We start from the raw sequence: 288,358 nt of genomic DNA on the forward strand, positions 1-288,358 counted from the left end.
GACAACTCACTGAAAGTGAGCCCACTGCTTACAGTGAGGACACAGGGCCGCAACAGAAGAAAATGCTTATATCCTAGGTGTACGCATGACCTACGACCAGTTATCACAATCATCAGTCCTCACTTGCACCTAGGTATGCACCTCAACCATTCATGGTAGACAAACACCAATGCCGCATCATCCATGGTGACACATGGCCATTTGTGAAAAGCATCGGTGGTGCCAGTCAGATGGCTGAGGTTCTCTCATGCGCAGCCCTCAGCCACCATTGGCTAAAGCATTGAAGGTTTCTACTGATGGCTTAAACCATCGGCCAACTATGGTACAGAATTCGATGACCTTCACTACTTGCACCTACCCTATATTAGATACAAAAGACACGTGTGGACACCGGCGTATCCTATTCACCCTCAGCAGTGCGCAGCCCACAGTTCCGTCACACACCCTCACTGAACTCTGCCTTTGATAGAACGTCCCAATACAACAAAGGTCATAAGTGTTGGTGCCTCACCACGCATACATCCCAATATCGCCATACTTGTGTGCGTTCTGTTCCAGGGCATACATAGTGTGGACACATGCATGATAGGCTCTGCGAACAGGTGGGTGTGGTATGGAAGGTAGATAGTAACTAGGTCGCCAGTGTCTAGGTCGACCGCTATTGGTCGACAGTAACTAGGTCGACGGTTTAAAAGGTCGACATTAGTTTTTTGTGGGGGGTTGTGTCGTTTTCTTCGTAGAGTGACCGGGAACCCCAATTAGTGCACCGTGTCCCCTAGCATGGCGCGCTTCGCTCGCCATGCTTTGGGCTTCGCTCGGCACAGATTACCGTTCCAATCGTAGTCCACGTGGAAAACTCATGTCAACCTTTTGACCTAGAACATGTCGACCTAGAAACCCTGTCGACCAATAGTGGTCGACCTAGATAGTGTCGACCTAGAGACTGGATCCCGAACAGGCATACAGCAGACTTTGCTTCTGTTCCACAATGGTTAGTATTGTGGTTAGTATTGTTGACTTACAGCACCTGGATTCCACTACTTCCGGAGCCCGATCTGAATTTTGAACTGGTGGTTTAGATAGGGTCTAAGTTAAGTGGTCTAGGAAGTATTATCTTTTTCCGAAGTATTCAAACCTTTACAAATTCTACATAATATATAAGTGTTTGTGAAATTCAAACGGGAAAAGACTGGGGTGGGGGCAGAACATACTCTAATAATGCTACTGAGGTTTAGAGTCTCAAACATGTCCTCACGTGTCTTATAAACCAGAGGACACGGTCCAACATGGAGAAAACCGTCACAGAAGAGAGAGAGATTTATTTTCTGAAGTCTACAATTTGCTAAGCCTCCCAGTTAAAGACACCGCCAACCTGAACAATCAATTATCCAGAATCCTTTTGCAATAATCACCGACAAGGGAGTCATGAAAAGAAGAAATCCATTTGTTTCTAAATATAAATTCCCGACCCAACCTGCTCCAAAGGGAACAAGGGCTGCAGTCTTCACTCCAATTTCTGTATCTCAAAAGAAGTCTGTACCAATTGAAGTCCTATAGTTTCCAATCTTCAGTTAAGTTACATTTGGGAACTGCCTTAGCAAAGATACACTAGTTTAACCTTCACTTAAAAGTCTTTTTCAACATAAAGTCTTAAAATGATTATTTCACCCAAAAACAGAATTTGCATATTTGGGTGGAGTTAATCATTAATCCAGTATATGAGATACTTGGGGACAGATGTATTAACCTGGAGAAGGCATAAGGAAGTGATAAACCAGTGATAAGTGCAAGGTGATAAATGCACCAGCCAATCAGCTCCAATATGTAAATTAACACTTAGGAGCCGATTGGCTGGTGCATTTATTACCTTGCACTTATCACTGGTTGATCACTTCCTTATGCCGTCTCCAGGATTAATACATCTGCCTCTTGGTTTCTGGTGATCCACCTGACCTGGTGGGTGCTCGTATGTCTGCTGCGGTGCAAGGATATTCTCCTCAACCGTGTCATCAGCAGGACGTCGACAGACACTCACTATCTGCATGGAAAACCCCACCACAGCTGAAGTTAGGTTCCATCATTAAACCACAGCATCAAGACACCCCCAGAACGTTTTGAACCCTGGTCTCCAGGAAAGCAATATTTTGGATTAATGTGTGACTTAAGGAATTTTGTATTCAAAGCTCGCTTTTTCCCCCTCTTTTTTCTCTCCCTCCCTCTTTCCGTACTCCCCCTTTTTCTTTTACCAATTTCAGTGTTTTATGTATTTGCGGTTTGTAACGTGTTTTTTGAGGGAAAGTCTATTTCAGATACAAACAGGTCCTCGTGTAACTGCTATTAATGAAATGATGTTTAGATTTCAACAGGTCATCCTGTTTGTGATTTTGTCGCATGTTACATCATTTGTACTGTGTCTATGTGAAAACTGCCCAATAAAATTAGTTGCAAAAAAACAAACACAGCACCCCAGAACTGGTTAACTAATCCTTATTGCAGGCCTGTGGGTAAATGGTGCTTTTCGGTGGTCATTTACCAATGTCTGAGTGATAACAGCCAACAGTCCCAGAATCTGTTCCTGCACAGTGCCTTTTAAACATATATGTTTCAGAATCAGATCACGGGTATCAACTAAGTAGGGGTGGAAGAAACATACAGTACTCTGGGTCCACTGGACGCTTAGCACAGCTTGAACGAATGTAACTTAGTAAAGTCAGGGTCCAGACATCAAACGCAGGATGGACCCATAACGCTGCAGGTTGAGTCCATGTCTGTTCAGCAGTGAAGTCATTATGGTTCTAAGAAGGACTTGTATCAAAATTCCATTATTTAAGCACTAAAGGGCTCTACAGACTCGGCGACCTGCCGCCGAGCTGCCCGACCGCCGATACGGCAGACGGGCGACCAGGCGGTGGGGAGGTGACGGGGGGGGGGGGGGGGGGGGGGGGAGTGAAGTTTCTTCACTCCCCCCGTCATCGGGCTCCAACGATATTGTCCATATTGGCCAGCATGCACAGGCGACGGTGCACCAGTGATGAACGAGCGCGGTGCCGCACATCGTTCATCGCTGGTGCCTACACACTGAAAGATATGAACGGAATCTCGTTCATTAATGAACGAGATCGTTCATATCTTTCACTGGTATCAACCAGTGTGTAGTGGTCTTAAGTCACATCCTACATCTCTATTTATAGCAGCAATGCAGGATTAAGGGGGACATTTACTAAGCGGTAATAAGAGCGGAGAAGTGAGCCAGTGGAGATTTTGCCCAATCAACCAATCCTCAGCTCTGTATAATTTTATAGTATGCAAATTATAGATGTAACTTCAGTGCCGATTGGTTGCCATGGGCAACTTCTCCATTGGCTCACTTCTCCGCTCTTATCACTGCTTAGTAAATGTCCCCCTTAGTTTTAATGGTATTACTTATACAAATGATTACTTTGTGGGGGATCAGTACGAGATCCTGACGGTCGGGAGCCCGGCGGTCAGGAGACTAATGCCGGGAGCCCGACAGCCGGGATCCCAGCGGCGAGCGCAGCGTGTCCCCTCACGGGCTCACTACGCTTCGGGCCCAGTGGCGTTTCTATTCCCCTCCGGGCGGTGGCGTGGACCACCGCCCAAAAGGTGTAACCAGCCGGCGGTCAGGACTCTGACCGCCGGTATTTCAGCTGGTGTCTGGATTCCGGTGTCGGTATCCTGACTGCCTCCCCTTTGTGGTAGTGTTTCTAATATTGGTCACTACTTACAGCGTAAAATTTAAACCATGTAAAGAAATGTAGTGTCCATTCTACCACCCCGCACCTGTCACAACGCGTGCAGTTCACCTTTCCTGCTGGGGTGTCGCGCTCTGCTCTGGTGCTTTTAGCACACTCTGATTTGTATCTAAGTGCTATTCTCTTATCAAATTGGTAGGACATTATATTGCACTACCAGTCATTCATTGTCATGTTTCATCATCTTGCACAAATTAGCAAGTGTGCGCCATTCAACCAGCTGCTACATCAGACATCTGTTACATTGTAGCTATGATGTGTGAGATCAGGAATCTAACATACAGCCTATGAGTCAATGCTTCAAGCGTGGATGTACTTGAAGGACTGAAATAGCTGAATATAACACTTTTTGTAAAAGAGACCCGACTGCGTCACACTGAAAAACAGTTGTTGCACAAAATGACAGTAACCAATCATCATTTGTCCGCATAGTACAAGCCAGACAATGAACACAGTCTCTGATTGGTTGCAGCATTATCACACACCTAAATACCAGAAACGTAAATATTAATGTATAACTGTAAAGTTACAAAGGACGCTACAGTATCAGTACAGTAAGAGAAGGACAGCGCAAGTCCTGAGTGGTGAAACGCCATTGATTCCTCCAGATGTGGTCTGACAGGTCAGATATACAACACAAAGTAACAAATTAAGGCAACGATTTACTCTAATTTAGCGCATAAATATTACGGTGTTCCGATCTACAACTGTTTCCGTCACAGGCACCTTAGGTCTCGTACACACGGGCATAATAAAAAATAAAAAAATCAAGCTCATAGCGTGTTTCCTTCAGGTCACCAAGCCGAGGAACTAGGCCCACGAACACTTACGGGTAAGCGTTTGGTTTACGCCAACTTCAAAATCTGTCTGGTATATCCAAAAGCGGTGCAGCTTATTAAAATACATTGGGAACTGTATGGGAACGCTTGTCATGTACACAGCACATTACGCTGCTGGGAAGCTTTGTGAACGCATATGTATGTGAAAAGGTTTTGTTTACTGACTTCCATTGCCTGAGCATACGAACCCTAAACGATGTCACTCTGTGAGTGACGTCGTCTAGTGTTTCCCCCTCCCAGCCTGGCTGGTCGGCCGTACACACCGAGTGATATGACTGTTCATATCGCTCAGTGACATCATGCTGCGGCCAGGCCATTCATGCAGCTCCTGGACGACAGACCAGATTGAGCATGCATGCACCACCGAAACCAAGGGTCGTTAATGACCCCCGTTGCCGCATATCGGTCGTCGATGCCGGCATACACACTTGCCGAGAGAGTGAACAACGTCACTCAGGAAGGGAGAAAATGAGCGACGTTGTTCATTTTATCGGTAAGTGTGTATGCACCTTAAGACTTTGGGCCTAATTCAGAGTTGATTGCAGCAGCAAATTTGTTAGCAGTTGGGCAAAACCATGTGCACTGCAAGGGGGGGGGGGGGGGCAGATATAACATGTGCAGAGAGAGTTAAATTTGGGTGGGGTGCCCGTTCTCCCGGACTTAACAGGTTGATTTGTCGGGAGAACGGGTATTCTCCGACTTAACTCCCCGGTGCAATGCTGATTCCCGACAGAATCAGCCTTGCGGCAGCACTTTTGTTAGTTTTCCTCTCGCAACCCCCGGGGGTGAGAGAAGAATTCCCGACAATTGAGTGTCACTTGGCGCTGTATAGAATAGCACCGGGAGCAAATTCCCGGCGCTATTCAACTGTCGGAGAATTTAATCGATCCCTATGTCCACTATGAGCAAGAGTGATGAATGCATGGCCTACAGGATTTGTAGCAATCCATTGCAGCAAGAAGCCGAATGCAGACTAGAACGTTGAGCTTTGTGAACACGTTAAACTGCTCCTATTAGATCATAATATTATTAGGCCAAGGGGGAGATTTATCAAATCTTAGGGGTGGGGGATTCAACTGACTACAATGTTGTTCAGTTCCAGGGATGAGTGCCTGGAGCTAATCAAATGTCCTCATTGCGCTAGGGCCAGGCATGTCCAAACTGCGGCCCTCCAGCTGTTGTGAAACTACATATCCCAGCATGCCCTGACACAGTTTTGCTGCCAGAGAATGCTAAAGCTGTGTCAAGGCATGCTGGGATGTGTAGTTACTCAACAGCTGGAGGGCCGCAGTTTGGACATGCCTGCGCTAGGCACTTAAGTCGGGAGATGCAGTTTACCAAGACTAATGTCCGGGGCTTAGATTTAAGTGCTAATGTCCTAGACTTGAGTGCTGGTTGTGATGCTGCTAGTGCACGCAGTAAGCCTGCATGTAACACTGCGGCATCTGAGGAGGGTGTGAGCAGAAATCCCGCAGTCGCAGGTTTACAGCGTGGCCAACTGCATAGCTCCGGCCACTATTTCCCGGAGTTAAACAACATTGCATGCAATTGAATTTGAGATAGATAAAGTGGAGAAGTACCTAGGCAAAGAAATAAGCTTCTGTCATTTTTCTAACACAGCCTGTAATAATGCTTCATCCTTGCTCTTACCAGGCAGCATTAGGAATGTAATAGCTACATAATTATAAAAACACCCAAGAAACAACCACAGCTTCCATCCTAGAACATTAACTACTGGGCAAAAACAGGGCGACATTTGTGTGCTGACCAGTCCGCTTCACAATCCTGTACATTTAACTATAAAGAATGTACGTAACACCAATCGTGTATTATCAAGTAAAAAATAAATAGTAATAAGACGTACTGGATGTATGTTCACAAAACAGCTCATTTGAGCTCATATCAAGCTGTGCAGAATAATAGGATTTGATAGCAAGCTCTTAGTACAGAAATTTCGATATACAAGAAACGTATAAAGGTCATTGGTCTGTGCCACTGACCAATCACACCACATACATCAGAGTTTGACTTGGTGTCAATTATGTCTTGATAGAAAGATCTTGTTTACAATTAGATCAAGGGGTTAAAGCAGTGCGCTGCCGCGATGCCCGGCTGTACACGTATCGGCCCTATATGGTAGTGCCAACATTGCAAGTTTTTCCTCTCACCCCGTAGAGATGCAATGCCAGTGGGCGCCATGTGTCATTCCGACACGGCGCATCTCGTTGAATTGAATTCCCGACTCGGAACGGTTGTGTAAACCTGCTGGGTGATTTCTCCAGTGGGAAAACAGACTGGAAACACAAAATGGGGAGAGAACGGGACATGGGACAGAGGATACGTACCGTTGGCATGTTATATGTGGGTGAGAGGGATACTTTGAGATGTTCCTAGGAATACTGTACAAAACATTTTTAGCAATAGGGGTACAGCACAAGAGCAGATACGAGACTGGGGTCTGGGACTCCAGATCAACAACAAAAAGGTCGACACACCTTAGGTCGACGCCAATTGGTCGACACACCTTAGGTCGACATGGACAAAATGTCGACAGGGACAAAAGGTCGACAGGAGCAAGGTCGACATGGAAAAAGGTCGACATGAGTTTTTTATGTTTTTTTTTGTGTCGTTTTCTTCGTAGAGTGACCAGGAACCCCAATTAGTGCACCGCGTTCGCTCGCCATGCTTCGGGCATGGTGCCTTCGCTCCGCTCCGCTTGGCACACTTTACCGTTCCAATCGTAGTCCACATGGATCATGAAGTATGAAAAAGTTCCAAAAAAAAAACAAAAAACTCATGTCGACCTTTTCCCATGTCGACCTTGTTCCTGTCGACCTTTTGTCCATGTCGACCTAAGGTGTGTCGACCAATTGGCGTCGACCTAAGGTGTGTCGACCTTTTTGTTGTCGACCTGGAGTCCGGATACCACGAGACTGTAGGGTATGTACTAAGCCCTGGCGAGAGATAAAGTGGAGAGAGACAAACTACCAACCAATCAGCTCCTAACTGCCATGTTACAGGATGGGATTGCAAAATGACAGTAAGGAGCTGGTTGACTGGTACTTTATCTCCGTCCAAGGCTTTAGTACATAGACCCCTATGTATGTCTTGACGTACAAAAGATCCAACTGGAAACATGCGTAATTATGTGGATGCGACACAGCGCGCACTTCCGTCGGTATGCCTTCAGAGAACTCTGCCTATGTACAACCAAGCTACGCGCCTTCAGCCGCAATGTGACAATGCCAGGCACCTCTGCATCGCCGGAACTTGCTTGCGCTTGGCTCTGGAACACGTGCAGTGCGAGAACACACAATGGTGGTCATTCCGAGTTGTTCGCTCGCAAGCTGCTTTTAGCAGCTTTGCACACGCTAAGCCGCCGCCTACTGGGAGTGAATCTTAGCTTAGCAAAATTGCGAACGAAAGATTCGCAATATTGCGAAAAGACTTCTCTGTGCAGTTTCTGAGTAGCTCGAGACTTACTCTGCCAGTGCGATCAGTTCAGAGCTTGTCGTTCCTGGTTTGACGTCACAAACACACCCAGCGTTCGCCCAAACACTCCTCCGTTTCTCCAGCCACTCCCGCGTTTTCCCCAGAAACGGTAGCGTTTTTTCACACACTCCCATAAAACGGCCAGTTTCCGCCCAGAAACACCCACTTCCTGTCAATCACATTACGATCACCAGAACGAAGAAAAAACCTCGTAATGCCGTGAGTAAAATACCAAACTGCATAGCAAATTTACTTGGCGCAGTCGCACTGCGGACATTGCGCATGCGCATTAGCGACTAATCGCTCCGTTGCAAGAAAAAAATAACGAGCGAACAACTCAGAATGACCCCCGAGATGCATTCACCAATCCAACTCTGCATCAGCCAAAGGTGCGCAGAGTGTAGGATCAATTTAGACATGAAGGGAGAAATGTAATAGCCAGCACAACTCCGGCGAGATAGTCCTTAGCTCTGATAGCGGCAATTAGTTTAAAGGCAAATGAAACAAATTTTAATCTAGTGAGATGTACTAACTAAGCAGTGAGAAGAGTGGAGAAGTGAGCCAGTGAAGTCACCCATGGCAACCAATCAGCTGCTCTGTATAATTTTATAGTATGCAAATTATACATGTTACTTCAATGCTGACTGGTTGCCATGGACAACTTCTCCACTCTTTTCACTGCTTAGTACTGTACATCTCCCCCTATCATCGCTGGAATCGCACAGGCTCCTGCAAGGCGCTGGCAATTACATTCGGCCCAGAGTCGGTGACTGCAGATATAGTATATGAAACCATGGGTACAGCGGCATAGGATGTCCGGAAAGCAAAATAAAAAAAGCAAAATTTCATAAAACAAATATGTGCGCCAAGCAGCACTAGGAATAACGGTTGGCGGCAATTGTGTGGTGCAAATAAAGGAGTCTGCAAATAGAAGCCACGGTATGTAACGTCACCCTATCCACTCACATCATTACCAGCAATGGGGGCATTGGGTCTTGTGCAGTCCTGTACAGATCACGGGGCAATGTGCTGCAGAAGGACCGCAGCACGCTAGTAACAATCGCACATCAATGTCTTTACTTGTGTTGGTTCTTGCACTGAAAAACGCTAACACTGAGCAAATGGCTACCTGAGGGTGACAGTAACCAACAAGGGGGTAGTACGGTGGCATGCACAGACTGAGTGAGGAGGGTAAGTGGCAGGGACTGCGAGCAGCACTAAGAGAGGGTGGGCTTAGCTAGGAACAGCCACAAGGGTCTATATAAGAGGGGGTATTGTGACGTGTAAGGCAATAGGAGCTGTCACATAACATTAGGGGGAGGAAGTTGTTTCCCTGTTGGGAGGTACAGTACTGAGCCCTGATAATAAGGTGGTGAGGGGGTGCATGCCAGGGGTAGGTGACTAGTGGCAGAGTGGGAATGAGACAAGGGCAGGGGCTATATGACACGGAGCAAGGCATAATGGGCAATGGGAGGTGATGTGAGTGAGGTATGAGGCATGAGGAAATCTGTATATAATGTCAGTGACAGGGCTAGTGTCACTGGTACCAGGTAATAACAGGGTGTAGTGAGCTATGGCAGGGCAGTACTGAGGAGGCAGGTAATAAAGGCAGTCACCAGGAAGGAGTACTTACAGTGACAGGGGGGTAGTAAAGGGTAGAGAGGATGGAGTAACAGAGCCTCAGACTAGGGAAAGGTAATTTACCACAGTCCCCCCCCACCCACCCTCTGTAGTATACTTCCTGCAGCCCCATGCACCAGACTAGCAGCAGCAGCAGCACAAAGGTGAGCAGGGGCACAGTGCTGCATGTGCTCCTGCCGGCGCCCCTCTTACCTCCACCCTGCGCACAGGGCTCCCGGCTGCACACTCACACGGCTCCTCTGCGCATGGGGGGCGCTCACCCTGACCGGGTGAGGGAGTCCCAGCAGCACACAGCCACAGTTGTCATCCAGAGGTAGACGGCACAGCAGCAGCAGCACACAGTGTGGGGAGGGGGAGGCAGGAAGGGCTGTGTGTCACAGAGGAGGGACTGGGGCAGGGGGAGGGGAACCAAGAGAGAGTAATGGGGAGGAGGGAAGGGAGAGAGCAGGGAGGGGCTGGAGGGAGAGAAGGATGCAGCCACTGAGCAGAAGTGACAGAGGAGTCTGTGTACTTTCTACTAAGCCTTGGAGAGAGATAAACTACCAGCCAATCAGATCCTAGCTGCCATGTTACATGCTGTGTTTGATACATGACTGGAGCTGGTTGGTCGGTACTTTAGGGAAGATGTACTAAGCCTTAAAGAGTGATAAATTGGAGAGAGATAATCTACTAACCAAGCAGGTTCTGTCTTTTTCAGACACAGCCTGTAACATGGCATTTAGGAGCTGGTTGGTTGGTACTTTATCTCTCTCCACTTTATCTCCAGGTCGATGCGACCCGGGACCCGTTCACTACAAAGGGAGAGGCGGCGCGGAGATGAGCTCATAAGCGTCGCCTCCGTCCTCAATAACGTTGCAGTCCCCACTCCCGGATAGCAACCCGGCCCGGCATATTGCTAGGTCGGGATGGCAGCATGTAGGGTCCAATGCCGGCTCCCATCCGGGAAGGACCCGTTCCCAATTCCCGGATGGGACCCAGCCTGGCAATCTGAAAGGGACTTATGTAACCCTGATGGAGAACTAGCTAATCAGAAAGACACTGTTGTATAAGGCTGGGTAATACACCTGACCAACACGTTGATGGACCCGCCGATTGAGTGGTAAGTATACAGACCCATCAGCCGCTGGCCCTGTTGGTCCCCCACCCCCCACCGCTGTGCTGCAGGGCCAATGCAATTGCTGACTGACATAGCGAGGGTACACACCAGCACTGTATATTGGCCAGTGGGTACCCAGTTTAAGTGGTATGGAAGGTCGACAGTAACTAGGTCGACCACTATTGGTCGACAGGGTGTCTAGGTCGACAGGGTCTTTAGGTCGACATGTTCTAGGTTGACAGGTCAAAAGGTCGACATGAGTTTTTAATGTTATTTTGGTGTCGTTTTCTTCGTAGAGTGACCGGGAACCCCAATTAGTGCACCGCGTCCCCTTGCATGGCTCGCTTCGCTCGCCATGCTTCGGGCAAGGTGCCTTCGCTTCGCTCGGCACAGAGTTCCGTTCCAATCGTAGTCCACGTGGATCGTTAAGTATGAAAAGGTTCAAAAAAAGAAAAAAAATTGTGAAAAACTCATGTCGACCTTTTGACCTAGAACATGTCGACCTAAAGCCCCTGTCGACCTAGCCACCCTGTCGACCTAGTTACTGTCGACCAATAGTGGTTGACCTAGACATTGTTGACCTAGTTACTTTCGACTTAGAGACCGGATCCCAGTTTAAGCTGTGCGGCAAATTCCCACATAGAAACACTGTATATTCTTCAATGTATCATTCTATTGTGAGACCAATGTATTATTGGCATGTACAGTACCAGTGTCACAGACTGCAGCGTGGTAGGAGGAATAGCACAGATGCTGCCTCACATACCTGGATTGATCACTGTAGGTACAAACATCACGGATAAACCCGTAGAGAAGCCTTTTTACTTATATGAATCCAGCTACTCAAATGAAACTACGCACCGGCGACAGAAAAACCGCCAGTGACAGCGCAGATCATATGCAAACGCACTTGACGCAGGAAGTAGTAACCAGCGTTTGTCATGGAAGACGGGGTATTATAAAGGGAAAATGCTCCATTTATTTTGTATTACCAGCTATTTATATAGCGTGCACAATTTCTGCAGCGCTTTACAGAGAATATTTGCCAACATCCGTCCCTGTTCCAATGGAGCTTACATTCTAGGGGGAGTCAGTCCGAGTTGATCACTAGGTGCTGTTGTTCGCAGTGCAGCGATCAGGCTAAAAATCTGCATTTCTGCGCATGCGTATGGACCACAATGCGCACGCGCGACGTACGGGTACAAAGGCTTTTGTGGTTTTGCACAGGTTCTAGCGACGTTTTCATTCGCACTGTTGGCCGCAAGAAGATTGACAGGAAGGGGGCGTTTCTGGGTGTCAACTGACCGTTTTCAGGGAGTGCTTAGAAAAACGCAGGCGTGCCAGGGAAAATGCAGGCGTGGCTGGGCGAACGCTGGGCAGGTGCGTGACGTCAAAAGCCAACCCTCCAACGTTAGAATCAACGCACACGTAGAGTAACTATAGGGCTGGTCTTGTTTTGCACAAAATGTTTTTGCAGGCGCTCTGCTGCACAGGCGTTCGCACTTCTGCAAAGTGAAAATACACTCCCCGGTGGGCGGCGACTATGTGTTTGCATGGCTGCTAAAAACTGCTTGCGAGCGATCAACTCGGAATTACCCCCCATATTCATTACCGGGTGTAGTATGGTATGCCGGTGGGCGGGCTCCCGGCGATCAGCATACCGGCGCCGGGAACCCGACCGCCGGGATACCGACAGTGTGGACCCCCACGAGGGAGAATAGCTGTCGGTATGCCGGGTGTCGGGATCCCGGCGCCGGTATACTATGCGCCGGGATCCCACCATTCGGCATACTGAAGACCAACCTTCCTTACCACATGGATACATCACATATGTTTTTGGAGTGTGGCTGGAACAACACACAAATACAAGGATTACATACAAACTACACACAGATGTGGCCTCCATGGGAATGAAACCCAAGACTTCAGTGCTATCAGACAGTAATGCAGACCACTATGGAAACCGTGCCACCCCACTGCATTGATCCCAGTGTATTAACTAGAAGTGGACACCAATAGGCTCGACCCAGAAATGCCACCTTACTGCAAACACTCCCCAGCACCAGTGCAAGTGGGTATGAGGTCATTGCCACCAACGGGTTCTGTTTCCATAACCATGTATATGGTTTTACCAGCATGGTAAGATCGTGATCTGTGGCACCAGTGGCTAAGAGGCCTTATCATTAACGCAGCTGTAAGTCCCAGACTTGTTTTGTAGAATTATTCACTGTAAAGTCCTACTTCCTAAAAGGGACTTAACAGGAATTGAGGGGTGTAGTATGGTATGCCGGCTGTCGGGGTCCTGGCGCACAGCATACCGGCACCGGAATCCCGACTGCCGGCATACTGACAGCGCGGCGAGCACAAATGAGCCCCAGGTATTCTCCCTCCAGGGGGGTGTGGACCCCCAAGGTGGAGAAACGGTGTCGGTATGCCAGCTGTCGGGATTCCGACGCCGGTATACTGTGCGCCAGGACCCCGACAGCCGACAAGCTGAAGATCACCCGGAATGGAGAAACCTGTTACCTTGGATTACAGGCATCAGAGCTACGCAATGCTCATAGATTGCTATGGTTTACTGGGCTGTGTTAATGAATAGCCCTCAGTATTGATGGACACACAATGCTTATCTTCCGGAAACCATTCTTTAGCTGGCAAGATGGCAACATGTTAATGTTATAGCCAGGGGACCTTTGCTATTAAAACAGTGCATGTAAGATCTGCGAGCATGACTGCTGACCATGAAACATTGGGGGTCATTCCGAGTTGATCGTAGCTGTGCTAAGTTTAGCACAGCTACGATCGTAAACTCAGACATGCGGGGGGACGCCCAGCACAGGGCTAGTCCGCCCCGCATGTCAGTGCCGGACCCCCCGCACAAATACTAAAGCATCGCACAGCGGCGATGCTTTTGTATTTGTGCTGTAACTCCCGGCCAGCGCAGCTCTTGCGGCTGGCCGGGAGTTACTCGTCGCTCCCGCTGGCCGAAGCGGCTGTGTGACACGTCACGCAGCCGCAGCGGCCCGCCCCTCCAACGGTCTGGCCACGCCTGCGTTGGCCGGACCGCACCCCCTAAACGGAGGCCTTACGCCGCTTTTCAGCCCCCTCCTGCCCAGCGACCGCCTCTGTCTCAGAGGCGATCGCTGGGCACCAACAACTGCCATGCGCCGGCGCACTGCGGCGCATGCGCAGTTCCGACCCGATCGCTGCGCTGCGACAAACTACAGCGATCGGTGGTTAGTGAATGACATACTCTGTTAGCTATATTTTTGCTTTATTTTATCTAGTGTCTGTCAATAAATATTAACTTTTAATGCACAGATGAGTGATTGTTCTATGTGATTCACTTCAAGAGCAACCCCCCATAGGGTCACACATAACCATAATCTCAGTAATTATAATACCAATATATTTATAGAGGTATTATTCAATTTGTAACAACCTATAAGCGTTTCAATGTAAAGGTGTATACACACTTGCCCAGAAAGTGAACAACGTCGCCCATTTTCACCATTCCTGAGCGACGTTGTTTACTTTCTCGGCAAGTGTGTATGCTGGCGACGACGATCGATGTGCGGCCCCTCAGGTCAATAGCGACCCTCGCTGTCGGCCGTGCATGCAGCTCAATTTGGACTGTCGTTCAACAGCTGCCTGCAAAGGCCCAGCCGCAGTGTGACGTCACTTGTCATATGGTCGTCATATCCCGGGGAAACACTAGGCGACATCGCTCATGACCTATTCACTGTGACGTCTTGGTGACCACGTTTTCCACAAGAAGGTATTGCAAATTAGGCTGTAACAGTCACAACACTGTAGAGAGTTCCCTAATTCAAACAGTTGCAATCTTTGAGGCATTTCAATTGTTGTTTGGGTGCCCGCCACTAGGGGGCATCTGCCGGGAACTATTCCGGTTTTCTGCCATTCTGGCGCGATCACTGGCACCATCGGCATTTCTGCTCACAGCTTCCAAAGGTAGCAAGCAGTAATGTGTGAAAAATGGGCACCCAAGTGGGACTGCATTGCAGCCAGGAGTTTAGTCAGGTTTAGCCGCTTTATGCTTTTGGGCACATCAGAAGTAATGGGTGCCCAATCAGAGCAACAGCCGAGTTGCTCCAAGGGGTGCCCATTACTTTGGGCACTTGATAAAATTATCAAATTCCCCCAGATAGTATCTGGTAAATGGGAGAGAGCCATATGAAAGTCCAGTATTTCTTGCTTCCCCAATATACTTACCTGGAATTATAACATTCCTGTATAAATTGCATATTCTGAATTTCCATTGCTTTATCATTTGGGATTTTGGGTTCCCTAATGTTTCATGAGGTATTTTACATCGCAGCAGCCATTTTGTTCCCAAGTGCCATCGATGTACTTTTGTGTCCTATATTCTAATTAGATTGTAAGCTTGCGAGCAGGGCCTTCCTACCTCTGTCTGTCTATTTTTACCCAGTTTTGTTCTATTACTGTTGTTCTAATTGTAAAGCGCAACGGAATATGCTGCGCTATATAAGAAACTGTTAATAACTGTTAATAATAATTAGCCTTCTTTTATACATTGCTACATATCTGATACTCCTGGTTTTTGATCATTTTATGTTTGTGATGTTTTATTAATTTTGTGTCACACGTTATTTTATTAAACTCATTATTTCAATTATTAGAGCGTGTTTTGTCGATTCATCTAATTTTCTGCCATATCACTATACAAGACTTTTTCAGCGCAATCAGGGCCGTAACTTAGGTGTGTGCGGAGTGGGCACCGCACATAGCGCTGCAGGGTAGGGGGCGCTGTAAGTGGCACTTGTCAATTATCTGTTTTAATTACTTTCACTTGCAGCTTCCCCCCTCTTTTTGAAGCCCAGCATCTCCTGACGTGTATGGGTCGTTGGGCCGTCTCAACTTAGGTCGACAGTCATTAGGTCGACGTGCATTAGGTATACAGGGGCAATAGATCGACATGGAAATTAGGTCGACATGTACTAGGTCGACAGGTCAAAAGGTTGACATGGGTTTTTGGACTTTTTATGGTGTCGTTTTCTTCGTAAAGTGACGGGGAACCCCAATTAGTGCACCGTGTCCCCTCGCATGGCTCGCTTCGCTACCGTTCCCAATTGTAGTCCATGTGGATCGTCAAGTATGAAAAAGTAAAAAAAGTGAAGATTTTTTTTTAACTCATGTCGACCTTTTGACCTGTCGACCTAAGCCCTCCTGACCGCCCCTGTCTCCTACCCTGACCCCTTCTGTCGCTAATACCTATACTACATTCATTACACAGCTTGAGATTTCTTTGTTAGTCAGTCACACTGTCCTTTATTACATTTCAAGATGCTGACATACCCGGGATTCAAACCCATTGCCTGTGGCATTGCAGTCAGACAATCTATTCATGGAGCTATCAGCCATTGTATAGAAAGGTAGAAAATTCTGAACTATTTGAAGCTTACCTTGTACTTTGTGATAAAATGATCAGCATTGCAGCTGAGCAGATCTATGTAGTGTGTGGGTGTAAGAGATTGAATGTGTGACTGCACACTTACGGGGGTAATTCCAAGTTGATCGCAGCAGGAAATTTTTTAGCAGTTGGGCAAAACCATGGGGGTCATTCCGAGTTGTTCGCTCTGTATTTTTCTTCGCATCGCAGCGATTTTCCGCTAACTGCGCATGCGCAATGTTCGCACTGCGACTGCGCCAAGTAAATTTGCTATGCAGTTAGGTATTTTACTCACGGCATTACAAGATTTTTTCTTCGTTCTGGTGATCGTAGTGTGATTGACAGGAAGTGGGTGTTTCTGGGCGGAAACAGGCCGTTTTATGGGAGTGTGTGAAAAAACGCTACCGTTTCTGGGAAAAACGCGGGAGTGACTGGAGAAACGGAGGAGTGTCTGGGCGAACGCTGGGTGTGTTTATGACATCAAACCAGGAACGACAAGCACTGAACTGATCGCAGATGCCGAGTAAGTTTGAAGCTACTCAGAAACTGCTAAGAAGTGTCTTTTCGCAATTTTGCTAATCTTTCGTTCGCAATTTTGATATGCTAAGATTCACTCCCAGTAGGCGGCGGCTTAGCGTGTGCAAAGCTGCTAAAAGCAGCTTGCGAGCGAACAACTCGGAATGACCACCCATGTGCACTGCAGGGGAGGCAAATATAACATGGGCAGAAAGAGTTAGATTTGGGTGGGTTATTTTGTTTCTGTGCAGGGTAAATACTGTCTGCTTTATTTTTACACTGCAATTTAGATTGCAGATTGAACACACCACACCCAAATCTATCTCTCTCTGCACATGTTATATCTGCCTCCCCTGCAGTGCACATGGTTTTGCCCAACTGCTAAAAAATTTCCTGCTGCGATCAACTTGGAATTACCCCCTACATACTGAAGATCTGCTCAACTGCAATGCTGATTATGTTTTTACAAAGTACCAGTAACTAGGTTCATATAGTGTTCACAGATTTTATGTAGGACCAAATAGCTCAATGAGTAGGGTGTTTGATTAGAATTCAACAGGTCATAGGTTTGAATCCTGGGTATGGCAGTATATTCAAATATGTTATTTAATAAAGGGTATTTTAACTGAATAACAACGAGCTCTCAAGTGCATGAATGTTGTACAAAGAGGACCTGTGTCTTGCAGTAGTCTATAAATGTGTGTATTATATATATATATATATATATATATATATATATATAATGTGCCTTATGTCCCTATTGGAAAAATGGGGTGGGGGGTGTGTGCAAATTCTCTTTCTGGCACAGGGCACCAAAAAGTCTAGTTACGGCTCTGATCGTAGTTCCACTCACTATATTACACCTCCCCCACACACACTCTTTTTGGTATTGCAGCCTTAATATCTTTTCTCATTTCACTACACTGTGGTTTAGATCTGCACGCAATGCCAACAGTCACGTAGTTGAGCAATTATTAGAAATTGCGCATGCGCAAAAATATCCAAATACCCCTATGGCAAATGGGTTACTAAGTGTACGACAAATGCGCTATTGCGATCGGGTCAGGTGGAATCAAAAATGGGGTGGCAAAGTGACGGGTGTTCCTGGGCGGTAACTGGGAGGCGGATGGAAGTGTACACAAAATATGTCCCTTTCATGGGCGTGCTATGTAGTACCCCTTTCACACCGCAAAAATAACCTGGTATTGACCTGGTATATTGTCGCGTCGACATGGGTCGCTGTGCAGTGTGAAAGGGACCATGGTGGAATCCCTGGGTCGCCATGCTTGCATGCATCCAGCGTAAACAAGGGTAGTTTCAATTCAGCAACAGACCCCGCACTGTTATTTTTTTCATGGAACAGTGAAATTTATTGGGGAGATATCAAGTGTCACAATATTACTATTCGCCATCTGTCTGCAATGTGGCTCGGCGATGTAGCAAGTCTTCAGCGGCAGCCTATCCGAGCAGGAGACTAACCTTGGATCTGGAGAATGAGAGCGGGTTACTGAAAGTTTATCATATGGGAAAAGTTATACAGGGACACTGATAAGATCCTATGCTATAAGCCTATGAGGCGGACAATAATTCTTTCCTCAGTTTCTTGTGTCAGTGTTTCTTACTCCAAATCTTTAGTAGATAATTTCAGCTGACTAGAACTGGGTCCAAACTATTTTTTTTTAAACTAAATTAATTATGAGATGTCTAAGGTGCTGACGGAGAGTCGGCGGTTATTTTTCTCATATGCCGTAGATGGGACAAAGGGGGTAATTCAGAGTTGATTGCAGCAGCAAATTTGTTAGCAGTTGGGCAAAACCATGTGCACTGCAGGTGGGGCAGATATAACATGTGCAGAGAGAGTTAGATTTGGGTGGGGTGTGTTCAAACTAAAATCTAAATTGCAGAGTAAAAATAAAGCAGCCAGTATTTATTTACCCTGCACAGAAACAAAATAACCCACCCAAATCTAACTCTCTCTGCACATGTTATATCTGCTCCACCTGCAGTGCACATGGTTTTGCCCAACTGCTAACAAATTTGCTGCTGCGATCAACTCTGAATTACCCCCAAAATGCCTATTTAAATTTTTTGCACATTTCAGGGGTGGATCCAGGGGATGGAGCATACTTGCCTACTCTCCCGGAATGGCCGGGAGGCTCCCGAAAATTGGGTGACCCTCCCGGCCCCCTGGAAGAGCAGGCAAGTCTCCCGATTTGACGGGGTCCCCCCTGCCCGTCCACCCACTTTGTGTGTAAAGTGGGCGGTCCGGGCAGACGATGACGCGATTCTTGCTGAATCCTAGAAAAATGAGGACTGCCATCATCTATGTGATAGAGGTATGATGAATTAGTAAATTTAGATGTACTTCCGACTTAATATATGGATTGGATATAGAGATTGTGGTTTAATGAGGTGCATTGGCATTTCTATAATGGGTGCGGTGCACACAGGCTCCTAAGACCAGGGGGGGGGGCCCACACCGCACCCATTTTAATATTTACCTTTCCGGAGTCCAGCGTCCGGCACTGCGATCGCGGCGGAAATCAACGCCAAAATGGCCGCCGCACATGCCCAGTAGCCACATTGGTCTCCGGATCATGGCGGGCGCCATGTTTCCGGAGACCTGCGCATGTGCAGTAGACTTAGGCACAATGCCGGAGTCTACAGCGCCCTACAGAGGAGGGGGCCGGTGTGCACCTCCGGGTGGACCCCCTCCTGTTGAAACGCCCCTGATGAGGTGTAACTGTGATAGACAACTTTGCTTGAAGGAGATCTGCAGTAGGAATGGATGGTGTAATGGTTAGCATTGTTACCTCATAGCACTGACATCATGGATTTGAAACCCACCATGGCCCTAACTGTGTAGAGCAGGGGTGCATTAACAGAGGAGGGGCCCATGTGCAGACTGCTGGTGGGCCCCCTTCTCTCCACGATGCAGTCGGCTCTTTCATTGTGCCGGAGTCTACTGTGATGTGCAGGTCTCCGGGAACATGGCATCCACCATGTTCTGGAGACTAATTCTACTATTGAGCATGCGCGGTAGCCATTTTGTCTGCAATTTTTGTCACGGCTGCAGCGCCTGACGCGGGGCTCTGGAAAAGTAATATTTAAAACATGTGTGCAGAGTGCAACACTTCCCCCCCCCCCCCCCCCGCCCCCCAATGGACCCAGGAGCCTATAGAAACGCAAATGGTGTGGAGTTTGTATATTCTCCCTGTACTTACGTGGGTTCCTCTTGGTGCTCGTTTCCTCTCACAATCCAAAAATATACTTGCAGGATAACTGTCACCCAACAAAAATGAACCTTAGTGTGTAAGTATAGATGGGCCAAGTGGTTCTTATCTGCCGTCACATTCTATGTAACTGTACTGGTAATACGACTTCCCCTGAGAACAGGAAAATAACGTAACGTCAATGTACTGTGGTTTACATGTGTTGTATTATTTACATTGCAAGTACTTACAGTCACTTCTCCGCCACCCACCTATCACTATTTGTTTAGGGACTTATTTATCAATTACTGGGTTTTAGATAAGATATTTGTAATTTATCGCCACTATTCATGACAATATGAAATGTATGCCCGTATGTACTAATATACACATGCAGGGACAAGGGCTCCTAATGCGATAATTCCACTCCTCTCTCGGGAACGCACTGCGGTCAGTTGTATGTGTCCTCAGTTTGTAGGGGATTATTATGGTACCATTATATGATCCACCCGGATGGCAATGTTCACAGTGGTGGTAATAGTTAATTCAAGATGTAGAGGTAATTACGTCACAAGAAATCTCCTATGTCATATACATAGAAAAAGCCGCACTCACAATGAATATTCATATCATATGCTGGGGTGCAGTTAATAGGAATACATATCTTCCAAAGATTAATGTCAAATGCTGTCTAGCGCCGCTCATGAACTTATTTTGAGTGTGTTATTATAAATGCACAAATACCTCACTTCTAAATTCAATTTAAGTAGCAAACCGTCCGCCATCAGGTCTCTAGCGGTGGTTGTGTCGCCACCGTCGACGGTATATGCCTGCTGTGAGTCGGCAGTGGCCACATGCAGGGGAACTTGCTCCTGGCTAGCTGGACTAATGTCTCTAGTGCTAATGCTCCTCAGGCTGCAAATTGAAGCAGTCAGTAGGTGCACACGTATTGTGCTGGCTGCACCACCAATGTGATCCCAGTGCAGCGTCTCTCCCAAACCTAGCAATTCTCAGAAAGTGCTACAGTGTAACTGGTGCTGATAGCGGTAGGTCACTGATCTAGATGGGGCCAGCAACGCATTTCGTTAGCATGTAAAAGCGAATGTAGCAGCGTCTATTGTCCAGTATATGCAAGTGCCTTTACAAAGCCAATCTCTAGTGTACATCCGTGTTGGCGAATATACAAGGAATGTGCCCACTATTAGCGCTGTGCAAGCTGTAATACCAAATGGTTTGTTCTTATACACCATTGGTTGGTGTGTCCTTGGTGCACCATCAAAACTTACACCAGTCCAAAGGCAGGTGTGGTTTCTCTATGGCCTCCTATGCCTGTTCATCTGTTAACCAGCTACTTGCATTGACCCGGACACTCCCCCAATACACCCACTGAACGGAACATTTTTGAGGGCACTACTAACCACCTCTCAGTCACTGCCCAGGAATGGGCATGCACAGTTGCAATGAGTATGGGCATTACGTGGGGGTCTGAGTCATTTTGCCCCAAGAGCCCTTAGTCACCCAACAGTTCTGTCACCCTAGTGATGCCGTATGAGCCAACCTCCGGTATGCCAGAATCTTTGTCACATCTTGTCAGAGTGAGGTGAATGAGATTACTGCAGCAGGTTGCTTCTGACCTTTCCTTGCTGAGTAATCTTGTGGATTTGCCCTCTACCAAAGTGGAAGGGAACAGCTGACAGACGCCAACTGCAATGGAGAGGACTGCAGGAGATGGATGGAAAATATTTCTGCTACTGTACGGACTATGGGGGTCATTCCAAGTTGATCGCTCACTAGCAACTTTTTGCAGCGCTGCGATCAGGTTAAATCTCGGCAAAACTGCGCATGCGTATGCACCGTAATGCGCAGGCTCGTCGCACGGGTACAAAGAGGATCGATGCTGGGCGATGGATTTAACGAAGAATCCATTTGCACTGCCGATTGCAAGGTGATCAGATTGACAGAAAGAGGGCGTTTGTGGGTGTCAACTGACCGTTTTCTGGGAGTGTTTGGAAAAACGCAGGCGTGTCCAAGCATTTGCAGGGCGGGTGTCTGACGTCAAACCCGGTTCCAAAAGGACTGAAGTGATCGCAGCGGCTGAGTAAGTCCAGAGCTACTCAGAAACTGCAAAACACTTTTTTGTGCTGTCGGCTGCAAAAGCGTTCGCACACTTGCAAAGCGAAAATACACTCCCCCATAGGCAGCGACTATCTGATTGCAGCGCTGCAAAAAGTTGCTAGTGAGCGATCAACTCGAAATGACCCCCTCTATGCAGCAGGAACAAAGTGTCCTTCTGAGTACTGGAAGAAGCTGGAACTCTGTCCAGTGTAGAACACTCAGGGCCAGATGCATCATCGCCTGGAAAGAGATAAAATGGAGAATGAAAAAGTACCAGCCAATCAGCTCCTAACTGCCATTTTTCAAACACAGCCTGTGACATGATTGGCTGGCACTTTTTATTTGTCCATGTTATCACTCTCCAAGCGATGATGCATCTAGCCCCTAGTCTCTCCCTTTTATTATATGTTCTTCTCCTCACCTACTGCAGATTTGGTGCCGCATAGTCTATTTAGAGCCCCTCTGAGAACAATGGATCACCCATAACTGTAACTAAGGGGTTCAGGTTCCTTGAATTTAACCTGTTCCATTCTTTTGTGATGTCACCAGGCTCCCAGCCATCCACACTTCCTGCAAAAGAGATGGGGTGAGAACCCTGCTTACAGACTTGGTCCTCCTGCCTAGAATATTGAACAATACATGTCAGTGTAGGGAATAACAGTAAATATGCAAATACAATAACCATCACTACATCTAAGTAACCATTAACATAGTAACGTAGTTATGATGCAGAGGCACTTTAAGTAAAAAAAGGGCCTATGTGCAGGCTCCGTGAGGGCCGCCTCCTCTCTGGCAGCGCAGTAGACACTGGCTTTATGCTGATGGCATGCGACTGATCAAAACAGAGCAGGTTTGAAGAGCTTCCTTTTAAAGGCAAGGTGGGAGTGTAATTTGCCTGTCAGTCTGGGAGGGGAGGAGGTGTCTAGGGTATATAAGGTCTGTCTGGGCCATTTGTCTGTGTGACTGACGCTGGAAAATCTGGCTGGTGACAAGGGAGTAGGTCTCTATAGTGAGGTACAGCGCTGTGAACACTGTCTCTGTAATGGTTACTGGACTGCGGTCATCCTGACAGAATAAAACTGTGGTGAAGGAGTCCTCAGTCAGTGTGTGCTTCAACTACACAGCTTCTCTATCACAATACAAACAAGATAGTGACCTCCCAACGTGTCACAGATATAAACCTGGCACAGCTGCAACTATTCAAAACTGGGTAGAAATATGTTCTAACATATATATTTTGGGGGGGGATTTGAGGTTGCAGGACAGTTATTATGACCACTACTTTGTCTGAACCATACTTTCCTACTCTCCCGAATCTCGGTTGGCTCTTCCGGATGCCCGGAAAAGTGGCCAAGTCCGTCCACTGCTGCCAAGTCCCTGTGGAAAGTGGTAGCTTGATGACACAATTCATGCTTAATGAAGTAATCCTGCCCCCCCCCCCCCCCTACACACACACACACACACACACACACTCGTTTGCACTGGAGGAGCAAGTCGTGGGCTACGCACAGACTGCACAGAATGGGAAAAACATTCTATGGTGAGTGTGATGCGAACAGTTTTGCAGCTGTCCGCTGACTGAGGGGAATTTCCACAGCATACATACACATGCAATTGCACACTTGCATGTGGGGGGGATTGCAGCACAGCAATCAGGTCTGAATTAGGCCCTTTGTCTTTGTGTCTAGGTGCAGAAACCACCCACAACACAAAGGTCCATTTCTCCGCATGTCCATTATATGGGCAGCCTGGATCAAATGGGCCATTACCCAGAAACTTGTGTTTGGTTATTGCCTGACTCTGACTGAATCACTAATGCCCAGAATCCTGTGCTCTGCTGAAATGTATACAGCGCTTAGGATGTTTACTTTCTCCCTCGGCCGCCACACCAAGAGTCCTCCCGTGTCTATAAGCCATGAGTACACTTAATAACTCCAGGAGGTGCCAAAAAACTTAGCACATTGATGTGAGATGTAAGGCTCGCACGGACGGGGGGAGGATTGCGGGGGTATGTGTGTGCTGAAGGCACAGGGGCACTCCACAAAACAACCTTCAATTACAAGCGCAGGGCAACCTAGTAACTAGAGTCTGTGTCCAGTGCCTACATGTGAAATGGGTGTGGTTCGTTTTATCGTCAGTGTCTAGGTCGACAATGTTTAGGTCGACCACTATAGGTCGACAGTCACTAGGTCGACATGGATGGAAGGTCGACAGGGTTTCTAGGTCGACATGTGCTAGGTCGACAGGTCTAAAGGTCGACATGAGGATATTTTTTTTTTTTGTCGTTTTCTTTGTAGAGTGACCAGGATCCTAAATTAGTGCACCGCGTCCGGGCATGGTGCCTTCGCTCCGCTACCGCTTCGCTCGGCACACTTTAACGTTCCAATCGTAGTCCACGTGGATCGTTAAGTATGAAAAAATCCCCCCCAAAAAATATGTGAAAAACTCATGTCGACCTTTAGACCTGTCGACCTTTAGACCTGTCGACCTAGAAACCCTGTCGACCTTCCATCCATGTCGACCTAGTGACTGTCGACCTATAGTGGTCGACCTAAACATTGTCGACCTAGACACTGTCGATCTTCAGACCGGATCCCTGTGAAATAGCTGGACAGAGGGAAAAACTATACGGAGTATGCACATTGTTTCACGCTGATAACGCTTACTCTGACATCTGACACTGAAAAAAGAAATAAATGAGATGTTTGATGTTCTTCACAGTGGCCTCTCTATAATGAAGGCAGGGTGTAAGGTGCCTGAGGCCCATGAATCACGGGGGGACCCAAACCTGCCAGTGACACACTCCAATTGTCACTGGGCTGGCGGCACCATCTCTACAGCAATGTCTCCCGATGGCACGGGCGCAGGAGATAGGTGATAGCAAAGGGTTTGGAAGTAAAGATGCCACTGAATTCCTAAAAGGATATATGGCAGTGTGGAAAGTGCCAATACTAATGACGGATGCTGCTGTGTAAACTCATATAAGCATAAGGTTAGATCAGGCTTATCACACAAAAATAGCCACTTTCCACCCGAGAATCAACCCGTTAATGACATTGGTGGTCATTCTGAGTTGATCGCAGCCAGCAACTTTTAGCTGCTGCTGCGATCAATAGTCCACGCCTATGGGGGAGTGTATTTTAGCTTAGCAGGGCTGCGATCGCTTGTGCAGCCCTGCTAAGCTAAAAAAATTTCAAGCAGAAGTAGACTAGCCTGGACATACTTACCCTGTGCGATGGATCCAGCGATGATGGGCCCGGCTTTGACGTCACTCCTCCGCCCTCCGTTGTCCTGGACACACCTGCATTTCACTCACCACTCCCTGAAAACAGCTCCAAACGCTCCGGATCCGCCCATCCACGCCTCCTTCCTGTCAATCTTCTTAGCGGTCGCCTCTGCGATCGCTTCCGTCGTAAGCCACAAGGTAACCCGGCGACCCCTGTCACCGGGCAACGTCGCGCATGCGCACAGCGGCCGCCGTGCATGCGCATTCCGCACCCGTTCACACCACAGCGAAAAACAGCTGCGTGCGAACGGGTCGGAATGACCCCCCATTGTTATATTGTGTACAAATAGGGTAAAGTAACTTGTGCATTCACTACTGTTATTGTTCATCTGCATCACAACACTAACGTTAGCAGAAAGGGTTCTCACTATTGTGCCTGATGGAAATCCTGCTGCAGAAACTGTTGTTTTTGAGTGATAAGTATCTCGAGATAAATCCTATTCAACATACACACTCAAGTGCACCTTTCTGTGTGTACATCTTTATCCGTGCACGCTCAGTGGGGGTAATTCCAAGTTGATCGCAGCAGGATTTTTGTTAGCAGTTGGGCAAAACCATGGCCCTCATTCCGAGTTGATCGGTCGCAAGGCGAATTTAGCAGAGTTACACACGCTAAGCCGCCGCCTACTGGGAGTGAATCTTAGCTTCTTAAAATTGCGACCGATGTATTCGCAATATTGCGATTACTAACTACTTAGCAGTTTCAGAGTAGCTTCAGACTTACTCTGCCTGTGCGATCAGTTCAGTGCTTGTCGTTCCTGGTTGACGTCACAAACACACCCAGCGTTCGCCCAGGCACTCCCACCGTTTCTCCGGCCACTCCTGCGTTTTTTCCGGAAACGGTAGCGTTTTCAGCCACACGCCCCTGAAACGCCGTGTTTCCGCCCAGTAACACCCATTTCCTGTCAATCACATTACGATCGCCGGAGCGATGAAAAAGCCGTGAGTAAAATTACTTTCTACATAGCAAAGTTACTTGGCGCAGTCGCAGTGCGAACATTGCGCATGCGTACTAAGCGGATTTTCATTGCGATGCGATGAAAAATACAGAGCGAACAACTCGGAATGAGGGCCCATGTGCACTGCAGGGGAGACAGATATAACATGTGCAAAGAGAGTTAGATTTGGGTGGGGTGTGTTCAATCTGCAGTCTAATTTGCAGTGTAAAAATAAAGCAGCCAGTATTTACCCTGCACAGAAATAAAATAACCCACCCAAATCTAACTCTTTCTGCACATGTTATATCTGCCCCCCCCCTGCAGTGCACATGGGCCCTCATTCCGAGTTGTTCGCTCGGTATTTTTCATCGCATCGCAATGAAAATCCGCTTAGTACGCATGCGCAATGTTCGCACTGCGACTGCGCCAAGTAACTTTGCTATGTAGAAAGTAATTTTACTCACGGCTTTTTCATCGCTCCGGCGATCGTAATGTGATTGACAGGAAATGGGTGTTATTGGGCGGAAACACGGCGTTTCAGGGGCGTGTGGCTGAAAACGCTACCGTTTCCGGAAAAAACGCAGGAGTGGCCGGAGAAACGGTGGGAGTGCCTGGGCGAACGCTGGGTGTGTTTGTGACGTCAACCAGGAACGACAAGCACTGAACTGATCGCACAGGCAGAGTAAGTCTGAAGCTACTCTGAAACTGCTAAGTAGTTAGTAATCGCAATATTGCGAATACATCGGTCGCAATTTTAAGAAGCTAAGATTCACTCCCAGTAGGCGGCGGCTTAGCGTGTGTAACTCTGCTAAATTCGCCTTGCGACCGATCAACTCGGAATGAGGGCCATGGTTTTGCCCAATTGCTAACAAAAATCCTGCTGCGATGAACTTGGAATTAGCCCCAGTGCTTGGTTTCTGAATGGCAGTTTCTCCGCTGCTCTGCGTAGAGCTGAATGTATGCCGCACGCTGACAGGAGTTGCTGGGGGCAGCTGCTGGAGTCCTGGGATTACCCCCAGTGTGATGATAAATGGGGGGGGGGGGTGATATTCAGCCACGCCCCCAAAATGTCACACATAGGGGGGGTGGCCCAGTGAGCACAAGGCCACACTGTCCCATGTCACATTTTCAGAAAATTGAGAGGTTTGTTTTCTGGGCCTATTTATCAAACGGAGAAAATCCCTAAATCCAACAAAAATGGGTGTTATTGCTGCATGTAGGGATTCTCCCTATTTATCATTACTCGCAGAATGAGATGGCCATCACAAGGTATTGCCAGTGCTGCATACTTACTCTCCCCGTACATTCGGGAGACTCCCGACCACCAAATGGCCCTTTCAGACTCCTGGGAGTTTAGGCAAGTCTCCCGGAAGACTAGGTCAGCCATTAGCTCCCGAGGGAAGTGCGTGGACTGGGCGGTCTGATGATGCGATTCAAGCTGAATCATTAATTGAGAACCTGCCCATTGCTACGCGATGCTGAGAATCGTGACTGTTATAGCAGGGGCCGTGGCCACTGTGTCACAATCGTGGCCATTGCAGGGGCTCTACCGTTATATCTTTCTATATGCTTTCTATTTACTGTATGTTCATGAAGTACAGCGGTGGTTCCTGTTAGAGATGAGCGGGTTCGGTTTCTCTGAATCCGAACCCGCCAGAACTTCATGGTTTTTTTCACGGGTCCGAGCAGACTCGGATCTTCCCGCCTTGCTCGGTTAACCCGAGCGCGCCCGAACGTCATCATGACGCTGTCGGATTCTCGCGAGGCTCGGATTCTATCGCGAGACTCGGATTCTATATAAGGAGCCGCGCGTCGCCGCCATTTTCACACGTGCATTGAGATTGATAGGGAGAGGACGTGGCTGGCGTCCTCTCCATTTAGATTATAAGAGACTGAGAGAGATTTACTGGAGCTGACTAGGAGGAGTACTGTTACTGTAGAAGTGTAGAGACTGAGTGGAGAGAGTTTACTAGTGAGGACAGTGCAGTTTACTTTATAATCCGTTCTCTGCCTGAAAAAAGCGATACACAGCACACAGTGACTCAGTCACATACCATATCTGTGTGCACTGCTCAGGCTCAGGCCAGTGTGCTGCATCATCTATTATCTATATATAATATTATATATATCTGTCTGACTGCTCAGCTCACACAGCTTATAATTGTGGGGGAGACTGGGGAGCACTACTGCAGTGCCAGTTATAGGTTATAGCAGGAGCCAGGAGTACATAATATATTATATAGTGAGTGACCACCAGACACACAGTGCAGTTTATTTAATATATCCGTTCTCTGCCTGAAAAAAGCGATACACACAGTGACTCAGTCAGTCACATACCATATCTGTGTGCACTGCTCAGGCTCAGGCCAGTGTGCTGCATCATCTATATATATTATATATCTGTCTGACTGCTCAGCTCACACAGCTTATAATTGTGGGGGAGACTGGGGAGCACTACTGCAGTGCCAGTTATAGGTTATAGCAGGAGCCAGGAGTACATATTATATTAAAATTAAACAGTGCACACTTTTGCTGCAGGAGTGCCACTGCCAGTGTGACTGACCAGTGACCTGACCACACTGACCACCAGTATAGTTAGTAGTATACTTATATTGTGATTGCCTGAAAAAGTTAAACACTCGTCGTGTGACTTCACTTGTGTGTTTTTTTTTTTTTTATTCTATAAAAATAAAACTCATTCTGCTGACAGACAGTGTCCAGCAGGTCCGTCATTATATAATATATAATATATACCTGTCCGGCTGCAGTAGTGATATATATATATTTTTTATATCATTTATCATCCAGTCGCAGCAGACACAGTACGGTAGTTCACGGCTGTGGCTACCTCTGTGTCTCTGCACTCGGCAGGCAGTCCGTCCATAATTGTAATACCACCTAACCGTGGATTTTTTTCATTCTTCTTTATACATACATAGTTACATAGACATCTTCTCTTTATCAACCAGTCTATATTAGCTGCAGACACAGTACAGTACGGTAGTTCACGGCTGTGGCTACCTCTGTGTCTGCACTCGGCAGGCAGTCCGTCCATAATTGTATACCACCTAACCGTGGTTTTTTTTCATTCTTCTTTATACATACATAGTTACATAGACATCTTCTCTTTATCAACCAGTCTATATTAGCTGCAGACACAGTACAGTACGGTAGTTCACGGCTGTGGCTACCTCTGTGTCTGCACTCGGCAGGCAGTCCGTCCATAATTGTATACCACCTAACCGTGGATTTTTTTCAGTCTTCTTTATACATACATAGTTACATAGACATCTTCTCTTTATCAACCAGTCTATATTAGCTGCAGACACAGTACAGTACGGTAGTTCACGGCTGTGGCTACCTCTGTGTCTGCAGTCGGCAGGCAGTCCATAATTGTATACTAGTATCCATCTCCATTGTTTACCTGAGGTGCCTTTTAGTTGTGCCTATTAAAATATGGAGAACAAAAATGTTGAGGTTCCAAAATTAGGGAAAGATCAAGATCCACTTCCACCTCGTGCTGAAGCTGCTGCCACTAGTCATGGCCGAGACGATGAAATGCCAGCAACGTCGTCTGCCAAGGCCGATGCCCAATGTCATAGTACAGAGCATGTCAAATCCAAAACACCAAATATCAGAAAAAAAAAGGACTCCAAAACCTAAAATAAAATTGTCGGAGGAGAAGCGTAAACTTGCCAATATGCCATTTACCACACGGAGTGGCAAGGAACGGCTGAGGCCCTGGCCTATGTTCATGGCTAGTGGTTCAGCTTCACATGAGGATGGAAGCACTCAGCCTCTCGCTAGAAAAATGAAAAGACTCAAGCTGGCAAAAGCAGCACAGCAAAGAACTGTGCATTCTTCGAAATCCCAAATCCACAAGGAGAGTCCAATTGTGTCGGTTGCGATGCCTGACCTTCCCAACACTGGACGTGAAGAGCATGCGCCTTCCACCATTTGCACGCCCCCTGCAAGTGCTGGAAGGAGCACCCACAGTCCAGTTCCTGATAGTCAGATTGAAGATGTCAGTGTTGAAGTACACCAGGATGAGGAGGATATGGGTGTTGCTGGCGCTGGGGAGGAAATTGACCAGGAGGATTCTGATGGTGAGGTGGTTTGTTTAAGTCAGGCACCCGGGGAGACACCTGTTGTCCGTGGGAGGAATATGGCCGTTGACATGCCAGGTGAAAATACCCAAAAAATCAGCTCTTCGGTGTGGAGGTATTTCACCAGAAATGCGGACAACAGGTGTCAAGCCGTGTGTTCCCTTTGTCAAGCTGTAATAAGTAGGGGTAAGGACGTTAACCACCTCGGAACATCCTCCCTTATACGTCACCTGCAGCGCATTCATAATAAGTCAGTGACAAGTTCAAAAACTTTGGGTGACAGCGGAAGCAGTCCACTGACCAGTAAATCCCTTCCTCTTGTAACCAAGCTCACGCAAACCACCCCACCAACTCCCTCAGTGTCAATTTCCTCCTTCCCCAGGAATGCCAATAGTCCTGCAGGCCATGTCACTGGCAATTCTGACGAGTCCTCTCCTGCCTGGGATTCCTCCGATGCATCCTTGCGTGTAACGCCTACTGCTGCTGGCGCTGCTGTTGTTGCCGCTGGGAGTCGATGGTCATCCCAGAGGGGAAGTCGTAAGCCCACTTGTACTACTTCCAGTAAGCAATTGACTGTTCAACAGTCCTTTGCGAGGAAGATGAAATATCACAGCAGTCATCCTACTGCAAAGCGGATAACTGAGGCCTTGACAACTATGTTGGTGTTAGACGTGCGTCCGGTATCCGCCGTTAGTTCACAGGGAACTAGACAATTTATTGAGGCAGTGTGCCCCCGTTACCAAATACCATCTAGGTTCCACTTCTCTAGGCAGGCGATACCGAGAATGTACACGGACGTCAGAAAAAGACTCACCAGTGTCCTAAAAAATGCAGTTGTACCCAATGTCCACTTAACCACGGACATGTGGACAAGTGGAGCAGGGCAGGGTCAGGACTATATGACTGTGACAGCCCACTGGGTAGATGTATGGACTCCCGCCGCAAGAACAGCAGCGGCGGCACCAGTAGCAGCATCTCGCAAACGCCAACTCTTTCCTAGGCAGGCTACGCTTTGTATCACCGCTTTCCAGAATACGCACACAGCTGAAAACCTCTTACGGCAACTGAGGAAGATCATCGCGGAATGGCTTACCCCAATTGGACTCTCCTGTGGATTTGTGGCATCGGACAACGCCAGCAATATTGTGTGTGCATTAAATATGGGCAAATTCCAGCACGTCCCATGTTTTGCACATACCTTGAATTTGGTGGTGCAGAATTTTTTTAAAAACGACAGGGGCGTGCAAGAGATGCTGTCGGTGGCCAGAAGAATTGCGGGACACTTTCGGCGTACAGGCACCACGTACAGAAGACTGGAGCACCACCAAAAACTACTGAACCTGCCCTGCCATCATCTGAAGCAAGAAGTGGTAACGAGGTGGAATTCAACCCTCTATATGCTTCAGAGGTTGGAGGAGCAGCAAAAGGCCATTCAAGCCTATACAATTGAGCACGATATAGTAGGTGGAATGCACCTGTCTCAAGCGCAGTGGAGAATGATTTCAACGTTGTGCAAGGTTCTGATGCCCTTTGAACTTGCCACACGTGAAGTCAGTTCAGACACTGCCAGCCTGAGTCAGGTCATTCCCCTCATCAGGCTTTTGCAGAAGAAGCTGGAGACATTGAAGGAGGAGCTAACACGGAGCGATTCCGCTAGGCATGTGGGACTTGTGGATGGAGCCCTTAATTCGCTTAACAAGGATTCACGGGTGGTCAATCTGTTGAAATCAGAGCACTACATTTTGGCCACCGTGCTCGATCCTAGATTTAAAGCCTACCTTGGATCTCTCTTTCCGGCAGACACAAGTCTGCTGGGGTTGAAAGACCTGCTGGTGACAAAATTGTCAAGTCAAGCGGAACGCGACCTGTCAACATCTCCTCCTTCACATTCTCCCGCAACTGGGGGTGCGAGGAAAAGGCTCAGAATTCCGAGCCCACCCGCTGGCGGTGATGCAGGGCAGTCTGGAGCGACTGCTGATGCTGACATCTGGTCCGGACTGAAGGACCTGACAACGATTACGGACATGTCGTCTACTGTCACTGCATATGATTCTCTCAACATTGATAGAATGGTGGAGGATTATATGAGTGACCGCATCCAAGTAGGCACGTCACACAGTCCGTACTTATACTGGCAGGAAAAAGAGGCAATTTGGAGGCCCTTGCACAAACTGGCTTTATTCTACCTAAGTTGCCCTCCCACAAGTGTGTACTCCGAAAGAGTGTTTAGTGCCGCCGCTCACCTTGTCAGCAATCGGCGTACGAGGTTACATCCAGAAAATGTGGAGAAGATGATGTTCATTAAAATGAATTATAATCAATTCCTCCGCGGAGACATTGACCAGCAGCAATTGCCTCCACAAAGTACACAGGGAGCTGAGATGGTGGATTCCAGTGGGGACGAATTGATAATCTGTGAGGAGGGGGATGTACACGGTGATATATCGGAGGGTGAAGATGAGGTGGACATCTTGCCTCTGTAGAGCCAGTTTGTGCAAGGAGAGTATATTAGTTGCTTCTTTTTTGGGGGGGGTCCAAACCAACCCGTCATATCAGTCACAGTCGTGTGGCAGACCCTGTCACTGAAATGATGGGTTGGTTAAAGTGTGCATGTCCTGTTTTGTTTATACAACATAAGGGTGGGTGGGAGGGCCCAAGGACAATTCCATCTTGCACCTCTTTTTTCTTTTCTTTTTCTTTGCATCATGTGCTGATTGGGGAGGGTTTTTTGGAAGGGACATCCTGCGTGACACTGCAGTGCCACTCCTAGATGGGCCCGGTGTTTGTGTCGGCCACTAGGGTCGCTAATCTTACTCACACAGTCAGCTACCTCATTGCGCCTCTTTTTTTCTTTGCGTCATGTGCTGTTTGGGGAGGGTTTTTTGGAAGGGACATCCTGCGTGACACTGCAGTGCCACTCCTAGATGGGCCCGGTGTTTGTGTCGGCCACTAGGGTCGCTAATCTTACTCACACAGCTACCTCATTGCGCCTCTTTTTTTCTTTGCGTCATGTGCTGTTTGGGGAGGGTTTTTTGGAAGGGACATCCTGCGTGACACTGCAGTGCCACTCCTAGATGGGCCCGGTGTTTGTGTCGGCCACTAGGGTCGCTAATCTTACTCACACAGCTACCTCATTGCGCCTCTTTTTTTCTTTGCGTCATGTGCTGTTTGGGGAGGGTTTTTTGGAAGGGCCATCCTGCGTGACACTGCAGTGCCACTCCTAGATGGGCCCGGTGTTTGTGTCGGCCACTAGGGTCGCTAATCTTACTCACACAGCTACCTCATTGCGCCTCTTTTTTTCTTTGCGTCATGTGCTGTTTGGGGAGGGTTTTTTGGAAGGGACATCCTGCGTGACACTGCAGTGCCACTCCTAGATGGGCCCGGTGTTTGTGTCGGCCACTAGGGTCGCTTATCTTACTCACACAGCGACCTCGGTGCAAATTTTAGGACTAAAAATAATATTGTGAGGTGTGAGGTATTCAGAATAGACTGAAAATGAGTGTAAATTATGGTTTTTGAGGTTAATAATACTTTGGGATCAAAATGACCCCCAAATTCTATGATTTAAGCTGTTTTTTAGTGTTTTTTGAAAAAAACACCCGAATCCAAAACACACCCGAATCCGACAAAAAAAATTCGGTGAGGTTTTGCCAAAACGCGTTCGAACCCAAAACACGGCCGCGGAACCGAACCCAAAACCAAAACACAAAACCCGAAAAATTTCAGGCGCTCATCTCTAGTTCCTGTACTCTCCTCCTATTCTACAGCTTGTCAGATGCCTGGGTCTCCTCTGTGGTCTGTGATCTATGTCCTCCTCGTCACAAAGTCCAAGTACCCTTGCGGTGACATATGGTGCCAATGAAGGGCCCATTAAAAAATGTGCAGAACTTTGGGGCCACTAACAACCATTATAGGCACAGGTCATCCATTACTTCCCTACTTACACTGAGCCTAATAATAACTACTCTGATAAAACTATAACACCCCAGGGGGCAGATGTACTAAGCCTTGGACTGTGATTACGTGGAGACAAACTACCAACCAATCAGCTCCTAACTGTCACTTTTCAAACACATCCTCTACCATGAGCTGATTGGCTGGAGTGGAACTTTACCCCTCTCCAAGGCTTTAGTACATCTGCCCCGGGTCCTTAAATGAAAAGCCCCCACACCAAAGAATGTCATGTTTTTGCTTCACGATTCCACAGTAGCTGTGAAGCCCAATTGCTGCATAACTAAACCAAGTATCAAGACGTCAAGTGCATTCTTAAGTTCAAACGCGCCCTTTTAGGTAAAGTACCCTTATGCTGCTGAGCACCAAACCAATTACTGGTACATCGGTGTCTGTGGACACACCCTTGGCCTATGGCCAGGCTCCCAATACATGTCCAAAATGTACGTCTAAGGACTGGCAATCCGTCTGTTCCCGGCGATCCCGCCAGTACGGCACTAAATCACAAAGAAAACAGCAGTAGACCTAGGGAGTGTTTTATTCCAGACTAATTATTTTTTCAACAGTCACACTTTCTTGGCAGGCGTTTTGCTGACCCTGCCTGTCCGCACAGTGCCAAGGTGCCAGTCCAGGAAACGCGTGATGGGACTCTGCCACCTACCCCACCTGGATTACGTAAGGTTCTTTATTTTGCTCTGTGTGATGGCTGAACCTTAGCAAGCTGTACCAGCTAAATTACTGTAGCCCCTTCTCATCTATTTTCCCTGAGCTGGATTTAGTCACAGGCTCTGCTGATAAAAGGGGATATTTCTGGATTCTCCAGGGACCCCCGCAGCCTGAAAACAGAAAAAGGAAATGAAGACTGTAACAAGCCATGCTGCGAGGGAAAGACACACAGGGACAGACAGAACGGGGAGAGTGTGCGACAAATATTTCTACAAGTTGTCCTGATGTGAGGGGTGGGGTCTACCCAGAAAAGTGAAATGGGCATCGGGGGTGGGGGATGAGGTAGCATTGATGCAGAGGTCTTACAGCGGGAGGCACTGACCACAGCGGGCAGAGTTGCCCTTCCCTGTGTAGAACAAATGCAGCAAATATGCCTGGATCTCCCCCACTCGAGATTAGAGGGCAGGGGGATGTGCTGAGAACAATTTCACATGACTATTTTTAGCTTACGCCACAATGAAAAACTTCAGTCACTGCACACAGGAATCCACTCACAGTGATGTCCGCACTTAAGGGAGCAGGACAGAAAGGGGGTAAGCCGGCGTGGCACAGTACAAGCACACAGCATTAGGGGGCAAATGTGATGCCGCCATCAGCCACTTCCCGGCGAGTCTGCCCAATGTTTTAAAGGGGCAATAATTTAAAAGGCAAAAAAAAAAAAATATTGGTTACTTTTGTTTTTTAAAATTATTGGCACTTTAAAATAATGACAGTCTCTTTTACATCTGTTTTACACATCAAGTTATCATTCTAATTCAGACCTGATCGCTGTGCCGCAAATTTGCAGAGGTCTGCGATCAGATAGTCGCTGCCCAGGGAGAGTGAAAACTCGCCCCGCGCAAGTGTGTGAATGCATGTGTACGCCGTGTGAAAATTCCACCAGACAGTGGACAGCTGCAAATCCGTTCGCAACTCACTCACCATCAAATGATTTTTCCAGTCTGTGCAGTGTGTGCGTAGCCCAGGGCTTACTCCTACAGTGCGGAAAAAAACGGGCTGATCGGGCCGGAGCTGACATCACACACCCTCCCTGAAAACACTTGGGAGCGCCTGCGTTTTTCCTGACACTCCCAGAAAACGTCCAGTTACCACCTACAAATGTCCGCTTCCTGTCAATCACCTTGCCAGTGCCCGTGCGATCAGAATTTTCGCACCATCGTGTCGTTGTTTGGCACTGCACATTGCAGTACATACACAGTCATTCGATAATCGGCCGATGTGTGATTTCACACAACAGTGATTAGGTCTGAATTAGGCCCCAAGTCCTAAAAGTTGTTCAGCATAATTCCATGTATGATACATAATGGGTGGCGGATGAAAGATCGGCAGTCAATAGGTCAACACCACATGGCCGACAGGTATAAAATGTCTACAGATGAAAGGTAGACAGGTTCAAAAGGTTGACGTGACAATGGCCGACACACATATCTTCAACGCGAGTTTTGTTTTATTTTTTCAACTTTCTCATCATTCACCATGGACGTGGACTACAACCGGGAATAGTATCCTTGGGCAAAGCGTGGCGACCGAGACGAGCCCGCAGGGTTTTCGTTTCCATTAATTTGGCTTAGATTATTTATTTATTAACAGTTTTTTATATAATGCAGCATATTCCGGTGCCCTTTACAATTGGTACAGCAGTAATAGAACAAAACTGGGTAATAACAGACAGACACACAGGTATAAATATGGTTAAACATACAAAATGACACCATAAAAACTTGTGTCAGCCATGTCCATGTTGACCTTTTGTACCTATCTACTGTTAACATGGTGACCTTTGGACCCTGTAAACCTAATTAAGGTCGACCATATGGTGTCGATCAGTGGCGTAAGTTCATCTTCGTCACCCGGAAGGCAAGTTGGTGTTTGGTGCCCACACACCTAAAAAAAAAAAGTGAAAAATAAGATTTTACTTACCGGTAAATCTATTTCTCGTAGTCTGTAGAGGATGCTGGGGACTCCGTAAGGACCATGGGGAATAGACGGGCTCCGCAGGAGATAGGGCACTTTAAGAAAGACTTTAGGATTCTGGGTGTGCACTGGCTCCTCCCTCTATGCCCCTCCTCTAGACCTCAGTTAGGGAAACTGTGCCCAGAGGAGACGGACAGTACGAGGAAAGGATTTTAGTTAACCTAAGGGCAAGATTCATACCAGCCACACCAATCACACCGCATAACCTGTGATAAACTATCCAGTTAACAGCATGAACAACAACATAGACTCGGTTCGAACCGATGAAACTATAACATAACCCTTATGTAAGCAATAACTATATACAAGTCTTGCAGAAGAAGTCCGCACTTGGGACGGGCGCCCAGCATCCTCTACGGACTACGAGAAATAGATTTACCGGTAAGTAAAATCTTATTTTCTCTAACGTCCTAGAGGATGCTGGGGACTCCGTAAGGACCATGGGGATTATACCAAAGCTCCCAAACGGGTGGGAGAGTGCGGATGACTCTGCAGCACCGATTGAGCAAACAGGAGGTCGTCCTCAGCCAGGGTATCAAACTTATAGAACTTTGCAAAGGTGTTTGACCCCGACCAAGTAGCTGCTCAGCACAACTGTAATGCCGAGACCCCTCGGGCAGCCGCCCAAGAAGAGCCCACCTTCCTAGTGGAATGGGCCTTAACCGATTTAGGCAATGGTAATCCTGCCATAGAATGCGCCTGCTGAATCGTGTTACAGATCCAGCAAGCAAAGTCTGCTTTGAAGCAGGAGCGCCAACCTTGTTGGCTGCATACAGAACAAACAGAGCTTCAGTCTTCCTGATCCTAGCTGTTCTGGACACATAAATCTTCAAAGCCCTGACCACATCCAGGGACTCGGAATCCCCCAAGTCCCGCATAGCCACAGGCACGACAATAGGTTGGTTCATATGAAAAGATGAGACCACCTTTGGCAGAAATTGAGGACGAGTCCTCAATTCTGCCCTATCCACATGAAAAACCAGGTAGGGGCTTTTATACGACAAAGCCGCCAATTCCTAAACACGCCTTGCATAACCACTTTCCAAGTGAGATATTTCAATTCCACCGTCTTGAGTGGTTCAAACCAAGGTGACTTGAGGAAACTTAATACCACGTTAAGATCCCAAGGTGCCACCGGAGGTACAAAGGGAGGCTGAATATGCAGTACCCCCTTCACAAATGTCTGTACTTCAGGAAGAGAAGCCAATTCTTTTTGGAAGAAAATGGATAAGGCCGAAATTTGGACCTTTATGGACCCTAATTTTAGGGCAAAATTCACTCCCGTTTGCAGGAAGTGAAGCAGACGGCCCAAATGGAACTCCTCCATAGGAGCAGTTCTGGCCTCACACCAAGACACATATTATCGCCATATACGGTGATAATGTTTCAATGTCACGTCCTTCCTAGCCTTGATCAGGGTAGGAATGACCTCCTCCGGAAAACCTTTTTCCACTAGGATCCGGCGTTCAACCGCCATGCCGTCAAACGCAGCCGCGGTAAGTCTTGGAACAGACAGGGCCCCTGCTGCAGCAGATTCTGCCTTAGGGGAAGAGGCCATGGATCTTCTGTGAGCAACTCTTGCAGATCCGGATACCAAGTCCTTCGTGGCCAATCCGGAACAATGAGGATCGTTCTGACTCCTCTTAGCCTTATTATTCTCAACACCTTGGGTATGAGAGGTAGAGGAGGGAACACATAGACCGATCTGAACACCCAAGGTGTCACTACAGCGTCTACCGCTACCGCCTGAGGGATCTGGCGCAATACCGCTTTAGCTTTTTGTTGAGACGGGACGCCATCATGTCTATCTGAGGCAGTCCCCACCGACCCACGAGCTGTGCGAAGACTTCTGGATGAAGTCCCCACTCTCCCGGATGCAGGTCGTGTCTGCTGAGGAAGCCCGCTTCCCAGTTGTCCACCCCCGGGATGAACACTGCTGATAGGGCGCTTACATGACCTTCCGCCCAGCGAAGAATCCTGGTTGCTTCTGCCATGGCCACTCTGCTCCTTGTGCCGCCTTGGCGGTTTACATGAGCAACTGCCGTGACATTGTCTGACTGAATCAGAACCGGTTTGTCCCGAAGCAATGCCTCCGCTTGGCGTAGGGCATTGTATATGGCCCTCAACTCCAGGACGTTGATGTGGAGACCAGTCTCCAGATTTGACCAGAGACCTTGGAAATTTCTTCCCAGTGTGACCGCTCCCCAACCTCGGAGGCTTGCGTCCATGGTCACCAGGATCCAGTCCTGAATTCCGAACCTGCGGCCTTCTAGGAGGTGAGCACTGTGCAGCCACCACAGGAGAGATACCCTGGCTCTGGGAGACAGGGTGATCCTTTGATGCATTTGTAAATGGGATCCGGACCATTTGTCCAGTAGATCCCATTGAAAGGTCCTCGCATGGAACCTGCCGAAGGGGATGGCCTCGTACGATGCCACCATCTTCCCCAGGACACGTGTGCAATGATGCACTGAAACCGTTTTTAGCTTTAATAGGTTCCTGACCAAGAAAAACCTTTTTCTGGTCTATGTCTAGAATCAGACCCAGAAAGGTCAGGCGCGTTGTAGGGACTAGCTGGGACTTCGGTAAATTGAGAATCCAGCCGTGCCCCTGCAACATCCTCACCAACAGCGACACGCTGTCCAGCAACTTCTCCCGAGATCTCGCCTTTATGAGGAGATCGTCCAAGTATGGGATAATTGTGACCCCTTGCTTGCGCAGGAGCACCATCATTTCCGCCATTACCCTGGTGAAAATTCTCGGGGCTGTGGAAAGCCCAAACGGCAACGTTTGAAATTGGTAATGACAGTCCTGTACTGCAAATCTCAGGAACACCTGATGAGGAGGGAAAATCGGAACATGAAGGTATGCATCCTTTATGTCCAGGTACACCATCCAATCCCCCCCCTCCAGGCTGGCGATGACTGCTCTGAGCGATTCCATCTTGAACTTGAATTTTTTCAAGTACAAGTTCAGGGATTTTAGATTCAAAATGGGCCTGACCGAACCGTCCGGTTTCGGGACCACAAACAGGGTTGAGTAATACCCCTTTCCTTGCTGGAGAAGAGGAACTTTGACTATCACCTGTTGAAGATACAATTTTTTAATTGCAGTCAACACTAACTCCCTCTCTGACGGGGAAGCTGGCAGAGCCGATTTGAAAAACCGGCGAGGAGGCACGTCTTCGAACTCCAGCCTGTATCCTTGAGAAACAATCTCTATAGCCCAGGGATCCACCTGTGAGTGAACCCAGACCTGGCTGAAAAATCGAAGACGCGCCCCCACTTGAGCTGACTCCCCTCTGGAAGCCCCAGCGTCATGCGGTGGACTTTGCAGATGTAGGGGAGGACTTCTGCTCCTGGGAACTAGCTGCATGCAGCTTTTTTCCCTTGCCTTTTCCTCTGGCAAGGAAGGACGATCCCCGTACCTTCTTGCTTTTATTGGAACGAAAGGACTGCATTTGATAATGAGGTGCCTTTTTAGTATGCTGCTGGGGGACATAAGGTAAGAAATTCGATTTACCGGCCGTAGCAGTAGAGACAAGGTCCGAGAGGCCATCTCCAACAACTCCTCCCCCTTGTAAGGCAGCGACTCCATATGCCGCTTTGAGTCGGTATCCCCCGTCCACTGTCGGGTCCACAGGAGTCGCCTAGCAGAAATAGACATAGCATTTATTCTGGAGCTTAGTAAACAAATGTCTCTTTGAGCATCCCTCATATATAAAGCAGCATCTTTGATATGCTCTAGGGTCATTAGAATGGTATCCTTATCTAGGGTGTCAAGTTCCGTAGATAAGGAATCTGTCCATGCTGCGATAGCACTACACACCCAGGCCGATGCCATAGCCGGTCTAACGATAGTACCGGAATGTGTGTAAATGTGCTTCATAGTAACCTCCTGCTTACGATCAGCAGGATCCTTGAGGGAAGCTGTATCCTGAGAAGGCAGTGCCACCTTCTTGGATAAGCGTGTCAGCGCCTTGTCTACCTTCGGCGAAGATTCCCATCGTATCCTGTCCTTTTGTGGAAAGGGATATGCCAGAATCCTTTTGGGAACTTGTAGTCTCCTATCTGGAGATTCCCAAGCCTTTTCGCACAAGTCGCTTAGTTCAAATGAGGACGGAAAAGTGACCTCAGGCTTTTTCCCTTTATACATGTGTACCCTCGTGTCAGGGACAGGGGGTTCCTCAGTGATATGCAAAGCCTCTTTAATGGCCATAATCATGTAACGAATACCTTTCGCCACCTTTGGCTGTAATTTTGCATCCTCATAGTCGACACTAGAGTCAGTCTCTGTGTCGGTATCTGTGTCAGTGATCTGGGATATGGTGCGTTTTTGAGACCCCGAAGGTCCTAGTGCCACATGGACAGGCATGGTCTGACTACCTGACTGATCCCTAGCTTCAGCCTTGTCTAATCGTTTATGCAGTAAATTTACATTTGCATTCAAGACATTCCACATATCCACCCAGTCCGGTGTCGGCGTTGCCGACGGCGACCTGACCATCATGCACTCCCCCTCCTCCTTAGGTGAGCCTTCCTCGTCAAACATGTCGACACACACGTACCGACACACTTCACACACACAGGGAATCTCTTTTCTGAAGACAGGTTCCCCCTGAGGCCCCCTGAGAGGGAGTATGCCAGCACACACACCAGCGCTATATGTCCCTGGAGAAAAACACAGAATGTTTACCCAGTAGCGCTCCTGTAGTGTATAAACGCCAATAATGTGCCCCCCCCTCCCCCTCTACTTTAAAACCCCCTTTCACCGTGTGTCAAGCAGGGGAGAGTCCGGGGAGCTTCCTCTCAGCGGTGCTGTGTAGAGAAAATGGTGCTGGTGAGTGCTGAGGGTGAAGCCCCGCCCCCTCGGGGGCGGGCTTCTATCCCGCTCAAACTTATTAAAAAATGGCGGGGGCTCTTTTATATACATGTACAGTGCCCACCTGTACATGTATATACACTTTTGCCATAGGAGAGGTGTTTTATTGCTGCCCAGGGCGCCCCCCCTGCGCCCTGCACCCTTACAGTGACCGGAGTGTGTGAGGTGTAGCGGAGCAATGACGCACAGCTGCAGTGCTGTGCGTTACCTCTGTGAAGCACCGAAGGCTTCTGCCGCCTGAGACGTCTTCTGTCTTCGTTTCTTCTGGCTCTATGAGGAGAACGGCGGCGCGGCTCTGGGGTGAACGCCCAGGACGAACCTGTGTTCATTCCCTCTGGAGCTAATGGTGTCCAATAGCCGAGGAAGCAGAGCCTAACATTTAAGTAGGTCTTCTCCTCTCTCCCCAGTCCCTCGATGCAGGGAGTCTGTTGCCAGCAGTGCTCCCTGAAAAAGAGAAAAAATCCTAACAAAAATGCTTTCTAAGCAGGAAACTCAGGAGAGTTCCCTGCAGTGCACCCATTTTCCTCTGGGCACAGTCAAAAACTGAGGTCTGGAGGAGGGGCATAGAGGGAGGAGCCAGTGCACACCCAGAATCCTAAAGTCTTTCTTAAAGTGCCCTATCTCCTGCGGAGCCTGTCTATTCCCCATGGTCCTTACGGAGTCCCCAGCATCCTCTAGGACGTTAGAGAAATTATATATAATTTGGGGCAAGACAAAGGTGATAGGACCAGGAGGGACAGTATCAGGACAGGGGTGACATGACCAGTACTGAGATGACAGAGACAGCACGGTGGGGTCAGGACAGACTAAGATAAAGAACAGGACAGGGGTGACAGGGCCAGGACAGAACAGAGGGTACAGGAGAGATGGGTGACAGGACCAGGACAGAGGGGACAGGAGAGAAGGGTATCAGAGACAGGACAAAGATGACAGGGACAATAAAGAGATGACATGGACAGTATAGTGGGGAGGAACAGAAATGACAGGGCCAAGCTAGAGAACCTAGAGAGAGGTGACAGGGACAGGACAAGGACATACAGTAGGTAAAAGGGCCAGGAGAGAGGGGAGAAGACAGGGGTGACAGTGACAGTACAGAGGGGACAGGAGAGAGACAGGTGACAGGGCTAGGACAGAGGTGACAGGAGCAATGATGATGAGCAGCGCTTCACTTACGCAGCAGGAAGGACACAGAATGGGTAGCAGGGGAGGACACAGAGTGGGGAGCTGGAGGATATGGAGCGGCAGCAGGGAACTGGAGAATACGGAGCGGGGGAGAGCTGGAGACAGCAGCGAAGGACATGGCGCAGGGGAGCTGGAGGCAGCAGCAGAGCACACAGATCGGGGAGCTGGAGGATATGTAATGGGTAGCAGAGAGCTGGAGGACACGGAGTGGGGAAGCTGGAGGCAGCAGCGAAGGACACGGAGCTGGAGGCAGCAGGTGAGGACATGGAATGGGCAGCAACGGAGGACACAGAACGGGGACAATAGAGGAAATGCCCCTTTTAGGGCTGGAGCCCGGCGGCAACTGACTCCATTGTCTCTGGCAGTACCACCCCTGTGTCGACCTATTCATTAGCAATCCATTTATCAACACCCACACATAACATGGTTTTTTTTTTCATTCAAAAACAAATTAGCTAAGATGAGGAAGCCGCGCATGACTAAACATACCACATGAACCACCTTTTGCAGAAAAAAAGTCATCATTCTTTGCTTTGGCCTCTTACACAGTAATTTGAGGAATTTTGGCACCGTCCTCCTAACAACACTGTCTCGTGGACTTTAACTTATCTATTCCAAAGCCTTTTTTCTTTTATTTTCCAGCTATTTTTAGTTATAGTTTCTGGTGTGTCTTGTTCAGTTATCAAACAGATTTATTTATTCCTCTAGAACAGTGGTTCTCAAACTGTGTCCTCAGGACCCCAAACAGTTCATGGTGGTCACCTGTGGATCTTTAAAATGTGACAGTTGGTAATACACCTGTGCACCTGATGGGTGACCTGGAAAGTGTGACCTATTAGCAGGGGTGGATTAGGAACTAAAAATGGCCCTGCAAACTTTTGTAGAAGTGGCCCGACATGGGCAGCACAAGAGGTATAACTTACCGTGTAGCCATGGCAGCATCACTAGATGGCAGGGTTGCTGTACTGCAGAGATGGAATAACAGAATGAATGGGGACAATGCAATGTACTGAGGGCCTAATTCAGCATAGGTTGTAGTTGTGCGAAAATTCACACAACTTCAACCCTTTACACTAGCATGGGAGACGCCCAGCACACGATAAGTCCGCCCGCATGCTGGGCCCTCCCCCACCCTACTATCATGTGAACACTTTGTTTAGCAGCGAAGCACTCACATGATAAGGGTAGCTTGCGCAGCCTGTGAAGGCAGATGGCTACCTCCCATCTTCTAGGTCGCAGTGGCTGAGTCAAGGACTTTAGCATTTAGCTGTTTGAATTTTGAGTGGCCCCAACTCAAGGGAAGAGTGACAATTGTCTTCAGTGTTCTCCAACATAAAATATTCCATCTAACTGTAGAACTATGGATTTTAAATTGTATGGAAATGGCTTTATAACCCCTTCCAGACCGATGAATAACCACAGTTGCCTCTCTGAGGGGTAAATTTACTAAAGCTTCTAAAAATGAAAAGTGGTGATGTTGCCTATAACAACCAACCAGATTATTGCTATCTTTTCTCTATTGCATCCTAGAAAATGATAGAAAGAAGCTGATTGGTTGCTATGGACAACATCAACACTTTTCAATGTTTAGCTTTAGTAAATATACCCTTAAAAATAATATTTTTTTCTTGCCTAATGGTAACACAAACCTGACTGCTAGTAACATAGTTAATGAGGTTGAAAAAAGACAAAATGTCCATCGAGGTCAACCTGTATTATAATTCTTACCCTATTCTGTATGCATGGCCGCAACTGGGGGGAAGGAGGGGAGGGGGGGGGGGGGGGGGGGCGCTACATGGAAACGTGACCCGGCCGCCGGATTTGAGTAGGCGCTGAGACCTCTGCCTGGGTCCCTCCACTTGCCGCTCCCTTGACTCTTAGGTGCTCCCATCCCAGATGTTTCTGGGAGGCTCTCCCTGCCTACCATCGCCTGTATTCCGCATAGTTCGGATAGAGAGCCCCTGCACCAGCCCACCACTCACCATAGCTGCACCAGCGGCTCCCTGCCCTGCCTGCACAACCGCTCATTTTTAGCCATCGCTCTGTGCCACTTGTAGCATCCAGTGGTGGCTGCAGTGAACGCTGTCCTCCTAACAAATGCTGTTCCGCTCCTGCTTGTCTCCTTCAGCCGAGACTGCAGAAGAGCCAGAACACTCGGCCAGCCACCATCTTGTCCGTTTGGCTCCTCTCCTCTACTGCCTGCTGGGATCTCCAACCGGACCTGACCAGCTGCAGTTTCTGGACCCTGGCTCCAAGGTTAGTGATCACCCATACTCCTCACCCACCGCCTGCACCCCAAGCAGGGACACGTCTTTATCTGTCTTTTCTCTGCCTCCCCTCTATCCCCCCTCATTTTTTTTTTGTTTGGTGGGGGGCGACTAATTACTGCCTTGCCCCAGGTGACAGGAGTCCTAGTTTCGACCATGCTGTATGTAACCATCCTTTTACTATTATGTCCCAGATGAAGTTATGTTTTAAGTCTAACTAACAACTCTAATTTGTGCTGTATCTAAAATACATTCATTTTAAAGGCTATATCCTTGTATATCTTTTTCAGTCAGAAATTAATCTAATCCATTTTTAAACTTATTGACTGAGTCCACCATTACTACCTTCTCTGCAGAGTATTCCATAGCCTTACTGCCCTTACTGTGAAGAACCCTTTCCTTTGTTCGGTATGACATTTTCTCTCCTCTAATCTCAGTGGATCTCTGCGTGTCCTGTGTAGAGATTTTTCAGTACACAAGTCGCCTGATATCTCCATGTATTGTCCCTTTATATATTTGTAAATAAATTATTACATTGCCTTCTTTATCAGGGGCAGTCAGGTTGTTGCTGTTCCACACATAATTCTTCCTGTCAATAACTTCTCCATGAAATCCTCATTGTGAGCGGGACCACACCCGTACCTTGCCGCATGCACATTGCGATCACCGCACATGCTCAGCCTACCGATAATTGCTCACTTGCGTGAACATCGGCCATAGCATACAAACATGAATTAGGCTCAGAGTTTCCATCACATCCACACAAGCCCTACTCATCAGCTACAGAAGATCACCTCTCCAGCATAGCACAGGTGGGGTGAGCTGCTGGAGAGATACAGGTGGGGTGAGCTGCCGGAGAGATACAGGTGGGGTGAGCTGCCGGACAGATACAGGTGGGGTGAGCTGCTGGAGAGATACAGGTGGGGTGAGCTGCTGGAGAGATACAGGTGTGGTGAGCTGCTGGAGAGATACAGGTGTGGTGAGCTGCTGGAGAGATACAGGTGGGGTGAGCTGCTGGAGAGATACAGGTGGGGTGAGCTGCTGGAGAGATACAGGTGTGGTGAGCTGCTGGAGAGATACAGGTGTGGTGAGCTGCTGGAGAGATACAGGTGTGGTGAGCTGCTGGAGAGATACAGGTGGGGTGAGCTGCTGGAGAGATACAGGTGGGGTGAGCTGCCGGAGAGATACAGGTGGGGTGAGCTGCCAGAGAGATACAGGTGTGGTGAGCTGCCGGAGAGATACAGGTGGGGTGAGCTGCCGGAGAGATACAGGTGGGGTGAGCTGCCGGACAGATACAGGTGGGGTGACCTGCCGGACAGATACAGGTGGGGTGAGCTGCCGGACAGATACAGGTGGGGTGACCTGCCGGACAGATACAGGTGGGGTGAGCTGCCGGACAGATACAGGTGTGGTGACCTGCCGGACAGATACAGGTGGGGTGAGCTGCCGGACAGATACAGGTGGGGTGAGCTGCCGGACAGATACAGGTGGGGTGAGCTGCCGGACAGATACAGGTGGGGTGAGCTGCCGGACAGATACAGGTGGGGTGAGCTGCCGGAGAGATACAGGTGGGGTGAGCTGCTGGAGAGATACAGGTGGGGTGAGCTGCTGGAGAGATACAGGTGGGGTGAGCTGCTGGAGAGATACAGGTGGGGTGAGCTGCTGGAGAGATACAGGTGGGGTGAGCTGCTGGAGAGATACAGGTGGGGTGAGCTGCCGGAGAGATACAGGTGGGGTGAGCTGCCGGAGAGATACAGGTGGGGTGAGCTGCTGGAGAGATACAGGTGGGGTGAGCTGCTGGAGAGATACAGGTGGGGTGAGCTGCTGGAGAGATACAGGTGGAGTGAGCTGCTGGAGAGATACAGGTGGGATGAGCTGCCGGAGAGATACAGGTGGGGTGAGCTGCTGAAGAGATACAGGTGGGGTGAGCTGCTGAGACACAGCAAGATGGTTGTGAAGAGACAAAGGGGCTTGATGTTGGAGACGCAGGGGGATGACAGTGGTGACAAACAAGGGGATGACGCAGGGGGATGACACTGGTGACACACGGGGGATGACACAGGGGGGATGACACTGGTGACACACGGAGGATGACACAGGGGGGATGACACTGGTGACACACGGGGGATGACGCAGGGGGGATGGCGCTGGTGACACGCAGGGGGGTGACACTGGTGACACACAGGGGGATGACACAGGGCGGATGACACTGGTGACACGCAGGGGGGTGACACTGGTGATACACAGCAGGATGATGCAGGGGGGGGGTCGACTCACAGGGGGATAATGCAGGGGGGATGACACTGGTGACACACGGGGGATGACACAGGGGGGATGACACTGGTGACACACGGGGGATGACATAGGGGGGATGACACTGGTGACACACGGGGGATGACACAGGGGGGATGACACTGGTGACACACGGGGATGACGCTGGTGACACACGGGGGATGACACAGGGGGGATGACACTGGTGACACACAGGGGATGACACAGGGGGGATGACGCTGGTGACACACAGGGATGACACTGGTGACACACGGGGGATGACGCAGGGGGGATAGCGCTGGAAAGATGTAGGAGGATGATATGTCTCTGGGATGTTTGATCAGGGAAGTTCACATTTTGCCCCATCCCAAGCTTCTGTTACTATGTATTATCTGCTTGAACCTCTGTTGCTGTGCTTTCACTTGAGGCGTGTAGTACATGGGAATAAGTGGTGTATCTGACAGACAAGTCTGTAAGTACAGTTTGCTGAACTTGTTTTTTTTTTCCTGGACACTAATATATTGTGCCGAACGATGGTTTTCTTGATTCACCTAAAATACTACGTTTAAAATGTTTGTTATAGATGAGGTTGGGACACCTCATAATGGGGGAGATGTACTAAGCCTGAAAAGTGATAAATATCACTGTGATAAAGCACCAGCCAATCGGCTCCTAACTGCCATGTCACAGGCTGTGTTTGAAAAATGACAGGTAGGAGCCGATTGGCTGGTACTTTATCATAGTGATATTTATCACTTTTCAGGCTTAGTACATCTGGCCCAATATAAGATATCCTGTGCTCTAGACCTATTGATTGCTGTAAATCCAATTGTTGCTACACAAAAAGGTGGCTTCCGTACCACATGATCTCCTATAAACAGGTACATACCGAATACCAGCTCAAGACACTACCATGGGACGCTCAATTTCATCAAAAACAACATATAGGTAAGAAAATACTCAAGACAGGGGATACATAGGGGTTGCAAGAAAACCTTGGGGCACCCAAGTGATAAAGACTTTGGGGAACCCATAAAAAAAAACTCAAGAGGGTGTCAGAAAACTAAATAAGAGTGGCACTGATGGCATAGAACTATTTTTTTTCTTCTTTTACGTGTCCTAACATTGTAGTCTCAGCTGGTGGCAGTAATGTTAAAAATTATCATGTATTATTATTATTATCCTTTATTTATATGGCGCCACATGGGATCCACAGCGCCCAATTACAGATTAAATAAGCAAAACATGAAGACAGTGACTTACAGTTCAATACAATGTAGGACACGTATAGGGTATATAAACATAGCTGCGTCAGTAAACAGCACTGAAATAAGTATCAGGGTGGCAGAAAACAGAAGAATTTGGTGCCATGATAGGTTAAGTAAGAGACGTAAAAGCACATAAGGGAAGAGGACCCTGCTCGTGAGAGCTTACATTCTAAAGGGGAGGGGCACACACACAGGGGTGACAGAGATGAGGTAGAAAGTGAGCGTGGGCCACAGAAGGCTTAGGATGAGAGACGGCAGTGTGTCTTAAGAGCCCGTTTTAAGTTTTGTAGAGAGGTGGAGAGTCTGAGGGGGAGAGGTAAAGAATTCCAGAAGTGCAAAATCTTGGTGGTAGGAGTGGGAGGAGGTAATCAGAAGGTAGGAAATTGTGGGAGGTGAAGTTGTGCGGGAGGGTGGGAAGATGATCAGCTCAGTCTTAGACATGTTAAGTGTAAGAAAGTGCTGGGACATCCGAGAAGAGATAGCAGAGAGACAGTTGGATACACAATTAATGTATTTCACACTATCATAACCCCTAAAGCTTCTGGGGGCCTAAGCGCCCCCCCAGACCCCGGGCCATTCACTTTACAATTTCATCCCAGTCATATTGAGGTCTTACCTTGCTCTGACACTTCTTTTATTTGTATTTCTAATGTGTATAGAGATTTATGGTAGACTTACCATGGTTAAATCTCTTTCTGCGAGGTACACTGAGTTCCACAGGGAATACATTGGGGTGTAGAGATGGCTCTTGATCCAGAGGCACCAACAGGCTAAAGCTTTAGACTGTCCCAGAATGCACTGCGGGGCCTCCTCTATAACTGCAGCTCCAGGCACTGTGAGCTCAGTTTTGTTAACCAGTCCAATGCAGAAGCAGGTAAAAGAGAAGGCAGATGTTAGTCACATAGAACCACATTCTCACGAGAGGAGAAGGGACTAGCGGCTAATGCCATACAAACTCAAAGAAGCTAAGTGCGTCAGGGTGGGCACCCTGTGGAACCTTGTGTACCTCACAGAAAGAGATTTACCATAAATCTCCTTTTCTGTAGCAGGGTACACTGTGTTCCACAGGGAATACATCGGGGATGTCCTAAAGCCGTTCCTCAAGGGAGGGGACGCACCTTAGGGGGTATGAGAACCCGGCGTCCACAGGAAGCATCCTGGGAGGCGGAAGTATCAAAGGCATAGAACCTAATGAATGTGTTCACGGAGGACCACGTAGCCGCCTTGCACAATTGTTCTGTGGACGCGCCACGGCGTGCCGCCCAAGAAGGTCCAACAGACAGAGTAGAATGGGCCTTAATAGCAGCAGGAGCCGGGAGCCCAGCCTGCGCACAGGCTTGTGCAATCACCATTCTAATCCATCTGGCCAAGGATTGCTTTTCGCAGGCCTGCCATGTTTGTGTAAACCAAATAGAACGAAAAGGGCATCTGACCTCCTAATAGAGGCAGTCCTCTCCACGTATATATGGAGAGCCCTTACCACATCCAAAGACAACTCTTTGGAGGACAAGTCAAAAGAGATGAAAGCCGGAACCACAATCTCTTGGTTAAAGTGAAAAGATGACAACACCTTAGGTAAATAACCGGGGAGAGTTCGGAGAACTGCTCGGTCACAATGAAATATCAAAAAGGGTGGACGACAGGATAAAGCGCCTTAGTCCGATACCCTTCTGGCAGACAGAGGCAATAGCCAAAAAGAAAAGGACCTTAGCCGTAAGCCATTTAAGGTCCACTGACTCAAGAGGTTCAAATGGAGACTCTTGCAGGGCATTCAGGACAACAGACAAATCCCATGGAGCCACAGGAGGGACATAGGGAGGCTGAATCCGCAGTACGCCCTGAGTGAATGTATGAACGTCAGGCATAGACGTAATTTTTCTCTGAAACCACACTGACAAGGCAGATATGTGAACCTTGAGGGAGGCCAGATGAAGTCCTAAATCCAGGCTTTGTTGCAAAAAAGCCAGAAGTCTGGAAGTATTAAACTTGTAAGCATTGTAATTCTTAGCAGCACACCAGGTGAAATAAGAATTCCAAACCCTATAATAAATCCATGCAGAGGCCGGCTTGCGGGCCTTTAGCATAGTTTGGATAACCGCCTCGGAGAATCCTTTGGCCCTCAGGAGTGAAGCTTCAAGAGCCACGCCATCAAAGCTAGTCTGGCCAGGTCCGGGTAGACACAGGGGCCCTGAACGAGGAGGTCTGGGCGTTGAAGAAGTAGAAGAGGATGCTTTATCGATAGACCCTGCAGGTCTGAGAATCAATGCCGTCTGGGCCACGCTGGAGCGACTAAAAGTAGTATTCCTCCTTCTTGCTTGAACTTCCGTAGTACCCTGGGCAGGTGACACTGGAGGGAACACGTAGGGCAGCTGAAAGTTCCATGGAATTGCCAGTACGTCCACAAACGCTGCTTGAGGATCCCTTGTTCTTGTTCCAAAGACCGTAACTTTGTGATTGTGTCGAGACGCCATTAGATCTACATCTGGTAGACCCCACTTGTCCACTAGGAGTTGAAAGACTTCCTGATGAAGACTCCACTCTCCGGCAAGCACGTCCAGACAACTGAGAAAATCTGCTTCCCAGTTGAGGACTCCCGGAATGAACACTGCCGATATTGCTGGCAGATGGCGTTCCGCCCAACAAAGGATTTTTGACACTTCCATTATTGCCATGCGGCTTCGAGTGCCACCTTGATGGTTTATGTAAGCCACCGTGGTGGCGTTGTCTGATTGTACTTGAACAGGCCTGTTCTGTATTAGAGGCAGGGCAAGAGTCAAAGCGTTGAACACTGCCCGCAATTCCAGAATGTTTATCGGGAGGAGAGATTCCTCCTTGGTCCACCAACCCTGGAGAGAGTGTTGCTCCAGCACCGCGCCCCAATCCCCTCAGACTGGCGTCCGTAGTCAGTAGGACCCAGTTGGGGATCCAGAAGGGATGTCCCCTGCTCAACTGCTGGTCCTGTAGCCACCAGCTAAGTGACAGACGAACCGCCGGAGTCAAGGAGATCATTTGAGACCTGATCCGATGAGGCAGGCCATCCCATTTGGAAAGGATTAACCTCGTAGAGGCAGGAATTAAATGGAGCGTACTCTACCATGTCGAAACCACCATGAGGCCTAGTACTTGCATCGCCGAGTGTAACAACACTCTTGGGCGAGAGAGGAAGTATCTAATGCTGTCCTGAAGTTTCAGGACTTTCTCTGGAGACAGAAACAGTCTTTGGCTGTGTGTGTCCAGCAGTGCCCCCAGGTGCACCATCCGCCGAGCAGGGACCAGCGATGACTTCTTCCAGTTGATGAGCCACCCGTGGGCTTGTAGGAAGCGTTCCATCAGTTGCAGATGACTGAGGAGGACACCTTGGGAGTTCGCCAGGATCAGCAAGTCGTCCAGATACGGCAGGATCCTGATTTTCTAATGACGGAGATGGGCCGTCATCACGGCCATAACCTTGGTGAAAATCCAAGGGGCCGTAGCCAGTCCAAACGGCAGAGCCTGGAACTGATAGTGAAGGTTGCCACTAGCAAACCGCAGATATTGCTGATGCGATATGGCAATAGGTATATGCAGATAAGCATCTTGTATATCCAGGGATACCATATAATCTCTGGGTTCCATGGCCAGTACAATCGAGCGCAGTGTTTCCATACGGAACTTGGACACTCTCACAAATTTGTTCAGTGATTTGAGGTTGAGCATAGGCTGGAAAGACCCACTGGGTATCGGGACTAGAAACAGGGTCGAGTAGTATCTTCCGCCTCTCTGGGACAGGAAAACCGTCACGACCACTCCTGTATCCAGGAGGGAACGCACAACCAGGTGTAGAGCTTGCACCTTCAACGTGCCCGAAGGAATATCCGTTGTGCAGAACAGGAAGGAGTACATCTCCTGAAAGAGGCTGCGTACCCGTGAGAGATGACTTCTTGCACCCATGCGACTGAAGTGGTCTTTAACCAGACCTGGGTGAACTGCAGAAGTTGGCCTCCCACCCTGGGATCCCCCAGGGGGAGGCACGCCCCGTCATGCAGCAGGCTTATCTTGTTTGGAAGCAGGCTGACGGGCAGCCCAGGATTGTTTTGCTTTGGGCTTAGTGGTTTTGGGAGCACGAGCTTGTCTCGGGTATGCCTGACCATTTGCTTTCCCTTGGGGTTGAAAGGAACGAAAAGTGGTACCCTTTGCCTTCTGTGCAGAAGGGTTAGTATTCAGGAGAAAAGCAGTCTTAGTCGCTAAGTCAGTCACAATCTTATTCAGATCTTCCCCAAATAGGATGTCTCCCTTAAAAGGGAGTACCTCCAAGGTCTTTTTGGAGTCCAGGTCCACCTTCCATGACCTCAACCACAGAATTCGGCGAGCCAAGATGGACGTAGTCGATGCCTTAGCCACCATTACACCTGCCTCAGTGGAAACCTCCTGAATATAATGGGAGGCGTGGTAATATGAGACAGATATTGTCTGGCAGTGTCAGATATATCCTGAGGCAGCTCTTCCTCTATTGCCTGAACCCATGCTTCAATTCCTTTTGTGGCCCAGGAGGCTGCTATAGTGGGTCTATGTACAGCACCTGTAAGGGAGTAAATAGACTTCAGGCACCCTTCCACACGCTTATCTGTCGGTTCCTTCAGTGAGGTGACAGTGGTGACAGGTAGAGTAAATGACACCACAAGACAGGTGACATGGGAATCCACCGGTGGTGACTTTTCCCACTTGTTACTCAACTCAGCAGGGAGAGGATAACGAGCTAGCATCTTTTTAGACGGGGAGACTTTCTTTCCTGGAGAAGACCAGGGTTCCAATCCTGACATATGTCTACTAAATGGTCAGAATGCGGTAAGACCACTTTAGCTTCCTTCTGACATTTAAACTTATCAGGTTTCTTAGACGCATTAGTGGGATCTACATCATCATCGATTTGTAGAATCAGCTTAATAGCCTCCACTAGGTCAGGGACATCAACCTGAGTTGTAGTGTCCTCGTCAGAAGCAACTGTATCAGTGTCTGACGGATCAGTATACTCCCCATCCTCATCAGAAGTATCATCTGAGATATTAGTGGAGGGTGAGGAGGAGGAAGCGACCTGCTTAGAAGACCCCTTGACCACAGAGGGATGTGGGGTAGGCTTTTGTCTAACCAAGGATTGATTCAATTGTTGTATCTGGGTAGACAGAGTATCCACCTAGCGCGGATTTACCACAGGGACAATATGTGGCTGCAATGGCACAGGAGGTCCCATAGGGAGCATAAGGCGTGTCACAAGCGTATTAAGCATAGTTGAGAACGCCGCCCAAGGTGGCTCCTGATTGGCTACAGGAGCAGCGGGCTGACCGGGAGATGTATGGCACATATTACACAGACCATCCTTCAAAACTTCCCCCTCAGGCAAATCCTTGGAGCATGCGCTGCATGATACAGGAGCGTCCGCGGGAATTCCCGCCGTTTGTGGTAGACATTATAGTGAATGTAACCATAAAGCGTAAGAGTACAATACAGCCAGACAAATACAATACCTGCAAATAACTCCCCTATTTATGTGACAGTATATACAGGACACAAACAGAGAATAAATGCGGTATGAGGTGATCGAAATACACAGTAGAATACACTTAACTGTAAATACTGCGCAGCACTGTATATTAGACCCTGACGCACCTAGTCCTTTAGGGTACAGAATACAGTGATAGCTATAGCTGTGATACACTGAAAGTGAAATCCACACAGCAGATACAGGCACACACAGTCACAGTAACAATGCAGATAATTATTTCAGTCAGACAATAAAACTGCACTGAATTAATAAATATATATATATATATATATATATATATATATATAACAATGCGCGGTTCCGATCATCAGAATACTGGTACAATATATTCTGGTAGAGGTACACTTGTTCTTAGCTAACACTGTCTTAAAATGACATGTAGAATACTTAAGTGTATGTAAAATCACATCGCTGATAAATCAGGCGGATTTACAGAGGTGACCTTGCCCTGCAGTCCCCGGAGACCAGTCACAGCTACTGTGAGAAGATGGCGCCCAGAGTCTCAGTCAGGGAGTGAGGGACAGTGTGAGGCAGCTCCAGGGTGGGAACACCAGCAGTAGATGGTGCCCGAAGCTGGGGGAGGGGCTACAAGTCAAGCACCTTTTCCCCTTTGCTGGTGCTCACCACCGGGTACTATGGAGCCTTATTAAAGTGGATATTTTACTATCCGACCTGTGCTCCCATGCCCTGGTGGAGATAGTGGGGTCCATGTTCTGTTACAGTGTCCACGCCAGCATCGCGATCAGTCTCCTGGAACCGCAACCGGAACACGATATAATGGCGCCTGGGGGACCCTCTTACCTCCTCCCTTAGTAGCAACCACGCGTTCCAGGAGAGCGTCTGCGGTGGTGTGCCTAGGAATCAGAGCGACTTCGTCATAAGTACCCGGGAACAGAGCCAGCGAGAGTATGCGACGCCGCTGGGGAGGTGATGGAGCCGCAGCACAGCATGTCACAATGACATATGAAGTGCTACAACCCTTGAAGTCTTCTAAAAAGCTTTTTCAGGGCTGCCTAGCGCAGCCCACCTAAGTGACCTGCTTCATGCAGGCACCAACTCTAAAACTGAGCTCACAGTGCCTGGAGACGGGGTTATAGAGGAGGAGCCTCTGGATCAAGATCCATCTCTACACCCCGATGTATTCCCTGAGGAACACAGTGTACCCCGCTGCAGAAAATAATTTTAAAGAGCACTTTTAAAGGGGCAACATTTTTAAAAATCTGCTACCTACTTGCACCTGTGGCAGTAGCAAGGCACCATCTCAGTGTAGTTCTCCCTTATGTCGGGTGGGAGGGTGGATGGGGGACGGGGGGTGGTGGGGGAAATGAGTTCCACCACCTCTCCAGGACCACTTTAAGCCCTAGGAGTAATTATGTTGGGTGAGGTATAGAAGATCTACAATATCTAGGTCAACCCCAGCGCCGTAACTACCTATGTGCCAGGTGTGCCTGGCACACAGCGCAGTTACACTGAGGGCGCACGGCGAGCGGCATGTAATGAGTCAAATTGACTCATTACATGCCGCCTCTGCTGGGTACCGTGCGCCGCGCTGGAGGGAGAGCAGCGCCGGAGGCAGAGAAGGAGGAGGAGGGAGGGGGACTTGAGCCGCAGCAGCGCTATATCATTGATAGCGGCGCCGCTGCAGCACTCCCCTCTCCTTCTGTACTGGCTGCCCGGCGCTGCTGTGAATGCTGGGATGCGGCTGCCCGGGATCTCTGCCAGCACGAGGAGCCTGAGAGATGGTAAGTATATATCTCTCTCTCTCTTTCTTTTTCTCTCTCTCTTTCTTTTTCTCTCTCTCTCTCCCCTTCTGTCTCTCTCTCTTTTTCTCTCTCTCTCTGGTGTCTGTCTGCGCAATGTGTAAAAAGGGGGACTGGCTGCCACAATGTGTAAAAAGGGGGACTGGCTGCCGCAATGTGTAAAAAGGGGGACTGGCTGCCATAATGTGTACAAAATGGGGACGCTGTCTGCCGTAATGTGTAATAAGGGGGACGCTGTCTGCCGTAACGTGTAGTAAGGAGGACGTTGTTTGCCGTAATGTGTCAAAATGGGGATGCCGTCTGCCGTAATGTGTAATAAGGGGGACTGTCTGCCGTAATGTGTAAAAAGGGGGACGCTGTCTGCCGTAATGTGTAATAAGGGGGACGTTGTCTGCCGTAATGTGTAAAAAAGGGGATGCCATCTGCCGTAATGTGTAATAAGGGGGACTGTCTGCCGTAATGTGTAAAAAGGGGGACGCTGTCTGCCCTAATGTGTAATAAGGGGGACGTTGTCTGCCGTAATGTGTAAAAAAGGGGATGCCGTCTGCCGTAATGTGTAATAAGGGGGACTGTCTGCCGTAATGTGTAAAAAGGGGGACGCTGTCTGCCGTAATGTGTAAAAAGGGGGACGCTGTCTGCCGTAATGTGTAAAAAGGCACGCCTTCTGCCGTAATTTGTAAAAAGGGGCTCTACCCTGTGTAGTGGCGCTACTGTGCAGCGTAATTTGAATAATGGAGACTACTATGCACCGTAGTATGAATTGGCATTATTTTGTGGCCACGCCCCTTCCCCATGAAGCCACGCCCCTATATAAATTTTTTGCGCGCCTGCGGGGCGCACTGCTCCTGTCTTGCGTGGGGGAGGGGGGGGGGGGGGCGCCAATGCCATTTCTTGCACACAGCACCAAAATACCTAGTTACGGCACTGGTAAACCCTATATGCTCCACATGCATTACGTCGACACTGACAAAAGGTCGACACATGTAAAGGTTGGCACTAGAAATGGTAGACATAAAAAAGGTGGACACCACATTTTATTTTTTATGGTTATCACCTTCACAGCACAGGGAACCCCAGTTAGTAAACTGCGTCCCCTTGCATGGCTCACGCTGTTGCCAGGTTACTATTCACAATCGTAGTCCACATGGATGATAACCTATGAAAAATGTGTAAAAAAAATGCAAAAAAACTCATAAAAGTTGTGCCCACATGTGTCGACCATTGCCACGTCAACCATTTGAACCTGTTGACCTTTTGTATCTGTCGACCTTTTCAAGTGTTGACATTTCACGGGTCGACCTTTTGCCAAGGTCGACATAATGCATGGTGACCATATGGGGTCGACATATTGACTGTCGAACTATACACTGTCTGTCTATACAGTGGAGCCTAATTATGTTTCATTCTGGAAAAAAATAATTAAGTTTAACCAAATTGCCTCCATCTATATGCTTGAAAGAGTTGTATTACTCTACAAACAGTTCAGTGGGTGGGAGTTCAAGGTCAGATTTATACAGTAGCTTCATCCTGTTGACCAGTCGCTGATCTTCATACCTGACAACATTTCCATCAGGACCCATCCGTCCAGATTTCCATTCCAAAATATTCCCAAATTACCTACGCCATGCCCGTTTCTTGTAAGGCCGCAGACTCGTGGGAAACCTGGATAGAACATGAAGTGTTTTCAAGAGTTCGTCTATAAACTGAAACGTTGACAAGCAAGTCGTATGAATTGGTATTTTTGTGCTCTTTGTGCCGCAGCTATGGAGGAGCTATGGTTCAACTTGTGATGTACCGGGCCTGGTAGTATTATTTAACTGGAGTGCCAGACCTATGGATTTATGGGGGTCATTCCGAGTTGTTCGCTCGTTGCCGATTTTCGCTATATTGCGATTAGTCGCTTACTGCGCATGCGCAAGGTTCGCAGAGCGCATGCGCTTAGTTATTTTACACAAAAGTTAGGTATTTTACTCACGGCATAACGAGGATTTGTCATCGTTCTGGTGATCGTACTGTGATTGACAGGAAGTGGGTGTTTCTGGGCGGAAACTGGCCGTTTTCTGGGCATGTGCGAAAAAACGCTGGCGTTTCTGGGAAAAACGCTGGAGTGTCTGGGCGAACGCTGGGTGTGTTTGTGACGTCAAACCAGGAACGAAACTGACTGAACTGATCGCAATGGCTGAGTAAGTCTGGAGCTACTCAGAAACTGCTAAGAAATTTCTATTCGCAATTCTGCTAATCTTTCGTTCGCAATTCTGCTAAGCTAAGATACACTCCCAGAGGGCGGCGGCTTAGCGTGTGCAATTCTGCTAAAAGCAGCTAGCGAGCGAACAACTCGGAATGAGGGCCAATATACATATATATATATATATATATATACCATACCAGTATCCTTATAGCAAAGGAAAGGCGGAACTCATCCGGTGAAATGATCTCACTCCTAACGCGGCGATGTGGTTGCCTAGCAGCCGCTGCCATTGTCTGGCCAAGCGGCACACCGTTGCTGAGCAACCTATACTCTTTCAATCAGGCAGCCGTCGCACACATGACGTCACACGGCCGGTGCCACCTGGCCGGACAGCGCGAACGAGCACTGCACATGTGAGGTTTAATCCTCCCTATATAAGGTACGTTTCTTGCACTTTACACTTGTTATGCACCTGATGAAAAAGCTTGTTAGCTTTGAAACATTGTGAATAAACATTTCACTCCAAGACCGGATGAGTGCCGCCGCTCCCAAAGTGCCACTTCCATATATATATATTTATTTTTATATTATTATTATTTATATTATTTTTTTATTAATTTGCTAGTTTTCTAATTACTTTACAAGGAGAATAAAATAGTACATAATAATACAGTATATAATATGTTATAAAACATAACAAAATATAAAAATATAACAGCGAATGAGTATTACCTACAAATACAACTTCGGTTGGGTTTAGCCGTTTTCCGCAGCTACACCAGACACTTATGGGCACAATCAGCACAAAATCTGAATATCGCTCCCTGATCTGTCACTACAGACGGGAGAATGAGTGCGATAACACAACTGAATCGCCCCCATAATAAAGTCTTCGCTCTAAAACAATAAGAACTGCTTTGAAATCAGAGAGAGGACAACTGAAAGATGATAATGATTTACTCCAGCACTTACACGCTCAGTGAAGGTGCGTACACACTAGGACAATTGGGGTAATTCTGAGTTGATCGCAGCAGGAATTTAGTTAGCAGTTGGGCAAAACCATGTGCACTGCAGGGGAGGCAGATATAACATGTGCAGATAGAGAGGGGGAATCACCTACCTCGCAGGTATACCGGCGGCGGCATGGTGCAAGTGTCGGGATCCCGGCGTCGGTATTGTGACAGCCGGGATCCTGACGAGCAGTATGCTAACCGCATACCCATCTCACTAATGATTTATGTGCCATTACACTTATGCTTTACAAGTTATTAACTCGTTATGAATTGTCAAATACATTAAGAATGTAATAGTTCCCATCTACAGCTGTGAGACCTTTCTAAGAGAAGCATCGGAAGCGGCATCACTGTACGAATCAGCCTTCAAACAGGCTCCATCAATTGTCTCACTTCCTCTTCCACATTGTGAAGCCAGTTTCATTTCAGCCAGTGTGTCTGTGATGCCCTGCGGTTCCCAGTCATTAGGGGTACAGCTCCGTCTACAGGAAAGAACACTGTGCAAATACTGTAATACAAATATTATACAGTTAAATCCAGAAGACCATTTGTTGTACAGAACATATGAAGAGACATTAATAAAGCTGCAATTATGCGGATAGTAGAATATGACATCATGTGCCTATTGCACAATAGTGCGAGCTTATAAGGCAAAGAGCATGGCTTAGTATATCAGGCCCTATTTTAGTAGGAAAAATGGAAAGTTGTAATTAATTGAAGGTGTCGTCCAAATGTGGTAATAGCATACTTGCCTACTCTCCCAGAATGGGCGGGAGGCTCCCGAAAATTGGGTAACCCTCCCGGCCCCCCGGAAGAGCAGGCAAGTCTCCCGATTTGAGGGGTCCCCCCTGCCCGTCCACCCACTTAGTGTGTAAAGTGGGCGGGCCGGGCAGCCGATGACGCGATTCTTGCTGAATCGCGTCATCATAGCCACGCCCCCTGCAGTGTAATGCCGCTGATCGCGGCATTACAGAGCGGGGTGTGTGGCTTAAAGGAGGTGTCACTGTAACTCCGCCACCATCCCGCCCTTGCCCTGCCCCTATCCCGACTCCGGCCCACCCCCTCCTGACGTCACAGCACTCCCCTGCCCCCCTGCTGTGCCGACCTGGCTGCTCTCTCCCGCAGAGAGCAGCCAGAATGTCGGTAAGTATGGGTAATAGGCAGTACTTCAATGTGCTGCGCAATCGTTCATCGTTGGTGCATACACATTAATGAACGAGACCGTTCATATCTTTCAGTGTTATCGGCCAGTGGGGGTAATTCTGAGTTGATCGCAGCAGCAAGTTTGTTAGCAGTTGGGCAAAACCATGTGCACTGCAGGGGAGGCAGATATAACGTGCAGAGAGAGTTAGATTTGGGTGGGTTATTTTGTTTCTGTGCAGGGTAAATACTGGCTGCTTTATTTTTACACTGCAATTTAGATTTCAGTTTGAATACACCCCACCCAAATCTAACTCTCTCTGCACATTTTATATCTGCCCTCCTGCAGTGCACATGGTTTTGCCCAACTGCTAACAAAGTTGCTGCTGCGATCAACTCAGAATTAGGCCCCGTGTGTAGGGCCTATTAGTCTGTGGATTCCTGCTGCCTCCATTCCACTGTATATATGCTCAGCACACCATTACATTGCAGATAATGCACTCACCTTGCAGGTAAATATAGACAAGGCTGGCTTTGAAAGATAACCTTTGACATACTTTACAAATCTCCTCATTCTAGTTATTATACAAGGAGTAGATTTACGCTGTGCCCCTTACATCTGCTATTTTTAAGAAAACTGTTCCTAGTACACATGATTTTGAAAGAAAAAGTTAGTGCTTCTGCAGCCCCCTCTGGTGGTGATCATATGAAATGACAAGTAGGCCTAGACATATGAGGGTGATGATGTCACCTCATTAGCTGGAATACTTTCCAGCATGACGTGACGTCTCCCACTTGGTACTCATTTTAACAGTGTTTCCAGCTTAATTTCCTATTGCAGTAACCTGTACTGTGCAGTTTGAGGTAACTGGTATAATACAGTGGCAAACGCAGGATTTGCATGGGGGAGGGGGGGGGGGGGGTTTCCAGAACTGGGTGGAGCCAATCACGGGGGTGGGGACTGAGGTGACCCAGTATATGCTGGGTCCGTAAAACTAGTGTGTCTGTGTGTATATATATATATATATATATATATACCGTGTATATAAATATATATACAGTATATATATATATACTAGGTGCTTCATCGCGCCCTACGGGCGCTCTTCACACCGTCGCAAGGGGCTACGCCCCCTTAACCCTTGCATGCCTTTCTGGGGTTCAATATTTGTATTACATAAAGTATTACCTGCATTCCTTTGTTAGTGGTTAAATATTGCACAATGAAAGGGCGTGCGATGGTGAAGGAGGCGCAGCCCCTTGCGACGGCGTGAACAGCACCTGCAGGGCACGATCTACAGAATGTAGCGGGTGCGGGGGGGACTGCGGATGGTGTCTGTAGATGCTGCAGGTGGAGGGGGGGCAAAAGTGGGGGTGGGGCCCGGATGGGGAAGAGTCGGGAGGTGCTGCGGGTGGGGGAGGGGCAGAGGAGTGGGGGATGCAGATTGGGGAGGGGTCCAGAGGCACTGCAGGTGGGGGAGGGGCAGGGGTGCCATGGGTGGGAGAGGGGCAGGTGTGGGGATGTTGTGGATGGGTGAAGGGTTCCGGAGGTGCTGTGGGATGGGAAGGGGCGGGGGTGTCGGGGTGGGGTAGGGGTCCGCAGGCGCCATGGGTAGGGGAGGGGCAGGTACGGGTGGTGCGGTGCATAGGGAAGGAGGTCCGGAGGTGCTGCTGGTGGTGGAGGGGCAGGTGCGGTGGTGCCATTGGTGAGGGAGGGGTGGGGGAGGGGGGGACCGCGGATGGAGGAGGGTGTCTACAGATGCTGTGGGTGGAGGGGGGCAGGTGTGGGGGGGACATATAAAGGGGGTGGATGGTGGAGGGGGCCTGGAGGTGCTGTGGGTGGTGAAGGGGCGGAGGAGTGGGAGCCGCGGGTGGTGTAGGGGGTCTGGAGGCACAGCGTGTGGGGGAGGGGTGGAGTGCCGCATGTGGTGGAGGGGAAGGTGCGGAGGTGTGGTGCATTGGGGAGAGGTCTGGAGGCGCTGCGGGTACTGTACCTGCCAAAAAGGTAGTTGGAGGGTATGCAGTAACAGGGCCAGGACAGGGGTGACAGGGTCAGAACAGGGTTGACGGGGCCAGGACAGGAGTGACAGGGTCAGAAAAGGGGTGACGGGGCCAGGACAGGGGCGACGGGGCCAGGACAGAAATGACAGGGACAGGATAGGGGTGACAGGCCAGGGTAGGGGTGGCAGGAACAGGACAGGGGTGGCAGGGCCAGTATAGGGTTGACAGGGCAAGCACAGGGGTAACAGGGCCAGGATAGGGGTAACAGGGCCAGCATAAGGGTAACAGGGCCAGCATAAGGGTGACAGGGCCAGCATAAGGGTGAAAGGGCCAGGATAAGGGTGACAGGGCCAGGATAAGGGTGAAAGGGCCAGGATAAGGGTAGCAGGGCAAGGCCAGGGACATGACAGAACACAGGGCACGGGAGAGATTGGTATTAGGGACAAAACAGTGGTGACAGACAGATGTGTCTTACCGGAGTCACTGCTGCTGGCTGCTGCTGTTCCACTCCAACCTGTTGGGATCTGCTGCTGGTGGAGACTTGGCATGGCTGACTCTCTTAGGCTGGAGTCCTGCTTCCTCTGCCCATCCGCATCCCTCCCCCCCTCCTCAGTCACACACCGCAGACCTCGCGCAGCTGCCGGGCACTGTGGTAAGGGGAGACTGGGAGTGACTGGTTAGCCCCCAGGAGATGCTGCGGCTGGAGGGAGGAGGGGGTCGGAGCCTGCAAGCAGCTCAGACTTCTGCAGCGTTACCCGCCGGCTAAAGTGTGTGGAGGAGCTGGGCGCACCTCACTGTGGGTGGCAGCGCTGCAGCTAGCGGTGGGGTTGCTGGGGCTGGAGATAACAGAGGCAGTACGGAACCTGCACAGCGGCAGGTGCCCCACAAAACTGCAGCTAAGAAGCGCGGAGTGTGCCAGAAAGTGACGCTCCTCCGCGCCAGAGAGGGGGGGGGGGTCAAGCACACAGTGAGCCGGTGCCCGTCTGTCTGTACGGCATACCCCCTCACACACCCCCATACCTCCCAAATGTCCCGATTTTCGCGGGACAGTCACATTTTTTTGGGTATGTCCCGCTGTCTCACCCGCGGGTCGCAGTGTCCCGCGGTAACGGGGGGGTCAGTTGGAAAGCTCCTGTACTCGCTGTTCTGCTTAGCAGAGCAGCGGTGAATAGTGGAGACAGAGGGAGAGGGGGCATCAGGGAGTATGGATTAAGGGGGGGTTCCAGCAGCAGAGCCGGATTAAGGGGGGGGGGGGCAGGGGGTACGTACCGTTGGCCCCACAGTTTTAGGGGGCCCCCCGGCTCGAGTAGCTCTGTCCCAGCTCAGAAGCTCCTCCCCCCCCCCCCCCCCCCCTGTCCTGCCAGCAACAACGGCGGCATTGTGCTACTGTCAGCACACGCTGCTGGGATGCGGTCAAGATGCCGCCGGCCGGAATCCCGGCGGTCGAAATACCGACGCCGGAATCCCGACCGCCACAATCCCGACATATTCTCCCTCCGTGGGTGTCCACGACACCCATACAGGGAGAATATAATAGTGTGCCCGCAAGGGGCTGCGTTCCGCTCACCACCCCTGTCGGGATTGTGTGGTCGGGATTCCGGCGTCGGTATTTCGACCGCCGGGATTCCGACCGGCGGCATTTAGTACTGATCCCCACGCTGCTGCGTATTGGCAGGTCTGTGGTGTTGCAGGGAGGCAGCAGTCTCCCTGCTTTCTTCTGCCTGTGCGGGTGTGTAGAGGGGAGCGACCACCCCCTCTGGATTTACCCCTAGCTGAGGGGCCAAAATTCCATGTAAAAAACAAACAACCCCCCCCCCCCGGAATTTGCGTAAGGGGGCGTGGCCTCGCGTCCCGCTATTAGGCCACGCCCCCAACCCACAGCAGGCACAGCAATGAGATAGGGCTCCCCTGTCACAAGTGCCCTGGGCCCCCCGGACTCATAATCAGCCCCTGGGGGCATGCCAGCAGCTCACAGAGCACTGGGCATGCCCCCTCATTGACGAAAACGGGGGCCCTCCCGTGAAGCCACGCCCCCTTTTCGCCGAGTGTGTGTCCCTCCTTCTGCCTGAAGAAAGCTCCTGCAGAAAGCTGGGAGGTATGCACCCCTGCCTGTGCCATGCCCATACTATCTGCTTCTGCTCCTAGTCTCCTATAGATTTGGCCAGATCTGTGACTCATTTGACTAACTCCGCCCAGTGTTGTGACTCCGCCCAGCGTTAGCAAATGAATCACAAAGTCACAGATCTGGGCTATTATATAGGAGATATACACACACTCACATACATAAACACATATACATAGCATATTAAACATGCATACATATATATATATATATATATATATATATACATACACATACAGTACACGTATATATACATATGTATATATATCATATGTGTGTGTGTTTATATGTATGTATGTATATACATGTGTATATATGTATGCACATGGATATATATGTGGAGATGTGTCCTGTTTTACAGGACACATTCCAGCTGCGGCAGCCAGGGAGTCTGTGTCCCCTGCGGGACAACGTCTCTGACAGCGCTGGGACAGCTTGTCTGTCCCCAGCGCCTGTCAGTGTGTGGCTGCGGCGGGTGTCCGGTGCAGGGATTACCCTTTTCCCTGCACCGGACCGGAGGCTGCAGAGGCATTCAAATATTGGCGCTCTCCGGGAGCCAATCGCGGCTCCCGGAGCGGCGGCCAATCAGAAGCGGGCGCGGCAAGCCAATCGGCGCTCGCCGCGTCACAGGCCCCGCCCCCGGCGTCTGACGTCAGATGCCGGGCGGGAGCCAGAAGAGAAGACCGCGCGCGGGAGCGCAAAGGAGGAGGAAGACGCCGGGCGGGAGCCGACGACGGAGGGCGCGCGGAAGAGCGCCGAAGAGCTCGGGTGGCCGCGGAAGAGGCCAGAAGACTCCAGTCCTGGGAAAGGAGATGTCCAGCGGCGGCTGGACGCGGCGAGGCGACGGCGGCGCCGCTGGCCAGCGGCCGAAGATTGAAAAGGAGCGCCGGAGAGGTCACCAGGGGTGGAAAGGAAAAGAGCTGACGAAGCTCCCCCCTGGTGCCTCTCCCAGCGGGTCAGGTAGGCCCTTCTCAGGTGCCCCTGTACCCGCTCCTCCCTAGACCACCGGGTGTTCGGGCATTAGGCCCGTGGGCACAGTCAGGCCCTTCCAGCCTGGGGGCACGTAGTCGGGCCCTTCCGGCCCGTGGGCACATAGTCGGGCCTCCTGGCCTGTGGGGGTCATTTAGTCGGGCCCTCCTGGCACGTGGGCACGTGTAGTCGGGGGACCCCCCGGCCCGTGGCCCTGATAGGCAGGCACTAGGCCTGGGGGCACAGTTTGGGCACTATTAGGCCCATAGGAATAGTCAGGCCACAGGCCTGTGGGACAAGCTAGGCGGGCATTAGGCCCGAGGCCAAGCGCAGGCAATAGGCCTGGGGGACATTAGAGGGCATTAGGCCCTAGTCCAGTTGGCGGCCGCTAGGGATACAAGGTGACCCAGGGCATTAGGCCCAGGTCACCCAACGGGCGACGAGTTAGTCGGGCACTAGGCCCGAGGGATAAAGTCAGGCCTCCGGCCTGTGTGCAGTTAGGGGGCGTTAGGCCCAGTAGATAAGCGGTTTCCCCCCCGAAGGTGAATACAGGTGGTACTGGGCACTAGGTCCAGTCCACCCCAGGGTGTTTAGGTAGGCAGGCTCGCTTGGCCTGAGGCCCACATAAGGGAAGGTACAGGAGGTGGGTATGCTGTGCGGCGTCCACCCCCAGAGTGCAGGTAGGGATCTAAAGGAACCGCACCGTTTGATGTTGTACTCTGATATGTGTGTTATTACCGTGCAGGGCAAAGTGTTGTTTAGAGTTTGTGCATTGTTTGTGTTGCACCACCCACACTTGAGCCAGTTTGAGGGCTTTGTTTATGTAGTTAGTGTAGCGGATGCACACTAGGTTAGAGTGAGGCCCTGCACGGCTGTTTCTCTCTTTGCCTCCTTACAGGGACCTGTAAGTGGAGAAGATCGGAGTACAAGACGTAGGACGGTGAGTAACATCGGTCTGTGTGTTCCTTCTGTGTGTCCCTATCTGTCTCCCTTCCTTCAGGGCGAACGGTGAGCCTTGCACGCCGGTGCAAGGTAGAATTTCCACCTGGTGCGAGAGTGCCAATAGGTGAAATTCGGGCTCTGAGGCGGACGCCTGGGATGACCTTCACCTAGCCCGAAAGCACTATTTTCCTCGGCTCTGGAGGGCGTTTCGGTCCACAGTCAGGAGGACGGCACTCAGCAATCTCCTTCCTCCTAGGTCATCGTGTCCGGGTCCGACGGAAGATTGCAGGTCCGTTGAAGATTCCGGAACCTGAAGGTGAGAGAGAGCGGCGCCTGGTGAGTACCGAAGCTACACCTTCTTTAGAGAGTACCGAAGCTACACCTGCACGGCAGCAGGCACCACCACACGCGCAGCCGCACCTCTTACATTTATGTACTGTGATTAAAATAAAGTAAACTTTCTCTATCGTCCTAGTGGATGCTGGGGTTCCTGAAAGGACCATGGGGAATAGCGGCTCCGCAGGAGACAGGGCACAAAAAGTAAAGCTTTAGGATCAGGTGGTGTGCACTGGCTCCTCCCCCTATGACCCTCCTCCAAGCCTCAGTTAGATTTTTGTGCCCGGCCGAGAAGGGTGCAATCTAGGTGGCTCTCCTAAAGAGCTGCTTAGAAAAGTTTAGCTTAGGTTTTTTATTTTACAGTGAGTCCTGCTGGCAACAGGATCACTGCAACGAGGGACTTAGGGGAGAAGAAGTGAACTCACCTGCGTGCAGGATGGATTGGCTTCTTGGCTACTGGACATTAGCTCCAGAGGGACGATCACAGGTACAGCCTGGATGGTCACCGGAGCCTCGCCGCCGGCCCCCTTGCAGATGCTGAAACGAGAAGAGGTCCAGAATCGGCGGCAGAAGACTCCTCAGTCTTCTAAAGGTAGCGCACAGCACTGCAGCTGTGCGCCATTTTCCTCTCAGCACACTTCACACGGCAGTCACTGAGGGTGCAGGGCGCTGGGAGGGGGGCGCCCTGGGAGGCAAATGAAAACCTAATTTGGCTAAAAATACCTCACATATAGCCTCCGGGGGCTATATGGAGATATTTAACCCCTGCCAGAATCCGTTAAGAGCGGGAGACGAGGCCGCCGAAAAAGGGGCGGGGCCTATCTCCTCAGCACACAGCGCCATTTTCCCTCACAGAAAGGCTGGAGGGAAGGCTCCCAGGCTCTCCCCTGCACTGCACTACAGAAACAGGGTTAAAACAGAGAGGGGGGGCACTAATTTGGCGTTAGAAATATATAAAAAAGATGCTATAAGGGAAAACACTTATATAAGGTTGTCCCTATATAATTATAGCGTTTTTGGTGTGTGCTGGCAAACTCTCCCTCTGTCTCTCCAAAGGGCTAGTAGGTCCTGTCCTCTATCAGAGCATTCCCTGTGTGTGTGCTGTGTGTCGGTACGTGTGTGTCGACATGTATGAGGACGATGTTGGTGAGGAGGCGGAGCAATTGCCTGTAATGGTGATGTCACTCTCTAGGGAGTCGACACCGGAATGGATGGCTTATTTAGGGAATTACGTGATAATGTCAACACGCGGCAAGGTCGGTTGACGACATGAGACGGCCGACAAACAATTAGTACCGGTCCAGACGTCTCAAAAACACCGTCAGGGGTTTTTAAAACGCCCGTTTACTTTAGTCGGTCGACACAGACACAGACAGGGACACTGAATCCAGTGTCGACGGTGAATAAACAAACGTATTCCTTATTAGGGCCACACGTTAAGGGCAATGAAGGAGGTGTTACATATTTCTGATACTACAAGTACCACAAAAGAGGGTATTATGTGGGATGTGAAAAAACTACCGTAGTTTTTCCTGAATCAGATAAATTAAATGAAGTGTGTGATGATGCGTGGGTTCCCCCCGATAGAAAATATGGGCGGTATACCCTTTCCCGCCAGAAGTTAGGGCGCGTTGGGAAACACCCCTTAGGGTGGATAAGGCGCTCACACGCTTATCAGAACAAGTGGCGGTACCGTCTATAGATAGGGCCGTCCTCAAGGAGCCAGCTGACAGGAGGCTGGAAAATATCATAAAAAGTATATACACACATACTGGTGTTATACTGCGACCAGCGATCGCCTCAGCCTGGATGTGCAGAGCTGGGGTGGCTTGGTCGGATTCCCTGACTAAAAATATTGATACCCTTGACAGGGACAGTATTTTATTGACTATAGAGCATTTAAAGGATGCATTTCTATATATGCGAGATGCACAGAGGGATATTTGCACTCTGGCATCAAGAGTAAGTGCGATGTCCATATCTGCCAGAAGATGTTTATGGACACGACAGTGGTCAGGTGATGCAGATTCCAAACGGCACAAAGGTGTATTGCCGTATAAAGGAAGAGGAGTTATTTGGGGTCGGTCCATCGGACCTGGTGGCCACGGCAACTGCTGGAAAATCCACCGTTTTTTACCCTAAGTCACATCTCTGCAGAAAAAGACACCGTCTTTTCAGCTTCAGTCCTTTCGTCCCTATAAGAGTCATATCTGCCCAGGGATAGAGGAAAGGGAAGAAGACTGCAGCAGGCAGCCCATTCCCAGGAACAGAAGCGTTCCACCGCTTCTGACAAGCTCTCAGCATGACGCTGAGACCGTACAGGACCCCTGGATCCTACAAGTAGTATCCCAGGGGTACAGATTGGAATGTCGAGACGTTTCCCCTGCGCAGGCTCCTGAAGTCTGCTTTACCAAGGTCTCCCTCCGACAAGGAGGCAGTATGGGAAAAAATTCACGAGCTGTATTCCCAGCAGGTGATAATTAAATTACCCCTCCTACAACAAGAAAAGGGGTATTATTCCACACTATATTGTGGTACTGAAGCCAGAAGGCTAGGTGAGACCTATTCTAAATCTAAAAAAATGTGAACACTTACAAAGGTTCAAATCAAGATGGAGTCACTCAGAGCAGTGATAACGAACCGGGAAGAAGGGGACTATATGGTGTCCCGAGACATCAGGGATGCTTACCTCCATGTCCCAAATTTGCCCTTATCACTAAGGGTACCTCAGGTTCGTGGTACAGAACTGTCACTATCAGTTTCAGACGCTGCCGTTTGGATTGTCCACGGCACCCCGGGTCTTTACCAAGGTAATGGCCGAAATGATGGTTCTTCTTCGAAGAAAAGGCGTCTTAATTATCCCTTACTTGGACGATCTCCTGAGAAGGGCAAAGTCCAGGGAACACTTGGAGGTCGGAGTAGCACTATCTCGGATACTGTTACAACAGCAGGGGTGGATTCTAAATATTCCAAAATCGCAGCTGATCCCGACAACAAGTCTCCTGTGCTTAGGGATGATTCTGGACACAGTCCAGAAAAAGGTGTTTCTCCCGGAAGAGAAAGCCAGGGAGTTATCCGAGCTAGTCAGGAACCTCCTAAAATCAGTGCATCATTGCACAAGGGCCATGGTAAAAAAAATGGTGACTTCCTTCGAAGCAATTCCAGTCGGCAGATTTCATGCAAGAACTTTTCAGTGGGATCTGCTGGACAAATGGTCCGGATCGCATCTTCAGATGCATCAGCGGATAACCCTATATCCAAGGACAAGGGTGTCTCTCCTGTGGTGGTTACAGAGTGCTCATCTTCTAGAGGGCCGCAGATTCGACATTCAGTTTTGGATTTTGGTGACCACGGAGGCCAGCCCGAGAGGCTGGGGAGCAGTCACACAAGGAAAAAATTTCCAGGGAGTGTGATCAAGTCTGGAGACTTTTCTCCACATAAATATAGCTAAGGGTAAATTTATAATGCTCTAAGCTTAGCAAGACCTCTGCTTCAAGGTCAGCCGGTATTGATCCAGTGGGATAAAACATCACGGCAGTCGCCCACGTAAATAGACAGGGCGGCACAAGAAGCAGGAGGGCAGTGGCAAAAACTGCAAGGACTTTTCGCTGGGCGGAAAATCATGTGATAGCACTGTCAGCAGTGTTTCATTCCGGGAATGGAAACTGGGAAGCAGACTTCCTCAGTAGGCACGACCTCCACCCGGCAGAGTGGGAACTTCATGGGGAAGTTTTCCACATGATTGTAAACCGTTGGGAATTACCAAAGGTGGACATGATGGCGTCCCGTCTGAACAAACAACGGGACAGGTATTGCGCCAGGTTAAGAGACCCTCAGGCAATAGCTGTGGACGTTCTGGTAACACCGTGGGTGTACCAGTCGGTGTATGTGTTCCATCCTCTGCTTTTCATACCTAAGGTACTGAGAATTATAAGACGTAGAGGAGTAAGAACTATACTCATGGCTCCGGATTGGCCAAGAAGGACTTGGTACCCGGAACTTCAAGAGATGCTCACAGAGGACTTATGGCCTCTGCCGCTAAGAAGGGACTTGTTTCAGCAAGTACCATGTCTGTTCCAAGACTTACCGCAGCTGCGTTTGACGGCATGGCGGTGGAACGCCGGATCCTAAGGGAAAAGGCATTCAGGAAGAGGTCATTCCTACCCTGGTCAAAGCCAGAAAGGAGGTGACCGCACAACATTATCACCACATGTGGCGAAAATATGTTGCGTGGTGTGAGGCCAGGAAGGCCCCACGAAGAAATTTCAACTCGGTCGATTCCTGCATTTCCTGCAAACAGGAGTGTCTATGGGCCTCAAATTGGGGTCCATTAAGGTTCAAATTTCGGCCCTGTCGATTTTTCTTCCAGAAAGAATTGGCTTCAGTTCCTGAAGTCCAGAAGTTTGTCAAGGGAGTATTGCATATACAACCCCCTTTTGTGCCTCCAGTGGCACTGTGGGATCTCAACGTAGTTCTGGGATTCCTCAAAACACATTGGTTTAAAACCAGTCAAATCTGTGGATTTGAAGCATCTCACATGAAAAGTGAACATGCTCTTGGACCTGGCCTGGACCAGGCGAGTGTCAAATTGGTGGTTTTTTTCTCAAAAAAGCCCATATCGGTTTGTCCATTCGGACAGGGCAGAGCTGCGGACTCGTCCCCAGTTCTCTCCCTAAGGTGGTGTCAGTGTTTCACCTGAACCAGCTTATTGTGGTGTCTTGCGCCTACTAGGGACTTGGAGGACTCCAAGTTGCTAGATGTGGTCAGGGCCCTGAAAATATAGGTTCCAGGACGGCTGGAGTCAGGAAAACTGACTTGCTGTTATCCTGTATGCACCCAACAAACTGGGTGCTCTTGCTTTTAAGCAGACTTTTGCTAGTTGGATGTGTAATACAATTCAGCTTGCACATTCTGTGGCAGGCCTGCCACAGCCAAAATATGTAAATGCCCATTCCACAAGGAAGGTGGGCTCATCTTGGGCGGCTGCCCGAGGGGTCTCGGCTTTACAACTTTGCCGAGCGGCTATTTAGTCAGGGGCAAACACGTTTGTAAAATCCTACAAATTTGATACCCTGGCTAAGGAGGACCTGGAGATCTCTCATTCGGTGCTGCAGAGTCATCCGCACTCTCCCGCCCGTTTGGGAGCTTTGGTATATTCCCCATGGTCCTTTCAGGAACCCCAGCATCCACTAGGACGATAGAGAAAATAAGAATTTACTTACCGATAATTCTATTTCTCGGAGTCCGTAGTGGATGCTGGGCGCCCATCCCAAGTGCGGATTATCTGCATTACTTGTACATAGTTACAAAAATCGGGTTATTATTGTTGTGAGCCATCTTTTCAGAGGCTCCGCTGTTATCATACTGTTAACTGGGTTCAGATCACAGGTTGTACAGTGTGATTGGTGTGGCTGGTATGAGTCTTACCCGGGATTCATAAATCCTTCCTTATTGTGTACGCTCGTCCGGGCACAGTACCTAACTGAGGCTTGGAGGAGGGTCATAGGGGGAGGAGCCAGTGCACACCACCTGATCCTAAAGCTTTACTTTTTGTGCCCTGTCTCCTGCGGAGCCGCTATTCCCCATGGTCCTTTCAGGAACCCCAGCATCCACTACGGACTCCGAGAAATAGAATTATCGGTAAGTAAATTCTTATTTTTACTGCACTTACAAGAGCCACCAGGAAGACAGCAGGCTGCAGAGGACGCTAGACAGCCATTAATAATACTCATGCAGCTAAAAAAAAAAGAAAACATTTTTTTTTTAGTGGAGGGGGGTTTCTGGGTGCTCGGAAACCCCACCTGGGTGCGCCACTGAAATAGTAAGACACCTCTGCAGATAGGTAACACTGAAATGCAAACTGATGTAATTTGGTTTGCCACAAAATGGCCGCTTCCACTGTAATTGATGGCTGCATTTTCGGGGGTCATTCCGAGTTGTTCGCTCTGTAAATTTCTTCGCATCGCAGCGATTTTCCGCTTAGTGCGCATGCGCAATGTTCGCACTGCGACTGCGCCAAGTAAATTTGCTATGCAGTTAGGAATTTTACTCACGGCTTTTTCTTCGTTCTGGTGATCGTAATGTGATTGACAGGAAGTGGGTGTTTCTGGGCGGAAACTGGCCGTTTTATGGGTGTGTGTGAAAAAACGCTACCGTTTCTGGGAAAAACGCGGGAGTGGCTGGAGAAACGGAGGAGTGTCTGGGCGAACGCTGGGTGTGTTTGTGACGTCAAACCAGGAACGACAAGCACTGAACTGATCGCAGATGCCGAGTAAGTTTCGAGTTACTCAGAAACTGCACAGAGATGTCTTATCGCAACATTGCGAATCTTTCGTTCGCAATTTTAAGAAGCTAAGATTCACTCCCAGTAGGCGGCGGCTTAGCGTGTGCAAAGCTGCTAAAAGCAGCTTGCGAGCGAACAACTCGGAATGACCCCCTTCATGTAGACCATCTGCACAATAGTGCATCTCCAGATCTGTATCCTGAATGTACATTCTGACAGTATTTTCCAGGGACACTACTCTTGGACGGTTTGAGAGACTCCTGAATTTGCTGGCAGTCCAGACCTTAAGACTAGGCTGCCCTTCTGCATTCCGCGCACTGCCTAGTGGGTACTATGGGGAGGATAATGCAGCAAATTGCAGGTTTTGGGGGAGGGATCAGAGCCAATAGGATGTGTTTCTTTGAAAATCATCTAATATTGGCCTCGCCCCCTCTAGATTGACTTGCAATTCGCTGCATTACCAGTGAGGGGCAGGGCTTAGTGACACGCAGAGCCAGGCCTTGCCTCACCCCCAAGTAGCAGCATTTGTCCCTTGAGCTTCTCCCAGAGGAGAGTGCAAAAACAGGTATGACGCAAAGTTATTTCCAAATTTAAAAATCACCCCTTCGTGTTTATTCATTTGCAATATTCATACAGGGGGGAAAAACAGAAGTTGGAAATGTCAGGATTGGTGGCATTAATTCCACACATGGGCCTGGACTGCAATGGGTGCGACACAGAGATATGCCTAAAGGTGGGTACACACTGGCCTATATATCAGCCAATCTCTTGAACGGCCGATATATCGCGGGTCCGTTGGCCAGTGTGTACGGGTGATATGTCTGTGAACTCCCGTCGTTCCCAGACGTATCGCGTCGGCCCCGCAGCACAGCCGATGGCCAACATATCTACCGATATATTGGCGCGTCGCTGTGCGTGTATGGGCGGTCGGCCGACCACCCGTACACATGCTGCGGTGGCCGGCGGTGATTGACGTCATGAACTTGGCGGGCGTGCCAGTTCATGACGTCAGTCACCAACGGATCGGGCAGTGTGTATGCTCAACACACTGCCCGATCCGTCCAGAGATATATCTTCCGATCAATTGATCGGCAGATATATCTACCAGTGTGTACCCACCTTTACATGCAACAAAGTATTACAGGAAAAGTTTATTCAATTTCCTGCCGCCAAAACTTACTGGTTGGATGATTGGTTTTTTGACAAAACATGAATCGTAGTGTATGCGTATAAGTGTTAGCAAAAACAGATTGTAAGCTCCATGGGGCAAGGGCTACCACACCCCCAGGGCTGGACTGGCCCACAGCGGTCCAGGGGAAACCCCCGGCGGGCTCTTCACGGCCCAGGCCGACACTGCGCATCCCCTTCTGCAGCCTAACCCTAACCCCCCCGCCCACGCACAGCCTAACCTTAGCACACACCCCAGCCTAACCATAACTTCAGCACTTACCATTAGAATCCAACTGTTGAGATCCCGACTGACAGGATCCTGACCTTATTCCATTGAATGTGTTTATTGTAAATAAAACAGGTGCTTAAAATAGGATTTTGATAACCTACCAGTAAATCCTTTTCTCCTAGTCCGTAGAGGATGTTGGGGACGACATCAAGACCATATGGTATAGACGGGATCCGCAGGCGACATGGGCACTCCAAAGACTTTTCATTGGGTGTGAACTGGCTCCTCCATCTATGCCCCTCCTCCAGACCTCAGTTGTAGGAACTGTGCCCAGGGAGACTGACATTTCGAGGAAAGGAATTACTTAACTAGTGGTGAGATATCTACCAACTCACACCCTCAACCATGCCGCACACATGGCATTCAACATAACACACGCCAACAGGCATGAACTAATTGCAGCAACATGCTGAAACCAAGATAACACAACTTGTGTAACTGTAATAACTAAACTGCAGGTAAAGTACGCACTGCGACGGGCACCCAGCATCCTCTACGGACTAGGAGAAAAGGATTTACTGGTAGGTTATCAAAATCCTATTTTGTCATACATCCTAGAGGATGCTGGGGACGACATCAAGACCATGGGGTCTATACCAAAGCTCCAGTACGGGCGGGAGAGTGCGGATGACCCTGCAGCACCGATTGACCAAACTTTAGGTCCTCATTGGCCAAGGTGTCAAACTTGTAGAATTTAGCAAATGTGTTTGACCCTGACCAAGTAGCTGCTCTGCAAAGTTGTAATGCCGAGACCCCCCGGGCAGCCGCCTAGGACGAGCCCACCTTCCTAGTGGAGTGGGCCTTTACCGACGTCGGTAACGGCAATCCTGCCATAGTATGAGCTTGCGGAATCGTATTTCTAATCCAACGTGCAATAATCTGCTTGGAAGCAGGACAGCCAATCTTGTTGTGATCATACAGGACAAACAGAGCCTCTGTTTTCCGTATACGAGCTGTTCTAGCAACATAGATTTTCAAAGCTCTAACCACATCTAGAGACTTTGAATCAGTGAATGTGTCAGTAACTACTGGCACCACAATAGGTTGGTTTATGTGAAAAGCAGAAACCACCTTTGGAAGAAAATGTTGGCGAGTTCGCAACTCTGCCCTATCTTCACGGAAACTCAGGTAAGGGCTCTTGTGAGACAAGGCCCCCAGTTCCGACACCCGCCTTGCGGATGCCAATGCCAAAAGCATCACCACTTTCCAAGTGAGAAACTTCAACTCTATCTTTTGCAGAGGCTCAAACCAATCCGATTGAAGAAACTGCAATACCACGTTAAGGTCCCATGGTGCCACTGGAGGCACGAATGGAGGTTGGATGTGCAGAACCCCTTTCACGAAGGTCTGGACCTCTGGAAGAGAGGCCAATTGTTTTTGGAAGAACACTGACAAGGCCAAAATCTGGACCTTGATTGATCCCAATCGAAGGCCCGTCTCCACACCATCCTGCAAAAAATGGAGACAACATCCTAAGTGAAACTCTTCCATAGGAGCTTTCTTGGATTCACACCAAGACACATATTTTCTCCAAATACGATGGTAATGTTTTGACGTTACTCCCTTTCTGGCCTGAATAAGGGTGGGGATGACCTCCTTAGGAATACCCTTCCTGGCTAGGATACGGCGCTCAACAGCCATGCCGTCAAACGTAGCCGCGGTAAGTCTTGGTACACACAGGGCCCCTGCTGCAGCAGGTCCTCCCGAGGAGGAAGAGGCCGAGGATCTCCTATGAGTAACTGCTGAAGATCTGGGTACCAATCCCTTCTTGGCCAGTCTGGGGCAATGAAGATTGCTCGAACCCTTGTATTTCTTATGATCCTGAGTACTTTTGGGATCAGCGGAAGTGGAGGGAAAACATACACTGATGGAAACACCCACTGGGTCACCAGTGCATCCACTGCTACTGCTTGAGGGTCTCTCGACTTGGAACAGTATCTCTGAAGCTTCTTGTTGAGACGAGACGCCATCATGTCTATTTGAGGAACTCCCCAAAGACTTGTCACCTCTGCGAAGACTTCTTGGTGGAGGCCCCACTCTCCTGGATGGAGATCGTGTCTGCTGAGGAAGTCTGCTTCCCAGTTGTCTACTCCCGGAATGAATATTGCCGACAGAGCTTGTAGATGTTTTTCTGCCCAGTGGAGGATTTTTGACGCCTCTGCCATTGCCGTTCTGCTTTTCGTTCCGCCCTGCCTGTTTATGTATGCGACTGCTGTTACATTGTCCACCTGGATCTACACGGGACGGTCTTGAAGAAGATGTACTGCTTGTTGAAGGCCGTTGTAAATGGCTCTTAGCTCCAGAACGTTTATGTGAAGGCAGGCTTCCTGTTGTGACCAACGTCCCTGGAAGTTTTCTCCCTGAGAGACTGCTCCCCAGCCTCGGAGACTTGCATCCGTGGTTACTAGGACCCAGTCCTGAATCCCGAACCTGCGTCCCTCTAGCAGGTGAGAGCTGTGCAACCACCACAGGAGCGAAATCCTGGTTTTTGAAGACAGGATTATCTTTCTGTGCATGTGTAGGTGTGACCCCGACCACTTGTCCAACAGGTCCCACTGGAATACTCTGGCATGGAACCTGCCAAACTGTATGGCCTCGTAGGCCGCCACCATCTTCCCCAACAACCGAATGCACTGATGGATCGACACTTGATGGTTTCAATATCTGTTTTACCATTTTCTGGATTTCCAGAGCCTTTTCCAGCGGAAGAAATACTCTCTGAACTTCTGTGTCCAGAATCATCCCGAGGAAAGACAACCTTGTCGTCGGTTCCAACTGTGACTTTGGGTAATTTATGATCCACCCGTTTTGTTGGAGTATTGACAGGGAGAGGGATATGTTTTTGTAATAACTGCTCCCTGGATCTCGCCTTTATCAGGAGGTCATCCAGATAAGGGATTACATTGACTCTTATCTGACGAAGGAGGACCATCATCTCCGCCATCACCTTGGTGAATACCCTCGGCGCCATGGAGAGACCGAAAGGTAACGTCTGGAATTGGTAATGGCAATCCTGAATCGCAAATCTCAGATAAGCCTGGTGAGGAGGATAAATGCATCCTTTATGTTCACCGACACTAAGTAGCAGAGGCGTATCTAGGGTAGGGCGAGTGGGGCACGTGCCCTGGGTGCCTTGGCAGGCCCAGGAGAGGGGGGCGCCTCCGGCGGCCAGGGCATCATGCCCCACTCGCCCCCGTCAACCCTAAATGTGAGGGGAGGAGAGCGCAGCATCTCTCCCTCCCCTCACCGCCGCTGCCACCACTAGCAGCGCTGCTGTGTCCGGTCTCCGGCGTTAGCCAATCAGAGCTTGCGGACCGGCTCCTGATTGGCTGCCGGTCCACGAGCTCTGATTGGCTAGCGAACCGGCGCCAGACACAGCCAGCGGAGACGGGACGGGAGACCTGGACGGAGCGGTAAGGGGAAGGAGAGGCGCTGCGCTGCGCTCTCCTCCCCTCACATAAGCGGCCGGTGAGTGAACGGGGGGGGGGGGGGGCACGGGCACAGTGGGGCATGTATCTGGCACCAAATGGGGCATGTAACTGGCACTGAGTGGGGCCTGGCACTGTAGGGCATTGTATCTGGCACTGTGGGGCAATGTAACTGGCACTGTGGGGCAATGTAATTGGCACTGTGGGGCAATGTAACTGGCACTGTGGGGCATGTATCCGGCATTGTGGGGCAATGTAACTGGCACTGTGGGGCAATGTAACTGGCACTGTGGGGCATGTATCCGGCACTGTGGGGCATGTATCCGGCACTGTGGGGCATTGTATCTGGCACTGTGGGGCAATGTAACTGGCATTGTGGGGCAATGTAATTGGCACTGTGGGGCATGTATCCGGCACTGTGGGGCAATGTAACTGGCACTGTGGGGCAATGTAACTGGCACTATGGGGCATGTATCCGGCACTGTGGAGCATTGTATCTGGCACTGTGGGGCAATGTAACTGGCACTGTGGGCCATTTTCAGTGGCCACACCCCATCTGGAGTGTGGCCACACCCCTTCTGGTGTGTGGTCACGCCCATTTTTTCGGCGCACGCACATGCTTCTTTTTGTGTGCTTTTTTTTTTTGGGGGGGGGGGGGCGCCATTTTACATCTTGCCCTGGGCTCCAAAAACCCTAGCTACGCCTCTGCTAAGTAGAACCCCTCCTCCAGACTGGCAATCACCGCCCAAAGTGATTCCATCTTGAACTTGAACCTTTTCAGGAAGAAATTCAGATCTTTTAGATTTTGGATCGGTCTGACCGAGCCGTCCGGCTTCGGAACAACAAAGAGGCTTGAATAAAAACCCCGCCCTTGTTGTGACAACAGTACCAGGACTATAACCTGGTCTTGACAATTTTTGGATTGCCGCTGTTACTGCTTCTCTCTCTGGCGGAGAAGCTGGCAAGGTCGTTTTGAAAAATCGGCATGGGGGAACGTCTTGAAACTCTAGTTTGTATCCCTGGGATACTATTTGCAACACCCAGGGATCCAGGCCAGACAGAATCCAATCATGGCTGAAGAGTTTGAGACGTGCCCCCACCCGAGCGGCCTCCCGCAAGGGAGTTCCAGCGTCATGCTGGGGATTTGGCAGAATTAGGGGTAGACTTCTGCTCTTGGGAACCTGGAGCCGGTGTGGGCTTCTTTCTCCTTCCCCTACCTGCAAAGAAGGGGGAACCTCTCACCTTTTTTGTATTTATTGGGCCGAAAGGACTGTATTTGCGGGTGATAGGTCTTTTTTGCCGGTGCAGGCGCAGAGGGCAAAAATGTTGACTTACCTGCGGTAGCCGCCGAGACTAACGCATCCAGGCCATCGCCAAATAAGGCCTCACCTTTATATGGGAGAGCCTCCATGTTTCTTTTGGAATCTGCATCCGTGTTCCACTGGCGAATCCATAACGCCCGCCTAGCCGATACTGCCATGGTAGCGGCTTGTGAACTCAAGAGTCCAATATCCTTCATTGCTTCCAGCATGTAGGCGGCAGCGTCCTTGGTATTCCCTAACTTAAGGAGTATCTCATCTTTATCAATCGTGTCAATTTCTGATGACACACTTTCTGACCAGTTTTCAATAGCGCGACTCACCCATGAGCAGGCAATAGTGGGCCTGAGCAGTGTACCATTGGTAACATAAATGGATTTCAATGTCGTTTCCATTTTGCGGTATGCCGGCTCTTTAAGAGAAGCCATGCCAGGAGCAGGGAGAATTACCATCTTTGTCAACCTGGAAAGTGCACTGTCTAACACAGGGGGTGACTCCCATTTTTTCCTGTCTTCAACCGGGAAAGGATAAGTAAGCTATGTGAATCCTTTTGGGAATACGAAATTTTTTATCAGGATTCACCCACATCCCTTCAAACAAAGCATTTAGTTTGTGTGAAGGAGGGAACGTGACTTTGGATTTCTTTTACTTACATAAATAAGCTTTCTCCTGAGGTACAGGAGTGCTTTCTGTAACCTCCAACACGTCCCTTATAGCCACACTCATATATTGTATACTTTTTGCCAATTTATGATCTATCTCTCTGGATTCACTATTGTCGACACAAGAATCAGAATCCGTGTCGGTATCAGTGTTTACAACATTTGCAAATGGTCTCTTATGTGACCCAGAGGGGCCGCCCGCATAAGGAATAACAGCATCCTAAAAAATCACATCTTCCACATATTTTCTCCAGCATGCAGCCTTAGATTCAGACTTATCTAATCTACGGTTAATCAGATGCATACTGTCACGTAGCTCTTTCACCGATGCAGGCTCTTGGTGTGCCGGTAGCGTCACCACATTACAACTCTGTGTCCCTAAAATGGCTTCCTCCGGGGAGGAACTCCCTGCCTCAGACATGCCTCACACGTGTACACCACACTCACAGACACACTGGGACTTATTTTGGGGACAGACCCACAGTAAAATCTGTCAGAGGGACACAGGATAGGAGCAGCCAGTTCACAAACCCAGTGCCAGTATTGCCTGTGAACACAGTATGTCCACAGCCCAAAAGCGCTTTTAAATAGTAATATACACTATCAAATGCACCACAATCGCTTTGTGCCCCCCCCCCCCCCCCCCCCTTTATAGCACCCTGTACTTGTCAGAAGTAGAGGAGCGGACCAGCTTGTTCTCTGCAGTCTGAGGAGAGAAAATGGTGCTGAGTAGTGTGCTGGCTGCCTGAGGAAGAAGCTCCGCCCCTCAGTATCCATGACAATATTTATACTGGCGGGGGTAGGTCTGTGCCAGCGGCATCTTATGCCCCCTTTTAGCCAGTTTGAGGTATTTTTCTTGCTGCCCAGGGCGCCCCCCCGCGCCCTGCACCCTGCAGTGCCTGTGTGCGTGGGCAGCAATGGCGCGTTGCGCTCCCGCCATCCGCGCCGCCCCTCAGCCATCACTTACTTGATTGAAGATCATTCTTCTCATACTCACATGTCTTCTGACTTCTGGCTCTGTGAGGGGGGTGATGGCGTGCTGTGGGAGTGAGCATCTAGACATGGCTAGCGTTCAGTTCCCTTCAGGAGCTAATGGTGTCCTGTCAGCCAGAAACAGAGCCATGAAACTTTGAGGAAGTTGGTTCTGCTTCTGCCCCCTCAGTCCCACGAAGCAGGGAGTCTGATGCCAGCAGATCTCCCTGAAAATAAAAACCTAACATAAGTCTTTTCAGAGAAACTCAGTAGAGCTCCTCAGGGTGCATCCAGTCGACCTGGGCACATTTCTACAACTGAGGTCTGGAGGAGGGGCAATGAAAAGTCTTTGGAGTGCCCATGTCTCCTGCGGATCCCGTCTATACCCCAGGGTCTTGATGTCGTCCCCAGCATCCTCTAGGATGTATGAGAAAACACACTACTGCAAAAGGGATGCAGGAGTGACATATGCATGGCGCATTTGCTACTGTTGCCGACCGACACACAACTTAAGTTGGTGCTTTGAATGTACATTGCACCTGCATCTTGGGGCCCGGTACAGTGATTTATCTGGGGCCCCCTCAGACAGGGCCGGATCTAGGGGGGGGGGGGGGGTGAAGGGGGCGACCGCCCACCAGTCATAGCCACGCCCACTTTTGAGCAGAAGAGAGCTCTCCGGGGAGCCTGAGGCAGAACGATGTGCTGCAGCTTATACCACAGCAGCACAGAGGAGCCAGGAGAGCAAGGGTTACAGAGCATTTGCCCCCACTTGCTGGTGTGTGGGTACTAGGGCTAATAAATACAATTACCCCATAGCACAGTCACATGTACATAGAACAATCACAAAGCTCTATCTCAGTCTCACTAGGATTGCAGATGGGAGGAGTTGGGACTGTAGAAGGAGGAGTCAAGATTAAACAGTAAACCGCCTCCCCTAAAGAAAAGTCTAGATCCGTCCCTGCCCTCAGATTATATATATATATATATATATATATATTAAAAAAACAACGGACTTTGCTATGCTATATAAGAAACTGTTAATAAATAAGTACAATATGCTAACATAGGAGGGCGGGGTGACGCTAGGTGCCCGAAGTGTGCCTCCTTGGATGGTACCTTCTGGCACCTGTTGTGGTCTTGTCAGGTCGTACAAACCTTCTGGCAGGCTGTGATATGGATAATAACTTCTACGGGAGTCCCCTCTGATGTTTTTATTAGAGATGAGCGGGTTCGGTTCCTCGGAATCCGAACCTGCCCGAACTTCATTTTTTTTTACACGGGGCCGAGCGACTCGGATCTTCCCGCCTTGCTCGGTTAACCCGAACGTCATCATCCCGCTGTCGGATTCTCGCGAGGCTCGGATTCTATCGCGAGACTCGGATTCTATATAAGGAGCCGCGCGTCGCCGCCATTTTCACACGTGCATTGAGATTCATAGGGAGAGGACGTGGCTGGCGTCCTCTCCGTTTATAGAGAAGAGAGTGAGACTAGAGTAGAGAGAGACACAGTAGTAATTTTGGGGAGCATTAGGAGGAGTACTAGTAGTTACTTGCTGAAGTGATAGATAGTGTGACTGTATTATCTGACTTGTGGGGGAGACACTGACAGTGGGGAGCAGTTAGAGTCTGAGAGCAGGACTCAGGAGTACATATAACGTACAGTGCACACTTTTGCTGCCAGAGTGCCACACTGCCATTGTGACCACACTGACCACCAGTATAATATATGTTGTGATTGTCTGCTTAGGAGTACTACTTGCAAGTTGCTGATAGTGTGACCAGTGACCTGACCACCAGTTTAATAATCACCACCAGTTTAATATATATATATATATATATATATATATATATATATATATATATATATATATATATATATATAATTGTATATAATATATATATAATATTGTATACCACCTACCCGTGTTTTTTTTTTTTCTTTCTTTTTTATACATACTACTATAGTAGCTTACTGTAGCAGTCTGCGGTGCTGCTGAGCTGACAGTGTCCAGCAGGTCCGTCATCAGTCATTACATAATAAATATATCTACCTGTCCGGCTGCAGTACTAGTGTGATATTATATATATATATATATATATATTGATTTCATCTCATTATCATCCAGTCTATATTAGCAGCAGACACAGTACGGTAGTCCACGGCTGTAGCTACCTCTGTGTCGGCAGTCGCTCGTCCATCCATAATTGTATACCACCTACCCGTGTTTTTTTTTTTTCTTTCTTCTTTATACATACTACTATAGTAGCTTACTGTAGCAGTCTGCGGTGCTGCTGAGCTGACAGTGTCCAGCAGGTCCGTCATCAGTCATTACATAATAAATATATCTACCTGTCCGGCTGCAGTACTAGTGTGATATTATATATATATATATATATATATTGATTTCATCTCATTATCATCCAGTCTATATTAGCAGCAGACACAGTACGGTAGTCCACGGCTGTAGCTACCTCTGTGTCGGCAGTCGCTCGTCCATCCATAATTGTATACCACCTACCCGTGGTTTTTTTTCTTTTCTTTCTTCTTTATACATACTACTATAGTAGGTTACTGTAGCAGTCTGCGGTGCTGCTGAGCTGACAGTGTCCAGCAGGTCCGTCATCAGTCATTACATAATAAATATATCTACCTGTCCGGCTGCAGTACTAGTGTGATATTATATATATATATATTGATTTCATCTCATTATCATCCAGTCTATATTAGCAGCAGACACAGTACGGTAGTCCACGGCTGTAGCTACCTCTGTGTCGGCAGTCGCTCGTCCATCCATAATTGTATACCACCTACCCGTGGTTTTTTTTTTCTTTCTTCTTTATACATACTACTATAGTAGCTTACTGTAGCAGTCTGCGGTGCTGCTGAGCTGACAGTGTCCAGCAGGTCCGTCATCAGTCATTACATAATAAATATATCTACCTGTCCGGCTGCAGTACTAGTGTGATATTATATATATATATATTGATTTCATCTCATTATCATCCAGTCTATATTAGCAGCAGACACAGTATGGTAGTCCACGGCTGTAGCTACCTCTGTGTCGGCAGTCGCTCATCCATCCATAATTGTATACCACCTACCCGTGTTTTTTTTTTCTTTCTTCTTTATACATACTACTATAGTAGCTTACTGTAGCAGTCTGCGGTGCTGCTGAGCTGACAGTGTCCAGCAGGTCCATCATCAGTCATTACATAATAAATATATCTACCTGTCCGGCTGCAGTACTAGTGTGATATTATATATATATATATTGATTTCATCTCATTATCATCCAGTCTATATTAGCAGCAGACACAGTACGGTAGTCCACGGCTGTAGCTACCTCTGTGTCGGCAGTCGCTCGTCCATCCATAATTGTATACCACCTACCCGTGGTTTTTTTTTTCTTTCTTCTTTATACATACTACTATAGTAGCTTACTGTAGCAGTCTGCAGTGCTGCTGAGCTGACAGTGTCCAGCAGGTCCGTCATCAGTCATTACATAATAAATATATCTACCTGTCCGGCTGTAGTACTAGTGTGATATTATATTTATATATATTGATTTCATCTCATTATCATCCAGTCTATATTAGCAGCAGACACAGTACGGTAGTCCACGGCTGTAGCTACCTCTGTGTCGGCAGTCGCTCGTCCATCCATAATTGTATACCACCTACCCGTGTTTTTTTTTTTTTCTTTCTTCTTTATACATACTACTATAGTAGCTTACTGTAGCAGTCTGCGGTGCTGCTGAGCTGACAGTGTCCAGCAGGTCCGTCATCAGTCATTACATAATAAATATATCTACCTGTCCGGCTGCAGTACTAGTGTGATATTATATATATATATATATTGATTTCATCTCATTATCATCCAGTCTATATTAGCAGCAGACACAGTACGGTAGTCCACGGCTGTAGCTACCTCTGTGTCGGCAGTCGCTCGTCCATCCATAATTGTATACCACCTACCCGTGGTTTTTTTTTTCTTTCTTCTTTATACATACTACTATAGTAGCTTACTGTAGCAGTCTGCGGTGCTGCTGAGCTGACAGTGTCCAGCAGGTCCGTCATCAGTCATTACATAATAAATATATCTACCTGTCCGGCTGCAGTACTAGTGTGATATTATATATATATATATTGATTTCATCTCATTATCATCCAGTCTATATTAGCAGCAGACACAGTACGGTAGTCCACGGCTGTAGCTACCTCTGTGTCGGCAGTCGCTCGTCCATCCATAATTGTATACCACCTACCCGTGTTTTTTTTTTCTTCTTTCTTCTTTATACATACTACTATAGTAGCTTACTGTAGCAGTCTGCGGTGCTGCTGAGCTGACAGTGTCCAGCAGGTCCGTCATCAGTCATTACATAATAAATATATCTACCTGTCCGGCTGCAGTACTAGTGTGATATTATATATATATATATATATTGATTTCATCTCATTATCATCCAGTCTATATTAGCAGCAGACACAGTACGGTAGTCCACGGCTGTAGCTACCTCTGTGTCGGCAGTCGCTCGTCCATCCATAATTGTATACCACCTACCCGTGGTTTTTTTTTTCTTTCTTCTTTATACATACTACTATAGTAGCTTACTGTAGCAGTCTGCGGTGCTGCTGAGCTGACAGTGTCCAGCAGGTCCGTCATCAGTCATTACATAATAAATATATCTACCTGTCCGGCTGCAGTACTAGTGTGATATTATATATATATATATATATATTGATTTCATCTCATTATCATCCAGTCTATATTAGCAGCAGACACAGTACGGTAGTCCACGGCTGTAGCTACCTCTGTGTCGGCAGTCGCTCGTCCATCCATAATTGTATACCACCTACCCGTGGTTTTTTTTTCTTTCTTCTTTATACATACTACTATAGTAGCTTACTGTAGCAGTCTGCGGTGCTGCTGAGCTGACAGTGTCCAGCAGGTCCGTCATCAGTCATTACATAATAAATATATCTACCTGTCCGGCTGCAGTACTAGTGATATTATATATATATATATATATATTGATTTCATCTCATTATCATCCAGTCTATATATTAGCAGCAGACACAGTACGGTAGTCCACGGCTGTAGCTACCTCTGTGTCGGCAGTCGCTCGTCCATCCATAAGTATACTAGTATCCATCCATCTCCATTGTTTACCTGAGGTGCCTTTTAGTTGTGCCTATTAAAATATGGAGAACAAAAATGTTGAGGTTCCAAAATTAGGGAAAGATCAAGATCCACTTCCACCTCGTGCTGAAGCTGCTGCCACTAGTCATGGCCGAGACGATGAAATGCCAGCAACGTCGTCTGCCAAGGCCGATGCCCAATGTCATAGTACAGAGCATGTAAAATCCAAAACACCAAATATCAGTAAAAAAAGGACTCCAAAATCTAAAATAAAATTGTCGGAGGAGAAGCGTAAACTTGCCAATATGCCATTTACCACACGGAGTGGCAAGGAACGGCTGAGGCCCTGGCCTATGTTCATGGCTAGTGGTTCAGCTTCACATGAGGATGGAAGCACTCAGCCTCTCGCTAGAAAAATGAAAAGACTCAAGCTGGCAAAAGCACCGCAAAGAACTGTGCGTTCTTCGAAATCCCAAATCCACAAGGAGAGTCCAATTGTGTCGGTTGCGATGCCTGACCTTCCCAACACTGGACGTGAAGAGCATGCGCCTTCCACCATTTGCACGCCCCCTGCAAGTGCTGGAAGGAGCACCCGCAGTCCAGTTCCTGATAGTCAGATTGAAGATGTCAGTGTTGAAGTACACCAGGATGAGGAGGATATGGGTGTTGCTGGCGCTGGGGAGGAAATTGACAAGGAGGATTCTGATGGTGAGGTGGTTTGTTTAAGTCAGGCACCCGGGGAGACACCTGTTGTCCGTGGGAGGAATATGGCCGTTGACATGCCTGGTGAAAATACCAAAAAAATCAGCTCTTCGGTGTGGAAGTATTTCAACAGAAATGCGGACATTTGTCAAGCCGTGTGTTGCCTTTGTCAAGCTGTAATAAGTAGGGGTAAGGACGTTAACCACCTCGGAACATCCTCCCTTATACGTCACCTGCAGCGCATTCATAATAAGTCAGTGACAAGTTCAAAAACTTTGGGCGACAGCGGAAGCAGTCCACTGACCAGTAAATCCCTTCCTCTTGTAACCAAGCTCACGCAAACCACCCCACCAACTCTCTCAGTGTCAATTTCCTCCTTCCCCAGGAATGCCAATAGTCCTGCAGTCCATGTCACTGGCAATTCTGACGATTCCTCTCCTGCCTGGGATTCCTCCGATGCATCCTTGCGTGTAACGCCTACTGCTGCTGGCGCTGCTGTTGTTGCTGCTGGGAGTCGATGGTCATCCCAGAGGGGAAATCGTAAGACCACTTTTACTACTTCCACCAAGCAATTGACTGTCCAACAGTCCTTTGCGAGGAAGATGAAATATCACAGCAGTCATCCTGCTGCAAAGCGGATAACTGAGGCCTTGGCATCCTGGGTGGTGAGAAACGTGGTTCCGGTATCCATCATTACTGCAGAGCCAACTAGAGACTTGTTGGAGGTACTGTGTCCCCGGTACCAAATACCATCTAGGTTCCATTTCTCTAGGCAGGCGATACCGAAAATGTACACAGACCTCAGAAAAAGAGTCACCAGTGTCCTAAAAAATGCAGCTGTACCCAATGTCCACTTAACCACGGACATGTGGACAAGTGGAGCAGGGCAGGGTCAGGACTATATGACTGTGACAGCCCACTGGGTAGATGTATGGACTCCCGCCGCAAGAACAGCAGCGGCGGCACCAGTAGCAGCATCTCGCAAACGCCAACTCTTTCCTAGGCAGGCTACGCTTTGTATCACCGGTTTCCAGAATACGCACACAGCTGAAAACCTCTTACGGCAACTGAGGAAGATCATCGCCGAATGGCTTACCCCAATTGGACTCTCCTGTGGATTTGTGGCATCGGACAACGCCAGCAATATTGTGTGTGCATTAAATCTGGGCAAATTCCAGCACGTCCCATGTTTTGCACATACCTTGAATTTGGTGGTGCAGAATTTTGTAAAAAACGACAGGGGCGTGCAAGAGATGCTGTCGGTGGCCAGAAGAATTGCGGGACACTTTCGGCGTACAGGCACCACGTACAGAAGACTGGAGCAACACCAAAAACGCCTGAACCTGCCCTGCCATCATCTGAAGCAAGAAGTGGTAACGAGGTGGAATTCAACCCTATATATGCTTCAGAGGTTGGAGGAGCAGCAAAAGGCCATTCACGCCTATACAATTCAGCACGATATAGGAGGTGGAATGCACCTGTCTCAAGCGCAGTGGAGAATGATTTCAACGTTGTGCAAGGTTCTGCTGCCCTTTGAACTTGCCACACGTGAAGTCAGTTCAGACACTGCCAGCCTGAGTCAGGTCATTCCCCTCATCAGGCTTTTGCAGAAGAAGCTGGAGACATTGAAGGAGGAGCTAACACGGAGCGATTCCGCTAGGCATGTGGGACTTGTGGATGGAGCCCTTAATTCGCTTAACAAGGATTCACGGGTGGTCAATCTGTTGAAATCAGAGCACTACATTTTGGCCACCGTGCTCGATCCTAGATTTAAAACCTACCTTGGATCTCTCTTTCCGGCAGACACAAGTCTGCTGGGGTTCAAAGACCTGCTGGTGAGAAAATTGTCAAGTCAAGCGGAACGCGACCTGTCAACATCTCCTCCTTCACATTCTCCCGCAACTGGGGGTGCGAGGAAAAGGCTCAGAATTCCGAGCCCACCCGCTGGCGGTGATGCAGGGCAGTCTGGAGCGACTGCTGATGCTGACATCTGGTCCGGACTGAAGGACCTGTCAACGATTACGGACATGTCGTCTACTGTCACTGCATATGATTCTCTCCCCATTGAAAGAATGGTGGAGGATTATATGAGTGACCGCATCCAAGTAGGCACGTCACACAGTCCGTACTTATACTGGCAGGAAAAAGAGGCAATTTGGAGGCCCTTGCACAAACTGGCTTTATTCTACCTAAGTTGCCCTCCCACAAGTGTGTACTCCGAAAGAGTGTTTAGTGCCGCCGCTCACCTTGTCAGCAATCGGCGTACGAGGTTACTTCCAGAAAATGTGGAGAAGATGATGTTCATTAAAATGAATTATAATCAATTCCTCCGTGGAGACATTGACCAGCAGCAATTGCCTCCACAAAGTACACAGGGAGCTGAGATGGTGGATTCCAGTGGGGACGAATTGATAATCTGTGAGGAGGGGGATGTACACGGTGATATATCGGAGGATGATGATGAGGTGGACATCTTGCCTCTGTAGAGCCAGTTTGTGCAAGGAGAGATTAATTGCTTCTTTTTTGGTGGGGGTCCAAACCAACCCGTCATTTCAGTCACAGTCGTGTGGCAGACCCTGTCACTGAAATGATGGGTTGGTTAAAGTGTGCATGTCCTGTTTATACAACATAAGGGTGGGTGGGAGGGCCCAAGGACAATTCCATCTTGCACCTCTTTTTTCTTTAATTTTTCTTTGCGTCATGTGCTGTTTGGGGAGTGTTTTTTGGAAGGGCCATCCTGCGTGACACTGCAGTGCCACTCCTAGATGGGCCAGGTGTTTGTGTCGGCCACTAGGGTCGCTTATCTTACTCACACAGCTACCTCATTGCGCCTCTTTTTTTCTTTGCGTCATGTGCTGTTTGGGGAGTGTTTTTTGGAAGGGCCATCCTGCGTGACACTGCAGTGCCACTCCTAGATGGGCCCGGTGTTTGTGTCGGCCACTAGGGTCGCTTATCTTACTCACACAGCTACCTCATTGCGCCTCTTTTTTTCTTTGCGTCATGTGCTGTTTGGGGAGTGTTTTTTGGAAGGGCCATCCTGCGTGACACTGCAGTGCCACTCCTAGATGGGCCCGGTGTTTGTGTCGGCCACTAGGGTCGCTTATCTTACTCACACAGCTACCTCATTGCGCCTCTTTTTTTCTTTGCGTCATGTGCTGTTTGGGGAGTGTTTTTTGGAAGGGCCATCCTGCGTGACACTGCAGTGCCACTCCTAGATGGGCCCGGTGTTTGTGTCGGCCACTAGGGTCGCTTATCTTACTCACACAGCTACCTCATTGCGCCTCTTTTTTTCTTTGCGTCATGTGCTGTTTGGGGAGTGTTTTTTGGAAGGGCCATCCTGCGTGACACTGCAGTGCCACTCCTAGATGGGCCAGGTGTTTGTGTCGGCCACTAGGGTCGCTTATCTTACTCACACAGCTACCTCATTGCGCCTCTTTTTTTCTTTGCGTCATGTGCTGTTTGGGGAGTGTTTTTTGGAAGGGCCATCCTGCGTGACACTGCAGTGCCACTCCTAGATGGGCCCGGTGTTTGTGTCGGCCACTAGGGTCGCTTATCTTACTCACACAGCTACCTCATTGCGCCTCTTTTTTTCTTTGCGTCATGTGCTGTTTGGGGAGTGTTTTTTGGAAGGGCCATCCTGCGTGACACTGCAGTGCCACTCCTAGATGGGCCCGGTGTTTGTGTCGGCCACTAGGGTCGCTTATCTTACTCACACAGCTACCTCATTGCGCCTCTTTTTTTCTTTGCGTCATGTGCTGTTTGGGGAGTGTTTTTTGGAAGGGCCATCCTGCGTGACACTGCAGTGCCACTCCTAGATGGGCCAGGTGTTTGTGTCGGCCACTAGGGTCGCTTATCTTACTCACACAGCTACCTCATTGCGCCTCTTTTTTTCTTTGCGTCATGTGCTGTTTGGGGAGTGTTTTTTGGAAGGGCCATCCTGCGTGACACTGCAGTGCCACTCCTAGATGGGCCCGGTGTTTGTGTCGGCCACTAGGGTCGCTTATCTTACTCACACAGCTACCTCATTGCGCCTCTTTTTTTCTTTGCATCATGTGCTGTTTGGGGAGTGTTTTTTGGAAGGGCCATCCTGCGTGACACTGCAGTGCCACTCCTAGATGGGCCCGGTGTTTGTGTCGGCCACTTGGGTCGCTTATCTTACTCACACAGCTACCTCATTGCGCCTCTTTTTTTCTTTGCGTCATGTGCTGTTTGGGGAGTGTTTTTTGGAAGGGCCATCCTGCGTGACACTGCAGTGCCACTCCTAGATGGGCCCGGTGTTTGTGTCGGCCACTAGGGTCGCTTATCTTACTCACACAGCTACCTCATTGCGCCTCTTTTTTTCTTTGCATCATGTGCTGTTTGGGGAGTGTTTTTTGGAAGGGCCATCCTGCGTGACACTGCAGTGCCACTCCTAGATGGGCCCGGTGTTTGTGTCGGCCACTAGGGTCGCTTATCTTACTCACACAGCTACCTCATTGCGCCTCTTTTTTTCTTTGCGTCATGTGCTGTTTGGGGAGTGTTTTTTGGAAGGGCCATCCTGCGTGACACTGCAGTGCCACTCCTAGATGGGCCCGGTGTTTGTGTCGGCCACTAGGGTCGCTTATCTTACTCACACAGCTACCTCATTGCGCCTCTTTTTTTCTTTGCATCATGTGCTGTTTGGGGAGTGTTTTTTGGAAGGGCCATCCTGCGTGACACTGCAGTGCCACTCCTAGATGGGCCCGGTGTTTGTGTCGGCCACTAGGGTCGCTTATCTTACTCACACAGCTACCTCATTGCGCCTCTTTTTTTCTTTGCGTCATGTGCTGTTTGGGGAGTGTTTTTTGGAAGGGCCATCCTGCGTGACACTGCAGTGCCACTCCTAGATGGGCCCGGTGTTTGTGTCGGCCACTAGGGTCGCTTATCTTACTCACACAGCTACCTCATTGCGCTCTTTTTTTCTTTGCGTCATGTGCTGTTTGGGGAGTGTTTTTTGGAAGGGCCATCCTGCGTGACACTGCAGTGCCACTCCTAGATGGGCCAGGTGTTTGTGTCGGCCACTAGGGTCGCTTATCTTACTCACACAGCTACCTCATTGCGCCTCTTTTTTTCTTTGCGTCATGTGCTGTTTGGGGAGTGTTTTTTGGAAGGGCCATCCTGCGTGACACTGCAGTGCCACTCCTAGATGGGCCCGGTGTTTGTGTCGGCCACTAGGGTCGCTTAGCTTAGTCATCCAGCGACCTCGGTGCAAATTTTAGGACTAAAAATAATATTGTGAGGTGTGAGGTATTCAGAATAGACTGAAAATGAGTGGAAATTATGGTTTTTGAGGTTAATAATACTTTGGGATCAAAATGACCCCCAAATTCTATGATTTAAGCTGTTTTTTAGTGTTTTTTGAAAAAAACACCCGAATCCAAAACACACCCGAATCCGACAAAAAAAATTCGGTGAGGTTTTGCCAAAACGCGGTCGAACCCAAAACACGGCCGCGGAACCGAACTCAAAACCAAAACACAAAACCCGAAAAATTTCAAGTGCACATCTCTAGTTTTTACCCCCTTGTGTGTATCCTTGCAGTGGTAGATGAGGAGGTACTGGATGTCAATTCTAGACGATATGTCTTTAATCTATGTGCTTTGGCCAAAGTATTGATGGCACGCTCTTGGATGGCAACTACGGGCCCTGATGTTAATCAGTGGATCCCGCTTGTGACTTCAGTTGTATCCCATGAAAAATTTGTTTATATATCTAGAAAGGCTCCGGACAAATTTTATAAAGAATGGGACAGGTGGTTATCTTCACCATTTAATCAGTGTACTCGTGTCTCTGTAACGACTGGTCACTCTTTCTGACATTAATTTATGGGTTCATAATAAGAGATCACACCACTCTACTGTATACTTTATTTTTGTTTGCAATTTCTTCTTTATTGTTCGTTTATGCATACATAATTTGCAACTTATACTCTGTAACAATAGTGCATACATTGTTATTTGTTTGTTTGTCTTGAAAATCAATAAAAATATATTGCATAAAAAATAATAATACAGTATATATATATATATATATATATATATATAATACAGAGATTTATACACATATATAAAATAAGAATTTACTTACCGATAATTCTATTTCTCGGAGTCCGTAGTGGATGCTGGGGTTCCTGAAAGGACCATGGGGAATAGCGGCTCCGCAGGAGACAGGGCACAAAAAGTAAAGCTTTAGGATCAGGTGGTGTGCACTGGCTCCTCCCCCTATGACCCTCCTCCAAGCCTCAGTTAGGTACTGTGCCCGGACGAGCGTACACAATAAGGAAGGATTTATGAATCCCGGGTAAGACTCATACCAGCCACACCAATCACACTGTACAACCTGTGATCTGAACCCAGTTAACAGTATGATAACAGCGGAGCCTCTGAAAAGATGGCTCACAACAATAATAACCCGATTTTTGTAACTATGTACAAGTAATGCAGATAATCCGCATTTGGGATGGGCGCCCAGCATCCACTACGGACTCCGAGAAATAGAATTATCGGTAAGTAAATTCTTATTTTCTCTATCGTCCTAGTGGATGCTGGGGTTCCTGAAAGGACCATGGGGATTATACCAAAGCTCCCAAACGGGCGGGAGAGTGCGGATGACTCTGCAGCACCGAATGAGAGAACTCCAGGTCCTCCTTAGCCAGGGTATCAAATTTGTAGGATTTTACAAACGTGTTTGCCCCTGACTAAATAGCCGCTCGGCAAAGTTGTAAAGCCGAGACCCCTCGGGCAGCCGCCCAAGATGAGCCCACCTTCCTTGTGGAATGGGCATTTACATATTTTGGCTGTGGCAGGCCTGCCACAGAATGTGCAAGCTGAATTGTATTACACATCCAACTAGCAAAAGTCTGCTTAAAAGCAAGAGCACCCAGTTTGTTGGGTGCATACAGGATAACAGCAAGTCAGTTTTCCTGACTCCAGCCGTCCTGGAACCTATATTTTCAGGGCCCTGACCACATCTAGCAACTTGGAGTCCTCCAAGTCCCTAGTAGGCGCAAGACACCACAATAAGCTGGTTCAGGTGAAACACTGACACCACCTTAGGGAGAGAACTGGGGACGAGTCCGCAGCTCTGCCCTGTCCGAAAGGACAAACAGATATGGGCTTTTTTGAGAAAAAAACCACCAATTTGACACTCGCCTGGTCCAGGCCAGGTCCAAGAGCATGTTCACTTTTCATGTGAGATGCTTCAAATCCACAGATTTGACTGGTTTTAAACCAATGTGTTTTGAGGAATCCCAGAACTACGTTGAGATCCCACAGTGCCACTGGAGGCACAAAAGGGGGTTGTATATGCAATACTCCCTTGACAAACTTCTGGACTTCAGGAACTGAAGCCAATTCTTTCTGGAAGAAAAATCGACAGGGCCGAAATTTGAACCTTAATGGACCCCAATTTGAGGCCCATAGACACTCCTGTTTGCAAGAAATGCAGGAATCGACCGAGTTGAAATTTCTTCGTGGGGCCTTCCTGGCCTCACACCACGCAACATATTTTCGCCACATGTGGTGATAATGTTGTGCGGTCACCTCCTTTCTGGCTTTGACCAGGGTAGGAATGACCTCTTCCTGAATGCCTTTTCCCTTAGGATCCGGCGTTCCACCGCCATGCCGTCAAACGCAGCTGCGGTAAGTCTTGGAACAGACATGGTACTTGCTGAAACAAGTCCCTTCTTAGCGGCAGAGGCCATAAGTCCTCTGTGAGCATCTCTTGAAGTTCCGGGTACCAAGTCCTTCTTGGCCAATCCGGAGCCATGAGTATAGTTCTTACTCCTCTACGTCTTATAATTCTCAGTACCTTAGGTATGAAAAGCAGAGGATGGAACACATACACCGACTGGTACACCCACGGTGTTACCAGACCGTCCACAGCTATTGCCTGAGGGTCTCTTAACCTGGCGCAATACCTGTCCCGTTTTTTGTTCAGACGGGACGCCATCATGTCCACCTTTGGTAATTCCCAACGGTTTACAATTATGTGGAAAACTTCCCCATGAAGTTCCCACTCTGCCGGGTGGAGGTCGTGCCTACTGAGGAAGTCTGCTTCCCAGTTTCCATTCCCGGAATGAAACACTGCTGACAGTGCTATCACATGATTTTCCGCCCAGCGAAAAGTCCTTGCAGTTTTTGCCACTGCCCTCCTGCTTCTTGTGCCGCCCTGTCTATTTACGTGGGCGACTGCCGTGATGTTTTATCCCACTGGATCAATACCGGCTGACCTTGAAGCAGAGGTCTTGCTAAGCTTAGAGCATTATAAATTTACCCTTAGCTATATTTATGTGGAGAAAAATCTCCAGACTTGATCACACTCCCTGGAAATTTTTTCCTTGTGTGACTGCTCCCCAGCCTCTCGGGCTGGCCTCCGTGGTCACCAACATCCAAAACTGAATGCCGAATCTGCGGCCCTCTAGAAGATGAGCACTCTGTAACCACCACAGGAGAGACACCCTTGTCCTTGGATATAGGGTTATCCGCTGATGCATCAGAAGATGCGATCCGGACCATTTGTCCAGCAGATCCCACTGAAAAGTTCTTGCATGAAATCTGCCGACTGGAATTGCTTCGAAGGAAGTCACCATTTTTTTTACCATGGCCCTTGTGCAATGATGCACTGATTTTAGGAGGTTCCTGACTAGCTCGGATAACTCCCTGGCTTTCTCTTCCGGGAGAAACACCTTTTTCTGGACTGTGTCCAGAATCATCCCTAAGCACAGGAGACTTGTTGTCGGAATCAGCTGCGATTTTGGAATATTTAGAATCCACCCCTGCTGTTGTAACAGTATCCGAGATAGTGCTACTCCGACCTCCAACTGTTCCCTGGACTTTGCCCTTATCAGGAGATCGTCCAAGTAAGGGATAATTAAGACGCCTTTTCTTCGAAGAAGAACCATCATTTCGGCCATTACCTTGGTAAAGACCCGGGGTGCCGTAGACAATCCAAACGGCAGCGTCTGAAACTGATAGTGACAGTTCTGTACCACGAACCTGAGGTACCCTTAGTGATAAGGGCAAATTTGGGACATGGATCCCGGTTCGTTATCACTGCTCTGAGTGACTCCATCTTGATATGAACCTTTGTAAGTGTTCAAATTTTTTTAGATTTAGAATAAGTCTCACCTAGCCTTCTGGCTTCAGTACCACAATATAGTGTGGAATAATACCCCTTTTCTTGTTGTAGGAGGGGTAATTTAATTATCACCTGCTGGGAATACAGCTCGTGAATTTTTTCCCATACTGCCTCCTTGTCGGAGGGAGACCTTGGTAAAGCAGACTTCAGGAGCCTGCGCAGGGGAAACGTCTCGACATTCCAAACTGTACCCCTGGGATACTACTTGTAGGATCCAGGGGTCCTGTACGGTCTCAGCGTCATGCTGAGAGCTTGTCAGAAGCGGTGGAAACGCTTCTGTTCCTGGGAATGGGCTGCCTGCTGCAGTCTTCTTCCCTTTCCTCTATCCCTGGGCAGATATGACTCTTATAGGGACGAAAGGACTGAAGCTGAAAAGACGGTGTCTTTTTCTGCAGAGATGTGACTTAGGGTAAAAACGGTGGATTTTCTAGCAGTTGCCGTGGCCACCAGGTCCGATGGACCGACCCCAAATAACTCCTCTTCCTTTATACGGCAATACACCTTTGTGCCGTTTGGAATCTGCATCACCTGACCACTGTCGTGTCCATAAACATCTTCTGGTAGATATGGACATCGCACTTACTCTTGATGCCAGAGTGCAAATATCCCTCTGTGCATCTCGCATATATAGAAATACATCCTTTAAATGCTCTATAGTCAATAAAATACTGTCCCTGTCAAGGGTATCAATATTTTTAGTCAGGGAATCCGACCAAGCCACCCCAGCTCTGCACATCCAGGCTGAGGCGATCGCTGGTCGCAGTATAACACCAGTATGTGTGTATATACTTTTTATGATATTTTTCCAGCCTCCTGTCAGCTGGCTCCTTGAGGACGGCCCTATCTATAGACGGTACCGCCACTTGTTCTGATAAGCGTGTGAGCGCCTTATCCACCCTAAGGGGTGTTTCCCAACGCGCCCTAACTTCTGGCGGGAAAGGGTATACCGCCCATATTTTCTATCGGGGGGAACCCACGCATCATCACACACTTCATTTAATTTATCTGATTCAGGAAAAACTACGGTAGTTTTTTCACATCCCACATAATACCCTCTTTTGTGGTACTTGTAGTATCAGAAATATGTAACACCTCCTTCATTGCCCTTAACGTGTGGCCCTAATAAGGAATACGTTTGTCTATTCACCGTCGACACTGGATTCAGTGTCCCTGTCTGTGTCTGTGTCGACCGACTAAAGTAAACGGGCGTTTTAAAACCCCTGACGGTGTTTTTGAGACGTCTGTACCGGTACTAATTGTTTGTCGTCCGTCTCATTTCGTCAACCGACCTTGGCGCGTGTTGACATTATCACGTAATTCCCTAAATAAGCCATCCATTCCGGTGTCGACTCCCTAGAGAGTGACATCACCATTACAGGCAATTGCTCCGCCTCCTCACCAACATCGTCCTCATACATGTCGACACACACGTACCGACACACAGCACACACACAGGGAATGCTCTGATAGAGGACAGGACCTACTAGCCCTTTGGGGAGACAGAGGGAGAGTTTGCCAGCACACACCAAAAACGCTATAATTATATAGGGACAACCTTATATAAGTGTTTTCCCTTATAGCATCTTTTTTATATATTTCTAACGCCAAATTAGTGCCCCCCCCTCTCTGTTTTAACCCTGTTTCTGTAGTGCAGTGCAGGGGAGAGCCTGGGAGCCTTCCCTCCAGCCTTTCTGTGAGGGAAAATGGCGCTGTGTGCTGAGGAGATAGGCCCCGCCCCTTTTTCGGCGGCCTCGTCTCCCGCTCTTAACGGATTCTGGCAGGGGTTAAATATCTCCATATAGCCCCCGGAGGCTATATGTGAGGTATTTTTAGCCAAAAAAGGTTTTCATTTGCCTCCCAGGGCGCCCCCCTCCCAGCGCCCTGCACCCTCAGTGACTGCCGTGTGAAGTGTGCTGAGAGGAAAATGGCGCACAGCTGCAGTGCTGTGCGCTACCTTAAGAAGACTGAGGAGTCTTCTGCCGCCGATTCTGGACCTCTTCTCGTTTCAGCATCTGCAAGGGGGCCGGCGGCGAGGCTCCGGTGACCATCCAGGCTGTACCTGTGATCGTCCCTCTGGAGCTAATGTCCAGTAGCCAAGAAGCCAATCCATCCTGCACGCAGGTGAGTTCACTTCTTCTCCCCTAAGTCCCTCGTTGCAGTGCTCCTGTTGCCAGCAGGACTCACTGTAAAATAAAAAACCTAAGCTAAACTTTTCTAAGCAGCTCTTTAGGAGAGCCACCTAGATTGCACCCTTCTCGGCCGGGCACAAAAATCTAACTGAGGCTTGGAGGAGGGTCATAGGGGGAGGAGCCAGTGCACACCACCTGATCCTAAAGCTTTACTTTTTGTGCCCTGTCTCCTGCGGAGCCGCTATTCCCCATGGTCCTTTCAGGAACCCCAGCATCCACTAGGACGATAGAGAAATATGTATATCTCTCCTTACTCCCCCACACACTCCAGTCTGTGTCTCCCTCTCTCCTTCCTCCCACACACCCCACAGTCTGTCTCTCCCCATAGACTCCATGCTGCATTTCCAGCTCCCCCACCCCATCCCATAGCCTTGTGCCCCCTCACCAATCTACTCTTACCCCGGGGAGAGACTCACCTGCGCTGCATTTCCCAGTATCCATACCTGAACACCGCACAGCAGGCTTCATGTGGCCACTCACACCCCACCAGAAGAGGCCGGCGCAGGGCACCGGAATCCCAACCAACAGCGCTGCTGCTATGAGTGGACGCACAGTCACTGTGTGTGAGGCTCCTGTCACTCTGAGGCTGCTCCCACACCGCCTAAGCTCACTACCCTATTTGGACAACACGGTTTACATCCCCGCCAGTCACAAAGTGGCATATCTTTGGGGCCCCTCTGATCTTGGGGCCCATTTCAGGTGTCCCCTTTGACCCCCCCCCCCCCCCCCCCCACCGTCGCCCGCCCTGGCCTTAACTTAAGTAATCTTTTATATACAGGATGGGCAACACAGGGGCATAGTGGGTAACATTACTACCTCACAGCACTGGGGTCATTAATTAAATTCTTGGTCATGACTATCTGTGTGGAGTTTGTATGTCCTCCATGTGTTTGTATGTGTTATCCAGGTGCTCTAGATTTTTCCCACACTGGTAGGTTAATTGTATTCTGACAAAAAAAAGTTAACCATAGTGTGTATGTGCGTCTGTGTGTTAGGGAATTTAGACTGTGAGCTCCAATAGGCCCAGGGACTGATATGAATGGCCTATTTTGTTTGTATAGTGCTGTGTAAATTGGTGGCACTATATAAATAATTGATAATAATATACTTAAATTATACAAAGAGCAGTTATAGAAGGAGGTATAGTCTCAAGTTTTTGGCAACCAAGCCCTCTTGGGGGAGCGGGCGGATTGCTGGAGGAGCACTCAGCTGTAGGAGGGGTATACGGACTCCAGGTCGACAGCAAAAAGGTCGACACACCTTAGGTCGACGCCAATTGGTCGACACACCTTAGGTCGACATGGACAAAAGGTCGACAGGAACAAGGTCGACATGGAAAAAGGTCGACATGAGTTTTTCACAATTTTTTTCTTTTTTTGAACCTTTTCATACTTAACGATCCACGTGGACTACGATTGGAACGGTAATCTGTGCCGAGCGAAGCGGTAGCGGAGCGAAGGCACCATGCCCGAAGCATGGCGAGCCATGCGAGGGGACGCGGTGCACTAATTCAGGTTCCCGTCACTCTACGAAGAAAACGACACCAAAAAAACATAAAAAAATCCATGTCGACCTTTTTCCATGTCGACCTTGTTCCTGTCGACCTTTTGTCCATGTCGACCTTTTGTCCATGTCGACCTAAGGTGTGTCGACCAATTGACGGCGACCTAAGGTGTGTCGACATTTTTGCTGTCGACCCTCAGTCCCAGACCCGTAGGAGGAATTTCCAGTGCAGTTCCAGGTTCTCTATAGTCTGGGAACTGGCATTCAAATTCCAAGCAAATGTGTTCGGCTGTAAACAATGATTCAAGAACAAAGTAAACACACAAAACCCCACAGCATCTTTGTAACATTTTCTGGAGAAAAACCCACTACACTTGTACAGTATATATAATAAGTCCGTGTTGGATACAGTCTATGTAAAACTCTGTAAACAGCGCGTTAAACTTTATCCTCTTGATTTTAGTGGAAATATTATTTACAAGGAATGTAGTAAAAGCACAGGACTGTGGGCTGTGGGATGTGTAATTTGATGTGTGAGGGTGATGCTACTGTAAATATCTACTTAAGGAACGCTATCTGTTATCCAATCCCTCCTCGCAGCTCATCCTCTACTCAGTTTCAAACTAATCTACATTTTTGAACTCCCCTCCGAGAACTCTTTGACAGTAGATTCAAGTGGTAAGTACAGGAGGCGTGGCGACATGGATTATACCATGATGATCGGATTTGCTACGAATCACGTTGTCATGCCCACACCCTGCCCAAGTCACTAGGGTGTTTAGTAGTATTTCCTGGCACTTGGTGACGCAATTTGCATCATCTCAGCCCTGCCCCACTATGTGCAGTGATGAAAACTGTGGCATCACATAGTGGGGACCCACGGACCACTCACCTCATTGGGGAAGCCGGCAGTATTCTGAGTTGCCAGAAGAATTTGCAGGACCTCAGGAGTCTTCTGGACATTCCGGGACAGTAGGCATATGTGCATCTAAGCCAAACAGTCTTTCACATTCTGCGATATGTTCTGCAATATCTCAATGCTCCTGTAAGGTCTGGGCCACTATAGCTAGTTGGCCACTATGGGTCCAAGGCGTTAAGAACCACTGGTGCGGAGTGAGAAGGAACTCTCAGTGTTGATGGTCTACTTTGCTCAGTAAGTTGGCAGCCTAACAAACTAAGACCATGCTCCCTATTTCAATACAATGGGATCTCCCCTAGCAATCAATGCTAGGTGATTTCCTTCTGTGTCCCAGAATATGCATACCTTGCTCTTATACTCAATACAGTGTTGCTGAATCCTGGTTTCCTATTTGACTACCCATTCTAACTGCTGCTTTGGTGGATTTCTGTGTATCACCAATCAGATTCTACTCATCATTGATCTAGCACCTTCTAGAACATAGGTTCTCAAACTCGGTCCTCAGGACCCCACACGGTGCATGTTTTGCAGGTCTCCTCACAGAATCACAAGTGAAATAATTAGCTGCACCGGTGGGCCTTTTAAAATGTGTCAGTGAGTAATTTATACACCTGTGCACCTGCTGGGTTACCTGCAAAACATGCACTGTGTGGGGTCCTGAGGACCGAGTTTGAGAACCTCTGTTCTAGAAGATAAAAGCTAGAATCTGATTGGTTGCTATCGGCAACATCTCCACTTCCAAAAACCTGCACTATAGTAAATATACAGGACCCCATAGTGTATCAGCCCCTAGACTGCCTGATCTCAATATTCATCATACTACCTATACCCTCCATGCGTGTAGGAGGAGGGTTACGGTATGGGTTAGTTTCTTTTCTTACCAGTCGGGACTTTAGCAGTCAGCATGCCAGGGTTGGTATTCTGACCACCGGTATCCTAGTTGACAGTATCCCGTACCCAACCGCCACAGGAGGGTACCTCTCAGGAGTGGGGGGAAGATTTATTAAGCCTAGTGAAGTGACAAAGTGGAAGGTGATAACGCTCCAGCCAATCAGCTCCTAACTGCTATGTTACAAGCTGGATTTGAAAAATGACAGTTAGGAGCTGATTGGCTGGAGCCTTATCACCTTCCACTTTATCACTTCACCAGGCTTAATAAATTTGCCCCTGAGTTATTTATGCCAAGGATTGGATGAAAAATGAATGTTCACTGATCGTTTAAGGTTTCTTGAGACCTATAGTTTTGTTCCAGAGTTTCTTTTCAATAGTGACAAACCCAGACATTATTAGTAGCTATCCTTTATGGTCACTGAGATTGTCTGTTGTGGTAAAGTCATACACTCTTTCATGTTGCATCTAGTGGTTGACACGGAGCTTTGCCACGGAAGTTCCTGCACAAATAGGGACTCATGAGAGACTGTTACCCAGTGCCTACAGCCAGTGCCGTAACTAGGCATTTTTAGCGCTGTGTGCAAGAAACGACAGTGGCGCCCCCCCATGTAAGATAGGGGGAGTGCGCGCCGTAGGCGCGTGAAAAATATATAGGGGCGTGGCTTCATGGGGAAGGGGCGTGGCCACAAAATAATAGCCATTCATACTACGGTGCATAGTAGTCTACATTATTCAAATTACACTGCACAGTAGCGCCACTACACCAGGTAGAGCCCCTTTTATACATTACAGCAGACAGCGTCCCCCTTTTTACACATTACAGCAGACAGTCTCCCTTTTGACACATTGCGGCAGCCAGTCCCCATTTTTACACATTACGGCAGCCAGGACCCCTTTTTACACATTGCGGCAGCCAGGACCCCTTTTTACACATTACGGCAGCCAGTCCCCCTTTTTACACATTGCGGCAGCCAGGACCCCTTTTTACACATTACGGCAGCCAGTCCCCCTTTTTACACATTACGGCAGCCAGTCCCCCTTTTTACACATTACGGCAGCCAGACCCCCTTTTTACACATTGCGGCAGCCAGTCCCCCTTTTTACACATTGCGGCAGCAGTCCCCTTTTTACACATTGCGGCAGACAGTCCCCCTTTTTACACATTGCGGCAGCCAGTCCCCATTTTTACACATTGCGGCAGCCAGGCCCCCTTTTTACACATTACGGCAGCCAGACCCCCTTTTTACACATTGCGGCAGACAGTCCCCCTTTTTACACATTGCGGCAGCCAGTCCCCCTTTTTACACATTGCGGCAGCCAGGCCCCCTTTTTACACATTATGGCAGACGGTGTCCCCCAGAGAGAGAGAGAGAGAGAGAGAGAGAGAGAGATACATACTTACCATCTCCCCGCTGACAGGCTCCTCGTGCAGCTCCCTCGGTGCAGGCAGGTGAGAAGGAGGAGGAGGGAGGGGGACTGAAGCCGCAGCAGCGCTATTTCATTGGTAGTAAGCGCTGCTGCAGCATCCCCCTCTCCTTCCGTATTGGCTGCCCGGCGCTGCTGTGGATGCTGGGATGGAAGAACCGCATCCCAGCATCCACAGCAGCGCCGGGCAGCCAATACGGAAGGAGAGGGGGATGCTGCAGCGGTGCTTACTACCAATGAAATAGCGCTGCTGCGGCTCCAGTCCCCCTCCCTCCTCCTCCTTCTCCGCTGCCCGGCGCTGCTGACTTCTCCCTCCACAGCGCGGAACACGGCGCAGGCTTCAGAGGCGGCATGTAATGAGTCAATTTGACTCATTACATGCCGCTGGCCGTGCGCCCTCAGGGCAACTGCGCTGTGTGCCAAGCCCACTTGGCACACACGTAGTTACGGCCCTGCACAGGAGGAGAGAGAGAGAATATTATGCACTCACTGAGGTGGGAGGACGTGCAAGGGGGGGGATTCCTGCCCGGCCACCGCACTCAGGCGCCGTGCCGGAGAAGGAACGGCCAGCAGGACGGTGACCAGTAGCCGGGAAGAGGAAAGGAAAATAACGCGCCGGAAGTACATCCCACCCTAAATATAAAAAAAAAAAAACCTTTGAAAGCAACATTTAAAGTACTTTTTTCTCTTTGCTAATAACAGTGAAATATTTACTAACCTTACCAGACAGAGACAGCAGCACACAGGACAGGCTCTTCCACGTTCTAGAGGCACAGTCCAGGGCTCCTCGCTTTGCAGCAGTAGAGTGTGGGCGCAGGACAGTGTGGGAGAGACGTCTGACAGCATCACGTGACGTCTCTCCCGAATTGCAGGGGAGGGGGGCCGGGCTGCCGCTGGGCCATCATCAAACTGTCATCATGTCACAGTGAAGCCGCAGTGCTGTGGGCTTGAAAATCTCTGAACTGAAGTTGAAGCCGCCGCCCGCCCGCCTGTGTCCAGCTGAAGCCGGCGGCATCAGCTAGACACAGGCGGGCGGGCGGACGGCCGCGGCGGCTTCAACTTCAGAGGATGTTGCGGGCGGGCAGCGGCTGCAGAGGGACACGGGCGGGCGGCGGCAACTTGATCAGCAGCATGCAGGCAGCGCTGCCGCCGTCCGCGGGACACAGGCGGCGCCGCCGCCGCCATCAGCAGTCAGTAAGTGAGAGCTAGCAGCGGGTGTGATGGCCGATGGTGCGCCCTCAGTGCATTTGCGCTGTGGGCAAGGCACCATCGGCACACACCTAGTTACGGCTCTGCCTACAGCTACGCTTACCAGGAGGTGAACGCAACATATGTTCTTGTAGTCAATACAATCTGATCACTATGCTATACCCTATTACTGTAATACTTCATACAGGAGAAGGATGCACGGTCACGCTACACAGGGAAAGGGCCCAGTTCACACTGAAGCATGCCACGTCTCTTGGGGACAAGCTCAGTGCTTCCCAGGGCCGTTTCTAGACAATTTGGCTCCCAGTGCGAGATTTCAAAATGCGCCCCCCCCCCATATAGCCGTAAAAAGAAAAAGCATGCGCGCGCTGAAGGCGCGCGCGCTCCCGACAAGGGTGTGTGGCCTGATTAAAATGGGTGTGGTCTCATTAAAGTGGGCGCAGCCTCGTCTGATATCATCACACCCACCACAGGGGAAAAAAAATAAAAAAAGTCCCCTTTTTACACATTACAGCAGGCAAGTGTCCCCATATTACACAGCGCGACAGGCAGGTGTCCCCATTTTACACAGCGCGGCAGGCAAGTGTCCCCATTTTACAAAGTGCGGTAGGCAGGTATCCCCATTTTACACAGTACGGTAGGCAGGTATCCCCATTTTACACAGTACGGTAGGCAGGTATCCCCATTTTACACAGTGCGGCAGGCAGGTGTCCCCATTTTACACAGTCCGGCAGGCAGGTGTCCCCAATTTACACAGTCCGGCAGGCAGGTGTCCCCATTTTACACAGTGCGGCAGGCAGGTGTTCCCATTTTACACAGTGCGGCAGGCAGGTGTCCCCATTTTACACAGTGCAGCAGGCAACCCCATATGCAGGTGTCCCCATTTTATACAGTGCGGCAGGCAGGTATCCCCATAGGCAGGTGTCCCCATTTTACACAGTGCAGCAGGCAACCCCATATGCAGGTGTCCCCATTTTATACAGTGCGGCAGGCAGGTATCCCCATAGGCAGGTGTCCCCATTTTACACAGTGCGGCAGGCAGGTTTCAAGTGGGGGGGAAGGAAGAGGGAGAAAGAGAGAGAGGATACTTACATCTTCCCGCTCTTCGGTCCCGCCGCCTCACGTCCCTCGCGCCGGCCGCCTCCTCCTTCCATGCGTATCTCCTTATCTCCTCTCCCCGAGCGCTCCTGCTCGGGGGGGGGGCGGAGTTTCGCGGAATGACGCGTTTGCGTCGTGACGTCACGACGCAAACGCGTCATTCCGCGAAACTCCGCCCCCCCCCAGCAGGAGCGCTCGGGGAGAGGAGATAAGGAGTCACAAAGTGCCGCGTCGGGCGCCCCGTGTGGTTGCACGGCTCGCCCGCCGCTAGAAACGGCACTGGTGCTTCCAAAGCATTATGTAGCGCCCAAACCCCTGCCCTAAATACTCCACTTCAATGCGACGTGCATTTGTCACTTGAACAGGCAGAATTGAATGGGCCCACCTCCTATTTATTGTGGAAGCAGAACAGAAGTTCTTAACCATGGGACAGACCCCTCAAACTGGGACTCCCCACCTTCTTCAGGACAGGAGGGAGGTACTGTATGGTATGAAAAGCACAGTACCTATACTGACAGCAGCAGTTACTATGAACAATAGATGTAAAAAGCTGTGTCTGTCATTTATCTGGCATGAGGTAACTATGCCCTCACAAGGCAAGCCAGGGGAGTGTGGCATTATAGGTCCCGGAATCTTCTCTCTAGACCACAAATACTATTTAAAATAAGAACTGTAGTGTACCACCACGCCTAGGAAAGCTGTAGTGCTTACTATAACTCCTTTGTGCTTGGAAGTGGTATTTATAGATTGGCAGAGGCAGATGTAAATAGCAAACTATAATTATGAAGAATTCAATATGGGGGTTTCCGTAAATGTTTTTTTTTACTGATTTTCCACAATGACATTAGAAGCTGATGCTGCTTCAAGAGCAAGTTTGTGTGACCTCTAGTGGCAGAAAGGTGCCAGTGCAGCAGTTCATACTAATGGTAGCTTTCATGTGAGCCCCAATCCAGCAAGCACAGAGCAATTTTGCTGGGCAGATTCAATTATTGGGTTTGCCTGCGGCTAACTGCTCTGCACTGAGCTATCCAATTAGTGCAGCTGCCGCGCACTTGAAGATCCAGACGGTGCCCTTAACACAGATCTTTCCACACAGCCTCAGGGAAAAAAATACCGGTTAATGCGTTTACAGCGTGGGGCAACCCATATATTGCAGGCACTTAAAGACTGTAATTTTTGGTTTGAAAGGTGTTAGCCAAGGGTTTACTGCATGGGAAAAATACGGAATAATTGAATAGCTCTGTGCGTTAAACCCGGAACTTTACCCATGGCTATTTGAACCTGTTGCTTTGGGGAATAGTTGTCAAAAAAACATCAGAAAGGATGATTTTCTTTTATTATTCCTGCTCATTGCACTGTTTAAAAAAAAGTTTCATAAAAAAATGTATACGGGCATATTCTAACAACATGCATACTTCTCCTGACATGGTGTTACCAATCAATGTGGTGGTACTGCTGCCATACTTGATAAATATGCCTCCTCTATGTAGTGCTACAGTATCTTTCCTTGGTCTCCTATGATTCATCACTTTATTCTCAGATTTTACAAAAGGTCCATCTCTCTCGTTACATCTGCCCACATGTGCACAGATCTACTGGTGTGTTACTGCAAGAGGCCTGTGTACTCAGATGCATACGTGTTTCCACTGAGGAAATGTTCAGACGGAAACACTGTACCATAGGCAGGTGCAAATGTTGTGATGCACCGATGGTGGACTGTCATCTATAACCGCTTGTTCCACCCAGTCTCCTAATCCGGCACCTGCAACCGCTTCTCCCAGGGTCCTACCACTGCTACCTGGAACTGAATACTTCTGGGTATGCACGGACAATGCTTCTGCAATACCTATGGTCAGATTAACAATGGGGTGAATGAAGCTCCAGCTCCAGGCCTCCACATAAAAACAGGCCCATCGTCATGGCAGCATGATGATCACCAGGGCCAGCTGGTCACACGGTTATCATAAATTATGTCTATTTAAATTGTATTACTCGTTTTTTCTCGGTTTTGATACTTTTTCATATTTATGGAGGGAATATCCATACATATGTCAGCGGATGGAATGCCAGCGGTCATATGACTGACACCGGCATCCCAATGCAGAGAATAATGAGTCGAGTAAGTATGCTTACCCTCCCCCCTAACCCCCCACCTGCAGCCTAACCCTAACCTCTCCCCTCCCCCCCCCTTCACAGCCTAACCCTAACGATCCCTGGGAGTGCCAAACCCAACCCTTCCTTCCCCACAGCCTAAACCTAACCTCCCCCCTCGGCTTACCACTGAGGACTCCCAGCAGAGGTTGATAGAGATTCTGGCATTCGGGATCCTGTCACTGGCATTTCGATCCATCTCAGGATGCCAGCGTCAGTATTCCGAGCAGGGTCAGGATTCTGGCATCTGTATTCCGACTGCCAAAATCCTGAACGTTGGTATCCTGAACGGATCCCTTATGGAGACATTGGTGCTGAAAGTCATGGCCCTCATTCGTTCCTGTCCCCTCACCACCTCCCCACTTGACCCTATCCCCTCCAGCCTCCTCCGCTACCTCTCTCCTTCTGCTTGTTCCCATCTTTCCCACCTTCTCAATCTGTCCCTCTCATCAGGCACTGTCCCCTCTGCCTTCAAGCATGCACTCATCTCTCCTATTCTTAAAAAACCTACACTTGATCCAAACACTCTCTCCAACTACCGACCCATCTCTCTCCTCCCTTTTGCCTCCATACTCCTTGAGCGTATTGTCTACAACCGCCTTACTTCCTTTCTTTCCTCACACTCACTGCTTGACCCATTCCAGTCTGGCTTCCGTCCTCTCCACTCCACTGAAACTGCCCTTACAAAAGTATGCAATGACCTCCATGCTGCTAAATCTAAGGGACACTACTCTATACTTATTCTACTTGATCTCTCTGCTGCTTTTGACACTGTGGACCATCTTCTCCTACTGCAAATTCTTCACTCCATTGGTCTGCGTGACACTGCCCTCTCTTGGCTGTCCTCCTACCTTTCTGACCGTTCTTTCTCTGTCTCCTCTCATGACTCCACCTCCCCCTCACTTCCACTAACTGTAGGGGTACCCCAAGGTTCTGTCCTTGGTCCTCTTCTCTTATCTCTCTATACGTCCTCACTAGGTAAGCTCATTAGTTCTTTTGGTTTCCAATATCATCTCTATGCTGATGACACCCAAATCTATCTTTCCTCTCCAGACCTCTCCCCTGCTCTCCTCACTCGTATCTCCAACTGTCTCTCTGCTACCTCTTCCTGGATGTCCCAGCGCTTTCTAAAACTTAACATGTCTAAGACAGAGCTGATCATCTTTCCTCCCTCCCGCATAACCTCACCTCCTACAATCTCATTATCTATTGATGGCACTACTATCTCCTCTAGCCCCCAAGTGCGCTGTCTTGGAGTAATCCTTGACTCCTCCCTCTCCTTCAAACCACACATTCAGCACCTCTCACAAACCTGCCATTTTCATCTAAAAAATATTTCCAGGATCAGACCCTTTCTGACCCAGGATGCTACTAAGACTCTTATCCACTCACTGGTCATCTCCAGACTGGACTACTGTAATCTGCTCCTGACTGGCATTCCTGACAAATACCTCTCTCCACTCCAATCTATCCTCAATGCTGTTGCCCGGCTCATCTTCCTCACCAAACGCACTACGTCCACCTCTCCTCTCTTACTAGACCTTCACTGGCTCCCCTTCCCTTTCAGAATCCATTTCAAGCTTCTCACACTCGCTTACAAAGTCCTCACCCACTCCTCTCCCATCTACATCTCTGACCTTATCTCCCTTTACACTCCCACCCGTCCTCTTCGCTCTGCTAATGCACGCCGACTCTCCTGCCTACGGATTACTTCCTCCCACTCCTACCTCCAAGATTTTTCACGTGCTGCACCACTTCTTTGGAATTCCCTACCTCTCCCCCTCAGACTCTCCACCTCTCTACAAAACTTCAAACGATCTCTCAAGACCCACTTCTTCACCAAACCCAGCCAAATCTCATCCTACGCTCTCTATGTACCCCATCTGTGTCACCCCTGTCTGTCTACCCCTCCCCTTTAGAATGTAAGCTCTCACGAGCAGGGCCCTCTTCCCTCATGTGCTTATCCTTTCTTACTTTAATAATGTTCAACTGCACCACATCCAGCAGTCTTCTGCCACCTGATACTTATTCCAGTGTCATCTGCTGATGTAGCTATGTTTATTTACCCTGTACTTGTCCTATACTGTCATCAACTGTAAGTTGCTGTTTTCCTGTTTGATTATTTGTTTATGTATTCTGTAATTGGGCGCTGCGGAACCCTTGTGGCGCCATATAATAAAGTGTACGAGGCAGGGACGTGTTAACAGAGGAGAAGGCCCGTGTGTATCCTTCTATGTCTGGGCTCATCCTCTATGACTGGCAGCGCAGTAGAGTCTGAGCACTAGGGGACACAGACTCTAATGCGCATATCTCCTGTAAAATGGTGCGGCAGCTATTTCCCCGGAGATTTCCTTACTGCGCATGCGCAAAACGCCAGGAAAATGGCCGTCGTGCTGCCACCAACGGGGAACTCCACAGAGGTACTGAAAAATGTATTCAGAGTGTGCAGTGTGGGACCCCTAGACTCAGGGGCCCGTGTGCACCGCATACCCTGCACGCATTATAGATGCACCACTGGTAGGAGGTGTACATTGCCACATGGCACTGCCCACACCCACACACCACAGGTCACACCCACATGGCACTGGTCACACCCACACAGCACTGGTCACAGCTCCTCTGCTTCTCATAAATAGGCTCTTTAACATTTTCAGACCCAGGCCCATGTGGCCCTAAATCTGGCCCTGGCAATACCTCCTGGTTGGTGTTGACTAATTCCCACTGATCCCTCACTATGGACCAGTCTTGGAGTGGAGACTCTAGGCTCAAACCAGAACAGCTGGAGAACAGGAATAGCGTTCTGCGCTACCGTCTGTCACAGGATACAAGCATATATAGGCATCTTGGGGAAAAAATAAAAAATAGGTGTTTATTGTTCAAAAGCTTTGTCTTTACTCCACAGCATAACACAGAGCCGGTCATAGGCAAACTAGGCAATTGCCTAGGGCATTTGATGTGCCTAGGGGCATCAGCAGCTTCTGCTGATTAAAATGATATGCGGCATGCCTATATTCTGTGTGCCGCATTTCTTATGCAGATACAGCCACAGTCTCACACAGTATATAGGCATGCTGCATATCATTTTAATCAGCAGAATCTGCTTGTGCATCCTAGCCACATAGCAATGCAAATAAGATGCATTTTCATAAAAAAAAAGGTGCCTGACGTTAGCATTGAGGCAAGATTTAAGAGGACACATCTGTATCCAAGCAGAGGCAGAGGTCACAGTGTTAGTGGCAGTGTGAGTGCTGTGTGCGGGTGGGTTGGTTGTGCAGTAGTGTTCAGAATATGTGTAAGGAGCATTATGTGTGTCATGTAAAAATACATTAATGTGCAACATATGTGTAAGGGGCACTATGTGTGTCATTATGTGTATAAGGGCATTAATAATGTGCGGCATATGTGTAACAGGGTACTACTGTATGTGTGTCATTATGTGTATAGGGGCACTAATAATGTGCAGCAAATGTGTAGGGGGCACTATGTGTGTCATTATGTGTATAAGGGCACTAATAATGTGCGGCATATGTGTAATAGGGTATTACTGTATGTGTGTCATTATGTGTATAGGGGCACTAATAATGTGTAGCAAATGTGTAGGGGGCACTATGTGTGTCATTATGTGTATAAGGGCATTAATAATGTGCGGCATATATGTAAGAGACATTATGTGTAAAAGGGCATTAATAAAGGTTGTCATAATGTGTAAGGCGCATTATGTTTATAAGGACATTAATAATGTGTAAGGGGCATTACTGTGTGGAATTATGTGTATAAATGCATTACTAATGTGTGGCATTATGTGTATAAGGTGCTCTACTATGTGGCGTTGCGTATAGAAAGGGCAATAGGGTGTGGTGTAATGTGAATAAGGAGCAATTCAGTGTGATGTAATGTGAATAAGGGGCTCTACTGTGAGGAGTAATGTTTATAAGGTAAAGTAATAGTACTGTGGGATGTAATATGAATTATGGACACTATCGCATGATCAAATGTGAATAAAGTTGCAGTACTGTGTGGCGTAATTGGAATTGGTGTTACTATTGTGTGGCCATGCCCCTTGCCAGCAAAAACACACCCCTTTGGGCTGTGCGCCAAATGTGCGAACTGTTCCTATTAAAAATATAGGGGGTACAAACACCAAAATAAGGACTGCTATGGGTGAGGGGTGATGGGAAAGAGGTGCACTGTCAGAGGTGGAACCAGCGGTGGTGCTAGGGGGCACCAGCCAAAATCTTGCCTAGGGCATCATATTGGTTAGGGCCGGCTCTGGCATAACAGATACTGCAAAAGTTCTCTCCTCTTAGATAGTCAGAGGATATATCTCCTACAGAGCCATATCAGCCTTTTATATAAGGATACAATACAGCAGATTGTAATCCTGCCCATATACCTCTAAGACTAGTACACAAGCCAGAAAACTGTCTCCCAAAAGTAAATACAAGGTACATTCCACAGGACCTGGTTAACTCCAGTCCTCATTTGCTATGACCCAAATGAAACCATTTTGACCTAAGCACAATCTGATTTACAAAGATGATCCCAAACTCCCAGCTATGGTGGCCAATCCTGGGATCCCGCTGGCCAATCCCGGGATCGGCGGGATCCAGGGCCAAAAACGGCCGGGATTCAATCCCGGAATTGGAAGGTCCAATCCCGGGGATTGAGGGATCAGCGTTGAGCGTCCACAGGACGCTGCCCGGCTTCCTTCTTCTGGCTGCCCCGGCGCAGCATGAAGTCACGCTGTGCCATCAGCTGAGAACTGATGTAGTGCAGGAGGAGATCCCCACCCGCGGTATACGTTTAGTAATGTGCGCGGGGCGAGGGGGCGGCCACACACTTAAAAACCAATCCCGGGTATCCCGGGAATGGCCATATTTCAATCCCGATACCCGGGATTGAAAAAATGGCCCCGGATTGGCATCCCTACTCCCAGCCACCTTTTGCAGATACCATCCCAGTAATGTGTATCCTCTCCTGATGTCTCATGGTTGCTATGTAGGATGTCCATGGTCCTCAAGGCGATTATCAGTTCTAGTTGACTCCACAAAAGACATGGTAGGAAGCATTATAAAGGCTTATCAGTACTTAGTGATCTTAGGGATGAATGATCATGGTCTGAAAGTGACAACGGATGTCGGGGGTGTTGGGGTTGTATCATTCCCCTCCTTACATCATTACACTGCTCCTGTCCTCTGTAAGCCTGTTCCCACCATCATACTTGTGTGATTTAGAGGCTGGCTGCCTCCCATACTGTCACCACACTGATCTCCTGAAATGTGCTGTGCTGCTAGCAAAATCCAAATGATCTGATTGGCAACAAATTGTCTTACCCCGCACCAGCCTCAAAACTTACTCTCAGACTCTGCTCAACCACTTTCTAATGATGTACAGAACACTGACTAAAAATATTATATTGGTTGCTTTGGGACTCCATGAGGCAGATGAGAATCGCGTCAGAGGCTGATCGTTTCTAAGGGTGGCAGAGATAAGATCCTCACCTTGTAAAACAAGCCTGCTCATTTCCACTGCTACAATCCCTCTGCCAGTCACTGTCCATCGGAATCATTGATCGCGCAGTGACACATTCACCAATTACCCGGCTTCCTTCTGAGCTCATTCCATTAGCAGCAGGTAAAGGATCCTTTCCGTTCTCGGTGCCTCAGTCAATGCGCTACTAATACAGTGACTGCAGGAGGGCCGGGTGACTGGCAGAAACGCTGGAAGACAGGATCTTGGGATTCACTTTCATCAAAGGCCGTTCCAACCTGCACACAGTCACTTTTTGACTGTGTGCAGGTCAGTGTCTGTGTTGAACAAAGCAAACTAACTTTCTGGCCGGGAAGTAATGAAGTCCAAGTTCAGCGGCCGTGCAGGATGCCAACCGTACTTGGACGTTTTTTCAAAGGGGCAATTATTTACAAGGTGTGGTTTAGCCATGTAAATGGTTGTCCCTTTAAAAAAACGTCCGAACTTGGACTTTGTCACATCCCACCACATATATTTTGTCCAATTTGAATATTAAGAGAAGCATTTGTTTTTCTTTACTGGTGAACCATGTTATCTATAATTAACTTCTGTAAATTAATTAAACAAATGACATGTTCTGAGGCTAAAATGGCTTTAAATTTACACTAGTTAGTACGGAGGTGGGAGAGGCATGACATTTTTTGTTTATCCAAGCGAGTGGCATCCAAAGTATTTTTGCCATATAAAAAAAAAAATTACTGTGAATGGAGGGCTCAGAGCCAGGGCCGGTGCAAGATTTCTCGGCACTCTAGGCAAAACTTAAGTCTACTCCCCCCCCCTCCTCATTCACGTTACATTACAATAGTGCCTCTTATTGATGTTACATCACACAGTAGTGCCCCTTATTCACGTTAGATCACACAGTAGTGCCTCTTATTCACATTACACCACAGTAGAGCCCATTTACATTACACAGTCCATTCACGTCCTGCCACACAGTAGTAGTGCCCATTATAACACATTATGTCATACAGTAATGCTACTTATAGATTTTGCCACACAGTAATGCCCCTTATACATTTTGCCACACAATAGTAATGCCCTTACACATTATGCCACATTGGCTCGTGGATGGCTCCAGATTTAAAATGATGGTGTTGTTGTCTCTGACATGGCTGTGTGTACTGGCCAGTGCATCACCTGTAAACAGCTGGTGCGTAAAATAAAAAAAGGGGTCCTGTACTGGAGCAAAAATGCTAATATATATATATATATATATATATATATACACATACAACCTTTTTATAATACAGTAAATCTATTTCATGAAAAGTGACTGCCTATTATGTTTCTTTCTTTAGTTGTAGTTGCAAATGCTAGTTACACCCCTTCGTGTGTGTGTATGTGTATACATATATGTATATATATATATATTTATTTATTTATTTGTGTCACGTATCCCCTTTCCTATTTATAGAAATGTTAAAAACATTTTTATATATGTCTGTTGGGGTGATTAACAGAAAATATATAAGGGGGTCCACAAGATGATACTATATATATATATATAAATTATATATGTACATGCTCAAGTTCAGAATCTGGTATTACCATTACATGTCTATGTGGATAGTGAAACCCAGTGTCATAGTGGTCACCCACTGTAGTAGAACCCCTTATACTATCTAGTACTGGTGCCCCTTTCACCTTATAGCACACGGTACGAGCTGAAATTCACATTATAGCACACGTTACGAGCCAAAATTCACATTATAGCACACTGAATGAGCCAAAATTCACATTATAGCACACTAAATGAGCCAAAATTCACATTATAGCACACTGAATGAGCCAAAATTCACATTATAGCACACTGAATGAGCCGAAATTCACATTATAGCACAATTCACATTATAGCACACTGAATGAGCCGAAATTCACATTATAGCACACTGAATGAGCCGAAATTCACATTATAGCACAATTCACATTATAGCACACTGAATGAGCCGAAATTCACATTATAGCACACTGAATGAGCCGAAATTCACATTATAGCACACTGAATGAGCCGAAATTCACATTGTAGCACACTGAATGATCCAAAATTCACATTGTAGCACACTGAATGAGCCGAAAATTCACATTGTAGCACACTGAATGAGCAGAAATTCACATTGTAGCACACTGAATGAGCCGACATTCACATTGTAGCACACTGAATGAGCCGACATTCACACTGTAGCACACTGAATGAGCCGACATTCACATTGTAGCACACTGAATGAGCCGAAATTCACCTTGTAACACACTGAATGAGCCGAAATTCACCTTGTAACACACTGAATGAGCCGAAATTCACCTTGTAGCACACTGAATGAGCCGAAATTCACATTGTAGCACACTGAATGAGCCGAAATTCACATTGTAGCACACTGAATGAGCCGACATTCACATTGTAGCACACTGAATGAGCCGAAATTCACATTGTAGCACACTGAATGAGCCGAAATTCACATTGTAGCACACTGAATGAGCCGACATTCACATTGTAGCACACTGAATGAGCCGACATTCACACTGTAGCACACTGAATGAGCCGAAATTCACATTGTAGCACACTGAATGAGCCGAAATTCACATTATAGCACACTGAATGAGCCGAAATTCACCTTGTAGCACACTGAATGAGCCGAAATTCACATTATAGCACACTGAATGAGCCGACATTCACATTGTAGCACACTGAATGAGCCGAAATTCACATTGTAGCACACTGAATGAGCCGAAATTCACATTGTAGCACACTGAATGAGCCGAAATTCACATTGCAGCACACTGAATGAGCCGAAATTCACATTATAGCACACTGAATGAGCCGAAATTCACCTTGTAGCACACTGAATGAGCCGAAATTCACATTATAGCACACTGAATGAGCCGACATTCACATTGTAGCACACTGAATGAGCCGAAACTCACATTGTAGCACACTGAATGAGCCGAAATTCACATTGTAGCACACTGAATGAGCCGAAATTCACATTGCAGCACACTGAATGAGCTGAAATTCACCTTGTAGAACACTGAATGAGCTGAAATTGTGACAGCAGGGACAGCCAGAGTGACAGCAAGGACAAGAAGAGAGAGAGTGACGACAGGGAGAGAGAGTGATGACAGGGAGAGAGAGTAATGACAGGGAGAGAGAGAATGACGACAGGGAGAGAGAGTGATGACAGTGACAGCAGGGAGAGAGAGAGTGACGACAGTGACAGCAGGAAGAGAGTGACGACAGTGACAGCAGGGAGAGAGAGAGTGACGACAGTGACAGCAGGAAGAGAGAGAGTGACGACAGTGACAGCAGGGAGAGAGAGAGTGAAAGTAGGGACAGTAACGACAGGGAGAGAGGGTGACAGCAGGGGAATATTACCTGACTGTGGTCGGCAGAAGCACCCATGGGCAGCGGCGGTGATAAGGAGGCCTTTGGTGCAGTGAGGTCCCTCTGACCGCCATTTGTTGTGGGTGTGCGGCGGGCGGCTGATGGCTGGCGGTGGTGAGCGGCTGGTGGCTGGCGACAGTGAGCGGTGGACGGCTGGCCAGGGACGTAAGTGGACGGCTGGCCAGATCATATTGCCCCCCCCCCCCCCACACTCGGCCCAGTTCAGGTATACACACAAAGCCACATATACACGCATACACACACTTACATATATAAAAACACACACCCAGCCACATTTACACACAGCCATATACACACACACACACACACACACACACACACATTATAGCACTTATACACACATAGACACACACACATAGCCACATATCTACATACTCAGTCAGACACACGCAGCCACATTTACACACACACACACACACATATGTCCCCACACTGACACTCTCCTCCATCAGTTCCATCTTCTCACCAGTTGACGGGCAGCTGTGGTGTCAGCATGTGGGAGCTGGAAACGGGTAGCTGCGCTGTGTGACGGGAGCCGGCCATCCATGATCCGGAAGACTGAGCTGGGCAGCTGCGCTGTCGGGGGACGGGAGCCGAGCAGCCGTGGGGTGTCATGCGGGAGCCGGGCTGGCGGCAGTGGGCGGCTGTGAGCTAGTACAGCGCTCTACACAGCCGCCGATCAGGGACAGGAGCACAACGTGCAGCAGGATGGCCATTTCCCTCGCCTCCTGCTGCACATTTTCATTTCCAGGTCAGTGGAAGAAGTGGCGGTATACCATACCGCCCCACTTCGACCACTGTGTGTATGTATGTATGTATGTATGTATGTATATATATATATATATACATACACACAGTATATATATAATATATATAATATATATATATATATAAATTTAATATATAGTAGCATTTTGTGAACACCCTTACAGATTTTCTGTCAATCATCCCCACCCCTTATATATGTTGTGCCTACCACCCTGCCCCCCCCCCCCCCTCCTCCTTTATATAAATTATACCCATTAACCCTTATGTAGTTTAAGATCAAGATGCCATACACAATTTTTACATACTTCTTTTGCTGACAGTGGCTGGGACTGTCTTTGCTGTGCGGTTCCACGGCAGCACTGCGTCGCTCCTCTCTATACAATGAACAATCAGGGGCAGGAGGTGAAGCGTGCCCGGGACAGGCAACACACAAGGGAAGGAGCCAGGAGCAGGTGGGCGGCCAGCTGCTGGTGGTAAACGGTGTCCGCTGAGGGAGCATGGAAGGCTAGGGGCAGCGATCAGACCTCCCCGCCTATGGCTGCAGGGGGAGGAGGGAGAGGACGATGTTGCTGCCTGCCCGGACTTTAGGACACAGAAGCATCACGCAGCTTTTCCTGCTTGTTGCCTGGACCGCCAGCAGAGGGGGCGCGGCAGACGTCAGTGGCCGGGGTTGAGGGTGACTGATTGTGGTGGCTGCGGCCGCCTAGACCCGCACTGCAGCCGCCGCTAGCCAGCCCAGCACAATGATTTTTAAATAAAACTAATTCCGGAGGAGCGTGCCGCCCTCCAATGGCTGGCGCCCATAGGCAGCTGCCTAAAGCTGCCTAATGGTAGCGCCGGCCCTGCTCAGAGCACCCCTCCCCCTCATGTCCCTATATGCCAGCCAAAAGCCCCCCCACATTCAAAACTTATATGGCATCCCAGACCCCCTCATATACTGATATACTAGCCTCAAGCCCCCCTTAAGGAACTTACTATATATGAGTCCAGAGCCCCCCCTTATGTATTTAAATGCTCTCTCAGAGCCCCCATCATGTCACTTCAGTGAAAAAGTCCTTCTGTCGACCATATCTGTCTATTGTCTATGTCTGGCTTCTATAGTCTATCTATGGTCCATCCACCACTGCACTGCCACTGACTCCAGTGACCGCTGATACTGTAGGGGCAGGAAGGACTGGCGGTAGAGCTGTTGGGAGGGCCCAGCCTGTCAGTAATATTACTGGGGTTTAACCCGTGGGCTGTAGTTTGGTAGTAAATGCTTGCAAGTAAATGCTTTTTAAAATTTCCGTGTGTCACCTTGTTACCACCTTTTGCAGCAATGTTAATGAAATGATTCCTATACCTAGTGATCAGTCCCACACACATTGGGCTGGAGCAATCACTCTTTATGTGTTTCCATTTTATCCTAAGTAAACATAACTGTACATAATTTCCCACGTGTAATAGCCACATGAAATATGGTATGTTCACATTAATCTCCATTATTTAAGCTGTAGAATGATTGTAAGCATGACTGCTCTGGGACGTGCGATTGGTTAGATACCTAATTTCTACCAAACCATATGCCCTAGGTGCCCTTAAATCACACCATAATAGCATAGACTCCATGTATGATTTTGAGAACCCCTAGCTGTGGTGGAAATATCAATGTTTAGTCAAAAATAGATAAAATATTGTAAACTTTAGATCACTGCCTATTTCCAGTCACACCTAGTGATCAGATGACTGGTTGAATACCCCTCCTGCTATCTTCAGTGCCAGCTAAGCATTCTCAAATAACCTATACGCAGACTTAGTAAAAGATTTTTTACCAATTTCCTTTCCAGGTCATTGGTTTTCCTGCTTACAGACTACAATAAGGGATGCATATTTTAATGAAACTACACCAGCCCCCCCCCCCCCCCCCTCTAGTTTCCTGAGTGTTATAAACTCCTATTGACCTGTGTGGGCAGAATTTTAACAACTCATTAAAAGATCATAACTCCCATTATGCCTTAACTGTCATGTCTAGCAAAGTTTGAGGATCCGGCAGCTGAGATTTGCCCGAGGAGGTAGCAGGCTGTGGATGAACAAGATGAGGGGGTTGGATATAGTTCCTTCGCATGGGACACGGAGCAATGAAGAACGTAGGCGAGGTTTGAGAGTCAATAGAAAGTATTTTTTATGTACAGGGCTGAGGTAGAGAACTGAGGCTGGAGCACGATGGTTAAGGAACGTAATTGCGGATAAAGAACTGCGGGTTGTGGCTTGAGAAACGAGGTTGTGATTAATGAACTGCGTAACTGTAGATAGTGGTTAAAGACGTGGCTGGAGGCGAAGAACTGTGGACTGTGGTTTGAAAGACGAGACTGTAGATGATGAACTGTGGAACTGTGGATGGTGGTTGAAGATGTGGCTGGAGACAAGGACTGTGGACTGTAGTTTGGAAAACGAAGCTGAAGATAATAATCTGCAGGCTGTGGTCGGTGGTAGAAAGGCGTGGCTGGTGAAGGAGATCTGTGGAGTGTGGCTTGAAAGACGAGGCAGAAGACCCGGGGCCGACTGTGCCCAAAGAGTCTTACTGGACCGGGTTTTCCAGGAGCGCTTCCACAGGCAGTAGCAGGCTAGAAACGGCAGGGCTGCAGCAGCAACAGAGAACCGACCAAGCAGGATCAGGAGGAACCAGAATACAGCAGGAATCCTAGGAGCACAGGCTAAAGCACCTAAAGTAACTTGAAGCACTGGCGTCCCTGTCCTAAACCAGCCCCCTTTTATAGGGAGAGCTTCCCCTGGATTGGCTGGAAGAAACAGGAAACAGGAACTATGCTTAAAACTTGGTCTCCAACATGGCGGCGCCCAGTAATGCAGACCTTTTTGCAAAGCCACATTGCTCACTGCCCCTGGTCTCCTAGCAACGGCTCAGCAAGAGCGACCCGCTGTAGCGGCATCCCGCCACGAGCGGACCCCCTCACCGCTGCTACTGCTGCCCACGGATCCGGCGCAGCGGCCCACCTCTGCCACTGCCCGCACATCGCCAAGGAAGCCAGCCCCGCGGCCCCAGCGTACTGGTAAGACTCTGGACGCTGACAGTACCCCCCCTTTGTGGGTGGACTCCGGACACCTATGTGGTTTAGTTGGAAACTTGGCATGAAATGTCCGAAGAAGTCTTGGAGCATGGACATCCTCTGTATCTACCCAAGATCTCTCCTCTGGCCCATACCCCTTCCAATCAACAAGGTACTGGATGCGACCATAACGTCTACGAGAATCGAGGATCTTGTGAATCTTAAATTCGTATCCATGTGCTGATTGGATCTTGGGTGATTTAGGCAGAGCGGCTCTGAACCGATTAAGTACCAATGGTTGTAAGAGAGAAATATGAAAACTTCCGGTTCCGGCTGCAATGAGAACGGCAGCGTGAGGGGAGAGCTCCGTGCTGCCCGCTAATTACAGCATCTTTTACTAGACTTATAGCCTCCACTTACCCTGCAAAGGCCACCCCCGTCAGAGCCGAGACCGCTGTATGGAGCGGTATTTCACGGCCGCCATGCCCAGCAAAAAGAAAGAAGGATAAGCGCCGCGCTGAGCCCAAGATGGCGCCGGAGCTCTGCTGTCTGCTTCCGCTCCCTCACCAGATGCAAACCCACAGGCCTTGCCAGAGGCTCCAGTGTGTCATGCACAGCTGGTCAGTGTCTCTCCAGATATGCCCCCAGGAGATCAGATCCTTTTCACCCCAGCAGCGCCTGTCACATATAGCGACATGGTAGGGGCGATCCGCATTGCAATAGGCCCCCTCCTGCAGGCCCAGACAGCAGATATCAGCAAACAGATAGCACATTTATCACATAGAGTTCTTCAAACTGAACAACGTGCTGGAGAACTGTTTCATGATGTATCTGTGCTCAAGCAGGAAGTGCAGCATGTTACTAAATCACATCATCAGATCTGCAATAAACTCGATGACCTTGAAAATCGATTGCGTAGATCGAATCTCCGTGTAATTGGTCTCCCTGAAACCCTTAAAGGCACCGAGCTGTACACTTTTCTACGTGTTACCCTGCCAGAAATACTCGGCATCGCTGCTGCGTGTCATGATATGGTAATCGAACGTGCACACAGGATAGGGACTCAGAAGACACACGACGGAGCCAGACCCCGGGTAGTGCTTTTTAAATGTCTCAACTTTCTACACAAGGAGGTTATCTGGAGAGCCTCTCGCAAAATACGCAATATTGCCTGATATTTCAGGATTATTCCGCGAAACTCTCTAAAGCGAGGAAAGCCGTTTCTCCTCTCAGTTCCCATCTCATACAACATAATAGAAAGTTTTCTCTACTGTATCCGGCACGGTTACGCATATACTCTGGCACGTCCTTTACTGACTTTCTCTCTGTGGCGGATGCCGAGGCCTTTCTGAAAGAAGATGATGCTGCTGCTGTGTCTGATGACAATGATGAAGATTGACACTGTTTGTCCTCCGACTCCTCTCATTGTGCCTTATTCAGCTGCACACCTCAAGCTGGCGCTACCTCTCCATATCAGGGACATCCACCCCCCCCCCACCCCCCATTACTAGTTGTTGGCGGGATCGGCGAGGTCCCGCTCTGTCCTCAATATGGACGCTGACTGAGCAAATGCACCCCGGATGTCTTGTTGATGTCTCTTTGTTTTGTTTTTGTTCTATGTTGTTTGTCTTATATCTCCCAAGTACCCTGCCGCTAGCCGGAGGGTTACTTTTGTCTTTCCTCCAATGCTGTCTGTATGGTGCAGATAATTCAAACTGTACCACATTACTCCCCCTTTCATCTCTTTCTCCTCTCTTTTTCCCCTCTTTACCTTTCCCAGTTTACCCCCCTCCTAATAGATCGATGCCACCGAACTATGTGTTTAGGATGTACCGAATGCATATTTACCTTGCCTCCTATATCCAATGTCGACTGTTAAATTAGGTTCCTGGAACATTGGTGGGATTAACTCACCACAGAAAAGGAAAAAAAATACTATTATATTTGAATAGAATGAAACTTGATATTGTCTATTTGCAGGAAACACACTTAGTAGCCGCTGAAATGCTAAAGCTTAACGCCTTGAAGTGGAAGGTCCTCGCATCCTCCCCTTTTACTTCCAAGGCCAGAGGGGTAGCGATATTGGTCAGAACTACTGTCCCAATTACACTCACATCTGTGATTGATGACCCTGAAGGTAGATTCATGATTTGCAAAGTGATGCTAGATCGATGTCCATATATATTATGTAATGTATACGCCCCCAATACTAAAATACCACTCTTTTTACGCAAATTAACACGCATTCTTACACCACTTCATGATACCCCACTTCTGTTAGGTGGTGATTTTAACATGGTCACCTCCCTTCACCTGGATAAACAACTGCCATGCCCTAGAGGCGTATCCCTACCAAAACATGGTATATCCTGGTTTGCACAATCCTTACACCTGTTAGACGTCTGGAGATCCTTGAACCCCATAGAAAAAGATTATACATGTCTTTCTGCAGCACACGGAACTTTATCCAGAATAGATTATGTGTTCGCCTCTGAGTCCTTATTACCCCGGGTGCTTAGAGTTATGATCGAACCCATTGTACTCTCTGACCATGCAGTGGTATGGGTGGAATTGAAACTGCGCACTGAGCGGAGCACATTTCGGTCCTGGAGATTCCCTTCATCTCTGTCCCATTCCCTCACCTTTAGGAACAAAATAGAATCTGTTTGGGATTCTTACAGCGACACCAACTCAGAGACCCTTTCGAGCTCGCCTCAAATGTTCTGGAAAGCCTCGAAAGCAGTTCTTAGAGGGGAGATCATCTCCCATACATCCCAAACGTATAAAGCTTTAAATTCTGAATATTTGCAAGCACAATCCACACTAACGGAATCTTTCCAAACCTATAAATCTGCTCCGACCCCTGCTCATAAACTTCTATACAACACAGCCAAACAGGTCTTTGATAGTCTACTCCTTAAAATGGAATCTAGATACTCCTTTAAGAAGGATGCCAGATTCCACCGATTTGGTAATAAATCGGGTAAATTGCTCTCACATTTACTGCAGGGCCAACGCCCCCCGATGCTAATACACCCTCTCCGGACTCCGGAAGGTTCACTTACTTCTACTAACGCCCAGATTGCTCAGGTCATGAACACCTATTATACCTCTCTGTATTCCAAGCCAACCACCTCTCTATCCCCTTTTCAAACACAAAACTTTTGGAAGGACTTGCCTATCCCTCAACTGGCAACTACTCTTGGTGCCACATTGACGGTGGCTATTACTGAAATGGAGGTCTCTAGGACCATAGCTCATCTGAAGAATGGGAAAGCACTGGGACCAGATGGCCTTTCTTCAGAATTTTATAAATTATTAGCCCCCAAATTGACACCTGTATTGACTAGAGTCTTTAATGATATTCTCTCCACTGGAGAATTGCCCTTATATTTCAACTCTGCCACAATCACCATTTTACCTAAACCTGGTAGAGACCTATCTGACCCAGGCTCTTACCGACCTATATCCTTGCTCAATTTAGATTACAAGATGCTGACGAAAATCCTTGCAGAGAGGCTCAAGTTGGTCTTGCCTTCTATTATCCATTGTGATCAGACGGGCTTCATTATGGGCCGATCCTCAACGGTGAACGTCTTGTCAGCAATCCTTACATCCCAGAGTGCCAAATCTACCATTCCCACTGCTATACTATCCTTGGATGCAGAGAAAGCATTTGATATGGTGCTCTGGGATCATCTATTTGACACAATGTCTAGATTTGGCTCCCCCCCCCCCCCCCCCCCCGTTTTGTGGATTACATCAGAATATTGTATAGCAATCCTGTTTCGAGAATCTTCTGTAATGGTTTCCTGTCGCAACCCATCATTATCCAAAGGGGCACCCGTCAGGGATGTCCCCTCTCCCCACTTCTGTTTGCAGTGGCTCTGGAACCATTGGCCATATCAATTAGGGAATCCCCCTTGTATCATGGCATTCGTATAGGTGAGCTTGACCTCCGTCTCTCACTATTTGCAGACGATATGCTGCTACTTATGTCACGGCCTGATGTAACACTGCCAGCTGCCTTTGACCTAATTAATGCCTTTGGCTCATTTTCTGGATACTCTATAAATGTACACAAGTCTGAATTGTTACCAGTGAACGGCCCACCCGTTTATTTGGGCACACAAGGTCCGTATAGCCATATTAGAGTTGTTACTACAGCTATAAAATATTTAGGGGTTCAGATACCGATGAATCTTCAAGATGTTTATAATCTAAACTTTACCCCAATTATTAAATCTATAACTAAAAAACTTGACACTTGGATGACTTTGCCTCTGTCTGTATTGGGCAGAAATGCATTGATTAAGTCGGTGCTTTTCCCCCAATTATCCTACATGATACAAATGCTCCCTATGTGACTGTCAAAGTCAGACATTCAACAGATTGAAACTACATTCAGTAAATTCCTTTGGAAAGGTGGTAAACCACAGATCTCTAGTAGATCTATAAAGTTGCCTAGAGATAAGGGAGGTATATATATTATATATTATATAGGTTACTTTGGTTCGTGCTGATGGGAAGTTGGCCGACTGTAGTTCGAACTGGATTTCGCACTGGTTAAGAAACCCGCGGCATTGTTTTGGATTCCCATCAAATTTACTGGGAGATGGCAAATGCAACCGTGGAAGTGGTACTGGCACAGGCGGAAGCAGAACCGGAGGTGCTAATGTGGGAGCAACTGTAGAAACTTGAGGAGCCGTCATGGCAACACAGAGAGAATCGAGACGTTTGGACATACTCTGCATGAACTGCACGATTTGAGATTGTGTGTCCTCCTGCTTACTTAAGGGAGACCAGATATCTGCAGTTGAATCCCCTCCTGAGGCCTGATCACCCGTCGAATCCATTGGGCCAGTGCTTACTGTCATGTCTAGCAAAGTTTGAGGATCCGGCAGCTGAGATTTGCCCGAGGAGGTAGTAGGCTGTGGATGAACAAGATGAGGGGGTTGGATATAGTTCCTTCGCATGGGACACGGAGCAATGAAGAACGTAGGCGAGGTTTGAGAGTCAATAGAAAGTATTTATTATGTACAGGGCTGAGGTAGAGAACTGAGGCTGGAGCACGATGGTTAAGTAACGTAATTGCGGATAAAGAACTGCGGGTTGTGGCTTGAAAGACGAGGTTGTGATTAATGAACTGCGGAACTGTGGATAGCGGTTAAAGATGTGGCTGGAGGCGAAGAACTGTGGACTGTGGTTTGAAAGACGAGACTGTAGATGATGAACTGTGGAACTGTGGATGGTGGTTGAAGATGTGGCTGGAGACAAGGACTGTGGACTGTAGTTTGGAAAACGAAGCTGAAGATAATAATCTGCAGGCTGTGGTAGGGGTACAAAGGCGTGGCTGGTGAAGGAGATCTGTGGAGTGTGGCTTGAAAGACAAGGCAGAAGACCCAAGGCCGTCTGTGATGCCCAGTAATGCAGACCTTTTTGCAAAGCCCCATTGCTCACTGCCCCTGGTCTTCTAGCAACGGCTCAGCAAGAGCGACCCGCTGTAGCGGCGTCCCGGCGCCACGAGCGGACTCCCTCACCGCCGCTACTGCTGCCCACGGATCCGGCACAGCGGCCCACCTCCGCCACTGCCCGCACATCACCAAGGAAGCCAGCCCCGCGGCCCCAGCATACCGGTAAGACTCCGGACGCTGACCTTAACATGCTCATAATCTCTACACGGTTCTTTAACTGTTTGCATCTTTATTAAAAGTTTTAAAGCCATAACCTGTGGTCTGTTCAGAGCAGCAATATGCATATGCAATACACACATCTACAACATGAGTATATACACATCTACAATGCATATACCCACATCTACAACAAGCATATACACGTTATTAGAAAGTAGATGGTTTGCATATATATCCTGTCTGCTGCTGGATTTTCCAATGCGTTATATATTTCAGGGTATTGGAAACAGAGTTAGGGATTCTGTACGGATACTCAACCTTTTTGCCTGCCATATATACACATCTGCAACATGAATATACTGTTCACACATCTACAATAAGCATGTATACCAAGCTACAACATGCATATACACAAATCTACAAGATTCATAGACACATCTAGTCTCAATTAAGATAATTTGTGTTTAACGAAGGGGTCTGAGTTCGGTAGATGCTAGAATCAAGTGGGCTAAGGGACCTTTTCCGTAAGGGGGAGGAGTTACGACGCAAGGGGGGAGGAGCTAGGCCAGCGAGATAGTTCCTCTACTATCCACGCCACCAACTATTACCTTTAGTAATTAGGTGGTGAGCGAAGCGGAGCGGAGCGAGCCACCGTGCCCGAAGCGTGGCGAGCGAAGCGAGCCCGCGAGGGTACTTTTCGGGTACCCTGTTCGCCCGTAGCTCCTCCCCCTGGTGACGTAGCTCCTCCTCTCAATACGTCACAAGGTCCCTTCAGCCCCTCCGATATAGAACCAACCGTCTGAGTTCACTTTAAAAATTCTTCTTCTTCTGACATATACACACACCATGGGGCAGCTCGGACAGAGCCGGATTAAGGGGGGGTCACAGGGGGTAAGTACCCCGGGCCCCCCCAATCTAAGAGGGACCCCTGCCGCACACCACAGATCAAACCTTAAATACGATCTGCAGTGCCGCAACAGCGCCGCACCTTTTATGTGCTGCTGTGCTTCCACCGGCTCTCTGACTGGCCGCGCGTCTTGAAGGGAGGAGCCGACCCGGGGGGTAGTGGAGGTGTCGGGCAGCCGAGGCACACATTGAGCCGGAAGTGGGGGGCCTAGGGGTCAGTAATCCCGGGTCCTCTGTGTCATGGGGCCCCCCCATTGGAGCTGCTGAACGGGAACGAGCTCCGCTTCTCCAAGCTCTGCTGCAATCAGCAACCCACAGCAGCAGTGCAGCAGTTGTCCACAGCAGCGCAGGGAGCTGCAACGGCGGAGGAGCCCATGAGAGAAGTAATATCGTCCCAGACACCTGCACCTGCCTGTACTTGCTCTCACTCCCCTACTCCAGCGGCACCGATGACAAGCAGACACCGCTGCTGTGCTTCTGAAGGTCGGTGACAGGGAGAGGGAGACTGGACTGACTGACTATGCTGGGATCTAGAGGACTAAACAGAACGCAGCCCACTCCAATCAGCAGCAGTCTGTATCGCTTGATATATTTCATAAAGTGTGGAGGGTGAGAAAATATTTCATATTTAAGGGGGGAAAGATCATTAAAATACATAATGGGTGAAGGGGATCTTCAAATATATAAGAAGCAGAGGTGATGAGTTGCTGCTGAGAGAGGGGAAAGAGGGAAGGAGTTGGGACAGAATCTTTTACTACATATAATAGAGTGGTATATTGATATGCCTAGATAGATCCATCCATATAGATAGATATCTATACACACAGATATCTATCTATCTATCTATCTATCTATCTATCTATCTATCCGACCTGCACTGCTGCCATTCATGGAGGTGCAGGAAGAGGAGGCACACATACAGCGGGTGTCGCAACACCAGGGGGGGGCGGTGCTGATATGAGGGCCCCCTCTCTTAGGTGCCCCGGGCCCCCCCAAAGCATACTTACCTACCATCCCGCATTCAGCGGGAGGCTCCCGTTTTTTAACTGAGCCTCCCGCTGCCCCGCAAACCGTCCCTGTCCTCCCGGTTTTTCACATTTTTTTGTAAATATGGTCTGCGCATGCGCCTGTCCCAAAGTGCCGGTGACGGAGGCGGAGCTTTGATTGGCAGGACCGTAGTGCAAGAACGGGTGCCCCTAGGGTCCGGCTCTGGTGGTGGTTTGTGGAGAGCTGCTGGCGGGTGGAAGGTGCAGTGCCGCTGGCGAGTGGAAGGTGCCAGCGGCTCTGCATTTGCGCTGTCACACGCCGCTGCCCGTCTAAGCAGAGATCGGGCAGCAGCACGCAGGACAGCTCACACAGCTGAGCCTGCAGCGGGAGGAAGCGCCAGGAGCCGGCTAGCAATAATATAAACATGCCGCTCCGTTTGGGCGGCCGGTGGCAGGGCAGCTCATTAGGCTGATATGAGCCAGCAGCAGCAGGGAGCGCCAGAACGGATGCGCGTCTGGCAATAGTAACCTGCCAGCATGCAGAAGGGAGGGGGGAGAAGGAGGAGAGAGGCTGCCTCTAACGCTAACTGGACCAGCTGCTGCCAGTAACAAATCTGGGCTCTGGTCCTGGGTAAAGGCTATATGCCCAGATGCAGCAGCTCCTCCTCCCTTGTGCACTATGCTGTCAGCCAGCCACTGTGTCCCGCCTAGATCCTCCTGCCTATGATCTGGGTCCGACAGCCTCCCTCAGTGACACCCTGCAGCTCACCTCCATGATAATTGCACACAGTGTGGTGAGTAACCTGATAGCCCTGTATGTGACCCCCTACCTGTGTGTGTGACCCCTCTACCCCATACCTGTGTATGTGACCCCCTACCTGTGTGTGAGCCCCTATACCCCATACCTGTGTGTGAGCCCCTATACCCCATACCTGTGTGTGACCCCTCTACCCCCTAGGTGTGTGTGTGTGTGTGTGTGTGTGTGTGTGTGTGTGTGTGTGTGTGTGTGTGTGTGTGTGTGTGTGTGACCTCCTGTACTCCCCTACCCCTGTGTATGTCACCTTGTACCCCCCTAGTCCCCCCAGTGTTTGACACCCTGTATCCGCTACCTTTGTGTGTATGTCACCCTATACCCCCATCCCCCGTGTGTGATACATGGTGTGTGTGTGATACCCTATACTCCCTAACCCTCCCCCCGTGTATGACACACTGTACACCCTCTACCTCTGTGTGTCACCCTGAACCCCCCAACCCATTCTCAGGGGTAATACGGGTGATTATATTTTTGATCTGTGAGAGTTGTTAAATTTGCTTTTTTATTATAGTTTGTCCCCAACCTTCCTCTCCCTACTCATACCTTCTGTCCCTGGTTCCCAGTCAGCAACCCCCAACTCCTCTGTCCCCTGGTCACAGCCAATCACTCCACACCCTTTGCCCCCCAATCAAAGTTCATCACCCCAAAATCTCTGCCTCACAGTCACAGCCCGGCACCCATAATCAAAAATATTGTCACCTCTGTCCCCCAGTCACAGAAACCTCGGCCTCACAGGCACAGCCTGTCACCCCACACCCTCTACCCCTGCTCACATGCTATCACCTCACACAATCTGCCACCCGCTCACAGCCTGTCACCCCACACCCTCTACCCCTGCTCACATGCTATCACCTCACACAATCTGCCACCCGCTCACAGCCTGTCACCCCACACCCTCTACCCCTGCTCACATGCTATCACCTCACACAATCTGCCACCCGCTCACAGCCTGTCACCCCACACCCTCTACCCCTGCTCACATGCTATCACCTCACACACTCTGCCACCCGCTCACAGCCTGTCACCCCACACCCTCTACCCCTGCTCACATGCTATCACCTCACAGAATTTGCCACCCGCTCACAGCCTGTCACCCCACACCCTCTACCCCTGCTCACATGCTATCACCTCACACAATCTGCCACCCGCTCACAGCCTGTCACCCCACACCCTCTACCCCTGCTCACATGCTATCACCTCACAGAATTTGCCACCCGCTCACAGCCTGTCACCCCACACCCTCTACCCCTGCTCACATGCTATCACCTCACACAATCTGCCACCCGCTCACAGCCTGTCACCCCACACCCACTACCCCTGCTCACATGCTATCACCTCACACAATCTGCCACCCGCTCACAGTCTGTCACTCCACACATCTACTTGACACAGTCCATCGCCCCACAACCTGTCCTCTTGTCACAGTCCATCACCCCACAACCTCTGTCCCCCAGCCTGTTACCACATAACCGCTGATACTTTTAAATGTATTTTGTGTGAATCTGGCATTTTAGTGTAGTTTTATGTGGATTTGGCTTTTTTTTTTGGTGTTTTATGTTCATCTGGTATTTTCAGTGGATCTGGATGTTTTCAATGTATTATGTGGATGTGGTATTTTCAATGTATTTTAATTTGGATGTATCTTTTTTTAATGTAGGCCAGAGTTTCACATACTCCGCCATCCAGTCCAGATTTTAAGGATAGCCATGCCTGAGCACAGGTGACTTAGGGCCTAATTCCGACCTGATCACAAAAGCAAAATCTTTCTCTCTCTTATGGGCAAAACCATGTGCACTGCAGGTGGGGCAAATTGTAACATGTGCAGAGAGAGTTAGATTTGGGTGGGTTATAGTGTTTCTGCGCAGGGTAAATATACTGGCTGCTCTATTTTTACACTGCAATTTAGATTTCAGATTGAACACCCCCCACCCAAATCTAACTCTCTCTGCACATGTTACATCTGCACCCCCCCCCCCCCCCCCTGCACTGCACATGGTTTTGCCCATTAGAGAAATTTTTTGCTGTTGCGATCAGGTCTGAATTAGGCCCTTAATTAGTAACTCAGTCAATTGATTTAACTATCTGGACACAAGCATGGAAATCCTGAAAACCTGGACTGTAATGTCAGAGTTTGGGAAACTCTGATGGGACCCATAGTAGCGGTGTCATCAGTTCAAATTAAAGGTGATGAGATCAATCATCACTCTTCAAATCGATGGCGCGCCGCTGTGGCTACATCTCAAGCTATTTTCTGCTGGCTGTGCACAGCATGCTGGAAGGAGGGATGGCATTGTCTGCTAGGGGCACCAACAAAAATCTTGCCTAGGGCATCAAATTGTCTAGGGCCAGCTCTGCGAGTGGGGCTCTGATATACGAGTGACAGCGCTGCTGGGTACGTGAGTTTTTTTTTTTTAACTTGTAGTTCTTCTTTGTGAAAGCCGGAGTGACAGAGAGAGGCGGGAGGAGAAGCAAGACAACCTCTGGGACTCAGGTGAGGGATCTATGAAGGGTGATATAATAGGTATATTATAGTGAGTAGGGTATGCAGGGTGATATAATAGGTATATAGTGAGTAGGGTACAGAGAGTATATACAATATATAGATATTATATCACCCTCTGTACCCTACTCACTATTTACATATTATATAACCCTCTGTACCCTACTCACTATATACATATTATATAACTCTTTGCAGTATGCTGCTCTTCGTACTGTAGTTTTCCCCTGCCACTGCAGGACACAATCCTTAGTGGAAACAGACACGCCCATGGGTGGAGCTAGACACGCCCCTTTGACTGGAACATGACACACCCTCTCAACGGCGCTCCCTCAATCTCCCTGAAACTACTTTTCAAAAGTAGGCAAGTATGCCCCAAAGGCTTAATCCGGCCCTGAGCTCGGATGTGTAGTCTCACACCACTGAAGTCCTGTGTTCAATTACCACTAAAGCCCTCTATGTGCTGAGTTTGTATGTTCTCCTCATGTTCACATGGGATTCCTCCCACAAGCCACAATCAAATGGGTCAATTAAATTAACCATAGTGTAGCGTGTGTCCATGTGGTACGGGAGATTGATCGTTAGCTCCAATATGGCAGAAACTGATGTGATAGAAGTATTCAATCAAGTGCTGTGGAATGTGTATGCACGTTATAAATCGCTGTTAGTTAATAATAATCTGCACTATACACAGGAAGTTCCAGTGACATGTGAGGTACAATACATACCAATGTGTGTTTATATTAGGGTATGCTGCCACCTGCAGCCCTTACTAACAATTGCATCTTTATGGATTTGCCTTATGGAAAGTGTTTTATTTTTAAACTATTGTACATAATAGGAACAATATAAATTCTTAATTCCACACTGTATGTACCTCCTAATAGTACACCCACCATCATACATTTACAATATTTTGTAATCATTAATGGAGGTTGATTGCCAGTTGATTGCACCAACGGAAGCACCATCGAAACTTATGGCAGGTGCGATTTCTCCATCTAACCATGGCCTATGGTGTGAGCAGTTCTGCATCTTTGGACGTAGCCACTCACGGCAACACGTCCGCATCTGCTTAGCTCCCCCCTCCCCCGTTATCTCCCGGGAACGCCGACTGAATTCCACAGACCATGCATCAAAATCTGCGTCTCTGAGCGCTAATAATCAGGACACATGAGCTGTGCATGTGGGACGCATGCGCAGACATCGTCCAACTACGTGCATTACTGACACTATGCGACTTAGTGTGCTTTGAAACAATCATAGGGCCCAGGTCACTAAGGAGCGAGGTGGGCGAATTGCCATAGCGATGACATAGAAACACCAGCAACGGCAGCAGAGCTCGCCCCCACTGGGTCCCGGACCCGTGGATTTTTGTAGACAGCCCTATGGTGCTGCAAACGAACATACACAGATCTGACAGTACCGTCGGTGCAGCACGTAGCTGCACTTACGCATGGGCCCAATATGTTGCGCACAATTTAATTGAGCCCATAAAATCAAAATGCCAATATTAATAGATATTTCACATATTAGCAGAATTTATAATAAAATGTGCATTAAATTCCATACTATGTTTGACAGACAAATCATTTCACCATTTTATGTGTTAACTGCACGAACAGAGCTCCAGATGAACAACTGTTTTAGTGCCCCTGAGAGCAGTAGGTGGTGCCCTGCAGAGTGTGCTGTATATAGGTATTAAAATAAGGAAGGAAACTCAGCCCCAGCTGTTCCACTGTCAAACTGCTAAATCAGACCAAAATTCTGGGCACGATGCAAAAAGTAACGGGTCACTTTTCACTCATTACTACTCGCCAGCCTGGGGGGCAGCGAGCAGAAATGTTTGCGTCAGAACGGAGCGACAATTGAATTGCCCCATCAGGCCCCATCTGGTGGCCGCCGGCATGAATAACAACTGAATTCCTCAATAAGAGTCAAATTCTGGTGATATGTGGGAGCGCCAGTGCCGCCCCCTAAGGCCTTGGCGGCAGCACCGCTCGGCCGCATCTGGCTATGCTAATCACAGTGTATAGAAGCCTTGTCCGACCATTCTTTCTATAAGGTTAGGCAGGAGTGTGGTCTAGTAAGGGTCTGGTTCAAAGTACTGGAAATCAGTATAAGGAGCAGTCGGAGAGAGAGTAATCAGGAGACACAGGCCAAAATCGGTACACAGGGAGAATTCCCAAGTAGCAAGATTTAGAAGCTAGTTAGGGTGGGTGTGGTATTGAAAGTCGACAGTAACTAGGTCGACAATGTCTAGGTCGACCACTATTGGTCGACAGTAACTAGGTCGACAGGGTCTTTAGGTCGACATGTTCTAGGTCGACAGGTCAAAAGGTCGACATGAGTTTTTAATGTTATTTTGGTGTCGTTTTCTTCGTCGAGTGACCGGGAACCCCAATTAGTGCACCGCGTCCCCTCGCATGGCTCGCTTCGCTCGCCATGCTTCGGGCATGGTGCCTTCGCTCCGCTGCCGCTTCGCTCGGCACAGATTACCGTTCCAATCGTAGTCCACGTGGATCGTTAAGTATGAAAAGGTTCAAAAAAAGAAAAAAATTGTGAAAAACTCATGTCGACCTTTTGACCTGTCGACCTAGAACATGTCGACCTAAAGACCCTGTCGACCTAGACACCCTGTCGACCTAGTTACTGTCGACCAATAGTGGTCGACCTAGACATTGTCGACCTAGTTACTGTCGACTTTCAATCCGGATCCCGTTAGGGACACAGCAGTCTTAGTGTGCAGATAGTATTATTAAACAGTATGCTTTTATTGTGTAAGGTGATGATGCGGCTGTTGTCAGTGCTGGTGATGTACTATCACCTGTACCTGTCGGTATAGACGGTAATGTGGTAATTCAGTTCTCACACTGTTGCTCAGACACTGGTTAAAAGGAGGAGCTTTGCTTAAATAACCCCAAGGAAATCACAGGTTTTATGAGTGCCCATGCTGCAGCAGTTTGACTATGGGGATAATTCAGATCTGATTGCTGCTGTGCGTTTTCGCACAGCGAGCGATCAGGTCATAACAGCGCGTGCACCGTATTGCACACGCGCGTCGGACAACAACTGGCATCGCCGGTCAGCGACGGGATGGTGCGAAAAATCTGATCGCACGGGCGTTCGCAGGTTGATTGACAGGAAGAGGCCGTTTGTGGGTGGCAACTGACCATTCACTGGGAGTGTTCAGGAAAATGCAGGCGTTCCCAAGCGTTTCAGGGAGGGTGTCTGACGTCAGCTCTGGCCCCGATCAGCCTCTTCTCATTGCACTGGAGGAGTAAGTTCTGGGTTGTGCACAGACTGCACAAAGTGGATTTTTGCAGCTCAGCAACACATGCGATTGCACACTTACATGGCGAAAATACACTCCCCCTGTAGGTGGCTATCTGATTGCAGGACAGCAAAAAACGCAGCCCAGCCATCAGATCTGAATTAGGTCCTATATTTGCATAACTAGGTGTGGTCTTAAACAAATTCAGCTAATCAGATGTGGCCAGTGGGTGTAATCATCCTGAACTCGCAACTTGCACAAGGAGTCTCCACGTCCCTTAAAAACAGGAGCATAAGTGCTTTTTTGGTGGTCCTTAATTTTATAAGGACCAATAAATCGTGGAGCAAATTTCCTAGAATGTATTTTTAATATTAGTTGTAAAAATTGGGACAGTTGGGAAATATGCCTTAGTCCAGGGCTGTTTCTAGACATTTTGACTCCCACTGCAAACCCTAAAAAAATGCAGCCCAACCACATTAACATATAAAAAATTTTACATTTGCGCGAAGGAGGAGGGGGCTCGCTGTAATGGGCGTGATTTTGCTGCAATGCATATTATGCCTCCACTGTAATGCCCCTACATGCCTCTGTCACCATATTATGCCCCCACTGTAATGCTCTGCTCATTGTCAGGGGATCCCCCCGGCCGCTGCAGCTCTCTGCAGACCCCAGGCACTCTTCATGCCTACTCCCAGTTCAAATTATTAGAAATGATCTTCTTAAAATGTCCGCCACCTCCTCTAGTCTTCTTAAAAACTGTCTTCTATGAGGTGGCGGCCATTTTGGGAGGGACATTTTCAATAATATCCCAGACAACATACTGTACTGTAACATTCAGTTGCCGTGGCGCCCCGTGCGATTGCACTGTTCGCCTGGACCAAGAAACGGCACTGCCTTAGGTTTTAGTTGTGGGGCAGATGTTTCTGACATTCACTGAGGACTATGGCTTCTGACCAGCTGTTTGGTATATTGGTTACAGAAAGAACAGCAGCAATAGCTTCAGATGAAGGCAGAAAAGGAAATCTCAGAAGAGTCATGAATATGAATATTGTAAGAAAACTGAGCTCAAGGTAGGGAAGATGTATCAACCTTCTAAGGAGGACATTCATAAGAAGTTGGATATATAGCTATCATTCATAATGTGCATTCAATAAAATGAGTGGCTGATGCTAAAGAGAATTTTATTTTCAATTTCTTGCTGTAAACTGTCACAATCCTATGAGGTAAATTATTCCTGGATTTCTTCCCTTGACTTATAATATCCTGCCATAAATGTGTGGGACTGCTTGGGTACGAAATCCTAGCAGTCAGGATCCCAACAGCAGAATCTTAATGGACAGGATCCTGATGGATCCAGGTAAGTATTTTAACCCTACCTCTATCGCTACCCCTAACCCACCCCTCCTTCAGCCTAACCCTAACCTTCCCCCATGCAGAATAAGCCTAGCCTCTCCCACCCCCCTAACCTAACCCTAACCCTCCCCCAAGTGCCAAACCCTACTACTGACCGTCCGGATCTTTCTGGATTCTATTCGTCGGGATCCCGACTGCCGGGATATTGGTCGGATCCCATGTGGGACACAGAAGTGACATTGCAACACAAACTGGTGGAATAATCTATTAACCAGTACTGGAATATTTTGCAAAAAGATCCACTGGGGTCTTTGCTTCCAGATAAGCCCAAATATATATACAGAAGAGCCCCTAATATTGGCACGAATCTGGTAAGAAGTGCATTACCACCAACCAAACCCATAACTAGGATTACATCAAAAGGATTCTATCGGTGTGGGTCATGTAATGTAAAGACACCACCTCAAAAAGCACCAATAAAGTTAATGAAATCATAATTAACAATAAGAGAAATGGGAAATGAAACAATTTATTACATGCAACACGAAAAGCGTTGTTTATGCAGTGGAGAGTACATGCGGTCTATTCTACATAGGAAGGACATCCAGGCCGCTCAAAGTCAGAATTGGAGAGCATATTAGCAATATACGCGAAGGTGTGGAAAATCATGCCCTGTCCAACCATTTTAAAAATTAATACATAATTGTGGTACAAGTGCCATTAAACAATTTGTTGGCATCCAATGGGTCAAAGGACATTGGAGGCAAAGAGATGTAGCCAGTCAGTTAGCGAGAGCAGAAATGAAAAGAATTTATGAATTAGGCACCTTGCAACCAGGAGGTCTTAATTCTGACTTTGAAATAAAATGGTTTTTATAGTTTCTGTAGTGGCGGTAGAATATTCCGACTACTTCACTTGTGGTGATGGTGCTGGTCATACTTGTTTTTATTGAAATGGAATGAATTATTAACATTTGTTTTTATTATTGTAACTACATTTCCTATGCAGACCTCATTGTAAGATGCCCCGGATGGTATGAAGCTGGTACTAGAATAAACATACAAGCGGATAATCATGATAGGAGCATAGAACTTATGATCATGAGAATGAACTTTGGAATTCGTTTGGATATACGAAGACGTAAACACTCTCTTTGGAGTTTCTATAGTACCAGGACGCTATTATGACGGGGAACCGGAAACGGTTCCAGCGCAAATGATCATGGGACTAGTAGTCTTTCGTGTTGTCTAGGGATCAAAGCGCAGGGACCAATCAGAGACGGAAGTGGGGGATTTAAGTTGTTTCTGTAGTGTCCGGATTGGCCTTCTCATCTAAGGCCTATCTTAAGAAAGACCCGAGTGAGGGTCAGAACGAGTGGATGCCAACAAGCCTATCCATGTATGCCGCTGGGTGGAGAATATAAAGACGGAGCAGTGTGATCGTCAGGAGAGATCCCGGAACTGCAGTCCGGGGGAGCCCTTTCTAACCCAGCTTATTAAGAACTGTCCGTTGCCAGTTCTTCTCCGACACTGGTAATTTGCCACCCGTTCGATTAAATAAGGATTTGCTGCTTGATGATTAATGCCTGATCGTTTTATTTGGATTTTTATGTGCATTTTTAATGTTTTTGTACTTGTGTAGTGTCATTAAATGTTTTAACGAGCTACACACTATGTATCTCCTTTTCGGTTTTCCCCGAGTTACATTCCTGCACGTGTAGGGGAATGGGAGATCAGCATTGAAGAAAAGGATGATTTTGAATGGCCTACTACAAAGATTACACAGCGCTAATGAAACTGATTTTTTTCCTTTTTATTGTGGATTAATAGCAGATCTGTTGGTGACTGTCACAAAGCTGGGTTTGGACGATCATGGAGTAGGTTTAGGAGTGCTGGAATGCAGGAACCGGGTGAATATAACTCTTTCTCATAGGCCGAGGCTAGAATATGTCTGGTGGAAATTAGGATACTGGTTTTGCTACAATGGCTGAGCTTCGGGTTCTAGACGGGAACTGACTAGGACTGTCTGGAAACGGTTAGGATACAGAACCGGGCTGGAACAGGATATGCTTCCTGGACCGGGCTGGGACCGGCTAAGCTTCTTGGACCGGGTAGGATATAGGATCGGCTGGAACCATTTAGGAGGCTTTTGGGGATACAGGACCAGGATGGAACTGGCAATGCTTCTTAGGCCACTGAAACCTCAGTGTGATGGCTGATGGCTGGGAAAGACCTGGTGTACACTATTACCTGAAGTAGGATTGGAACCATACATCATCAAATCGGGTTAGAGATTCACAGGACCTTAGAAGAGTATGCTGAACACTGAAGTCTGGGAACAGAAATACCGGTTCAGGATTCTGGAACACTGACCGAAAGTAGTCAGGAGCCTAGGGACATGGCTGAATAACTTATATTGCTCTGGCGTCTTGATACTTTCCAGGTAGCCCCTATATACCCTCTGCTAGACTGTGATTGGTGGAATTCACATAAAATGCTGATGGGGAGGCAGCAGAGACAGAGGGGGAATCCAGAGAGAGGACCAGACCACCGCAGAGAAGACCAGTGTGCAAGTAAGTCGAGCATGGCTCCACAGCTGTTGGGACCTGACAGTGGAGCTACATCTATTGTTATAGATTGTGCCGCTTAAATCACCTCCCAATTAACATAAGCTTCCCAACAACACATATATTCCACTGTGGGAACATCACAATAAATTTGTGTTCGGGTTCAGGAAAATATATATAAACATTAATAGAGGTGATAGTAAGTGTACTTGGGACCTAATTCAGACCTGATCGTAGCAGCAAATTTGTTAGCAGGTGGGCAAAACCATGTGCACTGCAGTGGGGGGGAAGGGGGAGGGGGGACGGCGGGGCAGATATAACATGTGCAGAGAAAGTTAGATCTATGCACCGTATCCACAGTGGTGGTATCCCGACGGAGCTTGGTGACCAGTTTCAGAAGGATACATTTTCCTCCATTGACACACATTAATGTCACTAATCGCCGCCTCCATATATTTCCAGCCTCGATCCCTCTTATACTGGCCCTGATTCATCGGTGCATGTGTAGTTGCAATTTCGTTCACAGCGGATTTGCAAAAATATGCTACAGACTCATCCGCTGTCTTGTGCAAAGAGACACCCACCTCCGGCATCTCACATGCAAAGGCCAGAACATCAGCTGCACCATTGACCATCTGAACAACACTAAGCTGTTGCAGAATATGAGTCTAAGCTAAGACGTCTCAACTGCGAACAAATCTGTAGAGGTACACTAGGACACACCCGTAGAACGTTCCTGACATGCCTGAGTTTTGCTACTCCGCCCACCCCCACCCCCCGTTACTTCTGCCGTTTACTGGTTACCTGTCACTCACTTTGAGAATAAATAATCTCTGCATGCACCATTGCTAAGCGATCGTCACCTGTGAGCAGACAGCAAAACAGTGCTCCACTTCATTTGCAATAAAAGCATTGAATCAGTCGCACTGTTTCCTGACATCTTCACTCTTCCAATTACTTCTGCCTCCTAGATCACCTCCTCCTACGCCCAATTCCTGAGTTTCTCCTGTGTTGTGTCTATCCTTTGAAATGCCCTCCCATGATCCATCATACATTCCGCCTAGTCTCCTTACCTTTAAATCTCATATAATTGGCCAGGCCTAATAACCCATACTACTAACTCTCTACAATACCCATCGTAGCCACCCACTTGTGTCAACCTACAGCCCTCTAGACTGTAAACTCTTGCAAACAGGGTCAGCTCTCGTTCTGTATCGCTACATACTTATGCGAACTGCGGATTTAATTATGTATATCTGCAAGTTGTGCCCGTGTATGTAATAACTCTGTCTGTACACCCTTGTACTGTGTACAGCACTGCAGAACCCTTGTGGCGCCTAATACATAAAAGATTGTAATAATAATAGTTAATATCTGCAGATATACAAAAGTACATAAAAGCTAAAGAACATTTGATATAAAGGCTGCTGTATGACCCTTGGCTAGCTTTATGATTTACGTGGCCCCAAAACTTCTCCATTAACCTCTAATAGCATTACATTAGATGGTCAAACTTCACTAACGATTTCATGATAATTTGGGTGACGATGTCCTAATGTGGACGGAAATGTGAACAAAATAGAGTCTCTCCTGTGCACCTACTTATTTTACCATGTATTATCCTATATAATAAAAGGATAACGCTGCTCCTCACCTCTCGGGGATGGGGGGAGGGGGGAATTCAAGTGTTTTGTGTGCCGGTTTCACTGACATTACAGTTATGTTGTTCCGTCAATATAACGGGCTGGTAACTAGTATTTAATCATCAAAGAGGCTCAGTTAAATCAGGTTCTATATCAAAATACTTTAAGGAGTAATATCACCTGGGGATGTCGTGTATATGTTGCTTTAGTCAACCTCAACTCAAAGCCAAACAATGCATTTGTTTTATTGTTTGGTATTGTGCATCTCTGCACTTAAATACTACTTATAGCGGTCCATCACGTTGGGGAAGTGTGGCCTCGTCTAAGACACTTATTTTCACAAAGCTTGATACTTTCTTTGAAGCAGTAGAGCAGATCTCCTCTTCACATCCCCCTCCCTCTAATCAGTCACCCAAGCAGACAACGAGAACCAGAGCAACCAGCCTCAGCCTGGCAGAGGTAACACGGTCCAGAATCCAGTTACTTGTCCTGGTGGAGACCACAGATTATAGAAGCTGCAACTCAACATGCCACCCTTAATGTGGGCTGCATCTGCTATGATAGTCCTGATAGTCCTCCCAGGTGAGTCTTTACTTGAACATAAATGAATGTACATCAGTTACGATAGGTAGTTACTAGTAGACAAATTTTGGGAAGAATGGTGGAGCAAGACTGTTGGGACCTAGACCTGCCTAAAGAACCCACATCGATTCTTTTATCTTCTCTTGTTAATAAGTATCTCTTCTCTGCCTGTAGATTTCATTGTCCATCTGGCATTTATGTTTTTGTGTAGTTTTTGGGTTTATCTTTGCTTTTTTTTTTTATAATGTGTCCTTCATATCTCTTTTCATCCACGGGAGAGACAGTAAGGAATCCAGTGTCATCTCGCTGCTATTTGTACTGTTGCTAATCCAGATGACGGTAGTATGTGGTATTGTGAGTTCCTGACTATCCTCTGACATTGGTCTGGTACTGAACTTAAGATAGAGAAAGTCACTGCTGTCTCTTGTCATAGAAAGAAGAGGATGCACCTGTGATTAGTGTTTATGCATCTAAGTCTCCAGGGAGACTGAATGCTGAGTAGGAAAATAAGTGAGTGGACCTTGAAAACATGCATGGTCGCTTGCTTCACAACACTTAAGCACAACATGGCTGATTTTAAGAATTTTACAAATCTATTACATATGCAAAACAGTCTATTCATGACGGTACAGCAGCTTTAGCTAATATCCTTGCGATGAACCCAAGCTTAAAAGATTTGTCTCCTAGAAGGTTTTTGATTTACCTCTCTATGGCCACATTTTTCAATATTGAGCAACTAGGCAGTACAATACCGTTTAGGCACCTATTTATCAAGCACATGAGCCCTTTAAATCATGCGGAAGCAGCAATTTCCCGGCAATTCCCCCGGGGAACTGATTTGCTGGTTATGTCTTGAAGAACCGTAGCGGTCCTGGGGATCTGGCATTAGGGAGGGGGGGGGGGGGGGTTAGACAATTTTCTGAAGCTGGTTATTTATTACAGATCACTTGTGAGCTTACATTAACATTCAGCAAGCCATTTATTATATGCGGCTGGCCTTGTGGTCCAAGTATGTCCCATTAAATATCAAAAATAGATTGTTGTATACGGCAAGCGTCTAGTCTCAAATTTATTCTCCTATTTGTCGATGTCACTCTTACAGTACTAAGCTTGAGTGGCAAAAGTCTGCCTTCTGCTTACAGGCTAGCCCAATGTCCCTTCATTAAAATCAGCCAATGAATTCAATGTAAACTGGATCTTATAATAATACATGATCTACAAGAGTAACTGGGCACTGGTCTCTTCTGCACTGTCCTGTGGGATGGGGGGTTGCTAGGGAAGGTAATGCATGTCCCGGGGGGGGGTTAGCACACTTCATGTCATGAACCTGCATGCCTATGCATGGGAGGGGTGAGCAGGGCAGTCAAGAGCCGGGTTGGGCCCAGGTACTTTTCAAGGGGCGTGGCCCCCCCTCTCTTGGCACCACTGGGGGTGAGGTCACACTGAACTGCATAAGAGCACACCCGGCCCACAGGGGTACAGAGAAAACACCCAGTGGGCTCCATTGCCTGGGGCCCACCTCCTCTCTATGGATCAGGTTCCAAACTATGCACTTGAGTTATGCATTACTCACACATATGTTACATTATACTGCCCAGGATTATGGTGTATTTTATACAGTGCATTCCTGTTATTAACCTGGTACGTTACCATGCATGCTCTAGCAGTATTTACTATATATATTTATCAAGGGGCCCAGACTATGCACTCTTTAATGGTTAGGCAAACCAATATGGTGTTTGGCCACACTCCCTCTGGAGACTTGCCATATCTCTAAACATGGGCCCCTACAACTGTATTCCCTCGGTGGGCCCTTCATGCCCCAGTCAGACACTGCACCCACCTCTAAAACGTAATGCGCGAATCCCGTAATTTCATGACCCCTGCCCCATTCCCACTTAGTTGGCGGGAGTGGACTGTCTCTCCAATTTCGTGGGAAAGCAGTAAGTGTTTGTTATAAGTGTGTAATAGTCTTTATGTTAGAGTTCTACAGGAGTTTAACAGGAGCGTGAAGAAGGTAAATGCTCTACTGCAAACACTGCAGTGTTATAGGAGGACAATTTCCAACAACATCACAGTCTGTTTCATTATCGGGGGGCTATGTGCACTCTTCATACAGGTCCCCCTCCTCTGACTCTGTCATTGTTCCGGAGTCTACAGCTCATGCACATCTCTTATGTGGGGAATCAAACTGGTGCCATTTTCTCAAGTTCTCTATTATGCTCATATGCTGTGTCTTACTACATCATCCCTCTGTCACTCATATTTTATGATCTGCCCATTTACCACTGCTGTGTATTGTCTAATATAGATACCCTTATCCTATTCCACTACACTCATCCCTCTCCACGTATCACCATCCTTCCCTTTATTTCTTCCCAAGCTAACCCCTTGTCCCCGGCCAATATGGCTTCATGTATTTGTAAGAGGGTGGCGGCGGTGCGTGTAGTGCCTGCTGCCGTGCAGGTTCACCACTTACCAGGCGCCGCACTCTCTCACCTTCAGGTACCGGAACCTTCAACGGACCTGGAATTCTTCAGTCGGACCCGGACACGATGATTCCTTCTCGGAGCTGACGGGCGAACGAGCTGAGGAGAAAATAGTCTACCTTAAGGGGGGGTATCAACCCTTCTTCCACCGGAAAAGGGGATACCCCGGGGGTAACGGCAACCTTCACCGGTTGGGTGAAAGGTCATCACTGGCACAAAGCCTCAGCCACCCAGAATTCACACACTCGCACTCTCGCGCGTAGTGTGATGAAGGGGTCCTCACGTCCGTGAGCAAACCCCCATTCCGGCGCTCGGGGACAGACAAAGGGACAAACGTACACAGATGCTACTCACCGTCAGTTCCGCACTGCGAACGTCTTCTTCTCTTACAGGTCCCTGTAAGGAGGCAAACAAACAAGCAAGCATACAGCCGTGCAGGGCCTAACTCTAACCTAATGTCACACCCCTATACTAACTACAACGGCAGAGCCCTCAAACTAGCTCTGTGGGTGTGGTGCAACAAAACTAAACACAGACTTAACAAGCTCACACTTTGCCCTGCACGGTAACAACATATCCAATCACAATCCACAGCGCAAGCAACTACCACGGTGCTGTCCCTTTAAGTACCTGAATCAGAACACCCGGTAGTGAGGGCCGCACAGCTCACCCACCTCCCATACTCTCTTCTCAGGGGCTCAGGCCGAGCGGGCCTGCCTGCCTAAACACCTTGGGGTGGACTGGGCCTAGTGCCCAGTGCCACCTTTATCCACCTTTGGGGAGGGCCACTTATGGACTGGGCCTAGTGCCCCCTATTTGCGCATGGGCCCGAGGCCCGATATTACCCACGGCCTAGCGCCCGCCTAACTGGTCACCCATTGGATGACCTGGGCCTAGTGCCCAGGGTCACCTCATAGCCCTAACTGCCGACAACCAAACTAGGGCCTAATGCCCTCTATTTGTCCCCCAGGCCTATCGCCTGTTGTTGCCCCTCGGGCCTACTGCCCGCCTACTACGCTGTTTAGGCGGCTTGGGCCTAACGCCCAAACCACCGAATCAGATGGTGACCCCCAAACTCCTATCTGCGCAACAGGCCTAGTGCCTGAACTGTGCCCCGGCCCTATTGCCCGTCCCTGATGGTCTAGGGAGGAAAAGGGGAGGGGGTGAGAGTAGCCTCACTGAGGCCTCACCTGATCCGGGGGTCTCCGGCGCCCTCTTTTGCCGCTGACCCGTTCTGGCCAGCGGCGCCGCCTCCGCTCCTCAGCGTCCAGCCGCCGCTGGACATCTTCCTCCTGCAGGCCGACGTCTTCTGGCCTCTTCAGCGGCCACCGGAGCTCCTCTTCAAACGGCCGTCTTCTTATCCTCGCGGCGTCTTCTCCTGCGCTCTTCCGCGCGCGCGGCCTCTTCGGTTCCCGCCCGGCGTCTGACGTCAGACGCCGGGGGCAGTGCCTGTGACGCGGTGAGCGCCGATTGGCTCGCCGCGCCCGTCTCTGATTGGCCGCCGCTCCGGGAGCCGCGATTGGCTCCCGGAGGGCGCCAACATTTGAATGCCTCCGCAGCTAGAATGTGTCCTGTGAAACAGGACACATCTCCACATATTCTTAACTCAGCAGACTTCTTACTCGCATTCATACACAAACTGGTACTACTCTCTCTTCTACATATCTTCTCCTCAGGACTAATTCCCGGACCCACATAACCTACTGCTCATTTTACTCATTCCACCACATAAAATGTGTTATTAACTACATAATTCCAACTCTTACATCAGTTTTGTCTCTTCACATTCCTTCCTTCCCTTGTATTGTGCACCCTGGCTGCTAGCTTTGTCTGCACAGATTTCAACATCCCCACCGACAACCCTATTATCTCTAAAGTCCCAAAGCTTTCCTCTTGGACCTCATGTTTCTGCATCATCTCCAGCTTCTCTGACTTGGCCTTCCTGCTCTCTTATCTTTACGTCCTTTTCTTTACCTTCCTGCATGCAAACCTGGACTCAACCACTTTGGCTTTGAATCTGCCTCTCACCTCCACCCTTCCCTTCAGTCCTCACTGCTCAAGACTTTGCTGTCTACTATAAAAAGGCAGAATCAACATCTTTTAGGGAATTTTTTCTTCCCAGATCGATAACCAAACACCAACCTTCTCCTACACTCACCTACTGTAACAGTAGGCCGGATCCTGGCTCTCTCCTACTGGGTCTGGCGGTGCCTGTATTGTTGGGAGCCAGGACACCTTCTTGTCAATTGTCCCAAATGTGCGGGAAACGAGAAAAGCCTAAGGATGGTTAGTTTAGGTTCAGTTCAATATACTCTAAAAGAGGATGTCTCTTCAGTTTCATTACGCCTGAATAAGTCTTCAGAGCCACTTATAGCCTTCTTGGATTCCAGAAGGGAGCATCATCACAGTAAAATTGGAATTGTGTCTTTATGTCTCCTCTCAGGATAATTGGAATAAACAGCAGCAAAATTACTACTGCTACTGTTTATTTTCAGACCAGGGTTTTGACCATGCAGGTTGGTGCTCACCATACAGAGCTAATATCCCTCTTCACGCTTCCAACGGCTGTAAGCCTGATTATTTTGGGTCTTCCCTGACTACGCTTACACGCACCCACCCTTGATTGGAGTAAACCCTAAATTCTGTCTTGGGGACCTCGCTGCTATAAGAAGTGCTGGCAGTCAATGGCTTCTCCGTCTCAGATCATTCAAAATACCAAAAGAGATTTTTTGGCAGCTTGCTGTGCTCAGCATAAGATCCTTGGATGTTCATGCCCTCCGTCTTCTGCGCAGGTTTTACAATGGTTCATCCATAAGCCTTTTGTATGTTTTTCGGTTCCCAACCTTAGATGGGGAGAGGTAATGTTACAGCACAAAGGAGCTGGCACCATCTTATAGCGGTGATGGTCACCAGGCGGCAGCTATGAATATGCGGGTGTCAGTCTTCTGCTGTCTGGTGTTCCAGCATCTCCTCTCCCCTGGTTGCTGAGCAGCAGTTTCCGGCTGTATCTCCCCTGGTGGCAGGCATTCCCATAGGGACGTGCATGTTGTTCTTCCCTTTCCTTAAGGCAAAGGCGCACACAAACGTGATGTAACGTTTGACGCTAAATTTGTGTTCTGATCTGGTCCATCTGACGATTCTCCTCACTTACTCCCTGGTACTGCTCTTAGTCATCTCCTGGTTTTGACTTCAGCTTTTCCTCCGACCTGATTCTGCCCATCCCCTCGTTCCACGATACCCGTTTGGTTCTGTCTTGTTTCTGCTGACTACCCTCCAGTACGCATCATGGCAACCAGTCTCATTACCTGCCTCCAGATTTCATTGGGCGTAGCTAAACCTTTACCCCCTTGCGGGGAACCCTGGTGAAGGCCACTGATACGTTAGACTCAGCACCTCTGCTCTGGGTATTAGCAAATCCTACAAATATAGGTAACATCCATACCATTAAAAAGAGTGCTTTATCACACATATACAGAACTACAGATCCCAGCACTTCTTTATAAAGTTACAAAGTCACAACAAACAATAAAATGTTAAATTACACCGTCTACCAACAAAGTCCTTTTTTTATCCGCCGTAGTTCCTTTTCTTCTACTGGCTATGGATTTCCATAAAATCTTCAATATCTCAGATTAACATAAAATAAAGTCCACATATATATTGTTGGTTCCCAACAATAGAGGGTACTCACAATTTTCACTTACCCTTAGGTTCCAGAAATTCTGCTCATATAGGTTTTTTTGTCTTGTTCCTGGATATGGCAGCATCTCATCTCAGTATTATAAAAGTTCTTGGTGGTCCTAGCACTTCATCATACACATGGGCAGATGTATTAAGCCTGGAGAAGTGATAAAACAGTGATAAGTGTAAGCAGGGCCGGCAACAGAAATTTTGGGGCCCGGCACATGTATTTCTCTGGGCCCCCCCATCAACACCTCCCAACACAGTTTCACGTACGTACGTGTATGTGTGTATGTATATATATATATATATATGTATGTATGTGTGTGTGCGTGTGTTATATATGTGGGGGCTGCTGGCTACAGGTGTGGACAATACAGGGGGTAGCTGGAGGCTGACCGCAGGGGAACATACTATGGGGTGGAAAGTTTGGAGGCAGGCTACAGGGGTGAACACTATGGGGAGGGGGATATGGAGGCTGGCTACAGGGGAGAACACTATGGGGAGGGGGGCATAGAGGCTGGCTACAATAGAGCACACTATGGGGAGCGGGGTATGGAGGCAGGCTACAGGGGAGAACACTATGGGGAGGGGGGCATAGAGGCTGGCTACAGAGAACACTATGGGGAGGGGGTATGGAGGCAGACTACAGGGGAGAAAACTATGGGGAGGGGGGCATAGAGGCTGGCTACAATGGAGCACATTATGGGGAGGGGGTATGGAGGCTGGCTACAGGGGGATAAACACACTAAGGGGTGTGGAGGCTTGTGGGCTGGCTGGGAATTGGAGTGCATACTGCAGGCTGGGGTCGGGGAGCTGGAGGCTGGCTACAGTAGCTTATATAAGCTTACCTGCGGGATGTCAGGAGTCAAGGTGAGAAAGGTTCAGAGCAGCACAGACCGTCACCCAGCCAGCCAGGAGCTGCCAAAGCCCCATGGGAAGTCAGCGCTGGAGCGGGGGCGGAGCTACGCGGGAGGACTCGTGGAGGCTGCCTGCACCACAGCTGCAATGTGCTGTACGGGGCAGGAGGGTCAGGTCAGTTAATTGTTTTATTTACATCATTGGCCAGCAGGTAGCCAGAGCGGGATATTAATAGATGCACCTGCACCCGTTTTGTGCCACTATGCCTCGGGGCCCCTCTGAACCACGGGGCCCGGTATAGCTGTCCCCTTTGACCCCCCCTGTCGCCGGGCCTGAGTGTAAGGTGATAATATACCAGCCAATCATCTCCACTATGTAAATTTACAGTTAGGAGCTGATTGGTTGGTGCGTTATCACCTTGCACTTATCACGGCTTTATCACTTCTGCAGGCTTAATACATTAATACATCTGCCCCACATTTCTTGTATGACATACTTGAAGTGTCACCCTTTATCTTATTCTCTACATTGGCAAATATTAGGGCATATGTAATAGGGTCCGAGTTTGCCGAAGGTGCGGGATGCCGGACATACTTGTATGTTTTTTTAAAGCAGCAATCATTTACAAGGCATGGTTTTGTCTCGTAAATGATTGCAGCTTTAAAAAAAAATATCTGGCCGACTTCCCGCACCTTCTTGCAAACTCGGACATTTGCCCCATTGTGTTGATCCACACCAAGCATAGACATTAAAACGGCGACAGTCTCTGAGAGAACTGTGTGTTAGGCCTGCTCAGAACAGCAGAGGGTGTAAGAGGTGCAAAACGATGCAGCACGTGCTATGTGACGATGCTGATTTATGTGATATGATGTGACACTTGTATATCTGTGTGCGTTTGAGTCTCTGCATCTGTTTACGAAGCGCTACACTGCAGCAGCCGCCGCAGCTATTTTCCATGTCACGGTTCATTGTGCTTCATATACAGACTCAGTCACACACAGACATACAAGTGTCGCATATCCAATTAACCAACAGAGTTCTCCCTGTGCGTCCTAGTCTCATCGCATTGTAGACCTGTCAGCTCACTCACTATGCAGATGACAGTACACAAAGCATTGCAGTGACCGCCATACAGTACACCTAGCATCACCGTGACCACCATACACAAAGCATTGCAGTGACCGCCATACAGTACACAAAGCATTGCAGTGACCGCCATACAGTACACCTAGCATCACCGTGACCACCATACACAAAGCATTGCAGTGACCGCCATACAGTACACAAAGCATTGCAGTGACTGCAATACATTACACCTAGCATCACCATGACCACCATACACATAGCATTGCCGTGACTGCCATACAATACAAAGCACATTTTTGTGTCTTCCACACAATAGAGAAGTTTTGACACCATCATAACATATCATATCACAGAGCTGTTTTTTTTTTTGATCATACAGATTTTTATAGAGTATCAATCAAAAGAATAAGCATTGCGACAACAGTAGGCAAAATATACCAAACATCCCAACAAATTCAATGCTGTATACAAAGTTATAACAATGGTAAAATAACAATAAGGCAATAAAACATACGTTAGACAAATGAGGTTCCGAATTAGTATTAGAGTAAAAAACATTAACGGAGAGGCACAGCATCCAAGACCAGGGTCATAGTATTGAAGGTCGAGATTAAAATGAGGGGAAAAAAAGGAAAGAAGGGAAAAGGAAGAGTGAAAAAAAAAAGATTAGGGAGAGATCGTGGAGATGCCCTCCCATTGTGCATGTTTGTATTTATACTGCATATTCAGCGAGTCGGGGACAGGGGTATGGATCTATAACTCTAACGATACTACATCAAACAGAGTATCAGGTTAGGCAGGAATGGGTACGCTGTAATGAGAGTACCAAGGTAGCTATGTAGAATGACATTTTTGAACAGTATTGTGTAGAAGACTGGTTATATATTCCATTATCGCAATAAATCAAATCCTGTTCAAAAGTTCTTTTTTACTGGGAGCAGTCAGGGATTTCCAATTGTGGGCTATTTGGTATTTTGCTGCGCAGGAGATGTGAAGAATTAATTTATTGGTTTCTTTTGGAATGTGTTCAATGGGAGCACAGAGAAGCGGGGAGAGGGGTGTACTAAGAGCAGTTATTTGCATTAATAATTTCTGAACCATGTCCCAGAAAGGGGCGATTAGTAGGCATGTCCACCATGTATGAAAGAATGTGCCAATTTGGCCGCAGTTTCTCCAGCATAAATTGGAGGTATTTGGAAACATTCGATGCAAGCGCTCCGGGGCTAAATACCATCGGTTGTATATCTTGTATGAGTTCTCTCGTACTGCTACGCTAATAGAGCACTTAGAGATGGCCGTACGAATAGCGTCCCAATCGTCCTTATCAAGGTGGATACCAATATCTAGTTCGCACGCCTGCTCGTGGGGCTCAAAGGGAGGAGACTCCAATGCCAATACAGAATTGAACAAGCATGAAATGGTACCTTTATCCGTGGGACTATGCAGAGTCTTTCAAAAGAAGAGGGGAGCCGAGGAAGATGGGAGGGGAATGAAGAGGAGATAAAGTGACGGATTTGTACATATTGGTAGTGAAATGTGTTGAGGAGTCCGTATTTTTGTTGAAGTTTAGCAAATGTCTTGGGGGTGAAGTCCCCTACAATGTGATGGACCCTCGTGATACCCACCGAGGTCCAGGGGTGGTCCAGCATGGGAGAGCTGCCAGGCGGAAAAGCTGGGTTTTCCCACAAAGGGGTAAGACGGGCATACCCAAGACGGGACGGGTGCATGGACAGCTGCAATTTTTATTCAACTTGTCCCACACACTGAGTGCTAAGTCTACAGTGGGAATCATGAGAATGAAGAATGGTGTTTCCGTGAGAGCCATGGTAAGTTGGAAACCGATGATCGTTCCACCAAATCAGTTTCCAGATCAACCCATCTTTTAACTACACAGAGCTGTTTTGAGACCACTATACAATACAGGGAGCATTTGTTTGACTGCAACACAAATGATCCCCTCATTGCTAATTAAGATATAAGGGGAGTGCCTGCAGGGCTGTTTCTAGCCAATTTGGCTCCCAGTGCGAGATTTAAAAATGCGCCCCCCATGACATAAAAAAATGTGCCCCCCCCCCCCCCCACACACACACACACCTAGATAAAAAAAAAAATACTTGCGCACGCACCCGGCAAGGGGCGTGGCCTCATCTAAATGGGTGTGGCCTCATTTAAATGGTCATGGCCTCGTCTGAAAAGACTACATCACAATCCAGTTTTTGACCCTGCTCCAACAGATCACGACCACCACAGGAAAAAAAAATGCTACCATATTAAGCCCCACACAGTAATGCCCCCTGCACCATATTATGCCACACACCGCAATGCCCTTGATACATTAAATTCCCCACACTACGGCAGGCAAGAGTACCCATTTCACACATTACGGCAGGTGTCCCCATTTTACACATTGAGAGAGAGAGAGAGAGAGAATACTTACAAAGGCGATTACCGCTCTTCGGCCCGTCTCACCAGTCGCTCCTCGCGCCGGCCTTTCCCTCTTCCTAACTTGGATCCCCCTCTGTACTCCGCTCGGGGGGGGGAGTTTCGCAGAGTGACGGAGTTGCGTCGTGAGTCGTGACGTAACGACGCAACCGCGTCATTCCGTGAAACTCCGCCCCCCGAGCGGGTTACTCGGGGAGAAATAGGAGGGGGAAGCAGGGAGCCACAGTTAGTGCCGCGACGGGCGCCCAGTGCGGTTGCACTGCTCGCCTGCCCCAAGAAACGGCCCTGAGTGCCTGTTTACTAATTATCCTCTGTGAGACTATATTAAAAGTCCGGCCAGTGGGCATTTACAGTAGAGATGAGCGCCTGAAATTTTTCGGGTTTTGTGTTTTGGTTTTGGGTTCGGTTCCGCGGCCGTGTTTTGGGTTCGAACGCGTTTTGGCAAAACCTCACCGAATTTTTTTTGTCGGATTCGGGTGTGTTTTGGATTCGGGTGTTTTTTTCAAAAAACACTAAAAAACAGCTTAAATCATAGAATTTGGGGGTCATTTTGATCCCAAAGTATTATTAACCTCAAAAACCATAATTTACACTCATTTTCAGTCTATTCTGAATACCTCACACCTCACAATATTATTTTTAGTCCTAAAATTTGCACCGAGGTCGCTGTGTGAGTAAGATAAGCGACCCTAGTGGCCGACACAAACACCGGGCCCATCTAGGAGTGGCACTGCAGTGTCACGCAGGATGTCCCTTCCAAAAAACCCTCCCCAAACAGCACATGACGCAAAGAAAAAAAGAGGCGCAATGAGGTAGCTGTGTGAGTAAGATTAGCGACCCTAGTGGCCGACACAAACACCGGGCCCATCTAGGAGTGGCACTGCAGTGTCACGCAGGATGGCCCTTCCAAAAAACCCTCCCCAAACAGCACATGACGCAAAGAAAAAAAGAGGCGCAATGAGGTAGCTGTGTGAGTAAGATTAGCGACCCTAGTGGCCGACACAAACACCGGGCCCATCTAGGAGTGGCACTGCAGTGTCACGCAGGATGTCCCTTCCAAAAAACCCTCCCCAAACAGCACATGACGCAAAGAAAAAAAGAGGCGCAATGAGGTAGCTGTGTGAGTAAGATTAGCGACCCTAGTGGCCGACACAAACACCGGGCCCATCTAGGAGTGGCACTGCAGTGTCACGCAGGATGTCCCTTCCAAAAAACCCTCCCCAAACAGCACATGACGCAAAGAAAAAAAGAGGCGCAATGAGGTAGCTGACTGTGTGAGTAAGATTAGCGACCCTAGTGGCCGACACAAACACCGGGCCCATCTAGGAGTGGCACTGCAGTGTCACGCAGGATGTCCCTTCCAAAAAACCCTCCCCAATCAGCACATGATGCAAAGAAAAAGAAAAGAAAAAAGAGGTGCAAGATGGAATTGTCCTTGGGCCCTCCCACCCACCCTTATGTTGTATAAACAAAACAGGACATGCACACTTTAACCAACCCATCATTTCAGTGACAGGGTCTGCCACACGACTGTGACTGATATGACGGGTTGGTTTGGACCCCCCCCAAAAAAGAAGCAATTAATCACTCCTTGCACAAACTGGCTCTACAGAGGCAAGATGTCCACCTCATCTTCACCCTCCGATATATCACCGTGTACATCCCCCTCCTCACAGATTATCAATTCGTCCCCACTGGAATCCACCATCTCAGCTCCCTGTGTACTTTGTGGAGGCAATTGCTGCTGGTCAATGTCTCCGCGGAGGAATTGATTATAATTCATTTTAATGAACATCATCTTCTCCACATTTTCTGGATGTAACCTCGTACGCCGATTGCTGACAAGGTGAGCGGCGGCACTAAACACTCTTTCGGAGTACACACTTGTGGGAGGGCAACTTAGGTAGAATAAAGCCAGTTTGTGCAAGGGCCTCCAAATTGCCTCTTTTTCCTGCCAGTATAAGTACGGACTGTGTGACGTGCCTACTTGGATGCGGTCACTCATATAATCCTCCACCATTCTATCAATGTTGAGAGAATCATATGCAGTGACAGTAGACGACATGTCCGTAATCGTTGTCAGGTCCTTCAGTCCGGACCAGATGTCAGCATCAGCAGTCGCTCCAGACTGCCCTGCATCACCGCCAGCGGGTGGGCTCGGAATTCTGAGCCTTTTCCTCGCACCCCCAGTTGCGGGAGAATGTGAAGGAGGAGATGTTGACAGGTCGCGTTCCGCTTGACTTGACAATTTTGTCACCAGCAGGTCTTTCAACCCCAGCAGACCTGTGTCTGCCGGAAAGAGAGATCCAAGGTAGGCTTTAAATCTAGGATCGAGCACGGTGGCCAAAATGTAGTGCTCTGATTTCAACAGATTGACCACCCGTGAATCCTTGTTAAGCGAATTAAGGGCTGCATCCACAAGTCCCACATGCCTAGCGGAATCGCTCCCTTTTAGCTCCTTCTTCAATGCCTCCAGCTTCTTCTGCAAAAGCCTGATGAGGGGAATGACCTGACTCAGGCTGGCAGTGTCTGAACTGACTTCACATGTGGCAAGTTCAAAGGGCATCAGAACCTTGCACAACGTTGAAATCATTCTCCACTGCACTTGAGACAGGTGCATTCCACCTACTATATCGTGCTCAATTGTATAGGCTTGAATGGCCTTTTGCTGCTCCTCCAACCTCTGAAGCATATAGAGGGTTGAATTCCACCTCGTTACCACTTCTTGCTTCAGATGATGGCAGGGCAGGTTCAGTAGTTTTTGGTGGTGTTCCAGTCTTCTGTACGTGGTGCCTGTACGCCGAAAGTGTCCCGCAATTTTTCTGGCCACCGACAGCATCTCTTGCACGCCCCTGTCGTTTTTTAAAAAATTCTGCACCACCAAATTCAAGGTATGTGCAAAACATGGGACGTGCTGGAATTTGCCCATATTTAATGCACACACAATATTGCTGGCGTTGTCCGATGCCACAAATCCACAGGAGAGTCCAATTGGGGTAAGCCATTCCGCGATGATCTTCCTCAGTTGCCGTAAGAGGTTTTCAGCTGTGTGCGTATTCTGGAAAGCGGTGATACAAAGCGTAGCCTGCCTAGGAAAGAGTTGGCGTTTGCGAGATGCTGCTACTGGTGCCGCCGCTGCTGTTCTTGCGGCGGGAGTCCATACATCTACCCAGTGGGCTGTCACAGTCATATAGTCCTGACCCTGCCCTGCTCCACTTGTCCACATGTCCGTGGTTAAGTGGACATTGGGTACAACTGCATTTTTTAGGACACTGGTGAGTCTTTTTCTGACGTCCGTGTACATTCTCGGTATCGCCTGCCTAGAGAAGTGGAACCTAGATGGTATTTGGTAACGGGGGCACACTGCCTCAATAAATCGTCTAGTTCCCTGTGAACTAACGGCGGATACCGGACGCACGTCTAACACCAACATAGTTGTCAAGGACTCAGTTATCCGCTTTGCAGTAGGATGACTGCTGTGATATTTCATCTTCCTCGCAAAGGACTGTTGAACAGTCAATTGCTTACTGGAAGTAGTACAAGTGGGCTTACGACTTCCCCTCTGGGATGACCATCGACTCCCAGCGGCAACAACAGCAGCGCCAGCAGCAGTAGGCGTTACACGCAAGGATGCATCGGAGGAATCCCAGGCAGGAGAGGACTCGTCAGAATTGCCAGTGACATGGCCTGCAGGACTATTGGCATTCCTGGGGAAGGAGGAAATTGACACTGAGGGAGTTGGTGGGGTGGTTTGCGTGAGCTTGGTTACAAGAGGAAGGGATTTACTGGTCAGTGGACTGCTTCCGCTGTCACCCAAAGTTTTTGAACTTGTCACTGACTTATTATGAATGCGCTGCAGGTGACGTATAAGGGAGGATGTTCCGAGGTGGTTAACGTCCTTACCCCTACTTATTACAGCTTGACAAAGGGAACACACGGCTTGACACCTGTTGTCCGCATTTCTGGTGAAATACCTCCACACCGAAGAGCTGATTTTTTTGGTATTTTCACCTGGCATGTCAACGGCCATATTCCTCCCACGGACAACAGGTGTCTCCCCGGGTGCCTGACTTAAACAAACCACCTCACCATCAGAATCCTCCTGGTCAATTTCCTCCCCAGCGCCAGCAACACCCATATCCTCCTCATCCTGGTGTACTTCAACACTGACATCTTCAATCTGACTATCAGGAACTGGACTGCGGGTGCTCCTTCCAGCACTTGCAGGGGGCGTGCAAATGGTGGAAGGCGCATGCTCTTCACGTCCAGTGTTGGGAAGGTCAGGCATCGCAACCGACACAATTGGACTCTCCTTGTGGATTTGGGATTTCGAAGAATGCACAGTTCTTTGCTGTGCTGCTTTTGCCAGCTTGAGTCTTTTCATTTTTCTAGCGAGAGGCTGAGTGCTTCCATCCTCATGTGAACATAGGCCAGGGCCTCAGCCGTTCCTTGCCACTCCGTGTGGTAAATGGCATATTGGCAAGTTTACGCTTCTCCTCCGACAATTTTATTTTAGGTTTTGGAGTCCTTTTTTTACTGATATTTGGTGTTTTGGATTTGACATGCTCTGTACTATGACATTGGGCATCGGCCTTGGCAGACGACGTTGCTGGCATTTCATCGTCTCGGCCATGACTAGTGGCAGCAGCTTCAGCACGAGGTGGAAGTGGATCTTGATCTTTCCCTAATTTTGGAACCTCAACATTTTTGTTCTCCATATTTTAATAGGCACAATTAAAAGGCACCTCAGGTAAACAATGGAGATGGATGGATTGGATACTAGTATACAATTATGGACGGGCTGCCGAGTGCCGACACAGAGGTAGCCACAGCCGTGAACTACCGCACTGTACTGTGTCTGCTGCTAATATAGACTGGTTGATAAAGAGATAGTATACTCGTAACTAGTATGTATGTATAAAGAAAGAAAAAAAAACCACGGTTAGGTGGTATATACAATTATGGACGGGCTGCCGAGTGCCGACACAGAGGTAGCCACAGCCGTGAACTACCGCACTGTACTGTGTCTGCTGCTAATATATAGACTGGTTGATAAAGAGATAGTATACTCGTAACTAGTATGTATGTATAAAGAAAGAAAAAAAAACCACGGTTAGGTGGTATATACAATTATGGACGGGCTGCCGAGTGCCGACACAGAGGTAGCCACAGCCGTGAACTACCGCACTGTACTGTGTCTGCTGCTAATATATAGACTGGTTGATAAAGAGATAGTATACTCGTAACTAGTATGTATGTATAAAGAAAGAAAAAAAAACCACGGTTAGGTGGTATATACAATTATGGACGGGCTGCCGAGTGCCGACACAGAGGTAGCCACAGCCGTGAACTACCGCACTGTACTGTGTCTGCTGCTAATATATAGACTGGTTGATAAAGAGATAGTATACTCGTAACTAGTATGTATGTATAAAGAAAGAAAAAAAAACCACGGTTAGGTGGTATATACAATTATGGACGGGCTGCCGAGTGCCGACACAGAGGTAGCCACAGCCGTGAACTACCGCACTGTACTGTGTCTGCTGCTAATATATAGACTGGTTGATAAAGAGATAGTATACTCGTAACTAGTATGTATGTATAAAGAAAGAAAAAAAAACCACGGTTAGGTGGTATATACAATTATGGACGGGCTGCCGAGTGCCGACACAGAGGTAGCCACAGCCGTGAACTACCGCACTGTACTGTGTCTGCTGCTAATATATAGACTGGTTGATAAAGAGATAGTATACTCGTAACTAGTATGTATGTATAAAGAAAGAAAAAAAAACCACGGTTAGGTGGTATATACAATTATGGACGGGCTGCCGAGTGCCGACACAGAGGTAGCCACAGCCGTGAACTACCGCACTGTACTGTGTCTGCTGCTAATATATAGACTGGTTGATAAAGAGATAGTATACTCGTAACTAGTATGTATGTATAAAGAAAGAAAAAAAAACCACGGTTAGGTGGTATATACAATTATGGACGGGCTGCCGAGTGCCGACACAGAGGTAGCCACAGCCGTGAACTACCGCACTGTACTGTGTCTGCTGCTAATATATAGACTGGTTGATAAAGAGATAGTATACTCGTAACTAGTATGTATGTATAAAGAAAGAAAAAAAAACCACGGTTAGGTGGTATATACAATTATGGACGGGCTGCCGAGTGCCGACACAGAGGTAGCCACAGCCGTGAACTACCGCACTGTACTGTGTCTGCTGCTAATATATAGACTGGTTGATAAAGAGATAGTATACTCGTAACTAGTATGTATGTATAAAGAAAGAAAAAAAAACCACGGTTAGGTGGTATATACAATTATGGACGGGCTGCCGAGTGCCGACACAGAGGTAGCCACAGCCGTGAACTACCGCACTGTACTGTGTCTGCTGCTAATATATAGACTGGTTGATAAAGAGATAGTATACTCGTAACTAGTATGTATGTATAAAGAAAGAAAAAAAAACCACGGTTAGGTGGTATATACAATTATGGACGGGCTGCCGAGTGCCGACACAGAGGTAGCCACAGCCGTGAACTACCGCACTGTACTGTGTCTGCTGCTAATATATAGACTGGTTGATAAAGAGATAGTATACTCGTAACTAGTATGTATGTATAAAGAAAGAAAAAAAAAACACGGTTAGGTGGTATATACAATTATGGACGGGCTACCGAGTGCCGACACAGAGGTAGCCACAGCCGTGAACTACCGCACTGTACTGTGTCTGCTGCTAATATATAGACTGGTTGATAAAGAGATAGTATACTCGTAACTAGTATGTATGTATAAAGAAAGAAAAAAAAACCACGGTTAGGTGGTATATACAATTATGGACGGGCTGCCGAGTGCCGACACAGAGGTAGCCACAGCCGTGAACTACTGCACTGTACTGTGTCTGCTGCTAATATAGACTGGTTGATAAAGAGATAGTATACTACTAATATTATATATACTGGTGGTCAGGTCACTGGTCACTAGTCACACTGGCAGTGGCACTCCTGCAGCAAAAGTGTGCACTGTTTAATTTTAATATAATATTATGTACTCCTGGCTCCTGCTATAACCTATAACTGGCACTGCAGTAGTGCTCCCCAGTCTCCCCCACAATTATAAGCTGTGTGAGCTGAGCAGTCAGACAGATATATAATATATATAGATGATGCAGCACACTGGCCTGAGCCTGAGCAGTGCACACAGATATGGTATGTGACTGACTGAGTCACTGTGTGTATCGCTTTTTTCAGGCAGAGAACGGATATATTAAATAAACTGCACTGTGTGTCTGGTGGTCACTCACTATATAATATATTATGTACTCCTGGCTCCTGCTATAACCTATAACTGGCACTGCAGTAGTGCTCCCCAGTCTCCCCCACAATTATAAGCTGTGTGAGCTGAGCAGTCAGACAGATATATATAATATTATATATAGATAATAGATGATGCAGCACACTGGCCTGAGCCTGAGCAGTGCACACAGATATGGTATGTGACTGAGTCACTGTGTGCTGTGTATCGCTTTTTTCAGGCAGAGAACGGATTATAAATAAAACTGGTGGTCACTGGTCACTATCAGCAAAACTCTGCACTGTACTGAGTACTCCTAATGCTCCCCAAAATTAGTAAATCAAGTGTCTCTCTAATCTATTCTAAACGGAGAGGACGCCAGCCACGTCCTCTCCCTATCAATCTCAATGCACGTGTGAAAATGGCGGCGACGCGCGGCTCCTTATATAGAATCCGAGTCTCGCGATAGAATCCGAGCCTCGCGAGAATCCGACAGCGTCATGATGACGTTCGGGCGCGCTCGGGTTAACCGAGCAAGGCGGGAAGATCCGAGTCGCTCGGACCCGTGAAAAAAAACATGAAGTTCTGGCGGGTTCGGATTCAGAGAAACCGAACCCGCTCATCTCTAATTTACAGTATATACTGTATAAAGTTTATTAGAACCTGGCGATTTAGGTTTCTAATACCTTGCCAGCTATGCCTAACAACTTACCCCTGAGAGGCGCTTATCCAGCGATCGCTCCCCCTGCACCCCCGGCTATGTCACTGCCTCCCATCATGAACCATATATGTGCGTATTCTTTTTGTTTTATGTGTGCTATGTATACTGCATAAGTTGTCATTCTGACTGACCGGTGTTGAACAGTTTTGTGACATCACATAATAAGGAAACTATTGTACTGCATTCTCATATATATTGTTTCTGGCTACAACATGGCTGGCTCCGCAACGTGCAGACATTGTATTTTAAATATGTTGCTTACAAGATTGCTATTTTAACCATAGAAACCATTCTGTTTCCTATATAAATGCTCCAAATTTCCATTGGACGCAAGGTAGTGGTAACAGTAACAGGTAGGTATTGGCACTTGAGCCATAAACCATTTGTAGTTCATATTCTGCATCTGTAACGTATTAGGGGCACAAAATCACACATCTGACTACAACGTTTTCCCTCAGTGACTGTACCTTCGGATGTGGAAATGCTGTGGGTGCCCACCTCTATATCCGTATTCACTGGAATGGACGCCACTATTCAATGCAAATTTCAGAACAAGACTAATGAGAAAGCGACGATTGAATGGCTCTTGATCCAGAGAGTGCTGAGAACCAACAATAAAACATACATAGAGACAGAACAGCAAGATTTACCAGACTACGCTCAAATGAAAGAGCTGAAACTCAGCAATATACAAAAAAGTGACAGAGGACTGTATAAATGCAAAGTGACAGTGAAGGGTAAAACCTATAACTCCTGTGGAACCTACCTGAGAGTAAAAGGTGAGTAGCATTGTTTTACAAAGCCTAGGCAAACAATGGGTAAAAGTAATTAGCACTGTAGTAAATAATATTTACAAATAATGTAATTATTTGCACCAAATAATATATCAGTTAAATGCACCAAAAATAATACAGGGAGGGAATGTTTTATGTAGAGGAAATCACATAAGGTAACATCTAAGGCCCTTAGGTTTGTTTGTAAACCCAAAAAGTTAGCAATTGGGCAAAACCATGTTGCATTGCAGGTGGGGCAGATGTAACTTGTGCAGAAAGATTTACATTTGGGTGGGGTGTATTCAAACTGTAATCTAAACTGCAGAGTAGAAATTAAGCAGCTAGTATTTAACTCGCCCAAATCTAAATCTCTCTGCACGTTACATCTTCCCCTACCTGCAGTGAAACATGGCTTTGCCCAATTGCTAACAAACCTAGATAATCCCCCTAAGTTTGTAATAGGCAGGGAGCATCTTTAGGTGCATATACACGGTGCAATGTAACCTTACGATTTTGACTATATACGCGCTCCCGTGGGGTTAGTATTGCAAGAAAGAAATAGACATTAAAAAATAGACAATAGCAATTTTGACTATGGGTCTAATTCAGAGTTGATCGCAGCAGCAAATGTGTTAGCAGTTGGGCAAAACCATGTGCACTGCAGAGGGGGCAGATGTAACATGTGCAGAGAGAGTTAGATTTGGGTGGGGTGTGTTCAAACTGCAATCTAAATTGCAGTGTAAAAATAAAGCAGCCAGTATTTACTCTGCACAGAAACAAAATAACCCACACAAATCTAACTCTCTCTGCACATGTTACATCTGCCTCCCCTGCAGTGCACATGGTTTTGCCCATTAGCTAACAAATTGGCTGCTGCGATCAACCCTGAATTACCCCCTGTATTGTGTACAATCTAGTACATAGGGGGTCATTCCGAGTTGTTTGCTCAAAAATAACGAGCAGTCGCAAACTGCGCATGCGCAATGTTCGCAGTGCGCCTGCGCCAAATAAATTAGCACAAAAGTTTGGTATTTTACTCACGGCGTAAGAAAGTTTTTTCATCGTTCTGCTGATCGTAGTGTGATTGACAGGAAGTGGGTGTTTCTGAGCGGAAACTGGCCGTTTTCTGGGAGTGTGCGGAAAAACGCAGGCGTTTCAGGGAAAAACGCGGGAGTGTCTGGAGAAACGGGGGAGTGACTGGGCGAACGCAGGGCGTGTTTGACGTCAAACCAGGAACGAAACTGACTGAACTGATCGCTGTTTGTGAGTAGGTCTGGAGCTACTCAGAAACTGCTAAGAAATTTCTATTCGCAATTCTGCTAATCTTTCGTTCACAATTCTGATATGCTAAGATTCACTCCCAGAGGGCGGCGGCTTAGCGTGTGTAATGCTGCTAAAAGCAGCTAGCGAGCGAACAACTCGGAATCACCCCCATAGTATAGTCAAAATTGCACACAGTCAAAATCGAAAGCAAAGATAGTCACTATCAGTGGTTCTGGGCTCCAGGGTGTTAAAGGGAAATTGCAAAGTCTAACACTTAGGGCCTAATTCAGATCTATTCGCAGCAGCAAATTTGTTAGCTAATGGGCAAAACCATGTGAACTGCAGGGGGGGAGGGGGCAGATATAACATGTGCAGAGAGAGTTAGATTTGGGTGGGTTATTTTGTTTCTGTGCAGGGTAAATACTGGCTGCTTTATTTTTACACTGTAATTTAGATTTCAGTTTGAACACATCCCACCCAAATCTAACTCTCTCTGCACATGTTATATCTGCCCCCCCCCCCCTGTAGTGCACATGTGGTGTCATTTCGACCTGATCGCACGCTGAAATTTTTCGCAGCGCAGCGATCAGGTCATTACTGCGCATGTGTATACACCGCAATGCACAGGCGCGTCGTACGGTTACAAAGTGGATCGTTGCTGTGCGATGGACTTAACAAAGAATCCATTCGCACAGCCGATTGCAAGGTGATTGACAGGAAGAGGGCATTTGTGGGCGCCAACTGACCGTTTTCTGGGAGTGGTTGGAAAAAAGCAGACGTGTCCAAGCGTTTGCAGGGCGGGTTTCTGACTTCAATTCCGGGACCGGACAGGCTGAAGTGATCGCAGCGGCTGAGTAAGTCCAGAGCTACTTAGAAACGGCACAAACTGTTTTTGTACTGCTCGGCTGCACATGCGATCGCACACTTGCACAGTAAATATACACGCCCCAGTGGGCGACGACTATGCATTTGCATGGCTGCAAAAAGTAGCTAGTGAGCGATCAACTTGGAATGACCCCCAAGGTTTTGCCCATTACCTAACATATTGGCTGCTGCGATCAGAACTGAATTAGGCCCTTAGTCAATATCTCACCGTATGTATGCACTTTAAGCATACCTCCCAACTGTCCCGATTTTCGCGGGACAGTCCCGTTTTTTGGGGACTGTCCCGCTGTCCCACCCGCGGGCTACAGTGTCCCGCGTTGGGGGAGTCAGTTGGGAGGCTCTGTCAATCGCTGCTCTGCTTAGCAGAGCAGCGGTGAATAGACGCTGTGCGCATGCGCACAGCGTCTATTCAGTGGAGTCAGAGGGAGCATGCCAGCGGCTCACAGAGCGCTGGGCATGCCCCCTCAGTGACGAAATGGGGGCGTGGCTCGCGATCGCGGGTCCTCCCGTGAAGCCACGCCCCATTTTCATAGGCCACGTCCCTTTTTCGGTGTCCCGATCCACAAAGCAACAAAGTTGGGAGGTATGCTTTAAGACTCCCAAACAGACAAGAATTTGGAGGATTTAGGCTGATCTGTTACTATAGACGTTACATTTTAGCAACTACGAACTGCGCAGCATACTGCAAACAGAAGGAACACATTGACGCTCTGGTCTGTGCATTCTTACCAACTATACATATATTTATCCCAGGTTCATTTTCATTTCAAACTCATATACTTTGGTTCTGATCACAAATATATGTCTACTTTATATCTAAATGTATAGGAGTTGGATAGTGTACAGAGGCAGCAAGGTGAAGGTCTGCACCAGTAGCACAGGCTCACGTCGACCATGCATCATATACTCTGGCTCCTGTTATATTACACATTTAATTACTAGCAAACAAAAATAGTGAAAAAAAATGCCGGTATACACAGTAGGTATAACTCTCTGCACACACAATGAAGAAAGAACCATCAGCTTCAGAGATTAATCTGCAATCAGCCAATCAGAAGCAGTTAGAAATCAGCAAATCAGAAGCGGTTAGCAAGTGTTGGTATCGCTATCGTCAGCGCTATGGTGGCCAATCCCGGGATCGGCGGGATCCTGGGATTTAGGGCCAAAAACGTCCGGGATTCAATCCCGGGATTGGAACCTCCAATCTCAGGGATTGAGGGTTCAGCGTTGAGCATCCACAGGACGCTCAGACGTTGCCCAGCTTCCTTCTTCCGGCCCCCCAGCGCATCGTGAGAGGTCATGCTGCGCCGTTACACGCCACTGGGTCATTTTTCAATCCCGATATCTGGGATTGGCTTCCCTAATCAGCGCATATTTGCGGTAATTCCATGACACCAGTAATTGATATGGCTCTGACAGACATACCGTATGAGGATGTCTGTACAGATCTATCCCTGTTCATGTCACCTGGCTGTGTCCATACTACACTTGGACTACAATAGACGAACCCTTTCCTTACCCCATCCCTTCTGCCAGTTACGTACATGTGCACGCAAGTGTCAGAATGAGCACATCTACATACACGCATCTGCCTGCGGACAGTTCTCTGAGCAGTGCAGAACCAATTTCCATATTTTACACTTCACAACCTGACATAACTCTAATAAGCCCTATAACATCAACCAGCAAATACTCAGTAATATGCAGTCATAATCCTAAAGGTTAGGTGGCGCTCTCTCAATGAGATGGCAGCATATACAAGATAGAGTTTAATCAGGTCCAGCACCGCAAAATCACATTATAGTGGTCATGTGAAGTGTGACGTAAATACAACACAGAAGAGAAAAATGCACATGCGCAGTTATATGGACATATGACGCGTATGTACAGGTAAAACTCAGAAAATTAGAATATCGTGCAAAAGTTCATTTATTTCAGGAATTCAACTTAAAAGGTGAAACCAATATCTTATATAGACTCATTACATGCAAAGTGAGATATTTCAAGCCTTTATTTGTTATAATTTTGATGATTGTGGCTTAGTTACAGCTTAAGAAAACCCCAAATCCAAAATCTCAGAAAATTAGATTACTACATAAAATCGATAAAAAAAGGGTTTTAAATACAGAAATGTCGGCCCTCTGAAAAGTAGAATCATGCATATGTACTCAGTACTTGGTCTGGGTCCCTTTTGCGTGAATTACTGCCTCAATGCGGCGTGGCATGGATTCTATCAGCCTGTGGCACTGCTGAGGTGTGATGGAAGACCCGGATGCTTCAATAGTGGCCTTCAGCTCTTCTGCATTGTTCCGTCTCATGTCTAATCTTTCTGTTGGCAATGCCCCATAGATTCTCTATGAGGTTCAGGTCAGGCGAGTTTGCTGGCCAATCCAGCACAGTAATCCCACGGTCATTGAACCAGGTTTTGGTACTTTTGGCAGTGTGGGCAGGTGCCAAGTCCTGCTGGAAAATGAAGTCAGGATCTCGGGATAGTGGGATTCCAAACGCCAGTCACCCGAACCCAACCCATATACCCTACAAATGTCAGTTTTGGGGGGTTTCCGGCAAAATTGCTTTAATAAATTAGCCTCTTAGTATGATGTGTTTAAAATTGTCCAATTAAAAATGAACCACCAATTAAAGGAGGTAATAAGGTACACTTTAGTTACGTATAACTAAAACAGCTTTTTCAGTGGCTATTAAGAAGCTTTGCTAGAACTTATTATACGCAGGGACCTTCAATGGAACTGGACCTACGCAGGGTCTTGAACCAATATCTTCTACATTTCAGAACCTCCTTTTTTCATCTTCTTTAATATTGCGGAGGCAACAAAGAACAGAGTCATCACGGCTGAGGGAGTCATACTGCTGCTTTGTGCTGTCATACCTGGGACCTTCCTACTGTACAGGGTATGTAAATGTTATTAGACTGATCAGCCCTATTCCCCACTGAAGCGTCACCGCAAACTGATTTACCAGTTACCAAAATTTATGCATGTGCTGAGTGCCCTGTGTTTCAGCCAGATATTGAGGAATAGACTGTAATCTGCAACTTTTCTCTATGGGCCCAGAGAGACAGAACCGAGGAACCTTCTCCCCTACACACTGTACACATACACCCCAGACTGAGAGCAGTGGTAGATGGTAGAGGCTGCCACATAGACACTCCCCTAGATCAGGTGCAATCACCAAGCAGCCGTGGGAGCGGTGACGCAACTTCCCGGTGTGGCCTCCTAGAGACCGGAACATGTGAAGAAATGTAACAGCGCTAGATGGTGGGTGCACTAATAAATAAATCTAATATATAAACATTACCATAGAAACACATAATTTGATGGCAGATAAGAACCACTTGTCCCATCTAGTCTGCTCATGCAAGACACACAATTACACACTAGGGTTAATTTTTGTTGGGAGCCAATGAACCTACTAGTATATTTTTGGAATGTGGAACGAAAACGGAGTACCCGGATGAAACCCACGCAAGCACGGGGAGAATATACAAACTCCACACAATGCATAGAAATATAAAACACTCAATGATGCAAATAAACATTTAAATGGCAGGAAGTACTAAAATGACATTTGGTAATTTAATTAACATATAACAATTGTCAAACAATTAGGTAAAATGCAAAAACAAACTTAGCAGCATTCATAGCAACATCAGGGTCCTAATCACAGGCATAGGCGTGCGCAGCACATTTAATTAGGGGGTGCACGATTGGAGGGGCGTGTCTAGCACCGCCTACATGGTGTGTCTAGCACCACCTATTGGGCGTGTCTAGCTCCGCCTATGTTTTTCCCTCTGGCTGGCCTGGCCAAATCCAGTAAGTAACAAAAAAAGAAAAAAAAAAATTAGATCTATGGGTGCAATCCAATCACAATGCCACACACCGTAATGCCCATTGTACAATGCCAAACACCGTAATGCCCATTACACATTATACCATACACCGTAATGCCCATTACACATTATACCATACACCGTAATGCCCATTACACATTATGCCACACACCGTAATGTCTATTACACGTTATGCTACATAATGTAACACCCATTATGCGTTATACCACACACTGTAACACCAATTACATACAGTATTATGCTACACACAGTTATGGCCCTAACACCATTGTATGCCCCATACACAATAATGCCCCTTACAAATGATGCCACACAGTAAGGCTTCTACTTTCTTTTAAATTACCTTCCTGTCAGGGGTCTCATGCTTGTCGCCAAGGGTTTTATGCACGTTGTCAGGGGTTTCATGCTGTGGGTTCCATGCTGGGCAGTGGGCGCAGCGGGAGGGGGTGTGGGGGAAGAACAGTGACAGGATAGCTGGCCGGGCTCGGCGGCATCTTGCAGGCACCACTGTGTGTGGTTATACTGTACTAGTAGGCGTGACGTGTGGGGGGTTCCGGACATTAGGGGGTGCCTGTGTGTACCAGGCACCCCCCGTGCACACACCTATGATCACAAGTAAAGCACAGACCAGTGTAGTGGAGCTGGAACAGTTCTTATTCACGGCTGTCGGACCATGTAGTACAATAGTCACATTATGAAGAATATAAAGATAATTGAAGATGAAAAGCTGAGTTATTATACACGTGAGTATAATCCAGCAATAATATGGGGAATTGTTACCAGTTCCTGACAAGAGGGGGACGGGGGGATCCGTTTAGCCAAAATGTCCTTGGCAGAGTGGTCTCCTCTAGTCCCTGGTATGTGGATGGTCACGTATTGTGTAACCCAGATTAGCTGGTATTGGTAGTGCAAGAAGGATGATTTAAATCCTGCGAGTGCTGGTCTGTGTCCACCCACCATCTAGCGCTGTGTTACATTTCTTCACGTTGCCATGTGGAACGTGTGTCTGGCCTACAGTGTTTCAGCTAAGCCCACTTCCAGGTGTCAATATACAGTATTGGAAAGTTGGAAGAGGAAAGGGATAAACCACCAATTAGCCAGTTTGATCGATGCCAGGCTCCTGTTGAACAGGTGCTGAAAGCTTGTGGTTTTATAGTGTGGCAGAGTAAATGACTTACCACTTACCACACAGCTCTCATTGCTAGCAGGCTGCAGGGTGGAGCTGAAGTCAGACAAGCCAAACAGAGCACATGGGCTAATCAGCATTACACAGGGAAGCAAACAAATGTTAACTCCTCAGGAAACAAATAAAATGACATGGCTTTCCAATTAGCCAATCGGGATAGAGCTTGGGTGGAGTTTATCCTTAAAAAAAAAAAAAAAAAAACTGTTTCCTGTGGGCGGGGTTATAGATCCTGGCCCAGCGGGCTACTCTAATAGACACATACCTCCCAACTTTTGATGTTTTGAAAGAGGGACACATGCGTGGCAAAGCCGCGCGCGCTCCCGAAAAGGGGTCGTGGCCTAAGAAAAGAGGGCGTGGCTTCGCGGGTGGACCCCCATTTTTGTCACTGAGGGGGCATGCCCAGCGCTCTGTGAGCCGCTGGCATGCCCCCTCTCCCTCTGTCTGCACTGAATAGACGCTGTGCGCATGCGCACAGTGTCTATTCACCGCTGCTCTGCTAAGCAGGGCAGCGAGTGACAGAGCCTCCCAACTGCCCTCCCCCCCCCACCGCGGGACACTGCGGCCCGCGGGTGGGACAGCGGGACAGTCCCCAAAATACGGGACTGTCCCGCGAAAATCGGGACAGTTGGGAGGTATGTAGACAGTCAGACTTTTTAGTGCAACAGATCACCAAGAAGAAATTATTTTGTTAATATATTTGCTGTATTAACTGCAACGTCCCCTTAAGGCGTTATTTGACCATATTATGACTGTGAGCAGAGTGACACCAGCTGTCAGTCAGCAGAGCGGTGGAGGGATACAGCACTGGGTCAGTGAAAGCATGGAGTAAAGTTGGCACATTGAAGGACATCAATGTCACCAATGTATTTACCATTGGTCATAAAACACTGATACCACTAGAACACTGGCAGCAAAACATTGATGTTGTCTATCAGTGACCCTTCCCCACCAGCACAGCATGCAGGCACATGTAACATCACAACTGCTGCTTCTCATACCTGGATTACAGGACTATAAGTACAATATCTCTCTCTACACCAAAAAGGGATCTATGCACTAAGATACTCTACTGCAGTGGTGGCAAACTTGCGGCCCTTCCGCATTATTTTGCGGCACGCGGGCAGGGGTCCCTTTGCGGCCCAATGGCAGGTGGTAACAGGGCAGAACTGGGTTCCCGGCGTTCTGCCTCCGTCCACTTATGGTAACGTTGCCCCGCTGCCTGCACCGCCCACCAGCATCCATGCGGTGATGTGAAGCAGCCAGCAGGGAGCCCTGACCGCCAGAGCCCTTAAAGCCGGAGCACTGACCCCTGAAGCAGCATAGCCATGAAGGAGCATCCATGCTGCACAGGGGGATGGGGGTGTAATCGGGGCATTATGTGTATTAGGCACTATACTGAGGGACATTATGTGTAACTGGCACAATACTGGGAGACATTATGTGTAACTGGCACTATACTGGGAGACATTATGTGTAACTGGCACTGTACTGGGAGACATTATGTGTAACTGGCACTATACTGGGAGACATTATGTGTAACTGGCACTGTATTGGGGACATTATGTGTAACTGGCACTATACTGGGAGACATTATGTGTAACTGGCACTATACTGGGAGGCATTATGAGTAACTGGCACTATACTGGGAGACATTATGGGTAACTGGCACTATACTGGGAGGCATTATGTGTAACTGGCACTATACTAGGGGACATTATGTGTAACTGGCACTATACTGGGAGATATGTGTAACTGGCACTATACTGGGAGACATTATGAGTAACTGGCACTATACTGGGAGACATTATGTGTAACTGGCACTATACTGGGAGGCATTATGTGTAACTGGCACTATACTAGGGGACATTATGTGTAACTGGCACTATACTGGGAGGCATTATGTGCAACTGGCACAATACTGGGAGACATTATGTGTAACTGGCACTGTATTGGGGACATTATGTGTAACTGGCAGTATACTGGGAGACATTATGAGTAACTGGCACTATACTGGGAGACATTATGTGTAACTTGCACTATACTGGGAGGCATTATGAGTAACTGGCACTATACTAGGAGACATTATGTGTAACTTGCACTATACTGGGAGGCATTATGAGTAACTGGCACTATACTAGGAGACATTATGTGTAACTTGCACTATACTGGGAGGCATTATGAGTAACTGGCACTATACTGGGGCATTATGTGTAACTGGCACTATAGTGGGGGCATAAAAATATTCGGAAATTCCAAGCATTTTGGATAAGGGATACCCGACGCGTGTGTGTGATATATATAAACTCTTCCAGTTTCTTGCGGAACACACAAGACTTAGACCTTGATAATTCGGCCGAGTTGGGATTTTGAGTTTGACATGCCTGCTCTAGTGTTTACGCAGACCATGTAAAAGGGACATAAAGGAAGGGCTTTCCAGTTGCGGTGTTACATGCTAAGGAACTTGTCAATTACTTCTGTAAGCACAAATGACTCCTAGATGTATCATGTATTTGAGGACACTTGCACTCATTGCCAAAACTGCTCAGATCATTGAAACATGGGAGCATGTACATTGTTCTGCTACAGCCTGGCCATAGAGCTTTATCTCTCCCCACTCTTCCAAGACATAGACAAGTGCATAAAGCCAGCTTCAAATCGTTCTCCGCAAGGTAACTCTCCTCCCTCACATGCCAGGACCCGGCTAATCTCCCATCTCCCTCCCACTCCTCACATTGAATGGAGCCAGAGATTGTTTATGGGTCAGCTCATGGCAACTTTGCATGGAGGAAAAGGGCGGAAGCTTAATGTGTGTTGAAATGTATTGGCGAATGGCAGCTCTTACTGCAGGACTTCTACCCAATCACCAGAGGGATTATGTCAGTCACTAGGTTAGGCTGCATCTTAGCAGAAGCTGAGGCCATGTTAGCTGCACATGCCATAAAGGGATATTTGTTATTTATACGCCCAATCAGAACAAAGACATGAATGAAAGAAGAAAATCAATCGATGGTGAGAAAACAATGCAAACTCACTAGTGATGGTAAAGGAAAAAGAGGCAGCTTACATGAAGATCTAAGTGGAGGCAACTAGGAGTATCACTACCAGAGTGATGGGGACATGGAGCGTAGCTCCGCCCCTGACACATATGAAGCCACACCCCAAGGCCCTGATTGGCCCGTAACTCAATACTAAAGTAGCTGTGAAATCATCGATGGTTCCCTTTCAGACAGTTTCACACCATCGAGGTTATCCATAAATGGTACTACTGATGGATAACCCACCGATGCCCATCCCAATGACAAATAAAGCAGATTGTTACAATCAAAGTACAGTGGGAGCATCATCAAAACCTGTCTCTGCCACACAACACACGTCTACATGATAAACGTTCATAGATCCAACTTGTTTCAAATACTAATAATGGTGTAACCAGCTCTGATACAGTGTTATAGGCCCTACACACTGGCCGATATTCTGAAAGATATGAACGATCTCGTTCATAAATGAACGAGAACTTGTTCATATCTTTCAGTGTGGAGGCTCCAGCGATGAACGATGCGCGGCCCCGCGCTCGTTCATCGCTGATCTCCCGTCGGCTGTGCATGCAGGCCAATATGGACGATCTCGTCCATATTTGCCTGCACTTCAATGCAGCCGGGTGACGGGGGGAGTGAAGAAACTTCACTCCCCCCGTCACTGCCCCCCCCCGCCGCCGGGTTGCTCGTCGGCCGTATCGGCCGTCGGGCACCTCGGCGGCGCATCGCCGAGTGTGTAGGGCCCCTTAGGTACGCCGCTAAATCTCATGCACGCTAACTGCAGACTGTCAGGATGTTTGACGCTTTGTCCTAGAATAAAAGTGCGCTGTGACCTTGGATGTTATCTGTCGTGCATTTATAATCTGCAGTTATTTAATTAAATACAGTATTGTAAGCCTTCTTTTTATTATAGGATAAAAAGGTGTGCTTAACCTGTTCATTATTTTTGTGAGGATAAGAAAGCCATTTAAAATGTTTCCTGTTTTATAGCGACATCAACGCGCTCAAGGGCGCCATCATATTTGGGAAGCTTATTTTCCATCAGGCAAAGCCAGGAATAATGATTACACATCCTTGACCGCTGTAGAGTTGTTGGCAGTCCAAGGGGCACTTCTGGAAACCTAGACCAGCTCAAGAATCTAATAGCAACAATGACGCTTTTCCCAGCATGCCTTTCTCACAAGTCTTACTAACGTCCATTGTGCTAATATAATAAATCCCGGCTGTCGCCACATCTATCCGCAGCCTGGTCTTTGCTTCTCCCTGAGTGACCTATACTTGTAACATATACATGACTACTGAAATAAAGACTGTGTGACATACCACATTGAGTATGACTACATTTGTTTAAGATAACATTAAATGTACAGCACACTCTGATTTACAGGAAAGATATGTACTAAGCAAAAAGTTTCAGGAACTGATTAAAGCCACGTAACACAAAGGGGAACATTAATGAGAATCAGTGTAAAGGACAAAGGTTACGTGATGCCATAGTCGCCAATCAGATTCGAAGGGGTACATTTACCATACTACCGGTTTTGCTTTCAATTGAAAGCCGATGGGCATCGATTGTGGTTATGAGAATCAAAATACAGCATTTACTAAGCATCGGTTTTGAATTTCATTTTGAAACTGCCGTTAATGCCCATCGGTTCCTAAGCCTCTATCCTGCCGCAAACCCACCGAAAAACTGACATAAATCAGCCCTGGTTTACAAGTACTGCACAGATTCCAAGGATCTGCAGAGGCAGATAAATCTTATCAAATGTCAATAAATGCTACATTTAAAAAAAATATGAAGGGTTCCCCCCAACTGATAACCAGCCCTAGGCTGGTAGCGGCGGGGGGGGGGGGGGGGGGGGGGAATGAGTGATGGGACAATGAATAACTGGCCCCCAGACTTTTTACTAATGAGCACAAGGATTGCCCAGCAAGGATTAGAGGAACAATAGAGAGAGACCTGCAGTGTGGGGGTCCCCACACCATATCATCACCAACCCTAGGACAGCTGCTACAAGTGATGGTTTCCTGAGGGAAGTGGGACCCACAAAAAAACAAAAACACGTGCTGGTGTAAATTTGGGATTAGTCCCTCAATATTTCTGCTAGCCTGATACACTTAAGGTATACTTGTCTACTCTCCTGAAATGTCTGGTAGACTCCTGAATTTCATGCAGTCATACTGGACAGTTACTGTATATAGGTGAATGCTGCTGTATTACACCTATCGCATTATCCCAGCCTGACCCCTCTACCCAGCTGTGGGATGACGAGAATCATGTAATTGCTCCCCTGCACCTGCCCGTTGCTCCAAAAATTTGGCAAGAATGATTAGAGGTGAACACTATACCAGTATATGTTGCCTTATTTACTCATTATCTTGCCTATTCCGTCCTTAGAAACGATTGGAAAATATCAATTCACTGTCCCTGAAGGACGCAGAAGGAGAGAATATATATGAGGTAAGAACTTGCTGGGCAGGCACCATCTGGAATATGACTAGTTATGTTTTTGCTGCCCATAAAAAGTATTTGTCACTAACAAAAACTAAGGCTGACACCTGCAGGCTGAGAGGAGGTACTGCACTCGATCATGAAAGAATATAACGACTGATTTGATTGCTATTATTTAGCTGTTAAAGAGCCCAGTGTTGCAGTGTTTATTTATCCATCTTTCCATACCCTTGTCTGTCCCTCCAAACATCTCTCTCTTTCATCTTTGTCTCCTGATTGCCCTCTGGGGGTGGTACCCGTGGGCAGTGGGGCAGGCATGTTTGGGGGAGGTAAAACCATGGGTGGGCGAGTGCTGGCTACTGGCGCTGACTGGAGGGAACACTCTGTCCTCCTTCCTGTCTCTTTAATCTCTGCCCAACCTTCTGTCATTCTCTGTCTCATCTCTGTTCCCCTATGTTTATCTTTCATTTCTGTCTGCCCACTGACTCCAGGGATGGTAGCGAGCAGGGGCAGGGGTGCAGGTGTATTTGGAGGAACCCAAGTAAAGGGTAAAGCTGCATGTGGGAACAGACCTCCATGCATTCATACAGCGCTGCCTGCAGGCTGTGTGACCAAGAGTCGGGCAGCCAGTGAGAGCTCTGAGGGAACAGGGGGTGGGGTACCCCTCCAGCTCTCACTGTGCCTGTAATGGGCCCTACACACTGATAGATCCGCCGCCGAGCTGCCCGACGGCGGATACGGCCGACGGGCGACCCGCTGGCGGGGGGGCAGTGACAGGGGGAGTGAAGTTTCTTCACTCCCCGTCACCCGGTTCCATAGCAGTGCAGGCAAATATGGATGATCTCTAATTGGGGTTCCCCGCCACTTTATGCAGAACACGACACCAAAAAAGTAAAAAAAACTCTCACGTGTCGACCATTTTCATGTGTCGACCATTAGTCCATGTCGACCATATCAATGTTGACCAATAGTGGCCGACCTAATGAGTGTCGACCTTAACATTGTCGACCATTCATACCGGAACCGACAATTACATTATATGTGGGTATTAGAGCAAATATTTGTACCTCATAGTTAACTAATTGCATAGTCACTCCTTAGCCAATCTTTAGCCTGTGGACATGTTTGGGTTGAGTGGGGGTAAAGATTTATTATCACTGCACAGGACACAAAGAAGAATATACACCTGTTTTTTTTATCCCATAAGGCAGGAGCTCAGAGAGGTGTGTGTGTGTGTGTGTGTGTGTGTGTGTGTGTGAGTGTGTGTGTGTGTGTGTGAGTGTGTGTGTGTGTGGGGGGGGGGTTGGTATGGAATACTGTGGCAAGGAATTCTATAGGGCCTGTAAGAAGGAGGAGTAACCATGCTCACAGATGTGCTCTGTGATGGCATCCACCATGCGTACATACTAGATGAGGGGACATGGACGTGCCCCCTCCTGTAGCCATGCTCTCCCTGCACCTGGGCCAGTGGAGATCTCAGCAGCCCTGTGGCTATAGGTAGAACAGGCCTTATATCTTGGAGAATGAATCACTGCAGCAATGTATAATGTGTTTGTTATAACTGTCTCACAGGGTCTAAACCTGGAGGACTGTTCAATGTATGAGGACATTTCTCGCGGCCTGCAAGCCACCTATGAGGATGTGGGCACCATGCGAGCACTTGCCACTGAGCTGGAAAAGCCTTGATCGCTCCTGATGCCAGCGTTAGAAGAATTTGTGCCACCTGGGAGAAAAACCATCAGAAACCGGCGCTGCAGATGTATTATACCGATGGTTTCTGTGTATATCAGCCTACCAGCCAGCTTGCCTCCTCTATGACCAAATATGCTAATCCCCTGCCTCGTTATGCATGACTGTACATAGATCACACAATCCTGCACTGTGCTCTGCAGCGTCTCCTTTGCAGCAACTTGCAATTCAGTCCGTGGTGGATGTAGTTATACAGGGGCTGAATCAAGTTTCACCCAAATCAGCTTCGGGCACGGAACTAAATCTGGAGATTTGCCATATGCAGATCTGTGTGACCGCAGCGCCCCCATACGCACGTTTGTAGAAACAGCTGTCACCATTATCAGTCACCTGTACCAGCCCAATACCTGATGCAGGAAATCCATCTGAAATCAGTCGGAACTCTGCGTATGCAGAACTCTAAAAAGATGGCAGTTCCGCCGACATGCCAATGACAAGTCCTCCCTCGCACTGGCATAGGTGCGAACACCTCGTTTCCACCTAGTTACTCCCATTCAGTCGCAAGAGATCACCCATAATTGCATATGCTGGCTACACACCCTGAACCCGTCACTAACACACTCACACAAGATCCGCCCGGAACACAGGATTCCGTCCAGCTGTGATTCAGCCCCACAATGCAGAATTGCTATTTTCTATTATTATGTTACTAATGCAACATTTAAAGCCTAAGATCAAAGTATATACTGTAGCTCTACTAATAAGTCAGTGAATAAATATCAGCCGCACCGTTATGTAATATCTTCCTTATCTATGTATTTTCTAGACTGCTTATTTAATGATATATTGACCTATAAAAATTATGTTTTATGGTGCTGTAGTTTCTAAGCTAAACGTTGCTGGGAGCAGCTGTAATATCACATATTGTATATAATGTCTATGGCTGTATCCTCTACACAGGCATCACTCCTTATATAGGGACAACAGTGTGACATGTTATACCTACAATAAACCTTCGTACAGTTTGGTAACAATGGATTGTGGGCCTATTTCAGACCTGATTGCAGCAGCAAAAATTTTCTCTAATGGGCAAAACTATGTGCAGTGCAGGTGGGGCAGATGTAACATGTGCAGAGAGAGTTAAATTTGGGTGGGATGTGTTCAAACTGAAATCTAAATAGCAGTGTCAAAAATAAAGCAGCCAGCATATACCCTGCACAGAAACAATATAACTCACCCAATTCTAACTCTCTCTGCACATGTTACATACCCTCCAACATGACCCACCCCACTAGGTACAAAATGCTCTGTTTCTGGACTTCCCTCTTAATTTACTATTGCAATCACCTGTGAAGAAACAGCTTTCTTATCATTTAACTAGTTCAACACAGGTGATGGAAATCATAAATTAAGAGGGAAGTCCAGGAACAGAGCATTTTGTACCTAGTGGGACGGGTCATGTTGGAGGGTCTGATGTTACATCTGCCCCACCGGCAATGCACATGGGGCCTAATTCAAACTTGATCGCAGCAGCAAATTTGTTAGCTAATGGGCAATTGAGCCGCATGTTTGGGGATTGCGGGGATGATGTCACTGAACGCGATCGTAATTAATAAACAAATATAGTCTTATAGGCTGTTATAAATTTACAGTATAATTCTGGTACTTGTTTTTAAGAAAAGAGATTAATAAAAGTAAAATTTCCATATTGATTTAAGGGATAGAGTGCACCCACCCCCAATCCAATTTCTTTCCTCTATTGGTCTAGTGCACAGGTTCTCAAACTCGGTCCTCAGGACCCCACACAGTGCATGTTTTGCAGGTCTCCTCACAGAGGGGCAGATTTATTAAGCTCGGTGAAGTGATAAAGTGGAAGGTGATAAAGGATCAGCCAATCAGATCCTAACTGCCACGTTACAGGCTGGGTTTGAAAAATTACAGTTAGTAGCTGATTGGCTGGTCTTTTATCACCTTCCAATTTATCACTTCACCGAGCTTAATAAATCTGCCTCAGAATCACAAGTGAAATAATTAGCTCCACCTGTGGAGCTTTTAAAATGTGTCAGTAAGTAATGAATACACCTGTGCACCTGCTGGGTTACCTGCAAAACATGCACTGTGTGGGGTCCTGAGGACCGAGTTTGAGAACCACTTGTCTAGTGTGTGTGTATATATATATATATATATATATATATATATATATATATATACATATATAAGGGCATCACCTAATTTAATTGGTCATATATGCATGTAGTCTAGTTAAGGACCTATCTCCCTAGTAATAATAATATTAATTTTGCACGGCTACGATCAGTTACTCAGATCAGCGGGGGGACTCCCAGCATACGGCCAGTCCGCTCCGCATGTCACGCCCTACCCCGCCGCACAAGTACAAAAGCATCGCACAGCGGCGATGCTTTTGTACTTGACAAGTAGCTCCCTACCAGCGCAGCTCCAGCGTGCTGGCAGGGAGCTACTAGTCGCTGTCCAGGTTGCAGCGGCTGCGTGTGATGTCACGCAGCCGCCATGGCCTGCCCCCGTATGGTCCAGGCATGCCTGCGTTGCCTGCATCGCGCCCCTAAAACGGTGGCCAAACGCCGCCCTCCCGCCCAGTGACCGCCTCTGCCTGTCAATCAGGCTGAGGCGATCGCAGAGCTGAGATGGCCATCGACTGTCTGGCATGTGCCGGCGACTGCGGTGATGGCGCATGCACAGTTCAGACCTGATCGGTTGCTGTGCAAAAACGCACAGCAGCGATCAGGTCTGGATTAGCCCCATTCTCTCTTGGTGTGTGAATCTTCCTCCTCTCTTCATGAGCTGTATAATACTAGTTAGCACAAGTACATGATTACATTTTCACTGTAATGGTCAATAAGAAAACAAGGATGGAGAAGACAGCCACCAAATCAGGTACAAATGTGACTATTAACGTTCCCGGTTTCTGTGTGATAACATAAATGTGTAATGATTTTATAAAGGAACACAATGATCTATTCTTTCCTCAGGAAATGAGGGACAATTTCATGTCAGTATAGGAAATGATTCTAGTAACTTGCACCAGGTTGCTGCCCAGAACACGACGCTGTCACACTACAGCCGATTGTGATGTCACCCTACAGACGGTTGTGATGTCACAGACAGTCAGTTGGTATAGGGGACCACTGGCTGCGTGTGGGTCAGTGTGAGTTTGAGCTGCTTGTAGTGAGTTGAGTGTAGAGTTTTCTCTTACTACAACGATTAGAGCAAGTAGATATCACATTATTGCTAGCGAAGTCTCTGCACCTCATAGAGGTGTATGATGACGGCAATGGTTAGCCTTTCTGATTTGGCCAATTTAGCCATCAGTGGCCCAGACGCTCAGTCAGTGAACGTTGGAGCTCTTCATAGCCTTATACATGGCATAATAAACCATCTTAACATCGGCCATGTAAAAGTAGAGCATCATACAGAAGACCGGAGGGTCTTACAACCACCAGCGCAGGTGGTAAAACTGGAGAAGAGGAAGGACCAGGGGACAGCTGCCCACCAAAAGGTCCCAATAATGGAAAGGCCTACTAGACTGCCCCCTATTCCAAACACCCAGGGGCAGACGTCAGGCCGTAAAGGAAGCACTTCTGTGAAGAAGATGAAGAAACATCTGAAGGCCGAGATGAACAGAGTGTGCAGGGTAAGAAATACAGTGTTGTAATAATGATATAATCATCCATCATATGAGCATTTATTGTTAGAAGGCGCTGGTGTGTTAGGCCTACCATGCAATCCCTTTAAACCGGGACACTCATGACTGACACAGGTTCTGTGGCTGGCTGGCTTCAAGCCCTCATGTCACCTGGCTTTAATCAGCTACAGAACCTGTGTGATTCATGAGTGTCTCGGTTTAAAGAGGGGGTACGGTAAGCCTACTTTTACACCCCATGCCCCTTATCCCAACTCCACACATATGTACATCAACTAGGTGTCATTATCCTATAATGGGCAAAGGATGTCCGAAAATGGACATAATAGTAAAAAGATATAGGGGCAGATGTATCAAGCCTTCTATAAAAGTGGAGAAGTTGCCCAAGCAATTAGCTTATTGCTATCATTTTACAGAATAGATTTGATAAATGCTAGTTAGAAGGGAATTAGTTGCTACTGTACTGTATCCGCATGTCCTCTTCTCCACTCTTTACAAGGTCAGATACATTTCCTCCATAATCTTTGTCAGTCTCCCGTATCACGTATCTCCATGGGCGGAATGGGAACTTAAAATGGTTCTGTGGAAATGTCTGGCAGTGGCCTCATGTAGATGGGAGCAAATAAAATGTAGGCAGACCCAACACAAATGTAGGCACGGCTAATAAACAGATAGCCCTAGCCACAATACAATATATAGATCATAGTCATGTGACTGCCACAGAATACTGTTAGTATCCTAGTGACTGTCATATAGTAAAGACATCATACCAGTGACTGCTAAACAATACACAAAGTGTCACAGTGACCACCATCACTACAGTGTGCCAGTGACTGCCATATAGTGCAAATAGTATCCTGGTGATTGCCATACAGTACCGATGCTATGATAGTGACCATCTTAGTAAACAGCATACTAGTGACCACAATGCAATACAGACAGCATCCCAGTGTCTGCAACAGAATACAGAGAGCATTGTAGTGACCTCCATACAATATCAAGAACTTCTCAGTTACTGCCATACATTACACGAACATCCCAGTGACCACAATACAGTACATTGAACAGCCTAATAACCACCACTACAGCTGGGCAAGCACAGGTAGTATTTTAGCTATACATGAGACCATCTTCCTGCTGAGTTCAAGCTTGTCAGTAAAGATCTCTTATTATTATCTGATCCCAGGAGGACCTGCAGTGGATTAATGAGCAGATAAGTGATCTAGACAAGAATACAGCTAGAAGGGAAGATTTGCTCATCCTCCAGACAGCGATGATGGACATCAAGAAGCAGGTGGTAAGTAGACAAATTCTTCCCTCCATGGGATACAATAGAATAAAATGAATTAACAGTTCCTGCAGCAGTTTCCTGAGTTAGAGCAGGAGGGGGCGGGGTTAGGGCAGGAGGGGGCGGGGTTAGGGCAGGAGGGGAGGAGTAAGGGCAGGAGGAAAGAAGCAGAAGGGAAGGAGTTAGGACAGCAGCAGCAGGGAATGATTTAGGACAGGAGAAGGGGAGTTAGATAGTTTAACCAAAGAAAACCCAATAAAGTACAGCTGTCACCTACACAATGCAGCCAGCGATTTTGTGGGCTAATTTTATAGTCATGAGAATGCAGCACATGTAGGGGGTCTGTTTACTATGCAGCTGTGGTAATAAGCATCATGTATCGCTACATATTGCAGGAATATATAATATTGTATCGCTGGTCCCCTCTGGCGGTAGCCACTAATGACATTGTGAGAATACCTGGACCCATACCTCCCAACTGTCCCAATTTTCGCGGGACTGTCCCGCTGTACCACCCACGGCACGCAGTGTCCCACGGTGGGGGGGGGAGTTGGGAGGATCCTGCACTCGCTGCCCTGCTTAGCAGAGCAGCGGTGAATAGACGCTGTGCGCATGCGCACAGCGTCTATTCACTGGAGTCAGAGGGAGAGGGGGCATGCCAGCTGCTCACAGAGCGCTGGACATGCCCCCTCAGTGATGAAAACAGGGCGTGGCTCGTGATCGCGCGTCCTCAGCGAAGCCACACCCCTTTCCTTAGGCCACACTCCTTTTTGGGAGCGCGAGCGGCTTCGCCGCGCGTGTGTCCCTCTTCATAGAAGTTAAAAGTTGGGAGGTATGTGGACCTTCCATGTTAAATTACCCACCCTTTCCTATAGACCAACTTCCCCATATCAGTAAGTGGCGCAAAACAAGTTACCACATTGTGCTAAACTGAGAGAAGCACAGATATGCCAAACCGATGGTGATTTAGTGTATACCCGACCACACCCAAGATCACAGAGCATCTAGAATTCCCAAATAGAAAATCCGGAACAATTATGGTGACACCTCCATCTGCAGAAACATCTCCCAGATCTGTCCACACTGCACCATAATCTGCCTACACCGTGTCTGTTACACTGCCATGCTCTCTCTCCAGCCACATAGTGGGGTCTGTGATGTGTATGCTACACTTACTGTATCACAGGTAAATGGACGACGTATGCTCCAGCTTATAGCTGCCCTTCTCCATGCGTAACCCTAACACTTACAGGAGAGAGAAAACTGGTGCAGTTATGTGTAATGTGCGCTGCAACAGGAGAGTTTACAGATTGTTGGTTAAATACAGAAAGCAAGACGCGGAGGGGTGTGGGAGAGCGCCAGCTAGAGGAGAAATCGGGTAATGCAATACACTAATGGTGGATGATAGGCAGCGCTCAGTCCTAGGAGTGGGAGACTGGGTATGAGAGAGGAAATGCTGGGGGTATAGAGAAGGGGAAGAACAGGAAAGGTAAAATGAATCAGGAGCATAAGATGTAGGTGCATGAGGGGGTAATACAGAAATATGTACCTCTCATTTCATACTGTATAGTACACAGCTCCATCATATATTATACTCATTTACATGGTAACAACATGTACTAACCACTCTTACCTGTCCCATGTATGTTATTGCAGAAGGAAATTGAGGCCAAGCTGGATGCCCTGGTTAAATCCTTGCCAAGACCCCAGGTAAGTAACCTGAAGGGGGAGGAAATTCTCTGACCAGAAATGTCAAGACTTGCAGAATGGGGGCAGATTTGGGGAACACTGAATAAATTATACTGTAGCTGTGGGACAGCCCATAGGGAGCAGCCAGCGAATAACACCAGCTGTGGGACAGCCCATAGGGAGCAGCCAGTGAATAACACCAGCTGTGGGACAGCCCATAGGGAGCAGCCAGCGAATAACACCAGCTGTGGGACAGCCCATAGGGAGCAGCCAGCGAATGACACTACCTGTGGGACAGCCCATAGGGAGCAGCCAGCGAATAACACCAGCTGTGGGACAGCCCATAGGGAGCAGCCAGTGAATAACACCAGCTGTGGGACAGCCCATTGGCAGCAGCTAGTGAATAACACCAGCTGCGGGACAGCCCATAGGGAGCAGCCAGCTAATAACACCGCCTGTGGGACAGCCCATAGGGAGCAGCTAGCGAATAACACCAGCTGTGGGACAGCCCATAGGGAGCAGCCAGCGAATAACATTGACTGTGGGACAGCCCATAGTGAGCAGCCAGCAAATAACACCGGCTGTGGGACAGCCCATAGGGAGCAGCCAGCGAATAACACCAGCTGTGGGACATCCCATAGGGAGCAGCCAGCTAATAACACCAGCTGTATGACAGCCCATCGGGAGCAGCCAGCAAATAACACCAGCTGTGGGACAGCCCATAGGGAGCAGCCAGCGAATAACACCAGCTGTGGAAGAGCCCATAGGGAGCAGCCAGCAAATAACACCAGCTGTGGGACAGCCCATAGGGAGCAGCCAGCAAATAACACCAGCTGTGGGACAGCCCATAGGGAGCAGCCGGCTAATAACACCAGCTGTGGGACAGCCCATAGGGAGCAGCCAGCAAATAACACCAGCTGTGGGACAGCCCATTGGGAGCAGCCAGCTAATAACACCAGCTGTGGGACAGCCCATAGGGAGCAGCCAGTGAATAACACCAGCTGTGGGACAGCGCATAGGGAGCAGCCAGCTAATAACACCAGTTGAGACAACTCATAACTGCCGCTGCTGGCGTCCTGGGGTGCTATACGCGATATTATATTCACAACCAATTGAAAATAATGTAAAAGTGGTTATGTACTAACATTCTGAATAGCAGTTACCATGCTGGTTTTGTTAACCTTTAATATCTGAGAGGTTTTTTGCCTCACCCTATATAATAGTTTGCATCTGATGATTGTGTTACATAGGCTTCTCTGTCTCTTCAACAGGATTCTCATATTGTCCTGGCTGATGAGTCCGGCAGCACAGAACACCGGCAGGGCAGTATTACAGGTAATGTGCCAATAGGGCAATATGGGGGTATGAAGGCACAATTGCATCATCGTGGCCCTGCCCACCATTATACAAAGCCACCAATACCAGCAATGTAAAGTGAGGGGTGGGGCCATGATTATGTAAATCAGCATGAATGTCATCAGCAAGTCGCATGGACCACCCACTGTACTCTGAAAGTAGGTGGCGCCAGGTGGCAGCGGGGGGCTCCGGGACACTTGTCTGCTTTTTCAGGAGTTTACCGAGATTTGGTCATTACACAATTAATAAACCCCGCAGTCATTTCACAATCAGCAATGTGTTTTCTGCCATTATACTAAACACTAGAGTATGGCAGTATTTCACAGACTCCGTCTTCAGGGTATCCTGACAGTGCATGTTTTCAAGATCTCCCCTTGCTGGAGGACCGGTATCTTACTACTAACACATTTTAAAAGATACACATGGAAAACATGCCCTGTTAGGGTGCCCTGAGGGCAGATTTGGGGCACACTGCTATGGGGTATTAGAATGTAAGTGCAGAGGGGTATAGCAGACGGAGACACTTGCTAGGTCTGTAGTGATGTTCGTAAAGCTCCAAGATATAATGTGTTCCTTATTGTAAAGGGCAAATGGGCATACAGTGATATATATACACTTATATTTAATTACTTCCATTATGTAACTGGTCTTTCCTGTGTATAAAATATTAAATAATAATCCCATTGGTCGGGCACTGCACAGCCAGACCACTTGGGTATACTCGGTGCTCTACTTTGGAATTATCCATAAATTACAGAGTAGTGACCACCCAAACCCTCCCAATACATATTAATATTCAGGGGTGTAATGAAGCTGCCTAGTCACGCTACCCTTTTACCCTCATAAATAACGTTCCATGCTACACTGTAACTGAGATAGTATGCATACCCCGAGCAAGTAAAGATGTTCTATAAAATGTATATACCTCTCCTTCCAGCTGTGCCCAGAGTACCAGCGCCACCTGCACAACCCAGAGCAAAGGACACAAAGTAAGTACAGTACAAACATATGTATTTTATTATTTCTCATCACACAGACATGGCTACAAAGCTGTATCTGCTGCGTTACATCCCTGCGTCATTACACCGCACACTCCCATGGTCATACAGACATGGCTACAGAGCTGTACCTGCTGCATTACATTCCTGTGTCATTACACTGCACACTCCCATGGTCATACAGACATGGCTACAGAGCTGTACCTGCTGCATTACATTCCTGTGTCATTACACTGCACACTCCCAGGGTCACACAGACACGGCTACAAAGCTGTATCTGCTGCGTTACATTCCTGTGTCATTACACCGCACACTCCCAGGGTCACACAGACATGGCTACAGAGCTCTACCTGCTGCGTTACATCCCTGCGTCATTACACCACACTACCAGGGTCACACAGACATGGCTACAGAGCTGTACCTGCTGCGTTACAGCCCTGCGTCATTACACCGCACACTCCCAGGGTCACACAGACATGGCTACAGAGCTGTATCTGCTGCATTACATCCCTGCGTCATTACCCTGCACACTCCCAGGGTCACACAGACATGGCTACAAAGCTGTATCTGCTGCGTTACATCCCTGCGTCATTACACCGCACACTCCCAGGGTCACACAGACATGGCTACTGAGCTGTATCTGCTGCGTTACATCCCTGCATCATTACACCGCACACTCCCAGGGTCACACAGACATGGCTACAAAGCTGTATCTGCTGCGTTACATCCCTGCGTCATTACACCGCACACTCCCATGGTCACACAGACATGGCTACTGAGCTGTATCTGCTGCGTTACATCCCTGCATCATTACACCGCACACTCCCAGGGTCACACAGACATGGCTACAAAGCTGTATCTGCTGCGTTACATCCCTGCGTCATTACACCGCACACTCCCAGGGTCACACAGACACGGCTACAGAGCTGTATCTGCTGCGTTACATCCCTGCGTCATTATACCGCACAATCCCAGGGTCACACAGACATGGCTACAGAGCTGTATCTGCTGCGTTACATCCCTGCGTCATTACACCGCACACTCCCAGGGTCACACAGACATGGCTACTGAGCTGTATCTGCTGCGTTACATCCCTGCGTCATTACACCGCACACTCCCAGGGTCACACAGACATGGCTACAGAGCTGTATCTGCTGCGTTACATCCCTGCGTCATTACACCGCACACTCCCAGGGTCACACAGACATGGCTACTGAGCTGTATCTGCTGCGTTACATCCCTGCATCATTACACCGCACACTCCCAGGGTCACACAGACATGGCTACAGAGCTGTATCTGCTGCGTTACATCCCTGCGTCATTACACCGCACACTCCCAGGGTCACACAGACACGGCTACAGAGCTGTATCTGCTGCGTTACATCCCTGCGTCATTATACCGCACAATCCCAGGGTCACACAGACACGGCTACAGAGCTGTATCTGCTGCGTTACATCCCTGCGTCATTATACCGCACAATCCCAGGGTCACACAGACATGGCTACAGAGCTGTACCTGCTGCGTTATATCCCTGTGTCATTACACCGCACACTCCCAGGGTCACACAGACATGGCTACAGAGCTGTATCTGCTGCGTTACATCCCTGCGTCATTACACCGCACTCCCAGGGTCACACAGACATGGCTACAGAGCTGTATCTGCTGCATTACATCCCTGCGTCATTACACCACGTACATGCAGCAGTATGATAGCTTACAGTGTGTGAACAGGCGCTATTAGGAGGACGTCTGTGTGATGTGGGGGCAGCACTTTCATCCTCTTTGTCTTTTTCTTTAGTAATGACCACATTCCTGAGCACGACATAAATATGATCAGCTACAGGCATCGGCGTTACATCCAGCCGCAGCACATTGCCCCAAGTGTCGCTCAGAAGGGGAGTGTGGTGGATGCCCTGAAGGTAAGAGACATGGAACATGAGTGACATCAGAATAGACATGTTACTATAAACTGCGACCTATATACCATCCTGTTACACCCTGATCCCATACTGTCTTATTCCTGTCCCTCTGCCATATTCCTCTATCTTACCATATGTCCTCTCTTATCCTGCTTGTTATGCTTGACATGGAAAAGGTGGACAGTAAAAAAGGGCGACAGGTAGAAAGGTCGACTAGGAAATGATCGACAGAAAAACGGTTGACACAAGTTTTATGTATGTGACCACAATTATTGTAAACATATAAATGTGTGGGCTCGCCAGGCTTCAGACAAGGGTTACTATTCCCATTTTTAGTCCATGTGGATGGTTAATCAAGCAAAAGTAAAAAAAAAGTGAAAACCCCGCAAAAACTTGTCAACCACATGTGTATCAACCATTGTCATGTCGACCCTTTTACCTGTCGACCTTAAGCACTGTCTACCTTTTACCTGTTGACCATATGGTGTCGACCTATTGACCGTCTATTTGGACACCGTCTACCTATAACATTGGAACATATTCTACTCACCTCGCTCTACTGACCACATTTCCCACCAATACAGTTTTCATTTCTTCATATTTTCTAATTCCACCATTTCCTACCAGCAGGGGGAGACAGCGAGAGACCATTCTCCATCTACTCGCATTACCGATGGTGAGTAACAATCTATTCTTCATCATAAAGGGAGAGATAAGAAGGACGGGAAGGTGCAGGAGGGGGAGACATGGCGAGGGGGAATGTGTCTGGTCATTTGTATCACTGTATCTGAGGACTCTCCCTATGATAGGATGGATGTTATGCAGCAATATTTACGGTCATGAAATGTATGGGCTGACGCTGTGTCGTACTGGGGCAAAAAAATGTGCTCGCCACAGGATCTATTCCCACTCTATTGGTGTTGAGGAATAATCCTGTTTTGCTGGGATTCCGGCTGGCGGCATTGTCGGCTGGCGGGATTCCGGCGTCGGTGTCCTGAACGCCAGGATCCCAACAGCTGGCAAATTGAATGGAACCCATTTTAAATATTTTGCATCTAAATGACTAAAGTAAAACAACAATAATATAGTAGTAATAATAATAATAATAATAAATATTATTATTATTATTATGACGTAACATAATGAAGGGTATCCAATTACCTGCGGTCAATGACAGCGGGTAAATGTATAGCAGGGGGTTAACCTATTACCCACGATGCGGAGCACTCCTCCCCTTGATGCCGGCACTTGTTGCGGATTATGCGTCGGATGCCTCATTCACCCCGAAGCGTAATCCGCGATAACTGGGCTGCCGTAACCCCCCGTAACAAATGGGATCGGGGACTTATCCCTGAACCTATTTGTTTTCATGTGATTGCGGGTCCGTTTTCAGCCGATGAAAATGGCCTGTAATATTATACCGCAATTAATTGCGATATCTGGCTGTGTTCATCGGCCACAAACGGATAGGGGGTAATGTGCACTTATCTAGATTAAAGCAAATGTAATTTTTATTTTATTTTCACCTTTTCTGTCTCTGTGCCTCCTCTACTTCCTTTCTCACTCTCCTCTCTAGTCTTACACTATCACCCTAGACTATGACCTCAGGGATGCAACATTTCATATTTAAGGTTTATTGTTCTTTAAAGGTAACTCCCACTTATCATTACTTAGTGTGATTCTTATGTAATTACAGCTACGGTACACTCCCCTGGGACTGGCCAACATTTCAGCCGTGCAGTGATCCGGCTACTCAATGATGCCGCTCGTGGGAACTCCCAAAACACCGATCAGGGAATAAAGGAGCCTTACATCAGACCCTCCTTGCTCCGATACCCGCTCAGAGTCCCCAGAACTGCAATGAAAGAGAAATCTTGAAGCAGAGCTGGATGGAGAGCTTGGGACGCCCGGAGCACAGAAGACATCCATATATCTGTACAGAGCGCCTTCCAGTCAGCAGGCCACAGTGTATTTAATACCATTTTGCAACAGAAAGGAAACCTGGGGGATTAGGGCTACTGGCGACACCCCCCAAAAAAAACGACACTGCGCAGCCGCCTCCTGGGTGTGTTGGAAGAGCTGCTAAGCTGCTAATTATTTTTATAATGTGAGAGCTACATCCAACTTATTGATAACTTAAGAGGTTCAAAGTTTAAACCCGAGCAACGCCGGGTACTTCAGCTAATTACTAATATAACTAATAACTGTCAGTTGTGGCTACTAACGAGTGACTTTTTGTTTTGACTAACATCGGAGAGTATAATTAAGGAAACATTAATAATAAGCCTCATAATCTGCCTGCTTTATGCTTTCTTTGGAATACTATTCTAATACGCTGCCTAGACTTTGTTATATAAGCCAATTACTAACCAATTACATGCTGTGAGATATAGGAGCATGCTGAGACTCTCCATGATGTCACAGAAGATATACAAAACAGGGCTCACAGATCTCTTTTTATCTTAATCCAATACACAATACCGCAGAGGGTAAATCCGCTCTGTACTTTTTACCCAATAAACTTAAGTGCATGTGTGTGGCATGCAAGAAGCAGGAACACCTTTACCATTGTCCCTAATGGACAGTGAGGAGTGGTCACTGCTCTGTGCCTGAGCCCACCTGGCATGACAGTCACCACCCAGTTGCCGGCACATCTAGAGTGGGGGAAAGACCCCTCCGATACTGACTTCCAGCATTCTGCTAAGGGACCCAGCTTACCATGTCTAAACAAAACAGAACTCCAAAGATGGGCAACGAGATCCTCAGACAAGAGTCTCCTGGCCACTGAGCCGATGCCCTTTGGGGCTACCTGCAAACAATTAGCTGCAGACAATTGTGTGAATCAGTTCCCCCTGCACTCTCTCATACCATCTTCAAGGCATGGAAGGCATTCTGTTTGCTTGGAAGGGGGCTGGAGGACCCAGCAGCCCATAGAGAGCGTCAGATTACCCCTAGACCACCAGGGAAAAGGTCAACTTTTTTTTTTTATTTGATCAATTTAAAATACATCTTACATATGTTGTGCCTGGTGCCTGCACTAGGCTTTACACACACTCTGACACCTGGGGTCCTGGCTCAGAGCTGCACATACACTTTTTACACTATTTGTGCAGCTTATTTTAAACACATTTATCCTTTCTACTGTGCCCAGTGCTGGGCTTTTCACAACACAGTCCTGCAGCTTGGTACTGCTGGGGTTTCCTCAAGGGCAAAACACAGGGGGGGTTAACTAACTGCAGTGCTGCACAGATCATACATTTTAAACATGGCACCTAGCGCTGATTGGGGCATTTAAAATTGGTGTCACAGCACTAGCATTCTGTGGCGCCAAGTTTCCAGACCCCATCGGCTCTGTATATCGCACACAGTCCCCCCAGTCTAGGGCACTGGCTGTTAACATGGGGCATCGCCGCACTGGGAACCGGCTGTCCTAGTTTCCCGCCAGACGGCTAGGTGCACCGTGGGTTAAACCTACCAATTGTCTGCCCTCGCCGCTGGGGTCCTCCATGCGCACAGTAACGCAGCTCAACTGCCCTGTACTGTAGTTTTGAGGATCCGGGAGCAGGGCAGGCAACAGTATTCTTGGGGCCCGGTACACCAATATCTCTGGGGCCCCGCAACCCCCCTTAACTTGGCAGAGGGGGGCTTTGAAAAAACGATGTCATAAATTAATCATTTTATGATTAGCAGAGACCAGCACTGGTTTTGCCTATAACATTGACTATAAATAATTTTAATTAGTCCTGGGCCCAGGGCCGGCCCACCCCTTATGCCGACTACGCGGCTCAGTAAGGCGCCACAGTTAGGAGGGCGCTGGGTAGTCACAGACAGACAGCGCCAGTGGACTTTCAAATGCGGCGCCAGCCGCAGCCAATCAGACACCGGTGTCCCTGCCCCCTAGTCTCATGGTCTGTGGGTCCCAACTGAGTCTTCTCCCCAAGCCATGCCTAGTCTCCGCCTCGGATTCCTGGATGCGGCAGCGGCAGCTGGACTCGGGAGAGGTGGTGACTGGCTATAAGGTGAGTGCTGTGCCCGTTGTATCAGAGCCGTCTGTAGCTGCCATGACTCAGGGGGAACCTCTTCGCTCTGCGCACTGATGTCACCAGTAGTGGGATCGCCCAGCAGCCAGTCCCTGAGCCCAGCGCTGTCTGTGACTGTGTGTTGTTGTTCCTGCTGCTGGGTATCTGCTGCTGCTGGCGCCGCCGCTTCATCATCTCCCCGCACCCCGCACTGGATGCATGTCAGACCGCGGTGCCGGATCTCATGACCTCTCCCGGGACAGGTAGGGATGGAGCTGTGGAAGAGCTGTGTGTAGATGCTGGATGTAGAGGTGTGAGGAGCTGAGCCAGTGCGCAAGTGCCTGCAGGGTGTCACTTGTTGCTGCTGTGAGCTCAGTGCCCCCTGCGCTCTCTACACAGCACTATGGGGGAATATGTGGCACTGTGGGGGCATATGTGGCACTGTGGGGGCATATGTGGCACTGTGGGCACATAGCACTGTGGGGGCACATCTGGCACTGTGGGGGCATATCTGGCATTGTGGGCACATGGCACTGTGGGGGCATATCTGTATGTGGCACTGTGGGGGCATATGTGACACTGTGGGGGCATATCCAGCACTGTGGGGGCATATCTAGCACATGGCACTGTGGGGGCATATCTGGCACTGTGGGCACATGGCACTGTGGGGGCATATCTCTATCTGGCACTGTGGGGTCATATGTGGCATTGTGGGGGCATATCTGGCACCGTGGGCACATGGCACTGTGTGGTCATATCTGGCACTGTGGGGGCATATCTGGCACATTGCACTGTGGGGGTATATCTGGCACATGGCACTGTGGGGGCATATCTGGCACTGTGGGGGCTTATCTGCCACTGTGGTGGCATATCTGGCACTGTGGGGGCATATCTGTATCTGGCTCTGTGGGGTCATGTGGCTCTGTGGGGTCATGTGGCTCTGTGGGGTCATGTGGCACTGTGGGGGCATATCTGGCACATTGAACTGTGGGGGCATATCTATATCTGGCACTCTGGGGACATATCTGGCACTATGGGCACATGGCACTGTGGGGGCATATCTGTATCTGGCACTATAGGGTCATATGTGGCACTGTGTGGGCATATATGGCACTGTGTGGGCATATCTGTATCTGGCACTGTGGGGGCATTTCTGGCACTGTGGGGGCATATCTGTATCTGGCACTGTAGGGTCATATGTAGTACTGTGGGGGCATTTCTGGCACTGTGGGCACATGGCACCTACTATCTCCCTGTCACCCACTTTCTCCCTGTGACCCCAGCCTCCTCAGTCACCCACTATCTCCATCACCTCTGCCACGCACTTTCTCCCTGTCACTGACAATCTCCCTGGACTCCTGGGGGTACTATTGTGTGGCTACGCCCCTTCCTTGTGAGACCACACCTCTTTTAAAATTTGATCCCATCAAGGGGTGCTAAATTCTAAATGTGCTTACCAAAAAAAGTAAGCTCTGGCCGGCCCTGCCTGGGCCACCAATCCGAAGCACCCCTGCAACTGTCCTGAGGTACCCCAGGGTGAGTTTGAGAAGCACTGGTCTAGTGTTTACCCAGCTTAATTATTGCAGCTGGCCTGTGCAGCTACCAGCCCCACTTCTGCAAATAAAATGCAACAATGCAATTTGAGTGACAAACTACAGAGATTAACCCTTTCTGTGACTGCTGCTATATATATATATATATATATATATATATATATATATATATATATAGATCGGTGGACAAGGTACTCCAAAAAGCTTGTATGAATCAAGAGCCGGTGCCTCCGTAGAAACAAGATAATAGCAACGGAAAACAACGTGGCACTCACGGCAAGTTTCAATAATCACAACCACAGCATTAGCGTAGAGCAACGTTTCAGTGGCACCCCACTGTCGTCAGGCAATAAAGCCTGACGACAGTGGGGTGCCACTGAAACGTTGCTCTACGCTAATGCTGTGTTTGTGATTATTGAAACTTGCCGTGAGTGCCACGTTGTTTTCCGTTGCTATATATATATATATATATATAAATAGGGAAAATTGGCGCCCAGGGATTAATATGACCCGTCAAATAAAAGGAACCCTATGGGTTTCACAATTATTACTAATCTTAAAACATAAACATGAACTGTTCCTTCATAAAAAATATACAGAAGCAAGATACATGTCCATCATATTACACAGACATTGTGATGTAAATTCTCCTAAAATGATCCATCACTGAAGTTGTAGAGGAATGTAGGCAACTTTATGCAGTATCTTTATTCTTCCTCATAAGATATTCAGAGATAACATCAAGTACAATAACCCAACGCGTTTTGTCTAATAACAAGACTTCATCAGGGGTATGTCTAAAAATTACAAGACAGCTAATCAATAATTATACAATATTACATACAGTAAAACAGTAAAATATAATACATGGAACAGTCCAATAACAAAAAGATGTGCAAGACATGGTGGAACAGAGCAAGGGATGATCATTAGACCATCAATATGATTATAAAAATGAAAAAGAAACAGTAACAGTTGAAATCCGTATGTATCTTAATTGGACACCTGACATACCTTTGATATCAATGCCAATCTAAATGGAATAAATCAAGATGGTCAATCAGAATTGTTCAAAGGATGATTTCAAAGCATCACTAAGGAGTGCTGCTGAAGCTTCGATCCAGCCTAATTAGAACATAATTAATTCTTATTGTAATCTTGTGTGTTACCAACTATTATATGATTCATATGTCTTTAAAATCACATACCTCGTGGGTTCGACTAATTAGAGTTCATATAATTCCTATGTTTATAGCTTTCAAAGGAATGATGGGATCAGCAAATTCATGCCAGAATGGACCTGACGTGTTAATTAATGTTAATTAGTATACATCTGATCTTATTAAGACAGAAAAGGAAGGGGGGGCTATTTTCAACAGCCCTCAATAGTGCCCTCAATTAAGGAAAACACCCGCGTATCTAATATATAGATCACAATGTATCTACCTAACAGATTAGTATATATTAGCAAGCTTTATATAGGGTATCCTAGTAAAAATTCAAACAATACTATGGGACATATCATAAACAACCCTAATGGTAAATGGATACTATGTAAACCAAGCTTTACAGTCACATAAATATACTATCGTTTTTACAAACAAGACTTATAAAAATATCGTAACATACCTCATGGGTCAACTAGAGGCGTGAAATATGGATACGGATAAAGATATCCTTACAGTTTCATACAGATAAGAAACCTAGTGAATCAATTAAATAATATCAGTGAATAACTGAGTATATTGGTAAAGCCAGACAAATGTGCCAAACCCCTAATTAAATCACATAACCTATGTGAGTATATGTGTAATACACCAAAAAAACGGGGGAATTGCTCATTGCTCACAAGTTAACAAGCATGTAGTGGATCATCAATCCAAATAGTGCTGTTTGTCCTCATACGTAGGACACACTACATGTTATAAATAATAATGTGGTTTAAAACCTGAGTACCAATATGGTTAAACATAACAATTGGCAATATATAGGGTTTTGTTTTTTGTTTTTAAATTAAGCACCATTATGCCTATTAATGGAAATATACATACAAAAACATAAATTAAATGAAGCCCTTTTCCATATCATATGGGAGATCCTTACTTTCCAAAGGACAGCCAGTAGTGATCCAGTATCCATGCAATGGAGGATTGGAGCTGGATTCAAATTATATAGGGGAAGACAGATGACATCACTTCCCTAATTGATCTAATTGATACTAAATGTATCTGTGCATATCTCTTATAGATGTATAATTTTTAAATCCTTATTAATAATATATTTAATTAAATGTGTGCCTGAAACTTATAATGTGCTTATATCACTTCTTAACTTAAGCAAATGTGCTATATATACCATAATTGGTCAGTGTGCCCATAATACACTTGTTCTAGTCAGTAATGTGTACACCTGGGCAATTCTGAGTGACAGTGTGCCCGGCCAATAGGAGTAGTAAGGGGCGGGACATATACCATGCAAAGTGATTGATTAAACCGTGGGGCTGAAAGTGACTAATAACAGTGAGGTTGTCTCACAATCTATTTGAAATAGCGCTGTCTGCGGCGCCGCCCCTAGCTCTAAGCTCCTGGCGCCGTGATGCAGGTATTGAACAGTGCATGAAAAGCCGTCCTCATCACGTGATCCGATCACGTGATGCGGAAATGAAGCGGCTTGCGTTCCAGCGCTATGACAACCAGCGCTACACATAGCTGCCTGTGTGTTTCCGTATTAGCTCTGGTCACATGATGCTATTGAGCCAATGGGGAAACAAAAGACTGTGTGGGTTATAATACAGGACTGGGAGTATTAATTACCTTATAAAGTGAACAATACAATTTAAATAGGTTTAACCTTAGGCGTTAACTAAGGTACTATGTGTAATATAGACTGTGATACCTTAAATACCTAATATAAAATAAATGAAACTGCAGATTAAATAATAAAATAAAAATTAAAAATTAAAGCGCTGATGATATTCCAGACAACTGTGTCTTTTTAAACGGCGCATTCCTAGTGAACTATCTATTAGACTGTCATACTATAGATTAGTACTTAATACGTAACTGATGTATTATTCATACCATATTATAAAGAAAAAGGCTCCATTTGTACAAGATGTAGATAATTATAGAATTGGTACAGTATATATATTTACTGTCACAGTATAAACATAGACATTCCATTACGAAGTGTATATATATTCAACCCCCCGACATTATATTAGTCTCAACAACCGCGGTTCTAAAAGTCGTAACTCCTAAACGAGTAGCAAACTTGATAGTAGCATAAAGACCCAGTGCATATACTGTAGTCATACATGAAATGGGGAGGGGGGGGGGGGGATGGGAGGAAAGAATGAAGAGAGAGAGAGAGAGGGCCTGACCCAAGGAAGACATGCCATATCCATGTTCTCATTGAGAGAAAGAAACCTAACCTGCAGAAAACATGCCATATCCATGTTCTCATTGAGTCCATTAGGGATGAGAGTGTTCAGAGTATATATCCAATAGGATTCTCTCTGGGCTAGGTGAAGATCCCTATCACCTCCTCTTTTGTTCTCCATAATATGATCAAGAACTGTAAACGTCAAACCCTGAGTTTCAGAATTATGACATTCCTGAAAATGTCGAGGGAGACTATGATTCTGAACTTTATTCCTGATATTGCGTAAATGTTCCTGAATTCTTGTTTTCAAACATCTCTTGGTTTTACCAATATACGAAAGCTTACAGGGGCAGTCAATTTTATAAATGACATAGTTGGTATTGCATGTTACTATTGTTCTCAGCTTATGTATTCTACTTCTTTCATCTTTCCAGCAGAAACGTTTCTTGTCAACATGTCGACAGCAAATGCATTTGTTGCAAGGGAATAAACGTGTTCTTGACATTATAGGGTGTTTGATAGAGCTATCCCTTTGAGGTTGGCGAGATTGTAATTGGCTTGGGGCCAAAATATTCTTAAGACTGACCAATTATGGTATATATAGCACATTTGCTTAAGTTAAGAAGTGATATAAGCACATTATAAGTTTCAGGCACACATTTAATTAAATATATTATTAATAAGGATTTAAAAATTATACATCTATAAGAGATATGCACAGATACATTTCTAAGAGATATGCACAGATAAATTTAGCATCAATTAGATCAATTAGGGAAGTGATGTCATCTGTCTTCCCCTATATAATTTGAATCCAGCTCCAATGCTCCATTGCATGGATACTGGATCACTACTGGCTGTCCTTTGGAAAGTAAGGATCTCCCATATGATATGGAAAAGGGCTTCGTTTAATTTATGTTTTTGTATGTATATTTCCATTAATAGGCATAATGGTGCTTAATTAAAAAAAATAAGAATTTACTTACCGATAATTCTATTTCTCATAGTCCGTAGTGGATGCTGGGGACTCCGTAAGGACCATGGGGAATAGCGGCTCCGCAGGAGACTGGGCACATCTAAAGAAAGCTTTAGGACTATCTGGTGTGCACTGGCTCCTCCCCCTATGACCCTCCTCCAAGCCTCAGTTAGGATACTGTGCCCGGACGAGCGTACACAATAAGGAAGGATTTTGAATCCCGGGTAAGACTCATACCAGCCACACCAATCACACCGTATAACCTGTGATCTGAACCCAGTTAACAGCATGATAACAGAGGAGCCTCTGAAAGATGGCTCACAACAATAATAACCCGATTTTTGTAACAATAACTATGTACAAGTAATGCAGACAAACCGCACTTGGGATGGGCGCCCAGCATCCACTACGGACTATGAGAAATAGAATTATCGGTAAGTAAATTCTTATTTTCTCTAACGTCCTAAGTGGATGCTGGGGACTCCGTAAGGACCATGGGGATTATACCAAAGCTCCCAAACGGGCGGGAGAGTGCGGATGACTCTGCAGCACCAAATGAGAGAACTCCAGGTCCTCCTCAGCCAGGATATCAATTTTGTAGAATTTTACAAACGTATTTGCTCCTGACCAAGTAGCTGCTCGGCAAAGTTGTAAAGCCGAGACCCCTCGGGCAGCCGCCCAAGATGAGCCCACCTTCCTTGTGGAGTGGGCATTTACAGATTTTTGGCTGTGGCAGGCCTGCCACAGAATGTGCAAGCTGAATTGTACTACAAATCCAACGAGCAATAGTCTGCTTAGAAGCAGGAGCACCCAGCTTGTTGGGTGCATACAGGATAAACAGCGAGTCAGTTTTCCTGACTCCAGCCGTCCTGGAAACATATATTTTCAGGGCACTGACAACGTCTAGCAACTTGGAAGCCTCCAAGTCCCTAGTAGCCGCAGGCACCACCAATAGGTTGGTTCAGGTGAAACGCTGAAACCACCTTGGGGAGAAACTGAGGACGAGTCCTCAATTCCGCCCTGTCCGAATGGAAAATCAGATAAGGGCTTTTTCAGGATAAAGCCGCCAATTCTGACACGCGCCTGGCCCAGGCCAGGGCCAACAGCATGACCACTTTTCATGTGAGATATTTTAACTCCACAGATTTAAGTGGTTCAAACCAATGTGACTTTTGGAACCCAAAACTACATTGAGATCCCAAAGTGCCACTGGAGGCACAAAAGGAGGCTGTATATGCAGTACCCCTTTTACAAACGTCTGAACTTCAGGGACTGAAGCTAGTTCTTTTTGGAAGAAAATTGACAGGGCCGAAATTTGAACCTTAATGGACCCCAATTTCAGGCCCATAGACACTCCTGTTTGCAGGAAATGTAGGAATCGACCCAGTTGAATTTCCTCCGTCGGGCCTTACTGGCCTCGCACCACGCAACATATTTTCGCCAATTGCGGTGATAATGTTTTTTCGGTTACATCCTTCCTGGCTTTGATCAGGATAGGGATGACTTCATCCGGAATGCCTTTTTTCCTTCAGGATCCGGCGTTCAACCGCCATGCCGTCAAACGCAGCCGCGGTAAGTCTTGGAACAGACAGGGTCCTTGCTGGAGCAGGTCCCTTCTTAGAGGTAGAGGCCACGGATCCTCCGTGAGCATCTCTTGAAGTTCCGGTTACCAAGTCCTTCTTGGCCAATCCGGAACCACGAATATAGAGCTTACTCCTCTCCATCTTATCAATCTCAGTACCTTGGGTATGAGAGGCAGAGGAGGGAACACATACCCTGACTGGTACACCCATGGTGTTACCAGAGCGTCTACAGCTTATTGCCTGAGGGTCCCTGGACCTGGCGCAATACCTGTCGAGTTTTTAATCATGTGGAAGACTTCTGGGTGAAGTCCCCACTCTCCCGGGTGGAGGTCGTGCTGAGGAAGTCTGCTTCCCAGTTGTCCACTCCCGGAATGAATACTGCTGACAGTGCTATCACATGATTTTCCGCCCAGCGAAGAATCCTTGCAGCTTCTGCCATTGCCCTCCTGCTTCTTGTGCCACCCTGTCTGTTTACGTGGGTGACTGCCGTGATGTTGTCCGACTGGATCAACACCGGCTGACCTTGAAGCAGAGGTCTTGCTAAGCTTAGAGCATTGTAAATGTCCCTTAGCTTCAGGATATTTATGTGAAGTGATGTCTCCAGGCTTGACCATAAGCCCTGGATATTCCTTCCCTGTGTGACTGCTCCCCAGCCTCGCAGGCTGGCATCCGTGGTCACCAGGACCCAGTCCTGAATGCCTAATCTGCGGCCCTCTAGAAGATGAGCACTCTGCAACCACCACAGGAGGGACACCCTTGTCCTTGGTGACAGGGTTATCCGCTGATGCATCTGATGATGCGACCCGGACCATTTGTCCAGCAGGTCCCACTGGAAAGTTCTTGCGTGGAATCTGTCGAATGGGATTGCTTCGTAGGAAGCCACCATTTTACCCAGAACCCTTGTGCATTGATGCACTGAGACTTGGCTCGGTTTTAGGAGGTTCCTGACTAGCTCGGATAACTCCCTGGCTTTCTCCTCCGGGAGAAACACCTTTTTCTGGACTGTGTCCAGGATCATCCCTAGGAACAGAAGACACGTCGTCGGAACCAGGTGCGATTTTGGAATATTGAGAATCCAATCGTGCTGCCGCAACACTACCTGAGATAGTGCTACACCGACCTCCAACTGTTCCCTGGATCTTACCCTTATCAGGGAATTGTCCAAGTAAGGGATAACTAAAATTCACTTCCTTCGAAGGAATATCATCATTTCGGCCATTACCTTGGTAAAGACCCGGGGTGCCGTGGATCATCCATACGGCAGCGTCTGAACTGATAGTGACAGTTCTGTACCATAAACCTGAGGTACCCTTGGTGAGAAGGGTAAATTTTGACATGAAGGTAAGCATCCTTGATGTCCCGAGACATCATGTAGTCCCCTTCTTCCAGGTTCGCAATCACTGCTCTGAGTGACTCAATCTTGAATTTGAACCTCTGTATGTAAGTGTTCAAAGATTTTAGATTTAGAATCGGTCTCACCGAGCCGCCCTGTCAGAAGGAGACATCGGTAAAGCCGACTTTAGGAAACGGCGAGGGGGAGACGTCTCGAATTCTAATTTGTACCCCTGAGATATCACCTGAAGGATCCAGGGGTCTACTTGCGAGTGAACCCACTGCGCGCTGAAATTCATTGAGACGGGCCCCCCACCGTGCCTGATTCTGCTTGTAAAACCCCAGCGTATACTGAGGGCTTGGCAGAGGCGGGAGAGGGTTTCTGTTCCTGGGAACTGGCTGATTTCTGCAGCCTTTTTCCTCTCCCTCTGTCACGGGGCAGAAATGAGGAACCTTTTGCCCGCTTGTCCACGAAAAGACTGCGCCTGATAATACGGCGTCTTCTCATGTTGAGAGGCGACCTGGGGTACAAAAGTGGAATTCCCAGCTGTTGCCGTGGCCACCAGGTCTGAAAGACCGACCCCAAATAACTCCTCCCCTTAATAAAGCAATACTTCCAAATGCCGTTTGGAATACGCATCACCTGACCACTGACGTGTCCATAACCCTCTACTGGTAGAAATGGACAACGCGCTTAGACTTGATGCCAGTCGGCAAATATTCCGCTGTGCATCACGCATATATAGAAATGCATCTTTTAAATGCTCTATAGGCAAAAATATACTGTCCCTATCTAGGGTATCAATATTTTCAGTCAGGGAATCCGACCACGCCAACCCAGCACTGCACATCCAGGCTGAGGCGATTGCTGGTCGCAGTATAACACCAGTATGTGTGTAAATACCTTTTAGGATACCCTCCTGCTTTCTATCAGCAGGATCCTTAAGGGCGGCCATCTCAGGCGAAGGTAGAGCCCTTACAAGCGTGTGAGCGCTTTATCCACCCTAGGGGGTGTTTCCCAACGCACCCTAACCTCTGGCGGGAAAGGATATAATGCCAATAACATTTTAGAAATTATCAGTTGTTATCGGGGGAAACCCACGCATCATCACACACCTCATTTAATTTCTCAGATTCAGGAAAACTACAGGTAGTTTTTCCTCACCGAACATAATACCCCTTTTTTGGTGGTACTCGTATTATCAGAAATGTGTAAAACATTTTTCATTGCCTCAATCATGTAACGTGTGGCCCTACTGGAAGTCACATTCGTCTCTTCACCGTCGACACTGGAGTCAGTATCCGTGTCGGCGTCTATATCTGCCATCTGAGGTAACGGGAGCTTTAGAGCCCCTGACGGCCTATGAGACGTCTGGACAGGCACAAGCTGAGTAGCCGGCTGTCTCATGTCAACCACTGTCTTTTATACAGAGCTGACACTGTCACGTAATTCCTTCCAACAGTTCATCCACTCAGGTGTCGACCCCCTAGGGGGTGACATCACTATTACAGGCAATCTGCTCCGTCTCCACATCATTTTTCTCCTCATACATGTCAACACAAAAGTACCGACATACAGCACACACACAGGGAATGCTCTGATAGAGGACAGGACCCCACTAGCCCTTTGGGGAGACAGAGGGAGAGTTTGCCAGCACACACCAGAGCGCTATATATATACAGGGATAACCTTATATAAGTGTTTTTCCCCTTATAGCTGCTGTATAGTTAATACTGCGCCTAATTAGTGCCCCCCTCTCTTTTTTAACCCTTTCTGTAGTGTAGTGACTGCAGGGGAGAGCCAGGGAGCTTCCCTCCAACGGAGCTGTGAGGGAAAATGGCGCCAGTGTGCTGAGGAGATAGGCTCCGCCCCCTTATCGGCGGCCTTATCACCCGTTTTTCTATGTATTCTGGCAGGGGTTAAATGCATCCATATAGCCCAGGAGCTATATGTGATGCATTTTTTGCCATCCAAGGTGTTTTTATTGCGTCTCAGGGCGCCCCCCCCAGCGCCCTGCACCCTCAGTGACCGAAGTGTGAAGTGTGCTGAGAGCAATGGCGCACAGCTGCAGTGCTGTGCGCTACCTTGTTGAAGACAGGACGTCTTCTGCCGCCGATTTTCCGGACCTCTTCTGCCTTCTGGCTCTGTAAGGGGGCCGGCGGCGCGGCTCTGGGACCCATCCAAGCTGGGCCTGTGATCGTCCCTCTGGAGCTAATGTCCAGTAGCCTAAGAAGCCCAATCCACTCTGCACGCAGGTGAGTTCGCTTCTTCTCCCCTTAGTCCCTCGATGCAGTGAGCCTGTTGCCAGCAGGTCTCACTGAAAATAAAAAACCTAAACTAAAACTTTCACTAAGAAGCTCAGGAGAGCCCCTAGTGTGCACCCTTCTCGTTCGGGCACAGAGATCTAACTGAGGCTTGGAGGAGGGTCATAGGGGGAGGAGCCAGTGCACACCAGATAGTCCTAAAGCTTTCTTTAGATGTGCCCAGTCTCCTGCGGAGCCGCTATTCCCCATGGTCCTTACGGAGTCCCCAGCATCCACTTAGGACGTTAGAGAAAAAAAAGAAAACCCTATATATTGCCAATTGTTATGTTTAACCATATTGGTATTCAGGTTTTAAACCACATTATTATTTATAACATGTAGTGTGTCCTACGTATGAGGACAAACAGCACTATTTGGACTGATGATCCACTACATGCTTGTTAACTTGTGAGCAATGAGCAATTCCCCCGTTTTTTTGGTGTATTACACATATACTCACATAGGTTATGTGATTTAATTAGGGGTTTGGCACATTTGTCTGGCTTTACCAATATACTCAGTTATTCACTGATATTATTTAATTGATTCTCTAGGTTTCTTATCTGTATGAAACTGTAAGGATATCTTTATCCGTATCCATATTTCACGCCTCTAGTTGACCCATGAGGTATGTTACAATATTTTTATAAGTCTTGTTTGTAAAAACGATAGTATATTTATGTGACTGTAAAGCTTGGTGTACATAGTATCCATTTACCATTAGGGTTGTTTATGATATGTCCCATAGTATTGTTTGAATTTTCACTAGGATACCCTATATAAAGCTTGCTAATATATACTAATCTGTTAGGTAGATACATTGTGATCTATATATTAGATACGCGGGTGTTTTCCTTAATTCAGGGCACTATTGAGGGCTGTTGAAAATAGCCCCCCCCTTTTCTGTCTTAATAAGATCAGATGTATACTAATTAACATTAATTAACTCGTCAGGTCCATTCTGGCATGAATTTGCTGATCCCATCATTCTTTTGAAAGCTATAAACATAGGAATTATATGAACTCTAATTAGTCGAACCCACGAGGTATGTGATTTTTTAGACATATGAATCATGTAATAGTTGGTAACACACAAGATTACAATAAGAATTAATTATGTTCTAATTAGGCTGGATCCGCAGTACCCTGTCTCAGCCTCTTTGCTCAGGGGGCTGGCTCTGCTCTCCGGCTGTCAGTTTAACTACCACTCGTGTTGCTCTGACTCTCACTATCTCACAGAGCCTCCGCTCCCTCTGACTCCATAGACTTTGTCCAGTCCCTCAGCTATGCTGTGTTAATGGCGCACTGTCACTGCCGTGACTGAATGGATAACTTCTATGGGGCTTACTTCCGTCTCCTTTCCTCATCTCCACACATTGCGTTGTAGAATTGCATTGCAGGTTTTACTGGCGTTTCTGTGCCCACAGTGCATCTGCGCTGTGTGCCAGGCACCACTGGCACACACCTAGTTACTGCCCTGGTCACCATACTTGTGTAAGCATTTGTTCAAAGGGCTAAATGTATGTCACGAGCCGCTGCGGCCTGTGACTCCTGCAGCGTCTGGTCGTTGCTAAGCGACCAGGCGCAAGCTTCCGCTCCCTGGCTGCCGCTTCCCTTGCAACCTGGGACGCTTGTAGCTCCCCGGCTGCGGGCTCCCTACCAATCAGGGACGCTGGCGGAAGGGGGGCTTGTGCTTCTGGTGTGCATGTAGTGAGACAGCTGCACGGTGTTGTTAATTAGGGAGGCATTTTGCCTGGCAGTCTATTGGCACGTGTTTCCTATTTATTCTCTCTCTCTCTCCCTGTTGGTCATAGTTTTGGGTTGCAGCCGGAGCCCTTGTCTCTCTGTGTTTCAGTTCTTGGGAAATCCTTCTGTCCTCTATGTAGTGGTTTTCCTACAGCCTTAGTTGTCCAGCTCCGGTGAATCTCAGCTTCCAGTTTGGTAGTCCGAGTTCTAAACATTTTGCATTTTTTCCCCATTCTTGTTTCTGCGTAATTCTCTCTAATTTGTGTTTTGGTTCTCTTAGTAGCTTTCAGTTATATGTTTGTCTATAGCAGGGGTGGGGAAGCTTTGGTTCTTCAGCTGTTGTTGAACTACACATACCAGCATGCCTTTCTACACTTTTGCTATTTGGTCATGCTAAAACTGTTGCAGGGCATGCTGGGATGTGTAGTTCAAGAACAGCTGGAGGGCCGAGGGTTCCCCATCCCTGGTCTATAGTCTTCTGCACTTCTAACTTTAACTCTTCATCCACTCCAATTCGTCCTTGGTATTTCTTTAACTTTAGTCTCTCAGTGTTTTCTTGTATTTGTCTTCTGTCTACTTATCTTCTTGTGCCGTCTCATTACCGGCATTGATCCAGGTCACTCACGGTTTATTTATTTATTACCAGTTATTTATATATAGCACACACATATTTCGCAGCGCTTTACAGGGAGAATATTTGCCCATTCACATCAGTCCCTTACCCCATCTGAGTTTACAATCTATATTCCCCACCACATGTACACGCACACACATTCACACTAGTGTTAATTTTGTTGGGAGCCAATAAACCTACCAGTATATTTTTGACTGTGGGAGGAAACCGGAGTAACCGGATACAACCCACGCAAGTACAGGGAGAATAATATATACAAATTCCACACAGTTAGAGCCATGGCGGAAATCGAACCCATTTCCTCATTGCTGCAAGGCAGTAATGCTAACCATTACACCATCTGTACTGCCCCGTTCAGCTTCCTTTGAGGGTTGAGCTCGTACTACCGCCAGCGGCGTTAGTCCTGGTGGCACCCTAGTACCAGCAGGCACATTTCGCTTTATGGGAAATGTGGCTGTTATAGGGGAAAAGACCCACTGGTGAGTTCTAAGAGTCTCAGCCCTTGGTGTACACGGGTCACTGCGCAGAAGATCCCCAGCAAGCCCGTCCAGTGTGGATGTATTTAGCCGGCCATATCGCTGCTCATCTTGAACGTCTGTCCTGCCGTTATCAAAGGCCGCGCACTAAATCCAAACCTGTTTCTGTGACTTGACGTTATCACCGTACACCTCGACAAGTTGCCGATGAATTTCAGCTGCTGATTTGCCCGTTAGACGCAGAAATCTGATCGCACTACGCACCTCAATGTGTGTCCATGTTTCCACCAGCCCCGCCATCTTACAGCTGATGCTGGGACAGTATGACTGATATGAGGCGCAGTCTGATGGGCGTGAGGGGAAGCAGCGGTCTACCTGCTCTGGCCTGGCGGGAAATTAGAATGTAATAGAGAACATTACGTACGTGAGAGGTCTTGTTACTTACTTATTGAACAACCCTGGTATTTAATTAGCTTTCTTCATTCTCCTTATTAAGGTAGGAAACAATATTAAACAATACACAATATTACACAGTACAGGGGTATCAGTAACAATTACACACACACTATGTTGCTCTTACTTCACACAACCTCTAAGGGGTCTAATTATTGGATTCAGGACCTGATCATTATACATTTCTTACCGCAGCTTATCCCAGCAATAAGAAACTAACACTAGCCCAGATGTATTATATATCACATGCAGGGACAGGAGCTCCCACCCTGCAATGTGTAAAGGTAAAGTCATTACTAGTGTGATTTCTGCTTTGGGAGCCAGCGGTGCTACTGCACATGTGAGGTCATCAGACAGCGCATGTGAGAGCAGCCATTGGCTGGGGTCCTGCGGATAACTCACCTGGTAGTGTTGCGGTGTATGGCGGTCTGAAGATGGTGTTATATTAGGGCTGCCATCATATCCTATTTATCTGGGACACCTATGATTTACACAGGTTCTGTGGCTAATTAATACCAGGTGAAAAGACTTGAATTTAGCCAACCACAGAAACTGTGTAAATCACAGAGGTCCTGGAGTAAAGGGGTATTATGGTAATCCTACATTAGCTGCCAGGGTCTCGCACAGGAATGCTTGTATTTTGAGCTTGATAAGTCTCACCATATAGCAGCCTACACTGAGAACTATGAGGGCTGCTACTCCTGGGATATGGAAATACTCCAGCAGTTATCTGTAGTATACATCCGATAACGCCTACACACATCCTGGGAATGTGTACATTTGGCGTGTATAGCCTAGAAATGTCCGTGTTCGGGGGTGTTTCCTGCAAAATTGCTTTAATAAATAATCCCTTTACTATTATGTTTTTAATGCTGTCCAATAAAAAATGTAGCCACCAATAAGAGGACGTAATAAGGTACACTTTAGTTACGTATAACTAAAACAGCTTTTTCACTGGCTATTAAAAAGCTTTGCTAGAACTTATTTTAGAGATGAGCGCCTGAAATTTTTCGGGTTTTGTGTTTTGGTTTTGGGTTCGGTTCCGCGGCCGTGTTTTGGGTTCGACCGCGTTTTGGCAAAACCTCACCGAATTTTTTTTGTCGGATTCGGGTGTGTTTTGGATTCGGGTGTTTTTTTCAAAAAACCCTAAAAAACAGCTTAAATCATAGAATTTGGGGGTAATTTTGATCCCAAAGTATTATTAACCTCAAAAAACATAATTTACACTCATTTTCAGCCTATTCTGAACACATCACACCTCACAATATTATTTTTAGTCCTAAAATTTGCACCGAGGTCGCTGTGTGAGTAAGATAAGCGACCCTAGTGGCCGACACAAACACCGGGCCCATCTAGGAGTGGCACTGCAGTGTCACGCAGGATGTCCCTTCCAAAAAACCCTCCCCAAACAGCACATGACGCAAAGAAAAAAAGAGGCGCAATGAGGTAGCTGACTGTGTGAGAAAGATAAGCGACCCTAGTGGCCGACACAAACACCGGGCCCATCTAGGAGTGGCACTGCAGTGTCACGCAGGATGTCCCTTCCAAAAAACCCTCCCCAATCAGCACATGATGCAAAGAAAAAGAAAAGAAAAAAGAGGTGCAAGATGGAATTATCCTTGGGCCCTCCCACCCACCCTTATGTTGTATAAACAAAACAGGACATGCACACTTTAACCAACCCATCATTTCAGTGACAGGGTCTGCCACATGACTGTGACTGATATGACGGGTTGGTTTGGACCCCCCCCAAAAAAGAAGCAATTAATCTCTCCTTGCACAAACTGGCTCTACAGAGGCAAGATGTCCACCTCATCTTCACCCTCCGATATATCACCGTGTACATCCCCCTCCTCACAGATTATCAATTCGTCCCCACTGGAATCCACCATCTCAGCTCCCTGTGTACTTTGTGGAGGCAATTGCTGCTGGTCAATGTCTCCGCGGAGGAATTGATTATAATTCATTTTAATGAACATCATCTTCTCCACATTTTCTGGATGTAACCTCGTACGCCGATTGCTGACAAGGTGAGCGGCGGCACTAAACACTCTTTCGGAGTACACACTTGTGGGAGGGCAACTTAGGTAGAATAAAGCCAGTTTGTGCAAGGGCCTCCAAATTGCCTCTTTTTCCTGCCAGTATAAGTACGGACTGTGTGACGTGCCTACTTGGATGCGGTCACTCATATAATCCTCCACCATTCTATCAATGTTGAGAGAATCATATGCAGTGACAGTAGACGACATGTCCGTAATCGTTGTCAGGTCCTTCAGTCCGGACCAGATGTCAGCATCAGCAGTCGCTCCAGACTGCCCTGCATCACCGCCAGCGGGTGGGCTCGGAATTCTGAGCCTTTTCCTCGCACCCCCAGTTGCGGGAGAATGTGAAGGAGGAGATGTTGACAGGTCGCGTTCCGCTTGACTTGACAATTTTGTCACCAGCAGGTCTTTCAACCCCAGCAGACCTGTGTCTGCCGGAAAGAGAGATCCAAGGTAGGCTTTAAATCTAGGATCGAGCACGGTGGCCAAAATGTAGTGCTCTGATTTCAACAGATTGACCACCCGTGAATCCTTGTTAAGCGAATTAAGGGCTGCATCCACAAGTCCCACATGCCTAGCGGAATCGCTCCGTGTTAGCTCCTTCTTCAATGCCTCCAGCTTCTTCTGCAAAAGCCTGATGAGGGGAATGACCTGACTCAGGCTGGCAGTGTCTGAACTGACTTCACGTGTGGCAAGTTCAAAGGGCATCAGAACCTTGCACAACGTTGAAATCATTCTCCACTGCACTTGAGACAGGTGCATTCCATCTCCTATATCGTGCTCAATTGTATAGGCTTGAATGGCCTTTTGCTGCTCCTCCAACCTCTGAAGCATATAGAGGGTTGAATTCCACCTCGTTACCACTTCTTGCTTCAGATGATGGCAGGGCAGGTTCAGTAGTTTTTGGTGGTGCTCCAGTCTTCTGTACGTGGTGCCTGTACGCCGAAAGTGTCCCGCAATTTTTCTGGCCACCGACAGCATCTCTTGCACGCCCCTGTCGTTTTTTAAAAAATTCTGCACCACCAAATTCAAGGTATGTGCAAAACATGGGACGTGCTGGAATTTGCCCATATTTAATGCACACACAATATTGCTGGCGTTGTCCGATGCCACAAATCCACAGGAGAGTCCAATTGGGGTAAGCCATTCCGCGATGATCTTCCTCAGTTGCCGTAAGAGGTTTTCAGCTGTGTGCGTATTCTGGAAAGCGGTGATACAAAGCGTAGCCTGCCTAGGAAAGAGTTGGCGTTTGCGAGATGCTGCTACTGGTGCCGCCGCTGCAGTTCTTGCGGCGGGAGTCCATACATCTACCCAGTGGGCTGTCACAGTCATATAGTCCTGACCCTGCCCTGCTCCACTTGTCCACATGTCCGTGGTTAAGTGGACATTGGGTACAACTGCATTTTTTAGGACACTGGTGAGTCTTTTTCTGACGTCCGTGTACATTCTCGGTATCGCCTGCCTAGAGAAGTGGAACCTAGATGGTATTTGGTAACGGGGGCACACTGCCTCAATAAATTGTCTAGTTCCCTGTGAACTAACGGCGGATACCGGACACACGTCTAACACCAACATAGTTGTCAAGGACTCAGTTATCCGCTTTGCAGTAGGATGACTGCTGTGATATTTCATCTTCCTCGCAAAGGACTGTTGAACAGTCAATTGCTTACTGGAAGTAGTACAAGTGGGCTTACGACTTCCCCTCTGGGATGACCATCGACTCCCAGCGGCAACAACAGCAGCGCCAGCAGCAGTAGGCGTTACACGCAAGGATGCATCGGAGGAATCACAGGCAGGAGAGGACTCGTCAGACTTGCCAGTGACATGGCCTGCAGGACTATTGGCATTCCTGGGGAAGGAGGAAATTGACACTGAGGGAGTTGGTGGGGTGGTTTGCGTGAGCTTGGTTACAAGAGGAAGGGATTTACTGGTCAGTGGACTGCTTCCGCTGTCACCCAAAGTTTTTGAACTTGTCACTGACTTATTATGAATGCGCTGCAGGTGACGTATAAGGGAGGATGTTCCGAGGTGGTTAACGTCCTTACCCCTACTTATTACAGCTTGACAAAGGGAACACACGGCTTGACACCTGTTGTCCGCATTTCTGGTGAAATACCTCCACACCGAAGAGCTGATTTTTTTGGTATTTTCACCTGGCATGTCAACGGCCATATTCCTCCCACGGACAACAGGTGTCTCCCCGGGTGCCTGACTTAAACAAACCACCTCACCATCAGAATCCTCCTGGTCAATTTCCTCCCCAGCGCCAGCAACACCCATATCCTCCTCATCCTGGTGTACTTCAACACTGACATCTTCAATCTGACTATCAGGAACTGGACTGCGGGTGCTCCTTCCAGCACTTGCAGGGGGCATGCAAATAGTGGAAGGCGCATGCTCTTCACGTCCAGTGTTGGGAAGGTCAGGCATCGCAAACGACACAATTGGACTCTCCTTGTGGATTTGGGATTTCAAAGAACGCACAGTTCTTTGCGGTGCTTTTGCCAGCTTGAGTCTTTTCAGTTTTCTAGCGAGAGGCTGAGTGCTTCCATCCTCATGTGAAGCTGAACCACTAGCCATGAACATAGGCCAGGGCCTCAGCCGTTCCTTGCCACTCCGTGTGGTAAATGGCATATTGGCAAGTTTACGCTTCTCCTCCGACAATTTTATTTTAGGTTTTGGAGTCCTTTTTTTTCTGATATTTGGTGTTTTGGATTTGACATGCTCTGTACTATGACATTGGGCATCGGCCTTGGCAGACGACGTTGCTGGCATTTCATCGTCTCGGCCATGACTAGTGGCAGCAGCTTCAGCACGAGGTGGAAGTGGATCTTGATCTTTCCCTAATTTTGGAACCTCAACTTTTTTGTTCTCCATATTTTATAGGCAGAACTAAAAGGCACCTCAGGTAAACAATGGAGATGGATGGATTGGATACTAGTATACAATTATGGACGGACTGCCACGGTTAGGTGGTATAAAAAAACCACGGTTAGGTGGTATATATTATAATAATAATACAATTATGGATGGACGGACTGCCTGCCGACTGCCGACACAGAGGTAGCCACAGCCGTGAACTACCGCACTGTACACTGGTTGATAAAGAGATAGTAGTATACTCGTAACAACTAGTATGACACTATGACGACGGTATAAAGAAAGAAAAAAAAATACCACAGTTAGGTGGTATATATTATAATAATAATACAATTATGGATGGACGGACTGCCTGCCGACTGCCGACACAGAGGTAGCCACAGCCGTGAACTACCGCACTGTACACTGGTTGATAAAGAGATAGTAGTATACTCGTAACAACTAGTATGACACTATGACGACGGTATAAAGAATGAAAAAAAAACCACGGTTAGGTGGTATATATTATAATAATAATACAATTATGGATGGACGGACTGCCTGCCGAGTGCCGACACAGAGGTAGCCACAGCCGTGAACTACCGCACTGTACACTGGTTGATAAAGAGATAGTAGTATACTCGTAACAACTAGTATGACACTATGACGACGGTATAAAGAATGAAAAAAAAACCACGGTTAGGTGGTATATATTATAATAATAATACAATTATGGATGGACGGACTGCCTGCCGACTGCCGACACAGAGGTAGCCACAGCCGTGAACTACCGCACTGTACACTGGTTGATAAAGAGATAGTAGTATACTCGTAACAACTAGTATGACACTATGACGACGGTATAAAGAAAGAAAAAAAAATACCACAGTTAGGTGGTATATATTATAATAATAATACAATTATGGATGGACGGACTGCCTGCCGACTGCCGACACAGAGGTAGCCACAGCCGTGAACTACCGCACTGTACACTGGTTGATAAAGAGATAGTAGTATACTCGTAACAACTAGTATGACACTATGACGACGGTATAAAGAATGGAAAAAAAACCATGGTTAGGTGGTATATATTATAATAATAATACAATTATGGATGGACGGACTGCCTGCCGACTGCCGACACAGAGGTAGCCACAGCCGTGAACTACCGCACTGTACACTGGTTGATAAAGAGATAGTAGTATACTCGTAACAACTAGTATGACACTATGACGACGGTATAAAGAAAGAAAAAAAAATACCACAGTTAGGTGGTATATATTATAATAATAATACAATTATGGATGGACGGACTGCCTGCCGACTGCCGACACAGAGGTAGCCACAGCCGTGAACTACCGCACTGTACACTGGTTGATAAAGAGATAGTAGTATACTCGTAACAACTAGTATGACACTATGACGGTATAAAGAATGAAAAAAAAAACCACGGTTAGGTGGTATATATTATAATAATAATACAATTATGGATGGACGGACTGCCTGCCGACTGCCGACACAGAGGTAGCCACAGCCGTGAACTACCGCACTGTACACTGGTTGATAAAGAGATAGTAGTATACTCGTAACAACTAGTATGACACTATGACGACGGTATAAAGAAAGAAAAAAAAATACCACGGTTAGGTGGTATATATTGTAATACAATTATGGATGGACGGACTGCCTGCCGAGTTCCGACTGCCGACACAGAGGTAGCCACAGCCGTGAACTACCGCACTGTACTGTGTCTGCTGCTAATATAGACTGGTTGATAAAGAGATAGTATACAATACATACAGTACAACAATATACTACTATACTGGTGGTCAGGCACTGGTCACCACTAGTCACACTGGCAGTGGCACTCCTGCAGCAAAAGTGTGCACTGTTTAATTTTAAATTAATATAATATTATGTACTCCTGGGGGCTCCTGCTATAACAACCTGCAGTGCTCCCCAGTCTCCCCCACAATTATTATAAGCTTTGCCTTTTATACATTGATGTGCAGCACACTGGGCTGAGCTGAGTGCACACAGACTGAGTCACACTGTGTGACTGGCTGCTGCTGTGTATCGTTTTTTTTCAGGCAGAGAACGGATATAGCAGAGAACGGATATATTATATTAAAATAAATAAAAGTTAACTAACAACAACTGCACTGGTCACTGTGGTAAACTCTGTCTGACTCTGCACAATCTCTCTCTCTCTTCTAATCTAATTTCTAATGGAGAGGACGCCAGCCACGTCCTCTCCCTATCAATCTCAATGCACGTGTGAAAATGGCGGCGACGCGCGGCTCCTTATATAGAATCCGAGTCTCGCGAGAATCCGACAGCGTCATGATGACGTTCGGGCGCGCTCGGGTTAACCGAGCAAGGCGGGAGGATCCGAGTCTGCTCGGACCCGTAAAAAAAACATGAAGTTCGTGCGGGTTCGGTTTCAGAGAAACCGAACCCGCTCATCTCTACTTATTATACGCAGGGCCTTTCAATGGAACTGGACCTACGCAGGGTCTTGAACCAATATATTCTACATTTCAGAACCTCCTTTTTTCATCTTCTTTAATATTGCGGAGACATCAAAGAACAGAGTCATCACGGCTGAGGGAGTCATACTGCTGCTTTGTGCTGTCATACCTGGGACCTTCCTACTGTACAAGGTATGTAAATGTTATTAGAATGATCAGCCCTATTCCCCACTGAAGCGTCACCGCAAATTGATTTACCAGTCACCAAAACTTATGCATGTGCTGAGTGCCCTGTGTTTTCAGCCAGATATTGAGGAATAGACTGTAATCTGCAACTTTTCTCTATGGGCCCAGAGAGACAGAACCGAGGAACCTTCTCCCCTCCACACTGTACACATACACCCCAGACTGAGAGCAGTGATAGATGGTAGAGGCTGCCACATAGACACTCCCCTAGATCAGGTGCAATCACCAAGCAGCCATGGGAGCGGTGACGCAAACTCCCGGTGGCCTCCCAGAGACCGGAACATGTGAAGAAATGTAACACAGCTCTGGATGGTGGGTGCGCTAATAAATATATCTAATATATGGAAATATAAAGCACTCAATGATGCACATAACAATGTAAATGTGAGCAGCAAGTGCTAAAATGACATTGGTTTACAAGTACTGCACAGATTCCAAGGATCTGCAGAGGCTGATATATCTTATCAAATGTCAATAAATGCTACATTTAAAAAAAATATGAAGGGTCCCCCCCCAACTAATAACCAGCCTTAGGCTGGTAGCGGGGAAAAAACGGAGTGATGGGACAATGAATAACTGCCCGCCGGACTTTTTACTAATGAGCACAAGGATTGCCCAGCAAGGATTAGAGGAACAATAGAGAGAGACCTGCAGTGTGGGGGTCCCCACACCATATCATCACCATCCCTAGGACAGCTACTACAAGTGATGGTTTCCTGAGGGAAGTGGGGCCCACCAAAAAAAAAAAAAAAAACATGCTGGTGGAAATGTGGGATTTATCTCACAATATTCCTGCTAGCCTGATACACTTAAGGTATACTTGTCTACTCTCCTGAAATGTCTGGTAGACTCCTGAATTTCATGCAGTCATACTGGACAGTTACTGTATATAGGTGAATGCTGCTGTATTACACCTATCGCATCATACCAGCCTGACCCCTCTACCCAGCTGCGGGATGACGTGAATCGTGTCATTGCTCCCCTGCACCTGCCCGTTGCTCCAAAAATTTGGCAAGAATGATTAGAGGTGAACACTATACCAGTATATGTTGCCTTATTTACTCATTATCTTGCCTATTCCGCCCTCAGAAACAATTGGAAAATATCAATTCACTGTCACTGAAGCAGGCAGAAGCAGAGAATATATATGAGGTAAGAACTTGCTGGGCAGGCACCATCTGAAATATGACTAGTTATGTTTTAGCTGCCTATGAAATGCACTTTGGGATTAAGAATAATCGTGCAGCATATAAACTAAATGAGGAAAATATAGGGATAACAGTGGTTGAAAAGGATTTGGGGGTGCTCATCAATAATAGACTCAGTAGCAGAACGCAATGTCAGAATGCAGCAACAAAAGCAAATAAGGTGTTAGCTTGCATAAAACGGGGAATGGAGACGGGATGAGAGTGTAATCCTGCCACTGTATAAATCATTGGTGCGGCCGCATCTGGAATATTGTATACAGTTCTGGGCACACCACTATAAAAAAGATATCTTGGAACTAGAAAGGCTTCAGAGGCGAGCCACCAAACTGGTTAAGGGGTTAGAGCAGGGGTGGGCAATTATTTCAGCTGAGGGGCCACTTGACATTTCCTGTCAGTATCCGAGGGCCACATACAAAATAGCAGCTCGCCCCACTTGCCAAAAATATAGGGACGTGGCTTCATGTGGAAGGGGTGTGGGCAAAAAATAATACAGATTCCTATTAGGCTGCACAATAGTCTCCATTATTCAAATTGCGCCACACAGAAGCCACTTACACACATTACACCAGGAAGAGCCCCTTTTACACACATTACGGCAGGTAGAGAGCCTTTTTACACATTAACATTTTATTTAGGATAATTATTGTGCAGCAAGCAAATTATCCAGTGTCTTATGGCCCCTGGGGAAAGGTGTGACACGGTGACAGAACACGGTGGGGGTGACACAGTGACAGAACACGGTGGGGGTGACAGTGACAGAACACAGATGTGTGACGCGGTGACAGAACACGGGGGGTGTGACACAGTGAAAGAACACGGGGAGGGGGGGTGACAGAACACAGTGGGGGTGACAGTGACAGAACACGGGGGGTGTGACATGGTGACAGAACATGGTGGGGTTGACAGCGACAGAACACGGGGAGGTGACACAGTGACAGAACACGGGGGTTGTGACACAGTGACAGAACACGGGGAGGTGACACAGTGACAGAACACGGGGAGGTGACACAGTGACAGAACACGGGGGTGTGACATGGTGACAGAACATGGTGGGGTTGACAGCGACAGAACACGGGGAGGTGACACAGTGACAGAACACGGGGGTTGTGACACAGTGACAGAACACGGGGAGGTGTCACAGTGACAGAACACGGGGGGAGGTGACACAGTGACAGAACACGGGGGGGTGACATAGTGACAGAACACAGGGGGGTGACAGTGACAGAACACGGGGAGGTGACACAGTGACAGAACACGGGGAGGTGACACAGTGACAGAACACGGGGGGTGTGACACAGTGACAGAACACAGGGGGGTGACAGTGACAGAACACGGGGAGGTGACACAGTGACAGAACACGGGGAGGTGACACAGTGACAGAACACAGGGGGTGTGACACAGTGACAGAACACGGGGTTGTGACACAGTGACAGAACACGGGGAGGTGACACAGTGACAGAACACGGGGAGGTGACACAGTGACAGAACACGGGGGTTGTGACACAGTGACAGAACACGGGGAGGTGACACAGTGACAGAACACGGGGGGAGGTGACACAGTGACAGAACACGGGGGGGTGACATAGTGACAGAACACAGGGGGGTGACAGTGACAGAACACGGGGAGGTGACACAGTGACAGAACACGGGGAGGTGACACAGTGACAGAACACAGGGGGTGTGACACAGTGACAGAACACGGGGAGGTGACACAGTGACAGAACACGGGGAGGTGACACAGTGACAGAACACGGGGGGTGTGACACAGTGACAGAACACGGGGGGGTGACAGTGACAGAACACGGGGAGGTGACACAGTGACAGAACACGGGGGGGGTGACAGTGACAGAACATGGGGGGGTGACAGTGACAGAACACGAGGGGGGGGGTGACACAGTGACAGAACACGGGGGGGTGACATAGTGACAGAACACGGGGGGGGTGCACACACACACACACACACACTTTCTTTCACTTTTCCCATTACTTACTGATCTGGCTGGCAGTGGCAGGAAGGATGGATCTGTAGCAGTCTGGCTCTTGTCCCGTGTAGCTCCGCCCCCCTGAGGTCCCGTGTAGCCCCGCCCCCTCATCGGCACCTAGCCCCGCCCCCTTCTAGGCTGAACACAGCCGTTGTCACTGGGGACTCTGGAGGAGGCTGCTACAACGCAGCAGCAGGAGCAGCAGGGGAGAGAGGCGCCGCTGGCAGCTTGGAGGTACTGCAGTGCAGAGCAATGACAAGCAGCTCAGCCGGTCGGGCCACTTGTCATTGCTCGCTGGTGGGAGGCAGTGGGCCGGGCAGGATCGGTTTGCGGGCCGCATCCGGCCCGCGGGCCGTATTTTGCCCACCCCTAGGTTAGAGGCACTGAAGTAGGAGGAAAGACTCACAAGGTTAGATATTTTTACATTGGAAAAGAGGCGACTTAGAGGGGACATTATTAATATTTATAAATACAGTAAGGGACAATACAAGACCTTATCAGATGATCTGTTTATAGAGAAAAAAATTCTACACAGGACACGAGGACACCTCCTGAGGTTAGAAGAAAAAAAAATCATACACAACAAAGGAAAATGTTCTTTACAGAAAGAGCAGTATTACGGAAACATGGTGGGACGACTCTCACGACTGGGTTGCGTTTTTGGAGGGTTATTCTCTTTTTAGGAGGGATACGGCTAGCAAAAGGGGAGGAGGGATATGTCTCTTCGTTAAACCATCTCTTAAACTATGCTTAATAGATACTATTTACAAGGGGATTGGAGATTACATGGAGTCCCTATGGGTTGAGATCACAAGTGGGGGCACTGAAGCAAAGAAACTAGTCATTGGCACGTGTTACAAGCAACCGGATATCAGCGTACATGAGGAGGAACAACTCTTACAGCAAATTGAAAAAACAGCAGGAATGGGGGACAGCCTAGTGTTAGGAGACTTTAACTATCCTAATATAAATTGGAGGAACGAATCATGTTTAAAAACTAAGAGCAGCAGGTTTTTAAATACATTGAAGGATCAATTCTTGACTCAATTAGTCGAGGACCCAACTAGAGGTAAAACTATTCTGGACCTAGTTATTACCAATAATATGGATGTTATATCAAACACTAAAGTTGGGTAGACCTTGGGAAACAGCGATCACTGTATGATCACTTTTGACATCAGTTTCAAGAAAAATAGCTATAAGGGAGCAACCAAAACATTCAACTTTAGAAAAGCTAACTTCAATATGCTGAGACAGGCACTAAACGGCATTGACTGGGAAGAGTTGTTTCATGGCAAGGACACTTCGGAAATGTGGGATGCTTTAAAAGGGTTGCTTGAAAGCAATATTCACAAATTCATTCCAATGAGCAGTAAACGCAGGAGTACTATACACAAACCAATGTGGCTTAATAAGGAGGTCAAAGAAGCAATGGCTAATAAGAGGTGTGCTTTCAAAACATTTAAATTTAATGGAGGGGAGGAGTCATTCCAATATTACAAGGAATACAATAAAATATGCAAAAAAGTAATAAGAGCAGCTAAAAACAGGATTTTGATACCTACTGGTAAATCCTTTTCTCCTAGTCTGTAGAGGATGCTGGGGTCCACTTCATGACCATGGGGTATAGACGGTTCCGCAGGAGCCATGGGCACTCTTAAGACTTTTCAATGGGTGTGAACTAGCCCCTCCCTCTATGTCCCTCCTCCAGACCTCAGTTATAGGAACTGTGCCCAGGGAGACAGACATTTCGAGGAAAGGATTTACTTTAATACTAATGGTGATATACATACCAGCACACACCTCAACCATGCCGCACAACATGGCATTTAACATAACACACGCCCAACAGGCATGAACCAATTACAGCAAACATGCTGAAACTAATAAAACACAACATGTGTAACTCTAATAAACAAAACTGCAGGTAAAGTACGCACTGGGACGGGCGCCCAGCATCCTCTACGGACTAGGAGAAAAGGATTTACCAGTAGGTATCAAACTCCTGTTTTCTCATACATCCTAGAGGATGCTGGGGTCCACTTCATGACCATGGGGTTTATACCAAAGCTCCAGTATGGGCAGGAGAGTGCGGATGACCCTGCAGCACCGATTGACCGAACTTGAGGTCTTCATTGGCCGAGGTGTCAAACTTGTAGAATTTTGCAAATGTGTTTGACCCCAACCAAGTAGCTGCTCGGCAAAGTTGCATGGCCGAGACCCCCCCGGGCAGCCGCCCAGGATGAGCCCACCTTCCTAGTGGAATGGGCCTTCACCGACATCGGTAACGGCAATCCAGCCGTAGTATGAGCATGCTGAATTGTACTTCTGATCCAATGCGCAATAGTTTGCTTGGAAGCAGGAAACCCAATCTTGTTGGGAGCATACAGGACAAACAAAGACTCTGTTTTCCGTATTCGAGCTGTTCTAGCGACATAAATCTTCAAAGCTCTAACCACATCTAGAGACTTTGACTCAGTGAACGTGTCAGTAACTACTGGCACCACAATAGGTTGGTTTATGCGGAAAGATGAAACCACCTTTGGAAGAAAATGTTGACGAGTTCTCAACTCTGCCCTATCTTCATGGAAGATCAGGTAAGGGCTCTTGTGAGACAAGGCCCCCAACTCAGACACCCGCCATGCGGATGCCAATGCCAAAAGCATCACCACTTTCCAAGTGAGAAACTTCAACTCTATCTCTTGCAGAGGCTCAAACCAATCCGACTGAAGAAACTGCAACACCACATTAAGGTCCCATGGTGCCACTGGAGGCACAAATGGAGGCTGGATGTGCAGAACCCCTTTAACGAAGGTCTGAACCTCTGGAAGAGAGGCCAATTGTTTTTGGAAGAACACTGACAAGGCCGAAATCTGGACCTTGATTGACCCCAATCGGAAGCCCGCCTCCACACCAGCCTGCAGAAAATGGAGAAAACTTCCCAACTGAAACTCTTCCGTAGGAGCCTTCTTGGATTCACACCAAGACACATATTTTCTCCAAATACGGTGGTAATGTTTCGTCGTTACTCCTTTCCTGGCCTGAATAAGGGTGGGGATGACTTCCTTGGGAATACCCTTACGGGCTAGGATCTGGTGCTCAACAGCCATGCCGTGAAACGTAGCCGCGGTAAGTCTTGATACACGCACGGCCCCTGCTGCAGCAGGTCCTTGCGAAGAGGAAGAGGCCGAGGATCTTCTATGAGCAACTCCTGAAGATCTGGGTACCAAGCCCTCCTTGGCCAGTCTGGGGCAATGAAGATTGCTCGAACTCTTGTTCTCCTTATGATCCTGAGCACCTTTGGGATCAGTGGAAGTGGAGGGAAGACATACACCGACCGGAACACCCACTGGGCCATCAGCGTATCCACCGCTATTGCTTGAGGGTCTCTCGACCTGGAACAATATTTCTGAAGCTTCTTGTTGAGACGAGATGCCATCATATCTACTTGAGGAACTCCCCAAAGACTTGTCACCTCTGCGAAGACTTCTTGGTGTAGGCCCCACTCTCCTGGATGGAGATCGTGTCTGCTGAGGAAGTCTGCTTCCCAGTTGTCTACTCCCGGAATGAAAATTGCTGACAGAGCCTTTACATGTCTTTCTGCCCAGAGGAGGATCTTCGTCACCTCTGCCATTGCCGCTCTGCTTTTCGTTCCGCCCTGCCTGTTTATGTACGCGTCTGCTGTTACATTGTCCGACTGGATCTGCACAGAATGATCTTGAAGAAGATGTACCGCTTGTTGAAGGCCGTTGTAAATGGCTCTCAATTCCAGCACGTTTATGTGAAGGCAGGCTTCCTGACTTGACCATTTTCCTTGGAAGCTTTCCCATTGAGTGACAGCTCCCCAGCCTCGGAGACTTGCATCCGCGGTTACCAGGACCCAGTCCTGAATCCCGAACCTGCGTCCCTCTAGTAGGTGAGAACTGTGTAGCCACCACAGGAGCAAAATCCTGGCTTTTGACGACAGGATTATCTTCCGGTTCATGTGCAGGTGGGATCCCGACCACTTGTCCAACAGGTCCCACTGGAATACCCTGGCATGGAACCTGCCAAACTGTATGGCCTCGTAGGCCGCCACCATCTTCCCCAACAACTGAATGCACTGATGGATCGACACACTCAATGGTTTCAATATCTGTTTTACCATTTTCTGGATTTCCAGAGCCTTTTCCACCGGAAGAAATACTCTCTGAACTTCTGTGTCCACAATCATCCCGAGAAAAGACAATCTTGTCGTCGGTTCCAACTGTGACTTTGGATAATTTATGATCCAACCGTGTTGTTGGAGTATTGACAGGGAGAGTGTGATGTTTTGTAACAACTGCTCCCTGGATCTCACCTTTATCAGATCATTTAGATATGGAATTATATTGACTCCTTTTTGACGCAGGAGAACCATCATCTCCGCCATCACCTTGGTGAATACCCTCGGCGCCATGGAGAGACCGAAAGGTAACGTCTGGAATTGGTAATGGCAATCCTGAACCGCGAATCTCAGATAAGCCTGGTGAGGAGGATAAATGGGAACATGCAGGTAAGCATCTTTTATGTCTACAGACACCATGTAGTCCCCCTCCTCCAGACTGGAAATCACTGCCCTCAGTGATTCCATTTTGAACTTGAATCGTTTTAAGTAGAGATTCAGATTTTTCAGGTTTAGGATTGGTCTGACCGAGCCGTCCGGTTTCGGAACTACAAAAAGGCTTGAATAAAACCCCTCCCCTTGTTGTGACAAAGGTACCAGGACTATGACCTGATCCTGACATAATTTTTGGATTGCCGCTGTTACTGTTTCTCTTTCTGGAAGAGAAGCTGGCAAGGTCGATTTGAAAAATCGGTATGGGGGAACGTCTTGAAACTCCAGTTTGTATCCCTGGGACACTATTTGCAACACCCAGGGATCCAGGCCAGACAGAATCCAACCTTGGTTGAACAGTTTGAGACGTTCCCCCTCCCGCAAAGGAGCCCCAGCGTCATGCTGAAGATTTGGCAGAAGTAGGGGTAGACTTCTGCTACTGGGAACATGAAGCTGCTGTGGACTTCTTTCCCTTTCCCCTTCCCCTACCCACAAAGTTGGGGGAACCTCTCGCTTTTTTGTATTTATTGGGCCGAAAGGACTGCATGTGCGGGTGATATGTCTTTTTTGCCCGTGCAGGCGCAGAGAGCAAAAATGTCGACTTACCTGCGGTAGCCGCCAAGACTAACACATCCAGTCCATCGCCAAATAAGGCTTCACCTTTATATGGGAGAGCCTCCATATTTCTTTTGGAATCTGCATCCACGTTCAACTGGCGAATCCACAATGCCCACCGAGCCGATACTGCCATGGTAGCGGCTTGTGAACTCAAGAGTCCAATATCTTTCATAGCTTCTAGCATGTATGTGGCAGCGTCTTTGATATTCCCTAACTTAAGGAGTATCTCAACTTTATCAATCGTGTCAATTTCTGATGACACGCTTTCTGACCATTTTTCAATAGCGCGACTCACCCACGTGCAAGCAATTGTGGGCCTGAGCAGCGTACCATTGGCAACATAAATGGATTTCAATGTAGTTTCCATCTTTCGGTCTGCCGGCTCTTTTAGTGAAGCCATGCCAGGTGCAGGGAGAATTACCTTCTTTGTCAACCTGGACAGTGCACTGTCTAACACAGGGGGTGACTCCCATTTTTTCCTGTCCTCCACCGGGAAAGGATAAGCTATCTGAATTCTCAGTGACCACAATACAGTACATTGAACATCCTATTGACCACCACTACAGCTGGACAAGCACAGGTAGCATTTTAGCTTTACATGAGACCATCTTCCTGCTGACCTCTGGATAACATAACATGGTGCAGCCTATCTTCTACATAGTGTGAGGAGACAGGGCCGGTTCGAGCCCTCTCTGCGCCTCGGGCAGGAAATGGGGGCGTGGCTTAATACAGGGCGCGTGGTCAGTTACGCCCCCTGTAAAGTAGTAGCGCCGCTTAAATGCTGAGCGGTGCGCGATGACCTGTAAAGTAGTAGCGCCGCTTAAATGCTGAGCGGTGCGCGATGACGTCATCGCGCACCGCACAGCAAAAGGTCCTCTCCACGAAGGGAAACTAGACGCTACGCATCTAGTTCCCTTCACAGGAGACACAGCCGCACAGCCGGGGGACACAGCGGGCAGCGGAAGGCACAGCAGTGGCGGATCTTGCCATGGTGCGGCGCCCTCCGGAAGGCGGCGCCCCGGGCAAAAGTCCTGCTTGCCCGTGGCAAGATCCGCTACTGTGTGGAGACAATCAGGAGACGATGCCATGCTAGAGTATCTGTAGCCTGGGACCCTTGGAAGCTAGCTCACTACTGCCTAGCACAGGAAGGGGGTGCAGCCATTCTGAGTTATTGTGGAGAAAGAGGGAGGAGAAGGATGAAGGAAGGAACACCCTAGTCTGATCCGAGCGGCTATGGGTGGCTTGACCTTGGGGGTGGGGCCAACAAACATAAGTATATTTCTACCAGGGCCAGCCCTGATGTTCCCGGGCAGCCTACACCTGGGCAACACAAGAAAATGAGACACATGAAATAATTCCGCAGCCCCATGAGATATTGTCCCACTGGGAAAACTCTTGGTGAAGCATATGGCCGATGCACCCAAGCTTGTCAGTAAAGATCTCTTATTATTATCTGATCCCAGGAGGACCTGCAGCAGATTAATGAGCAGATAAGCGATCTAGATAAGAATACAGCTAGAAGGGAAGATTTGCTCATCCTCCAGAGAGCGATGATGGACATCAAGAAGCAGGTGGTAAGTAGACAAATTCTTCCCTCCATGGGATACAATAGAATAAAATGCATTAACAGTTCCTGCAGCAGTTTCCTGAGTTAGAGCAGGAGGGGGGGGGGGTTGGGGAGTTGGATTATTTAACCAGACAAAACAATAAAGTACAGCTGTCACCTACACAATGCAGCCAGCGATTTTGTGGGCTAAACTACCGTATATGTGGTACCCAAGTTTGGGGTACTCCTACCACCCCTCAGCGCTATGGGGGGGGGAAGGCCCTCTTTGCATGACTGGCACTGCTAGGGTTAAACCCCCTTCCCTAGTGCCGGACAATAACGGGAGCACTAGGACCCAGGGCCACGAATACCTGGGAGCTGGAGAGGCTGGGATTGGCTGCCCCCGGAGCGGGAAGTGTGATTGGAAGGAGACAAAGCGCGGGAGAGCGGGAACTGGTTGGTGCGAGAAGACGGCTGGCGGGGGTGTGAGGAGAGGTGCCGCGGAGTGCATCACGCGGCGACCCGACCGCGAAGGACAGAGCGCCGCGGAGGGGAGAAGTGACCCTGCCGTCGGGGCTGACACCGCCACAGATTGCCAGGCAGCGTGTGTGGAGGACGGCATGCTGCTGCGGCTTGGAGAGGAGTTCCGCCGGGCCAGTGTCGCGCAGAGGAGACGGAGGTCGACACTGTGAGGAGCCAGCCCAGGCCCGGGAGACAAGGCTGACTTTGTGTGTGCCCAGCAGAGAGGGAGAGCAGCAGGACCAGCTGGTCCTTGGTGTAGTCCCAGGAGGCAGCCGCTATAACAGCAAGGTGTCAGCAGCCGAAGCCGTGCAGCGGGACACTAGAGAACACCACTACAGAACAGGTACTTGCACCCTAACAGCCTCACCAGGGACACCTCACAAGGGGATCAGAGCCACTAGCCCCCCTCTATTCCAAGCCTAGCTAGTTACCTATTCCAACCCTAGCTAGTTACAGACACTATAATAAAAGGCGCCTGACGCTGCTGAACTCCTCACTTTCCCGTGGATACAAATACCCCTCCAGTAATAGGGGCGCCTGACGCGGCAGAATTATTTACTTTTCCGTGGATACAAATACGGTTAGTACCGTTGGCCGTTGCTACCGTGTCAGATTGTGAACAGTGGGTGTTGCACACATCCCTACGAATACTTACTCTACGTCCAACGCCATCTCCCCAGGAGTGCAAAAGTTCTGTTAAAGGGACACTGTCCGGAACTGCCCACTGGGGCGCGAGAATTGCATATTAGTGCCCGGCGCGTAGCACCATCCTATGGACAGTTTAAGAAGTGCGTCAAAGTTACTGTCAAGACATTGCTTATTTTCAGAGCTCACTAAAGATCAAGTGCTTGCTATTGTATGTAATATGTTTGATTATTTGACTAAGTTATTGTCATGCCTTCGATATCTCTAAGCTGTGATTACTGTTATGGACAGGGAAAGAACTCAGGGTATTGTAACAATGTCCGACCTTTGCAAATGCTTCTAACGAGTGTTGAATTAGAATGGTGACTGACTCTTTCAGTTCAATAAATGGTTGGCACCATCTCTAGGTGTAGCAGTCCTTGAATATATTGTCTTTGGGTTGTCCTCCGGGGTTCTCCAGGTCCTTCTGCCCCAGCCTTACAGGTGATGGAAGTATAGCCACTGACCACCGTCATTGCTGAAGATAGAAGACGGCCGACCGCGAACACGACAGAGCTTCAGGTACGAACCCACCTTACCGTGATATTACACTTGGCGTCCGCGAACAGGATCGTGTCAAGATGTCGAACCTAGATGTTCCAGAGTCGTCCTCGGCACAGGGACAACAACCAGTGGCACCCGGAAACCCGCCAGGGACAACGGCATCACCGATCACCATGCCATATTACTTCGGGGCCTCCTGGTTGCCGACATACGCAGGAAAACAAGTCCCTGGCTCAAGTACTTTCAAGGCATTCAAAGACAAAATGTTCTCCATGTTTCGCCTATATACGCTCACGGAACTACAAAAAGTAGAGATCCTGAAGGGACAATTAACCGGCCCAGCACTGAGGGAGGTAGAAGCATGGGAGGATACGGAGAAGAGTGCAGATTGTATACTCCAGAAATTAAGGAACATATTTGAATGCAAAACGGTAGCAGAACTAAAGAGCCATCTGTGCGCGAGAAAGCAACGACCAGGCGAATCTTTACGGGAATTTGCACTAGGCCTACAGGAAGCCTTGAGGGCTGTACGAGCACTGGATCCACTGGATGTCGGACTGACTGATGACACCCTAATTAATTTATTCATTGAGGGAGCACAAGGCGAAGCAATTCGGTCACAATTACGAATGTGGAAACGCCAGAAACCAGACAGCTCTTTCTCTGCGTTTAAAGAAGATGTTCTACAGATCTTAGGATTGAATCAGGGCGACGAGACTGAAGACGAAGAGGCACCAAGGAAAGTGGACGAAGAAAGTCCCCAGAGCATCCCTTCGTACAAGAAGGCAGACGCCACCACCCGAGCGGGGGCAGTCCTTCAGCAGGCACAGGCCCCACCAGGGCCAGACCCCATCGAAGCCCTGAACCGTCAGATGTCAGAAGTGACGCTCAGCCTGTCCCGGATGAGCCAGAGGCTAGAAGAACTGGGCAAAGAACCAAGTGGGAACCGACGCAGAGAATGGCGTCAGGAACGCGGTGGAAGAAGCCACCCTCGATGGGAGGTCACGAGAGAGTCAGGCCGACGGCCTACCGATCGATTTGACCCACAGGGTCGACCGATTTGTAGGGGATGTCACCAGAGCGGACACATCGAACGGAACTGCCCGCTTGACCCTTTAAACGAGGGGACCCCGAGGCGGGGGACCGACCCTCGGGAGGAGAACCACTGACAGGTCCGCCATCGCGGGATTGGTGGCCCCAGTATGTAGGAGAGTGCCCTCACCTGAACATCCGCATCAATGGGATCGAGATACCAGCTCTCTTGGATACGGGCTCACAAGTCTCTACAAGCCGATTCACGGAGTTCCTCCAACACTGGGACGAAGCCACCATTGTGTCTCCACCTGCTACATGGCTCCACCTGCTAGCCAGTAATGGACAACCCATCGCCTTCCAAGGCTACTGGGAAGCCAACGTCGAAGTAGGAAATGCCGCCTTGACCCGCCAAGGATACCTCATCACCACCGTGCCCAACGCGCACTTGCCACCCGTGATCCTGGGCATGAACATCCTGCGAAACTGTCCAGAGGAACTAGTAGAAGCCCTGCGACACGAGATGAAGACTGCGACTCCTAAGGAACGAAAGGCCCTGCAACAGACCGTCCAAGTGCTAGAGGGTCAAAGGAAATTCGTTAATGGTCAGGGTGAGATTGGAAAAGCCCGAATCACCGACCGCCAACCTGTTCTGCTGAGACCGAACTCCGAGCAAGTGGTGTGGTGCAAAACGAGAATTGGTCCGGGGGGAAGAAACTACGAGGCTCTGGTGGAACCCTGTGACTGGGATGGACGACAGCCGTTCGCTGTGGCGAGGACACTAGCCAAGGTGGTACACGGGAGGGTACCAGTCCGTCTTCTGAACCCACACTCGTATACCATCCGGCTCTACAAGTACTGTCCGGTGGCAAAGGTCAGTTGGATCGACTTCCAAGACATCGTGGGACAGGGCGTAACCGCGGCTCAATCAGGAGCGGCAGACGGAGAAACGTCGGCGGCTGAGGAAGAACTCCCATGGTGGGCCGAGATCCAGATTGGCGATGTTGACACCCACACTGACCAAAGAGATGGAGTATTACAGATGGTGCGACGCAACGTTGCTGCATTCAGCCAACACCCTTCTGATTTTGGTCAAGCGAATGAAGTATATCATCACATTCCCACAGGGACAACCCCTCCTATCAAGGAACGCCACCGACCCCTCCCTCCAACCATGTACCAGCCAGTGAGGAACATGATTGCGGAGATGAAAGAGGCTGGAGTCATCCGTGAAAGCCACAGTCCATGGGCCGCTCCACTGGTGATAGTGAAGAAAGACGGTAGTCTGCGCTTCTGCGTAGATTATCGCAGGCTCAATGCTGCAACTCACAAGGATGCCTATCCGCTTCCCCGAATCGAAGAATCTCTGATGGCCTTAAAGACGGCGGCATATTTCTCCACACTGGACCTCACCAGCGGCTACTGGCAGGTCCAAATGGCCCCTGAAGACATTGAGAAGACGGCCTTCACTACGCCAATGGGTTTATTCGAATTCATGAGGATGCCATTCGGGCTCTGCAACGCTCCAGCCACCTTCCAGCGCGTCATGGAGCACTGTCTCGGACACCGCAATTTCGAGATGGTCCTGTTGTACCTCGACGATGTGATAATCTTCTCAAGAAACTACGAGGACCATCTGCGACATTTGGAAGAAGTGTTCCAACAGTTGACTAACTGCGGCCTGAAGCTTAAACCGAGTAAATGTCACCTGCTCAAGCCCGAAGTCCAGTATCTTGGACATGTCGTCAGCGCCGAGGGCGTGATGCCTGATCCAGAGAAGATCAGAGTCGTTCAGGATTGGCCAATCCTCAAGACCGTCAGGGATGTCCGAAGTTATTTGGGATTCGTGGGCTACTATAGACGCTTCATCGAACAATTTGCCGCAGTGGCGGCCCCGTTGCATGAATTGCTCAGAGGCCAATCGGGTCATGAGCGAAGAGGGTCGTCCCTGGTATGTTGGGGAGAAGAACAACAGTGAGCCTTTCATCAGTTGAAGACATCCTTAATCAAAGCCCCGTTATTGGCCTATCCCGATTATGAGCAACCATTTCAAGTGTATACAGACGCTAGTCACCGGGGGCTAGGAGCCGTACTCTCCCAGGTGCAGGACGGGCGTGAAAGAGTGATTGCATACGCCAGCCGGGGCCTTCACAAGACTGAGCGGAACTGTGAGAATTACAGCGCATTTAAGCTAGAGTTACTCGCCCTCATCTGGGCCGTCACCGAGAAATTTAAACACTATCTGGCCGCCACGCCGTTCGTCATCATGACGGATAATAACCCGCTGGCACATCTGTCTACTGCTAAGCTCGGAGCTCTGGAACAGAGATGGGTATCCCGACTAGCAAATTTCCAGTACACCGTATCCTACCGAAGTGGGAAGTCGGGATGCAGCATACAAGGCGTCCCGCCTTTAAGGTACAGAGAGTAAAAGGGTAACTGTTTTCTTGAATGTTTATGCCTGATTCGTTTACACCTGTTTGAACGTTGTTTCTTTTTCTTTTTAAAAATTGGGGAATTCATGCTAGAGACTTTGGCTTATTGACTCATGCGTGAGGACACGCATCCTTTCACCAGGGGCACATGTGGTACCCACGTTTGGGGTACTCCTCCCACCCCGCAGCGCTATGGGGGGTGGCCCTCTTTGCATGACTGGCACTGCTAGGGTTAAACCCCCTTCCCTAGTGCCGGACAATAACGGGAGCACTAGGACCCAGGGCTACGAATACCTGGGAGCTGGAGAGGCTGGGATTGGCTGCCCCCGGAGCGGGAAGGAGCAGGCCGTGTGATTGGAAGGAGACAGAGCGCGGGAGAGCGGGAACTGGTTGGCGCGAGAAGATGGCTGGCGGGGGTGTGAGGAGAGGTGCCGAGGAGTGCGTCACGCGGCGACCCGACCGCGAAGGACAGAGCGCCGCGGAGGGGAGAAGTGACCCTGCCGTCGGGGCTGACACCGCCACAGATTGCCAGGCAGCGTGTGTGGAGGATGGCATGCTGCTGCGGCTTGGAGAGGAGTTCCGCCGGGCCAGTGTCGCGCAGAGGAGATGGAGGTCGACACTGTGAGGAGCCAGCCCAGGCCCGGGAGACAGGGCTGACTTTGTGTGTGCCCAGCAGAGAGGGAGAGCAGCAGGACCAGCTGGTCCTTGGTGTAGTCCCAGGAGGCAGCCGCTATAACAGCAAGGTGTCAGCAGCCGAAGCCGTGCAGCGGGACACTAGAGAACACCACTACAGAACAGGTACTTGCACCCTAACAGCCTCACCAGGGACACCTCACAAGGGGATCAGAGCCACTAGCCCCCCTCTATTCCAACCCTAGCTAGTTACCTATTCCAACCCTAGCTAGTTACAGACACTATAATAAAAGGCGCCTGACGCTGCTGAACTCCTCACTTTCCCGTGGATACAAATACCCCTCCAGTAATAGGGGCGCCTGACGCGGCTGAATTATTGACTTTTCCGTGGATACAAATACGGTTAGTACCGTTGGCCGTTGCTACCGTGTCAGATTGTGAACAGTGGGTGTTGCACACATCCCTACGAATACTTACTCTACGTCCAACGCCATCTCCCCAGGAGTGCAAAAGTTCTGTTAAAGGGACACTGTCCGGAACTGCCCACTGGGGCGCGAGAATTGCATATTAGTGCCCGGCGCGTAGCACCATCCTATGGACAGTTTAAGAAGTGCGTCAAAGTTACTGTCAAGACATTGCTTATTTTCAGAGCTCACTAAAGATCAAGTGCTTGCTATTGTATGTAATATGTTTGATTATTTGACTAAGTTATTGTCATGCCTTCAATATCTCTAAGCTGTGATTACTGTTATGGACAGGGAAAGAACTCAGGGTATTGTAACAATGTCCGACCTTTGCAAAAGCTTCTAACGAGTGTTTAATTAGAATGGTGACTGACTCTTTCAGTTCAATAAATGGTTGGCACCATCTCCAGGTGTAGCAGTCCTTGAATATATTGTCTTTGGGTTGTCCTCCGGGGTTCTCCAGGTCCTTCTGCCCCAGCCTTACAGGTGATGGAAGTATAGCCACTGACCCTGTCATTGCTGAAGATAGAAGACGGCCGACCACGAACACGACAGAGCTTCAGGTACGAACCCACCTTACCATGATATTACATATATACTCGAGTATAAGTCGACCCGAATATAAGCCGAGGCACCTAATTTTACCACAAAAACCTGGGAAAACTTATTGACTCGAGTATAAGCCTAGGGTGGGAAATGCAGCTCTTGCCATACACAGCCCTCATACTGCCAGATATGCCCCCACAGTGCCAGATATGCCCCCACAGTGTCAGATATGACCTCATAGTGCCAGATATGCCACCACAGTGCCAGATATGCCCTTACACTGCCAGATATTCCCCAAAGGTGCCAGATATGCCCTCATACTGCCAGATATGCCCCCACAGTGCCAGATATGCCCTCACACTGCCAGATATTCCCCCAAAGTGCCAGATATGCCGACATAATGCCAGATATGCCCCCACAGTGCCAGATATGCCCTCATACTGCCAGATATGCCCTCACACTGCCAGATATGCCCCCGCAGTGCCAGATACGCCCTCATAGTGCCAGAAATGCCCTCACACTACCAGATATGCCCTCATAGTGCCAGATATGCCCCCACAGTGCCAGATATGCCCTCACACTGCTAGATATGCCCCACAGTACCAGATATGCCCTCATAGTGCCAGATATGCTCCCACAGTGCCAGATATGCCCCCAGTGCCAGATATGCCCGCATACTGCCAGATATGCCCCGACAGTGCCAGATATGCCCTCACACTGCCAGATATGCCCCCACAGTGCCAGATATGCCCCCACAGTGCCAGATATGCCCCCATACTGCCAGATATGCCCTCACACTGCCAGATATGCCCTCACACTGCCAGATATGCCCTCACACTGCCAGATATGCCCTCATACTGCCAGATATGCCCCCACAGTGCCAGATATGCCCCCACAGTGCCAGATATGACCTCATAGTGCCAGATATGCCCCCACAGTGCCAGATATGCCCTTACACTGCCAGATATTCCCCCAAAGTGCCAGATATGCCCTTATACTGCCAGCTATGCCCCCACAGTGCCAGCTATGCCCCCACAGTGCCAGCTATGCCCTCATAGTGCCAGCTATGCCCCCACAGTGCCAGAGATGAGGATGCAGCACATTTAGGGGGTCTATTTACTATGCAGCTGAGGTAATAAGCATCATGTATCACTACATATTGCAGGAATATATAATATTGTATCGCTGCAATTTACTATGCCTGGAGCGAGCTTATATAAGGCTCCTTAGCAAGAGCCTTCTACTTCTCATCAAAGGGTAAAGTCAAATATGCAGAAATGTCAGTGACACGCTGCACCATGATCTGCCCATACCAAGCCTGTCACACTGCCATGCTCTCTCTCCAGCCACATAGTGGGGTCTGTGATGGGGATCCGGTCTGAAGATCGACAGTGTCTAGGTCGACAGGGTTTGAAGGTCGACAGGGTTTCTAGGTCGACATGTTCTAGGTCAACAGGTCAAAAGGCCAACATGCGTTTTTCACATTTTTCTTTTTTTTTTACTTTTTCATACTTAACGATCCCTTGCCCGAGGGGACACAGTGCACTAATTGTGCTTCCCGGTCACTGTACGGAGAAAACGACACAAAAAACCCATGAAAAACTCATGTCGACCTAGAAACCCTGTCGATCTTCAAACCCTGTCGACCTAGTGATTGTCGACCTAGACACTGTCAATCTAATGATCCACACCCCTGTGATGTGCTTGCTACACTTACTACATCACAAACTGGTCTGATCATATCACAGGCAGGTGCATAGCTATTCCTTTGGGGGCCCCATAGCGCAATTTCCACGGGGCCCCCAGTGCCACCCCCTCCCACTGTGCCATACTAATCTCAGTTCTAAATCTAAACTGCTCTAAACCCCCCTTCCCCCAAGTAGAAACCACTTGAAGCTCAACCCCTCCCTCCACACACACAGTCAACTCCCTAGCTCAACCCCCTTCGCCCGACGAACAGAGAGAGCGGGTGGAGCCGGCGGGCGGACACTGACCTTCAGTCCCCATTGGCTGCTTTACGTGCACTGCAGGCACATCTCTGCTCTTCAAGGCTTGTTCCGTCTCTCTCCTCACTGACACAGGGAGGAGGCATGGCCATGGTCTGGGGATGTCCCTGGAGGCTCAGCCACGCCTCCTCTTAGCATCAGTGACAGTGAGGAGAGACGGAGCCGGCCAGGAACAGCAGATGTGCCTGCAGCAGACTGCACAGAATTAAAATTGGTTCCGTGTGAGAGAGGATGGCTCAAGCCTGCGCACCCTCCTCGTTCTTCATGTGCAGGGGCAGCAAGTATACGTAATACAGTGCCATGGATCACCCAGAATGGAGGAGGGTCATAGCAGGGTGGGTGGAGGGAGTATTTAGGCAGCCAGGAGGTGTGACTACAGGCTGGTGAGGGCGGGACGTGGACGGGGGGAGGCGGAGTTGTAGTGCACAGTGATACTCTCGTGCATACGAACACTACACATTAATGCATACAAAGGGCACCGACAGCCATAGGACTATAAATTTGTACCAGCCCGCCACTGCTGGCAGCCCAAATAGGTGCTGGCCCTCCCCGCAGCCGCACTCCCTGCACCTATTGTAGCTACGCCCTTGATGACAGGTAAATGGACGACGTATCCTCCAGCTTATAGCTGCCCTTCTCCATGCGTAACCCTAACACAGGAGAGAGAAAACTGGTGCAGTTATGTGCAATGTGCGCTGCAACAGGAGAGTTTACAGATTGTTGGTTAAATACAGAAAGCAAGACACGGAGGGGTGAGGGAGAGCGCCAGCTAGAGGAGGAATAGGGTAATGCAATACACTAATGGTGGATGACAGGCAACGCTCAGTCCTAGGAGTGGGAGACTGGGTATGAGAGAGGAAATGCTGGGGGTATAGAGAAGGGGAATAACAGGAAAGGTAAAATGAATCAGGAGCATAAGATGTAGCTGCATGAGGGGGTAATACAGAAATATGTACCTCTCATTTCATACTGTATAGTACACAGCTCTATCATATATTATACTCATTTACATGGTAATAACATGTACTAACCACTCTTACCTGTCCCATGTATGTTATTGCAGAAGGACATTGAGGCCAAGCTGGATGCCCTGGTTAAATCCTTGCCAAGACCCCAGGTAAGTAACCTGAAGGGGGAGGAAATTCTCAGACCAGAAACTATGTGAAGACTTGCAGAATGGGGGCAGATTTGGGGAACACTGAATAAATTATACTGTAGCTGTGGGACAGCCCATAGGGAGCAGCCAGCGAATAACACCAGCTGTGGGACAGCCCATAGGGAGCAGCCAGCGAATAACACCAGCTGTGGCACAGCCCATAGGGAGCAGCCAGTGAATAACACCAGCTGTGGAAGAGCCCATAGGGAGCAGCCAGCTAATAATACCAGCTGTGGGACAGCCCATAGGGAGCAGCCAGCGAATAACACTGACTGTGGGACTGCCCATAGGGAGCAGCCAGCGAATAACACCAGCTGTGGCACAGCCCATAGGGAGCAGCCAGTGAATAACACCAGCTGTGGAAGAGCCCATAGGGAGCAGCCAGCTAATAATACCAGCTGTGGGACAGCCCATATGGAGCAGCCAGCGAATAACACTGACTGTGGGACTGCCCATAGGGAGCAGCCACTGAATAACACCAGCTGTGGAAGAACCCATAGGGAGCAGCCAGCTAATAACACCAGCTGTGGGACAGCCCATAGGGAGCAGCCAGCAAATAACACCAGCTGTGGGACATCCCATAGGGAGCAGCCAGCTAATAACACCAGCTGTGGGACAGCCCATAGGGAGCAGACAGCTAATAACACCAGCTGTGGGACAGCCCATAGGGAGCAGCCAGCGAATAACACCAGCTGTGGGACAGCCCATAGGGAGCAGCCAGTGAATAACACCAGCTGTGGGACAGCCCATAGGGAGCAGCCAGTGAATAACACCGGCTGTGGGACAGCCCATAGGGAGCAGCCAGCTAATAACACCAGCTATGGAAGAGCCCATAGGGAGCAGCCAGCAAATAACACCAGCTGTGGGACTGCCCATAGGGAGCAGCCAGTGAATAACACCAGCTGTGGGACAGCCCATAGGGAGCAGCCAGCAAATAACACCGTCTGTGGGACAGCCCATAGGGAGCAGCCAGCGAATAAACCAGCTGTGGGACAGCCCATAGGGAGCAGCCAGTGAATAACACCAGCTGTGGGACAGCCCATAGGGAGCAGCAAGTGAATAACACCAGCTGTAGGACAGGCCATAGGGAGCAGCCAGCGAATAACACCAGCTGTGGGACAGCCCATAGGGAGCAGCCAGTGAATAATACCAGCTGTGGGACAGCCCATAGGGAGCAGCCAGCGAATAACACCAGCTGCGGGACATCCCATAGGGAGCAGCCAGTGAATAACACCAGCTGTGGGACAGCCCATAGGGAGCAGCCTGCGAATAACACCAGCTGCGGGACATCCCATAGGGAGCAGCCAGCGAATAACACCAGCTGTGGGACAGCCCATAGGGAGTAGCCAGTAAATAACACCAGCTGTGGGACAGCCCATAGGGAGCAGCCAGCTAATAACACCAGCTGTGGGACAGCCCATAGGGAGCAGCCAGCAAATAACACCAGCTGTGGGACAGCCCATAGGGAGCAGCCAACTAATAACACCAGCTGTGGGACAGCCCATAGGGAGCAGCCAGCAAATAACACCAGCTGTGGGACAGCCCATAGGGAGCAGCCAGCAAATAACACCAGCTGTGGGACAACCCATAGGGAGCAGCCAGCTAATAACACCAGCTGTGGGACAGCCCATAGGGAGCAGCCAGCTAATAACAACAGCTGTGGGACAGCCCATAGGGAGCAGCCAGCAAATAGCACCAGCTGTGGGACAGCCCATAGGGAGCAGCCAGCAAATAACACCAGCTGTGGGACAGCCCATAGGGAGCTGCCAGCTAATAACACCAGCTGTGGGACAGCCCATAGGGAGCAGCCAGTGAATAACACCAGTTGAGACAAGTCATAACTGCCGCTGCTGGCGTCCTGGGGTGCTATACGCGATATTATATTCACAAACAATTGAAAATAAACTGTATTCCATTCCACTTTTACATTATGTAGTAACATTCTGAATAGCATTGACCGTGCCGGTTTTGTTAACCTTTAATATCTAGTTTTTTGCCTCACCCTATATAATAGTTTGCATCTGATGATTGTGTTACATAGTCTTCTCTGTCTCTTCAACAGGATTCTCATATTGTCCTGGCTGATGAGTCCGGCAGCACAGAACACCTGCAGGGCAGTATTACAGGTAATGTGCCAATAGGGCAGCATGGGGGTATGAAGGCACAATTGCATCATCGTGGCCCTGCCCACCATTATACAAAGTCACCAATACCAGCAATGTAAAGTGAGGGGTGGGGCCATGATTATGTAAATCAGCATGAATGTCGTCAGCAAGCCGCATGCACCACCCACTGTACTCTGAAAGTAGGTGGTGCCAGGTGGCAGCGAGGGGCTCCGGGACACTTGTCTGCTTTTTCAGGAGTTTACCGAGATTTGGTAATTACACAATTAATAAACCCTGTAGTCATTTCACAATCAGCAATGTGTTTTCTGCCATTATACTAAACACTAGAGTATGGCAGTATTTCCCAAACCCAGTCTTCAGGGTATCCTGACAGTGCATGTTTTCAAGATCTCCTTGCTGGAGGACCGGTGTCTTACTACTAACACATTTTAAAAGATACACATGGAAAACATGACCTGTTAGGGTGCCCTGAGGGCAGATTTGGGGCACACTGCTATGGGGTATTAGAATGTAAGTGCAGAGGGGTATAGCAGACGGAGACACTTGCTAGGTCTGTAGTGATGTTCGTAAAGCTCCAAGATATAATGTGTTCCTTATTGTAAAGGGCAAATGGGCATACAGTGATATATACACTTATATTTAATTACTTCCATTATGTCACTGGTCTTTCCTGTGTATAAAATATTAAATAATAATCCCATTGGTCGGGCACTGCACAGCCAGACCACTTGGGTATACTCTGTGCTCTACTTTAGAATTATCTATAAATAACAGAGTAGTGACCACCCCAACCCTCCCAATACATATTAATATTCAGGGGTGTAATGAAGCTGCCTAGTCACATTATCCTTTTACCCTCATTAATAACATTCCATGCTACACTGTAACTGAGATAGTATGCATACCCCGAGCAAGTAAAGATGTTCTATAAAATGTATATACCTCTCCTTCCAGCTGTGCCCAGAGTACCAGCGCCACCTGCACAACCCAGAGCACAGGACACAAAGTAAGTACAGTATAAACATATGTATTTTATTATTTCTCATCACACAGACATTGCTACAAAGCTGTATCTGCTGCATTACATCTCTGCGTCATTATATCGCACACTACCAGGGTCACACAGACATGGCTACAGAGCTGTATCTGCTGCGTTACATCCCTGCGTCATTATACCGCACACTCCCAGGGTCACACAGACACGGCTACAAAGCTGTATCTGCTGCGTTACATCCCTGCGTCATTACACCACACTCCCAGGGTCACACAGACATGGCTACAAAGCTGTATCTGCTGCGTTACATCCCTGCGTCATTACACCGTACACTCACAGGGTCACACAGACATGGCTACAGAGCTCTACCTGCTGCGTTACATCCCTGCGTCATTACACCGCACACTCCCAGGGTCACACAGACATGGCTACAGAGCTGTATCTGCTGCGTTACATCCCTGCGTCATTACACCGCACAATCCCAGGGTCACACAGACACGGCTACAGAGCTGTATCTGCTGCGTTACATCCCTGCGTCATTACACCACATACATGCAGCAGTATGATAGCTTACAGTGTCTGTGAGCAGGCGCTATTAGGAGGACGTCTGTGTGATGTGGGGGCAGCGCTTTCATCCTCTTTATCTTTTTCTTTAGTAATGACCACATTCCTGAGCACGACATGAATATGATCAGCTACAGGCATCGGCGTTACATCCAGCCGCAGAACATCGCCCCAAATGTCGCTCAGAAGGGGAGTGTGGTGGATGTCCTGAAGGTAAGAGACATGGAACATGAGTGACAGCAGGAGAATACAGACATGCTATACTGTCTTATTCCTGTCCCTCTACCATATTCCTCTATCTTATCACACGTCCTTTCTTATCCTGCTTGTAGAACATCTCGTATCTGCTGCACCAGTAACTACAGCTGATGCTATTCCCTCCCCCATAGCCTGTGTTACTGTACTCAGGTCTGGTATAGAAAATCTACAGTAATTATACAGACTGTCATTAGGTCTACCTCATATATTCTACATTTATTAGGTCAAAAGGTTGACATGGAATAAGTAGACAGTATAAAAAGGCGACAGGTAGAAAGGTCGACTTGGAAATGATCAACAGAAAAATGGTTGACGTAAGTTTTTGTACGTGACCACAATTATTGCAAACATATAACCGTGCAGGCTTGCCAGGCTTCGGACATGGAGATCAATATGACATCCTGGCTGTCAGGGTTCCGGCGGGCAGGAGACCGATGACGGGATACCGACAGCTGGGACCCTGGTGGCGAGCGCAGCGTGTCCCCTTGCGGGCTCGCAGGTGTTGGGATTACGGCGTCGGTATCCTAACAGCCAGGATCCCGACAGCCGGTAATTTAACTGCCTTCCCAGACAATGTGAAAAACCCATAAAAAACTTGTCAACCACATGTGTGTCAACCATTGTCATGTCTACCCTTTTACCTGTCGACCTTAAGCACTGTCTACCTTTTCGTGTTGACCAAATGGTGTCGACCTATTGACCGTCTATTTGGACACTGTCTAGCTATAACATTGGAACATATTCTACTCACCTCGCGCTACTGAACACATTTCCCACCAATACATTTTTAATTTCTTCGTATTTTCTAATTCCACCATTTCCTACCAGCAGGGGGAGACAGCGAGAGACCATTCTCCATCTACTCGCATTACCGATGGTGAGTAACAATCTATTCCTCATCATAAAGGGAGAGATAAGAAGGACGGGAAGGTGCAGGAGGGGGAGACATGGCGGGGGGGGAATGTGCCTGGTCATTTGTATCACTGTATCTGAGGACTCTCACTATGATAGGAAGGATTTATGCAGCAATATTTACTGTCATGAAATGTATGGTCTGACGCTGTGTCGGACTGGGGCATGAAGAGCAAAAAATGTTGGAATTATACAAGTAATTGTTAATAAGTAAATAAGCAGCAGCAGAGCGAGCTACAGAGGTGTTTGCAAAACTGCAAATTCCATATAAGTTGAAACATAAGTTATATTGAAAAAATTATATAACATCTATATTTTAAATGGAATCAGTACGATTTACCGGCAGGCGCGATGGCGGCTGTCCATATCCCATCAGCGTCTTCCCGCCAGTCAGAATGCCGGCAGCTGAGCGAGCGCAAACAGTCTCCTTGCGGGCTCGCTACGCTGCGGGCTCAGTGGCTCGCGGTACTCGCTACAGGATCTGTTCCAACTATAATGGTGTCGAGGAATAGTCCTGTTTTGCCGGGATTCCGGCTGGCAGCATTGTTGGCTGTCAGGATTCTGGAATCGGTATCTCGATTGCCAGGATCCCGACATCCGGCATATTGAACGGATCCTATTTTAAATATTTTGCATCTAAATGACTTATTATAAAGTAAACAATAATATAGTAGTAATATAATAATAATAATAATAATAATAAAAGTATTATATAACATAATGGGGGGTATCCAATTACCTGCGCCGCGAGTAACTGTGTCGCTGGAGGCTATACTATTATCCACAATGCGGAGCGCTCCTCCCCTTCATGCCGGCAGTTATTGCGATGATTCAAGGTGTCTGAGGCCCCCGAAGCACAATCCGTGATAAATCGGCTGCCGGAGCCGCCGTAACAAACAGGATCTTATCACTTTTTCTATCTTTCTTTGTCTCCTCTATTCCCTTTCTAGTATTGCACTATCACAGAATATGACCTCAGGGATGTAACATTTTGCTTAACAGCTCGTACCCCCCATTTCATGTTTAAGGTTTATTGTTCGTTAAAGGTAACTCCCACTTATCATTACTTAGTGTGATTCTTATGTAATTACAGCTACGGTACGCTCCCCTGGGACTGGCCAACATTTCAGCCGTGCAGTGATCCGGCTACTCAATGATGCCGCTCGTAGGAACTCCCAAAACACCGAACAGGGAATAAAGATGATGATGCCCACAAACACCGGGCCTCGGCAGCCTTACATCAGACCCTCCTTGCTCCGATACCCGCTCAGAGTCGCCAGAACTGCAATGAAAGAGAAATCTTGAAGCAGAGCTGGATGGAGAGCTTGGGACGCCCGAAGCATAGAAGACACCCATATATCTGTACAGAGCGTCTTCCAGTCAGCAGGCCACAGCGTATTTAATACCATCTTGCAACAGAAAGGTAACCTGGGGATTAGGGCTACTGGCGACACCCCAAAAAAAAACAACACTGGGCAGCCGCCTCCTGGGTGTGTTGGAAGAGCTGCTAAGCTGATAATTATTTTTATAATGTTGAGAGTTACATCCAGCTCATTAATAACTTAAGAAGTCGAAAGTTTAAACCCAAGCATTGCCGGGTACTTCAGCTAATTACTAATATAACTAATAACTGTCAGTTGTGGATACTAACGAGTGACGTATTGTTTCAACTAACATCGGAGAATATAATTAAGGAAAACATAATAAGCCTCATAATCTGCCTACTTTATGCTTTCTTTGGAATACTATTCTAACACGCTGCCTAGACTTTGTTATATAAGCCAATTACTAACCAATTACATGCTGGGAGATATCTGTGCACGCTGAGACTTTATATATGAGCTTAATTGCTTGACTAATTAAAAAATAATATATATATTTATAAATGTGAATTATGTTAACAAATGTATTAATATTATAATTGAATGCTTTATTGGTTTTATATTTGATTTGTTATACACTGTCAGTGTTATTTAAATAAATAAATAAATAAAATATAGTTGAAGAAAGCATATGATAGCGCTTTTAACACCTTAATTGTTAGGGGATTACCTCTTACCGTCAGTAACCTCCTGTTACTGACTCCACCCACTGCTCGGTTGGAGGGTAACGTTCTATCACCACCAGGCTCCTTAAATTGGCACCTGGAACCACTTATTTCTGCTGCGTAGACAAGCAGCTGCAACACATCATGATTGGTGTCGGACAATTCCCACTGATCCCTCACCATGGACCAGTTCTCTGCAAGGTAGCTGGCAGAGGGCTGAGCTTGGAGACACTGGACTCAATCTAGGACAGCCGGGGAATGGAATAGCGTTAGCCGCAATTCTGTTGGTCACAGGATATGATTGCAGTGGACTTAAAGGCAAGATGTTTATTGCTCAAAAAGTCTTTAACAACACTCTTCCCGTGCAGATATTGCTTAGGGGAATACAGCATACAGATGCTCACAGCAGTACAACTCTCCATGATGTCACAGAAGATATACAAAACAGAGTTCCCAGGTCTCTTTTTATCCTAATCCATTACAGTGAATACACAATACCGCAGGGTAAGTCTGCTCTGTACTTTTTACCCAATAAACTTAAGTGCATGTGTGTGGCATGCAAGAAGCCGGAACACCTTTACCATAGTCCCTAATGGACAGTGGGGAATGGTCACTCCTCTGTGCCTGAGCCCACCTGGTGTGATAGTCACTCAGGGCCAGTTCTAAACTTAGTGGCGCCCAGGGTGAAAGTTTCCTTTGCCCCCCCCCCTTCCCCCTGATAGGTAAAACAGAGTTGGTGTGCGCCAAAGGCAAGTTCTATTAGATGTATGTACTCTTTTGTGAGAGGCTTATGGCTACTTTCCAGATTGATACAGGGGTGGTGCTTTTCCATAAAAAATGGGGCACCTATATAGATAGTCTGCCTCTGGACACCCAAAACCGTATCTGGAAGGTTTTTCGGAATACGTGGTATTTAACCAATCGTATTGCTGGAAATATTACTTGAAACCTCCTTCTGATTTGGGGTATTTGTTATGTTTGTAGATCCTTTCCCCTGTGCCGACTTCGCACCTCCCACCACTATGGACTCCTATGCCCTTTTTAAGCCCTCAATTTTAATTTTCCTTCGGGAATTGATGTTTGACTCCCCCCTCCCCTGGCAATATTTTGTATCTCTATTCTATTTTTCTTCTTCTTCTGTCTCTTTTTCTTTCTTTTTCTTCTCTCTTCTTCTCTCTCAGTTATATTGATTGGTCTATATTTTGCAATTATTGTCTTAACTGTATGGGGCGGTAGTACACTTCGGTGAACTATGCTTCCTTGTGTTATTGTTATTCAACTGTGTTTGAATTACTTTTTCTTTCTAAAAAATAAATAAATCATTGTACAGCCATTATTATTCTGTGTTATTGTATTGTGACTTTGATTACTTGTTATTGTTGAGTATTTTTGATGTTGATCCCTTGTTGTTTCTGACATGATCTTATGGCTGTCTAATAAAAAGATTTATTTAAAAAAAAAAAAAAGCTCATACCACTCATTTCATCTTTAAGGTATATTGTTCCTTAAAGGTAACTCCCACTTATCATTACTTAGTGTGATTCTTATGTAATTACAGCTACGGTACGCTCCCCTGGGACTGGCCAACCTTTCAGCCGTGCAGTGATCCGGTTACTCAATGCTGCCGCTCGTAGGAACTCCCAAAACACTGATCATGGAATAAAGGAGAAGATGCCCACAAACACCGGGCCTCGGCAGCCTTACATCAGACCCTCCTTGCTCCGATACCCGCTCAGAGTCGCCAGAACTGCAATGAAAGAGAAATCTTGAAGCAGAGCTGGATGGAGAGCTTGGAACGCCCGAAGCACAGAAGACAAACAACATAACTACACCCATGTATCTGTACAGAGCGTCTTCCAGTCAGCAGGCCACAGTGTATTTAAAAACATCTTGCAACAGGAAGGAAACCTGGGGATTAGGGCTACTGGCGACACCCCAAAAGAAAAAAAACTACAGTGGCCAGCCGCCTCCTGGGTGTGTTGGAAGAGCTGCTAAGATGATAATTATTTTTAAAATGTTGAGAGTTACATCCAATGCATTGATAACTTAAGAAGTTGAAAGTTTAAACCCGAGCAACGCCGGGTACTTCAGCTAATTACTAATATAACTAATAACTGTAAGTTGTGGATACTAACGAGTGACGTATTGTTTCAACTAACATTGGAGAATATAATTAAGGAAAACATAATAAGCCTCATAATCTGCCTACTTTATGCTTTCTTTGGAATACTATTCTAATGTGCTGCCTAGACTTTGTTATATAAGCCAATTACATGTTGGGAGATATCTGTGCACGCTGAGACTTTATATATGAGCTTAATTGCTTGACTAATTATATATATATATGTACACACACACTTTATAAATGTGAATTATGTTAACAAATGTATTAATATTATAATTGGATGCTTTATTGGTTTTATATTTGATTTGTTATACACTATTAGTGTTATTTAAATAAATAAATAAAATATAGTTGAAGAAAGCATATGATAGCGCTTTTAACACCTTCTTAATTGTCAGGGGATTACCTCTTACCGTCAGTAACCTCCTGTTACTGACTCCACCCACTGCACAGTTGGAGGATAACGTTCTACCACCACCAGGCTCCTTAAATTGGCACCTGGAACCACTTTTTTTTGCTGCGTAGACAAGCAGCTGCAACACATCATGATTGGTGTCGGACGATTCGCACTGGTCCCTCACCATGGACCAGTTCTCTGCAAGATAGCTGGCAGAGGGCTGAGCTTGGAGACACTGGACTCAATCGGGGAATGGAATAGCGTTAGCCGCAATTCTATTAGTCACAGAATATGATTGCAGAGGACTTAAAGGCAAGATGTTTATTGCTCAAAAAGTCTTCAACAACACTCTTCTCTTGCAGATATTGCTTAGGGGAATACAGCATACAGATGCTCACAGCAGTACAACTCTCCAGGATGTCACAGAAGATAACCTCCTGTTACTGACTCCACCCACTGCACAGTTGGAGGGTAATGTTCTGCTACCACCAGGCTCCTTAAATTGGCACCTGGAACCACTTATTTCTGCTGCGTAGACAAGCAGCTGCAACACATCATGATTGGTGTCGGACGATTTCCACTGGTCCCTCACCATGGACCAGTTCTCTGCAAGGTAGCTGGCAGAGGGCTGAGCTTGGAGACACTGGACTCAATCTAGGACAGCCGGGGAATGGAATAGCGTTAGCCGCAATTCTGTTGGTCACAGGATATGATTGCAGTGGACTTAAAGGCAAGATGTTTATTGCTCAAAAAGTCTTCAACAACACTCTTCCCGTGCAGATATTGCTTAGGGGAATACAGCATACAGATGCTCACAGCAGTACACCGCTCCATGATGTCACAGAAGATATACAAAACAGAGTTCCCAGGTCTCTTTTTATCCTAATCCATTACAGTGAATATACAATACCGTAGAGGGTAAGTCTGCTCTGTACTTTTTACCCAATAAACTTAAGTGCATGTGTGTGGCATGCAAGAAGCAGGAACACCTTTACCATTGTCCCTAATGGACAGTGGGGAGTGGTCACTCCTCTGTGCCTGAGCCCACCTGGTGTGATAGTCACTCAGGGATGGTTCTAAACTTAGTGGCACCCAGGGCGAAAGTTTCCTTTGCCCCCCCCCCCTTTCTCCCTGACAGGTAAAACAGAGTTGGTGTGCGCCAAAGGCAAGTTCTATTAGATGTACTCTTTTGTGAGAGGCGTATGGCTACTTCCCAGATTGATACAGGGGTGGTGCTTTTCCATAAAAAATGGGGCACCTATTTAGATAGTCTGCCTCTGGACACCCGTAACCGTATCTGGAAGGTTTTTCGGGATACCAATCGTATTGCTGGAACTATTACTAGAAACCTCCTTCTGATTTGGGGTATTTGTTGTGTTTGTAGATCCTTTCCACTGTGCCGACTTCGCACCTCCCACCACTATGGACTCCTACGCCCTTTCTAAGCCCCAGGATTTTAATTTTCCTTTAGGAATTGATGTTTGACTCCCCCTCCTCTGGCAATATTTTGTATCTCTATTCTATTTTTCTTCTTCTTCTGTCTCTTTTTCTTTCTTTTTCTTCTCTCTTCTTCTCTCTCAGTTATATTGATTGGTCTATATTTTGCAATTATTGTCTTAACTGTATGGGGCGGTAGTACACTTCGGTGAACTATGCTTCCTTGTGTTATTGTTATTCAACTGTGTTTGAATTACTTTTTCTTTCTAAAAAATAAATAAATCATTGTACAGCCATTATTATTCTGTGTTATTGTATTGTGACTTTGATTACTTGTTATTGTTGAGTATTTTTGATGTTGATCCCTTGTTGTTTCTGACATGATCTTATGGCTGTCTAATAAAAAGATTTATTTAAAAAAAAAAAAAAGCTCATACCACTCATTTCATCTTTAAGGTATATTGTTCCTTAAAGGTAACTCCCACTTATCATTACTTAGTGTGATTCTTATGTAATTACAGCTACGGTACGCTCCCCTGGGACTGGCCAACCTTTCAGCCGTGCAGTGATCCGGTTACTCAATGCTGCCGCTCGTAGGAACTCCCAAAACACTGATCATGGAATAAAGGAGAAGATGCCCACAAACACCGGGCCTCGGCAGCCTTACATCAGACCCTCCTTGCTCCGATACCCGCTCAGAGTCGCCAGAACTGCAATGAAAGAGAAATCTTGAAGCAGAGCTGGATGGAGAGCTTGGAACGCCCGAAGCACAGAAGACAAACAACATAACTACACCCATGTATCTGTACAGAGCGTCTTCCAGTCAGCAGGCCACAGTGTATTTAAAAACATCTTGCAACAGGAAGGAAACCTGGGGATTAGGGCTACTGGCGACACCCCAAAAGAAAAAAAACTACAGTGGCCAGCCGCCTCCTGGGTGTGTTGGAAGAGCTGCTAAGATGATAATTATTTTTAAAATGTTGAGAGTTACATCCAATGCATTGATAACTTAAGAAGTTGAAAGTTTAAACCCGAGCAACGCCGGGTACTTCAGCTAATTACTAATATAACTAATAACTGTAAGTTGTGGATACTAACGAGTGACGTATTGTTTCAACTAACATTGGAGAATATAATTAAGGAAAACATAATAAGCCTCATAATCTGCCTACTTTATGCTTTCTTTGGAATACTATTCTAATGTGCTGCCTAGACTTTGTTATATAAGCCAATTACATGTTGGGAGATATCTGTGCACGCTGAGACTTTATATATGAGCTTAATTGCTTGACTAATTATATATATATATGTACACACACACTTTATAAATGTGAATTATGTTAACAAATGTATTAATATTATAATTGGATGCTTTATTGGTTTTATATTTGATTTGTTATACACTATTAGTGTTATTTAAATAAATAAATAAAATATAGTTGAAGAAAGCATATGATAGCGCTTTTAACACCTTCTTAATTGTCAGGGGATTACCTCTTACCGTCAGTAACCTCCTGTTACTGACTCCACCCACTGCACAGTTGGAGGATAACGTTCTACCACCACCAGGCTCCTTAAATTGGCACCTGGAACCACTTTTTTTTGCTGCGTAGACAAGCAGCTGCAACACATCATGATTGGTGTCGGACGATTCGCACTGGTCCCTCACCATGGACCAGTTCTCTGCAAGATAGCTGGCAGAGGGCTGAGCTTGGAGACACTGGACTCAATCGGGGAATGGAATAGCGTTAGCCGCAATTCTATTAGTCACAGAATATGATTGCAGAGGACTTAAAGGCAAGATGTTTATTGCTCAAAAAGTCTTCAACAACACTCTTCTCTTGCAGATATTGCTTAGGGGAATACAGCATACAGATGCTCACAGCAGTACAACTCTCCAGGATGTCACAGAAGATAACCTCCTGTTACTGACTCCACCCACTGCACAGTTGGAGGGTAATGTTCTGCTACCACCAGGCTCCTTAAATTGGCACCTGGAACCACTTATTTCTGCTGCGTAGACAAGCAGCTGCAACACATCATGATTGGTGTCGGACGATTTCCACTGGTCCCTCACCATGGACCAGTTCTCTGCAAGGTAGCTGGCAGAGGGCTGAGCTTGGAGACACTGGACTCAATCTAGGACAGCCGGGGAATGGAATAGCGTTAGCCGCAATTCTGTTGGTCACAGGATATGATTGCAGTGGACTTAAAGGCAAGATGTTTATTGCTCAAAAAGTCTTCAACAACACTCTTCCCGTGCAGATATTGCTTAGGGGAATACAGCATACAGATGCTCACAGCAGTACACCGCTCCATGATGTCACAGAAGATATACAAAACAGAGTTCCCAGGTCTCTTTTTATCCTAATCCATTACAGTGAATATACAATACCGTAGAGGGTAAGTCTGCTCTGTACTTTTTACCCAATAAACTTAAGTGCATGTGTGTGGCATGCAAGAAGCAGGAACACCTTTACCATTGTCCCTAATGGACAGTGGGGAGTGGTCACTCCTCTGTGCCTGAGCCCACCTGGTGTGATAGTCACTCAGGGATGGTTCTAAACTTAGTGGCACCCAGGGCGAAAGTTTCCTTTGCCCCCCCCCCCTTTCTCCCTGACAGGTAAAACAGAGTTGGTGTGCGCCAAAGGCAAGTTCTATTAGATGTACTCTTTTGTGAGAGGCGTATGGCTACTTCCCAGATTGATACAGGGGTGGTGCTTTTCCATAAAAAATGGGGCACCTATTTAGATAGTCTGCCTCTGGACACCCGTAACCGTATCTGGAAGGTTTTTCGGGATACCAATCGTATTGCTGGAACTATTACTAGAAACCTCCTTCTGATTTGGGGTATTTGTTGTGTTTGTAGATCCTTTCCACTGTGCCGACTTCGCACCTCCCACCACTATGGACTCCTACGCCCTTTCTAAGCCCCAGGATTTTAATTTTCCTTTAGGAATTGATGTTTGACTCCCCCTCCTCTGGCAATATTTTGTATCTCTATTCTATTTTTCTTCTTCTTCTGTCTCTTTTTCTTTCTTTTTCTTCTTTTCTTCTCTCTCAGTTGTATTGATTGGTCTATATTTTGCAATTATTGTCTTAACTGTATGGGGTGGTAGTACACTTCGGTGAACTATGCTTCCTTGTGTTATTGTTATTCAACTGTGTTTGAATTACTTTTTTTTTTTCTCTTTCTAAAAAAAAAATAATCATTGTACAGCCATTATTATTCTGTGTTATTGTATTGTGACTTTGATTACTTGTTATTGTTGAGTATTTTTGATGTTGATCCCTTGTTGTTTTTGACATGATCTTATGGCTGTCTAATAAAAAGATTTATTTAAAAAAAAAAAGCTCATACCACTCATTTCATCTTTAAGGTATATTGGCCCTCATTCCGAGTTGTTCGCTCGCAAGCGGATTTTAGCAGATTTGCTCATGCTAAGCCGCCGCCTACTGGGAGTGAATCTTAGCATCTTAAAATTGCGAACGATGTATTCGCAATATTGCGATTACACACCTCGTAGCAGTTTCTGAGTAGCTCCAGACTTACTCGGCATCTGCGATCATTTCAGTGCTTGTCGGTCCTGGTTTGACGTCACAAACACACCCAGCGTTCGCCCAGACACTCCTCCGTTCCTCCGGCCACTCCTGCTTTTTTTCCGGAAACGGTAGCGTTTTTTCCCACACGCCCATAAAACGGCCTGTTTCCGCCCAGTAACACCCATTTCCTGTCAATCACATTACGATCGCCAGAACGATGAAAAAGCCGTGAGTAAAATTCCTAACTACATAGCAAATTTACTTGGCGCAGTCGCAGTGCGGACATTGCGCATGCGCATTAAGCGGAAAATCGCTGCGATGCGAAGATTTTTACCGAGCGAACAACTCGGAATGAGGGCCATTGTTCCTTAAAGGTAACTCCCACTTATCATTACTTAGTGTGATTCTTATGTAATTACAGCTACGGTACGCTCCCCTGGGACTGGCCAACCTTTCAGCCGTGCAGTGATCCGGTTACTCAATGCTGCCGCTCGTAGGAACTCCCAAAACACTGATCAGGGAATAAAGGAGAAGATGCCCACAAACACTGGGCCTTGGCAGCCTTACATCAGACCCTCCTTGCTCCGATACCCGCTCAGAGTCGCCAGAACTGCAATGAAAGAGAAATCTTGAAGCAGAGCTGGATGGAGAGCTTGGAACGCCCGAAGCACAGAAGACAAACAACATAACTACACCCATGTATCTGTACAGAGCGCCTTCCAGTCAGCAGGCCACAGTGTATTTAAAAACATCTTGCAACAGAAAGGAAACCTGGGGATTAGGGCTACTGGCGACACCCCAAAAGAAAAAAAACTACAGTGGCCAGCCGCCTCCTGGGTGTGTTGGAAGAGCTGCTAAGATGATAATTATTTTTAAAATGTTGAGAGTTACATCCAATGCATTGATAACTTAAGAAGTTGAAAGTTTAAACCCGAGCAACGCCGGGTACTTCAGCTAATTACTAATATAACTAATAACTGTAAGTTGTGGATACTAACGAGTGACGTATTGTTTCAACTAACATTGGAGAATATAATTAAGGAAAACATAATAAACCTCATAATCTGCCTACTTTATGCTTTCTTTGGAATACTATTCTAATGTGCTGCCTAGACTTTGTTATATAAGCCAATTACATGTTGGGAGATATCTGTGCACACTGAGACTTTATATATGAGCTTAATTGCTTGACTAATTATATATATATATGTACACACACACTTTATAAATGTGAATTATGTTAACAAATGTATTATTATTATAATTGGATGCTTTATTGGTTTTATATTTGATTTGTTATACACTGTTAGTTGTCTTAATTGTCAGGGGATTACCTCTTACCGTCAGTAACCTCCTGTTACTGACTCCACCCACTGCACAGTTGGAGGGTAACGTTCTACCACCACCAGGCTCCTTAAATTGGCACCTGGAACCATTTATTTTTGCTGCGTAGACAAGCAGCTGCAACACATCATGATTGGTGTCGGACGATTCGCACTGGTCCCTCACCATGGACCAGTTCTCTGCAAGATAGCTGGCGGCTGAGCTTGGAGACACTGGACTCAATCGGGGAATGGAATAGCGTTAGCCGCAATTCTATTAGTCACAGGATATGATTGCAGAGGACCTAAAGGCAAGATGTTTATTGCTCAAAAAGTCTTCAACAACACTCTTACCTTGCAGATATTGCTTAGGGGAATACAGCATACAGATGCTCACAGCAGTACAACTCTCCAGGATGTCACAGAAGATAACCTACTGTTACTGACTCCACCCACTGAACAGTTGGAGGGTAATGTTCTGCCACCACCAGGCTCCTTAAATTGGCACCTGGAACCACTTATTTCTGCTGCGTAGACAAGCAGCTGCAACACATCATGATTGGTGTCGGACGATTTCCACTGGTCCCTCACCATGGACCAGTTCTCTGCAAGGTAGCTGGCAGAGGGCTGAGCTTGGAGACACTGGACTCAATCTAGGACAGCCGGGGAATGGAATAGCGTTAGCCGCAATTCTGTTGGTCACAGGATATGATTGCAGTGGACTTAAAGGCAAGATGTTTATTGCTCAAAAAGTCTTCAACAACACTCTTCCCTTGCAGATATTGCTTAGGGGAATACAGCATACAGATGCTCACAGCAGTACAACGCTCCATGATGTCACAGAAGATATACAAAACAGAGTTCCCAGGTCTCTTTTTATCCTAATCCATTACAGTGAATACACAATACCGCAGAGGATAAGTCTGCTCTGTACTTTTTACCCAATAAACTTAAGTGCATGTGTGTGGCATGCAAGAAGCAGGAACACCTTTACCATTGTCCCTAATGGACAGTGGGGAGTGGTCACTCCTCTGTGCCTGAGCCCACCTGGTGTGATAGTCACTCAGGGATGGTTCTAAACTTAGTGGCACCCAGGGCGAAAGTTTCCATTGCCCCCCCCCCCCTTCTCACTGACAGGTAAAATAGAGTTGGTGTGCGCCAAAGGCAAGTTCTATTAGATGTACTCTTTTGTGAGAGGCGTATAGCTACTTCCCAGATTGATACAGGGGTGGTGCTTTTCCATAAAAAATCGGGCACCTATTTAGATAGTCTGCCTCTGGACACCCGTAACCGTATCTGGAAGGTTTTTCGGGATACCAATCTTATTGCTGGAACTATTACTAGAACCCTCCTTCTGATTTGGGGTATTTGTTTGTAGATCCTTTCCCCTGTGCCGACTTTGCACCTCCCACCACTATGGACTCCTACGCCCTTTCTAAGCCCCAGGATTTTAATTTTCCTTTAGGAATTGATGTTTGACTCCCCCTCCCCTGGCAATATTTTGTATCTCTATTCTATTTTTCTTCTTCTTCTGTCTCTTTTTCTTTCTTTTTCTTCTTTTCTTCTCTCTCAGTTGTATAGATTGGTCTATATTTTGCAATTATTGTCTTGACTGTATGGGTTGGTAGTACACTTCGGTGAACTATGCTTCCTTGTGTTATTGTTATTCAACTGTGTTTGAATTACTTTTTCTTTTTCTCTTTCTAAAAATAAATAAATCATTGTACAGCCATTATTATTCTGTGTTATTGTATTGTGACTTTGATTACTTGTTATTGTTGAGTATTTTTGATGTTGATCCCTTGTTGTTTCTGACATGATCTTATGGCTTTCTAATAAAAAGATTTATTTTAAAAAAAAAAGCTCATACCACTCATTTCATCTTTAAGGTATATTGTTCCTTAAAGGTAACTCCCACTTATCATTACTTAGTGTGATTCTTATGTAATTACAGCTACGGTACGCTCCCCTGGGACTGGCCAACCTTTCAGCCGTGCAGTGATCCGGTTACTCAATGCTGCCGCTCGTAGGAACTCCCAAAACACTGATCAGGGAATAAAGGAGAAGATGCCCACAAACACTGGGCCTCGGCAGCCTTACATCAGACCCTCCTTGCTCCGATACCCGCTCAGAGTCGCCAGAACTGCAATGAAAGAGAAATCTTGAAGCAGAGCTGGATGGAGAGCTTGGAACGCCCGAAGCACAGAAGACAAACAGAACTACACCCATGTATCTGTACAGAGCGTCTTCCAGTCAGCAGGCCACAGTGTATTTAAAAACATCTTGCAACAGAAAGGAAACCTGGGGATTAGGGCTACTGGCACAGGAAGGAAACCTGGGGATTAGGGCTACTGGCGACACCCCAAAAGAAAAAAAAACTACAGTGGCCAGCCGCCTCCTGGGTGTGTTGGAAAAGCTGCTAAGATGATAATTATTTTTAAAATGTTGAGAGTTACATCCAATGCATTGATAACTTAAGAAGTTGAAAGTTTAAACCCGAGCAACGCCGGGTACTTCAGCTAATTACTAATATAACTAATAACTGTAAGTTGTGGATACTAACGAGTGACGTATTGTTTCAACTAACATTGGAGAATATAATTAAGGAAAACATAATAAGCCTCATAATCTGCCTACTTTATGCTTTCTTTGGAATACTATTCTAATGTGCTGCCTATACTTTGTTATATAAGCCAATTACATGTTGGGAGATATCTGTGCACACTGAGACTTTATATATGAGCTTAATTGCTTGACTAATTATATATATATATGTACACACACACTTTATAAATGTGAATTATGTTAAATGTATTATTATTATAATTGGATGCTTTATTGGTTTTATATTTGATTTGTTATACACTGTTAGTGTTATTTAAATAAATAAATAAATAAATAAAATATAGTTGAAGAAAGCATATGATAGCGCTTTTAACACCTTCTTAATTGTCAGGGGATTACCTCTTACCGTCAGTAACCTCCTGTTACTGACTCCACCCACTGCACAGTTGGAGGGTAACGTTCTACCACCACCAGGCTCCTTAAATTGGCACCTGGAACCATTTATTTTTGCTGCGTAGACAAGCAGCTGCAACACATCATGATTGGTGTCGGACGATTCGCACTGGTCCCTCACCATGGACCAGTTCTCTGCAAGATAGCTGGCAGAGGGCTGAGCTTGGAGACAATGGACTCAATCGGGGAATGGAATAGCGTTAGCCGCAATTCTATTAGTCACAGGATATGATTGCAGAGGACTTAAAGGCAAGATGTTTATTGCTCAAAAAGTCTTCAACGCTCTTCCCTTGCAGATATTGCTTAGGGGAATACAGCATACAGATGCTCACAGCAGTACAACTCTCCATGATGTCACAGAAGATATACAAAACAGAGTTCCCAGGTCTCTTTTTATCCTAATCCATTACAGTGAACACACAATACCGCAGAGGGTAAGTCCGCTCTGTACTTTTTACCCAATAAACTTAAGTGCATGTGTGTGGCATGCAAGAAGCCGGAACACCTTTACCATTGTCCCTAATGGACAGTGGGGAGTGGTCACTCCTCTGTGCCTGAGCCCACCTGGCGTGATAGTCACTCAGGGCCGGTTCTAGACTTAGTGGCGCCCAGGGCGAAAGTTTCCTTTGGCACACACCACCCTTGTCCCTGACAGCTAAAACAGAGTTGGTGTGTGCCAAAGGCATGCGGCCAAAAATAGGGGCGTGGCTTCATAGGGAAGGGGTGTGGCCACAGTTATGCCCACAGCAGTTGTGTCCCCTGTAGCTGTGCCCCCAGTAGTTGTGGCCCCAGTAGATTTGTCCCCAGCAGATTTGCCCCTATAGCTGTGCCCCCAGCAGTTGTGCCGCCTGTAGTTGTGCCGCCTGTAGCTGTGCCCCCAGTAGTGCCGCTTACAAACACAAAAAAACAAAACACCACAATATTTACCAGCCCCACTCCATGATGTCTCTTCCATAGCAGCGGCGCACAGACACTAAAGGTCAATTATCACCTCTAGTGTCTGACAGTGGTGCCGGCTGCATGGGTGGGCAGCAGGCGCCTGCGGGGTGACTGCGGCCGCACCTGCCCTGCTTGCCTGTGCCTAGAACCGCTCCTGTAGTCACTATCCTGTTGCCGGCACATCTAGACAAAACAGAACTCCAAAGATGGGCAACGAGATCCTCAGACAGAGTCTCCTGGCCACTGAGTGGAAGCCCTTTGGGGCTACCTGCAAACAATTAGCTGCAGACAATTGTGTCAATCATCTTCCCCTGCACTCTCTCATACCATCTTCAAGGCATGGAAGGCATTCTGTTTGCTCGGAAGGGGGCTGGAGAACCCAGCAGCCCACAGAGAGCGTCAGATTACCCCTAGACCACCAGGGAAAAGGGTCAACTTTTTTTTTTTTTTTGATCAATTTAAAATACATCTTACATATATTGTGCCTGGCTGTACACACACTCTGGCACTGCAGCTCAGTACCTGGGGTCCTGGCTCAGAGCTGCACATACACTTTTTACACTATTTGTGCAGCTTAAACAGATTTATCCTTTCTACTGCGCTCAGTGCTCACTGCTGGGCTTTTTGCCAACACAGTCCTGCAGATTGGGACTGCTGGGGTTTCCCCAAGGGCAAAACACACCAGGGGTTAACTAACTGCATTGCCGCACCGATCATACATTTTAAACATGGCACCTAGCGCTTATTGGGGCATTTAAAATTGGTGCCACAGCACTAGCATTCTGGGGTGCCAAGTTTCCAGACCCCATCGGCTCTGTATACTGTGCAGTCCCCCCAGTCTAGGGCACGGCTGTTAACATGGGGCATCGCAGCACTGGGATCCAGCTGTGCTGGTCTCCCGGCAAGCAGATCTGTGCAAAGTGGGATAAACCTAAAAATTGTCTGCCCTCACCGCTGGGGTTACCCCAGCGTGCAGTAACGCAGCTCGGCTGCCCTGTACTGTAGTGTTGGGGATCCAGGAGCTAAGTCCAGGCCCCAGCACACACAGCCATGTAGCCCTGGGACTAAAACCCGGCTGCAGCAGCTCCTAACACAGCACTCTCCTTGGTGCAGCGCACTGGGGGTTAATGGCTGTCGTCTTGGCCACATGGGAAAGCGGGGGAGCCAGCATCGGACTGGGTCCTGGCCACAGTGACTAAGAAAACAATATAAGGTAGTAAGAGGTAAATGTGGGTTTAGGAGCTGATAACCCAACACTTTCGCATCTCTTAAACACTAAAGAAATAGCATACACAGGCCACTTAGACAAATCATGAAACGTAAACCCAAACACTACGCCCATGCTCACACACATGTAAGAGGCACGGGGGTGGGGCCCTGGAGAACAAAATTCGGATCGATCACTTACCAGGCCTACGTACCGCACGCCTCCCGTCCTCCACCTTCAGTCCGTCGAGGTAGCTCAGACGATACTGGCACACGTTCAAACACGGAGAAGAACTTCCTGGGTCACCTGAAACGAATATAGGGGGGGGGGGGGGGGGGGCACACGACGCTGGGGTGGCCTACACTGGGCTCAGTGGAGGGTCATCATTGGCACTTGTGGCCTCAGACTGGGCGCCCCCGTAGTGGTGCGGAGCACCAGGGGCGACCCTGAACGAAAACGCCCAAAGGGGAAGTGGGGGAGGGGCAACATACACCACAAACACACACGAAACACCTTTATGCTCACCAGCTATATACTCGCTTCCGCCAGACGACTGGCCCTTCTTCTTTGCTCCTGTAAGAGAACACACAACACAGCCCACGGGACGTGGCGCTGCTTACGCTTTATGACGGAGAGACACTTATACAAAGGTTATAGCACAACACCGTAATACTGTTTCAACCTTGTGGTACTCACCAACGCGTACTTCCGACAGCCTACCTTTCATGGGGGCCTGGCTGTGGGGAAAACTGAGAACTCATCACACATGCGGCGTAGCGCCAACTTGCGCGAACCTGCGGCGTAGCGCCGACTTCAGCAACCTGCGGCCTATCGCCGACTTCAGCAACCTGCGGCCTAGTGCCGACTTCAGCAACCTGCGGCCTAGCGCCGACTTCAGCAACCTGCGGCCTAGCGCCGACTTCAGCAACCTGCGGCCTTGCGCCGACTTCAGCAACCTGCGGCCTTGCGCCGACTTCAGCAAACTGCGGCCTAGTGCCGACTTCAGCAACCTGCGGCCTAGCGCCGACTTCAGCAACCTGCGGCCTATCGCCGACTTCAGCAACCTGCGGCCTAGTGCCGACTTCAGCAACCTGCGGCCTTGCGCCGACTTCAGCAACCTGCGGCCTTGCGCCGACTGCAGCTCAGGCCTAGTGCCTGTTTTTGCCCCACGGGCCTAGTGCCCGCCTACTGGTGCCACAGGCCGGTGGCCTGACTATCCCCTCGGGCCTAGTGCCCGCTCAACCGTGCCACGGGCCAGGAGGGCCCGTCCAGAAATGCCCACGGGCCGGGAGGGCCCGACTTTATGCCCACAGGCCGGAAGGGCCTGACTATGCCCACGGGCCTACTGCCCGATCCCTGGTGGTCTAGGGGAGGGGGGCACCTGCACTTACCCGTCCAAAGGGCCACGGCCGGACCAAGCCTGGTCCGGCCACGCCCACCGCGTTGTCTTCGCCGGAGGCGGGATGGCTCCCACCACCTCCGGGCTTCCTGGAGACTTCACCTGGGCAGCGGTGGCCGGTGCAAGCTCTTTTGCGTTGCACACCGCTGGCCCAGGGCTTCCGAGGACTTCACCCGGCGGGCGGCGGCGTGTAGCAGCTCTTTTGCACGTGCCGCCGCCCTCCAGGACTTCTGGCGCCGTCGTCTCGGTTCCGTCTTCGGGAGCTCTTCGCTGCTCCCTCCCAGCCGACGACTCTGAGCCCTCGCGCCCAGCGCTGGCTAATACAAGCCAGTGCCGGGGGGCGGGGCTATGACGCGGCGAGCCGGGATTGGCTCGCCGCCGCCACTCCCGATTGGCTGCCAGTTCACGAGCCGTGATTGGCTCGCGGCTGGCGCCAAATTCAAAATGCCGGGCAGCGATTGGCGGGGTCTGCGTCCCGGAGGATGCAGGCCCGCCGCCATCACCCGCGTGGAGCGGCGGTGGGTATGCACCGCCGCCCCCACGCCCGCTGCCGAACTCTGCACTCAGCGGGGCAGGTGGAGACCGGACCAGATCCGGTCCCCAGCACCGCCCGAAGCCCGCGCTACCCCCGGCCACATGGGACGGCGCCGGGCCGTCCCAGGTGCGGAGGGACGCGCACGCTAGTAGCAGGGCCAGTGACCGCATGAGTACACTGGCCCTTGCTACATTCCTCCAGGCTTTTTCCTTTGTGGTCCCCACAAAGCTGGCCATCACCCTGGTTCCGGCGTCGGGGCCTCCGTCACCTGTCTTGGCAGTTGGCCCCTGTTCAGGTGCCCCATCCGGTGTATCTGCGCTTGCATCTGTGGAGGGAAAACTCACCTTCCCCCTTTGGCCTGGGGGTGTTATCCCCTCGGGGACCACCGTGGGTGGTAGACCCTCCATGGTGATGGTGGTGGCCTCCTGGAGCTGGTTCCGGCGCTCTAGGACACTGGATTCTTCATCTGGTGACATATCCTCCCACCCGTCGTCGTCATCCGGGTCGTCTGCAGGTTGGTCAGCAACACCGGGTTCCTCATCGGATGACACGGTCTCCCACTCGTCGTTGTTGGATTCTTCAAGGATATCCATAAGCTGGTCGGGGACACTGGATTCTTCATCAGATGACACAGTCTCCCACCCATCGCCGTCGGGGTCTTCCAGGTCAGTCCAGCTGGGGGATAGGTCGTCCCTAGGCCAGGGGCACTCGGGCCGTTCGTGGTCGGGATCGCCGCAGCCCGTACATCTCTCTACCTCCCCTTCGCTCCGGTCGTCGTCCCAGGTGTAGCCCTTGTGGTCGCCGCTGTAGTCGTCACAGGCAGACCAGTTGACCTCCCGCATCCGACGCTCCTCCTGGTGCCTGTCCGACGCTCCCTTCCTCTCGGCTTGCCCTTGGCGCCAATTCCTAATCGCCCGGGCTGAGGCGTGTGGGCAATCCGGCGATTCATGGTCCACTTCTCCACAGAGCGCGCACCAGGGCTCGTCCAAGCTCTGCTGGGTCCAGTGTGGCCCCTCCGATTGGACGGCTTGGTCGCTGCCCTCTCGGGGCCAATCCCCATGTTCCACGGGGATCGTTGATCTTGGGGGCTCGGTTGTGCAGTAACGCCCGCCGCTAGGGATCCCTGCGACCATCGGCTGCGTCTCGACATCCACCCTAGCAGCAGGTGGCCGGGGGTCCTCCTCCGTCTGCTGGCCCGTCTGGTAGGGGTCGGTGGTGGCTTGATGACGCTTCTTCTGGCGGCGCTCCTCTCGGTTACGCTTTACGGCTTGCTGCACTGCCCGTAGTAGGTCAGCGGACGTGAGGACGGGCCAGTTACTTCTATCCTCACATGCCAGGGGGTGGATCCGTTCTGGTGGCGTTCTCCACATCGTGTCTGTCGTCCGCGGATCCTGCCGGCTACGCCAAATGTAAGAGGCACGGGGGTGGGGCCCTGGAGAACAAAATTCGGATCGATCACTTACCAGGCCTACGTACCGCACGCCTCCCGTCCTCCACCTTCAGTCCGTCGAGGTAGCTCAGACGATACTGGCACACGTTCAAACACGGAGAAGAACTTCCTGGGTCACCTGAAACGAATATAGGGGGGGGGGGGGGGGGCACACGACGCTGGGGTGGCCTACACTGGGCTCAGTGGAGGGTCATCATTGGCACTTGTGGCCTCAGACTGGGCGCCCCCGTAGTGGTGCGGAGCACCAGGGGCGACCCTGAACGAAAACGCCCAAAGGGGAAGTGGGGGAGGGGCAACATACACCACAAACACACACGAAACACCTTTATGCTCACCAGCTATATACTCGCTTCCGCCAGACGACTGGCCCTTCTTCTTTGCTCCTGTAAGAGAACACACAACACAGCCCACGGGACGTGGCGCTGCTTACGCTTTATGACGGAGAGACACTTATACAAAGGTTATAGCACAACACCGTAATACTGTTTCAACCTTGTGGTACTCACCAACGCGTACTTCCGACAGCCTACCTTTCATGGGGGCCTGGCTGTGGGGAAAACTGAGAACTCATCACACATGCGGCGTAGCGCCAACTTGCGCGAACCTGCGGCGTAGCGCCGACTTCAGCAACCTGCGGCCTATCGCCGACTTCAGCAACCTGCGGCCTAGTGCCGACTTCAGCAACCTGCGGCCTAGCGCCGACTTCAGCAACCTGCGGCCTAGCGCCGACTTCAGCAACCTGCGGCCTTGCGCCGACTTCAGCAACCTGCGGCCTTGCGCCGACTTCAGCAAACTGCGGCCTAGTGCCGACTTCAGCAACCTGCGGCCTAGCGCCGACTTCAGCAACCTGCGGCCTATCGCCGACTTCAGCAACCTGCGGCCTAGTGCCGACTTCAGCAACCTGCGGCCTTGCGCCGACTTCAGCAACCTGCGGCCTTGCGCCGACTGCAGCTCAGGCCTAGTGCCTGTTTTTGCCCCACGGGCCTAGTGCCCGCCTACTGGTGCCACAGGCCGGTGGCCTGACTATCCCCTCGGGCCTAGTGCCCGCTCAACCGTGCCACGGGCCAGGAGGGCCCGTCCAGAAATGCCCACGGGCCGGGAGGGCCCGACTTTATGCCCACAGGCCGGAAGGGCCTGACTATGCCCACGGGCCTACTGCCCGATCCCTGGTGGTCTAGGGGAGGGGGGCACCTGCACTTACCCGTCCAAAGGGCCACGGCCGGACCAAGCCTGGTCCGGCCACGCCCACCGCGTTGTCTTCGCCGGAGGCGGGATGGCTCCCACCACCTCCGGGCTTCCTGGAGACTTCACCTGGGCAGCGGTGGCCGGTGCAAGCTCTTTTGCGTTGCACACCGCTGGCCCAGGGCTTCCGAGGACTTCACCCGGCGGGCGGCGGCGTGTAGCAGCTCTTTTGCACGTGCCGCCGCCCTCCAGGACTTCTGGCGCCGTCGTCTCGGTTCCGTCTTCGGGAGCTCTTCGCTGCTCCCTCCCAGCCGACGACTCTGAGCCCTCGCGCCCAGCGCTGGCTAATACAAGCCAGTGCCGGGGGGCGGGGCTATGATGCGGCGAGCCGGGATTGGCTCGCCGCCGCCACTCCCGATTGGCTGCCAGTTCACGAGCCGTGATTGGCTCGCGGCTGGCGCCAAATTCAAAATGCCGGGCAGCGATTGGCGGGGTCTGCGTCCCGGAGGATGCAGGCCCGCCGCCATCACCCGCGTGGAGCGGCGGTGGGTATGCACCGCCGCCCCCACGCCCGCTGCCGAACTCTGCACTCAGCGGGGCAGGTGGAGACCGGACCAGATCCGGTCCCCAGCACCGCCCGAAGCCCGCGCTACCCCCGGCCACATGGGACGGCGCCGGGCCGTCCCAGGTGAGGAGGGACGCGCACGCTAGTAGCAGGGCCAGTGACCGCATGAGTACACTGGCCCTTGCTACACACACACAATTCTGATATATCATCAATACAGAAAACAAGTAACGCAAAAACTATACGCAACAACCAATTTAACAAAAGATGACACAAGACAAAACCCCAAGTCTTACGGTTATTTAGAAAGATCCTTCTGTATACACGAGATAGAGACATAGTAGCCTCTTACTTGCAGGCATCGGCAAGATCCTGGTGAGTCTGACCGATGTTTTAAAGTAGCAATCATTTGAACAAACAAACCTGGTTATGCCTTTTAAATGATTGCCCCCAGGCTGCCTCCAAACTTGTGCCTGAGACTAATGCTGCCAAACACAAACAACTGGGGAGGGTGTTAGAAAAGATCACAGAGGTAGACGGGCATGGAGACATTGCTATACATATGACATATAGAGAGATTCATATAAACATACAGACAGACACAGGGAGAGGGAAAATAGGTGTCATATAGACAGGGGGTGATAGATAAGAGACACATAGTGAGATAAAGGAGGTGACACAGACACAAACATGGGGAGAGGAAGACATCAGGGGTGGGCTGGAGAAACAGGGCAGACAAACTGGTCTCTGATCACTTCCCTCCTCTTCTACTGCCACTGGCCATTCCCAGCGCCATCCACAAGGCTCCACATCACACTCCTGCAGGGTGTTCCAGGCAGAGTCCGTGGCCGTGTTGCAGTGCCTGAAGCACGTGGGGCAAGGAATGAGAGAGGAAGCCTGGCACCAAATGGTTGCCGGACTTCCTGCAATGGCACTCGTCATCACATTGCAACCATCCGATGGTAATGCCATAGTGATGCATAGAGGAGGCGGCAGCCATTTAGGGAGGGACATTTTCAATGGGGGAAGAAGCTTTCTGGACGGGGGCACCTAATTTATAGTTACACGTTGGGAGGAACCCTGGTCAAGGCCACTGAAATGCAATACTCCGCACCTCTGCTCTGGGTATTAGTAGATCCAACAAATACAGGTAACATCCATAAAACTGAAAAAAAAAAAAAAAATACAAATAAAAAGGGCTTTATCACCTGCCTCCACTACAAGATGCAGCTGGAATTCAATAGAAAAGGAAGCACATGCTGCTTCGTTTTGCATCTCTTACGCCCTCTGCCTTTCCGAGCAGGCCAAACACACAGCTCTTTTGTTGGGAACCGATAATATATGAGGACTTTGAAGTTTTTAGTAGAAGAAAGATTTTAGTAGAAGGAAAGGAACTATGGTGGATAGTTGGAATACAGTGCAATCTAACATAGGATGTGACTTTGGGGGTCATTCCGAGTTGATCGCTCGCTAGCAACGTTTTGCAGCGCTGCGATCAGATAGTCGCCGCCTATGGGGGTGTGTATTTTCGCTTTGCAAGTGTGCGAACGCCGTTGCAGCCGAGCGGTACAAAAACGTTTTGTGCAGTTTCTGAGTAGCTCTGGACTTACTCAGCCGCTGCGATCACTTTAGCCTATTTGAGCCCGGAATCGATGTCAGACACCCGCCTTGAAAACGCTTTGACACGCCTGCGTTTTACCAAACACTCCCAGAAAACGGTCAGTTGACACCCATAAACGCCCTCTTTCTGTCAATCACCTTGCGATCGACTGTGCGAATGGATTCTTCGTTAAATCCATCGCCCAGCACCGATCCTCTTTGTACCCGCACGACGCGCCTACGCATTGCGGTGCATACGCATGCGCAGTTTTGCCGAATTTTAACCTGATCGCAGTGCTGCAAAAACTTGCTAGCGAGCGATCAACTTGGAATGACCCCCTTTGTACGCTTATATACAAGCGCTGATATCTATTGTTCTGTATATGTAATGTCCGTACCATCACTGCGGGAAGGGTCCGGTATGATTTACCTGCAGATGGGATGACAGCTGTCAGTATGTGATAGCGTCATCCCACCTGCCGGAATACCAGCAGCAAGACGCCTCGTAGGCTTGCTCCGCTCACCATGCTTCGGTCCCGGTGTCTCGCGGCGCTCACCACAGGTTCTATTCCCAATCGGTTGGTGGCGTGGAACCACTAACCGAGTGGGAATACCAGGCGTCTGTCAGGATTGCGTATGTCGGCGTTTCACCGACTGTCGGTATTCTGGCATCAGTGTCTTGAATGTTGGGATCCTGACATTCTGAATTTTCACTGCATCACCTGTCAGAGTTGTGATGCTTACACTCACTCTGTTCTTTCTCACCCATTACGGAGGATGAGGTCTTCCACTCCTCTCCTCCTCGTGCCTCTCAAACTGTCTCTTGGATAGATAGATAGATAGATAGATAGATAGATAGATAGATAGATAGATAGATAGATAGATAGAAAACTGGACGGTTTTGTAAGTAAGTAATAATTAATTAGTAAATAGTTAAGAACATAATTTAAAATTCACTAATTCATACATGCAAAGTCAAATTTGAATAAATAAATATTTTACATAAATAACATAAGCATTTATACATCACTTCATATGATTTTCCCTCCTATTAATCACCACATAGAACTAGGATTCTCTCCAACTATTGGGGTGATTCAGATCTGATCACTGGGCTGCAAATTTTGCAGTCCTGCGTTCAGACAGTTGCCAACCCCAGGAGGAGTGTAAATTCAGCGTGCAAGTGTGCGATTGCACGTGTACACTGAGCTGCAAAAATCCACTGTGTGCGGTCTCTGCGCAGCCCAGGACTTACTCCTCCTGTGTGATGAGAACAGGCTGATTGGGATCACAGCTGACGTCACGCACCCTCCCAGAAAACGCCTGGGAACGCCTGCGTTTTTCCGGACACTCCCAATAAACGCTCAGTTGCCCACAACCGGCCTCTTCCTGTCAATCACTTTGTGAACGCCCATGCGATCGGATTTCTCACACCATCTCGTAACTAATTGGCGATGCTCTTTGTTTTTGTCTGACGCCCTGCACATTGCAGTTAGGACCTGATCGCCCGCTGTGCGAAAACGCAAAGCAGCGATCAGATCTGAATCACCACCTGTAACCCAACAGGTCACTTTTAGCAGCAAGGTTACAGTCCCCGATATGTGGCATGAATCGAGGCTCAACGCGTTTCACCGGGCTATAGGAAACCAGGATCCTCAGGAGCATAAATGTCTAGTGTGACAGGTCACTCTATAAATACCTGTCAGGTGATTAATTACCTAAGGGTGCACACCTGTGCATGTTACACATAAAAAATACAGAACCGTTCAACAAATTACATAAATCTTTCATATTTTATTATTACGGCAATCCTAACTTGCACTTATTGACAATATGTTAAATTGTAATAAAAAACAATTATAATAAAACCATTTAAACTCTTTTATTCATGGACATAAAGTCCGATCACATGTCCTATACTGACCAATCTGTGTGCTGATGGATTCGGTCTGATCACATGACACAGAAGTTACCACACTGGTATTCAGTTAGGTCAATATTCTCATGGTTAAGAATGTAACTCAGTTGTCTATATAATTAAAAAAATGGTGATCGAGACGGGAACAACAAAAACTCTCCATTTTCAGCTCATTATTGTCATGTGATTACATGATCCAATACATTTAGTCACTCTCCGTATCCAGGTTGTCATAACAACAGCTACCCGGACAGGAGGATATCGGTTGCGATCACGTGACTTAACCGTCACGTGGCCCTAAAGGAGTCTGTGGCTGACCGCCCCTCGGCCACCATGGCAACAGACCCAACAAATATCTAACCCTGGGATTAGAAGCGTCACAGTGCACAAAACCTGGGTGTTCGCTGATATTGAGGGGCGGACCGTTGCCACAGCAACCCTGGTATACAAAGTACATAGTGCCCTAGTACAGTAGAAATTACTTATGTATATGTTGTCCAAATGAACCAGTCCTATGTAAACCCATGAGGAAAGTATACTAACTAACTGTATATAACACATGTAACTGTGACAGGGAAGGTGGCCCCTCTCAGCTTTGGGCCCCATAGTAGCTGCACTCCCTGCACCTATGGCAGCTACACCCTTGTATATAACACATGTAACTGTGACAGGGAAGGTGAACCCTCTCAGCTCTGGGCCCCATAGCAGCTGCACTCCCTGCACCTATGGCAACTACACCCTTGTATATAACACATGTAACTGTGACAGGGAAGTTGACCCCTCTCAGCTCTGGGCCCCATAACAGCTGCTCTCCCTGCACCTATGGTAGCTACGCCCCTATTTATAACACACATAACTGTGACAGGGAAGGTGGCCCCTCTCAGCTCTGGGCCCCATAGCAGCTGTACTCCTTGCACCTATGGTAGTACGCCCTTGTTTATAACACACATAACTCTGACAGGGAAGGTGGTCCCTCTCAGCTTTGGGCCCCATAGTAGCTGCACTCCCTGCACCTATGGCAGCTACACCCTTGTATATAACACATGTAACTGTGACAGGTAAGGTTACCCCTCTCAGCTCTGGGTTCCATAAAGGCTGCTCTCCCTGTGGTAGCTACACCCTTGTACATAACACACATAACTGTGACAGGGAAGGTGAACTCTCGGCCCCATAGCAGCTGCACATCCTGCATCTATAGTGGCTTCGCCCCTGTTTACAACACATATAACTGTGACAGGGAAGGTGGCCCCTCTCAGCTCATGGCCCCATAGCAGCTGCACTCCCTGCACCTATGGTAGCTATACCCTTGTTTATACCACACATAACTGTGACAGGGAATGTGGTCCCTCTCAGCTCTGGGTCCCATAACAGCTGCACTCCCTGCACCTACGGTAGTACGCCCTTGTTTATAACACACATAACTCTGACAGGGAAGGTGGTCCCTGTCAGCTCTGGGTCCCATAGCAGCTGCACTCCCTGCACCTATGGGAGTTACACCCTTGTATATAACACATGTAACTGTGACAGCGAAGGTGGCCCCTCTCAGCTCTGGACCACAAAGCAGCTGCACTGCCTGCACCTATGGTAGCTACGCACTTGTTTAAAACACACATAACTGTGACAGGGAAGGTGGCCCCTCTCAGCTCTGGGCTCCATAGCAGCTGCACTCCCTGCACCTATGGTAGCTATACCCTTGTATATAACACACATAACTGCGACAGGGAAGGTGGCCCCTCTCAGCTTTGGGTCCCATAGCAGCTGCTCTCCCTGCACCTATGGTAGCTACGCCCCTATTTATAACACACATAACTGTGACAGGGAAAGTGGCCCCTCTCAGCTCTGGGCCACATAGCAGTTGCTCTCCCTGCAACTATGGCAGTTACGTCCCTGTATATAACACATGTAACTGTGACAGGGCAGGTGACCCCTCTCAGCCACATAGCAGTCGCACTACCTGCACCTATGGTAGCTACACCCTTGTACGAGTTTAACTCACATAACTGTGACAGGGAAGGTGGGCTCTCCCAGCTCTGGCCCCATAGCAGCTGCTCTCCCTGCACCTATGGGAACTACACCCTTGTATATAACACATGTAACTGTGACAGGGAAAGTGGCCCCTCTCAGCTCTAGGTCCCATAGCAGCTGCACTCCCAAGCACCTATGGGAGCTACATCCTGTATATAACACATGTAACTGTGACAGGGAAGGTGGCACCTCTCAGCTCTGGCCCCATAGCAGCTGCTCTCCCTGCACCTATGGTAGCTATGCCTCTGTATATAACACATGTAACTGTGACAGGGAAAGTGGCCCCTCTCAGCTCTGGGTCCCATAGCAGCTGCACTCCCTGCACCTATGGTAGCTATGCCCTTGTATATAACACATGTAACTGTGACAGGGAAGGTAACCCCTCTCAGCTCTGTCCCCATAGCAGCTGCTCTCCCTGCACCTATGGCAGCTACGCCTCTGTATATAACACATGTAACTGTGACAGGGAAGGTGACCCCTCTCAGCTCTGGGTTCCATAAAGGCTGCTCTCCCTGTGGTAGCTACACCCTTGTACATAACACACATAACTGTGACAGGGAAGGTGAACTCTCGGCCCCATAGCAGCTGCACATCCTGCATCTATAGTGGCTTTGCCCCTGTTTACAACACATATAACTGTGACAGGGAAGGTGGCCCCTCTCAGCTCATGGCCCCATAGCAGCTGCACTCCCTGCACCTATGGTAGCTATACCCTTGTTTATACCACACATAACTGTGACAGGGAATGTGGTCCCTCTCAGCTCTGGGTCCCATAACAGCTGCACTCCCTGCACCTACGGTAGAACGCCCTTGTTTATAACACACATAACTCTGACAGGGAAGGTGGTCCCTGTCAGCTCTGGGTCCCATAGCAGCTGCACTCCCTGCACCTATGGGAGTTACACCCTTGTATATAACACATGTAACTGTGACAGCGAAGGTGGCCCCTCTCAGCTCTGGACCACAAAGCAGCTGCACTGCCTGCACCTATGGTAGCTACGCACTTGTTTATAACACACATAACTGTGACAGGGAAGGTGGCCCCTCTCAGCTCTGGGCTCCATAGCAGCTGCACTCCCTGCACCTATGGTAGCTATACCCTTGTATATAACACACATAACTGTGACAGGGAAGGTGGCCCCTCTCAGCTTTGGGTCCCATAGCAGCTGCTCTCCCTGCACCTATGGTAGCTACGCCCCTATTTATAACACACATAACTGTGACAGGGAAGGTGGCCCCTCTCAGCTCTGGGCCACATAGCAGTTGCTCTCCCTGCAACTATGGCAGTTACGTCCCTGTATATAACACATGTAACTGTGACAGGGCAGGTGACCCCTCTCAGCCACATAGCAGTCGCACTACCTGCACCTATGGTAGCTACACCCTTGTACGAGTTTAACTCACATAACTGTGACAGGGAAGGTGGGCTCTCCCAGCTCTGGCCCCATAGCAGCTGCTCTCCCTGCACCTATGGGAGCTACACCCTTGTATATAACACATGTAACTGTGACAGGGAAAGTGGCCCCTCTCAGCTCTAGGTCCCATAGCAGCTGCACTCCCAGCACCTATGGGAGCTACATCCTGTATATAACACATGTAACTGTGACAGGGAAGGTGGCACCTCTCAGCTCTGGCCCCATAGCAGCTGCTCTCCCTGCACCTATGGTAGCTACGCCTCTGTATATAACACATGTAACTGTGACAGGGAAAGTGGCCCCTCTCAGCTCTAAGTCCCAAAGCAGCTGCACTCCCAGCACCTATGGGAGCTACACCCTTGTATATAACACATGTAACTGTGACAGGGAAAGTGGCCCCTCTCAGCTCTAAGTCCCAAAGCAGCTGCACTCCCTGCACCTATGGTAGCTATGCCCTTGTATATAACACATGTAACTGTGACAGGGAAGGTGGCCCCTCTCAGCTCTGGGTCCCATAGCAGCTGCACTCCCTGCACCTATGGTAGCTATGCCCTTGTATATAACACATGTAACTGTGACAGGGAAGGTGACCCCTCTCAGCTCTGTCCCCATAGCAGCTGCTCTCCCTGCACCTATGGCAGCTACGCCTCTGTATATAACACATGTAACTGTGACAGGGAAAGTGGCCCCTCTCAGCTCTAAGTCCCAAAGCAGCTGCACTCCCAGCACCTATGGTAGCTATGCCCTTGTATATAACACATGTAACTGTGACAGGGAAGGTGACCCCTCTCAGCTCTGGGCCACATAGCAGCTGCTCTCCCTGCGCCTATGGTGGCTACTCCCTTTTTTATAACACACATAACTGTGACAGGGAAGGTGACCCCTCCTCAGCTCTTGGCTCCATAGCAGCTGCTCTCTATGCACCTATGGCAGCTACGCTCCTGTATATAACACATGTAAGTGTGACAGGGAAGCTGGCCCCTCTCAGCTCTGGCCCCATAGCAGCTGCACTCCCTGCACCTATAGTAGCTACACCCTTGTATATAACACATGTAACTGACAGGGAAGGTGGCACCTTTCAGCTCTAGGTCCCGTAGCAGCTGCACTCCCTGCACCTATGGTAGCTACACCCTTAAACCCCTATATACGTTCATGTCACCTGGCTGTGTCCATACTATACTTGGACTATTGTAGACCAACCCATTCCTACCTAGTCCCTTCCTTCCAGTTACAAACACATGGGCACAAGTGTCAGAATGAGCACATCTACATACACGCATATGCCTGCAGACCATTCTCTGAGCAGTGCAGAACCATTTTACATATTTTACACAGCGCAAACTGACATAAATTTGATAATCCCTATAATTTCAACCTGCAAATATTTAGGATTATAACAGCATATTACTAAGGATAGGTGGCGCTCTCTCACGAGATGGCAGCACATACAATTATACAAGATAGAGTTTAATCAGATCCAGCATCACAAAGACACATCATGGTGTCGGATTATAGAAGGGGCGACAGGAGAGGTCGTCCCGAGGCCCCCACACAGTCAGCAGAACTAACAGAGAGCAGAGCAGCATTTCACTGCCTGTGCTCCGTTTCTCCTCAGCGGCTCAGCTGATCTATACACAACAGCCGCTGTGGAGCTCACTGCCCTTGTGGGGATACCGAGCAGCAGCAGCACACACTCACTGCTGTTGCTATGGTGATGATGAGTAAGCGGGGTCAGAGGAGCGAGCATGTGCTGAGCCTGGATTGGTGGAACCCAGCACATGCTCCTCTGACCCAATTAGTGGGCGGGGCTAAAACTAGCTGATGATGAGGGAGCTGCTGCACGACTATGAGATACAGTACAGTACCCCCGTCTTTTTGCAAGTATGTGTGGTCATGCGTGTGTGTGTGTGTGTGTGTGACCCTGCCTATATATATGTATGTATGTATGTATGTATGTATGTATGTGTCCATGTGTGAGATCCTGTCTGTCTGCATGTGTCTATGTGACTCTGTGTGTGATCCTGCCAGCCTGTATGTATGTATGAATGACTGTGTGTGTATATATATATATATATATATATATATACACACACACACACACATATGTGTGTATGTATATATGTATATGTGACCTTGCCTATGTATGAATGTATGTATGTATGTATGTATGTATGTATGTATGTGTCTATGTGACCATGTATGGATGTGTGAGATCCTGCCTATATGTATGTATTTATGTGTGACTGCCTACATTTATGTTTGTATGTATGTACAGTATGGGGTAAATGTACTAAGATGGGAGTTATATTTTAGATGGGATATTGCCCATAGCCACCAGATTCCAGGTATTATATTCTAGAATGGTCCAGATAAATGAGAAGTAGAATCTGATTGGTTACCACGGGCAACATCCCATCTTAAATAGAACTTCCATCTTAGTAAATTTACCCCTATGTCTATATGTGTGAGATCCTGTCTGTATGTATGTATGTATGTATGTATGTATGTATGTATGTATGTATGTATGTGTGACAAAGCCTTATGTAGGAGAAGTGACAGATTAGGAGAGACAGGTGGCAGTTTAGGTTTTCGGCTCCTTTTACTTTATTGTATAAATGTGTGTCTTTCTATAGAAAGAAATATATATACATATATATATCTATATCTATATATACAGTATATATATACATACACACATATATATAGATAACAGATAGATAAGAGAGACAGTATATAGATATACATTATTATTATTTATTATCCTTTATTTATATGGCGCCACAAGGGTTCCGCAGCGCCCAATTACAGAGTACATAAACAAATAATCAAACAGGAAAACAGCAACTTACAGTTGATGACAGTATAGGACAAGTACAGGGTAAATAAACATAGTTACATCAGCAGAGGACACTGGAATAAGTATCAGGTGGCAGAAGACTGCTGGAGCTGGTGCAGTCGAAGATTATTAAAGTAAGAAAAAGGATAAGCACATGAGGGAAGAGGGCCCTACTCGTGAGAGCTTACATTATAAAGGGGAGGGGTAGACAGACAGGGGTGACACAGACGGGGTACATAGAACAGAGGGTTAGGATGAGATTTGGCTAGGTTTGGTGAAGAAGTGGGTTTGAGAGCCCGTTTCAAGTTTTGTAGAGAGGTGGAGAGTCTGAGGGGGAGAGGTAGGGAATTCCAGAGAAATGGAGCAGCACGTGAAAAATCTTGGAGGTAGGAGTGGGAGGAAGTAATCAAGGGCAGGAGAGTCGGCGTGCATTAGCAGAGCGAAAAGGACGGGTGGGAGTGTAAACGGAGATAAGGTCAGAGCTGTAGATGGGAGAGGAGTGGGTGAGGGCTTTGTAAGTGGGTGTGAGAAGCTTGAAATGGATTCTGAAAGGGAAGGGGAGCCAGTGAAGGTCTTGTAAGAGAGGAGAGGTGGACGTAGTGCGTTTGGTGAGGAAAATGAGCCGGGCAGCAGCATTGAGTATAGATTGGAGTGGAGAGAGGTATTTGTCAGGGAGGCCAGTTAGGAGGAGATTACAGTAGTCCAGTCTGGAAATAATCAGTGAGTGGATAAGGGTCTTAGTAGCATCCTGGGTCAGAAAGGGTCTGATCCTGGAAATATTTTTTAGATGAAAACGGCAGGTTTGTGAGAGGTGCTGAATGTGTGTTTTGAAGGAGGAGTCAAGGATTACTCCAAAACAGCACACTTGGGGGCTAGAGGAGATAGTAGTGCCATCAATAGATAATGAGATTGAAGGAGGTGAGGTTATGTGGGAGAGAGGGAAGATGATCAGCTCGGTCTTAGACATGTTAAGTTTAAGAAAGCGCTGAGACATCCAAACAGAGATAGCAGAGAGACACTTGGAGATACGAGTGAGGAGAGCAAGGGAGAGGTCTGGAGAGGAAAGATAGGTTTGAGTGTCATCAGCATAGAGATATGATATTGGAAACCAAAAGAACTAATGAGCTTGCCTAGTGAGGACGTATAGAGAGAGAAATAAGAGGACCAAGGACAGAACCTTGGGGTACACCTACAGTTAGTGGAAGTGAGGGGGAGGTGGTGTCATGAGAGGAGAGAGAGAATGAACGGTCAGAGAGGTAGGGAGACATCGAAGAGAGGGCAGTATCACGCAGACCAATGGAGTGAAGGATTTGCAGTAGGAGAGGGTGGTCCACAGTGTCAAAAGCAGCAGAGAGATCAAGAAGAATAAGTAGAGGGTATTGGCCCTTACACTTAGCAGCATGGAGGTCATTGCAGACTTTTGTAAGGGCAGTTTCAGTGGAGTGGAGAGGACGGAAGCCAGACTGGAATGAGTCAAGCAGTGAGTGTGAATAAAAAAAAAGGCAGTAAGGCGGATGTAGACAATACGCCTCAAGAAGTTTGGAGGCAAAAGGGAGAAGAGAGATGGGTCGGTAGTTGGAAAGAGTATTTGGATCAAGGGTAGGGTTTTTAAGGAGAGATGAGTGCATGCTTGAAGGCAGAGGGGACAGTGACTGATGAGAGGGAGAGATTAAGAAGGTGGGAAAGATGGGAAAAACAGAAGGAGAGAGGTAGCGGATTAGGCGGGAGGGGATAGGGTCAAGTGGGGTGGTGGTGAGGGGACAGGAACAAATGAGGGCCATGACTTCCTCACCAGATGCATGAGAGAAAGATGTCAGAGTTGGTGAGAGGGATGGGGAGGGGTGTTAAGGGATGGGAGGAGGCTGGTTGCTGATGGTCTGGTGTGATGTGATGTCCTGACGTATGGAGTCAATTTTGGATGTGAAGTAAGTGGCAAAGTCAAGGGCAGAGAGTGAGGAAGGGAGACAAGGTGGAGGTGGGCAGAGGAGTGAGTTGAGAGTGGCAAAGAGGTGTCGGAAGACTGGGAGGAGACGAGGTGCTTGAAGTATGACTGTTTAGCAAGGGAAAGGGCAGCACTGAAGGATGAGAGCATAAGTTTTAAAAGGAGGAAGTCTGCCTTAGAGCGTGATTTCCTCCAGTGTCGCTCAGCAGTACGTGAGCATGTTTGCAGATATCTGGTGCATTTGGTGTGCCAGGGTTGAGGTGTTAATTTGCAAGGGTGAATAGTGGTTGGTGGAGCAACAGCGTCAGGAGCAGAAGGAATGCATTGTATATGGAAGTGGCTTGTTCAGGGCATGAGAGAGAGAGAATAGGAGAGAGAAGTGAGTCAAACAGGGAGGAAAGGAATGTGGTGTCAATAGCCTCAATGTTAAGCTTAGTGATGGTAGCCTTAGGAGGTAGAGATGAGGAAGCAGAGAGAGATAAGTTAAATGAGAGTAGATGGTGGTCAGAGAGGGGAAATGGGGAGTTGGAAAAACCAGAAATAGGGGTGGCCAACCAGTAAGAGGAAAAGAGCCCGAAAGTATCTGCAGTTAAGCCAAAGAGCAGGACATCATGTGCGCGCCGAAAGCGCGCGCAAAAAATAATAGGGTGTGGCCTGACACAAGGCCACGCCCAATTTATGTGCACCCACCTTTGGTATGACGTTTGTAGGAGAATGACCATGTGTCGCACAGATCTACATATAATATACTGAAACAAGCCAGCCTCCCCACTTCACTCTGTGTCTCTCAGCATCCCACCTCTGTGTGTTTCAGACTGCCCCCCTATACTCTGTCTCTCAGCATCCCACCTGTCTCTTTCAGCCTACCCCCTTCACAGCCTCACAGCGTCCCCATTCACTCTGTGCCTCTCAGCCTGCCCCCCTCATTAAAATAATGATAGAAGCACCATTTAAATGACAAACTTGTGGTGCTATAAGTGCCAGCATGGATGGTCATTAATTATTTATATTGCCTCAATTAATATACAAAACGAGTTTTATGGTAAGAACTTACCTTTGTTAAAACTCTTTCTGCGAGGTACACTGGGCTCCACAAGGATTAGACAATGGGGTGTAGAGTAGGATCTTGATCCGAGGCACCAACAGGCTCAAAGCTTTGACTGTTCCCAGAATGCGCAGCGCCGCCTCCTATATCACCCCGCCTCCCAGCACAGGAGCTCAGTTTTTAGTTAACCAGCCCAATGCAGTAGCAGGAAAAGAGACGACAACGGTTAGTAGCCACATACACCACACTCTCACGACAGGAGAAGTGTCAGCGGCTAATGCCATACCAACCGGAAGAAGCTAAGTGCGTCAGGGTGGGCGCCTTGTGGAGCCCAGTGTACCTCGCAGAAAGAGTTTTAACAAAGGTAAGTTCTTACCATAAAACTCATTTTCTGCTGCGGGGTACACTGGGCTCCACAAGGATTGGACAATGGGGATGTCCTAAAGCAGTTCCTTATGGGAGGGGACGCACTGTAGCGGGCACAAGAACCCGGCGTCCAAAGGAAGCATCCTGGGAAGCGGCAGTATCGAAGGCATAGAACCTTATGCTGAGGACCACGTAGCCGCCTTGTACAATTGATCAAGGGTCGCACCACGTTGGGCCGCCCAAGAAGGTCCAACAGACCGAGTAGAATGGGCCGTAATGTGAGCAGGAGCCGACAGACCAGCCCTCACATAAGCATGTGCAATCACCATTCTAATCCATCTGGCCAGAGTTTGCTTGTGAGCAGGCCAGACACGTTTGTGAAATCCAAACAAAACAAAGAGAGAATCAGATTTTCGAATAGAAGCAGTTCTCTTCACATAGATACGGAGAGCCCGTACCACATCCAAAGACCGCTCTTTGGGAGACAAATCAGGAGAGACAAAGGCCGGAACCACAATTTCCTGATTAAGGTGGAACGAAGAAACCACCTTAGGTAAATATCCGGGACGAGTCCTAAGAACCGCCCTGTCACGGTGAAAAATCAGATATGGGAAACTACAAGACAAGGCACCCAGATCCGACACTCTTCTAGCAGAGGCAATAGCCAGCAAGAACACCACCTTAAGGGAAAGCCACTTAAGGTCAGCTGAACCAAGAGGTTCAAATGGAGGCTCCTGCAACGCCTCCAAAACCACCGACAAGTCCCAAGGAGCCACAGGCGGGACATAGGGAGGTTGAATACGCAACACACCCTGAGTGAAAGTATGAACATCAGGTAAAGTCGCAATTTTTCTCTGAAACCACACCGACAAGGCAGAAATATGAACCTTGAGGGAGGCCAGACGCAGGCCTAAATCTAGGCCTCGCAGCAGAAAAGCCAAAAGTTTGGCTGTACTAAACTTGGAAGCGTCATAATTGTTAGATGCGCACCAAACAAAGTAGGAATGCCAGACCCTATGATAAATCCGAGCAGAAGCCGGTTTCCGGGCCCACAACATAGTTTTAATGACCCCTTCAGAAAAGCCTTTAGCCCTCAAGACGGAAGCTTCAAGAGCCACGCCATCAAAGATAGCCGGGCTAGGTCCTGGTAGACACAGGGGCCCTGAACGAGGAGGTCTGGGCGTTGTGGAAGTAGAATTGGATGCTCCGACGATAGGCCCTGCAGGTCTGAGAACCAGTGCCGTCTGGGCCACGCTGGAGCTATGAGAAGCAGATTTCCTTTTTCTTGCTTGAACTTCCGAATTACCCTGGGCAGGAGTGACACCGGAGGGAACACATACGGCAGCCGAAACCTCCACGGCACCGCCAGCGCATCCACGAATGCTACTTGAGGATCCTTTGGCAGTAGCCAAGTCAGCCACAATCTTATTTAAGTCCTCCCCAAATAGAATATCTCCCTTGAAAGGGAGTACCTCCAGGGTTTTTCTAGAGTCCAGATCCACAGACCAGGATCTCAGCCACAATATCCGGCGAGCCAGGACTGATGTAGTAGAGGCCTTTGGCTGCTAGGATACCGGCATCAGAAGCCGCCTCTTTAATATATCGAGAAGCTGTGACAATATATGACAAGCATTGTCTAGCATGGTCAGAGGAGATTTCAGTATCTAACTCCAAGGCCCATGCTTCAATAGCCTCGGCAGCCCATGTAGCTGCAATAGTGGGCCTTTGTGCAGCACCCGTGAGGATGTAAATCGCTTTCAGACAACCCTCCACACGTTTATCCGTAGGCTCTTTTAGAGACGTGACGGTAGTGACAGGTAGAGCTGAGGAAACCACCATCCTAGCCACATGTGAGTCTACTGGAGGAGGCGTTTCCCAATTTTTAGACAGCTCTGGCGCGAGGGGATAGCGAGCCAGCATCTTCTTTTGAGGCACAAACTTCGTACCCGGGTTTTCCCAGGGTTCCTGACGTATATCCACTAGGTGGTCAGAGTGAGGTAAAACTTGCTTAACCACCTTCTGACGCTTGAACCTATCTGGTTTCTTAGGAGGGACGGATGGCTCGGGATCATCCGTAATCTGCAGAACTAACTTAATAGCCTCCAAAAGATCAGGAACATCCACATGTGAACCACCCTCCCCATCAGCCGTATCTGAGTCAGAACCTGAGGGGTCAGTATATGTGCCGTCTTCATCTGACGAGGTGTCAGTGACAGCAGTGGTAATTGAGTGAGGTGATAAGCGCTCGCTTAGAGGACCTCTTGGACTTAGGCGAGCGTTGGTTAGACTGTTTAGTAGTCAAGGACTGGTTCAACTTCTTTAATTGAGCAGATAAATCGTCCGCCCACGGCGGGTTAGCTGCAGGGACCACATACGGCTGTACCGGCAGCGTGGAAAAAGCGGCCCACTGTGGGTCAGTATTTGCCTCCGTTGCCACAGTCCCACTGGGGGGGCAAGGAGTCCCCAGAACCAGAGCCCACAGCTGCTATATTCTCCTCATATGGCCCCGTGGCATCAGCAACACCGGCAGTGTGTTCCGCCCCAGAACCGTTACCCCCAGAAGCAGACATGATATAACTTGCAGTATGAGGTAACACAGTACAATTATCAGCAGCACTATACCTCTGAACCCAAACCCCTGAGCAGTGTAGTCAGCACTAGCAGAGATAAAGGAGAGATATGGTGACTAAATCACAGAGAAAAATACGTAATACAGTATATCTTTGTGAAAATCCTATATTAGATAACACCTGACGCACCAAGCCCCCTCAGGTTATGGAATATAGGGATAGCAGGTTGAGTGAAAGACACGAAATGGACACCACTCAGCTATCAAATGCACACACAGAAAGTCACAGTTTGTACAATGCAGAGGTTATTATTACTGACAATAATACGGCGGCTTTACATAGGAGGATTTGCCCAAGCAGTCCCAGGAACAGTGAGCTGAGGGATAATGGCGCTGCAGACACTGACAGGGAGTGAGGAAAAGACAGATATGCAGCTCCAGGGCGGGAACACTTGCTAGAAATGGCGCCCTGGGGCTGGGGGAGGGGCTTCAGGTCTAAGCCTTATCCCCTCTGCTGGCAAAACCACTGGGTACTGTGGGCGATATAAGAATTGGTTTAGAGAGAAAACCTGACCTGCGCCCATGCCCTGGTGATCTAGTGGGATCGCCTGTACTGCCACAGTGTCCACCGCCAGCGAGCGCGGCCCGCCTCCCACTGACCGCGCCGGATCGCGATAAAGACCGGCTCCCGCAAGCGGGACCCACTTATTTCTTAGGGCTGCCTGGAGCAGCCCCTCTGTTAAGTGCCTGCTTACTGCAGCACCAACTTAAAAAACTGAGCTCCTGTGCTGGGAGGCGGGGTGATATAGGAGGTGGTGCTGTGCATTCTGGGAACAGTCCAAGCTTTGAGCCTGTTGGTGCCTCGGATCAAGATCCTACCCTACACCCCATTGTCCAATCCTTGTGGAGCCCAGTGTACCCCGCAGCAGAAAAAATATTTTCTTCATAATTTAACAAGGAGACAAGGAGAGGGTGACTGTGAGATAATGGGTGACAAGGAGAGGGAGACAGTGGGTGACAAGGAGAGGGTGATAGGGAGATAGTCACAAGGAGAGAGTGACAGGGAGATAGTGGGTGACAGGAGACGGTGAGTGAACATGAGAGGGTGACAGGGAGAGGTTAGGTGACAAGGAGAGGGTGACAGGGAGACAGTGGGTGACAAGGAGAGGGTGATAGGGAGATAGTGACAAGGAGAGGGTGACAGGGAGATAATGGGTTAAAGGAGACGGTGAGTGACTAGGAGAGGGTAACGGAGAGGTTGGGTGACAAGGAGAGGGTGACAGAATTAGAACTATAACACTCTCAAAATTGGGACCGTCCCTGTCTCTCACCTTGAACTCGCGGCTGTGCTGGGGACTGTACTCCAGGGTCCAGAGTGAGCGCAGGATCTTGGTCAGTCACCTCCTTGCGGTCCTGGCTGCAGTGTTAATGATGCAGGTGTTGCCGTGGCTGCGGAGGCCGGACCTGCCGAGCACACTGGGGCTGGGAGATGAGAGCTGTAGGGAGGCCGGCTGGCTGCGGAGAATGACTTGTCCCCGGGTGAAGGCGGCGGCCTCCTGCTCATTGCTGAGGAGGGATAATGTGCAGGAAGCAGCAGACTAACCTCCATCCTGACCGAGTAGCTTCTTCCCCAGGGAGACCTTCCTCGACTCCTTCACCCCGCTGCCACCGCTACTGCTTGCCGCAGCAGCGCCAGACGATAGATACATGAGGGAATCCCCCAAGCTCCTGCTTCCGCTCTGGGGACACCGCGCAAACAGTGCTACCCACACCAGCAGCCACCAGCTCACGTGACTCTTGCTCACAGCTGTGGAGACCCGACCAATCAGCAGCAGCAGCTCTGTAAGTTCTCAGCGCCACACCAGGGTGCCGCAGCACACAGGGAACCACTGCAGCTTGTTCAACAGTCCAGATGCCCTAGGCAATGGCCGGCTCTGTGAGGATGTCCATGTCAGTGGGAGCCGCGCGTACAGTGTCAGGGAGTGGGAGACAGGAGCCGTAGCTCAATAAAGAAAGAGCCGCATGCTGCTCGAGAGTCACGGGTTGGCCACCGCTGAACTAGAAGGTAAAAGGACCCCAACACCACCTCCATGGCAACTCCCAGGTCAGGGTGTGTGTGTGAATGTGAGGCCCCCAGCAGAGAGAGCAGCAGGAGCAGTAGTGTCAGAGGGAGTAATCCAGGTTTCAGTAATGGCTAGTAGTTGCAGGGAGTTGGAAATGAAAAAGTCATGAGTGGGGACCAGTTTGTTACAGACAGATCTGGCATTCCAGAGGGCACAGGATAGGGGGTATGAGTTTGTGGGAGAGATGTCAATGAGATTATCAAGGTTGCTGTAGCGATGAGGTGAGATTAACTTTGAGGGCAGGGATGATGAGAGTAGTGATGGTGCGGGTGCATGAGCTAGGAGGGGAAACTGCAGGATGTGGGCAGGGAGGGAGGTCAGTGTGATGTGGATGGGGGTGTGGGGAGGTGACAGGGAAGAGAGGGAGGGAGCAGGGCTGAGTTGTGGGGTAGCAGGACCATGGAGCAGAGGTGAATGAAAGTGGGGTAACAGGAAAGGAAACAGAGTGATGGAGAGGAGAGAGGAGGATGTGTAGGAGAATAGGGGGGAAGGATAAAGGTGTGAACAGGGGGCAAGATACGTGATGAGGGGAGTATAAGAAAGCCTTGACGTAGTGTTAAGTAGGTAAATAGGTTACGGGAAACTGGAACTAGGAGTGGAGACTGTAAGGGAATCAGAGCAGAAGAATTGCAGAAATCCAGGTGAGAAAAGCAGTGTAAGCTCAATGGGTGTAGATTTAGCATGAAATGAATAAAAAGCGTAGATAAAGTGGGTGCAGAAATGTATTTGGACTGTAAGAAATGAGAGGATTGTGAGAGGGTTAAAAAGCAATGCTAATTGTAAATGGTTTTTAAGTGTTTGTGCAGCTGTGCATAAAAAAACAAATTACACAAATAAAAATGCAAGCATTTGTTGGTAAAATGGATGGTTTTTGAAAGGTCCAAGTAAGGTACAGTAGTTCCGTTCTATTTAATCAGATGCGACAATCAGGAGGTGAGTGATATGAAGAGTAAGTGACTCACATAAGTTATTAGTTCTTCAGTTTTCTATGTATTGTTAGATTGGTGTCCTTCTGTTTTCCTTCTGTTTCACTTCGATTGAACGCTGATGGAATGCTGCTATGTGTCAATGTTATCACACTTTGATAAAAATGCCCACTTCTATAATAAATGCACAGCCAACCAGCTTTGCACAGCCTACAGGATAGAACTTAAATGGAGAAATACTGCACGTGAAACTAATAATTGGAATCTCCAACCACAGCTCCCAACTGTTCTGATTTTCGTGGGACAGTCCAGCTATCCCTTCCACGGATTGCAATGTTCCGTGGCGGGTTGGGGGGGGGGGGGGATTTTGGCAGCTGGGAGGCTCTGGGCACTCACCGCACTGTAGGGCAGCAGTAAATAGATGCTGTACGCAACAGTTCTCCGCAAGGTGACTCTCTGCCATGACTAAGTTACAGATGGTGACGCTTGCAAACTCCATACATTTCTGTTTCTTTTTGCTCAAGCATCAACCCAATACCCTGACTTCAGCGCTGTGGCCCCATCCCCCTCACATTCCAGGGCCCCGGCTAATCTTTCATCTCCCTCACACTTCTCACAATCCATGGAGCCAAAGATTGTTTATGGGTCAGGTCATGGTTGAGCCTAGATCCAAGTGGGTTAAATGACCTTTTCCCTCCCCTTACCCTCCTGCTGCCTAACCATAACCTCCCCTTGAGCACTGGATAACAGCCCCACAGCCTAATCTCCCCGTGAGTGGTGGATCCACCTCCCTCATAAGGAGGAGGTGGGTCGCGGGTCATATGGAGGTCTTTTAGACCACTTGGATCTAGCATCTACAATTAGCTCATGGCAGCTTTCCACGGAGGAAAAGGGAAGGTGCTTAATGTTGTGTGTTGAAAAGTATTGGCGAATGGCAACTTTTACTGCAGGACTTCTACCCAATCACCAGAGGGATTAAGCCAGTCACTAGGTTAAGCTTTCCATTAGCAGGAGCTGAGGCCATGTTAGCTGCACACACCTTAAAGTGATATATGTTATTTATATGACCAATCAGAACAAAGACATGAAAGAAAGAAGAAAATCAATTGATGGTGAGAAAACAATGCAAACTCACTAGTGATGGTAAATGAGAAAGGCAATTTACGTGAAGAACTACGTGGAGTCAACTAGGAGTATCACTACCAGAGTGTCATTGTTGTATATGAAAATAGACAGCATAACAAGTGGAAAGAAAGGTTGTGTAACTACAGGTACCAGCCATTGAGCTGCAAGGTGACAGATGGTGATACTATACCAAACTGGGTTCTTTTCATCTATGTTTTAAGCTTGCGCAGGATTATCAGAGTAAGTGGATATGTAGATAATGCAACTACATTTACTGAAGCCTAAGAATGAGCAGGAGGAGAGAAAGCGTTGTACGTACTTTTGCTTTTTGTAACAAAGTATGAGCTGGAGGAGTTGCGGGAGGGGTGCATATTCCATAGCGTCACAGCCAAGTATGAGCTGCAGGAGTGGTGCATTTTCCCTAGTGTCACAGCCAAGTATGAACTGCAGGAGTTACTGGAGGGGTGCATCTTCCCTAGTGTTACAGCCAAGTATGACCTGGAGGAGTTGCTGGAGGGGTGCATCTTCCCTAATATTACAGCCAAGTATGAGCTGCAGGAGATGCTGGAGGGGTGCATCTTCCCTAGTGTCACAGCCAAGTATGAGCTGGAGGAGTTGCTGGAGGGGTGCATATTCCCTAGTGTTACAGCCAAGTATGAGCTGCAGGAGGTGCTGGAGTGGTGCATCTTCCCTAATGTCACAGCCAAGTATGAGCTGGAGGAGATGCAGGAGGGGTGCATCTTCCCTAATGTTACAGCCAAGTATGAGCTGGAGGAGTTGCTGGAGGGGTGCATATTCCCTAATGTTTCAGCCAAGTATGAGCTGCAGGAGATGCTGGAGGGGTGCATCTTCCCTAATGTTACAGCCAAGTATGAGCTGGAGGAGGTGCTGGAGGGGTGCATATTTCCTAATGTCACAGCCAAGTATGAGCTGGAGGAGATGCTGGAGGGGTGCATATTCCCTAATGTCACAGCCAAGTATGAGCTGCAGGAGATGCGGGAGGGGTGCATATTCCCTAATGTCACAGCCAAGTATGAGCTGGAGGAGTTGCTGGAAGGGTGCATATTCCCTAGTGTTACAGCCAAGTATGAGCTGGAGGAGTTGCTGGAGGGGTGCATCTTCCCTAATGTTACAGCCAAGTATGAGCTGCAGGAGTTGCTGGAGGGGTGCATCTTCCCTAATGTTACAGCCAAGTATGAGCTGAAGGAGTTGCTGGAGAGGTGCATCTTCCCTAATGTTACAGCCAAGTATGAGCTGGAGGAGATGGTGAAGGGGTGCATATTCCCTAATGTCACAGCCAAGTATGAGCTGCAGGAGATGCTCGAGGGGTGTATCTTCCCTAATGTCACAGCCAAGTATGAGCTGGAGGAGTTGCTGGAGGGGTGCATCTTCCCTAATGTTACAGACAAGTATGAGCTGGAGGAGATGCTGGAGGGGTGCATATTTCTTAGTGTCACAGCCAAGTATGAGCTGGAGGAGTTGCTGGAGGGGTGCATATTTCCTAATGTCACAGCCAAGTATGAGCTGGAGGAGATGCATATTTCCTATTGTCACAGCCAAGTATGAGCTGGAGGAGATGCTGGAGGGGTGCATATTTCTTAGTGTCACAGCCAAGTATGAGCTGGAGGAGTTGCTGGAGGGGTGCATATTTCCTAATGTCACAGCCAAGTATGAGCTGGAGGAGATGCTGGAGGGGTGTATCTTCCCTAATGTTACAGACAAGTATGAGCTGGAGGAGATGCTGGAGGGGTGCATATTTCTTAGTGTCACAGCCAAGTATGAGCTGGAGGAGATGCTGGAGGGGTGCATATTTCCTAATGTCACAGCCAAGTATGAGCTCAAGTAGATGACGGAGGGGTGCATATTCCCTAATGTTACAGCCAAGTATGCGCTGCAGGAGATGCGGGAGGGGTGCATCTTCCCTAATGTTACAGCCAAGTATGAGCTGCAGGAGGTGCTGGAGGGTGCATCTTCCCTAATATTACAGCCAAGTATGAGCTGCAGGAGGTGCTGGAATGGTGCATATTTCCTAATGTCACAGCCAAGTATGAGCTGGAGGAGTTGCTGGAGGGGTGCATATTTCCTAGTGTCACAGCCAAGTATGAGCTGCAGGAGATGCTGGAGAGGTGCATCTTCCCTAATGTTACAGCCAAGTATGAGCTGCAGGAGATGCTGGAATGGTGCATATTTCCTAATGTCACAGCCAAGTATGAGCTGAAGGAGTTGCTGGAGGGGTGCATCTTCCCTAATGTTACAGCCAAGTATGAGCTGGAGGAGATGCTGGAGGGGTGCATATTCCCTAATGTTACAGCCAAGTATGAGCTGCAGGAGATGCTGGAGGGGTGCATATTTTCTAATGTCACAGCCAAGTATGAGCTGGAGGAGATGCTGGAGGGGTGCATCTTCCCTAATGTTACAGCCAAGTATGAGCTGGAGGAGTTGCTGGAGGGGTGCATATTCCCTAATGTTACAGCCAAGTATGAGCTGCAGGAGATGCGGGAGGGTTGCATCTTCCCTAATGTTACAGCCAAGTATGAGCTGCAGGAGGTGCTGGAGGGGTGCATCTTCCCTAATGTTACAGCCAAGTATGAGCTGGAGGAGATGCTGGAGGGATGCATCTTCCATAATGTTACAGCCAAGTATGAGCTGGAGGAGATGCTGGAGGGGTGCATCTTTCCTAATGTTACAGCCAAGTATGAGTTGGAGATGCTGGAGGGGTGCATCTTCCCTAATATTACAGCCAAGTATGAGCTGCAGGAGGTGCTGGAGGGTGCATATTCCCTAATGTTACAGCCAAGTATGAGCTGGAGGAGATGCTGGAGGGGTGCATATTTCCTAGTGTCACAGCCAAGTATGCGCTGGAGGAGTTGCTGGAGGGGTGCATATTTCCTAATGTCACAGCCAAGTATGAGCTCGAGGAGATGGTGGAGGGGTGCATATTCCCTAATGTTACAGTCAAGTATGAGCTGCAGGAGATGCGGGAGGGGTGCATCTTCCCTAATGTTACAGCCAAGTATGAGCTGGAGGAGATGCTGGAGGGGTGCATCTTCCCTAATGTTACAGCCAAGTATGAGCTGGAGGAGAGGCTGGAGGGGTGCATCTTCCCTAATGTTACAGCCAAGTATGAGCTGGAGGAGATGCTGGAGGGGTGCATCTTCCCTAATGTTACAGCCAAGTATGAGCTGCAGGAGATGCTGGAATGGTTCATCTTCCCTAATGTTACAGCCAAGTATGAGCTGGAGGAGAGGCTGGAGGGGTGCATCTTCCCTAATGTTACAGCCAAGTATGAGCTGGAGGAGTTGCTGGAGGGGTGCATATTTCCTAGTGTCACAGCCAAGTATGAGCTGCAGGAGATGCTAGAGTGGTTCATCTTCCCTAATGTTATAGCCAAGTATGAGCTGCAGGAGATGCTGGAATGGTGCATATTTCCTAATGTCACAGCCAAGTATGAGCTGGAGGAGATGCTGGAGGGGTGCATATTTCCTAATGTCACAGCCAAGTATGAGCTAGAGGAGATGCTGGAGGGGTGCATCTTCCCTAATGTTACAGCCAAGTATGAGCTGCAGGAGTTGCTGGAGAGGTGCATCTTCCCTAATGTTACAGCCAAGTATGAGCTGGAGGAGATGCTGGAGGGGTGCATATTCCCTAGTGTTACAGCCAAGTATGAGCTGGAGGAGTTGCTGGAGGGGTGCATATTCCCTAATGTCACAGCCAAGTATGAGCTGGAGGAGTTGCTGGAGGTTTGCATCTTCCCTAATGTTACAGCCAAGTATGAGCTGGAGGAGATGCTGGAGGGGTGCATATTTCCTAGTGTCACAGCCAAGTATGCGCTGGAGGAGTTGCTGGAGGGGTGCATATTTCCTAATGTCACAGCCAAATATGAGCTGCAGGAGATGCTGGAATGGTGCATATTTCCTAATGTCACAGCCAAGTATGAGCTGGAGGAGAAGCTGGAGGGGTGCATCTTCCCTAATGTCACAGCCAAGTATGAGCTGAAGGATTTGCTGGAGGGGTGCATCTTCCCTAATGTTACAGCCAAGTATGAGCTGGAGGAGATGCTGGAGGGGTGCATCTTCCCTAATGTCACAGCCAAGTATGAGCTGAAGGATTTGCTGGAGGGGTGCATATTCCCTAATGTTACAGCCAAGAATGAGCTGGAGGAGATGCTGGAGGGGTGCATCTTCCCTAATGTTACAGCCAAGTATGAGCTGGAGGAGATGCTGGAGGGGTGCATATTTCCTAATGTCACAGCCAAGTATGAGCTGGAGGAGATGCTGGAGGGGTGCATATTCCCTAATGTTACAGCCAAGTATGAGCTGGAGGAGATGCTGGAGGGGTGCATATTTCCTAATGTCACAGCCAAGTATGAGCTGGAGGAGATGCTTGAGGGGTGCATATTCCCTAATGTCACAGCCAAGTATGAGCTGGAGGAGATGCTGGAGGGGTGCATATTCCCTAATGTCACAGCCAAGTATGAGCTGGAGGAGATGCTGGAGGGGTGCATATTTCCTAATGTCACAGCCAAGTATGAGCTGGAGGAGATGCTTGAGGGGTGCATCTTCTCTAATGTTACAGCCAAGTATGAGCTGGAGGAGATGCTGGAGGGGTGCATCTTCCCTAATTTTACAGCCAAGTATGAGCTGGAGGAGATGCTGGAGGGGTGCATATTCCCTAATGTTACAGCCAAGTATGAGCTGGAGGAGATGCTGGAGGGGTGCATATTCCCTAATGTTACAGACAAGTATGAGCTGGAGGAGATGCTGGAGGGGTGCATATTTCCTAGTGTCACAGACAAGTATGAGCTGGAGGAGATGCTGGAGGGGTGCATATTTCCTAGTGTCACAGCCAAGTATGCGCTGGAGGAGTTGCTGGAGGGGTGCATATTTCCTAATGTCACAGCCAAGTATGAGCTCGAGGAGATGGTGGAGGGGTGCATATTCCCTAATGTTACAGTCAAGTATGAGCTGCAGGAGATGCGGGAGGGGTGCATCTTCCCTAATGTTACAGCTAAGTATGAGCTGGAGGAGATGCTGGAGGGGTGCATCTTCCCTAATGTTACAGCCACGTATGAGCTGGAGGAGTTGCTGGAGGGGTGCATATTTCCTAGTGTCACAGCCAAGTATGAGCTGCAGGAGATCCTGGAGTGGTTCATCTTCCCTAATGTTACAGCCAAGTATGAGCTGCAGGAGATGCTGGAATGGTGCATATTTCCTAAAGTCACAGTCAAGTATGAGCTGGAGGAGATGCTGGAGGGGTGCATCTTCCCTAATGTCACAGCCAGGTATGAGCTGAAGGAGTTGCTGGAGGGGTGCATCTTCCCTAATGTTACAGCCACGTATGAGCTGGAGGAGATGCTGGAGGGGTGCATATTTCCTAATGTCACAGCCAAGTATGAGCTGCAGGAGTTGCTGGAGGGGTGCATATTTCCTAATGTTACAGCCAAGTATGAGCTGCAGGAGTTGCTGGAGGGGTGCATCTTCCCTAATGTTACAGCCAAGTATGAGCTGCAGGAGGTGCTGGAGGGGTGCATCTTCCCTAATGTTACAGCCAAGTATGAGCTGCAGGAGTTGCTGGAGGGGTGCATCTTCCCTAATGTTACAGCCAAGTATGAGCTGGAGGAGATGCTGGAGTGGTGCATCTTCCCTAATGTTACAGCCAAGTATGAGCTGCAGGAGGTGCTGGAGGGGTGCATATTCCCTAATGATACAGCCAAGTATGAGCTGCAGGAGGTGCTGAAGGGGTGCATATTACCTAGTGTTACAGCCAAGTATGAGCTGGAGGAGTTGCTGGAGGGGTGCATATTCCCTAATGTTACATCCAAGTATGAGCTGGAGGAGTTGCTGGAGGGGTGCATATTCCCTAATGTTACATCCAAGTATGAGCTGGAGGAGTTGCTGGAAGGGTGCCTCTTCCCTAGTGTTACAGCCAAGTATGAGCTGGAGGCGTTGCTGGAGGGGTGCACATTTCCTAGTGTCACAGCCAAGTATGAGCTGGAGGAGATGCTGGATGGGTGCATCTTCCCTAATGTTACAGCCAAGTATGAGCTGGAGGAGTTGCTGGAGGGGTGCATATTCCCTAGTGTTACAGCCAAGTATGAGCTGGAGGAGTTGCTGGAGGGGTGCAAATTCCCTAATGTCACAGAGATTCGAGTAACACAGAATAAAACCGAACCCGCTCATCTCTAATTCTAACTATATTAAACTACTACAAAATCGTTGCAACTAGGCAGATCTATGTAGGAGTCCAAACACACATTACATAGATCTGCTCAGTCACTCACAATGCTGATTATTTCTCTGACAATTAATTTGCAAGTGTCATATCCAGGATTAGAACCCACAACCTTTTACACTGGTAGCATGCACCTTACTGATGGAGATATCTTCTCTTGCATAGGAAGTATGAGAATTCTAACTATATGAAGTCACGTGTAATTGTTAGAGAAATAACTTCATATAGTTAGAATTCTCATGATTCCTTTATAGGAGCAAATAGCTTCATCAGTAAGTTGTCTGCTTCCAGTATATCTATAATAAAGAGGGTGTGATTTGTAAGGTGCAGTGACTAGTGGGGAAGTCGACTACGGAAGAGATACCGGCTGCTGTCAATTAACTTAATTGATTAATGTCGGAACAGGAGGAGAGGTGCCCCCCTTCAAAGCAGGAGCCCGGCGGCAGCTGACTCTATTGCCTCCCAGTGTTCTGCCTATGGGTGCAGGAGTTGCTGGAGGGGCGCATAGTTCCTAATGTTACAGCCAAGTATGAGCTGCAGGAGTTGCTGAAGGGGTGCATAGTCCCAAGTATGAGCTGGAAGTGTCGTGTAAGTAAAAAAAAAAAAAAAGCGGTGCAGGAGAGGTGGGAAAAACTGAAAAGTGCAATACTAAGGGCAACAGACCTTTGTATCAAAAGGGTTAGGGAAAGCACCAGGAAAAGGAAGCCAGTGTGGTTCAGAAAAGAAGTATCAACTAGTGTGAAAGCAAAAAGGATGGCTTTTAGGAAATACAAACAGACTCAAAATAATAATGACAAAGAGGTGTATCTTGACAGACGGAAGGATGCTAAGAAAGTGATCAGACGTGCAAAGGCAGAAGCCGGGGAGAAAATGGCCCAGTCAGTAGATAAAGGGGGCAAAACTTTTTTTAAGCATATAAATGAAAGGAGAAAATCAAATGGAGGAATAATAAGACTTAAGACAGAGAGTGAGAATTTGGTGGAGGGAGACAAGGCAATATCAGATCACCTAAATCATTATTTTTGCTCAGTATTTACTACAGAAGGAGAAGGGAAGGGGCCAGAGTTAAGTTGCAAGGACATTCATAAAAATAAAGTAGATGAAAGTACATTTACAGAGGAGAAGGTCCTAACTGAACTTTCAAAACTAAAAGTGGATAAATCAATGGGGCCAGATGGGATACACCCAAGGATACTAAAAGAGCTAAAAGATGTGCTGGCGGCACCATTAACAGAATTATTTAACAAGTCACTAAATACAGGTGCCATTCCAATGGACTGGAAAAGAGCAAATGTAGTTCTACTGTACAAAAGTGGAAGCAAGGAAGAAGCAAGTAACTACAGACCAGTAAGCCTTACATCAGTAGTAGGGAAAGTAATGGAAAAACTACTAAAAGAAAGAGTTGTGGAATATCTTAAATCAAACAACTTACAGGATCCAAAACAGCATGGATTTACTGGTGGGAGATCATGCCAAACAAATCTTATTGACTTTTTTGACTCTGTGATGAAAATAATAGATCAAGGGGGAGCTGTAGATGTAGCATATCTAGACTTTAGTAAGGCATTTGACACTGTCCCACATAGCAGACTGATAAATAAACTTGAAAGTGTGGGGTGGATTATAAAATAGTTCAATGGATAAGAAACTGGTTGCAGGATAGGAAACAGACAGTTGTAGTAAATGGAGTGCAATCTATGGAGGGAAATGTTACCAGTGGAGTACCCCAGGGATCTGTACTCGGACCAGTTCTCTTTAATATCTTTGTTGGTAACATTGCGAATGGTATTGAAGGGAAAGTATGCCTTTTTGCTGATGATACAAAGATATGCAACAGGGTAGACACACCAGGAGGGGTAAAACAAATGATTGATGACCTAGCTAGACTTGAAAAATGGTCAAGAACATGGCAACTACAGTTTAATGCTAAAAAATGCAAAATCATGCACTTGGGTCTCAAAAACCCAAAAGCTAAATATAGTATCAAGGGTACTATAATGGAAACTACTGAGGAGGAAAGGGATTTAGGAGACACTATTTCAAGTGACTTAAAGGCAGGAAAGCAATGCAACAAAGCAATGAGAAAGGCAAGTCAGATGCTTGATTGTATAGGAAGAGGAATCAGTAGCAGGAAAAGAGAAGTAATAATGCCACTGTATAGGTCATTGGTGCGGCCTCATCTGGAATACTGTGTCCAGTTCTGGAGACCATATCTCCAGAAGGATATAAATACATTAGACAATGTACAAAGAAGGGCAACTTGGTACATGGCCTACATGACAAATCTTACCCGGAAAAGATAAAAGATCTTAACATGTATAGTATGGAGGAGAGAAGGAAAAGGGGGGACATGACAGAAACTTTCAAATATACCAAAGGTTTTAACAAAGTTCAGGAGGGAAACATTTTTCAAAGGAAGAGAAGTATTAGAACTCGAGGACATACACTGAAACTGGAGGGAGGCAGGTTCAGGGGAAATTTACGGAAAAATTACTTCACAGAAAGGGTAGTGGATAAGTGGAATAGCCTCCCATCAGAGGTGGTAGAGGCTAAGACTGTAGAGCAATTTAAACATGCTTGGGATAGGCATATGAATATCCTTACAAATAATTAAGGTTCAGAAAGGATTGAGATTACCTAAAGGATAAAAAAAGGGGCAGACTAGATGGGCCAAGTGGTTATCTGCCGTCAAATTCTATGTTTCTATGTTGGAAAAGAGATGGTCTAGTGCATCATCACATAACACCACCAATGTCCTGTAAATGACAATGTAGGACGTGCATGATCGTGGAACCCTTAGTCCTTAAATGCTGACACCCATAAGCTAGCCGGGGTAGGGCAATGCATTAGCGTGGAGATGCCCTGCCTATCCATCCACCTCATACCAGCTACACAGGGGATCAAATGACAAATAAAGCAGACTGTTACAATCAAAGTACAGTGGGAGCATCTGCTCTGATAAAGTATTAGGTACGCCGCCATATATCCTAGCTACAATGCCGCTCTTCCCAGCATGCCTTTCTCACAAGTCTTCCTAAGGTCCATTGTGCATTGTATTACTACACAAAACTTATAGGATGAATACATTTCTCAACTTAATGCAGTTATTATCAGGGGTTGCACAGAGATCCATGCATACAATAGGCAGATAATGTGTAGTATGTGAAACAATTAAGAACACCTAATGAACTACTCAGAGAAACATGTGGAACCTGTAATATATACATCGGCCAGATAAACTGTGTTTCAATTTCTATAAAACTATAACCTTAAATAAAATGTGCTAGTAAATGTCTGCAAAGCCCGAAATAATTGTTTGATAAACCAATTATATATATGGAAGGGCTAGCTGTAAATATATGAGCCATTTGTGATACCATCAGGAATATATTACACAGACACCATTTCTCTATATACCTGACAGTGATCTAAGTTTATTGAATAATGGAACTGCCCTAGTACATAAAGAAATCGTCAGTCTGACGCTGAACATTATTGCAACATTCTCTTGAAAAATTAAAGGATACAATTATCTCACTACTAAAGTTACAAAGTATCTGAATATATGAAACTAGATTGTTCTGAGTACATTAATATTGCAGTACAGCTAAAGCCCCGTCCACACTGGGCCGTAACACAGGACAATATGAATGATAATGATGTTTTTTGAAAGACCTATTGTTCATATCATCCACAGGGGTGGTCTATAGTATGCCGACTGTCGGGATCCCGGCGCACAGTATACCAGCGTGGGATTCCCGACAGCCGGCATACCGACACTTATTTTCCCTCGTGGGGGTCCACGACCCCCCTGGAGGGAGAATAAATAGCGTGGCACGCGTAGTGCGCCACCGTGCCCGCAAGGGGCTCATTTGCGCTCCCCACGCTGTTGGTATGCTGGCGGCCGGGGTCCCGGCGCCGGTATGCTGGTCGTCGGGAGTCCAGCTGCCGGCATACCATACCAAACCCCATCCACAGTGTATGCCTCAATGATGCGCGCACCTGCGGGTCGTTCATTACATCGTTGAGCCGCATGTTCGGAGATTGCGGGGATGATGTCACTGAATGCTATCGTAATATATACAAACCTTGTAGGCTGTTAAAATACAGTATAATTCTGGTACTTGTTTTTAATAAATTAGATTAACAAAAGTTAGATTTTAATACTGATTTAAGCGCAGTTATGGGGACCCTTTGGCACTCCAGCTGTTGTTGAACCACACAAACCAGCATGCCCTGCTACAGTTTTGCTCCTTGGCTATGCTAAAACAGTTGCAGGGCATTGCGGGATGTGTAGTCCAGCAAAATCTGAAGGTGCCAAGGTTCCCCATCACTGGTATAAGGTATGGAGTGCACCAACCCCAATTCAATTTATCTCCTCTATTGGTCTAGTGTGTGTGTGTGCATACAGTATATATATATATATATATATATATATACTAGACTAGACTAATATTTCTCTCCTATTAGGCACCTGCATGTCCTGAGGAAGGGTCCCGCAGTGGTTACGAAATGTCGCATTGATATGCCGCATGTGCTGAGTATTGGAATTTTGATTGATGAGAGTGACATGTACCGACATGTATAAAAGCATTATTGCTTTTAGCCCATAAGCTATGGGTAATATCATATTTAAAATATCAAAATGGTTAATCCGGGGGTTATATGAGTTATAGTAGTTAACTAGTCATAAAACATTACTCAGCGGGTATGTAGACTCATCACAACTTAATACAGTTTGAACACGATGGGCAAATTGCCTCTTTTCAACCTCAATTACTATGTTATATATAATAGTACATACATGTCTACTTAAGGACCTATCTCCCTAGGGATAATACATTATATTCCCTCTCGGTGTGGGAATCTTCCTCCTCTCTTAATGACATTACCACGGCTGTATTATACCAGTTAGCACAAGTACATGATTGCATTTTCACTATAGCGGTCAACAAGAAAATAAGGGGCCTAATTCAGAGTTGATCGCATCAGCAAATGTTAGCAGTTGGGCAAAACCAAGTGCACTGCAGGGGGGGGGGTCAGATATAACATGTGCAGAGAGAGTTATAGTTGGGTGGGGTGTGTG

At 48.0% G+C, this 288,358-nt stretch overlaps 2 protein-coding genes and 2 long non-coding RNA genes across 15 annotated transcripts in view; 2 read left to right on the top strand and 2 right to left on the bottom strand.

Moving 5' to 3' along the window:
* ARHGEF1 (Rho guanine nucleotide exchange factor 1) overlaps positions 1 to 10,194 on the bottom strand; it is a 139,764-nt gene extending 129,570 nt beyond the window's left edge. For 3 of the 6 annotated variants that reach the window (XM_063942379.1, XM_063942378.1, XM_063942374.1), the window contains exon 1: positions 9,938 to 10,193. The gene's annotated coding sequence lies outside the window, so the exon portion shown is untranslated. Of the gene's footprint in view, positions 1 to 9,937 lie in introns of all 6 variants that reach the window. The other 3 variants (XM_063942381.1, XM_063942380.1, XM_063942377.1) reach the window with 2 other exon arrangements.
* A 24,785-nt stretch (positions 10,195 to 34,979) lies between these two features.
* On the top strand, positions 34,980 to 175,248 carry CD79A (CD79a molecule). Of its 7 annotated transcripts, XM_063942386.1 has the most exons (8): positions 43,225 to 43,415; positions 45,288 to 45,415; positions 130,983 to 131,051; positions 135,314 to 135,404; positions 159,517 to 159,837; positions 164,771 to 164,889; positions 172,470 to 172,532; positions 174,096 to 175,248. In XM_063942386.1, exons 5-8 carry the CDS (start codon positions 159,540 to 159,542, stop codon positions 174,207 to 174,209), a joined length of 594 nt encoding a protein of 197 aa, XP_063798456.1. In that variant the 5' UTR covers positions 43,225 to 43,415; positions 45,288 to 45,415; positions 130,983 to 131,051; positions 135,314 to 135,404; positions 159,517 to 159,539; the 3' UTR covers positions 174,210 to 175,248. The 7 variants fall into 7 exon arrangements, with proteins under 7 accessions (XP_063798458.1, XP_063798456.1, XP_063798455.1 ...); XM_063942388.1 differs by lacking the exons at positions 43,225 to 43,415; positions 130,983 to 131,051 and adding an exon at positions 34,980 to 35,071; XM_063942385.1 differs by lacking the exon at positions 130,983 to 131,051.
* On the bottom strand, positions 36,748 to 59,973 carry LOC134965958 (uncharacterized). Its single transcript, XR_010188556.1, has 3 exons — positions 59,785 to 59,973; positions 57,819 to 57,926; positions 36,748 to 37,006 (listed from the first exon to the last, which is right to left on the bottom strand). It is a non-coding gene; the product is annotated as an uncharacterized LOC134965958 (long non-coding RNA).
* Positions 175,249 to 180,834: 5,586 nt separating the features above from the next.
* On the top strand, positions 180,835 to 183,213 carry LOC134967002 (uncharacterized). The gene is made up of 3 exons (XR_010188762.1): positions 180,835 to 180,889; positions 182,140 to 182,203; positions 183,162 to 183,213. It is a non-coding gene; the product is annotated as an uncharacterized LOC134967002 (long non-coding RNA).
* The last annotated feature ends 105,145 nt before the right edge of the window (positions 183,214 to 288,358 follow it).

The sequence above is a fragment of the Pseudophryne corroboree genome, chromosome 10 (genome assembly GCF_028390025.1).
Source record: "Pseudophryne corroboree isolate aPseCor3 chromosome 10, aPseCor3.hap2, whole genome shotgun sequence".
Taxonomy (NCBI): Eukaryota; Metazoa; Chordata; class Amphibia; order Anura; family Myobatrachidae; genus Pseudophryne; species Pseudophryne corroboree.

Coding starts and splice junctions, on each gene's coding strand:
- CD79A (XM_063942383.1), top strand. CDS start 140,424: ATGCCACCCTTAATGTGGGCTGCATCTGCTATGATAGTCCTGATAGTC. Junction 140,479..159,516: donor AGTCCTGATAGTCCTCCCAG/GTGAGTCTTTAC, acceptor GTTTTCCCTCAG/TGACTGTACCTTCGGATGTG. Junction 159,838..164,770: donor AACCTACCTGAGAGTAAAAG/GTGAGTAGCATT, acceptor TCTACATTTCAG/AACCTCCTTTTTTCATCTTC.